Raw genomic sequence first — 285,189 nt, forward strand, 5'->3', positions numbered from 1 at the left:
CGCACACACACGCACACACACGTACACACACACGTACGCACACACGCACACACACACACGTACACACACACACGCACACACACACGCACACACACAACGCACACACACACGTACACACACACGTACACACACACAACGCACACACACACGTACACACACACGTACACACACACGTACACACACACACGTACACACACACGCACACACACACGTACACACACACACTCACACACACGCACACACACACGCACGCACACACACACACGCACACACACGCACACACACGCACACGCACACACACGTGTACACTCAACAAAGAAAATGGCACGGATCCCCCGTATAACCTTAACAGACTGTAGGGGCAAGTGCTGTTAGCGAACAGCTATGAAGGCCGGAACGGTACGCGAGGGGGTGGGTAACCAGCACCACGCCCGACCGCCTTTGTCTCCCCAGTGGCAATGTTTACACACCAGGTACTAATTTGAGGCTGAGTCGACCTAGGGGACGCCCAGGACCGGTTCAGATAATTGTCACCGGTGTTGGCCGTGAGCGGGAATCGATCACATGTTGCCATGGTTCGTAGCGCAGCGTGGCGCTAACCGCTACACCACCGCTCCCCACACACATACACACACTCAGAAATACACACACACAGCAAACACACATACACCCACACACACATAGCAGCCGTATAATGACACGTACACACATCTAAAGCATATCATAGCCTGCACAGGTCTGCGTTGTATACGGTGCATATCGCACCAGACGCATCGCTTAACTAGATGAACTGCGCGCATCGCATCGCCGCTTCGTGAAGGGTGCACGTGCAGCAGCAGTCGCCTGAGCAGAGGAAAGATTGACCCCGGATCCAACTCCCCGATTAGCGCGGTGGCGACGTACGGTGCGAAAGAAGTTCAGCATCCACACGTGTGGGGGATGCTGACGCAGCGCCGTGTCCGGAGTCTACCACGGAGGTTTCACTCTCGGGGTGGGGGGACTAGGGAAGGGTTCCCCTTGTGCGGGGACCCTCCTCACGCGAAGTGCCGCTCGGCTACGAGGTGGCCGTGGAGGTGGTGGGGGTGGTGGTGGGGGTGGTGGTGGGGGTGGTGGTGGTGGTGGTGGTGAGGGTGGTGGTGGTGGGGGTGGTGGTGGGGGTGGTGGTGGTGGGGGTGGTGGTGGGGGTGGTGGTGGTGGGGGTGGTGGTGGTGGTGGTGGTGGAGGTGGAGGTGGTGGTGGTGGTGGGGGTGGTGGTGGTGGGGGTGGTGGTGGTGGGGGTGGTGGTGGTGGGGGTGGAGGTGGTGGTGGTGGTGGAGGTGGTGGTGGTGGTGGAGGTGGTGGTGGTGGTGGTGGTGGGGGTGGTGGTGGTGGAGGTGGTGGTGGTGGTGGGGGTGGTGATGGTGGTGGAGGTGGTGGGGGTGGTGGTGGTGGTGGTGGGGGTGGTGGTGGAGGTGGTGGGGGTGGTGGTGGTGGTGGAGGTGGTGGGGGTGGTGGTGGTGGTGGAGGTGGTGGTGGTGGTAGTGGCGTCCACTCGTCCACTCGCCTCCACCGCACGGTGGCCGCTCCTAGAGAGAGAGAGAGAGGAGGGCGCGAGCAGGAGGACGACTCACAAGAGGTGCCAGCAGCAGGAGGAGGAGGAACCACAGACGAGGATTGGGAAGGCGGCGGCGGCAGCAGCAGCCACGCGGTGAGCAGCTCGCGCACAAATCCCGCCCTCCCCTCCACCTCCCAGAAGCTCCGCGGTCCTCTATATATGAAGGTGTTGTCGACCAATCAATGAGCGTTCATACATGTTGGAGGGGACCAGACCAGCCGTCGAACATGCAGGCGTGCGAGGGGGCAACGCTGTATCCCATACAGATGTAACAGATGGAGTCCACATTTGTTTTGCTGTACTGCATTCTGCTGGCGAGCAAGGGAGTTTCGTGACATCCGTGCGCGCTCCACCAAGCCTCGCCTCTACGGTGCCGCGGTCGCAGTCTGTAAGTGCCGGACGACGGGAGCGCAGCAAGTAGGCTCGTAAACTCGTCTGTCTGGAACGCAACGCGCCATGTATGAATCAACGAGACTACCGAGCAAACATCCGTGCGGTAGGACCCTCCTGAAAGGGAGTCTTGAGGCGGTGATGCTTTGCCAGGAACTCAATTACAACGGCGTTGACGCCACTATTCCACTGATATGTTATGAGGAAGGTCCACCAGAGAAGGGCCATTGTCCGAAACGTCGCCTGCTTTTTGCTGTTGTTGTTGTTGAAGGGCCCTGTGTCTTTGACGGATGTTATGAAGACAAAGGCGGCGCGACTCGGCTTTTCTGGGGGGGGGGGGGGGCACGGTTTGAGTTCTGATAATTACATCTCGTAGCGCCTCGCAGGGGTCCTCGCTCCGCCCGTCCGGGTCTCGGGGTCAGTGGGGGAGGGGGCGGGGGGGTGGGGGGAGGAGTGAGGTGAGGGGGACGGGGGGGCGGAGGTAATAGGGGGGGAAGGTGGTGGGGGGGGTACTGAATGGGGTCTCTGCTCTTCGGGGTACCCCCCCACCACCACCGACGCCCATTTCCTCGCGCACCCCCCACTGCGACAGACACACAGAGAGCGCTGTGACTGTGGCGCTCACCGGCGCGGCACGGCGATGGCGCGGACTCAGTGGTGCGGGGACACGGGGACGTGGGGACACGGGGACGTGGGGACGCGGGGACGTGGGGACACGGGGACACGGTGACGCGGGGACGTGGGGACGCGGAGACGTGGGGACACGGGGACGTGGGGACGTGGGGACACGGGGACGTGGGGACGCGGGGACGTGGGGACACGGGGACACGGGGACGTGGGGACACGGGGACGTGGGGACACGGGGACGTGGGGACGCGGGGACGTGGGGACACGGGGACACGGGGACGTGGGGACACGGGGACACGGGGACGTGGGGACACGGGGACGTGGGGACACGGGGACGCGGGGACGTGGGGACGCGGGGACGTGGGGACACGGGGACGTGGGGACGCGGGGACGTGGGGACACGGGGACACGGGGACGTGGGGACACGGGGACGCGGGGACGTGGGGACGCGGGGACGTGGGGACACGGGGACGTGGGGACACGGGGACGCGGGGACGTGGGGACGCGGGGACGTGGGGACGCGGAGACACGGGGACGTGGGGACACGGGGACGTGGGGACACGGGGACACGGGGACACGGGGACGTGGGGACACGGGGACACGGGGACACGGGGACGTGGGGACGCGGGGACGTGGGGACGCGGGGACACGGGGACACGGGGACGTGGGGACACGGGGACACGGGGACACGGGGACGTGGGGACGTGGGGACGTGGTGACACGGGGACGTGGGGACGTGGGGACGTGGGGACACGGGGACGTGGTGACACGGGGACACGGGGACGCGGGGACGTGGGGACGTGGGGACACGGGGACACGGGGACGTGTTGACACAGGGACGTGGGGACACGGGGACGTGGGGACGTGGGGACACGGGGACGTGGGGACGTGGGGACACGGGGACACGGGGACGTGGGGACACGGGGACGTGGGGACGCGGGGACACGGGGACACGGGGACGTGGGGACACGGGGACACGGGGACACGGGGACGTGGGGACGTGGTGACACGGGGACGTGGGGACGTGGGGACGTGGGGACACGGGGACGTGGTGACACGGGGACACGGGGACGTGGGGACGTGGGGACACGGAGACACGGGGACACGGGGACGCGGGGACGTGGGGACGTGGGGACGTGGGGACACGGGGACACGGGGACGTGTTGACACAGGGACGTGGGGACACGGGGACGTGGGGACGTGGGGACACGGGGACGTGGGGACGTGGGGACACGGGGACACGGGGACACGGGGACGTGGGGACACGGGGACGTGGGGACGTGGGGACGTGGGGACGTGGGGACGTGGAGACGTGGGGACACGGGGACGTGCGGACACGGGGACACGGGGATTGCGAGAGGACCCAGGGTGTGCGTCTAGGAGACGGAGCGAGACAAATTGAGTGGCCAGAGAGGGGCTCAGTTCGGCAATGGTTCGATCGGCGTACAGGCGGACAGACAGAGAGAGACTCAATACTAGATAGCGTGGATGACTGACGGAGTGTGTGACGGAGGGATAGATATACATCGTGGCAGACAGCGAGTGAGTGAGTGAGTGTGTGACAGACAGGAGTGAGTGAGTGTGTGACAGACAGGAGTGAGTGAGTGAGTGTGTGACAGACAGGAGTGAGTGAGTGTGTGACAGACAGGAGTGGTCGACATTCGGGAAGATCGTGGCGGGGGGGGGGGGCAGTGCGGGGGGGGGGAAGAGGAGCAGAGGAAGAGCCTGGAGCGGGAGAAGACGTCGGAATGAAGAGGTGGGGGGGGGGGGCGGTGAATACCCGCGGGCGGGGGGGGGGGGCAGCAGGGAGTGGGGGAGCCTGGAGGCCGGAGATGAAGTCCAGATGTAGCCGAGATCGACCGCGGCCGATCTTCAAAGTGCAGTGTCTGGGAGGAGAGGACACTCAGCTCCGTGAGAACCCAGCCCCTACCACCCAGCCTCTACCACCCAGCACCTACCACCCAGCCCCTACCACCCAGCCTTTTCCACCCAGCCCCTACCACCTACCACCCAGCCCCTACCACCCATCTCACCACCCACCACTTAGCACCAAAGCATGTGGGACACACGCCCATAACCCATTCGCAGGAGCCGGGACTTGCCATCAACCCAACCCACAGCCGCACGAGCAGCCTGCTGCTGCTGCTGCCAGCTGCTCCTGCTGCTGCTGCCAGCAGCCTGCACCTGCTCCTGCTGCCTGCTGCTGCTGCAATAGCTGCTGCTGCCAGCAGCCTGCTCCTGCTGCTGCTGCCAGCGGCTCGCGTCTCTTGATCCCCGACTCGAACTGAAAACCCGCACTCGGGACGCACGGCCGCTGCCCAGAGACGGCCGCGAGGCTCAGAGGCCGCGGCGTGGGCCTCCCGGGGCCCCCCGCGGCTGCGGCACTGCGAGTGGCGCGATGACGGCCACAACAACAAGAGCAGCAGCAGCAGCAGCTGCAGCTGCAGCAGCGGCAGCGTCGGCGGCTTCCAGCAGCGGCGCGTCCGCCTCGATCGGCGGAGACGTCGCGCTCGGCTCCAATGTCGCACCCCCCCCCTCCCCCCACCCTCCTTCCTCCTCCTGTTATCGACCCGAGCGGCTCCCAGCATCATCTCGCTAATGATAATAAATAAATAATTAGGTCCACGCGAGGCTGCACGCACGGGGCATTCCTCCATGAGGGGGGGGGGGGGGCTGTGGTTTGATGGCGAGCCGAGCTCTCCTGGACAACGTCACTGCCGATGCCGCCAGTCCAGACCCCTCGTGGAGTCGGGGACTGCGCGGGGCAGGCGGTGCCCTGCGGCCCCCCCCCTATCCCCGACCTCCACCGTCTGAAGAGGCGAGAATCTCCTCCACCTCCTCCACCTCCTCCTCCACCTCCTCCTCCAGCTCCTCCTCCTCCTCCACCTCCTCCACTTCCTCTCGCACGTGCTGAGCGTTGTTCCTCGTCCCCACACCTCCGGCTCGGACCCCGTGTGCAGGGAGAACGGGAAACGCCGAGTAGGGGTAACGGGGAGTAGGGGTAACGGGGAGAAGGGTAACGCCTTGCATGGGTAACGGGGAGAAAAGTAACGGGGAGAGGGTGACGGGGAGAAGAGTAACGCGGGAGCTTCGAAGCGAGCGGCGGCCCTCGGGGTCTGATTCTGCGCGTACGCCCCCCCCCCCGGCTCACAGAGGCTCTGTGAGGCTGCCTCTGTGTGGCTCTGTGAGCCTCACAGAGCCACACAGAGCCTCACAGAGTCACACAGAGTCACACAGAGCCACACAGAGCCTCACAGAGCCTCACAGATCCAGCCACACAGAGCCTCACAGAGACTCTGTGAGGCTCTGTGTGGCTCTGTGTGGCTCTGTGAGGCTCTGTGTGGCTCTCGCTGCCACCCGCAGCGAATTCCTCCTCCAGGTCGCCTCGTCCGGAGCGGAGCACGCGGCTCGTCCACACCCCGCTCCCCCTAGCCCTCCCCCCCACTCTACTCTAACACAAGAGCCCCCACTCTCCTCTAAGACAAGAGCCCCCCCCCCCCATTCTCCTCTAAGACAAGAGCTCCAACCCCCCCACCGCCCCCCGCTCCGCCCCCCAGATCGCGATCTCATCCAGCTGAGGGACGCTCGCTGCTTCCACGTGGAGGGCAGCGAGCTGTGGCCGCGCTGCCAACTCGCGGGTTTTACTCGAAAACAACATAATCTGGCAAGAAGACACCCCCCCTCCTCCCCATATCTGTCGCTCCCCACGTACCTGTAACTATATATACAACAACAACAGCAGCAGTAGTAGTTAATTGTTATCCCATCAGTGGAGCTATTGTCTTGGGGAGTGCATTGTCTCATCGGCATCGGTTGATCGCGAGCAAATCTCCGCTCCCGTGTCGACATTCGGTGTCCCGTGAGCGGAGCGAGACTCGCCCCAAGCGGCGCTGGCGGTCGTCCCGTCGTGTGAACGCGCCAGGAGCCTCCCTCCCTCCCTCTCCCGCTGATGATGCGTCCGAGTGGGACGACAAACGCAGTGATACATAGCACAGAATCACCATGATGATGATGATGGGCTTTGTGTCGTGTCATTGTTGTGTTACCCCGTCTCCCCGTCGCCCCCTCCCCGCGGGCCGTGGCCCTGGCGAGTGGCTGCGCCCTGAGCGCGGCGTGGCCACAGCACCTCGCGGGGGGTCCCCGTCGCGCGCGCGGGGCTCGGGTCCGAGGCGTCGCAGGGGGGGGGGGGGGTGACTCCGCCGTCCTTAGTCGAGGAGGTGAATGAAGTTTGATGCGAACGAATCGAGACACTGTACATTGTTCTTTAATATCCTGCTTCGAAGTGGGTATCTTGTTTTTAAACCTGAGCGAGTGAGTTGGATTCGCGACCACGTGCCGATTGAATTTGATCGCAGCGACAATTTGCCAGCGGTTGAATGTGACTCCTAAGGCCTGTGGATAGTTGGGGGGGGGGGGGGTGACACAAGTAAGTAAGAACATTTGTTATTGCGCACTCTGATGAGTCCGGTCCATCACGAGCACGCATCGATCGCACTTTGAAGTCGGCTCCTCTCTGAAACGACAACAGCAGCAACAGCAGCAGCAGCAACAGCAACAACAGCAACAGCAGCAACAACAACAACAGCAGCAGCAACAACAGCAGCAGCGTTTAGAGTCTGTCGCAGAACTGGCTCAGACTCAGAGCCGGGAGCATGTCCCAGCGTCTGTGGGCCGGAGACCCCGACACTTGCGCTGGCCGTGTCGGGCACGAGGTGGACACGCGGCGGGTACAGCAGCAGGTACAGGTACAGCAGCAGCAGTGGGAGCGGCAGCAGCAGTGGCAGCAGTGGCAACAGCGGCAGCAGCAGTGGCAGCAGCAGAGCAGCAGTGTCAGCAGCGGCAGCAGCAGTAGCAGTGGCAGCAGCGGCAGCAGCAGCGGCAGCAGCAGTAGCAGTGTCAGCAGCGGCAGCAACAGTAGCAGTGGCAGCAGCGGCAGCAGCAGCAGCGGCAGCAGCAGCAGGTCTACGGGGACTCTTGAAGACACCAACACGCGTCTCTCTCTCTCCCTCTCCACTGCGGTTTTAATTTAATGGTAGCGATGTTTTAGGGGGCTGGGGGGGGGTTCACGTCGTCGAGCTGACTGCCTGCTAAAGGCCGCCTCGCGTCGCGCTCATCCCGAGCGATGTCGTCGTCGTCGTTGCGGCAAGAAGACAAGTTTTAGCGTCGCCGCTCTTCCGTCGGCGCGCAGCCCCCGACGACGTGCGGAGCGACAAACTCGGCGGGAGGGCGCTGGGGGCGCTGGGGGCGCTGGGGGAGGGCGCTGGGGGGGGGGCGTTGGGGGGGGGCGTTGGGGGGGGGCGCTGGGGGCGCTGGGGGAGGGCGCTGGGGGGGGGGCGTTGGGGGGGGGCGTTGGGGGGGGCGTTGGGGAGGGGGGGCGCTGGGGGGGGCGCTGGGGGGGGGTGCTGGGGGGGGCGCTGGGGGCGCTGGGGGAGGGCGCTGGGGGGGGGGCGTTGGGGGGGGGCGTTTGGGGGGGGGGCGCTGGAGGCGCTGGGGGAGGGCGCTGGGGGGGGGGCGTTGGGGGGGGGCGTTGGGGGGGGCGCTGGGGGGGGCGCTGGGGGGGGGGTGCTGGGGGGGGGAGGGCGATGCGGAGCAGCGCGCACCGAGGACCACGCGAGGCGACGCCGGGAGCGGAGCGCGCCTCGCGTGCCGCGAGGCGCGGGGCTGAGCGCGGCGGCACCAGAGGGTGGTGGCGGCGTCTACTTTCTCTCTCTCTCGCAGCAGCAGCAGCTTGTAGATGAGTCGGTGCAGTGGAGAGTTTATCTTGTTGTATTGAAGGGGCTCGCGGCAGCACAATGGCGCGTGTGTGTTTGTGCGGTGACTCTGAGCAGGGGTCGAGGGGAGGTCGCGCTCTTGAGAACCCGAGACCTGTCCCCTCTCGCCTCGCTCGCCAGCCCCTCTCTCACCGCTGTGCTCGTCACAACAACAACAACCAACGCCGTTCGCCACGTGGTGGCGGTCACTTCGCCACCAGGGCGTCTGTGCCAGGCTAGGTGGCGCCTGAAGGTCACGTGGCGTGTGGAGGCTCTCCGCTCCGCAGGAGGTCACGGCAGTGACCCCCTCCCCAGGTGTTGCGGCTTGGCTCAATGAGGCGGCCGACGGAAGCCCTTCAAGCTGTTGCCCACAGCCTCGCTCGGCCGTGCCGCGTGCCCTGCCCCGTTGCTTGCCCCCCCCCCCCGTGCCCTGCCCCGTGCCCCTCGGGGGGCACTACGGGTGAGTGGAGGGTGGGGGGCACTAGGAGTGAGTGGAGGGGGGGCACTAGGGGTAAGGGGAGGGTGGGGGGGCACTAGGGGTGAGTGGAGGATGGTGGTGGTGATCATCGCGTTATTGTGATGACGTAGCAGCCAGTGAGTCTGTGGATCTTCGCGTGAGCCCATGGCTCTCTGTGTGAGTCTATGGCGGTTTTTGGGAGTCCGGGTTTCCGCGTGGTCTGTATGCGTGTGAGTCTAGGCCCTAGGGGGTTATGTGTGAGTCTGGTGGTGTCTGAGTGATTGTGTGGGTTTCTGTGCGTGTCTGGCGCGCTCTGTGGGAGTCTGTGGATTCCTGTGCAGCTGGAGAGGTGAAGGAGGAGGCGGTGCTCGGAACAACTCAGAAATCATTCGGAAATAATCCGACGCCGATTCAGTCAGCTGGTAGTGTGGTGATCAACCCAGCAGGTTGGTCAGAGGTGGCAGATGCGGATGAGGGGAGCCTTCATCCAGCAGTGGATTGACCATGACTGATGATGATGGTGATGAATGGATGTGAATGTCGTGCTGCTGACGGAGTGATTGGGTGATCCTATGGCATGGAAGGTTTACAGAGCAGCCGAGCCTGGCGGAGGGTCTCTCTCTGCTGAGACAGGTGGGACAAAGTCTCCCTCTGCTGAGACACGTGGGACCGAGTCTCCAGCGGGGCTCTGTCTCCCTCTGCTGAGACACGTGGGACCGAGTCTCCAGCGGGGCTCTGTCTCCCTCTGCTGAGACACGTGGGACCGAGTCTCCAGCGGGGCTCTGTCTCCCTCTGCTGAGACACGTGGGACCGAGTCTCCAGCGGGGCTCTGTCTCCCTCTGCTGACGCGTGGTGCTCGCTGCACTCGTTGGGGTCGCGATAGATCGAGAGCCTCACGCGGCAGTCGTTGCTGCTGCTGCTGCCGCCTCCTCGTCCTCGTCCTCCTCCCTCGATCTCTCTGCATTCGTCCTCTCGTAACACGGCGCCGCCCCTGTGCCGCTCGCTCTCGAGGACAGGGCTCGACTCGGGGTCGCGACGACAAAGCCGCGGAGAGACGGGAAGGCCCCAGCAGAGCTGTCAACACCCTACTCAGTGCCTCGCGTATTGCAAACCAACTCAGACCTCATTGGTCACCCCGCGCCCTTCTAAATCTCAACGTTAATTCTACAAAGTCCCATCACAAGGGAGAAACACAAAACAAATAGACAATTACCACTGGTACACTCACCACTGGTACACTCACCCACACACTAACCCACACACTCACCCACACACTCACCCACACACTCTCATACCTGTCAACCCCCTAATCACCTTATTACAGACCAAGTATAAATCTCAACGTTCATCTTACAAAGTCCCATCACGAGGGAGAAACACAAACACAGAGACACAATTATAATTTTGTTTGTCCGCATTGAAACGGTTCTGCGCCGTGTGGACCTGAGAACTCAGTTTCCCTGCACGAGGACACGGGGGGTTAAACCGCGTGGGTTGACGAGCGTGCACCAGACACGCCGTCAGCTGGCGCCAACAATTGTTGAAGCTCTCTGCGGTCTGCTGTGTGTGCACATTAAAGGTTGTTACCGTTATGGGCCAATTGGTGCGCGTGTTTACGCGTGAGAGGGCATCGGAGGCAGCGCACTCTCGCGGCACAGACGGAGCAGCGGAAGTCCCCCACGTGCCCAGTGCCGCCTGCTGCGCGGCCAGCCCCGGGGGAGGCGTCGCTGTCCACGGGGTGGGGGTGTCGCCACGTCGCCGGGTGCGTGCCGAGACACCAACCCTCGCCGCTGCCTCCACAACCCGCAGCGCTGGGCCACAGGCGCACGGGGGCAGACCGCGCGCTCGCGCGTGCGTGCCTGTGTGTGTGTATGTGCCTGTGTGTGTGTATGTGTGTGCGTGTGTACGTGTGTATGTGTGTGCGTGTGTATGTGTGTATATGTGTATGTGCGTGTGTGCGTGTGTATGTGTGTGTATGTGTATGGAGCGATAGTGTAATGGTTAGCGCGCTGCGCTTTGAACCTCGGTCACCAGGGTTCGATTCCCGCTCACGGCCAACACCAGTGGCGATTATCTGAACCGGTCCTGGGCCTCCCCTAGGTCGACTCAGCCTCAAATGAGTACCTGGTGCGGTGTGTAAACATTGCCACTGGGAAGACAAAGGCGGTCGGGCGTGGTGTTGGTCACCTACCCCCTCGTATACCGTTCCGGCCTTCATAGGTGCTCGCGAACAGCACTTGCCCCGACAGTCTGTTAAGGCTATACGGGGGATCTTTATCTTTGTCTTGTGTGTGTGTGATGGGGCAGTTGTGGAGAGAGTGGAGAGTTTCCCATACCTGGGCAGTGTGCTCATGACCGGCCCCGGTTTGACAGCAGAGATCTTACTCCGAATCAGTCGAGCGGCATTATCTTTTCATCGGTTGCATAACGCAGTGTGGAAGCTACCTGGTCTATCATTCCGCACGAAGCTTCGGGTCTTCTCGGCCACGGTCATTCCCTACCTACTTTACGCTTGCGAAACGTGAACCCCCCTAACGGAACAACTTCGCCGGTTGGAAACATTCAGCCTGGCCTGCCAACGATCCATCCTGGGTTTAACCAGGCTGGATTGTGTGAGGAGCTCACAAATCCTTGAAAGATATGGCACAAAGTCCCATCGGTGAGCTCCTCCGGCAGGCAAGGCTGCGTTGGCTGGATCATGTAGCCCGCATGCCCAGCCCACCGCATGCCTAAACAGCTTTTGTTCGGCCGAATCGAGGGGGCTAAATGGGTGCGGCACGGGCTGGAGGAGAGATGGAGTGATATGGTACAGGAGGACGTGGCGCTGAGTGGACTTGTCGATGACTGGTACCAGCGGTGTCAAGATCGGTTCGTGAAGGACGCTACTGGGCAGTTGGAGGCAGTCGTCCAGAACGGAGGGCGGAGGAGCGACGCTCCCAACAACGAGGGGAGCGCCGGGTGGCTAAAGCACAGCAAGTTGGCACAGTACGGGGCACAGGTGGTGCATCAGCCAGTCGTCTCAGTCAGTCAACCCGTGGTACCTGGGTCTGCCCCGTGACCTCCTGCCAGTGGGCGTTCGACACTTCACGTGGCCTCAAGGTGCACAAAGCCTGGCACACGCGTCGTGGTGACGTCCCCACCACTTAGTGGCGAATGGCGGTTGTTGTTGTGTGTACATGTGTGTGTATGTGTGTATGTGCGTGGGGAGCGGTGGTGCAGCGGTCAGCGCGCTGCGCTACGAACCCGTCGACGCTAGTTCGATTCCCGTTCACGATCAATAACGGTGACGAATATCTGAACCGGTTCTGGGGCTCCCTTAGGTCGACTCAGCCGTAAATAAGCACTGGGGAGACAAAGGCGGCCATATATGTACAGTATGTTGAATTTATTTCGCACTGTACGTAACCAACCGTGCAAATCGGAGGTGTGGGAAAGGTAGCGGTGGCGCTTTCCACCCACCACCACCTCGTGCGCCGTGCCGGCCTGAACAGATGGAACCACTTGCCCCAATACTCTGTTAGGGCTATACCGGGGGATCTTTGCCTTTGCTTTACACATCCCACCAGCCACACGGCCTTCTCCCGGGAGTGCAGGTGTCTGTCGTGCACACTGCGTGACTGTAACCCGCCTTCCCACAGTTCCTGGGACTCCCGTTTCGTCGAGTCAGCGTGCCGGGACGACAGCAGCGTGGCGGCGTCGTGCAGTCAGGGACCGCCGCTTCGTCGATTCGCCGCTCCGCATCGCAGCTCATGCAATATGGTTGTGTGATTTTACGGAATTTTAGAGAGAGAAAAACGCCTCTTATTGCGATTTAGGTTGCCGAGCCCTGGTCTGGAGCTCGCTAACACCACTCTCCCCTCCCCGAAACTGCGTTGGCGGTACAAGGCCGCTCGCGTTCAAGTGAAAGCGCGCGTTGGTGCACGGAGCGTTGAGACGGCGACAGCTCCCTGCGGCCGAGCGGCTTCTTGGTGAGGCGCGAGCGGCGAGGTCGAGACGAGGTCGAGGCGAGGTCGAGGAAGGTCGAGACGAGGTCGAGACGAGGTCGAGGAAGGTCGAAACGAGGTCGAGGCGAGGTCGAGGCGAGGTCGAGGCGAGGTCGAGGCGAGGTCGAGACGAGGCATCGCGGGATCGCGACCCGGAGAGTGCTGCGTGTGACGCGCGTGCATCACGTGGTCGAGTCGCCTCTCTCTACCCCCCCCCCCCGATTGCCCCCCCCCCCATTGACCCCCCCCCCATTGCCCCCACGGGATCTGGGCTCTGGTGACGACTCCGCGCGCCTCCCCCCCCCCCACCAGGCCCCCAGCGCCCTCCGTTCCACGTCGCCGTCGTTATCTGCGCGTGTTCCTTTATTCGCGAAAGGGGCTGCGCTTACGTAACATTCACCAAGAAATCCGCGCTCGCTCGGGCTTGGGACACGCGGAGTGTTGGCTCGCAGCCCGCGACCTGCAGCGCGACCCCAGCGGGAGCGGGAGCACGCGGAGCCCCCCCCCCCCCCCCCCAATAAAACCCCGCCCTTCCTCCCACTTCAGCATTACAACTCGGGGCCTGCTCACGTCAGAGCGAGGATGCAAAGGGCACGATTGCGAAGAACGTAATTCACCCCCTCCCCCCATGTAGCCCGGCGCCTGGGCACCCCGCTGGGCCGTGTGGGTTCTGGTGCCGCAGTTGCACCGCCTGCGCGCTCGAATGTTTGGCCACTCGTTTGAATTCGTGGGCCCCTGACCTTCGATCCGGCCGGTTGGCTCAGCAGCAGCGCGAGCGGCTTCGCGATCAGAAGGGTTCAAGTTGAAATCCCGCCTCGGGGTTTTTTCGGCGGATCATCCACGATAATCGTTGCGGGGTCACTCACATGAACGCCACGTTGTGGACACATTTTACCGCGGCTGCCCAGTTCATAGACTCGTCCCCTGCCGTAGGAACGCGGGATTTCCACTGCTGGCTCCGCAGAGCTGTACACGGGAGATGGTCGTCAATAGCTTCAGTGCTCTCTTGATCAGGAAACCACGTTTGGCGCATTCACAAACACGCGCAAATTAAGTTTTACGCGCAGTGGAGTTGTGTAAGAGGGGATAGCAAAGGTCTCCTTGTCAAGGAAAGATTCCTGGGGGGCCAGTAAGACCTTGTATAGAAAACGATGAAAACCATCTGAACTCGGAGCAGCAGCATCAGCAGCCGTGACGTCGAGGGCTCATCCCCGAGGCTGCGGTCGAGAGGGCCTCGCCCGTCGCGCCCACCGCCCACCACCCACCACCCACCGCCCACCACCCACCCCCCACTCGCTCACACGGGGAGGCGGCGGGCGCCCGCGCGTTATATAACGCGCGGGCGCGTGGCCAGAGGCGTTAGGTAATAACAATCATGTGGCCACCCTCCTAGCACAGCCCGCGCGGCGCGAACCCGGCGACCCGACTGTAGCTACCGCGCGGGGCCCCGGGACAGCAACTGGTGGCTGGAGCCAGACACAGCGGGGGTCCCGGTCCCCCACCCTCACCCCGCCACCCACCAGGCGCCCGGCTCATCGCTCCTAAAGCCACCCGGGCATCGCGCGGCACCACCACCTCCACGCAATTGTCACCCTCCTCTTCCTCTCTCTCTCTTTCTCTCTCTCTCGAGACAGCTCAATGGGCACGCTTTGTCTTCTCGACGTTCTCTGTCGTTGTTGTTCCGTGTCCATGGCGTGCGCGCCTGCACGCGTTTCAAATCTGCACGGGTTATGTAAAGACGCGCGCGTACGCAGTGGCTGAAGCATCGATTCGGATCGGCGCCGGCACTTTCGGCTCTCGCCGCGCCGGCGATCGTCTCACCGGTGCAAATCACGCGGCGCCTCGAGCGAGCGCTACGTGCATTGACGCGCGCACGGAGAGTGCACGGAGAGCGCACGGAGAGCGCTACCACGGCGGAGCTGGCACGGGGGAGGGGGGGGGTGACCGCGCGGCCCCAGCGGAGACCACCACGTGGTGGGCTCAGGGCATCATCACGTGGTGGGCTCAGTGCATCATCACGTGGTGGGCTCAGTGCACCACGTGGGCTCAGGGGACCACGTGGTGGGCTCAGGGCATCATCACGTGGTGGGCTCAGGGCATCATCACGTGGTGGGCTCAGTGCACCACGTGGGCTCAGGGCACCACCACGTGGTGGGCTCAGTGCACCACGTGGTGGGCTCAGTGCACCACGTGATGGGCTCAGGGCACCACCACGTGATGGGCTCAGTGCACCACGTGGTGGGCTCAGGGCACCACGTGGTGGGCTCAGGGCACCACCACGTGATGGGCTCAGTGCACCACGTGATGGGCTCAGGGCACCACCACGTGATGGGCTCAGTGCACCACGTGGTGGGCTCAGGGCACCACCACGTGGTAGGCTCAGGGCACCACGTGGTGGGCTCAGGGCATCATCACGTGGTGGGTTCAGTGCACCACGTGGGCTCAGGGCACCACCACGTGGTGGGCTCAGTGCACCACGTGGGCTCAGGGCATCATCACGTGGTGGGCTCAGTGCACCACGTGGGCTCAGGGCATCACCACGTGGTGGGTTCAGTGCACCACGTGGGCTCAGGGCATCATCACGTGGTGGGTTCAGTGCACCACGTGGGCTCAGGGCATCACCACGTGGTGGGCTCAGTGCACCACGTGGGCTCAGGGCATCACCACGTGGTGGGTTCAGTGCACCACGTGGGCTCAGGGCATCATCACGTGGTGGGTTCAGTGCACCACGTGGGCTCAGGGCATCACCACGTGGTGGGCTCAGTGCACCACGTGGGCTCAGGGCATCACCACGTGGTGGGCTCAGGGCACCACGTGGTGGGCTCAGTGCACCACGTGGTGGGCTCAGGGCATCACCACGTGGTGGGCTCAGGGCACCACGTGGTGGGCTCAGTGCACCACGTGGTGGGCTCAGGGCACCACCACGTGATGGGCTCAGGGCACCACGTGGTGGGCTCAGTGCACCACGTGGTGGGCTCAGGGCACCACCACGTGGTGGGCTCAGGGCACCACGTGGTGGGCTCAGTGCACCACGTGGTGGGCTCAGGGCATCACCACGTGATGGGCTCCCTTCTGCTCGCTGTGTGCGGCCCGCGCGACGTCTCGCGGCCCGGCTCGGCCCCCCTCGCGCGGGACCTCCGAGATTGGGAAGATGAAGCGGGTGGAGGGCCAGAGGTGGGAGGGCGGGGGAGGGGGGGTGAGGGGGTTTGCGGACTGCGGGCCCCTGTTATGTTGCACTCGCATCGGGGGTCAGAGCCGCGTTTCGGGGTCAAATAGCGTCCCCCGTTCCTGCCAGCGGACGTTGGCAAGGGCGGTGACGTCGGACTCCGCGAACCTCCGTGAACCGCGCGCCTCGCCCCCTCGCCCGTTTCGGTGAAAGCGCAAAAGAGCGCGAGTGGAGAAAACACGAACCCGGTTGACTGCGGCCGCGCACACACAGCTGTTTACGTGCAGCACGGGGTCAGCGCGGGGTCACGCTCATCAAAGCCCCCCCCCCCCCCCCCCCCCCACACAGCTCTCGTCTCCTACCAGTCTAAGGGTTGGGGAGGTGACCTCTGTGCGAAAATAGCGTGCGCAGCCGGGCCGCGTGCGGTGCGCCTCGCTCGTGCCAAGTCGACCCCAGCTAAAGGGTTTCGGGCGCGGCTTCTCCACGGCCCGAACGGCCTCCCCCACCCCGGCGGACGAGTCCCAAAGTGGATCATTAACCGCGACTCGTAGCAATTTCATCGCAATCGTTTATGACGAATTATAACGGCAATCATCAGAGTCGTCATTGTCCCTGGTAGCGTTCTACCCCAATCTTAGACTGTTCTCGTTATGTCCCCTTGCAGGGTAAAGCCTCCTCCTCCAGGGCCGTGAACTCATTGGCTGCGTCAGGGGTTCCTTACTCGGTTGGCGCGCCCTCTTTCAGCTGCGGGTCTCATCTTGATGCCATCTCTGACTGGCACGGCTCAAGCTCCCTTCATGTGAACGCGAGCAAAACTGAGAACCTTCAAATTGTAAATGCACAACAACAAAAAAGACAGTTCTAAATGCAATCTCCAAGTCAAGTGTGTACCTCCTCGACTCAGATATTGTTTTGGCAAGATCAGCAAGGCATTGTCGTTCACGTGTGGCAAGCACGTCGTGTGTAACGAGTGCGACCCTGTAATGTTTTATTTCAGCAATCGGAAGCCCATGCAGCTCGGTGAGCACCGGGCGGCTACGGTCGGATCTTGCAGTGCCCGTCACCACCACGTGCCACAGAGTTGTGTGCACGCTGCAGCATGCTCATGTTTTTACCAGACGTCCCGTATAGTAGTGAGTGGCAATAATTGAGCCTTGTCGATACTCTACTACACGCCACCGTGTTGGCTGTGTCACGACTCAGGAGTGGCCGAATGTGTCCTGGAGCCCTGATGTGAAAATTGCTCGACCTGCTGATCAAACGACATACCCTGGTCGAGTGCGGTGCCCAAGCTCTTTAGATATAAATATAAAACCGAATCCTGGTGTCTACAACCGCCGCACCTGAGCCTTCCACAATTTTTCCGCCTGAGCCTGACTGCCGACCAGCAGAACCTCCGATTCCACATCCGCCCATGCTGCTATCAAACACGTGGGGTTATTTCAGATCGCAGTCTCGTGAGGTGCAAAGTCACGTGCCCGATTTAATCGCCCAACCGTCACGAGACTGGAAGCGACTGGAACACGATGCTCTCCGTCAGAAGATCCGGCCACCATTGGCGCGTGTCAACCCTGCGTCGACGTTCGATTCATTTACATCTCAATTAAAAAATTACATCACTGCCGTTTTTTTTTTATGAACTCGTGTCCATTCCAACAAGCACGAAGAGAATGGTGACTGTCACCGCGGGCGATCGCTGCGAAGCAGACGCAGAGGAGGCTGGAGAGTCTTCGGAATAAAAATGGTTTCAAGACTGTTCGACTACTCGCGCACAGAGCCGCCTGGAGATCTGCCAACCGACTCATTGTTGAGTCTTGCGGATCGCTCCGCGAGTCGACGAGCAAGGCCCACGATCGCCGTGCCCTGTGGAGCGTCGTGAAGAGCGCTGGCGGCACTCGGACCACCCATCATCAGCTTTAGTCAACCCGGGCTGTGCACGGCACCTGCCACATTCCTCGCCGATCAAATCCTCACGATCAAGACGGCAGTTACTAACTGGAAGGCAACGGCATTCTCGCGGTCTGCCACCGGAGTTTCATCTGCCTGCAACCGATGCAACAATCGACACCCTGGCACCAACGACGGTGACAGGGGTTGTTAACGCCCGTCACACGCCTGCCAAATAAGACATCGCCGCTCGACTACGTCCACGCGTCCATTCTCAAATCATGATTGGGTGGTGCTTGTGCCGCTGATTATCCGCCTGGCAAATCTTTCGTTGAGTGAGGGGCTGTTTCCCAGAACAGTTCGAAATGGCGCAGGTAACATCGCTCCTGAAACAAGTTGCCTTGAAGCCATAGCGACCCCGCCAACTATTGCCAGATCTCAAACGTGAGTGGGATTTCAAAGGTCATAGAGTTGCTTTGCCTGAAGCGGTTGCTTCCCCATGTCGCTGCGATGGGCGTATTGAACCCGGAAGTTCCACAGCACTGAGACGGCTCAACTAAAGATCACGATGACCTCTACAATATCACGGATGACCTCTACAAGATCACGAATGACCTCTACAAGATCATGATGACCTCTTCAAGATTACGAATGACCTCTACAAGATCACGATGACCTCTACAAGATCACGGATGACCTCTACAAGATCACGATGACCTCTACAAGATCACGATGACCTCTACAAGATCACGGATGACCTCTACAAGATCACGGATGACCTCTTCAAGATTACGAATGACCTCTACAAGATCACGATGACCTCTACAAGATCACAGATGACCTCTACAAGATCACGATGACCTCTACAAGATCACGATGACCTCTACAAGATCACGGATGACCTCTACAAGATCACGATGACCTCTACAAGATCACGATTACCTCTACAAGATCACGATGACCTCTTCAAGATCACGAATGACCTTTACAAGATCACGATGACCTCTTCAAGATCACGAATGACCTCTACAAGATCACGATGACCTCTTCAAGATCACGAATGACCTCTACAAGATCACGATGACCTCTTCAAGATCACGAATGACCTCTACAAGATCACGATGACCTCTTCAAGATCACGAATGACCTTTACAAGATCACGATGACCTCTTCAAGATCACGAATGACCTCTACAAGATCACGATGACCTCTTCAAGATCACGAATGACCTCTACAAGATCACGGATGACCTCTACAAGATCACGGATTACCAACTCTGTGCAGATGAGACTCTGCTGTCCTTGTTCAAGACAAGACTTAAGACCCCATCCATGTTCACGCCTGATTGATTGTTGGTAGTTTTACTTGAGTCTTATTGCTCGTGTCTATTGCCCTGGTTCTACCCAACTATTTCAATGCTTTATAATATAGGCTTATTGGGTTAGATCGCGTAAGTATATAAATGTGTCGTTAAAACCCGCCACCACCCGACACAGCCAACTAATAAGGGTTGTCACGTAAACAAAACGTGGCCAATTCGTCACTAGTACGGTACTAGTGTATAGTGTAGTGTATAGTGTAGTGTACAAGTACAGCACACCGGTGTGTTGGAGAGCCAAGCCACGACATTTACAATCTGAGTACGACGTTTCGCCAGTAATTACCACTAGCTTCATCAGGCGACAGTATGATGAAGCTCCTCTCAATGCTTTTGGTTTCCCTTGAAGCGTCTGAAGATGTCGTGAAGCATTAACTCGCAGTGATCGGCATCATCATCATCATCGTAGTCATTATAGAATCATCTGCATCATCACTCAGAGTCATCACCACAATCACAAACAACACAAATTCAACATTAGCAATCATCACCCGTCATCATCGTCGTCACCGTATCATCGTCATCATCATCAAGTATCTATCCTCATCGTTGCCATATACTATGGCCTTCATCTTCACCATCATCATCTTGACCGGCATCATCATCATCATCCTCACCACCACCCCCGTGGAGTAGATGGGGGGAGGAGTCGTGGCTCAATGAGCCGCGGCCACCGCGGTGCCACGATGCACGTGGCCCCGTGTGCACGTGTCGTGACGACAGGGGCGGTCGAGCTTGAGCCAACACCCGTGTATTAACACTCAAGTAGTTTGTACAGCGCATAACCCAAGAGGTAGCGGCCTCTTCACCCGCTTATTAAGGGTAAGTGGCGAGCTCCCACTTATCTCCACACCCGTCCTCTCAAGGAGACGACCTGATCTGGCCCTGGCTAGGCACAGATCCCGACCACCAGCCACACGAAGTCGGGCCTCACAAGGACGCCGACCTTGGCGGCTCTGGCTAGCCGCACCGCTGACTTGCTCTGGCCGGCCCTCAGAAGGACAGCGACCAGAGGAGTTCCAGGGACGAGCTAAGCTGGCTTTCGATCTTCACTGGCTCTTCATCTTGACCCGTTCCCAACGTCTGCCTCGAGCTCTCTGGCTCTTCGCCTTTTATACCAACTTGCCACCGAGGGGCGGGGCTGTGTGGGATCACAGCATCCCCCCACAGCCCCCCCAGGGCGGTAACGGTTGCGGACGTGATTGTGTACAGCCCCCGTATAACCATCCGTTTTCCTCCCGTAACACCCCTACACATGGACAAGCGAGCGATGTGTGCGCACGTAAACGCGGGGGCCCGTGCATGTGTCCTGTGTGTGCGTGTGTGCACCCGTGCGCCTCTACCCGTGCGTGGGGGGCACTGGGAGTGTGGGGGGCACTGGGGGCGTGGGGGGCGTGGGGGGCGTGGGGGGCACCAGGAACATGGAGGCACGGGGTGCGGAGGCTCGAGATGTGGAGATTTCTCCCAAATAAAAAACGCCTCCCCAGGGAGATCCTCGTGAGACAGGGACACGAGCCCCCTCCCCCCCAATCTGGTTTACCCAAACTCCACTCAGCTGATCACCACTCCCTGGGGGTCGTGGCCCCCATGCTGACGCGAGGGGGCAGTGGGAGGGGGGGAGGAGGGGGTCTCGGGTGTCGTGTTGACGAGGCTCTGGGAAGAAGACCCCAGTCGGGGGTGAGAATTCGGGTCAGGGGTCGGTGTCGCCTCTTCCACTTAGGCAGAGCTGCTCCCTCCCCACGGGGTGCTGGGCGAGTGACTCTGGGTCGTGCCTATCACTAGTGGCTAGTGGCTATCACTAGTGGCTAGTGCCTATCACTAGTGGCTAGTGGCTATCACTAGTGGCTAGTGCCTATCACTCGTGGCTAGTGGCTATCACTCGTGGCTAGTGCCTATCACTCGTGGCTAGTGGCTCTCACTCGTGGCTAGTGGCTATCACTAGCGGCTAGTGCCTATCACTCGTGGCTAGTGGCTATCACTCGTGGCTAGTGGCTATCACTAGTGGCTAGTGCCTATCACTAGTGGCTAGTGGCTATCACTCGTGGCTAGTGGCTATCACTAGTGGCTAGTGGCTATCACTCGTGGCTAGTGGCTATCACTAGTGGCTAGTACCTATCACTCGTGGCTAGTGGCTATCACTCGTGGCTAGTGGCTATCACTCGTGGCTAGTGGCTATCACTCGTGGCTAGTGGCTCTCACTCGTGGCTAGTGGCTATCACTCGTGGCTAGTGGCTATCACTCGTGGCTAGTGGCTCTCACTCGTGGCTAGTGGCTATCACTAGTGGCTAGTGCCTATCACTCGTGGCTAGTGGCTCTCACTCGTGGCTAGTGGCTATCACTAGTGGCTAGTGGCTATCACTTGTGGCTAGTGGCTATCACTCGTGGCTAGTGGCTATCACTCGTGGCTAGTGGCTATCACTCGTGGCTAGTGCCTATCACTCGTGGCTAGTGGCTATCACTAGTGGCTAGTGGCTATCACTCGTGGCTAGTGGCTATCACTCGTGGCTAGTGGCTATCACTCGTGGCTAGTGGCTATCACTCGTGGCTAGTGGCTATCACTAGTGGCTAGTGCCTATCACTCGTGGCTAGTGGCTATCACTCGTGGCTAGTGGCTATCACTAGTGGCTAGTGCCTATCACTAGTGGCTAGTGGCTATCACTCGTGGCTAGTGGCTATCACTAGTGGCTAGTGCCTATCACTCGTGGCTAGTGGCTATCACTCGTGGCTAGTGGCTATCACTAGTGGCTAGTGCTTATCACTAGTGGCTAGTGGCTATCACTCGTGGCTAGTGGCTATCACTAGTGGCTAGTGGCTATCACTAGTAGCTTGTGGCTATCACTCAGATCGCCTCATAGCCTTAACAGACTATTGGGGCAAGTTCTGTTAGTGAGCACCTATGAAGGCCCACACGGCACACGAGGGGGTGGGTGGCCAGCACCACGCCCGGCCGCCTGTTTACTACACACCGCACCAGCCACTCGTTTCAGGCTGAGTCGACCTAGGTAGAAGCCCAGGACCCGGCTCAATTGTTGCCATGGATGTCAGGGAATGGAACTCAGAGAGTCAGAGAGACAGAGAGTCAGAGAGGCAGAGAGGCAGAGTCAGAGAGGCAGAGTCAGAGAGACAGAGAGGCAGAGACAGAGAGACAGAGAGTCAGAGAGACAGAGAGTCAGAGAGACAGAGTCAGAGAGACAGAGTCAGAGAGACAGAGAGTCAGAGAGGCAGAGAGTCAGAGAGACAGAGTCAGAGAGACAGAGAGTCAGAGAGACATGGAGTCAGTGCCCATCTCGGCGTCGCGTGGTATCTGGAGTCTGAAATCGCCAGCAGCGCGAGACACAGCGGCGATAGCGGCGATGAATCCCCCGCGCCCCGCGACGAATGGCCAGCTCCAAGCGTGTGGGTAAATCACACACGTGTGTGTGTGTCAATAACACACGTGTGTGTGTGTGTGAGTCAATAACACGTGTGTGTGTGTCAATAACACGTGTGTGTGTGTGTGTGAGTCAATAACACACGTGTGTGTGTGTGTGTGTGAGAGGGTTAATCACACACGTGTGTGTGTGTGAGTGAATTGATCACACGTGCGTGTGAGTTAATGCCACGTGTGCATGTGTGTGAGTTCATCACACGTGCATGTGTGAGAGAGTTAGTGACACGTGTGTTTGTGTGTGTGTGTGAGTTAATCACACACGTGTGTGTGAGGGTTAATCACACACGTGTGTGTGTGAGTGAGTTAGTGACACGTGTGTTTGTGTGAGTTAATCACACACGTGTGTGTGTGGGCTCGCCTCCCCATCAAAGGGAGGAGAGGGATGGTGGTGGTTGTAGGCTTACGCCCTCCACAGAAGATGAACATCAGTGGAGGGATGCAGGCAAGGCAGAAGTGTCAGATGCCTTCTACGATCTGTCCCAGGTGCTGGCTAAAGTGACCCCTCGGGATAGAGTCATCCTCTTGGGTGACGTTAACGCCCAAGTGGGTCAAGATGCAGATACCTGGCCCGGAGTGAATGGAAGGCATGGAACAGATCAGCTCGATCACAACGGCAGGAGGCTGCTACACTTACGTGCTTGTCATCACCAACACGCGGTGCCGGCATTGAAGCATTCACACAACACCATGGATGCACGCCGGGTCCAGGCGAGGACATCTGCTGGACTACACAGTGAGGGAACAGCGAATGCGGGCCCACTGCCTTGATACCAAGACCTCCCGCGGTGCTGATCTCCCTACTGACCATCGGTTTGTCATCAGCAAGATGCCTCGACTGTGCTTTTATTGCGGCAGCAATCACCCATCAAGGACCCAAGTCAAGGCCACAATGGCCTGGTCTCGTCGAGCTGATGAAGGTGATAGATAGGAATTTCATCAACGCTTACAACTGGGGTTGGCATTGTCTCCCCCCTTCCTCCTGATGCCGAGGGCAAATGAGTTGCAAGACAGCGGGTCACGCAGCTGCTATGGCTGCATTGCGTACGCAGTGCAGACCTCCCCAGAAACCCTGGCTAACGTTAGGAGGTGTTCTGACAAGTTGAGAGTAAGCGGAATGCTCACTACTCCCCCTGCCTACTACATCCCACGTTGAGCAGCGAGGAGACTTACCGCAGCCTTCGCTTGGAGGTTTGGAGAGCCGTGCGGCGCTGCGAGGATGAGTGGTGGTCGCGAGTTGCTGAGGAAATGGAAACTGCTCCAAGTAGCAAGCGATAACAAGTTGACTTTTTTTTTACCATCATCAAAAATGTACTTGCAACGCCACACCTATCACCATCCTACAGGGAGAGAACGGTGATCCGATCTCCGACCCCCCCCCCCCCCCAAGAAAAGGTTCGCATGTTTGCTGAGCATTTCTGTGAGGTCTTAGGGGAACCCCTCAGCTCAAACAGCATCATAGGGCAACGTGGGGGTGGACCTCTGCCGATGCTGCCGTGCCTCAAATATTGGAGGAAGTAGCCACTCCTTGTGACTGTTTCGCCGAGGAGCCATCTGTTGAGGAAGTATGAAGGGCAATCCGGAGCTTGAAACCAGGTCAAACGAACGGGGAGAGATGACCTCCAAAGTGAACTGCTGAGGGAGGGTGGCGTTTGTGTGCAGACTGCCCGATTTGACGTAATTACAACCGTCTGGTCCACAGGACTGGTTCTGCAAGATTATAAGGATGCCCTGGTGGTCCGTACTGATTGCAACTACCGAGGTATCACGCACCTCAGTGTGCCGGAAAAGGTCCTGGAAAGAATGATTCAACATTGCCCTTGCTAGGCAAGCTGAGGAGAAACTTACGGAGCTCCAATATGGTTTCAGTCCGGAGTGGTCCTGCACGGACGCCATTTTCTGTGTCTGTATGCTACAGTATAGGTGTTGAGAATTTCAACAAGACCTACAATCTCTACTTTATTTACCTGGTCAAGGCCCATGATACCATCAATAGGCCAGGGCTCTGGTTTATTCTTTGTGCTTTTTGAGTCCGAGACAATCTGTTCGCAATCATGAAGGGCCTCCAAGACGGTGGGCAGGTGCAGGTAAGGCTGCGTGGCTGGGTGTCGTGGGGGCCATCGTGTGTTCGCCTTTGGGTGCGACAGGAATGTCTTCTGGCGCCTACCCCAGTCAACCTCGTCTTTTGGCCATGGAGTTCAATAAGTTCTCCATGGACGAACCGGTGAAATTCCATCTGGTGTAGATTAAATGGGAGGCTGATCGATGCCCGTGTGCGGTCGAGAGATGGCTCCCTATTGGTCAACCATATTTTGTTTGCGGATGATCTGGTGATTTCTGCCTACTCTGAGATATTGGAGATTATACTGATCAATCCGGAGCATGCTACTAAGAGATGGGGCCTTACTATCAGCCCCACCTGCCTGGGTATTCTAATTCATCAAATGCTCCCCTTCCTCAACTCCCCATGAGTGACGGGGCAATTGTGAAGAGAGTGGAAACATTTCCATACGACTCATCATGGGTTTAACCAGACTGGACTGTGTCAGCAGTCCACAGGTCCTTGAAAGATCTGGGCACTACCCCATCAGTGAGCCACTCTGGCAAGCGAGGCTGCATTGGCATGGAGCCCGCATGCCCAGCCACCGCCCAAGCAGCTTCTGTTCGGTCGGATCGAGGGGGCTAGAGAAGAGATGGAGTGATGTGGTATAGAAGGATGTGGAACCGATTGGAGTTGCCGATGACTGTTACTAGCGGTGTCAAGATCGGCCTATGTGGGGTAGGTTCGTGAAGGACGCTGCTGGGCAGTTGGAGGCGGTCGCACTCCAACAACAACGGAGGGCGGAGGAGCGACGCTCACAACAACGAGCGGAGCGCCGGGCGGCTAAAGCACAGCAAGTTGGCACAGTGGGAAGCACAGGTGGTGCGTCTGCCAGTCGTCTCAGTCAGTCGACCCGTGGCACCTGCTGGGTCTGGTCCGTGACCTCCTGCCAGCGGGCCTTTGATACTTCGCGAGGCCTCAACGTGCACCTAGCCTGGCACAAACGCCGTGGTGATGTCATCGCCACTTAGTGGTGAACGTCGGTTGTTATTGAGTTGATCACACGTGTGTGAGTGTGAGTTAGTCACACGTGTGTGAGTGTGATCACACGTGTGTGAGTGTGAGTTCATCACACGTGTGTGAGTGTGAGTTAGTCACACGTGTGTGAGTTCATCACACGTGTGTGAGTGTGATCACACGTGTGTGAGTGTGGGTTGATCACACGTGTGTGAGTGTGAGTGTGATCACACGTGTGTGAGTGTGATCACACGTGTGTGAGTGTGAGTTCATCACACGTGTGTGAGTGTGATCACACGTGTGTGAGTGTGATCACACGTGTGTGAGTTTGAGCTAATCACATGTGTGTGAGTGTGAGTGTGAGTTCACCACACGTGTGTGAGTGTGATCACACGTGTGTGTGACTGAGTTCATCACACGTGTGTGAGTGTGATCACACGTGTGTGTGAGTGTGATCACACGTGTGTGAGTGTCAGTTGATCACACGTGTGTGAGTGTGAGTTCATCACACGTGTGTGAGTGTGAGTGTGATCACACGTGTGTGAGTTCATCACACGTGTGTGAGTGTGATCACACGTGTGTGAGTTCATCACACGTGTGTGAGTGTGAGTTCATCACACGTGTGTGAGTGTAATCACACGTGTGTGAGATTGAGTTAATCACATGTGTGTGAGTGTGAGTGTGAGTTCACCACACGTGTGTGAGTGTATGAGTTCATCACACGTGTGTGAGTGTGAGTTCATCACACGTGTGTGTGCATGCGTGCCCGTGTGTGGACGGAGCGGTGGCGCAACGGTCAGCGCGCTGCGCTACAAACCCAGCGACTCGAGTTCGATTCCCGCTCACGGCCACCACAAGTGACGGTTATCTGGACCGGTCCTGGGCTTCCCCTAGGTCGACTCAGCCTCAAATGAGTACCTGGTGCGATGTATAGACATCGCCACTGAGAAGACAAAGTTGCCACTCACCACCTTGTGTGCCGTGCCGACCTTCAGAGGTGCCCGAACAGTCTGTTAAAGCATTCCGGGGACCTTTGTCTTTGTATGTATGTGTGTGTGTTCGTGTGGTTTTACATGTATGTGGTTGAATGTGTATGTGTGTGGTGCATCGGCCAGTCATCTCAGTCAGTCGACACCTGGGTCTGCCCCGTGACCTCCTCCTTCCGGCGGGCGTTCGACACTTCATGTGGCCTCAAGGTGCACCTAGCCTGGCACATGTGTACGTTCGTTCGTGTTGTGTGTTTGTATATATGTGTGTCTGTGTGTGACGGGGTGTGTGCATCTATCTGCGTGTGCGTGCGTGCGAGGAGCAGTGTAGCGGTTAGCGCTAATCTGCACCACGAACCCGGCGACCCGAATTCCATTCTCGCTCACGGCCAACACCAACGACGATTATCTGAACCGTCCTGGGCCTCGCCGATGTCGACTCAGCCTCAACATCAGTACCTGGTGCGGTGCGTAAACATGGTCACGAGGGAGACAAAGGCGGTCGAGCGTGGTGCTGTCCACCCACCCACCTCGTGTGCCACAGTGCCGGCCTTCACAGGTGCTCCTCGCTAACATCACTTGCCCCAACAGTCTGTCGAGGCGACACGGCTTAGGTGAGAGTTTAATTAAACACACGCTGCATCGGCGAAGCGTTTGGGGACATCCCGACCCCTGATTAACACCGGGTAAAACTTAAACCGGTTTGGCGCTTGTGACAAGAGGCTGCGAGGTTTTAGGGCTTGTAACCCTAGCCGAGGTTTTAATCTCAATTATGCCACCCCGCCCCCATGCGATGCAAATCTCTAACGCCGCTTGTGAGGAACTGGCGCCCGTGACCTCCCGTGGCGGTGTGAGGTCGGAGTGAGCGCTCGGAGTGCGCGTGAACTCTCAGCCCTGAACCTCGCAAACAATAAAAAGGGTGAACGCGCTCCCGAGTATCTGTTTTGATGATGTTGTTGTCTGTGCTTCCGAGAAGTCCCAGGGAGTTGTCACTGAGAGCCGCGATTGGCTGGCGCGTCCTGACCGGTGTGTTTACGCCACGGCGCACACACATACACGCGCGCTCACGTACCCACCCACACACACACACGCGCATTCACGCACACACACACACACGCGCGCTCACGTACCCACCCACACACACACACGCGCATTCACGCACACACACACAGGCGCATTCACGCACACACACACACACGCGCACACCCACACACACACGCGCACACTCACGCTCACACACACACACGCGCACCCACACAAACACATACATGCGCGCACTCACGCTCCCACACACACGCGCACTCACGCTCCCACACGCACACACGCGGTATATATACGGGCTCCGTGCCCGCAAGCGCCGCAATTAGCGCAGTGAGTGGCTGGGTACGCGAGCGGTTCAACTGAGTGGAGTGGTCGGGGGTCTGTTACCGGAGGGTTTCATGCGGGTGTCAGTCTCGGTTCGCGACCGCGCTCGGCTCATTCATTCGTCTCGTTAAACTCGCCTCCTGAGCGACAGCGACCCTTGCCGCAGGGCTCCGCTTGCGGTCTCGCGTTACCGCATCGGCCACCGAGTGTGCGACACTTGCGATCCCGGCGCGCTTTAGCGGACCGACTGCGCGAACGCGTCAGACGATGAATCGCGTCGTCTTGCAGAGAGCGGCCGCCCAGCTGCCCCGGGGCTGCCCCTTCGCGCCCCAGGGCGGCGGCAGCAGCAGCCGGGCGGCGCAGGCGGTGGCTCCTGTCGCCGTGGAAGCGCCGGCGAGCCTGGCCCGGGAGACGTGGCCCCGCGCCACCGCCGCGGGGGGGGCAGCGAGCGGGCTCCGGTCGATGAGCGAGATGCCCAGCCCGCCCAGCCTGCCCGTCGTGGGCAGCCTCTTCGAGGTGCTGCGGAAAGGCGGCATCTCCAAGCAGTACCAAGTGCTGGTGAGAGGCGCCACGGGGCCATTGGCACTCACACCAACACACACACACCAACACACACTCACACCAACACACACTCACACCAACACACACACCAACACACACTCACACCAACACACACACACTCACACCGCTTTCTGTGTGAATTACGCACACACACACCAACACACACTCACACTGCTCTCTGTGCGAATCACACACACTCACACACCAACACACACACACACACCAACACACACTCACACCAACACACACCAACACACACACACACACACCAACACACACTCACACCGCTCTCTGTGCGAATCACGCACACACACACCAACACACACTCACACCAACAGACACACACACCAACACACACTCACACCAACACACACACACACACCAACACACACTCACACCAACACACACACCAACACACACTCACACCAACACACACACACACACACCAACACACACACACACACCAACACACACTCACACCAACACACACTCACACCAACACACACTCACACCAACACACACACCAACACACACTCACACCAACACACACACACTCACACCGCTTTCTGTGTGAATTACGCACACACACACCAACACACACTCACACTGCTCTCTGTGCGAATCACACACACTCACACACCAACACACACACACACACCAACACACACTCACACCAACACACACTCACACCAACACACACACACACACACCAACACACACTCACACCGCTCTCTGTGCGAATCACGCACACACACACCAACACACACTCACACCAACAGACACACACACCAACACACACTCACACCAACACACACACACACACCAACACACACTCACACCAACACACACACCAACACACACTCACACCAACACACACACACACCAACACACACACACACACCAACACACACTCACACCAACACACACTCACACCGCTTTCTGTGTGAATCACGCACACACACACCAACACACATTCACACCGCTTTCTGTGTGAATCACGCACACACACACCAACACACACTCACACCGCTCTCTGTGCGAATCACACACACTCACACACCAACACACACTCACACCGCTCTCTGTGCGAATCACACACACTCACACACCAACACACACTCACACCGCTTTCTGTGTGAATCACGCGCACACACACACCGCTCTCTGTGTGAATCACACACACTCACACCAACACACACTCACACCGCTTTCTGTGTGAATCACGCACACACACACCAACACACACTCACACCGCTTTCTGTGTGAATCACGCACACACACACCAACACACACTCACCCGATTTTCTGTGTGAATCACGCACACACACACCAACACACACTCACACCGATTTTCTGTGTGAATCACGCACGCACACACCAACACACACTCACACCGCTTTCTGTGTGAATCACGCACACACACACCAACACACACTCACACCGCTCTCTGTGTGAATCACGCACACACACACCAACACACACTCACACCGCTTTCTGTGTGAATCACGCACACACACACCAACAGACACACACACCGCTTTCTGTGTGAATCACGCACACACACACCAACACACACTCACACCGCTCTCTGTGCGAATCACGCACACACACACCAACACACACACACACCGCTTTCTGTGTGAATCACGCACACACACACACACCGCTCTCTGTGTGAATCACACACACTCACACCAACACACACTCACACCGCTTTCTGTGTGAATCACACACACTCTCACACACACCAACACACACTCACACCAACACACACTCACACCGCTCTCTGTGTGAATCACAGACTATTGGGACAAGTGGTGTTAGCGAGCACCTTTAAAGGCCGGCACGGCATATTAGAGGGTGGGTGGCCAACACCACGCCCGGCCGCACTTTGTCTCCCTAGTGGCGATGTTTACTACACACATCGTATCGGGTACTTATTTGAGGCTGAGTTGACCTAGGGGAGGTCCAGGACCGGATCAGATAATCGTCACCGGTGTTGGTCGTGAGAGGGAATCCAACTCGGGTCGCCGGGTTCGTAGCGCAGCGTAGTGCTAACCACTACACTACCGCCTCCCCAAGCACATCGCTCTCTATGAATCAAACGCGACAGACACACACGCACATCAACCCTCTCTCTCTCTATGAATCAAACATGACAGACACACATGCACATCAACCCTCTCTCTCTCTGTGAATCAAACATGACAGACACACACCCACATCAACCCTCTCTCTCTCTATGAATCAAACATGACAGACACACACCCACATCAACCCTCTCTCTCTCTATGAATCAAACGCGACAGACACACACGCACATCAACCCTCTCTCTCTCTGTGAATCAAACATGACAGACACACAAGCACATCAACCCTCTCTCTCTCTATGACTCAAACGCGACAGACACACACGCACATCAACCTTCTCTCTCTCTCTCTATGAATCAAACGCCACAGACACACACGCACATCAACCCTCTCTCTCTCTATGAATCAAACACAACAGACACACACGCACATCAAACCTCTCTCTCTCTATGAATCAAACGCGACAGACACACACGCACATCAACCCTCTCTCTCTATGAATCAAACATGACAGACACACACGCACATCAACCCTCTCTCTCTCTCTATGAATCAAACACAACAGACACACACGCACATCAACCCTCTCTCTCTCTATGAATCAAACGCGACAGACACACACGCACATCAACCCTCTCTCTCTCTCTATGAATCAAACACAACAGACACACACGCACATCAACCCTCTCTCTCTCTATGAATCAAACGCGACAGACACACACGCACATCAACCTTCTCTCTCTCTATGAATCAAACGCCACAGACACACACGCACATCAACCCTCTCTCTCTCTCTATGAATCAAACATGACAGACACACACGCACATCAACCTTCTCTCTCTCTATGAATCAAACGCCACAGACACACACGCACATCAACCCTCTCTCTCTCTCTATGAATCAAACACAACAGACACACACGCACATCAACCTTCTCTCTCTCTATGAATCAAACGCGACAGACACACACGCACATCAACCTTCTCTCTCTCTATGAATCAAACATGACAGACACACACGCACATCAACCACTCTCTCTCTCTATGAATCAAACGCCACAGACACACACGCACATCAACCTTCTCTCTCTCTATGAATCAAACGCCACAGACACACACGCACATCAACCACTCTCTCTCTCTATGAATCAAACGCCACAGACACACACGCACATCAACCCTCTCTCTCTCTCTATGAATCAAACGCCACAGACACACACGCACATCAACCCTCTCGCTCTCTCTATGAATCAAACGCGACAGACACACACGCACATCAACCCTCTCTCTCTCTATGAATCAAACATGACAGACACACACGCACATCAACCCTCTCTCTCTCTCTATGAATCAAACGCCACAGACACACACGCACATCAACCACTCTCTCTCTCTATGAATCAAACGCCACAGACACACACGCACATCAACCACTCTCTCTCTCTATGAATCAAACGCCACAGACACACACGCACATCAACCACTCTCTCTCTCTATGAATCAAACGCCACAGACACACACCCACATCAACCCTCTCTCTCTCTCTCGATGAATCGCATCTTGCCTCGTGAATGGAACCCGTGAGCATCTTCGCTTCGCACCTTTTTGCCAACAGCACCACACCCCCCCCTCCCCCTCCCCGCGGGCCCCCGCTGTGCCCGCCGCTGTGCCCGCCGCGTGATGTTGTTGTGTTCAGGGAATGTTGATCTAAGCGACGTGCTTTTCTTCCACGTCGCTTCGGAAAGACCTCACGATCCCCCCCCCCCCACCACCTATCCCCTCCACCCCCCAACCTCCACTGGCTCCGTGAATGACTTTGCGAATCTAAATCAGCGCTCCCTTCCCGGTTACATTTGACGTGAGGCCCGCGTAACGCTCACGAAGGGTCAAGGTCACGGCCAGGCATCTGACCCCGGGCGCGTTTTCTCTCCCATTCGTAAGTCGCCCCCGAATTCTTCTCGGTCTGCCACTCATTCTGCCGATCCGGCCCACAGCTATACACAGAGTCAACACGGAAGTGTTATGGGTATTGATGCGTAAATAGTGAATTCAGCTTGAGCCCATGATCAATCCACTGCTGGATAAGAGGCCTCTTCCACGGCGCGGCCACTTGTGACGTCACATCCCACGTGGCGCCCGCTTGCGCCTCACCGCGTGCGACGGGGGAGCTCGACGCCGACGGCCTCGCGGGTAGAGACAGCGGCTTGGCACTCAGGGGACGAGAGTGGCGTGCACAGAGGCGCGTTCCGCGAGCCTCCCAGGGAGCCACAAGAGCCCGCGTGGCGGGGGGCGGTGCCGCAGCGTCGACGCTGACAGCTGCCGCGTGCTTCACTCGCTCATCCCCCATCCACCCCCAACAGACCGAGTACCACCAGCGGCTGGGCAGCATCTACCGCATGCGCCTCGGCTCGTTCGAGAGCGTCCACGTGGGCGCGCCGCACCTCGTCGAGTCGCTGTTCCGCCGCGAGGCCGCGTGCCCGCACCGCCTCGACATCAAGCCGTGGAAGGCCTACCGCGACCTGCGCGGCGAGGCCTACGGACTGCTCATCCTGTACGTGAGAGGGGGGGCCGCTCGCGCGCTGCGCCCTCCCTGGTCCCGCTGGTGTCGGGGTCGAATCCTGCCCGTTCCGTCGACGCGAGTCGGAACATCGGAATCGGAGGTTCACAGCCAGAAGTGCATTTCCCCGTAAAGCCCCGTGAGCTCCAGACACTCAGTTTCAAAGACAACGCCATCAAATTATTATCGGAGCATGTTTATTCGCATGTTCACCGCAGGTACCGTGCGTGCTTAATGCAGCACTTGATTTGTTGTCAAAAGGCTTCTATTATTTGGTGTCTGAACATCTTAATACAACTCGTGCTTTATTTGCAGAAAGGGTTAAACGCTGTTATTTTTATAACATCAAAGTATTACACAATTACACGTAGTTTTTAATAAATAAATCAAACCTTCATCACACCAATTACGTTGCTAAATAACATTCACCACCCGAACACTTTCTCTAAGTTACCAGACACTCATGAGGCACACGCTGTACGCTCCCGATGATTGCTAAACAACAGCGGCACGACTCGCGAGCGAGAGCCGCACGCACAAAGACAAAGCAGCACCCCCCACCGTGTAGCCGCATCGACTGTTGGGGCAAGTGTTGTTAGCGAGCCCCTATGAACACAGCGGGTAGTGTGCTCTCAAGTGGCATGCACGAGCCGCCTCTGTCTCCCCAGTGGCGGTGTAAACACGCGGCAGCAGCAGCAGTAGCTGCAGCAGCAGCAGTAGCTGCAGCAGCAGCAGCAGTAGCTGCAGCAGCAGCAGTAGCTGCAGCAGCAGCAGCAGTAGCTGCAGCAGCAGTAGCTGCAGCAGCAGCAGCAGTAGCTGCAGCAGCAGCAGCAGTAGCTGCAGCAGCAGCAGCAGCAGTAGCTGCAGCAGCAGCAGCAGTAGCTGCAGCAGCAGCAGCAGTAGCTGCAGCAGCACACACTGAGGATTGAGGCGGCAGGTTGGCAGCGGGCGCGCAACAACTCCGGCACCGCGCACGGAGAGCCGCACGGAGAGCCGCACGGAAGAGCCGCGCGGCTCCGCCGGAGCAGAGGGCGGCCGCGCCGCGTCCACGTGCCCCCCCGCCGACACCCCACGTGGCCTCGAGCAACACTGCGTCTCGTCACGCCCCCCCCCCTTATACTAGCGCAGCCTGTGCCACACAATTCCGCGTGTCCAACTGGAAATGAGACCCGAGCAGCGCGTTAAACTTTACACCGCCTTCATTGTTGTTGGTGTTGTTTCGTGTGGATCCGAGGCTTTGTGGTTTTGTGTTGACCGTTTTGTTTACAACTTCACTGCCCCCAGGTACCCCCCCCACCCCTGATTAGGATATTTTTGCTTTCCGCTGTGGCCCCTTACCCCGAACTCACACACACACACCTCGTCACACACACACCTCGTCACACACACACACCTCGCTACACACACACACCTCACCACACACACACCTCGCCACACACACACACCTCGCTACACACACACACACCTCGTCACACACACACACACACCTCGTCACACACACACCTCGCCACACACACGGACACCTCGCCACACACACACCTCGTCACACACACACCTCGTCACACACACACACACCTCGCCACACACACAGACACCTCGCCAATGCCTCTAGCCACCCCCGCAGTGTGAATTGGTTCCACTCACAGCGAGTTGATCACGTGTGGTGGTGGTAGTGTGGAGTAAAGTTCCACCACTGACGACACAACTCTGCTGACGACGACAATGATGACCCCGCAGGGACAACAAGCCGTGGCAGAAGATGAGGAGGGCGTTCCAAAAGAAGCTCATGCTGCCAGAAGAGGTGGCTAAATACGATGGCAAGATTAACGAGGTGAGGACTCCCATCCTCATGCACCCCGCGTGTTTCCTCCTTCCCCCCGCCCCCACCCCCCGCGTGTCCCTCCCCCCCCCCCCCCCCGCCCGTCCTGGCAGCGCCAGCAAGCGCACAGCGCGTCCCAGCAGCACCATCCCCAGCACCACCACCACCACCAGCACCACCACCCCCAGCACCACCACCACCACCACCCCCAGCAGCACCACCCCCAGCACCACCACCACCAACACCACCACCACCACCCCCAGCACCACCACCCCCAGCACCACCACCCCCAGCACCACCACCCCCAGCACCACCACCCCCAGCACCACCACCACCAGCACCCCCAGCACCACCACCCCCAGCACCACCACCCCCAGCACCACCACCCCCAGCACCACCACCCCCAGCACCACCACCCCCACCACCACCCCCACCACCACCATCCCCAGCACCACCACCACCCCCAGCGCCACCACCCCCAGCACCACCACCCCCAGCACCACCACCACCCCCAGCGCCACCACCCCCAGCACCACCACCCCCAGCACCACCACCCCCAGCACCACCACCACCCCCAGCACCACCACCCCCAGCACCACTACCACCCCCAGCACCACTACCACCCCCAGCACCACCACCCCCAGCACCACCACCCCCAGCACCACCACCCCCAGCACCACCACCCCCACCACCACCCCCACCACCACCATCCCCAGCACCACCACCACCCCCAGCGCCACCACCCCCAGCACCACCACCCCCAGCACCACCACCCCCAGCACCACCACCCCCACCACCACCCCCACCACCACCATCCCCAGCACCACCACCACCCCCAGCGCCACCACCCCCAGCACCACCACCCCCAGCATCACCATCCCCAGCACCACCACCACCCCCAGCGCCACCACCCCCAACACCACCACCCCCAGCACCACCACCCCCAGCACCACCACCACCCCCAGCACCACCACCCCCACCACCACCCCCACCACCACCATCCCCAGCACCACCACCACCCCCAGCGCCACCACCCCCAGCACCACCACCCCCAGCACCACCACCCCCAGCACCACCACCCCCACCACCACCCCCACCACCACCATCCCCAGCACCACCACCACCCCCAGCGCCACCACCCCCAGCACCACCACCCCCAGCATCACCATCCCCAGCACCACCACCACCCCCAGCGCCACCACCCCCAACACCACCACCCCCAGCACCACCACCCCCAGCACCACCACCCCCAGCACCACCACCACCCCCAGCACCACCACCCCCAGCACCACCACCCCCACCACCACCCCCAGCACCACCACCCCCAGCACCACCACCTCCAGCACCACCACCCCCAGCAGCATCACCAGCACCACCACCCCCAGCACCACCACCCCCAGCACCACCCCCAGCACCACCACCCCCAGCACCACCACCCCCAGCACCACCACCTCCACCACCACCACCCCCAGCAGCACCACCAGCACCACCACCCCCAGCACCACCACCCCCAGCACCACCCCCAGCACCACCACCCCCAGCACCACCACCCCCAGCACCACCACCACCCCCACCAGCACCACCACCCCCAGCACCACCACCAGCACCACCACCCCCAGCACCACCACCCCCAGCACCACCACCCCCAGCACCACCAACCCCAGCACCACCACCACCACCAGCACCACCACCACCACCAGCACCACCACCAGCACCACCACCACCACCAGCACCACCACCAGCACCACCCCCACCACCACCACCACCCCCAGCACCACCAACCCCAGCACCACCAACCCCAGCACCACCACCAGCACCACCACCACCCCCACCACCACCAATACCACCACCAGCACCACCACCAGCACCACCACCAGCACCACCACCACCAGCACCACCACCAGCACCACCAGCACCACCACCACCACCAGCACCACCACCAGCACCACCACCACCAGCACCACCACCACCACCACCAGCACCACCACCAGCACCACCACCACCACCAGCTCCACCACCAGCACCACCTCACTCCTTCCTAGAGAGTGGCGGTGCCGCACGGAGCGCGTTACGCAACGCGGAGCTCTGAGCCAACTCGTGGCAATGCGTCCCTCCCCTCTCCGCGCCCCTCCATACTTTGCCCCCCCCCCTCCTCCCCCGCCGCCCCCGGACTTTCTCCCTCTACCCCCCCCCGCCTGCCCCCTCCCCAGGTGCTCTCAGATTTCGTGGTTCACTTGGACGCGACTCGCGACGCTCAGGGCGGCATCCGGGACCTGTGCCTGGAGCTGCACAAGTGGTCGTTCGAAAGTAGGAACCCCGCTCGGACTGCGCCACCCACCACTGCGCCACCCACCACTGCGCCACCCACCACCGCTTTGCCAGGGGTCCCGAACACAACCCCCCACCCACGCCTCCCCTCCCACTCAGTTCACTTTCAATTCCCAAGTTCCACCACCAGCCCGTGTACCCCCCTCCCTCCCCTCCCCTCCCCCCTCGCTCCCCCCTCCTCCCCCAGCGCGCACACAAAGACGCACGCGCGTTGCCTGGTTCCTGCCAGAGGTGGGACAAAGTCATTGTTATGCAAGTCCAAGTCGAGTCTCAAGTCATCAAATTCATGACTCGAGTCTGACTCGAGTCCAAGTCACATGACTCGAGTCCACACCTCAGAGGTGGGACAAAGTCATTGTTATGCAAGTCCAAGTCGAGTCTCAAGTCATCAAATTCATGACTCGAGTCTGACTCGAGTCCAAGTCACATGACTCGAGTCCACACCTCTGGTTCCTGCTGCCCCCCCCCCCCCCCCACCAGTGACTTAGAGTGCACATTGAAACAAGACAAGATAAAGACAAATATCCCCCGTATAGCCTTAGTAGACTCTTGGGGCAAGTGCTGCTAGCGAGCACCTATGTACGTATGTATGCCCGGCACGGCACACGACGGGGTAGGTGGTCAGCACCACGCCCGGTGAGTGGCAACTTGTCTCCCTCGTGGCGATGTTTACGCCACCGCATCAGGTACTCATTTGAGGCCGAGTCGACCTAGGGGAGGCCCAAGACTGGCTCAGATATTCGGCTGGGCGAGCCCCCTCGGGAGATCCGGCAGGGAGTCCAATTCTTCCTGCTGCTGCTGAATTATTATTTTAAATGTACACGAAATTGCCGAGCACAGGCCCAAAGGCACACAACGTAAAACGGCCAGCAACAGTCAGCACATAGTGAGAGTTGTGATAGATGCGAGTGAATGAGTAAATGAGTGGGTGGGTGAGTAGGTGAGTGAGTGAGTAGGTGAGTGAGTGGGTGAGTGAGTGGGTGAGTGAGTGAGTGAATGAATAAGTGAATGGGTAAGTAGGTGAGTGGGTGAGTGGGTGGGCGAGTGAGTGAGTGAATGAGTGGGTGGGTGAGTAGGTGAGTGAGTAAGTGAGTGAGTGAATGAGTGAGTGAATGGTGAGTGGGTGAGTGAATGAGTGGGTGGGTGAGTAGGTGAGTGAGTGAGTGGGTTGAGTGGGTGAGTGAGTGAGTGAGTGAATGAGTGGGTGAGTGAGTGGGTGAGTGAGTGAGTGGGTGAGTAGGTGAGTGAGTGGGTGAGTGAATGAGTTGGTGTGTGCATTGTTGTGCCCTGCAGCGTCGGAGTTCAACACAGTGGCAGCTCAGTTTGACACGTGGGAGACTTTCGCGACCAATTTAATGAATAAAAACTTTTTTTGCGGTAAGATCGCGTACGTAAACGCGTCGTTAAACCACAGGAAGGTTTGTCATGCAAACAACACGTGGCCAATTCATTTACTACTTCAGCCCACCGGTGTGTTGGAGAGTAAACAATTTGAGTCCCGTGACGTTTCGCTGGCAACTGCGTCCAGCACCGTCGGGCGCCAGTAGCTCCCCAACGCGGGTGCAAGAATCGGGGATTGAAGTTCACGGGAGCGGCCCCACGCGGCGCGTAGCGACAGAAGAGCGGCCCCCTCGTTGATGGCGCGATCCCCGATCTGTGTCACGCAGCCATCTCCTACATCCTCTACGGGAAACGTTTCGGCCTCCTGTCCCAGGACATGGGCGAGGAAGGGCAGATCTTCATCACCTCCATCAAGCAGGTGAGCTGCGCACAGCGGGAGACGGGCCCGCACATGTGATCTTGCTTTGATGCTGTGTGTGATCTTGCTGCAATGCCGTGTGTGGTGTTGCTACAATGCTGTGTGTGGTGTTGCTACAATGCTGCGTGTGGTGTTGCTACAATGCTGTGTGTGGTGTTGCTACAATGCTGTGATGTTGCTACAATGCTGCGTGTGGTGTTGCTACAATGCTGTGTGTGGTGTTGCTACAATGATGTGATGTTGCTACAATGCTGTGTGTGGTGTTGCTACATTGCTGTGTGTGGTGTTGCTACAATGCTGTGTGTGGTGTTGCTACAATGCTGTGTGTGGTGTTGCTACAATGCTATGTGTGGTGTTGCTACAATGATGTGTGTGGTGTTGCTACAATGCTGTGTGTGGTGTTGCTACAATGCTATGTGTGGTGTTGCTACAATGCTATGTGTGGTGTTGCTACAATGCTGTGGTGTTGCTACATTGCTGTGTGATGTTGCTACAATGCTGTGTGTGGTGTTGCTACAATGCTGTGTGTGGTGTTGCTACAATGCTGTGTGTGGTGTTGCTACATTGCTGTGTGTGGTGTTGCTACATTGCTGTGTGTGGTGTTGCTACAATGCTGTGTGTGGTGTTGCTACAATGCTGTGTGTGGTGTTGCTACAATGCTGTGTATGGTGTTGCTTCAATGCTGTGTGTGGTGTTGCTGCAATGCTGTGTGTGGTGTTGCTACAATGCTGTGTGTGGTGTTGCTACAATGCTGTGTGTGGTGTTGCTACAATGCTGTGTGTGGTGTTGCTACAATGCTGTGTGTGGTGTTGCTACAATGCTGTGTGTGATGTTGCTACAATGCTGTGTGTGGTGTTGCTACAATGCTGTGTGTGGTGTTGCTACAATGCTGTGTGTGGTGTTGCTGCAATGCTGTGTGTGGTGTTGCTACAATGATGTGTGTGGTGTTGCTACAATGATGTGTGTGGTGTTGCTGCAATGCTGTGTGTGGTGTTGCTACATTGCTGTGTGTGGTGTTGCTACAATGATGTGTGTGGTGTTGCTACAATGATGTGTGTGGTGTTGCTACAATGATGTGTGTGGTGTTGCTACATTGCTGTGTGTGGTGTTGCTACAATGCTGTGTGTGGTGTTGCTGCAATGCTGTGTGTGGTGTTGCTACATTGCTGTGTGTGGTGTTGCTACAATGCTGTGTGTGGTGTTGCTACAATGATGTGTGTGGTGTTGCTACAATGCTGTGTGTGGTGTTGCTGCAATGCTGTGTGTGGTGTTGCTACAATGCTGTGTGTGGTGTTGCTACAATGATGTGTGTGGTGTTGCTACAATGCTGTGTGTGGTGTTGCTGCAATACTGTGTGTGGTGTTGCTACAATGCTGTGTGTGGTGTTGCTGCAATACTGTGTGTGGTGTTGCTACAATGCTGTGTGTGGTGTTGCTACATTGCTGTGTGTGGTGTTGCTACAATGCTGTGTGTGGTGTTGCTACAATGCTGTGTGTGGTGTTGCTACAATGCTGTGTGTGGTGTTGCTACAACGCTGTGTGTGGTGTTGCTACAATGCTGTGTGTGGTGTTGCTACAATGCTGTGTGTGGTGTTGCTACAATGCTGTGTGTGGTGTTGCTACAATGCTGTGTGTGGTGTTGCTACAATGTTGTGTGTGGTGTTGCTACAATGCTGTGTGTGGTGTTGCTACATTGCTGTGTGGTGTTGCTACAATGCTGTGTGTGGTTGCTACAATGCTGTGTGTGGTGTTGCTACAATGCTGTGTGTGGTGTTGCTACAATGCTGTGTGTGGTGTTGCTACAATGCTGTGTGTGGTGTTGCTACAATGCTGTGTGTGGTGTTGCTACAATGCTGTGTGTGGTGTTGCTACAATGCTGTGTGTGGTGTTGCTACAATGCTGTGTGTGGTGTTGCTACAATGCTGTGTGTGGTGTTGCTACAATGCTGTGTGTGGTGTTGCTACAATGCTGTGTGTGGTGTTGCTACAATGCTGTGTGTGGTGTTGCTGCAATGATGGACGTGCGCGCCTGTTGCAGATGATGGCCACGTTCGGCACGATGCTCGTCACTCCCGTGGGGCTGCACCGCAGCCTCAACACGCGCACGTGGCGCGTCCACACCGAGGCGTGGGACAACATCTTCCGCATCGGTGCGTCGCGCTCTCGCCCACGCCGGCGAGCCGCTCGCTCGCTCGCTCGACCGGCTTCCGGCGACCGCCCCGAGTTCGATTCCCGGCCACAAGCCGCCGATGCCCTCAGCCTCGATATAATTAGCCGCGTCCTGGGCCTCCCCTAGGTCGACTCAGCCTCAAATAAGTGGCTGGCGCGGTGTGAAAACATTGCCACTAGGGAGACAAAGGCGGCCGGGCGTGGTGTTGGCCACCCACCCCCTCGTGTGTTGTTCCGGCCTTCATAGGTGCTCGCTCACAGCACTTGCCCCTACAGTCTGTTAAGGCTATATGGGGGATCTTTATCTTATGGGTGTGTGTTTGTATGTATCTGTGTGTGTGTGTGCTCGAGCAGCCAAGCAGTGCGCGCTGACGCGGCTGGGCAACGCGCAGTGCCCGGGCCAGGACCTCGTCTCGCAGGTGGCACAGGGAGGGGTCCTCTCACCCAAGGAGCTCTACGCCGGCGTCGCCGAGATGCAGATCGGGGGGGTGGAGACGGTGAGAGCCCCCACCCCCACCCCCCGCCCTCTCAACCAACCCCTCCCCTCACCCCCACCCACCACCCCCTCCTGCGGCTGTGTGAGGGTGCCACGGTGGCTCGGAGATGCTGACTACCTCGCCTGTGATACAGGAGGGCCTGGGTTCGATCCCGACCCTGACGCCTGCTGCTGTGCACGCGGAGGCTGCGTCTCTCTCTCTCTCCGTGGCCGCCTGGTGTTGTTTCCGGGTCCTCCGGTCCCCCCCCCGCCCCCCCACACATCCAGAAAGTTGCGTTTAGTATTTGGGCGATATTAATTTCCACGTGAAAAGCCGCTTCGTCGGCCGATCATTTGTGGTAGCCAGGCCGCTTCTTAAACAGCGCGACATCGCCCAGTGCGCCTGAGCTGGTAAAGTGACACATGGATCTGTGGTGTGGAGCAGTCGTTGGTGCATCGCACCACGAACCCCGAGTGCAATTCCATGGCCGAGTTCGCTCACGGCCAATACCAGTGACGATCATCTGAACCAGTACTGGGCCTGTCCTAGGTCGACTTAGCCTTAAATGAGTACCTGGCGCTGTGTGTAAACATCGGCGCTGGGGAGACAAAGGCGGCCGGGCGTGATACTGGCCAACAGCCCCCGTCGTGTGCCGTGCCGGCCTCGGTAGATGCGGCGAGCGAACAGCACTGGCCCCAGCAGCGTGCGTGAGCTCTGGGCAGGAGGGAGTCTCTCTCTCTCTCACGTGTGTGAGTGTGTCTGTGGCGACGTCTGGGTTTGAAGGAGGTTCCTGTTACCTGCCTAAGCAGCCATCACAGAGTCCCGGGTTTCACCTCTCTGTCCGCTTCTTACCCGCACCCTCCCCCCCCCCCCTTTTGTAGTCCCCTCCTGCCACCGCCGTGGCCTCCGATCTCCCGGGACGCGGCACCGCCACCCTCCAATGGCACCGCCACCCTCGGCCGCTCGACGTTTGTCGAGTGCCACCGGGGAGGGGGGGGGGCTGTGTCCAGCAACCGCGTGGAGAGCGAGTCGAGGGGGGGGGGGACACCCTGTCGGAGGGGACATTGTTTATATTGTCATAATAATCGAGCGGAGACTTTCCCGCGTGTCTCTCCCCCCCCCGACCCCCGTGTCTCCCCCCCCCCGACCCCCGTGTCTCTCCCCCCCCGACCCCCGTGTCTCCGCAGACCGCCGTGACCCTCATGTGGGCCATCTTCCACCTGTCCCGCAGCCCGCGAGCCCAGCAGCGGCTGCGGGGCGAGATGGAGGCGCTGCTCCCGCCGGGGCGAGCGCCCAGCGCCGCCGAGATGCCCTCCCTGCGCTACCTGCGCGCCTGCCTCAAGGAATCCATGAGGTGCGGGTTCACAGCCACCGCCACCACCACCACCATCATACCATTGTTATCATGATCATCAATTCATCATCATACCATTGTCATCATGATCATCAATTCATCATTAACATACCATTGTCATCATGATCATCAATTCATCATTAACATACCATTGTCATCATGATCATCAATTCATCATTAACATACCATTGTCATCATGACCATCAATTCATCATTAACATACCATTGTCATCATGATCATCAATTCATCATTATCATGCCATTGTCAACACCATTCCAGTATCAGCATTGTCGCCATGCCATTTGTCATCATCATCATCATACCATTATCATCATGACCAATTCATCATTAACATACCATTGTCATCACCATTCCAGTATCAGCATTGTCGCCATGCCATTTGTCATCATCAGCATCATCATATCATTATCATCATGACCAATTTATCATTAACATACCATTTCCGTTGTTATCATGATTCTATCACAACAGCATACCATCATACCGTACTATAATCACGCCATCACCGTTGTTGTCATCACACCACCATCATCATCATCATACTATTACCATCGTCCTCGTATCATAGCGTCATACGATCATGCCACCATGATCATTATCACCATCTTATCTTAATTATTTTCATAGCGCATTAACCAAAGCACTGAACAGGGAATTAGCAATGATGCAGAGTGAGTTGCTGAGGATGATGGTAGTAGATGATGCATATGATTACGTGTGACAAAACGATGATGACGAAAGTGACAATGAGTGGTCATGATGATGGGTAGAGACGTGATGAGGAGGGACGGTGTTAACGATGGGGAAGGAGCGCTTGGGTCACTATCAGCATCATACCATTCCTGTCATACAATTACACATCATACATCACTCGCGCATCACCGTCACCTCACGTGACACATCACACCGTCATCACACCACCGTCACAATCACGAACATCGCCTCTGCCGCACCATCACGGACACACATCACTAACCATCGCGTCTGCTCATGCGTGAACTCGTTTCGCCTCCACAAATGAACCCGGGTGACCCCCCCCTCACCGCTCCCCCCACAGGATAATGTGTGCGCCCTCTCGCTGGCACTGTGTGCTGGATATGGGCTCGTCACGAGCCGTCAACACAAGCTCCGCCATTCATCGGGGAACTCGCCGTGACGGGGGGGCCGTGGCCGAGAGGATGTGCTGTGTGTGTGGTGTGTGTGTGTCGTGTGTGTGTGTGTCGTGTGTGTGTGTGTGGTGTGGTTTGTGTGTGTGTGGTGTGTGTGTGTGGGTGGTTGGTGTGTGTGGGTGGTTGGTGTGTGTAGTTGGTGTGTGTGTGGGTGGTTGGTGTGTGTGGTTGGTGTGTGTGGTGTGTGCGTGGTGTATGTGGTTGGTGCGTGTGGTGTGTGTGTGTCGTGTGTATGTGTGGTTGGTGTGTGTGTGCTGTGTGTGTGGTGTTTGTGTGGTGTGTACGTGGTGTGTGTGGTTGGTGTGTGTGTGGTTGGTGTGTGTGTGGTGTGTGTGTGGGTGGTTGGTGTGTGTGGGTGGTTGGTTGGTGTATGTAGTTGGTGTGTGTGTGGGTGGTTGGTGTGTGTGGTTGGTGTGTGTGTGGTGTGTGTGGTGTGTGCGTGATGTGTGTGGTTGGTGCGTGTGGTGGGTATGTGTCGTGTGTGTGTGTGCTGTGTGTGTGTGCTGTGTGTGGTGTGTGTGTGGTGTGTGCGTGGTGTGTGTGGTTGGTGTGTGTGTGTGTGGTGTGTGTGGTGTGGTGTGTGATAAGGAGCGGTAGTGTCGTGGTCAACGCATCGCGCTGCGAAGCCGGCAGTTCACCCTCATTCTGTTCGAGCATAACTCGCAGCTGTCGACCCCATCCAGTTCGCCCCCCGTGTCCTCGTGCAGGGAAATTGAGTTTTCAGGTCCACACGGCGTACAACCGTCTCAATGCGGGCAAACACAATTATAATTGTGTCCCTGTGTTTGTGTTTCTCCCTCGTGATGGGACTTTGTAGGATGAACGTTGAGATTCATAAGGGGCGCGGGGTGAGACCAATCAGGTCTTAGTCGGTGTGTAACAAGGTGGGGCACTGACGAGGAGGGGTTGTGACAGGTGTGATAACTCGACTCCGCTGACGAGACGCTGAATCGTCGACACCTCGAGCCGTCGCCGTGAATGCTTCTGAGCGGGGGAGAGTCCATGGAGGGGGGCGGGGGGTAGAGGGGGGGCATGGTGCAGGAATGGCTCAACAGAAAATCGCAACCATTCAATCAACCATCAATCACATCCTGTGATCAATCACATCCTGTGATCAATCATAGACACGGGTAAGCACGCTTCCAGCAGCAGGGCTGCAGGCGGGGGTGGGGGGGACAAGCAGCGCTTGCGTTTACCCCGTGGGCAGCCGCCACTGCACGCGATGCCGCACGTTCAGGCATCGACCACGTCCCTGCGTCGTTGGAGCTCAAGGGACGAGGGTTACTCTCCCCGGCGTGCCGCCGCTCCTGCCCGTGTGTGCTCGTGTGTGACCACGTGTGCTAGTGTGTGACCACGTGTGCTAGTGTGTGACCACGTGTGCTAGTGTGTGACCACGTTGTCGGTAGCCGTGTTGCCGTGTATGTGTGCGCGTGTCGTATATGGCCGTGTGTGTGTACACAAGTCAATATTTGTGATTGTGCGTCCGTGTGCTATGAAGAAGGACAATGACCAAAACGTCGCCGATTGTCGACAACGTTGCTGCTCAGGCCGCGGTGTTGTTGACGAGGGGAGGGTTCGTTTCTCGTGCTAATTGTGACGAGCGCTCTGCACGAGTGAACCCAGTGACCCGAATTCAATTCTCGTCACGGATGGACGTCAGTGACACCGGATATCTGAGCCAGTTTTAGGTCTTCCACAAGGTCAATTCGGCCTTAAATGAGTGCATGGTGCTGTTTGTATACATGGCACTGGGCCAACCGATTAAGACGGCTTTGGCTACGTACGGTGTGAAAGAAGTTCAAGACACGGTGTAGCGGTCAGCGCGTTGCGCTACAAACCCGGCGGCCCGAGTTCGATTCCCGCTCACGGCCAACACCGGTGACGATTATCTGAACTAGTCCTGGGCCTCTTCCTCTAGGTCGACTCAGCCTCAAATGAGTATCTGGTGCGGTGTGTAAACATCTCCACTAGGGATACAAAGGCGGTCGTGCGTGGTGTTGGCCACCCCCTCGTGTGCCGCGTTGGCCGTCGAAGGTGCTCGCAGACAGGACTTGCCCCGACAGTCCGTTAAGGCTATACGGGGGATATTTATCTTTGTGTGTATTTGTGTGTCCTGAGGAGTGGTCGCATGCCTGGCATGCTGCGCTATGAACCCAGCGACCCGAGTTCGATTTCGATAACCGCTCACGGCCAACTGCAGTGGCGACTATCCAGAGCGGTCCTGGGCTTCAAGTTCCTGGTCCCGTGCGTGAAGCATCGACAGTGGGCAGTCAAAGGCGTCCAGGCAGCCTCTGTCCACACCGCCCGCTCATCCACCTCGCCTGCCTTCACAGACGCTCGCTCCTAGCACTTGCCCCAGCAGCCTCTGTGGGCTTCGTGGGGGCATCTGTGTGTGTGTGCGTGTGTGCGTGTGTGTGTGCGTGTGTGCGTGTGTGTGTGCGTGTGTGCGTGTGTGTGTGCGTGTGTGTGTGCGTGTGTGCGTGTGTGCGTGTGTGTGTGCGTGTGTGTGTGCGTGTGTGCGTGTGCGCTCAACTCGGCACGTGTCTCTGCCCGTGTCCCCTAGGCTGAGCCCCACGATCCCCTTCACGAGCCGCACCCTGAGCCGGGAGACGCCGATCGGGGAATACCTCCTCCCCAAAGACGTGAGACTCCGCTGCTGCTGGAAACCGACACCGCCGATTTCACCGCAAACGCCGCCGATTCCGAACGCGGGCAGTCGTAGGGGGGCATTCACCTGACTACAGCGCGTCGCATCAGAGAGGGCCCTTGCCTGATGAGACAATGAGTCTTGAAGCTGCTCCACAGTTTTGCTTGCATTGTTCTAATGCCGTCGAAGTGATGCACGCCCACAACGCCGCCGTGTCGCTGACGGGATGTGTAAAAACAATGCCGGTGTATCCACGTTGTATGTGGAGGCACGGGTCTGTGAAGAAGGCTGGGTAGCGATGAGTAGTTCCTGTGCGACAGCTGTTTGTGATGCCGGCGTTACCTTCCAGGAATTCCAAATGTCTTCGCGCACAGCATTGAAGGCAGCAGCCAGCTGAGATTAAGCCTTGAGACTTAACCTTGCAATCACAGTCAGCATATCCCTGCAATCACAATCAATGTGGCCTTGCAATCACAGTCAGCCTATCCCTGCAGTCACAATCAAAGTAGCCTTGCAATCACAGCCAGCCTATCCCTGCAGTCACAATCAAAGTAGCCTTGCAATCACAGCCAGCGTATCCCTGCAGTCACAATCAATGTAGCCTTGCAATCACAGCCAGCGTATCCCTGCAGTCACAATCAATGTAGCCTTGCAATCACAGCCAGCGTATCCCTGCAGTCACAATCAAAGTAGCCTTGCAATCACAGCCAGCGTATCCCTGCAGTCACAATCAAAGTAGCCTTGCAATCACAGTCAGCGTATCCCTGCAGTCACAATCAATGTAGCCTTGCAATCACAGTCAGCCTATCCCTGCAGTCACAATCAAAGTAGCCTTGCAATCACAGCCAGCGTATCCCTGCAGTCACAATCAAAGTAGCCTTGCAATCACAGTCAGCGTATCCCTGCAGTCACAATCAAAGTAGCCTTGCAATCACAGCCAGCGTATCCCTGCAGTCACAATCAAAGTAGCCTTGCAATCACAGCCAGCGTATCCCTGCAGTCACAGTCAGCGTAGCTCTGCAATCACAGTCAGCGTATCCCTGCAGCCACAGTCAGCGTAGCTCTGCAATCACAGCCAGCGTATCCCTGCAGTCACAGTCAGCGTAGCTCTGCAATCACAGTCAGTTTACGTAACGGCAACTCCCGAGGTTTGAACCCGATGACCCGGCCCCCATCGCTGGCGACCCCCTCCTCTCTCGCGAGCCAATAGTCGCCCCCACCGCCGCGTTTTCCCCGCAGTCATCATGTCCCACGCGAGGCTCTCATCAGCAACTTTGTTTTTCTTCATCGTGCCGCTGCCAATTCCTGCAAGCGACACCGCCGCCGCGGTGATGCCAGCGCGGTGGCGTAGGGGGGGGGTGGGGGGGGGGCGAGGGCAACGGGTGCACGGGCTGGGGACTTCTCATCATTATTATTGAGCAGCGGCGTTTGAAGCGAGGTTGCTGCTGCTGCGCCCGCCGTAATCGCTGAATGAGGTTTTGCGGCCAAGTCGTGCAGCGTCACGCGGCGTGACCTCATCGCCGCCGAGGCCGAGCGTGCGCGACGATTAAAACCTCTCCGCCGACGGCCTCCTCCTCCTCTCGGCTCCGAACCTCGTTCACCCCCCCCCCCCACGGTGGCCCTGCGTGGTGAGGGCGGTGGCGGGGAGGGAGCGCGTGGTGGGGGACACCAGGGTCCGTGGCCGCGTTCCCACGGCCCCGTCGCCCAGTCCGGCGCGCGGCGACCCGCGCCTCGACGATGCCGAACCACGGCGCGTCCATGGGCGCGGAGAGACACTGGGAGAGCATTGAAACGCAGAGGGAGATGCCGTACCAGGAGACGTAGATAGACACTGGGATGCATCCTTCTTTTTTTGGAGACACGGAGGGGTGGGGGGGAGGGTCACTGGGAGCTACAGAGATGCTAATGAACGACACGTCTCACTCCGCAGACGGTGGTGATGGTGAGCAACCACGCGCTCGCCTGGAGCGAGGACTACTTCCCGAACGCCATGAGTTTCCGCCCGGAGCGCTGGCTGGAGGACCCGCCGGGGACGGTGAAGCCCTTCTCGCACATCCCATTCGGCTTCGGGCCTCGCATGTGCATCGGCCGCCGCCTGGCCGAGCTGGAGATCCACCTGGCCCTGGCCACGGTGAGCGCGTCGCGTTCCCCAGCGAGCTTCCGGTCTCGGGTCGCACCGCCCTCCCCTCCTTCCCGCGTCGTCCCCCCCATATTGAAAGTGAAAGCACATCCCCACGTCCCAACGTCCCCACGTCCAGTCAGCGTGTCGTGTGCCGCGTGGCGGTTCAGCGTTGGGCTTCCAGCGACTTGGAGCCGCTCGCCCACCGCTGAGCCGCCTGGCTGGATGCCGCTGCTGATGAGGCTTTCGAGTCTCGAAACCAGTCCAGAGTTGTCCGCGTTGAGCCAATTTCTTTTGAAATGATGCGCTTCCAAACGGCCGTGTCGCTGATGGAATGTTTTTTCTTTATATAGAAGGACAGCTATGGGAAGGATACGAATCGTAAGCTCGGTTACTTTATTCCCTCCTGCAGATCGTCCAGACGTACAACATTGTGGCCACGGATGATGGCCCCATCACCGCGCTGCACTCGGGCACCATGGTTCCGGACAGGAAGATCCCGGTGGCGTTCGTGAGGAGGAGGAGGTAACCGCAGGCCACCCGCAGCTTCCAGCGCTTCCGCAAACTCCAGTCCCGCGGCGGAGAGCGTCGCTGCGTCGCTGCGTCGCTGCGTCGCTCATTCCGAGTCTCGGGCCTCCTGGAGGCAGCTCAGGGACCTGTGGACGAGGCCGCCCGTGCATCGGGGGGTCTCCCGCCACACCAGGGGCCTATTGGCACACCAAGGGGCCTCCTCCACATCAAGAGGCCTCCCGCGAGACCAGAGTTGTACCACCACACTAGAGGGCCTATCAGCACACCAGGGGGCCCCCACCACAACAGGGCGCCCCCACTACACCAGGAGCCCCCACAACACCAGGGCGCCCCCACCACACCAAGGAGCCTATCGCCACACTAGAGGGCCCACTGCCACACCAATGGGCATCCTCCACATCAAGGGCCCTCCCCCCTCCACACCCCCCCCCCTCCACACCAGGCCCCCCCCCCCCCCTCCACACCAGGAGGCTTACCTCCACACCAGGAGGCTTACCTCCACACCAGGAGGCTTACCGCCACACCAGGGGGCCTGCTGCTCCCAGCCAGCAGCACCGTGGCGGTTGTTGTGGATCTGCCGGGCGAGGCTGTGTGACGTCGTCAGCGTGCCGGTGTCTCGTGAGCGGCACGTGGCGCGACCCGCGGCTAACCTCATTCAGACGCCGCACAAACCACTTCCCGTGTTGTATTATTGTCGTGGGACAGTTGACGTGATCATTAATGCTGAAGTCGTCCACTTAATCCAACTGCTCTTGACCGCAGCAGTGACAGCGGCCGGCGGAGCCGTCGTGTTGGGCTCTGTACGTGGGTCATCGCGGTCCTCTCCAGGACAGTCATCAAACGTTGTTGTTCGTAAGGACCTCTGAGCGCGCCTTATCTGCACAAAATAGTTTTGGATTAGATTTGGCCGCGGGTCAGATTGCGATAGGAGAGGGCGCGAGTGGCACGGACTCCCCAATGCCTCCTCTGCGCTCGGGGCCATCAATTCATGACCCCGGGGGGGGGGGGGCAGGGGGGGGGGGGGCTCGACTTTCGCGGAGTCTTCCGTTGCCGTAGTTGTCACCGCCCCCTCCCTCCCCGTTCGCTGCCCCCCCCCCCCCAAGTTGTGAAATTCTCGGGTCGACTCCCTCCTCCAGGGTGCTCTCTGCGGCGGCCCAGCCCGGTGACTCACGGGGGGGTGGGGGGGTGGGGGGGTCAAGCAGTTCACCCCAGCCTGGGTGCAGCGTGAAACGAAAACACACGGCCGATGTCCTTGTTGACGGGGAGACAAAACCTCCCGTGGGGACATCTCAAACACCGGCGCCCCCGCTCGCCCTCCCCGTATCTGTTTGCGTGAGTGGCCCAGGGAGCGAGAGAGCGACGTGTTTGCGCGGAGCGCGCCCCGTTGATGATAGCGCTCCACTGCTGACCTGTGACCCCCCCCCCCCCCCACGAGGCCCTCCTGACACTGCGTGATTGTCCCTTCCCCGGTGGCGGTGGTGGCGGTGGCGTCACGAGAACTCCCCGAACCCGATTGCCCCGAGCGGCCCCTTGCGCGCGGCTCAATGGACACGATGAATGTGCGAGCGTGGTGTGTGTGTTAATGTGTTGTGTGAGCGCGTGTGTGTGGGTGTGACCGTGGTGTGTGTGTGTGTGTGCGTGTGTGTGGGGGCGAGCGCGTATGTGTGGGTGTGAGCGTGTTGTGTGTGATAATGTGTTGTGTGAGCGCGTGTATGTGTGTGTGATAATGTGTGTGATAATGTGTGTGATAATGTGTGTGTGTGTGAGCGTGTGTGTGTGGGTGTGGTGTGTGTGAGCGCGTGTGTGTGTGAGCGTGGTGTGTGTGTGATAATGTGTGTGAGCGCGTGTGTGTGTGTGAGCGTGGTGTGTGTGTGGTGTGTGTGTTAATGTGTTGTGTGAGCGCGTGTGTGTGTGAACGTGGTGTGTGTGTGTGTGGTGTGTGTGTTAATGTGTTGTGTGAGTGCGTGTGTGTGTGTGTGAGCGCGGGTGTGTGTAAATGTGTTGTGTGAGCGCGTGTGTGTGTGAGCGTGTGTGTGTGTGAGCGTGGTGTGTGTGTTAATGTGTTGTGTGTGCGTGAGCGCGTGTGTGTGTGATGGTGGTGCGTGTGTTAATGTGTTGTGTGAGCGTGTGTAAGTGAGACGGGTGTGTGTGTTGTGTATGTGTTGTTTAAATTAGGTGTGTTTGTGTGAGCGTGAGCGCGTGAGCGCGTGCGTTTACGCGACGTAAATCTAACACTAGGTGAACACAATGTATGTGCCCAGGTAAGGCCCCCTGCCCTACACAGCTCTTTTTCAGCAGCCACCTGGCCACAGGTGATAGCCCAACGAAAGTGGCGTAGCGGTCAGCGCTGCGCTGCGTGACGAACCCGGCCACCCGGGTTTGATTCCAGCTCACGGTCACCACCGGTGAGAATTATTCAAACCGGTCCTGGGCCTCCCCTAGGTCGACTCATCCTCAAATGAGTACCTGGTGCGGTGTGTAAACATCGCCACTGGGGAGACAAAGGCGGCCGGGCGTGGGGCTGGCCACCGAACCCCTCGGGTGCCGTGCCGGCCTTCGTAGGCGCTCGCCAAAAGCACTTGCCCCTACAGCCTGTTACAGGCTCTACGGGGGGGATCTTTGTCTTGTTGTGCGAGTGTGCCGTGTGAGAGTGTTATGCGAGTGTGTGTTGTGTGTGTGTTGTGTGTGTGTTGTGTGTGTTTTGTGTGTGTGTTGTGTGTGTGTGTTGTGTGTGTGTTGTGTGTGAGTTGTGTGTGAGTTGTGTGTGTGTTGTGTGTGTGTTGTGTGTGTGTTGTGTGTGTGTTGTGTGTGAGTTGTGTGTGTGTTGTGTGTGTGTTGTGTGTGTGTTGAGTGTGTGTTGTGTGTGTGTTGTGTGTGAGTCTTCTGTGTGATACTGTAAATCACGCGTGCTGTTGACTGGGCACAATGGTTAAAATGCCACCGGCTGTGTGCATTGACCGTTTACATGACGTTTCTGTGATGATCGGGTCGTTGTGACAAGTCTGACCTTTTGGAATAATAAAACCAGGCAGCTGAAACGAATCGACCTGATTTCGGTAACTTATTGTATTGTGCAGGGCATCATCACAATTATTCCGCTCTGTTACCAACGCTATAAATCAGGCGCATCCACAGCTCGGCAGCACAGGCGACACATCATGGGCCAGTCGCCTCAAGTGCACCTAGCCTGGCACAAGCGCCGTGGTGTTGTGGGAGCCGAGGTGCAGCGAACACACAAAGCTTTAGAGTTCAGAAGCTATAGGCGCAGCCCTGGAATGTCCTACTCATGCCGCTGCTGGTGGAAGAGCCTCAACTGGACGCTATTGGAGCCAAGTCTCCCACACAACAACGGAAGCGACAGCCGCCATTTGCCACCAACTGGCAGTGGGACCTCACCAGGGCGCTCGTGCCAGGCTAAGTGCACTTTGAGGCCAAGTGTCGAAGGCTCGCTGCCGGCAGATGGTCACGGGGCAGACCCGGGCGTGCCATGGGTCGACTGACTTGAGATGACTGGCCCATGATGTGTCGTCTGTGCTGCCGAGCTGTGGCCAAAAGGCTGCGTCTTATGCGCCCGGCAGCTCCGCTCGTTGTTGTTGTGAGCGTCGCTCCTCTCCGCCCTCCGCCGCTGGCTGGAGCGGAGGGGCGGCTTCCTCCGACTGCCCGGCAGCGTCCTCCGCGAACCTCCCTCCATTAGCCACACTCTGGGCCACCGTGACACGCAGCAACCGGCTGATTCGCCACTGAGTGGAGACAGAGGCGAGGGGAGGATGGGGCAGGTGGGGATGGTGGTGAGGAGTGGCGGGGGGGGGGCACCATACGAAACGGGGCCCATTGTCTCAACTGCCGCACCGGGAGGTCCAACGGAAGCGGTGAACCTCTGGAGGGCAAAGTTCAGGCGCTCACATCGACACTGGCGCACGGCGTCGCGTCCAGCAACAGAACAGCCCTGAGCACAGCCACCTGACCCCCACCCTTCATACCCTCGGGACCAAACGTGCCAGTGACGATCTGCTGTCTCCGCGCACGAGGTACACGCGCATTTGACGCATCCCATCAGCCGCACACCCTTCTGGGTTTTTTTTCCTCAGCGGCATTGTTTACACGCAAACAACCTCTGGAACCGGTTTCGGCGCTCCGTGTCTCATCAGCAGGGTCGGGCTTACTTGAGCCAGTGACGGTGAACAGCCAGATAGTGTGTGTCGGCAAGGGGGGCCCCCCTCTGCGATGAGATGTGGCTACGACCTCGCGTGATCACTCGAAACACCGTGGCGCAGCAAAGTCAACTCGTCTCCAGGCTGTTCGTGCCTGGCACCTCCTCCCCCGCGACCCATCAATGGAGCTGGGTCTAAGCTGAGCCACGGCTGGACCCCCCCTCCCCCGAAACCCACTGAAACGTGCAATGACCTCATCCGTGGAGCACCGTGCGAGTTTCTGAGCTGACTGCGTTACACACAGCACGGCCACCACGTGACACACAGCACGCACCACGTGACACGCAGCACGGCCACCACGTGACACGCAGCACACACCACGTTACACACAGCACGGCCACCACGTGACACACAGCACACACCACGTTACACACAGCACGGCCACCACGTGACACACAGCACACACCACGTGACACGCAGCACGGCCACCACGTGACACGCAGCACGGCCACCACGTGACACGCAGCGCGGCCACAACGTGACACGCAGCGCGGCCACCACGTGACACGCAGCGCGGCCACCACGTGACACACAATGGGCACTTCAATGGGTTTTCTGAATATTTTTTTGGAGGCGGCCGTGTGGTTCGAGGTGAGAGCTTTCAGTCAATGCCCCGTGAGATGCGGGGCTCGGATCCAGGTCGGTGCTCGTCATTGCATCGGCCTCTCGTGTGCCGTCACTTCATCTTCTCATCCCGGCCACCACTGGACCACACACAACGTCAAACGAATTGTGGTTAATGCGGTGCTGCACTTTGTTCGGCTGATAAATGTCAAGCTCAGAGAGCTAAAAGTATTTGGTTGTCTGTCACTATCATCATCAACGTCTTCTAAATCAGACAATGGTCTATCCACTGCTTGGGAGAGTCAGGATAGACTTAACGGATTTTTTAAAGGAGATCTGGGTGATAAAAGCAATGCCATACGAATGAGTGCTATCCATAAGAGAGTTTTGGGTAAGATCGCGTAAATATAAATGTGTCGTTAAACCCGCCACCACCCGACTCAGCCAGCTAGTAATGTTTGTCACCTAAACAGAACGTGCCAGTTTGTTACTAGTTTATTTATGCGGTGTCACCCAAACCCCTGTATCATCGTGCATAAACATGAACCTGTATGAAGTTTAAATTACATTTTACGAGTTTCGCGAGGCTGTTTATTGAACGATGACGCCTGCTCACACTTTACCTAAACCCCACTTTGGAGCTTGTCAAGGTCTAAACGCACTTTCAATTTGCTGCTGTCGTACCTGGTGTGTGGTTGTGCTCGCGTGAGTGACACGCGAGGCGTCACACCCTCCCCACGTCCACACCGCCAGTCCGTCACGTTTGTAGCGCGAACTATCGTGACAATTTCTTAGCGCCTCGGCAGCGAATACACGCAGCATTCAACCGTCGGGAAGTCCGACGTTTCGCTGGTAGTTACATCCAGGATCATCGGGCAGATGCCAGAAACGTACTCACGCGACGCGACCCCAACATGTTGTTGTTGTTTTAATGATACCGCTCGTGAGAGTCTCCGTGTTCAATTGACCGTCTGATGGCAAGTCCCGGACGAACACAGGACTGATAAGACACGAAAAACAAGATCCCCTGTATAGTCCTGGCAGACTGTTGGGGCAAGTGCTGTTAGCGAGCACCTACAGTATTAAGGCCGGAACGGCACACGAGGGGGTTGGTGGCCAACATCACGCCCGACCGCCTTTGTATCCCCAGTGGCGATGTTTTCACACACCGCACCCGGTGCTCATTTGAGGCTGTGTCGACCTAGGGGAGGGCCAGGACCGGTTCAGATAATCGCCACTGATGTTGGCCGTGAGCGGGAATCGTAGCGCTGCTAACAGCGACTCTGCCGACTGATACAAACCAACGCCACACGCATCCGAGGAACGAATCCACACGTGGCCGTTATTGACCGGCGTTTAAAGTAAACAGAGAGTTGGGCTTGTGTAGGGAAACTGAACGCGGTAATGAAAAGCAACAAAACAAAAGCGCCAAGAGAGAGAGAGAAGGGGGGACATCGTGACAACAGACAGAGACATCGTGACGACAGAGACATCGTGGGGACAGACAGAGACATCGTGACGACAGACAGAGACACCGTGGGGACAGACAGAGACATTGTGACGACAGACAGAGACATCGTGGGGACAGACAGAGACATCGTGACCACAGTCAGAGACATCGTGACAACAGACAGAGACATCGTGGCAACTGAAAACTGCGTGCAGAGAATTCACGAGAAGGAGACGGGGAGAGAAGCCGAAGGGTGCGCGGAGAAGCACGGAGAGATCCGCGCTGGGGGCTCCGTGGGGGTGGAGGACTGAGCGCGCGGGTTCGCGACATCGTCCCCAGGTGTTGAGGAGGAGGAGTGCGTGGGGCTCGGGGCAGGACGCGTCGCCGGCTCACGAGCGGACGGCGGTCGAGGGCGGCAACGGAGCGGCGGCTCAAGGCGAGGAACGCGTCCAGAGAGCGGCGGGGCCCTTCCCGAGGAGACGGAGCCACCGTGACGTCTGCCGTGCACGGGGGCCGCGCCGCGACACCGTGAGGGGTGGCGCAGGCTTCATCCAGCAGTGGAGCTGATGTAGAACGGCGGTTCTTCACTTGGCATGCACGCGCACCCTGGGGAGCGAGATGCCCTCCCTGGGGGAGCGAGACGCAGCGCAGGTGTTTTAGAGGGTAAATAAATCGTGATGCAGGTGTTTTGGGTTAAATCGCGTAAATATAAACGTGTCGTTAAACTAGTACCGGCTAGTGCTGTACTAGTGACGAATTGGCCACGTTCTGTTGACGTGACAACCCTTACTAGTTGGCTGTGTCGGGTGGTGGCGGGTTTAACGACACATTTATATTATACGGATGATATTGGTTGTGAAAGCCTCCTGCGTGCTAAACAGGTTTGTAATCTAAAACACAAATTAAACACGGGCACGCAAGTACAACTTTGTTTCATCAAACCCGCAGTATGTATTAACGTTGTACATTGTGCAAGGCTGCTGTCGAGGTTGTAAGCACCACTGATGTGAATCTTGTGATGACACTGATATCACTGTGTAACAATAACGTGTTTACTTTTTTGGTCCTGGGTAGTAAGTGTCATTTCCTAATTGCTTATGCCTCAAAAGTACAGAACATGGCTATTATCTTCTACAAACTTTGCTTTTGAGACCAGGACATTGATATTTAGAAATGTACCTATTTTCAATGAGAAAACGTGGTGTGCATTTATGTCATTCCTTCACATAAAGTCCTGGTCACAAAAGCAAAGTTTGTGGGTAATAATAGCCATTTTCTATACTTTTGAGGCATAAGCAATTAGAAATAACACTTACTACCCAGGAACAAAAAGCGTGTTACATCGTGCAGTGCTTGTGGTGTATTCACCTTCCCGAGATCATAGCGGCCTCTGGTGGCGAGATACGGGAACGTCCGAGAATCTGGAGCCAAAACCTCAACGTCTCATCATCATCATCAGCCACAATCACTCCACTGCGGGATGAGGCACCTGGTCTCATCATCATCATCAGCCACAATCACTCCACTGCGGGATGAGGCACCTGGTCTCATCATCATCATCAGCCACAATCACTCCACTGCTGGATCAGGCACCTGGTCTCATTATCATCATCAGCCACAATCACTCCACTGCAGGATGAGGCACCTGGTCTCATCATCATCATCAGCCAAAATCACTCTACTGCTGGATGAGGCACCTGGTCTCATCATCATCATCAGCCACAATCACTCCACTGCTGGATGAGGCACCTGGTCTCATCATCATCATCAGCCACAATCACTCCACTGCAGGATGAGGCACCTGGTCTCATCATCATCATCAGCCACGATCACTCCACTGCTGGATGAGGCACCTGGTCTCATCATCATCATCAGCCACAATCACTCTACTGCAGGATGAGGCACCTGGTCTCATCATCATCATCAGCCACAATCACTCCACTGCTGGATGAGGCACCTGGTCTCATCATCATCATCAGCCACAATCACTCCACTGCTGGATGAAGCACCTGGTCTCATCATCATCATCAGCCACAATCACTCCACTGCGGGATGAGGCACCTGGTCTCATCATCATCATCAGCCACAATCACTCCACTGCTGGATGAGGCACCTGGTCTCATCATCATCATAATCAGCCACAATCACTCCACTGCTGGATGAGGCACCTGGTCTCATCATCATCATCAGCCACAATCAGTCCACTGCTGGATGAGGCACCTGGTCTCATCATCATCATCAGCCACAAGCGCTCCACTGCAGGATGAAGCACCTGGTCTCATCATCATCATCAGCCACAATCACTCCACTGCAGGATGAGGCACCTGGTCTCATCATCATCATCAGCCACAAGCGCTCCACTGCTGGATGAAGCACCTGGTCTCATCATCATCATCAGCCACAATCACTCCACTGCAGGATGAGGCACCTGGTCTCATCATCATCATCATCAGCCACAAGCGCTCCACTGCAGGATGAAGCACCTGGTCTCATCATCATCATCAGCCACAATCACTCCACTGCTGGATGAGGCACCTGACTGCTAAGTGACGGTACTGCATTGAGACATCGGCTCGGTGTCGCCAACAGAGGGGGCAGTGGCGGCAGCCGCTGAATTCGCTCACGAAGTCTGAGGCTCAGTTCCACCCTCGGGACTCCGAGGGGCGAGCGCGATGTTCCCACCAGTGGTGGTTCGGCTCACGGATGTGAGAATCGCATCGTGCGCGAATCACAGGAGCTGAGTGGAGATTTGAATCAACGGGACGGCACGACAGCGACCTTGGGCGATTGTGTTCGAGGGCTCCACCCCCACGCCGTGGTGGCTGCGGAGGTGTTCTTTTGACCATACTTCACCACGCTGGTCGGCGCGGGTTGGCGGTGAACCCAGAGGGGTGCCACGGAAAAGCGACGGGGAGAGAAGCCGAAGGGTGCGCGGAGAAGCACGGAGAGATCCACGCGGGGGGCTCCGTGGGGATGGAGGCATCGTCCCCAGGTGCTGAGGAGGAGGAGGAGGAGCACGTGGGGCTCGGGGCAGGACGCGTCGCCGGCTCACGAGGGGACGGCGGTCGAGGGCTGCTGGATTATTTTTTCCGCCTGAGGACGACCGCTTGTGTTGCGCTCGAAACGTCGTGATATTTTATTTTTATTTTTCTACTTACGTGACTTTACCGAAAGAACCAAAGAGTGCCAGGTGAGTTAAACACCAGGTGAGTTAAATATCAGGTGAGTTAAACACCAGGTGAGTTAAACGCCAGGTGAGTTAAACACCAGGTGAGTTAAACGCCAGGTGAGTTAAACACCAGGTGAGTTAAACACCATGTGAGTTAAACACCAGGTGAGTTAAACACCATGTGAGTTAAACACCAGGTGAGTTAAACACCAGGTGAGTTAAACGCCAGGTGAGTTAAACGCCAGGTGAGTTAAACACCAGGTGAGTTAAACACCAGGTGAGTTAAACACCATGTGAGTTAAACGCCAGGTGAGTTAAACGCCAGGTGAGTTAAACACCAGGTGAGTTAAACACCAGGTGAGTTAAACACCAGGTGAGTTAAACACCAGGTGAGTTAAACGCCAGGTGAGTTAAACACCATGTGAGTTAAACACCAGGTGAGTTAAACACCAGGTGAGTTAAACACCATGTGAGTTAAACGCCAGGTGAGTTAAACACCAGGTGAGTTAAACGCCAGGTGAGTTAAACACCAGGTGAGTTAAACGCCAGGTGAGTTAAACACCAGGTGAGTTAAACACCAGGTGAGTTAAACGCCAGGTGAGTTAAACACCAGGTGAGTTAAACACCAGGTGAGTTAAACACCAGGTGAGTTAAACGCCAGGTGAGTTAAACACGAGGTGAGTTAAACACCAGGTGAGTTAAACACCAGGTGAGTTAAACGCCAGGTGAGTTAAACACCAGGTGAGTTAAACGCCAGGTGAGTTAAACACCAGGTGAGTTAAACACCAGGTGAGTTAAACGCCAGGTGAGTTAAACACCAGGTGAGTTAAACACCAGGTGAGTTAAACACCAGGTGAGTTAAACACCAGGTGAGTTAAACACCAGGTGAGTTAAACGCCAGGTGAGTTAAACACGAGGTGAGTTAAACACCAGGTGAGTTAAACACCAGGTGAGTTAAACGCCAGGTGAGTTAAACACCAGGTGAGTTAAACGCCAGGTGAGTTAAACACCAGGTGAGTTAAACGCCAGGTGAGTTAAACACCAGGTGAGTTAAACACGAGGTCAGTTAAACACCAGATGAGTTAAACACCAGGTGAGTTAAACACCAGGTGAGTAAACACCAGGTGAGTTAAACGCCAGGTGAGTTAAACACCAGGTGAGAGACGGCAGTGGTGGTGTAGAGTGGCTGCGTACAGTAGTTGTCTATGAGTGTTTATTCAGTTTGACAGCTGAGTTGGGACTTTAATTTACCAAACTCCACCATGCTGGTCACAGCTGATTCATCAGTACGGTACAACAATTGATATTGCTCCACTGCCCTCTGCTGCCCACCACACATTCCCCCGGAAGCCTATAGCACCTGTTATGCATGGTGGCCCAACCACCCAACCGCTTGTCCAGCCCAGCTCGCGTTTCAAGACCAGGCGCATGTCGGGTAATTGATGTCGATGTCTCCATTGTCGTTGCGTTCTGGCGGTTGTTGCCCGGGCTCGAGCCGCTACAATCGTTGATCTGTCAGACAATCCACCTCCTCATTCCCACGTCTCTCCCTCTACGCAACAAAATCACGTGTTGTTTTTTCACACATCCCATCAGCCACACGGCCTTCTCGCGAGCGCATCGTTTCACCAGCAATGGTTGAACACAAGCACAAACTCCGGAGCGGATTCGACCCTCTGTCTGATTGGCTCAGCGGCAGACCGAGCGGCTCGCAATCGGAAGGTCACGAGTTCAGATCCTGATTGGGAGGTGAACTCGGCACATCATCCCTCCTTCCGGGACCCATACAACGACAATCGCTTGTTTTGGGCAAGCCAACAGCGGCCGCCCTGCGTGCTATGGAGAAACTCGAACGCACCAAGAGAGCGTGGAATTTCCACCACCGGTTCTACATGGTGCCCCAATACATTATTCACCTAAAATTTGACTTTTTTGAAATTCGGATGCGGTCACTGGGAGGGGGTCGCAGTCCTCTCCCACGGCGCCTCCTGCTTCCGACCAACGTCACGGCACTTCTTAAGTGACGCTCACGGTCTGAAAATTAAATGCCCCTCTCTTTTTTCTCTCTCTCTCTCGCTCAAGTCACTCGCCCCCAGTTCTCTGCGCGTGTTTCCAGTAAGCGGGCGCTTACAAAACCCGCGCGGGTTTCGCCAGAGCGACCTCCGCCGTGCCACGTGGGACGCAGGGACCGCGAGTGCGGCGAGCGCTCGATTCCCACGGTCGCGGTTCCTCTTTCGTGGCTGTGGAGCCCATCTGCTGCGCAGGGCGCGGCAGGGGCTGTGGTCAAGCTGCGGGGAGGAAGAGAGGACGGTGGCGGCGGCTGCCGAGTCGAGATATCACTCCGTGCGGGAGGGGACCGCTGTTTCACCCGAAGGCTCGTATCTTTGCCAGACTCTCAATCGTAAGTTCAGACGAAGCAAACAAGATTATTTAAGTTAATTTGATTGTTTACAGGATGTTTGAACGGTTCCTTGTTTAAAAATATATATAACATTTCAAATCGAGAAACTGCCCTTGTGGAGTCATCGCGAGGGCAGTTCGGAGTTGACGCCGTTGGACTCAACAAAAATGGGACAATGTTCACGCACGGAAGCATTCAAAGTCACGTATCCCTGCAATTCGGCCTTTGGGAGCAACAAGGCCAAATCATGATGGCAAACATTCCGTGATTGAGCTGCTGCCACCAGCCTAGAATCTCACCCAGATCTGGTGGAACGCTGGTGAACAGAAGGGCGCAACTTGGACCTCCAAGAATAAACACATCATTGCAGACCCAAACATCGCACCCCCTGCCTTTAACATTCCTCCAAGACACCGGTGGTGTGAACCATCAACCTCGCCAGAACATCGCCAGACCGATGCACACATCTTGCCAAATTGAAAATAAATTAAAAAGACACCAGTCACATGGAGTGCGATCGTGGCCACGCAACTCCAGCTATGGGCCGAATGGTAACCCACGGTAGTCTGCGCTGCTTCAACGGAGCAGGAACAGCAAAGCCCTCTCGTCCTAGCCAGCAGACCTCGCCATTGCCATTAAGCCCCTGAACATGTTTGCCACTATAGGCAAGAATAGCATTGCGATTTATAGAGTTAAACTCATCATCGCGACTGTTAAAATGCCAGTGGGCCTTGGGCAGGACGCTTCGTGGCTAAGACGGGATGATGGCCGATGGTCAGGACTCACAACGGAGTGGCAGCCAAACGAGAAACATTCCTGGGAAGACGTGTGTAAAGACAGTGCGTGTGTAAAGACAGTGCGTGTGTAAAGACAGTGCGTGTGTAAAGACAGTGCGTGTGTAAAGACAGTGCGTGTGTTAAGGCAATGCACGTGTAAAGGCAGTGCGTGTGTAAAGACAGTGTGTGGACTAGTGGTCACGAGTGGTAATTACAGGTGTGAAGGCAATCTAGAAGGCTAGCGGTCACAATCAGTAATAACAGGCTAGGTGACAGAGAAGGGAACGATCTGGAATCTTCAGGAGAGTTCGAGAAGTTCGAGAAGTAAGGACGTGGCCACGCCGGGAATAAAAAAGGGGGCGAGGGGCGAGGTTCGGGGCTGCTGTGGAAATCGGGGTCGTCGCTGTCCGGGAGCGCTGTCTTCGCGTCGTCGCTGTCTTGAAGTCATCGCTGTGAAGCGACTAAGTTGAAATAAAGAAACCCTCTACCGTCCTTGCCACCGAGAATCGTTACACTTGCATGCTGGGAAATGGCAATGCAAAAGGGTAGATTGTTACATTGCAGGACAGGTGAGAGCTGGCGCTGGGTTTGGGAGGCCATCATCATCCAGCAGTTGAGTGATCATGGTTGATGATGATGGCCTCCCAAACCATCGCCTTCTCTCACTCGTGGTCAGCCATTTTATGTATATTGATGATCTGGGGATTGCTGATGATCTGGCGATTGCTGATGATCTTGTGATTGTTGATGATCTGGGGATTGCTGATGATCTGGTGATTGCTGATGATCTGGGGATTGATGATGATCTTGCGATTGCTGATGATCTTGAGATTGCTGATCTGGTGATTGCTGATGATTGCTGATGATCTGGTGATTGCTGATGATCTGGTGATTGTTGATGATCTAGTGATTGCTGATGATCTGGTGATTGCTGGTCACTCAGTGAAGGAGTTGGAGGCGCTGCTTCTGAAGCTGGAGAGTGTTGCCAAGAGGTGGGGCCTTACCATCAGCCCCACCAAAACTAAGCACCTGCCTGGGTATTCTGTGTCATCAAACACTACAACTCCCTCACTCTCCATTGGTGATGGTGCAGTTGTGGAGATTGGAGAGATTCTATACCTGGGAAGTGTGCTTGTGATCAGCTCCAGTTTCACGGCAGAGGTTTCACTCCGAATCAGTCTGGCGGCAGTATCTTTTCATCGACTGCGTAAGGCTCTGTGGAAGCTACCTGGTCTGACTCTCTGCAGTTATGCCCTCCCTTCTCTACGCTTGCGGAACGCGGATCTCCCCTAATGGAACATCTGCGCAGGTTAGAAACATTTAGGCTGGCCAACCTACGATCCATCCTGGGTTTAACCAGGCTCGATTGTGTGAGGAGCTCACAGATCCTTGAATGATCTGGACACAGTCCCATCGATGAGTTCATCCTGCAATCGAGGCTGCATTGGCTGGGGCATGTAGCTAGTATGCCTATCCACCGCATGCCCAAACAGCTTTTGTTTGACGCTATAGAGGAGGCTAAACGGGCGCAGAACGGGCGAGAGAAGATAAGGAATTCGGCATTTGGAGGCAGTAGCCCTCCAATAATAGAGGGCCAGAGGATCGATGCTCACAACGAGCGGAGCACCCGGCGGTTGAAACAGCGAGTTGGCACAGTAAGGGGCACAGGTGGTGCATCAGCCAGTCATCTCAGTCAGTCGACCCATGGCACCTGGGTCTGTCCCGTGACCTCCTGCCAGCGAGCCTTCGACACTTCACGTGGCCTCAAAGTGTACCAAGCCTGGCACAAGCGTCGGGGTGACATCACCGCCACCTAGTGGCGAATGGCGGTTGTTGTTTGCTTGGTGAGTCCGTGTGTGCGCCGTGCCGGCCTTTATAGGTGCTCGCAAACTCCACTTACCCCAACAGTCTGTGGGGAGCGGTAGTGTTGCGTTACAAACCCGGCGACCCGAATCCGATGACAATTATCTGAATCAGCTCCTGGGCCTCCCCTAGGTCGACTCAGCCTCAAATTAGTACCTGGTGCGGTGTGTAAACATCACCACCGGGAAGACAAACGCGATCGGGCGTGGTTCTGGGCACCCACCCTCCTCGCGTGCCGTGCCAACCTTCATCATAGGTGCTCGCGAACAGCACTTGCCCCTACAGTCTGTTAAGGCTACACGGGGGGGGGGGGGGCGTTCAGTCGCAACGCCGAGCGCTGACCGCATGGCGAGGGGGGTGCGGGAGGGAGTGAGGGCGGGAGGGGGTGGGGGAGTGGGGGGGCATTGTGGCCGGACGGGGCGCGGCGACGCTGCTGGGGTTTGGTTCCAGAGTCTCGGAGTCCTCCTTCTCTTTCGCCGTCAGCGCCGATCGAGTCGCCCCAGCGCCTCTCCTCCCACGCCGCTCCCACAAGGTGAGACAAAGATCCCCCCCCCCGGGGATAGCCTTTCACAGGCTGTAGGGGCAAGTGCTGTTAGCGAGCAGCACCTGTGAAGGGCGGCGGGGCACTCGAGGGGTGGGTGGTCAAGCACCACCGCCCGGCCGCCTTCGTCTCCCCGGCGACGATGTTTTTTTAAACATTGCACTCAGGTACTCGTTTGAGGCTGAGTCGACCTAGGGGAGGCCCAAGATCTGTTCGGATAATCGTCACCGGCGTTGGCCGTGATCGGGAATCGGATTCGCGTCGCCGGGATTGTGTAGCAAGCCCTCTCTCTCACACGCACGCCTGCAGAATGCCGTGGCAGTGCGTGCGGGTGGCTCAGCTCTCTCTTTCGTGCAAATGAGAGACTCCCTCTTCTCCTGGGCTCTCTTGACTCCGCACCTCAAGCTCAGAGTAAGACACAATAATAATAGGTGTTACCCTTTCTGCCAGTGAGACAGGTGTTAAGATGTTTAAAGCAAATATAAAACATTTTCAAGGAATCGAGTACTGCATTCACCACGCACAGGACTTGTGGTGAATATTTGGTATTGCCTTTGGAACTGCTTGTGCTACACCAGAGACAGCCTTCTGTAGGGCCTAGTCTCGCAAGTGTCAGCCCAGAGAACGCCAAAGGGCGAACAGCACAAGGGCAATGCACCGTCAGGGCATTTTATAGCTCGGGGTGGTGAGCAGCTCCACCATGGGACATTTGATTTGAGACCTGGCGTAACAAGGACCCCTCGAGAGGGCCGCGGTCTCACACCACCAGGGGCGCCTTCCTCGAAAACAGTCGCAGGCTTCTGCAACATCACCGAACACAGCAGTGAGCCTGGCGTTGCTACACACAGCCGCACCGGAGTTTGGCTTGCGTTCAACGAAGTACCGCTGCTGAAGCGATGCACGCCTAAATAATAGTCCGTTTTTGCCTGATGGGATGTAAAACAATATCCGTAAATGAAAAATACTTGCGGCTGTGCGGTTAGTTGTTGTTTTTATAGAAATCGGATCTTGAAGGCGGCATTTGTTGCATCGGGCCGCGTGGTTCCACGCGTGGTCGCCAATTGCTGTCAGCACGAAGCGTGGTGGTGGTGGTGGTGGTTTACCGTAATCGCGTTCTACACTCAGCTTTTAATAATGATGATAATTATCGCGGCACAAATATAAATACAATTCTTGTGCAGGGAAATTGAGTTTTCATGTCCATACGGCGTACATCCGTTTCAGTGCGCGCAACAAAACACGTAGTTTGTCTATTTGTTTGTTTCTCAAACAAACTTGTGATGGGACTTTGTAGGATGAACGTTGAGAGTTGTAAGGTCACGGGATGACCAATCAGGTCTGAATTGGTCTGTAATAAGGTAGAGCACTGATAAGGGTCGTCAGGTATGACACTTGATCATCGATTATCCGGCGAAACCGGCAAACCAGCTCCAAAGGCTGTAGTGACCCAGTGCGGTGTTCGTCAAACACACATGGTCATTGTTGACGCAAGGGCGCAGTAACTACCTGTCAATCCCTCATCAGGGCCCTACCTGGTCACAGATCAATTCAGACCTTACTGGTCACCCCGTGCCCCTTGTAAATATCAACGTTCATTCTCCAAAGTACCATCACAAGGGAGAAACACAAACAAATAGACACACGTTTTGGCTCGGATTGAAACAGCTGTCTGGATGTGAAAACTCAATTTCCCTGCACAGGTAAACCACGTGGGTTGACAGCTTTGCTTACATCGCCCCATACAGAGTCTCAGAGAACAGAGTGCTAAGTCCGGTACCCTAAATACAGTCACTTGTTTTTTACAGCAGGATATTTATTTTTGCCTCTTTGTATGTTGTCTTTATGCCAATTTCACAGAGCAAAACACATTTAAAACAAAAAAAAACATACGCACAACACCTAAAAACACAACGTTATGCAAGAGTGTGCAAAAGTAAGCTCTGTTAAATATTTATTTAGTCGGTAATTAAATGGTCAGTGACTAAATCATTATTTTGAAAATCCGGTGCCCGCCCCTTCCCCAACCCCCGCGACGCCGCTGGATGATCGATGATCAACTCTGTCACATTTATTGTATTAACAAACAAAAAGTCCATAAAAGCCAAACATTAAATACGCCCCCCCCCCCCCCCGTAAAAACCCCGACACCATTAACGAAGTAAAGTGCCGAATAACCGAGCCGACTTTGACTTGCCGCGTTCCTTCTGCAAACATCACAGAGGCGACGCGCCGGAGGTGTCCACTGAACTCATTGGAAGATTTATTTTTCTTTCCCGGAGGAGAAAGTCAAACAAGAACCACTCCGTGACTCCCCACGTCCCCGGGGCAGCCCCAGTCGTGCACCGCGCGCCGCGTGCCAGCGGCACAGCGCCAGCTCCGCTCGCTTCAAGTCTCTCGCTCCCTCGGCCGCTTTGCCGACGATTGCCTCGTCCGCCCGCTCGCTCTCTCTCTCTCAGGAGGGGTCTTGCCAAGTCTTTTTCGCAGCTACGGAGGTGGTCAGTGTTGCTGGTGCAGTGTCATCCCAATTGAGTTATAAATGAGGGTGATTTTTGTTATGTTCGCCTGTCAGCCTTGCAGTGATTTTTTTTTTCCGATTACAGTTGTTACGTTGGACGGTGTTATTTTGGCCCGCGGGAGTAAAAACTCGGGAGAATCTTGAGTATAAAACCCCGTGCATAAAAGGGAGGGAGGGGGGAGGAACATACAGACATCACTCGGGGTTGGGTGAGACACGGCTGTGACCTCTCCATACGGACATCACCCGGGGTTGGGTGAGGAGACACGGCTGTGACCTCTCCAGCGCCACCCTGCCGCACACGCTGAGTTGACGATTACGAGCGGGTGGGATACAGCGTGGGTGCCCACCCGAAATCACGAGGTCGGGTGATGATGGCGGCATCGTCGATGTCACTCGCGGGAGTCGGGGTGCGATGCGGTTTGGCGCGCAAAGGGCAGCGCAAGACAGCCCAGCTGGGCACGTGATGCCTCCCGCCTTCACGGGCAGAAGACGATCATTGTCTCGTTAGTCGAAGTGGCCTTCTGGGAGTGCAATGGAATCAGCAGCAAGTTGTCGAGCGCAGGCAAAACTCTGGGCCAGTGTCAACGTTCGCTGTCTCCATTCGGCAGAGTCAGTGTGGCGGCTGCTTGAGCCACTGCTGGTGCAGAGTAGGCAACGTCCCCCCCCCCTCACTCATCTCCCTTCCCCCTCCCTCCTCCATCCTGAGTGAAGTTAACCCGTTACCCCATAAACCGGTAAACGTTTTTCCTGAATCCCAAGCGCCGCGTCCAGAGAGTCCGAGATGGGCGCTGTGGTCGTTTGCCGCGGAATTCCGTGGACTGAATCGGGAGTTCGCGCGGCACGGCGGCAGGCCAGGGGGCGAGTCGCTGCATGGCAGCGGCGGCAGGCCAGAGGGCCCTGCGGTTGTCGCCGGCGTCCTGGACGCTGACGAAGCCAGAAGTCCGGAGTGGCCCGCCGCGTCTCAACTTGAGCCGGGGGGGGGACCCCATTGAGTCACGATCAGGCGGCTGCAGATGGGAATCGTCGCTTTCCTGCGTCTGGGCGGCTCGGCAGATTAATTTCCACGAGACCCGAGAGTGGTGGTGGTGGGGTGGGGGTGGTGGGGGGTGGTGGTGTTTGTGGCAGCACTTGCGTGTTGCGAGCGTGCGAGGTTCGTGCAGGGAGAAAAATAAATAAAACTCGCGTCGGGTCTCGATCACCACGCTCCTGTCTGAGTGGCGACTTCAACTAACAATCAGGATATTTATTCATACTGGAGCAATCCCATGAGCTATCAAGCTCTCTTTCACAGATGTCCTGTGGGGGGGGGGGGGGGTAATAACGTCACAACACAAACAGTACAAAAACACAATAGGAGTGCGAAGTACAAGCAAAGTTAAACAAATCACCCAAACACAAACAAATGAAGCTAAACCATCCCCATCCTACCAGGCAAATCCCACTTCGATATGAACTTATTTTTCAGAGGCGACTTGGCAGGCAGGGAGGGAGGGAGGCGGGGTGAGTGGGTGACGGGGAAGATTTGGAGGCTGTGGGGACATTTAGGCAGAAACACAGCGGGGATGGGGACATCAGGAGGATGTCAGGGAGGGGGCGCTGGGTGAGGCTGGAGCAAGGAGGAAGTGAGTGAGTGAGTAAGGGTGTGGTCTCTCTTCCTGCCCCACCACCACAGGTCACCATGCCCCTTGGGGGTCAAACCAAGCTGCACCCCGCGGTGACGAGGAGTCGATCCTTCCATGGGTTCAGGGGTCCGCAGGACTCCACGGGCAGGTGAGACCCCCCTCCCCCCTCCTTCACCCCCGACTCTCTCCTGGCTGTCGAGGTTGTCTCACTCTGGGCTCATGGCCGCAGCCAGCGCCCGTGTGGTTTGTCGATCTGTGAGATTGCATCGCCTGCAGCGGAAACCGCGGCGCAGCTGCGTCCCCGTGTTAGACTCCCAGTCACGTGTTAGACTCCCAGTCACGTGTTAGACTCCCAGTCCCGGGTTAGACTCCCAGTCACGTGTTAGAATCCCAGTCCCGTGTGAGACTCCCAGTCCCGGGTTGTCGAGCCAAGCGGCGCCGGCGAGAGGCAAACGCGGCGGCCACCACGAGCCCCCCCCCCCCCGCTCGAGTGAAATGTGTTCAGAAAGAAAGACAACATTCTTGGCCTGTGACGGGAGCCTCGGACACCTCGATAACCACGCAGATACTCTTTGTTTTTTTCGGTAAAGTCACAAACAATGAATAAAATTTTTTTAAAACAACTTAATTAAATCACGACGTTTCGGAGGCAACACAAGTCTCCCTCGTCAGGTGTAAAAAGGCACAGCAAAATAACTGTAGCTACAGTTTTAATTTAGTTGTTTTCATTTCTTTTATTTTATTAATTGTTTTACCTACGTGAATATACCGACAAAACCAAAGAGTATGAATCCTTGCAGTCACGAAAGCTTCAAATCTAGAACCACGCAGATGTGCGGGGTGGTGGGGAGGAAGGTTGCACGTCTCCTTTGTCGATGTACATCACCCGGCTACCCGTACCCCGCCGGGTACGGGTACCCGTTTGCGTTCTGGTGCGGCCGAGTACGGGTACGGGTAAGCCGTGAGTCACTGGTGAGTCACCGTTTGTCACTCATTTCCCAACGTCTTGTCTCTTCTCACAATTCAAGTTCCTAGGGTACGGGTGCGGCCGGGTACGGGTAAGGAATCAAAACCCGTTTGCGACCTCTGCCGATGTGTCCCCGTGTCCCCCCCCCCCTTGCCTCTGTCTCACCCTCGTCTCCCGGTGTCTCTGGATCCCGCCTCTGTCTCCGCTGTCCAACTTCGTGCCCATTGTCTCCCCCCCGTGCCCATTGTCTCTCTGCCCCCCCCCCCCGTGTCCCAGGTCCCGTGTGTCCTCGTGTCGCTCCCCTGAGCGCGCGCGCCGCGTCATCGGCTCCCCCGGCGCCACGCCCCCAAACACGCCCCCACGAGTCGCCCAGCCTCAGCTGTTCCGCACAACGCTGGCAGCGCTGCGCTCCGGACTGCAGTGAGCACGCCCCCCCCCACCCCCCACCGTGTCGCCTTGACAGGCCGTAGGGGCAAGTGCTGTTAGCGAGCACCTGTGAAGGCCGGCACGGATGGGTGGCCAGCACCAACGCCCGGCCGCCTTTGTCTCCCCAATGGCAATGTTTATGCATCTCAGGCTGACTCGACCTAGGGGTGGCCCAGGGCTAGGTTCAAATAATCGGGTCGCAGGGTTCGAAGCGCAGCGCGTTATACGTTCACCTGAACACACATGGCTGAACACACACACATGACCACACAATGCACCTGAACACACACGGCTGAACACACACACACACATGACCACACAATACACCTGAACACACATGCCTGAACACACACCTCAACACACACATGCCTGAGCACACACGCCTGAACACACACAATAACTACAGCCACTAAGTGGCGGTGACGTCCCCACGACGCTTGTGCAGGCTATGTGCACGTTGAGGCCATGTGAAGTGTCGAACGCCCGCTGGCAGGAGGTCACGGGGCAGACACACGAGGGGGTGGGTGGTCAATACCACGCCTGGCCGCCTTTGTCTCCCTAGTAGCGATGTTTACACATCACACCAGGTACTCATTTAAGCCTGAGTCGACCTAGGCGAGGCCCAGGACCAGTTCAGATAATCTTTACTGGTGTTGGCCATGAGCGGGAATCGAACCCGGGTCGCCAGGCTGGTAGCGCAGCGCGCCAACCGCTACACCACCGCTCCCCATGTATGTCCAGGTGACTATCAAACACCCACAGAGACTGCCCCTCCCCTAACCGCCCCTCCTACCCGCACCTCCACCCTCATCCCTCAGGGAGTACCTCGCCTGGTACCAAGCACAGCATCGTGACCTCGCCATGGCCATCAACAGCACCAAGAGAGACTCCCGCCTGGTAATGCATCGTCATCATCGTCGTCATCTTACAACCACATCCATCACCATCACGATCATCATGCCTCCATCCATTTCAACATCATCATACGTCTGTAGTCATCTATCCATCACCATGACGATACCTCCACCTATCAGCATCATCATGTCCCCATCGTCACTGTGACCATCGCGTTTGCCACTTATTGCAGAGGTTCACGGGTCAGATCCAGTAGGTCACCCTGTTAAACACCGTGGGTATATAACTGTAGCAAGTTTACTGCATACATATAGCAGGTTTACGGTATATATAGCAAGTGTACTGTGTATATATAGTAAGTTTACGGTATGTATAGCAAGTTTACGGTGTATATAGCAAGTTTACGGTGTATATAGCAAGTTTATGGTGTATATACATAGTAAGGTTACGGTATATATAGCAAGTTTATGGTGTATATATATAGCAAGTGTACTGTGTATATATATAGTAAGTTTACAGTATATATAGTAAGTTTACGGTATATATAGCAAGTTTACGGTATATAACCGTCTGCTTCACGGGGGACATTTCAAGGCCCCGTGACGGGGTCGTCAAAAAGAGAAGGCCGTTGTGTGCCGTCGTCGCGATCCAAATTTGTAATAAAATAAAAAAAATACTTCCAAATGGCTCAGTTGGGAACATCCACAGCAATCGGTGGCCCCTCCTGGCAGACGAATGCCCACTGGGCCCGCAGGTGCTGAATCACCTTGTGCCACACAGGGACAGCTGCCAGCAGGTGGTCCCCTAGACGCTTCGTTACAATATGGGCACATTCTAAATGCGAGTGTGATTATGAGATCACCATCATCCGCGTGGTTAAGTATTAACGACGACGACGATGTGTTTATATCTTTCAGGGAATGCTGTACGAGCTGGACAAGGTGAGGAGATGCATTTGATTCGCACTTAAAGCATCACGGCCCCTTAAATCGTTCGCTGCTCAAGCCGCACGTGCTCCATAGCGAGCAGGTAGCATGACAGCGTTCGTAATTCATCGCGCGCGACACCATGGCCACGCGCGCACATCCTGCGTGGGAAAGAGCTGACAGAAGCAAGGAGGCAATTTGCCTCGGTCCACGTCTCCCTGCCCCGCACGGTAGAACCGGCCGGGGTGGGCCCAGCGGTAGAGCGAGCAGACCGCAATCTCAAGGTTTGCGAGGAGCTCACATCCTGTCTTTGGAGGTTGGGGGCGGGGTCCACTCATCATCACCATCATTGTGTGGGGAAGTCAACCGCGGTTGTCCAACGGATAGACCCTCCTGCCCACCTTAGCACAGTTGGCTATGTATGGTGCAAAAGAAGTTCAACATACATAAAAACATTTATTTTGTTTTTATTTCACCAGGTAAGGCCCACTGAGCTATATGGCTCTATTTCAAAAGCGCCCTGGCCACAAATGATAGCTCAACGAAGTGGCTTATCATCACGTGGAAATTTGATTCTAATTGTGGAGACAAAAACTGGAGGACCTGGAGAAAAATCCACGCGTCAGGGTCAGGATCGAACCTACGACCTCCTGTATATCAGGCGAGGTAGTTAACATCTGGCCACAGTGGCGCCCATATATAGGAATGTGGAATTTCCACCGCTGATTTGGGGACTGTAAACGCGATTACAAGCCCCAATGCCTCGGCAATCACAAACGCACTTCTTCGACATCTTGAACCCCTCGCGGGGCGATCTCCAGCGAGGGGCTCACTCGGCCAGACACGGTTGTCGCGGTGAAGTCGCAGAGCGCTTCGCCGAACTGGGGCCCACGTCCAGCGGAGACACCCTGGCCTGTAAGACGTCGTGGGTTCAAGCCGGACTCCACCGCTGATGTGACAACGTTGGATGTCCGGTCCGGAGTTTTTTTTTTTGGCGTGCGTTCAACCATTGCCGCTGACGTGCGCTCCTCCGAAGGCCGTGTGGCTGATGGGATTTGTAAAACGCTGCTCGTTTTTGTTTTCTTCATGCGGAGGGACAGATGTGGGAATGGGACAGAACGTCCGCTCGTGATTATATGGCGCTGTCGCGATGCGCGCTGCGCTCCGGGCGCGTGGCGCCGTTGTTCCGCGTGGCGTGCGCGAGACATGGTGCCCTGACGTTTCCGCATCTCTTTCCCAGCAAATTAAAGCCAACGAGCGAAGCCTACGGCGGCTGGAGTTTCACATGAGCAAGGTGACCACACCTCTCCACACACCTGCACTCAAAGACAAAGATGATCCTCGTTTGTAGCCTTATACAGGCCGTTGGGTCAAGTGCCGTTGGAGAGCACTTATGAAGGATGAAACGGCACTCAAGGGGATGAAAGCCAAATAGCACGCCCGGCCGCCTTGATCTCCGTAGTGGGAATGTTTACACATTGCACGAGGTACTCATTTGAGGATGAGTCGACCTTGGGGAGGCCCAGGACTGGTTCAGACGATCTTCGCTGGTGTTTGCCGTGAGCGGGAATCGAACTCGGGTTGTCACTCTATCACTCCCCGCAGACTTGCGCACACACACCTTTACACACCTGCACACGCCGACACACGCACTCTTACACACGCCGACACACGCACTCTTACACACGCGTTGACGGGGTGATGTTGTTGAACTTCTTTCGCACCGCACGGTGACGTGATGGTGCGATCGTGCAGGGGAGGGCAATGACCCCGACGTTCGGATGAAATTGTCTCGCTCGAGGGTTGTCGGCGAGTGCTCGCTCTCGACGTTTAACTCCGACGCTCGCGACGGTGGGCGCGCAGGTGGAGGCGCTGCAGGAGGAGCACACCGTGCACACGCGTCTCCACGGCGGCGCCGAGAACCTGAGCAGGGCGTTGGCGTGCTCCCCCTCGACCCGCGGGGCGCGCGACGCCCTCGCACAGGCCCAGCGCAGCGCCCGCGAGTGCTGCGAGGTGCCCCCCCCACCCTTCCCCCACCTCTCACGCACGCGCTACACAAAGACCCCCCCCCCCCCCCCCCGTGTAGCCTTGACAGACCGTCGGGGGGTAAGTGCCGCTAGCGAGCATCTGCGAGGGCCGGCACGGCGCACGCGACGCGGTGCGTGGCCAACACGGCGCCCGGCCCGCCTTTTTTCTTGAGCGGGAATGGAACCGCTACACTACCGCTCCCTACAACCCCTCCCCCCCCCGAGACAAACCACACGGACTTACAAGTGCAGATACGTCCAGCCCAGACGCACGCACACAAAGCCTCGACGCACGCACCCTCGCGCTAGGGGGCGGTGGTGCAGCGGTGAGCCTCCTGCTCGGCAATGAACCTCTCCCCTCGAGTTTGATTCCTGACTGTGGATAACCTCAGTGGCGGCTTGGTTTAAAAACTCGTCCGGGGCTGCCCCTAGGTCGACTCGGCCTTCGAGCTGTGCGTCAATACCAGCACTGGGGAGACAAAGGTGATGGGGGACAGTGCGGGCCACCCCACTCCTGCGTGCGCTGTCTTGGCCTTGCTATGTGCTCACTAACAATAACCGCGTGTGTGTGGTGCGTGCGTGTCTGCGCGTGCGTGTGTGTTTCTGTGTGCGTGTGTGCATTTGTCTTCACGTGCGCGCAACCAAACTCAGACCATGGCTCAGCTTGAGGGCCAAATGGAGAACTTCCTGGGAGAATTCCACGTGAAGATTCTAGGTTTGTCGAACGCTCGCAGTTGAAACTACCAGAGGTAGCTCCATGATATCCGCCCTCACCATCCTCACCGTCCTCACCACCCTCACCACCCTCACCGTCCTCACCGTCCTCACCGTCCTCACCACCCTCACCACCCTCAACACCCTCACGGTCCTCACCGCTCTCACCACCCTCACCACCCTCACCGCCCTCACCATCCTCACCGTCCTCATCACCCTCACCACCCTCACCACCCTCACCACCCTCACCACCCTCACGGTCCTCACCGCTCTCACCACCCTCACCACCCTCACCACCCTCACCACCCTCACCATCCTCACCACCCTCACCGCTCTCACCACCCTCACCACACCAACCGCCCTGACCACTCTCACCACACCCACCGCTTACACTGCGCTCACCGTCCTCGCCACCCTCATCCCCCCCCCAACCATCCCCACCATCCTCACCACCCTCACCGCGCTCACCGCCGTGCTCGGTGTCTCTGTGAGTCGCGTGTGAGCCTCACGCTCTCTCTGTCTCTCTCTCTGTCCGTGTTCCGTTTCTCTCCAGGCCTCGTGGGCTTCGCGCGACTCTGCCCCAAGGACACTTACGAGGTGAGCCCGCGACGATGAACTGCCGCGCTCACTGCGTGCATCATTAAGCCGTGTTCCATCCACCGCTGGATGAAGGCCTGCCCAAGGCGCCACCACCTCCCACGATCCATGATATGCAACAAACTGATTTAATCGTCGCTCCATCTTCTTCTGCAGACATCCTCTGGGACTAATCCGCGTGCGGTGTTCACTAATCCGCACGCGCTCACTCATTCTTGCATGCTCACTTATCCATGCGTGGTCACTAATCATGTGGTGTTCACTAATCCGCACGCGCTCACTCATTCTTGCATGCTCACTTACCCGTGCGCAGTCACTAATCATGTGGTGTCCGCTAATCCGCATGCGGTGTTCACTAATCCGCATGCGGCCTTCACTAATCTGCGTGCGGTGTTCACTAATCCAAGTGCTCCTCTCCTCTCCCCGTCTCTCCACGTAAATTCCCAGCATGCACCGCTCCGGCGCTTCTCTGTGCCCTTCGCCGTAGTCCGTTCGCTACGCTTATCGTTACCGAGCGCGCGGTGTCCGACCGGCGTCACAACAGCAGCGGCAAGTCGCTCTGCGCACCGCAGCTCGTGACCGTCTTCTCGGTCACGGGCTGTCGGTCCTTCGAAGACGAGTAAGGCCATTGTATGCTGGCGTCACGGTCCCACGTTTTTGGAAACACGGTAGTCTGCAGGCTCAGCGAGGCTTCCCTGGGTAAACAATCACAACAATAACTCTAATAAACTCTCAACTATTTTTATTTTACCAGGTGAGGCCCCGCTGAGCTCTTGTTCAGAAGCGACCTGGCCACGAATGATAGCTCATCGAAGTGGCTTATCATCATGTGGACGTTTATAGCAGCCAGATACTCTCTTTAAACACATGTCGATTCTAAATGTAGAAGGAAAAACCGGAGGACCCATAGTAAAATCCATGCGACCACAGGGAGAACATGCAAACTCCAAAATATACAGGAGCATCAGGGTTAGCATCGAGATAATTTACCCATAAAAACCTCCGTGAGTCCTGATGGTCACGCATCTAATTGCCAATCAGGCCCAACCTTGCTCAGCTTCGTAGGTCCGACAAGCCGCGGTGCTTCTGCGGTGATTTCAGGAGTCGCCTCAAACTTGCAGCCCGTCTCCCAGTACCCCCCTCGCCACTTGAACCCCCCCCCCCCCTGTCCACCTCAGCTGCCCAACCCCCACGCCCCCCCTGTCCCTCCTTAACGAGGCTGTTGCTGCCGCAGGTGTCGCTGCGTCACGGGAGGCAGCGGTGGAAGGTGCGTGGGAGGATCGGGGCCGAGGGCGAGCAGTGCTGGGCGAGCGACGGCACCGTGCTGCTGCCGCTCATCGGCGAGCCGATCGTCGTCAAGGTGGGCGTTCACAGCACGGAATTTGATGCTTAGTTGACAGGCCCAGATATTCGAACGTCAGCAACGATGATGTTGGGTGCGTCACGCACGCGCACATAAGCGCGCATAGCCATGTGTGAGTTTGTCTGGACTGGAGAAGAGATGGAGCTGATGTGGCACAGGAGGATGTGGAGCTGAATGGGCTTGCCGACGACCGGTACCTGCGGTGTCAAGATCGGCCTCTATTGAGGAGGCCCGTGAAGGACGCTACTGGGCAGTTGGAGGCAGTCACCTTCCAACAAAAGTGAAGGGCGGAGGATCAATGCTCATAACAACGAGCAAAGTGCCGGCCGGCTAAAATACAGCAAGTTGGCACAGTGGGGAGCACAGGTGGTGCATCTGTCAGTCATCTCAGTCAGTCCAGCCATGGCACCTGGGTCTGTCCCGTGACCTCCTGCCAGCAAGCCTTCAAATGGACCTAGTCTGGTACAAGCGCCGCGGCGACATCGCTGCCACTTAGTGGCTGCTGCTGTTGTTGCCCCGTGGCTGCCCCCGCAGGTGGTGGAACTGAAGGGGTTGGTGACGCAGACGCTGGTGGGGCAGGTGAGCCTGGAGCCCGCGGAGCTCTACCGCAAGGACGAGCGGCAGCTGGAGATGAACATCAACCCCCTGGGCACCGTCAAGCTGCAGCTGCTCGTCAGCTGGCTGTACGCGCGCCGCACACACGCAGACATCATCCACGTGCTCATCATGTGTGTCCGCCATGGGCGGAGTTTGGGGGGGGGGGCCCAAACTGGCCACCTTTAATTTATTTCAGTCGTTTACAATTATTATTTTTAAAAATGCAATATACGCGCCCGCAATTCCTAATGTGAGGGACAAAGTGAACCCCCTCGCCTACGGTGTCGGCGCCTGTGTGCCTGCCTGTGTGTGCCTGCCTGTGTGTGCCTGCCTACGTGTGTGCCTGTGTGCGTGCGTGCGTGTCGCTGCCGCAGAGCGTTGGAGCGCGAGGAGCCGCTGTCTCGCCTCGGCTCCGTGAGCGGCCACCGCCGCACGCCCAGCGCCTCCTCGTCGCACCGGACGGCGCCCGGCTCCCCCAGCACGCCCAGCACGCCCGACCAAGCCTTCTTCGTGAGCTCCCACGTCCCTCCCTCCTTCCCTCCCTCCTTCACTCCCTAGCCCTAGTTGTTTTGTTTTTGTTGGATAGGAAGGAACGAGCCGAAGAGATGCACGGTTATTCGGCACGTCGCTTCGTTCATTGCGTGTTTTTTTTTTTGTATTTCATTTTTGGCTTTGATGGCCTTTTGTTTGTTAATACAACAAATATAACGTACAGTAGATCATCGATTATCCACAGAAAGTTGATCATTGATTACCCGGCGGCTTCGAGGGGGAAGGGGGCGCCGGATTTTCAAAAACGCCGGATAATCACTAGTCGTCATTTAAAATCGCTTATTTTCGTACATTCTTGTATAACATCTTTGTAGGTGTTGTGTGTTTTTTTCGTGTTCTATAATTGTTTCCGAAATGAAATTCGCTTGAATAAACATCCAAATATTTCCTACTGTAAAACGTTACTGTATTCACTGCACCGTAGTTACCAGTCCAATCTCGACGACTCTGCGTGGGGTGATGTACGTAGTTACTACGCTCTTGTTTCAACACAACAACCATGTGTTTGCCGATCGCCAAACTGATGCAGCCTTTAGAGCGGTGCCCCGGCGAATGGCGAATTACACAACACACTTTGCGCCGGATCGCACCGTACGTATTTTCTGTTTTTGTCACCCGCTGCCAAATCGCCTCCGTTAGTCGGATCGCACGGAGAGCAACCCTCTGCAGCCCAACGCCTCAAAAATTACTGAGCGTAGCGAAATTCCAGGCGAATTCTGGCAGTAACTCGGGCCTTGAAGATGCGGCAGCGCCTTGATGTGCCATTTCCTTCAAATCGCACATTTCCTGGCCCTACAGATCGCCACTTTCGCATTGTTCGTGGCGAAGTTCACCGAGCCCTCTCTATCTTTTGCCGTCTTCATTCCGCTTGTATCCAAAAGATGAGAATCGCGAGGGAGATGTGAAGTTCAGATTTCAGCAAGATATTTTGTAGGAGCTTACAAAAGGGAGTCAAGGCTTCGACAATGTATTTATCTCTCTCTCCCCTGTCGTTCCGGAAAGCATATGTCATTTATTTTAATGTATTATTTGTCTAGGGTGTGATTTTTTTTTTTGCACAATGACAGAAACTGGCCGTATTGTCCAGATTCTTCAATATCTCGCATGGAACGTGATGGGTCACACACACACAGACAGAGTTTAACGCATAGAAGTCGCTTAGTTATATTTTTAAAAATGAGAGTACTAATCATCAAATAAGCAACTGACACTCAGTCCAAAGAATATTTGATACTGTTCCACAAATGAATCGGTGACTTAACTCATAGTTTAGGGAAATAAGGCATCACCCAATGGACAATATGATGATTAATTATAAGGCAACCAGTGCAAGAAAGATTATCATTCAAGGTTCTCAAGCCCCGGTTAATATTGGGTGCGTATATACTGCATTCAGAGTAGCATTGGATTCATAGACCTTACGTTCCGGCGATTGTCGGTATAAGAGCGTCAAGGAGGTGACACGGCAGACACGTAGTAATGTGCCGCGGCACGTGAAGCCGTCGCTCGTCGCACACAGTCACACACTCACACACACTCACACACTCACTCACACTCACTCACACTCACTCACACACTCACTCACACACTCACACACACTCACTCACACACTCACTCACACACACACTCTCACACTCACTCACTCACACTCACTCACACCGCCTCTCGCAAGGCGCGGACAGCAGCTGGACGATGTGTGACGACAAACAGCCAGGCGGTCGATGCGGAAATGATGGTCGAGTCTTGACGACAACTTTCAGAGCCCTTGCTGTTAGAAAATAAAGCAGGCCCCAGTTGCATCCCCAGCTCAACCACCCGCACGCCTCCCACCTTCTCGGTGCACAGGCGTCGCCGCCCGCCCTCACTCCCGCAGCAGCGTCGGGCCGCGCGGCCGCGCACTGCTGACGAGCGCGTTTGCGTCGGGCAGGAGGAGTTCTACCCGACGGACGACGCCTCCTCCGTGTTCTCCGACTCGCTGGACAGCCCCGCGCCGTCGCTCGGCTCGTCCCGCCACCCGTCCTCGCCGCGCGACCTCTCCTCGCCCCCGTGGTCCCCCACGAAGCCGGCTCGCCCGCCGCCCGCGGTCACGGCCGCTCGCGAGACGTCGCCCTTCTCCGGGCCGGCGTCGCCCGGGCGCCGGGAAGCCCCGGTGGGCGACGCGTCCGTCGCAGTCGTCCAGGGCGTCGCCCGCCCACCGCAGACGACCGGGGACGGCGGCGCGGGGCCCGCGCGGTGCGGCGGCACGGCGTGCGAGGGGAAGGCGGCCGCTGGCGACCACGCAGCGATGAGGCCGGGCCTGGACGAGGCCGCGAGGGAGCTGAGCGTCGCGCTGGAGGCCCGCTCGGCCCGACACGGCCTGGAGGACTTGGAGGAAATGGAGATGGCGTTTCTCTCCCTCCTGGACGCCACTCAGGTCTCGCTCGCCACTCGCTGCGCTTTGCGTTACCGATCGCAGCGCCGCTCGGCGCGGGCCGCTGCGACGATGTTAACGATATTTGTAAGTGGGCGGCGTCTTCCCGAACGCCAGGAGCTTCTCCAGATGGGAACAGCTGTTTATACCATCACATAGCATGGAGACTTTGTACAGTGGCCGGACACGTGCAGCAGTGAAGTATAAAGTGAGACTGAATGAAACGACCGCTCCTATCGCTACGATGTCTCCGCAGAGGGGAAATAGCAGCGAGCATCGGCTGAAATCGTATTCCCAGCACTACGTGCGTGTGTGTGTGGGGAGCGGTAGAGAAGTTGTTAGCACGCTGCACTATGAGCCCCATCACCCGAGTGAGATTCCTGCTCACCATTGACATTTATCTGAACCGGTCCTGGGCTTCCCCTAGGTCGACTCAACCTCAAATGAGTACCTGGTGCGGTGTGTAAACATCGCCGTCGGGTGTGATACTGGCCAGCCACCCCCACCATGTGCCGTACCGGCCTTCATAGGCGCTCGCGAACAGCACTTGCCCCAACAGTCTGTTAAGGCTACACGAGAGATCTTTGTCTTTGTCTTGTAGAAGGGCCGATTTCTGAAGAGCCACGAGTCAAGCGCGAGTCTCACGGTGGAGAGCGCCTTGGGCAGCTTCGACTTCCTGGACATCTCTGATGGAGAGCGGTCCGAGTGCGGGGACAGCCGAGGGTGAGTGGCACCACCCGCCCACTCGCAGGGCACCGCCACCGCTAGCGCGGCACCACCCCCGCTCGCACACCTGGAATCGCAATCCAGAAATCACCGATTTGATTTCATCTCCCGGGGCGATTGCTGGTCCCACTGCCGCGTCGAGAGATGGAATCGATCCCGCAACGTCTGAATTGCAGGTCTGGCGCACCGCTACACCATTCCACCACCTCCACCACCACGGTGGTGGCGGCGGCGTCTCCCTTCGCACCTCACTCGCACCGCGCCGGCGTTGCTTTGCGATCGCCGCTCCTGGGGCCGGTCAAACCGACGTTAACGGCCCGGCTCACGCGGCGGTGCAGGCCTCACGAGAAGCGCCGCGGCTCGATCGGCGGCGGCCTGGGTGGCGGCAGCGGCAGCGGCAGCGGCACCGCCGAGGACGTGGGCATGGGCGCGAGCCGCGAGCCCAGCCCCGTCCCCGTGACGACCGGCGACGAGCTCCTGGACGCTGCGCTGGCGGAGCACCTGCGCGCGTGCCTGCGACTCCTCCTGGTGAGCTACGCCGCCGCGCGTCTCTCCCGCGCGTCTCTCCCGCGGCCGCCAGGGGTCGGCGTCGCGGACGGTCTGGCCGCCCGACGGCACCGCGAAGGGCAGCTGCGGAAATTCCGCGTCTAACGAAAGAAAGGACGCTTCTCGTTGGCCGCACGGCCGAGTGTGAGCGTGTCTGTTCAGCGGCACTGGCTCAATGCCAGCGAGCTCTTCGGCCGTTTTGTGGACATTCATCCGTCTCGTCAGCAGCGATGGGCTGCCTTGAAACCGACGCTGGGAAATTGCCGGGTAGACAAGGACCCCCTCCGTTAGATATTCTGTGTCCGCGTGAGACCCTGACGGGTTTGTGTTCTCTGTGATCCGAGCCGGCCGCCCTCTTGACTCTCGCCGCGCCGCAGAGGCTGGAACTGTGCCGGCAGCTGGGCTACAACGAGGACCCCGTGGTGCGCAAGCTGCTCGCCCAGGCGCCGGTGCTGAGGAAGGTGGCCAAGCTCAGCGGGCGCGACGGCACGCGCCCCGCCACGCAGGCCGCCCACGGCACGTGGCGCACACCACGCACGCACCACGCACACCACACACGCACGCACGCCAACCACCGCCGCCATTCACCCACGCACGAAAAAAAGACAAAGATCCCCCGCATAGCCTTAACAGACTATTGGGACAAGCGCTGTTAGCGAGCACCTATAAAGGCCGGCACGGCACACGAGGGGCGGGGTGTCTAGCACTACGCCCGGCTGCCTCTGTCGCCCCAGTGGTGATGTTTACACGTCGCACCAGCACTGATTCGACCTGGTGGAGGCCCACATCCGGGTCAGATATACGTCACTGGCGTGGTGATTTATAGTGTCGCGGTTGGCACTCTGCGCTACGGCCAACACCAGTGACTCGCACACACTTGCCCACTCACCCATACACCCACTCACCCATTCACTCACCCATACATACACTCATTCACCCGCTTGCCTCGTCACCCATACACACGCTTGCCCACTCACTCGCCTAGACGCACGCTCACACGCACACGCTCACGTGCTCACGCACACGCCCGTTCACTCACACAGTGTCCGGAGTGTTTGACGGGTTCCCGCATTTCCCGCTGCAGTTTACCCGGAGCTCAAGGCGAGGCCGTGGCTGCTGTCGTTCTGGGACGACTGCTGCCGCCGCTGCTGCTGCGACTCTGGACGCCGCCTCTACCTCATCCCTATAGAGCGGCTCCTGCGCCGGCTGGACGAGCCCACGGGAAGCGGGGCAGGTAACGAGTGACGGGGCAGGTGACGAGTGACGGGGCAGGTAACGAGTGACGGGGCAGGTGACGAGCGACGGGAAGCGGGGCAGGTAACGAGCGACGGGAAGCGGGGCAGGTAGCGAGCGAGGGGGCAGGTGGTGAGTGATGGGAGGCGCCACCACAACGGGAGCCTTGACAGGATCGCACCCCCCCCCCCCCGCTCCTACGAATCGCGGCAGGGCTCACGTTTAGCTTGCCACGGTGAGAGAACTCGAGGGACGAGGACCGGAGTCTCCATTTGCAAGAATTGAGTGAATGATTGGGTGGCTGGGCGATTGAGGTGGTTTGGTCGGTAGGTGATTGAGTGGGTGGATGAGTGGGTAAGTGGGTGAGTGGGTGAGTGGGTGAGTAGGTGTGAGTTCAAAGTTTATTTTGCTTGATCAGGTGAGAGCTCAAGATACCAGGATATAGTCTCATTTGCAAGAGGTGGTAGGTGAGTGGGTGGGTGGGTGAATGGGCAAGGGAGTGAATAGATGAACAAATGGATGGATGGATCTATACATGAGTGTGTGAGTGAGCAGCTGATTTAAGTGTGAGGGTTCCGGTTGTAGTGCAGTGGGGAGCACAAAGCAGTGGGTGTGTGGCTGTAGTGCAGTGGGTGTGTGGCTGTAGTGCAGTGGGTGTGTGGCTGTCGTCTTGTGTGGCCTGGGTCACCAAGATGACAACGTCAAACGTGTAAAATAAAGGACAGCAAACGGAGCGACGAGAAATCGGAGCAAAACATCACGCGCAGGCGCACTGACGTGTGCGGCAGTGTTTTTAGATCTTTTTTTTAATGAAAAATTATTACGGAATAAATTTTTTTATAAGCAAATGTTTAGAACGTCCCCAACAGAGGAGAGGAGCCACCACCGCTTGTATAATCGGCACCAGGCTGCTCTATTGCCGCACCGATCCTCGCTGCTGAATCGATCACTGATGGCGCTGCCGCGTTGATCCCCGCTATCGATTCGACGTGAGCAGCGTGCAGGGACGCTGTGGCCTACATGGTGGACGGTTTGGCCTGCGCGGCACCACGGCCCGGCCTCCTGAGCCTCTTCCAGTACGCGGAGGCCTTCCTGCAGGGCTGCCACACGGCCGCCCTGGAGGCCCAGATCCAGCGCGTCGCCTCCCTCCGTGCGTACCCTCGCTTCCCCCACCCTGCCACTCACCCTGTGACTCACCCTGCCACTCACCCCTACACTCACCCTGCCACTCACCCTGTGACTCACCCTGCCACTCACCCTGCCACCCACCCTGCCACCCACCCCTACACTCACCCTGTGACTCACCCCTACACCCACCCTGCCACTCACCCTGCCACTCACCCTGTGACTCACCCCTACACTCACCCTGCCACTCACCTTTATACCCACCCTGCCACTCACCCTGCCACTCACCCTGTGACTCACCCCTACACTCACCCTGCCACTCACCCATACACTTACCCTCGCTTCCCCCACCCTGCCACTCACCCCTACACTCACCCTGCCACTCACCCTGTGACTCACCCTTACACCCACCCTGCCATTCACCCTTACACCCACCCTGCCACTCACACTTACACTCACCCTGCCACTCACCCTGTGACTCACCCCTATACTCACCCTGCCACTCACCCCTACACTCACCCCCATTGACACCCTCCGCTCACACCTATCAGAGCATTGCCCCGTGTGGGTCACACAACAAAGACGCAGACAGCACAACACACTCCGACAATTACGTTTCACACTCCTCGGGGTGGATCGTTTCAGCAGCATTTGTTCAACACAAGCAAACTCTGAACCAGCCGCAACATTAATTGTCTCTTCAGCAGAGTCAAGCTTGCCTCAGCCAATGCTGGTTAACTGCCAGGTGTCTACAGGCAAGGGCCCGAGATACGGGTCCTAACCGGACGATGAGCTCAGTAATACACAGCACAGAACCATCACTGGCCTTGCTGTGGATAGAGCACTGCGGTGCTGTTGGTAACTATTTCGAACGACATTCACGCGCGCGTGCGTGTATGTGTGTGTGTGTGTATGTGTGCGTGTGTGTATGTGTGCGTGTGTGTATGTGTGCGCACGTGCGTGTGTCCCACAGGCGGGGGGAACGACAGCAGCCCCGCTGACAGCGACGGCACCGTCTAGACGGAACTACGCGGGAACCCCGCCGTCAAGCAACCGCGGAATCGGAGCCGTGGCCGACGAGAAGGCGACACGGCGCGACCCACACGGGGGGGGGGGGGCCTCGTTCTCCGCTCCGCTCCGATTCCGCGGCCGATACGTCGGGGGCCGTCGCCGTCACGATCGGCGTCAGCCGCGGCCGATCCGCTGCCGGGTGACAGCCTCCCCACGCCGCCGCCTCTCCCGATCTCACGACGCAGCAGCCCGCCCCCACGGCGCCCGCTCGCGGGAGCTGGATTTCATGAATTCCATCGTTTTTACTTCACCGACTCGTTTCGCCTCGGGCCTCGCCGCTCCGCCGATCTCAACACCGCGCCTGTGCGGTCGCTCCGGTCGCTCGCAGACGCGTGTCGAGGTTAGGGGGACGCGCGCGTGGGCCACGGGGCGACATGCGTCCGTCACCGCGAGCGCCTTCGCGGGTGCCCATCTCTTGTCCACGGAAGTTGAAAATTCCACATTCTTATGGCGTGGGCTAAGCCTCTCCAGACGACAACCACCGCCGATTTTCCCCACAATATAGTACTTATTTTATCCTCCCCACCCACTTTGCAACCTCCCGATTCCTGCGAGCATCTTGCTATACCGCTGGCCCACGTGCCCCCGCGAGCTTTTCGGCAGCACTAATCGTGCACCGGAGGGGAATGTGTTCAATCTGGCGACTCAGCCACTGCAAGGGCCTCTCGCGACCTCCGCGTGCTCGCCTTGAGGTTGCGCCGGCAAATTGCGTTTGAAGAGCTCGCGCGGTTCATCGTCCTAGCGACCCCTTCGCCCGTACGGTGAACGGGACTTTGCGCGCCATCCGCTAGGCACCGCTTTTCCACGGGCTTCGGGGAAAACGCGCGTTGCTTTTCCACTGCACGAGCCCGGGGTCCGGGGTCCGTGCCGTTGACGTCCCGCGCCGACGCGTCGTCGTCTAGACGCTCGCAGGGCGACGACTTGACGGCGTGGCCGAGTTGCGTGTGCAGCCGACGTTTGACGAACCGAAGGCGTCTCGTGCCCCACCCCTGGCCTTGCTTGGCCCCAAGCCAGATTCGGACGTCTCCTTGCGGAGCCAGCCGTAGTGGCGGCTTGATTTTCCGGCTAAGTAAAATGCCAGTGGGAAAACCACCCGTGCCGTGCTAGCCCCGGCCTGCTGGCACGGCTCAGATGTGCCAGTTGTAAATGGAGTGGAAGAGATGAGCTGGGGGTGAGGGGTGTGGACCCAGCCTCATAGCTCCTGCCCTCCTCAGTGTGTGTGGCACTGGGAGTGCCAACATCGGTTTATTTAGTTACTGTACTGCACTCTGCATACCAGATGATAGCGCGGGTCTTGACAGGTATGCACGTACGCACGTCCCAATAGGTATACCACTGTTTCTGAAAAAAGTAGATGTGTCTGACGAGGCTTGTTACTGTGATGCTGCATGTAATGTGTCACTGGACAGGTGTTTTTGTCTGTTTGCAGGTGTGTGATGCAATGTGGACAGTGGTGGTGCAGCGTGTGACTCAATGGAGAGGCACGTCTTGGAGTTGATGTGTTTACAAGTGACATGTATGTTTCCTTTGAATTAAATCGACTTTCATAAAGCCGTGTGTGCGTATACGTGTGTGTGTGTCTTATGTGATGACACGTGTGTAGGTGTCTCGTGTGATGACACGTGTGTGTGTGTCACGTGTGATGACATATGTGTGTGTCACATGTGATGACATGTGTGTGTGTCACGTGTGATGACACGTGTGTGTGTGTCTTGTGTCATGACACGTGTGTATGTGGGGAGCGGTGGCGCAGTGGTTGGCACTACTGCCCTATATACCCGGTATCCTGAGTATGATGTCCACTCGCCTTTAACATCCATGGACATCTGACGCAGCCTCTGTCCATCGCCGAGGTCAACTCAGACTTCTGCGAGGACAACAGCGGGTGCTGTGTAAACCATGGGGGCCGCGCGTGGTGCTGGCCAGCCGCGTCGGCCTTAACACGGCACCGCGGTGGCTGGGAGATGTTAACTACCTCGCCTGGTGTACAGGAGCTCGTGGGTTCCATCCCGACCCTGACGACGCCTGCTGTATACTTGGAGTTTGCTTGTCTCTCTCTCACCATCATCATCGCGGTGGCTCGGAAATGTTAACTACCTCGCCTGGTGCACAGGAGGTCGTGGGTTCTATCCCCACCCTGACGACACCTGCAATTTGGAGTTTGCAGTGTCTCTCTCCCCGTGGTCGCGTGAATTTTCCCTCCGCGTCCTCCGTTTTTTTTTCTCCACATTTAGAATCAACACCACGCGCTTAGAGTATCTGGCTGCTTATAAATATCCGCACGACGATAAGTCCACTTCGTGTGACCTATCATGTGTGATAGCCAGGTCGCTTCTGAACAAATAACTACATAGCGCAAGTGGGCCTTACCTCGTACAATAAAACAAAGAGTTGAGCTTCAATAGATGCTCGCTCACAGCACTTGCCCCAGCAAGCCTGAGGGCTCCACCCAGGGACTCGCCCACACGGACACCGACGGCATGGTCACCACGTGGCCACTTTTGTTGTGGCCCTCGCCCCTCGCTGCCGAGAAGGTAAAGGAGCGCACGCGGAGCCCTTGCAACGCCTCGCTCACCACACCTGCTGGCGGAAGGGCCTCAGTGAGGGGGAGCCCCCCCCCCCCGTCTTCTTACACGGCGAGCAAGACGTCTTGGAAGGGAGGTGGGCGTACCCACACGTGAATGTGTAGGCGGGTCAGTTCCAATGACAATGGATTCCTTTATGAGACCGTGTTTTGCTCGCATGTTTGACCACAAACACGTGTGGTCCATGCAGACTTGATTGCTTGCAAAATGTTTCTATTTGGTGCATTAACATCTTAACACCTGTTTTATTGGCAGGACGGATAAAACCATTTCTTATTTTTCATACTTTGTTACTCTTGATATTGCCGATCGGCTGTTGAAGCCCATTGACACCATCATCACGTGACCCCCAATTTACACCGCTGCTGGGTTGGACAGAGGCAGCAGCGGCGGCGCACGATGGCTCGGAGATGTTAACGACCTCGCCTGGTATACAGGAGGTCGTGGGTTCGAGCCCGAGCCCTGACGCCTGCTGTATCATTTGAGTGCGCGTCTCTCTCTCTCCCCGTGGTTGCATGGATTTTTCTCTTGTTCGCTTGAACTTTTCCCCTCCACATGTAGAATCGACGCGCGTTTAGAGCATTTGGCTGCGATAAATGTCCACACGATGATGAGACACTTCGTTGGGCTGTCACGTGTGGCCAGGGCGCGTCTGAAAAAGAGCTGCACAGCTCAGTGGGCCTTCCCTGGTAAAATTAAAACGTTTTTAATTTAGATGGAATTAATCTGGGGACACCTCTCTGGATTGCATGTCCCACGTGACAAACCAGTGGCACGGAACACCGCGACAGCTCCCGTCTTGAAGGTCGTGAATGCACACCTGTGAACCCCTTATCAGTGCCCTACCTTGTTACAGGCCAATTCAGACCTGAGTGGTCACCCCGTGTCCCTTATAAATCTCAACGTTCATCCTACAAAGTCCCATCACAAGGGAGAACATAGACAAATAGACACATTATTTTTTTGCCCATATTTAAACGGCTGTACGCGGTATGGACTTGAAAACTCAATTCCCTGTGTGGAGACAAGCGTGTGTGGAGACAGCGCGTGTAGAGACAGTGCGTGTAGACAGCATGTGTAGAGACAGTGTGTGTAGAGACAGTGCGTGTAGACAGCATGTGTAGAGACAGCGCGTGCAGAGACAGTGCGTGTAGACAGCGTGTGTGGAGACAGCGTGTGTGTGGAGACAGCGTGTGTGTGGAGACAGCGCGTGGACTAGCGATCACGAGCAGAAGCTACAGGGTTGATGACTAATAGAGGGAGAGTTTTCACTTGGGGGAATTGCCAGGGAAGTTCGGGAACGGGCCAGAGTTCGAGAAATGGGCGTGGCCAGGGGCGGGGGGCGTGGCCATGCCGGGGGATAAAAGGAGGCGCGGAGCAAGATTCGGGGCTGCCGTGGGCTCGGGATCGTCGCCGTCTTCACGCCGTCGCCGTCTTCGCATCGGCGTTATTTGCGAGTCATCCCTGGCCCAAGTTATCTGCGTGAAGCGCCCCAATCAAAATAAAAGAAAGCCCTCTGCAGTTCGTGTCGTACGAGAGTCATCGCGCCTGAACAAGAGTACGGGGTAAAGCGTATGGGTCGGCAGCGATGCGAATGTCGCCCATCACTCGGGTGGACGTCCACTCGGTGCCCCTCCCCACTGAATGTCCACCTCGTGCGGCTCACGCAGAGCCTCAGCTCACTGCGCAGCCGCAAAAGACAAAGATCCCCCGTGTAGCCTTCACGGATTGTTGGGGCAAGTGCTGTTAGTGGGCACCTATGAAGGCTGGCACGGCACACGAGGGGGTGGGTGGTCAACACCACGCCCGACCGCCTTTGTCTCCCTAGTGGCAATGCTTTTACACATCGCACTAGGTACTCATTTTATACTGAGTCGACCTAGGGGAGGCCCAGATAATCGTCACGGATGATGGCCGTGAGCGGGAATCGAACTCGGATCGCCGGGTTCGTAGCGCAGCGCGCAAATCGCTGCACCACCGCTCCCGACACAGAGACACGAGACCGCACAGTGTCGGGACAAGTGCTGTGAGTGAGCACGCAGTCTCTCACAAACTCACACAACAGAGAGAGACACACAGGGAGGGGAGGGGGGGCAAGGAGACACTGATCAGCACGAGGAGAGAGAAACACGCTCAAAGTGGAGCGGGCACAGCCGCGCTGGGATTCTGGTAGCGACGAGTTCGAGGGAGGAAGATCCGCGATGCCCCAGGAGATCCGGCAGATGTCCTCTCTCTCGCCCTCCTCCACCCGCCTGTCCCGTTCCTCTCCCCTGGCCGCTCTCCACTCTCCTCCCTCACCTCGCTCCCCTCCCTCATGCCTCCGTCACCTCCCTCGTCTCACCTCTCTCTCTCATCGCCTGTCTCCTCCCCTCTCAACCCCCATCTCTCGCCCCTCCCTCATTGATCCCCTCTCTCTCCTCCCCCTCTCTCTCTCTCCCCCTCTCTCTCCACCCCCTCCTCCCCATCCTCCCTATCTCTCTCCCCCCTCTCTCCACCCTCTCCTCCCCCTCTCTCTCCTCTCCGCCCCCTCCTCCCCTCTCTCTCCTCCCCCTCCCCCTATCTCTGCCCCCCACGCTCTCTGCGCTCCCGCAATCGCTGCTGCTGTTCTGGGCGCAGTCTCCGCTTGGTCCGCGCCGTCCCCCGTCGCCTTCTTGTTGACGCCATCGGCAGCAGCAGCAGCGGCAAGCAACATCAGCATCGGCAGATCCGCAGCAGCAGCATCAGCAGATCAGCAGAAGATCAGCATCATCGGCGAGACGAGGGCAGCAGCATGGCAGACGAGGCGACGGACATCCCTCCCGAGCTCGCAGGTCCGCAATGATCCACAACCACCGCCGGCCATCGTAACCACCCCACCGTCATCGACGTGCAACATCGCCACCCACCGCCACTACCACCACCACTACCACCATCACTACCACCACTACCACCATCACTACCACCACTACCACCATCACTACCACCATCACTACCACCACTACCACTACCACCATCACTACCACCACTACCACCATCACTACCACCACTACCACCATCACTACCACCATCACTACCACCACTACCACCATCACTACCACCATCACTACCACCACTACCACCATCACTACCACCATCACTACCACCACTACCACCATCACTACCACCATCACTACCACCATCACTACCATCACTACCACCACTACTACCACTACCACCACTACCACCACTACCACTACCACCATCACTACCACCACTACCACCATCACTACCACCACTACCACTACCACCATCACCGTCAATCAAGTCATTCTAATCGTAAATATAATTGCGTCATCGTTATCAACATCAACATCATCATCGCCACCGCCACTGTCATCATCACACCATGACGATCATAATTATGGGCATCGCACCATTGTCACCCTGTGCCTCATCAACATTGCCGTTATCAATATCACAGTTATCAATATCACAGTCATAATCGTCAACACCATCAACATGACCACCAACCACCACTTTCATCTCATTATCCACCCCCGCGCCCCCGCCCCCCTCCTCTACACCTCCCCTCCTCGTCGTCACCTGCGCTTCTGAGATGCGACAACGTCGGGCGCATCGAGGATGATTTGGCCACCTCGCGATATCGGCATCACCGTCACCCCTCTCCATCACCCCTCTCCATCACCCCTCTCCGTCACCCATGTGCTCGTGGTCAGTGGCGCCCCACGTCACCCTGGTCATCGCAATCGTCAGGCAATCCGCCTCCTGCACAGAGGCGGCCCTCCGCGCTGAACGCACTAAACGCGCTGAACGTGTTTTATTTTTACTCATCCCATCAGCCACGCGGCCTTTGCGGGAGTGTATCACTTCGGCAGCGTTGGTTCAACACTGTCCCGATTTAGACATTCAGCGTCTCGGCAGTCAGACTCGCTCGAATCCTTGCTGGTGACGCAATTGTGCACTCCCACTAAGACGTGCGGCTCATGAGATGTGATTAATCTGATTTTAAATATGTTCGTGTGGAAAGGAATATGTGGGAAGGAGGCGGGATCGTCAGCTTTGTGATTCTTGTCAAATTCCTCCACAGGCACGCCAGTCATTATCCTGTGTCAGCAGCAGCAGCAGCATGCTCTCCCTCATCTACCTATTATATCCCATGCACTCTCTTGCCTGCCCATTGCCTCTCTACTCTGCCCACACTCTCCCTTACCTGGCCATGCCTCTCTTACCTGCCCACACTCTCCCTTACCTGGCCATGCCTCTCTTACCTGGCCACACCCTCCCTTACCTGGCCATGCCTCTCTTACCTGGCCATGCCCTCCCTTACATGGCCATGCCTCCCTTACCTGGCCTTGCCCTCCCTCACCTGGCCATGCCTCTCTTACCTGGCCATGCCCTCCCTTACCTGGCCATGCCCTCCCTTACCTGGCCATGCCCTCCCTTACCTGGCCATGCCCTCCCTTACCTGGCCATGCCCTCCCTCACCTGGCCATGCCCTCCCTTACCTGGCCATGCCCTCCCTTACCTAGCCATGCCCTCCCTCACCTGGCCATGCCCTCCCTTACCTGGCCATACCCTCCCTCACCTGGCCATGCCCTCCCTTACCTGGCCATACCCTCCCTTACCTGGCCATGCCCTCCCTCACCTGGCCATGCCCTCCCTTACCTGGCCATGCCCTCCCTTACCTAGCCATGCCCTCCCTCACCTGGCCATGCCCTCCCTTACCTGGCCATGCCCTCCCTCACCTGGCCATGCCCTCCCTTACCTGGCCATGCCCTCCCTCACCTGGCCATGCCCTCCCTTACCTGGCCATACCCTCCCTTACCTGGCCATGCCCTCCCTCACCTGCCCACACTCTCTCTCCTCTGCCCACACCCTCTCCTCCCTGGCCATGTTGAGAGTTGTAGTCCTTTGACCCCAGAGGGGATGATTCGTGCGTGCTCTGGAATGTTGTGATGGTGGTGATTACAGTCGTGGTGATTACATTGGTGGTGATTACAGTCGAGTCCGAGATATTTCCTGCTGCTCAGATGAGCATTTAGATGGCGGTAATTTCCTATTTTCAGCTCTGTAAAGCCAGTGGTGGAAATTCTACATTCCTATGGCGGGATGAGGTCTATCCAAAGGACAACCACTTTTCACTTCACCACAAAGTGGTACCTATTTTGTCGACCCCGGAGGGAGGGATGATGGGCCGAGGCAACCCCCCTAGCTGGGAGTTGAACTCGCAACCCCTGACGATTGGTGGACTGCAGTGGCGGTGGCGACTTGCCGCCGGAGGCGCCTGCAGTGGCGGTGGCCGTACCCTGTTTGCGTCGCGCCCCGCAGAGAGTGTCAAGGAGGTGATGGGCCGCGTGAAGATCGGGCTCAAGAGGAGGGTGAGGCTGGAGCTGCGCGCCGACCGCGTGGAGCACCGCGTGCTGGTGAGGACTGGCCCGGCACGCACCCTCGGCACGCACCCTCGGCACGCACCCTCGGCACGCACCCTCGGCACGCACCCTCGGCACGCACCATGGGCACGCCGCTGCTTCCCGGCGAGCGGAGCGCGAGCCTGTGGGGTTGTCCGGTCCGACACCGCGGTGCCAAACTCTGGACTTCCCTTCCCTCGTTGTCCCTTATTGTCACCTCGCTCGGTTCAAAAACACTCGCCCACTCGTATCTCTCACACCCGTCACCCAATGTGCTGTTTGTTGCAGGCTGCTTGACGTTTAGAACATTTGGGCCTGTGGTCACGTAACTTTCAAAGAGGAGGGATTGCAAAATGCAATTTGCATGAACGACGCTATATGAAGCATTAGGTGCTTATGTATTTATTATAATATAAAGTCTTATCTTCCCATCTGACAGTGTACCGCTAACCCCTTTGAGCTGGCACCAGTGGAAAAAAAGTTTTCGGTGACTTTTTTTTCGTTTAATTGTAAACACACAGCTGCTGAGTGCAGGCCCACATGTACACACAACACCCGAGCGGCCAGCAGCAAACCGGCACCGTCTACGTAGCACTTGACGATGGCTACGAACTCGGTCTTCCGAAATCACGTACTACCGTACTACCGTACTACCCGTGGCCAATCCCGTACTACCGTGGGAGAGATGCTCGGCGCGCATCTCTCCCACGGAGCTGCGATGCCGAGCCCAGACTGGGGGGGGGGTGACGTTGGGTGACGGCTGTGTTGATGGAGCCTATTGGACTCTGTGCCCCTGGGGTTTGCTATGCTAATTCACGATACAGTACTTAGTTCCTGATACCGGCTGGCACAGGAGTTTGCTACTCTTTGACCAGGACGGCCTCTGCTATGGGTGCTATTTAAATTATATAGGCTACCAGGTTGCTGACAGAATTAAAGCAAGAACTGCCACAGTGGTATAGTTCATGGTGAATGCACTGCAATCCACAGACTTGCAATCTAGAGAAAGGCACTCAGCCCACAAGCACCCAATCAGCTGGCACCCAGCCACCCAGCCACCCTGCCACCCCAGAGCCCAGCCACTAGCCACTCAGACACGCGGCCTCCAGCAACTGAGCCACCCAGACATCCACCACCCAGCCACTCAGCCCTCCAGCTGCTAAGCCACCCTAGAAGCCAGCAACCCGACCCCCAGCCACCCAGCCATCCAGCCACCCAGCACCCAGCCTCAGCCAGCCAGCCACTCAGACACCCTAGCAAGCCAGCCACTCGACCCCCAGCCACCCAGCACCCAGCCTCCAGCAACTAGCCCAGCCGCTCAGCCACCCTGCCACCCGAGCAGCCACCCAACCCCCAGCCACCCAGCCACGCAGCCACCCACGACTCAGGCAGATTTGGTCAGGTTGGGTCTCATGGTAGAAGTAAAGTGGCTGCAATCAATGTGGCGTTATCAGTGCAAGGTGAAACTTTCATTTAACTTGTACAATCGGTACCTAGCGGCACCCCCCCCCCCCCCCCCTCACTCTCCCCCCACACTCTATCCCCTCACTCATACATCCGTTACAGTCCTGGAATGCTGCTGCCTCCAGTTTGTCCTGTTCCAAAGTTTGGGGTCTTTGCTTCGGTTGTGCCCTGACATGCCGCCTCCACCGTCGCAGTCACCCTCCACTGCTGCCGTGACTCCGCTGCTGTGGCCCCAAGCTTCAGACACAAAACGCCTTCTCCGAGACTCGGCCGTGCCGCGACGAGTTCTCTTAACGCTCAGCGGAGACCACCACATTCCGCCGCTGGCTTCCGCCTCGAATGGGTGTCGAGGCATTTGTGCACATCTCGGGTATGCGGAGCCCTGTGGAGCCAGTGGTAGCAATTCCACATTCCTACGATGGGGGCTAGTCTCTCCGCAGGACGACCGCTGTGGATCATAGCGACGCTCGTTTTATATCGACCCCGACCAGGATTTGAACTCGCACACTTCCTACTGCGAGCCGCTCACTGTCCCGCTGAGCCAAACAGCCGCTGTGCTGCGTGTGTGGTTCATCTGGCTGCGTGCAGGCCAGGGTAGGGCCCTACAGTGCAGGGGAGTGTCTGCATGACTGCCTGTCGGCTATGAGCAGCACGGGTTCCCAGAGTGTAACCAAGGTGACGTGACGTGGTTTAGGTGCGTCGGTCATGACGCGGGTGTGGGGGTGGTGGGGGTTCACCATACTTCACCGCACCCGTCAATGCGGCTCTGTCTCGCCTCTCGTGGTGTGCCTGACTGGTGTGGGTGTTCCTGTGCAGCACCACAGCCACGCAGCTCTGCAAGGCACTCACTCAAGTAAGACTTGCCACAAAGGCTGACTGTCACATAATTTTTTAAGCCATTGCTTGTGAAACTCTAATCACGAGGAGGGGTTCCAAGGGTGGCAATGCCTTAGGTAGCGCGCTGCACTACGCACCCACCAGCCCCACTTGGATTCCCGCTCACGGACAACACCAGTAATGATTATCTGAACCGATCCTGCGCCTCCCCGAGGTCGACTCGGCCTCAAATGTCTACCTGGCACGATGACACTCGGGAGACAAAGGCGGCCTGGGCGTGGTGCTGGCCCCACCCGACCCTTTGTGCACCATTCCGGCCTTCGTAGGTGCTCGCAAACAGCACTTGCCCCGAAAGTCTGTTAAGGCTATATGGGGGATCTTTGTATTTCTTTAGAGGGCTCCCCCACCGCAAATATTCACTGGCGTCTGCCCTCTGAGGAGTCTGTGCGCTAGAACGTGTCGAGCAGCAGCTCTGGCCAGCAGGGGGCTCGCGCACCAGGCAGGTGCACCTACCTGGTGCACCTACCTGGTGCACCTGCCTGGTGCACCTACCAGATGCACCTGCCTGGTGCACCTACCTGGTGCACCTACCAGACGCACCTGCCTGGTGCACCTGCCTGGTGCACCTGCCTGGTGCACCTACCAGACGCACCTACCTGGTGCACCTACCTGGTGCACCTGCCTGGTGCACCTACCAGATGCACCTGCCTGGTGCACCTACCTGGTGCACCTACCAGACGCACCTGCCTGGTGCACCTGCCTGGTGCACCTACCTGGTGCACCTACCTGGTGCACCTACCAGATGCACCTGCCTGGCGCACCTGCCTGGTGCACCTGCCGGGTGCGCCTGCCTGGCGCACCTGCTTGGTGCACCTGCCTGGTGCGCCTGCCTTGCCCTGCTGCACCATTGCCTGTGCAGCAGCAGCAGCAGCTCGCAGCGGTGTGCTCTGGGTAATTCACACAGATGAGCTGGAAAGGGAGCCAGAACCAAGCTCAGTGGTCCGATATTACCTCCTATAATCCTATATTATCTCCTATAATCCTATATTACCTACTATAATCCTATATTACCTCCTATAATCCTATATTATCTCCTATAATCCTATATTACCTACTATGATCCTATATTACCTACTATAATCCTATATTATCTCCTATAATCCTATATTACCTACTATAATCCTATATTACCTCCTATAATCCTATATTACCTACTATAATCCTATATTATCTACTATAATCCTATATTACCTACTATATTCCTATATTACCTCCTATAATCCTATATTACCTACTATAATCCTATATTACCTCCTATAATCCTATATTACCTCCTATAATCCTATATTACCGACTATAATTACCCATAGATGTCTGTCCGTCCCACACGGTGATGTCACTCCACATGAGGCCCACCCCCCTCATTAATATTCATGAGCGGGTGGATTTTTACACCAACGCAGAGGAGCTGAATTAAATTATTTATCATGCAATGTCGCTTAAAATATGACGTTTCTTTACAGAAAGTGACGGTTAAAAATAAATCTACGTTGCACAGTGCTACATCCGTGCGTGACGTCACTGCAAAAGAGGCCCCCCCCCCTTCATTAATATTCATGTCCGCGTGGAAATTTACACGAACGCACAAGAAGGTCGCGCACGCCACATGCCGCACCCCTCCCCTCATGAATATTCATGAGCGGGTGACGTCACCACATGCCGCACCCCTCCCTCATTAATAATCATGAGCGGGTGACGTCACCACATACCGCACCCCTCCCCTCATTAATAATCATGAGCGGGTGACGTCACTCCACATGCCGCACCCCTCCACAATAACCATGAGGGGGTGACGTCACTCCACATGCCGCACCCCTCCCCAATAACCATTAGCGAGTGACGTCACTCCACATGGGGCAACCCCCCTCGTTAATAATCATGAGCTGAACAATTTTTCTATTGAATATGTCAGATTTACTGCAATATACAGCCGTCATTGGACGGGAAAAACAGCTAGTTTTTGATGTTTGTCCAAAACGTGCGATTGTGGGGGTGGTGGTGGTAGGATAAACGCTACATCCCCGCACAGATGGATACCCATTAGGGTTGTTATACTATGACCACTAAACCAGTAACTGATGGTGGTACTCTTGGTCCTGTGGAATGTCAGCCATGCGTGCACGCGGACCTGCATACCGCATGGGCGGGCGACTCCTGATTGGCCAGCGGCAGTCACGTGACCGTACCTATGGCGGCCAAATTCGCGTTCTTCTCGGTTCCGCGGCACTACAATGTCTCCCCTCGAGGACCTCTCATCGGGATCCATTCCGCTCTTCCACGCTGACCAGACGTGTTTTGAAGGGGTGGGCGCACCCGCACCTTACTCGGCCACACGCAACTTGCCGATCATAGACTCGCAGTGGCGGTGTAAGCAATTCACTGGCAGAGGGGTTGGCGGGTGGAGTGTTGACTAGATTTATTTCTGATAAGCTGGGCACGCAAGACGGGAGAGGGAGACCATGTGAGCGAGACGGCGGCCGAGGACCAGTGCCGATAATTCCCCAAGTTATGCGGTTCTATATTTAGATACACCGGGGAGGAACAACCATTTGTGCCTGGAGAAAAACCCAGCAATGTGTGTGTGATCCACTAACCCTTGCCTCCACAGTGCTGCTCTACACGCTACGTGCCGCATGGCCGCCCGGCAACGACTCACAGCTGCGTGGTGTTTGTGTGTGGCGCGTGTGTGTGTGTTCCCTCCTCAGATCCTGACCGCGTGCCGCACGTTTCTGCTGACTGCCCGCGTCCCTTCCAAGGTGAGTGCCACCGTCTCCAGACCTCGGCACACGTCTCGTCACCGGGCGATTCCGAGCCCACATGCCCAGTCACAGCATGCCCAAGCAGCTTCTGTTTGGCCGGATAGAGAGGGATCAACGGGCACGGCAAGGGCTGGAGAAGAGAGGAGGATGTGGAGCTGAGTGGATTTTCCGAGGACTGGTACCAGTAGTGTCAAGACCAGCTTCTGTGAAAAAGACAAATCAAGGATGCTCCCGGGGGAGTTGGATGCAGTCGCCTGCTAACAGCAGCGGAGGGCAGAGCAGCGACGCTCACAACAACGAGCGGAGCGCCCGGGCGGCTAAAACATAACACGTTGGCACAGTGGGGAGCACGTTGGTGCATCTGTCGGTCATCTCAGGTGACCCATGGCACCTGAGCCTGTCCTGTGACCTGCTGCCAGTGATCCTTCAACACTTCGCTTGGTCTCGAAGCGCACCTAGTCTGCCACAAGCGCCGTGGTGATGCCTCTGCCACTTAGTGGCGAATAGTGGCCGTCGTTGCCGTGTGCCTGTCAGTGCCGATGCCTGGTGCTCGCCGCCACGTGCCGAGTGAACGAGCGGACGGTGCGGCCGCCCCCCCCCCCCCGTCCCACGGTTGCCGACTCCGTGTTCGTTACACATCCTCTCGGTCGCACGGCCTTCTGGGAGTGTAGTGTTTCAGCAGCACTGGTTTTTAAGAATACAGGCAAACCCTTGGCAGGTTTCATCAGCAGAGTCAGGCTTGTTCAAACCAACGCTGTGTGAACTACCAGATGTTTACAGGCAAGGACCCTCACTGTTTGATATGAGTCCTAGTTTGGCACAAAACTACATAACATAACATACTCCATTAATATGGAATATTTATGGTTATTTTTTTATACACACAACCAGCCACTCACCCACTCATTCTTCCAGTCACACTCACTCACTCACCTACTCACACACCCACTCACTCACACACCCACTCATTCATCCACTCACACACTCACCCACTCACTTACCAGTCTGCAGGTCACCGCACTCCCATCGTCTTTGTCATCACCGTATCTTGTCCCAAGCTATGACAACAAAACAATCAGGACCTTGCTCAACTTTACAATACGTGTTTAATACCTCTCACCTATGTCAACTTTGACGGCACTGTTTGTTGAAGGAACTTGGCACTTCGGGCCTACTGTACTCTGCAGCTGTGTTAAGAAACCGACAATTCTGACAGAATAAACTAAATTATAAACTCGTTTTTATTTTACCAGGAAAGGCCCTCTGAGCTATGTAGCTTTTTTTCAGAAGCAATCTGGCCATAAATGATAGCTCAACGATGGCTTATCACGTGGACCTATATAGCAGACAAACACTCGTAAATGCACGTTATAAATGTGAGGGGGGAAAACCGGAGGACCTGGAGAAGAATCCACGCGACCACGAGGAGAGAGACACGCAAACTTCATATACACAGCAGCAGGCGTCAGGGTCAGTGTCCGGATCGAACCCACGACCTCCTGCTGCTGTATGCCAGGCGAATGCTGCGGTGTGCTGTCATTTTGTCTGGCGTCCAGGTGGAGACTTCTTTCCACTTCCTGGACATAGAATCGCTCACGAGTGTGAAGCCGTGCCAGGTGCGTGTCCGCGTGGCTCGAGTGAACACCGCACAGACACCGAGCGAACCCCCGCACCCCCCCCCCCCCCCGGCACGCGCACTGCACCACTGCACGTGCGGCGTCAATGCCCTCGGCGGAGTAAGATCTGTGAGCGACGCCTCACTCGCACGCCCGCTGCTGCAGTCACGGGTGTGTTCTGCATGGAGCGGCCGTGCGAGGCATCTATTTATTTACACGATTGACTGGGTGTGATATTCAATGTAGAAATGCAAACTGTATCGGTTATAGATTTATAATGTGTGCGCACGTGTCATTACGTGTCTGCTACGTGCGTGTGTGTGTGTGCATTTGCTACGTAAGAACGCTGATGGTCCGTTATCGAATCGGCCTTTGTCCTGGAGGATAAATGTCACGAACAAAAATAACGTACAAAAATTGCTTTACTCGTGAGAATCCATTCGGAACAGGGTTAGTGGTCGGCAACCCTGCAATGTCCCGGAGTCGTGATGTGTGCGCGCGCTGATCACGTACGCCGGGTGCATTGACCGCGCTCGCCCCCCCCCCAGCTGCTGATCGACACGGATCGGCAGTCCTTCTCCTTCAAGCTGACGTCGCAGGAGGAGACTGATCAAATCGTCGGCTACGTTGGCTGCTCCCTCAAGAAGCTCTTCCCCGGGGCGTCCCCCATGTGAGCCGCACGGCTGCACGCGAGGGCGAGCGAGGGCGAGCGAGGGCGAGCGAGTGCAGGCGGGCGGGCGGGCGTACAGCGCCGACGCGGTAACGAGGAATAGGGGCCGAGAGGTGCCGCCGGGGCGTACCCCGGCACGTGCCACCGCGTCCCCGTGCCGCCGGTTGTGTCCGAGCGCTTGTCGCGGTTCTGTCGTTGCGCCCTCTGCGGCCATGGCGACAGCCGGGTCCAGCTGTCGCCATTTCACTCCGGTTGCTCACTCGCCGGCAGTCGGTCACCTCCCTGTCGCTTTTTATGACCGCCACCTCGGTGACTGTTCCCTTGAACGTCCCTCGTCGATTCCTCCTCTGCCGATGTGAAGACTCCATCTGCCAGACACCGACTGTTTCGTCTCATCCACACTGTTCAACCACCACCACCACCATACTGCCAGTTACAACAACACACTCGCCCACTCACTCGCCCGCTCACTCACCCACGCACCCCCTCACCGACTCACCCACTCAGTCATTCACCCATGTACTTGCTCGCTCACTCAACCATCACTCACCCACCGACCTACTGACTCACTCACCCACCCAATTACTCACCCACTCACCACACTGCAGGTCACAACACTTCTCTTTCTGCTGCTTTCCGTGCACTGCTCCACTGCTGTATATGTTTCACCCACTTTAACATCCCACCTGGAGCGTCGCCCGAGATGGAACACCTGGTGTGTGCGCATCGTCTCTGCTCCGCGTCATCTCATCACTCCGTGTTGTCTCATTGCTCCGCGTCGTCACGCCGCGTCATCTCATCACTCCGCGTCGTCGCGCTGATGTCTGTGAACCGGCCCCGGGTGCAGGAGGTTGATGCAGAGGGTGGTGGTGGAGCCGCAGGAGCGGCTGGCGCGGCTGCAGGCCGTGTGGGAGAGCCACTTGCCCCCCGAGCCCGGCCCGTGCGGTGAGGAGCTACAGCGCGCACGCACACAGCGACAAACACAGGTCCCCCCCACATAGCCTCACGCAGGCTGTCGAGGCGAGGGCTGTTAGCGAGTGCCTGTGAGGGCCAACACGGTGATTCTGTGAGAGGGTGGTTGTGGTCAGCACCGTGCATGTATCGGTCTCCATAGTGGTGAAGTTTACACATTGCACGAGGTACTCATTTGAGGCTGTCGACCTAGGAGAGGCCCAGGACTGGTTCAGATAATCATCACTGGTGTTGACCGTGAGCGGGAATCAAAGCCGGATGCCGGGTTCACAGCACAAACGTGCTAACCACCCGATCGGTCTCTTCTGATGAATGTCGAAACTGGTGAAGCGTTTTTCTTGAACAGCGCTGCGTGGCAGATGGGATGTGTCAGACGGGAAGGAGGCGAATTGTCTGCTTAGACGGATCGAATGTCTGCGTTGACGTTGTGGGGAGTGGCAGTGTAGCGGTTGGAGCGCTGCGTCACCAGCCCGGCGACCCGAGTTCAGTTCCCTCTCTCACGGCCAACACCGGTGACAACTATCTGAACCGGTCCTGGACCTCCCCGAGGGAGGGACTCAGCCTGATATGAGTACCTGGTGCGATGTGGAAATCATCAGCACTGGGGAGACAAAGCCGGACGGCCACGGTGCTGGCTACTCACCCCTTTATGTGCCGGCCTTCACAGGTGCTCGCTGACAGCACTTGCCCTAAACTGTCTGTTAAGGCTACACGGGGGGGGGATCTTTGTCTTTGTGACCTCCATGCCCGAACAATGCGTGCTCACCATGCTCCCCGTGTCCGACCCCTCCCAACGACAGGCGGCTTCTCCCAGATGTACGCGTGTCTGTGCGACTACTACAACCTGCCTTACCGCGAGGAGGTGCAGTGGGTACGTGGGGCCACACCTCACACGATCGCTCGCCCACTCGCACCTCCCACAATTGCTAACCCACTCGCACCTCCTCACTCGCTCGCCAACGCACCCCTCCTCACTCGCAGATGCTCGCCAATGCACCCCTCCCATGATCGCGAATGCTGGAACCCGTTGCTCACTCAGTCCCACTCCGTTTGACCAAATAATTACCACGTTCGAGACGAGTTAGACCCATTGTTTTGCCGGCTTCGTTACCTGCGAGTTACTCAGTGGGGATGACGCGCACAGCAGCCATCATCGCCCCTGCTTTGGCTAACGCCCGCTTGAGATGAGACGTCAGGCACCCTGAATTGCCGAGGTGTGTTGTAAGCACATTCCGTGTAAATGCAAATGATAATATCATCATGATAATTATTTTATTTTTTGCGCGATTCTCGTAGTGCACAGCTATCAGGGAAGGCAGAAGCGCTGCAGTTTCACGATCAACTTATGAACAGACTTCTAGAACCTAACTCGTTCGTAAGTAGCGGAGTGCTTGTTTTATAATTATTATATTATCTGCATTCTGTTCAACGTCTGCGTGGCAGGACGTGGACACCATCTACCTCTCCCAGGACACTCACGAGCTTAACCTGCAGGACTTCAGCCACCTGGACAATCGGTGAGCACCACGCGGCCACTGGCGGCACGCCCCGGCCACGGACGCCTCCGCCGCAGAGGGGGGAGGGAAGCGGCGTGTGGGCGTGCAAGGGACGCTTTGGGTTGACGGCGGCGCTTCTGCAGTCGCGTCAACCGTTGCAGCGCAACCCACGCGTCCACTCGCTCGAGGTCTTCCTCTGTGGGGCTGTGACGCTCTGTTGCCGATCTATTTGCAGGGACTTGATACCGATCGTGGCGGTGCTGGAGTTTAACCAGTGGTTCACCAAACTATTGGCACAGGACCTGAAGTTGGTGAGCAGCACGCACTCGCTCGCCCCTCCCGGTCATGTTGAGCTGTACATTGGTGTTGCGTCACAGCGCTCCACGCGTCGCTGGTTTAGTTGTTGACGCACCGCTCCACGCGTCACTGGTTTAGTTGTTGACGCACCGCTCCACGCGTCACTGGCTCACTTGTTGACGCACCGCTCCCTGCTCTGCTTGTTCCAGGGCTCGGACGTGAGCGAGCAAGTCCTCCGGGCCGTTGCGCGCTCCACGCAACTCCAGGAACTTCTGTTGGAGAATGCCGGCCTCAAGACGTGAGACCCACCGGCCACGGACGCATCGTACATAGCCGACCGCTCGCTAGCAACCGATGCGGCTGTTATTGCGGCCAAGTGATGAGCGCCAGCGTGTGGCCGTGCGCTGTCGCGCCACTGAGCGGGTGGCTCCGCTGAGATCCTAGGGTTTGTAACCAGCCAGCCACCGGTCCTCAAACTGGCATCTGAAGTGTAAGTTCTCAGGCTTTGGTAAATAATTACCAGGTAACAAAAAATGAAATGCCGATGGGATGAATTGATGAAGTTGAAATTGCAAAATGTGAAAAATGAAATCTAAATAATGGTGCGATAAATATTTGGGATTTCGCTTAATTTGGGCTAAATTCCGGCTGTGAGTAACAAAAAACGTGTTGTTGATGACTGTAACGCGTCGCACGGCAGCGCGCGCGCAGGGGAGTTACGCACGGTCACAACCACCGCTCACAGCTCATCTGTGAGTCACGTGGCCCCCCCCCCGCCCCCTCCTTCCCTACCCCCCCCTTCCCCACGCCGTGCCATGACATTTCCGAACAGACTCGCCGTTTCACCGCACAATTGGGCCCCGGACACCGAGCAAACAAGGCGCTCAGTCGCGAGGCATTTTCCGGGTGAAGTTATTGCAAGAAATAAATAATGCTTGTATTTTTCAAACAAGCAACGCTCTGTCCTGAAGTCAAATTCGATATTTCTCTCGGATCAGCAGCAACGGAGGCAGCGTTGCATAACGCGTCAATGTACGCCACGTATGTTTACACGCGTGTGACGTATGTCCGTGTGTTTTTTTTTTACTCGTATATGTAAATCTGGCAGCAGCTCTTTAAAATCTCCATGACAACCGGTTACTATGGAAACGCCCATCCTGGTTCCCGGCTTGCTCCCAGTGGAGTTTTGCGCCGTGGACCCATTTAACCCCTTCCTGTGGAGGAGACATTTCCACAGAAGTGCTTCTGAGAACAAAACCTTTCATCTTGGCGCACGTGTCCCACACGCACTCTGTCCAGCTGTGTTCGGGTTGCAGGGGCTGACTTGTACGCGAGGTCGTGGTGCCAGTTTAGTGTTGAGCTGCTGCTCAGTGCTTTGTAATGAATAGACCCCCAGGCTGCTGGCCTGTGGGGTCTCTGTCCGGGTTTTCTGGTCTGCCTCGAGGTTGTATCACGTGACAGTCAAACCAATTGTTACAATTCCCAGAGCTGGAAATTAGCCACACATGACACGAACAACCAGTTTGCCTTGCAGTTGTATTAAAGTTTTGCTCGGTGGTGGCGAGAGACCACACACAGCCCGTGGACTGCACACAGCAGCTGCTGCTGCTGCCTCGGTCAATGAATTGCCGCTTGACCATTAGAACAGCGCCCTCGCCCCCGCAGCAGCAAGCGGCGCCACTCCTCACGAGGACGGAGCTCTCCGCTTGTCCTCCACCCTGTCGTGATAACCACCCTCCCAGTGTGTTTCTGACGACTATTTTACTTTTTCTCCCATTCGACGAGGCTTTGGCTTGCCCACACCGAGTCTGTGGTGTGCCCTGCAGCCTCACCATGTATACTTGACCCCAAGTCGTACCTACAGCAACTCGCCTGCCACGTTCTCTTCAACAACCTCCAAGTTGCTTCACCCTATCCTCCATAATCCTGCACACACGTCACATCCAGTACAACCATTTTTTACCTCAACAACAATAATAATAATGTGCACTTATTAGGTGACTTTCGCAATGAACTCTGTGTTGAACTTCTTTGACTCAGCCTCAGATGATTACCTGGCATGGTGTGTAAGCGTCAGCACTGCAGAGACAGAGGCGGCCAGCCACGTGGTGCTGGTCTCTCTATCGCTGTTGGCCTTCGTAGGCGCTCGCCAACAGCACTTGCCCCCAGCAGCCTGCGGTTTTCCTCATGGGGGACCTTTGTCTTTGTGTGCCAGAGACTTTGCTCAGAAGCTGGGAGTTGCCCTGGCGCAGAATGGCGGCACGGCCCTGCACAGCATCAGCCTCGCGGGCAACGCGCTCGAGGACAGAGGTCACGACCCCGCACGCACCCTCACATCACCATCCGTGCGATGCTACTGAATCGTTTTCTTTACTCTTTTTATGAAATTGCTTCTTCAGCCATCTGAATTGCTTACTGGGGTTTTTGTTGTTGTTCTTGTTGACTACACACTGGCTGAGATGAGGCCCAGTGGCCCAAAACACCAATCGGCCAGCAACAAACAGCACTATCGCTCCTGGTACGCGAGAACTCGCTTGGATTGAGCGAGATTGTTATTGTGAGAGATTGGAGAAGAGACGATGATGATGACGACGAAGATGACGATGATAATGTTGGGAGGGGATTCCACAGTGGAGCATTTCGAGGGAAAGAAGCAGAGAGAGAAGTGAGGCGATGACCTGCAGTGTGGTGGGTGTGAGCGGGAGAGCGAGTGGCTAAGAGGATGAGTGTGTGAGTGGGTGGGGAGCGGTAGTGCAGCGGTTAGCGCGCTGCGCTACGAAGCTGGCGACCCGGGTTCGATTCCTGCTCACTGACAACACCAGCGACGATTATCTGAACCGGTCCTGGACCTCCCCTAGGTCCACTCAGCCTCAAATTAGTACCAGGTGCGGTGGGTAAACATCACCACTAGGGAGAGAAAGGCGGACGGGCGTGGTGCTGACCACCCACCCCCTCGTGTGCCACAGTGCCGGTCTTCGTCGGTGCCCCCAACATTGTGTTCAGGCTGCACGGGGGGATCGTTGTGTTTGTGGTGAGTTGGTGAGTGTGGGTGAGTGTGGGTGAGTGTGGGTGAGTGTGGGTGAGTGTGGGTGAGTGTGGGTGAGTGTGGGTGAGTGTTGGTGAGTGTGGGTGAGTGTTGGTGAGTGTGGGTGAGTGTGGTGAGTGTGGGTGAGTGTGGGTGAGTGTGGGTGAGTGTTGGTGAGTATTGGTGAGTGTTGGTGAGTGTGGGTGAGTGTGGGTGAGTGTTGGTGAGTGTGGGTGAGTGTGGGTGAGTGTGGGTGAGTGTTGGTGAGTGTGGGTGAGTGTGGGTGAGTGTTGGTGAGTGTGGGTGAGTGTTGGTGAGTATTGGTGAGTGTGGGTGAGTGTTGGTGAGTGTGGGTGAGTGTGGGTGAGTATTGGTGAGTGTGGGTGAGTGTGGGTGAGTGTTGGTGAGTATTGGTGAGTGTGGGTGAGTGTGGGTGAGTGTGGGTGAGTGTGGGTGAGTGTGGGTGAGTGTTGGTGAGTATGGGTGAGTGTGGGTGAGTGTGGGTGAGTGTTGGTGAGTATTGGTGAGTATTGGTGAGTGGGTGGGTGGGTGCATTGTTGTGACCTGTGGTGGATGAGAGAGTGTCAACCGAGTCCTCAACACGGGCGGAGGCATCACCGAGCGGTAACCACGACTCGTTGCGATAGAAGGGTGTGGTTGCTACGGCCATAGATTACCGGGAGACATTTCAACGTGAGCACAGTTCCTCAGCCCAGGGCTGCGTGTCCGAGCAGCGTGTGCAGCGCGTGCAGCGTGTGCAGCGCGCACCGTTCGCTTGCGCGCTGCTGCTGCTGCTGCACGGTCAGAAAAGGGGCCCCCCTGATGCAACCGGGGGGGGGGGGCAGGTTGAGCACAATTAGTTGAAAAAACATTTGGGTAAATCTACCCGACGTTTAACTCGTCACGTCGCGAGTACATTTCGTATTTGCACCGTTCCTATAGGGCGGAGTTGCTGTATTTCACGGACACGGAGGAGGGGGGGCTGCGTTTGTTTGGCAGTAGGGTGCGACGGTTGACATTCGTTTCCCAAGCGAGTGGTTTTGCGGTGTCATTTTCAATTTGGGTAAATTTGGACCGCGACCCGCCACCGCACGACGGCCCTTTGACATCCACCGTGAAGCAAGACGGCGTGCAGTGCATTTCCGGTTTAATACCACTGGCAGTATTAACCAGGGCGGTCTGCCGGTTTTCGAACCACGAACCTCTGCGACAAGAGCGGCACCAAGTTGCCGCAGCTGCTCGCGGTGACTGCGTCGCCCGTACCGATCGCCGTGAGCTGGAGGCGCTGCCGCTGCTGCTGCTGCTCGTGATGCAGGTGCCGCCTGCTTGAGTGGACCCCTGGGGAAGCTGGGAAAAGGACTCGCAATGCTCAACCTCTCCCGCACCGCCCTCACCGCCAAGGGTAACGCAACCCCACATCACTCCCACAATCCTCCGTGTGTCGCCCCCGCATCGCCCACGCAATACTCCACGCATCGCTCCCCGCTTCACTCCACAAATCAAGACTTGCATTGCTCCATGAATTGCTCCACACACACACCACGTATCAAATGTATAATGACACGTGCCCACACATTCACTGTGTAAGTGTGCACAGTTAATATTTACACAGTGAATACCACGCCCGGCCAATCACATGAATGAATAAGAACATGTTTTCGTTCCACTGGGTCCATGCAGAACCTGTAGAGTAGCAGGAGCTGGTGGAGCGCGAGGGAGCTCTAACCGCGGATTTGGAGGCAGGGGATCACTCAAAGTGATTCCTTGTTTGAGTGACTTCAGCCCATGATCTCCCTCCCTCCCTCCGCGGTTGATAAAACGAGAACCACTTCACGGGGAAGTCCGCAGTGGTTGTTGTATGGATCGTCTCACCCACCATGCCATAGGAATGTGGAATTTCCACCACGAGCTCAGGGCTTTGAACAGGAGCCACTGCGGTGCTCATTTGAGCAAATTAGGGGCTCGTGTCTAACAGAGAGGGCCCTTGCCTAAACAATATTTGTAAGTTCACCAGCGTTTATTGAGGCAAGCCTGACTCTGCTGATGAGAAACTGAGTTTTTTTGCTCGCGTTGAACCCAATGCTGCTGAAAATGCTGTCCTCAAAAGAAGACCGTGGGACTGATGGCATGTGAAACGAGTCCGCTTGGTCGTCTGAGCGAGAATCCCGGGTGTGAGCTCCGCTCCCTCCGGCAGGCGTCAACACGTTGGCCCAGGCGCTGTCCAGCACGCCGATGACCGCCTCCACGCTCACCCACCTGGACCTGTCGGGGAACGCTCTGCGGGGAGACGACCTCACCGTACGTGCCGGCACGCGTCGCGCTCCCGCCGCAGAGACGCGCACACACAGCACTCGCACTTGGGCCAACGTCGCCGCTCGAGCAGAAAACAGAACCCACCCCCCCCCCCGCCTTTACCGGGCTGTGGGGCCAAGCGCCGTTAGTGAGCACCTCCTGAAGGCCGACTCCGCACACGAGGTGGGGGGGGGGGGCAGGCGGTGTCAAGCACCACGCCTGGCCGCGTCTGACCCCCCAGTGCTGATGTTTACACTCCGTAAACCCCGGACCTGTTCAGATGCTCGTCACCGGCATTGGGTCGCGAGCGGACATCGAACTCTGGTCGACGAGTTCATCGCGCAGCGCGCTAACGATTGCGCCACCGCTTCCCACACACTCGTGTGCATCGACAGAAATGCACATGTACGCACACACACACACGTTAATCGTACACGTGCACGTCCGCGTACGTGTGCGCTGATGCCGCTCCGGTGTTTTGCTTTGTGGCCGCAGCATCTGCACAGCTTCCTGGCGGTGCCCAACGCCCTCCAACACCTCGACCTGTCGGCGACCGACTGCACCGTCGACTCGGTGAGTCCTCGCGGTGGTGACGACGACGACGATGTTTCATTTTCAGATGCACAGACCCCCCCCCCCACGGGGAAACCACGGCCAAAGCGGGGAAATCCGCAACAAAACTGGCGCCGATAATTGTCCAAGCTCTGCGGTCCAATATTGGGATGTTTGGCCATCTCCATGGAGCGAACGAGGGAGGGAGGAAAATCAGAATACCCGAGGGGGAAATTACACGCCTGCGAGGGAGTTGGCGCTCAAATCTCCCAGATGAGTAAATAGATTTAGCGGCCTCATTCGCCACGCAAGCTGCGTCTCTCACAAAACGTCACTTTTAAAATGAGATGGAAACCAACCCGCTCGCTCTACTGCCATTACCTTCCACGCCAGGAGATGGGCGATCTCACGGCACCCAGCGGGTAGGGGAGAGAGTTTCGCGTGATCCACCAACCCACAGCACTGCCCGCAGTGTTTGGAGGAGGCACGCTCGCTCCGCCGTGATCGGATCACAGGGAGCGCCCCGAGGACTCTGGGTAGAGGAGGATGGGGCGGGAGAGGGGCCTCGTCACACGCCAGCTCGCGCAAAGCGGAACACGTGAATCCGATGGTGATGTCGATGACATTGATACAGATTTAATGGTATTGGTTACATTAATAATCATATATTGATGATAATGTCAATGATGTTGATGATGATGTTTTCAGCTGTTCGGTCCCTTCCTGCGTGGCTGCTGCCATCACCTGGCGCACATCAACCTCTCTAGGAACGTGTTTTCTCAGAGGTGAGTGTTTATCATTATCATCATCATCACTCTTTTTTGACCCAGACAAAACAACCTCGCTGAGTCTCAAGACTTTTTGGGACTTTCCAGGAGGGTCCTGCCGAGTTTTCACTTCCGGGGGGAGTGGGGGGGGGGTCGACGACGATTGCGACGCGCTGCCCAATGAAGTCACTGGCATTGTCATTAATTTTTATTTGCCAAATTTTCACCGTGACGTCGGCACGCAAATGGCTCGCCCGTTCGCCGTGCGTGTGTCGGATTGAAAAGCCGAGGGCTTTGCGAGTGGCATGCGTTCATCTCGAGCGAGCGTTTTTTCCCTTTCCCCCCATCGGGCGAAATGTGTCGAGTGATTGAGATAAAATACAAATGCTCTTTATCAAACGATGTCACGGGATCGTCGGCGTCCGTTGCGAGTGAGGCAGAGGGCCGCGTGGTGCCGTTATGGTGATTACCGCAGCACAGTAGACTCCATTATTCGCGTGCGGTTCATCCGATTTACAGATTTGCACCTGAGATTTTGACATAGATTTATAACTCGTGGACTTTCCCTGAGGCCCAAATTATACATCTAAAAACAGTTCAACATTGATATTCTTGGAAATGTTTATTCCAAGTCACGTGCTTAAACTGAAGAAATACGTTGCTCCAGTTAATTGGAAAGCCACATAATCGCCTCTACAGTACAGTAGTTGCATATCTTGGCAACAGTGGGCAGAGTTTGAAAGATGTTGATTGGCGTGGCTGCTGCTGTCCACTTAGTGGGCCAAATAATCTGCGCGGGAGCAGGAAAGTGTCATCACTGAGCGAATGAAGTGTTGGGTACGCGGACGTGGTGACGGGCGAGAGGGGCCCGATGCTTGTATTTCACTGCGATGAGGGTTTGGTTGTGCTTGCCACCATTGGCCGTTCCCATTCTCCGGCAGACGAACGAGAGACATCGCCCCGTCGTGCAAGCAGTTCTTCTGCAGCTCCCTTGCGCTGCGCCATCTCAGCCTCTCCGGCACCAAGCTGCCAGCCGAGGCCGTCAAGTGAGGATTCTCGTGCACGGCCCAGACTCGCGCCCGTGGGAATAATGATACTGAAGTTACCTCTTGCACAGCAGGGCCCTCCTACATTGGGATGTTTGGCCAATTACAATTATGTGAGAGGAGGGTTCTTGTGGAAAGAAACCGGGGAGCCCAGAGAAAGCCCACCTTCAATAAAGGAGGGGGGTGACATTGAAAAATCCGCAAAGATGGATTCAAGAATCTGTCACTGTGCTGCCCTCTGCTGGTCACCTGGCGGCCAGTCCCAGCCCCCACAGCGCCTGCTGCTCGCGAACAGTCTCCCACCCAAGTACGAATCGGGCTCAGCACAGCTGGCATTGTCCGATCAACGCCTTTCATCCAGGGGGACGATTGTATTTCTATCCCCAGAGTGCGGTGCCGGGCAGAACATTTCCCAGGGGAGGCAGGGAAATCTCACCCCCCCCCCTCCCCCACATCGTCTCACCCTGAGCACCTGGCCATGGCCACGCGGCACGAGCACGCTGTCGGTGCCAGTAGACTGCTGCCGGTGCCAGGAGCGTGAGCACGAGCGGACACGGCGCGGGAGGGCGACGTGTCCGCTCGTGGCTCTCGCCATCTCCCGTTACCACGGCCGGTCCCGGTCGTCGCCGCCGCCGCCGCTGCCGCCGTGCGCGACCGCCGCCAAGCCGTGCTGTGCCGTGTGGTGCGCAGGGCGCTGCTGCTGGGCCTCACCTGCAACCAGCACGCGCGCGACGTCTCGCTCGACATCAGCAGCACCGAGGTGCGGTGGCTGCGGCTGCTTCCCAAGGCGTTGCCCTCCTCCCCGCCCCCCGCTTCGTTAATTCGGAGCTGCTGCTCCTCCTGTCGTATGGCGTTTGAAAAAAGCATCAGGGCGAGCGACGTCCGTGTTTACCGTTGAGAGCCATTCCCCCGCAGCGTCCGGGTAGTTGTTCCACCAGAGTATGCGTGTTGTCAACTAAAACTAAACTAAACCATTTTTTTCTGCTAAACTACAATTTTTTATTTTACCAGGTCAGGCCCCACTGAGCTATAAACTCTTTTTCAGAAGCGGCCTGGCCACAAATGACAGCTCAATTAAGTGGCCTATCATGTGGAAATTTACAGCAGCTATAAATACTTTAAGCGCATGTTAATAAGTGTGGAGGGAGAAACCGGATGACCCGGAGAAAAATCTACACAACCACGCGGAGAGAAACATGCAAACTCCAAAAATGTAGGCGTCAGGGATCGGGATCGAGCCCATGACCTCCTGCATACGAGACGAGGTAGTGAACATCTCCTATCCACCGTCACGCCCTTTGGTATTGGGGTAGCTGAGTAAAGTCGTCTGCGGGAATGCGCCTGCTGTATTGGGCACCCATCGGTGTTGTGCGCCTGATGTTATTGCAGTTTGGTGGAGTCCCTGATCGTTCCAATCATGGAGAAAATGCCCCTCCTCACCTTCTTCCTCTCTGTGCGGTGCCTGCTACTTGGTACTCTGATAACCGCCTCTCTGAGCGGTGCCTGCTACTTGGTACTCTGATAACTGCCTCTCTGAGCGGTGCCTGCTACTTGGTACTCTGATGACCGCCTCTCTGAGCGGGTGCCTGCTACTTGGTACTCTGATAACCGCCTCTCTGTGCGGTGCCTGCTACTTGGTACTCTGATAACCGCCTCTCTGAGCGGTGCCTGCTACTTGGTACTCTGATAACCGCCTCTCTGTGCGGGTGCCTGCTACTTGGTACTCTGATAACCGCCTCTCTGTGCGGTGCCTGCTACTTGGTACTCTGATAACCGCCTCTCTGAGCGGTGCCTGCTACTTGGTACTCTGATAACCGCCTCTCTGTGCGGGTGCCTGCTACTTGGTACTCTGATAACCGCCTCTCTGTGCGGTGCCTGCTACTTGGTACTCTGATAACCGCCTCTCTGAGCGGTGCCTGCTACTTGGTACTCTGATAACCGCCTCTCTGTGCGGTGCCTGCTACTTGGTACTCTGATAACCGCCTCTCTGTGCGGTGCCTGCTACTTGGTACTCTGATAACCGCCTCTCTGTGCGGGTGCCTGCTACTTGGTACTCTGATAACCGCCTCTCTGTGCGGTGCCTGCTACTTGGTACTCTGATAACCGCCTCTCTGAGCGGTGCCTGCTACTTGGTACTCTGATAACCGCCTCTCTGAGCGGTGCCTGCTACTTGGTACTCTGATAACCGCCTCTCTGAGCGGTGCCTGCTACTTGGTACTCTGATAACCGCCTCTCTGAGCGGTTCCTGCTACTTGGTACTCTGATAACCGCCTCTCTGTGCGGTGCCTGCTACTTGGTACTCTGATAACCGCCGCTGGGTGTGTGCGCGTGTGCCTCCTACTTTGCCTGCCTGCCGCCTGCCTCTCCCCACTGCTCAGCTGGGTCACTGTGTGAGTATCCCGACATCGTCGTCTGCGTTTTGTGGATTCGGAGACCCCCCCCCCCCCACCCGCTGCTGGGGACGTTCCACCGCTTAAGCGGCGCGGAAGCTTGCAGAGCAGAGGTCGCAACCGGGTACCCGATACCCGTACCCTACCCGATACCCAGCTACCCATACCCGGCCGGGTATGGGTACGGGTAGCCGTTTGCGACCCTGGTGTGGCCGGGTACGGGTAAGGAATCAAAACCCGTTTGCGACCTCTGGTGCAGAGTCGGAGCTGGCGCCCACTCCGCCCACAGGGGGCAAGCTCTCTGCAGCTCCTCGCTGCAGCACCGTGGCAAACGGTGCTGCCCCAAGGAGGCCTTCACCCGGTAGTGGTTTGGCAGGGAGGCTGTAACTTTGCGTCTTCATTTCCCGTGACTAAATGAATAACAAAACATTTATTTGGCGATGCTGCTCCGTTGGCAGTGATGCACAATCCAGTACAACACCAACAGCTCGACACATTCATCGGTAACGGTGTGACCCTGAAAGTAAAAATATATAATCGGGGATATTTTGGCCGGTGATCCTTCCTCATAGCACGTGAGAGCAGGAGAGTAGCCGCAAAGATCGCTTCCATCATGCTGCCGGTTTTAATGTAACGCTGTGTTTTTATTCGCGTGATGTTTCGTTCATTAAACTAGCTACTTTTTTTCTTTTTAAAGTTGAGGTCAGCGGGTGCGCAAGTTTTGGAAGGGTGCATCGCTGATGTCCACAACATCAGCAGCCTGGACGTGTCCGACAATGGTGAGGAGCCGTGTGCACAGCCCCCGTCGTGCCGGGGGGAGTCAGAGCCCCGTTCACGTCGCGGTGTCACGGCGGTAAAACAACAATGTCGCTTTTATCGCTGCGTGTCGCTGCGTGTTGCTGTGTGTCTCTGTGTGTCTCTGTGTGTCTCTGTGTACCACTGCGTGTCGCTGCGTGTCGCTGCGTGTCGCTGCGTGTCGCTGTGTGTCGCTGTGTGTCTCTGTGTGTCTCTGTGTGTGTCTGTGTGTTGAGTATCTCTGTGTATCTCTGTGTGTCTCTGTGTGTTGTGTGTCTCTGTGTGTTGAGTATCTCTGTGTGTCGCTGTGTGTCTCTGCGTGTCGCTGTGTATCTCTGCGTGTCTCTGTGTGTCGCTGCGTGTTGCTACGCAGGCCTGGAGTCCGACCTGGCCACTCTAACCGTTTGGCTGTGCAAGAACCGCTCCATCAAGCATTTGGCGCTGGGCAGGAATTTCAGCAACATGAAGCCCAAGTGAGTTGCTCACCATTTGTCGTCTCAGCCCGGGGCGGCGCGCGTCTTGACAGGACGGGACAGTTTCCACATCTCTCTCGTGCTTCTGTTCATGATGAGACACTCGGCGTAGGACAGGGGCGAATTGCGCGCTTGCGCGGAGGTTCATGAAACCCAACCCCCGCGCACTCTGAGACCCTAATACATCATACATAATAATACATAATAATACATAATACATAATAATACATAATAATGCCTAATACACGTTGACTGTAATACGTAAGCTGAGCAGGCAGATGTGCCTCCTGCCCACGTCTGCTCCTCCTCCGCATCAAACGTACAACGCGTCTTTCTCTTGCAGGAACGTGGGGCCAGTTCTGGATAACATTGTGCAGATGATCCAGGACGAAGACTCGGTACGTGTGAACTTTGACCCAACCCCCTCACACCTGTGTGTGTATGCATGTGTGTGTATACATGTGTGTGCGGCCTGTGTGTGTATGCATGGTGTGTGTGTCCGTGCGTGGTGCGAGTGTGTGCACGTGCATGTGTGGTGTGTGTGTATACATGTGTATGCGAGAAGCACGTGTGGTGTGTGGTGTGCGTGTGTGTGTGTGTGCGTGGTGTGTGTGCGTGTGTGGTGTGTGTGTGCGTGTGTGGTGTGCGTGTGTGGTGTGCGTGTGTGTGTACGTGCGTGGTGTGTGGTGTGTGTGTGCGTGGTGTGTGTGTGTACGTGGTGTGTGTGTGTGTGTACCCGTGGTGCGTGCGTGTGTGTGTATGCGTGGTGTGTGGTAGCTTGGGTGGAGAACCGTGAACGTCGTGATTTGTGCACTGCACGATGAAGCCAACGAGCCTCTTTCGATTTTTTATCCTCACTCCTGGATATCAGCGATGGAAGTCTGAACCAGTCTTGGTCCTCCTCTCTATGTCTACTCAGCCTTACACGAGTACCCGGTGCACTGCGTAGACATCGGTAATGATGAGACAAAAGGTGGCCGGGGTGTGGCGCTGGCCACACCACCCGCTCGTGCGCCGTGCCGGCCCTTCAAAGGTGCTTGCTAGCAGCACCTGCCTCGACTGCCTGTTGAGGCGACACGGGCGATCGCTGCTTTTGTCCGCTGCTGCTGCTGGTGCTGCTGCTGCTGCTGCTGCTACTGCTGCTGCTACTACTACTGCTGCTGCTGCTGCTACTACTGCTGCTGCTGATGTTGCTGCTGCTACTCCTGCTGCTGCTGCTGCTCTGTGCCGTCTGCAGCCTCTGCAGTCGTTGTCCTTGGCGGACTCGAAGCTCAAGGCAGACCTCACCATCGTGATCAACGCCCTGGGAAGTAACACGTCGCTGACGCGCGTCGACCTCAGCGGCAACAGCATGGGCGACATCGGGGCCAAGATGCTGGCCAAAGCCCTGCAGATCAACACCAAGCTGAGGCCCGTTCTCTCTCGCGCGCTCGCGCGCTTGCCGGCGCGTCCCCCTTCTCCCCTTTCGTCCATTCGCTCTTCCTACGGCCAGTGGCGGGAATGTGCCGCGATGCGACGGTGCCCCGGAGAAACCCCATCACGCATAGCAGGGGGCGGGGGCGGGGGGCGACACTCACAGGGGGGCGTGGCGCCGCGGTGGCGAGATGCCCGATGGTATACAGGAAGTCGTGGGTTCGATCCTGACCCTGACGTCTGTATGTTTGGAGTTTGCACGTTCGCGCCGTGGTCAAGTTGGGTTTTTCCCTTCACATTTAGAATCAACATCATGCGTTTACAGTATTTGGCTGCTATAAATGTCCACACGATGATAAGCCACTTTGTTGAGCTATCGTTTGTGGCCTGGTCGCTTCTGAAAAAGAGCCACGTAGCTCAGTGGGCCTTACCTGGTGAAATAAAAATGGTTTAATTTCATTTTTTTTTTAGTAAAGCTCCGCACAGATTCAAGAATCCGTTGCTTTGCTGCCCCCTCTTCTGGCCATCTCGCGGCCTGCCCCAAACCGACATCGCCTGCTATTCGCAAAACGGTCTCCCGCTCGAGTGCCAAACAGACTCGATCCTGGCGGCATTGGCAACAGACATCTTTTATCGGCTGGTTCGCAGTGCCGGCGTTTCCAAAACACCACGGGTGCGTACCGGCAAACTTTTCTGGGTGGTTCCGATCCCTGCACCGAGATGTTTTTTCTGCTGATGGGGAAAAAATGGCAGCAAGCGCGAGCCGCTGGACCAATCGGTTTCACTCGCTTCGTTTATTGAGATTCGGTCAAACTTAATGACGCCGTCCTACAGACCAGTAACACCGACGAGTCCTAATCAATATCGTCGGGTGTTTATTGATTAGAATGCATTATTGTCCAGTTTAAATGTGATTGGTTGTTCATGTGAGCTCGTGATGCCTGTTGTGAAAAAGCCGGGTTAGGTGACACAGTTATTCTGACTTCTTGGATATATCCCTGAGCATGTTTGACTCGGGTTCAAGCAAAACGTCACGTATCTAATCCGCTGCTAAATTTATTTGTGAAGATTGTTCTCCAACTCTCCCACAGAGAGTGAGTGAATGACTTGAGTGGGTGGACAAGTGACTGAGTGAGTGACTGAGCTGGAAAAATAATAATCGGCGAATTGTCAAACGTTTGTTGACTGCCTGCCCATTTAATTTGTTTGACCATGTCGGGTGGTGGAGGGTATTAACGACACAAATTTGGTCGGATCATTTACGTGGCCTAACCCAAAACTCGATGACGAATTCATACCGGAACTTCTCCGTTGACATTTTCCACCGATGGATAGAACCCACGGGGAGTGGCTCGGGCCCTGCCGCTCTGCCACCGAGTGTGCCGCTGCTGTTGAGGTGCGCTCACTCTCGCTCCGCTGTCGCCCTGTGCGCAGGACTGTGATCTGGGATAAAAACAACACGACCGCACAAGGCTTCCAGGATGTGGCGGGAGCCCTGGAGAAGTACGTCTCCTCTGTCCGTACCACATCCGTGTCCTGTGGCCTCTCTGTGCGTATCACATCCATGTCCTGTCTCCTCTGTGCGTGTCACATCCGTGTCCTGTCCCCCCCTGCCCGTGTCACATCCGGTCCCCATGCGCGCGTGTGTGTGATGAGCGTTAGTGTAGCGGTTAGCAGGAATCGAACCGAGTTTGATTCCTGCTCACAGCCAACACCAGTGACGATTATCTGAACCAGTTCTAGGCCTCCACTCGGTTGACTCGGCTTCAAACGAGTACCTGGTGCGATGCATAAAGCCACTAGGGAGACAAAGGCAGCCGGGCGTGGTACTGGTCACCTCCACCCTCGTTTGCCGTGCCGGCCTTCATAGGTGCTCGCAAACCGCACTTGCCCGAACAGACTGTTCATGCTATATGGGGGGTCTTTGTCTTTGTGCGCGTGTCCACGTGTGTGCACGTACACGCGTCGTGCACGTGAGCAGGAACTACACACTGCGGTACATGCCGACCCCGGTGAATGACGCCTCCGTGGCCCTGAAAGCGAATCCCGAGAAAACGGAAGAGGCCCTCCAGAAGGTGGGTTAGCGGTGGCGCTACCAAGCGCTACCTGGCGCTACCTGGCGCTAGCTAGTGCTACATAGCGCCAGGTAGCGCTACCTGGCGCTACCTCGCGCTACCTAGCGCTACCTTGCGCTACGAACCCGGCGGCGACCCGAGTTCGTGTGTGTATGTACTTGTGCGTGTGTGTGCGTGTCTGTATGTACTTGTGTGTCTGTGTGCGTGTGTGTGTATGTACTTGTGTGTGTGTGCGCTTGCGTCTGTGCAGATCGAGAACGTGTTGCTGCGGAACCACGAGAGTCGGCGCTTCTCCCCCGAGCAAGCGTACCGGCTCCAGCAGGGCATCGTGACGAGCACGTCGCAGCAGGTCGCCGCCCCCCCCCCCGCCCCCCCTTCCTCGCCATCGTCACACTCCTCTCCTCCGGCTTCACCGTCACCGGCGGCAGCGGCGGCGGCGTTCGACCGCAACCCGCAACCTGGGAAATCGGTTACCGGTTCCCAAGGCCAGGAAGCGGTAACCGATTCCAGTGCGGTGTCGGCAGCGAACGCACGCAACCGACTGGCTCGCGCGAACGTGCCAAGCCGCACGGTGACCGCGTCGTGGTGCGTTTGGCCCTCGTGTCTCGGCTGAGAGGTTAAAGGCGCGCGGGCCCCTGCAATGTCTCGCTCGCACCGCCGCCGGGGGGAGCGGCCGCCACCTGTGGGGTGTTTGCTCTCCACGCGATGCCGCTTGGGAGGGTGGTGACCGTCGCCACAATTTGCCCCACCACTCGTGACCTGCCAATCGGCTCAACTGTGGTTGTTGACCATCTCTACCGCTGGGTGGAGAGAGGGTGGCTGGGGTCGATTCATGAAAATGTGGCCCCATTGTTCCACCTGCCGCACCGGGAGATGGAATCGAAAAACGGCTACATCTGGATTGCAAGTCCGGCGCGCTCCTGACGGTTACACCTCTGCGTGTGTCGAACTTCTTTCGCGCCGTGCGTAGCCGACCGTGCTAACCCGAGATCGTGTGGCAGCTCCCTTGGTTTCTCGGCAATGTTCACCGCATCTTCAGCTCGCTTGCTCTCGGCGGTTGTTGTCCGTGCGCTACGTCGCTCGTCCCGTTGGAACGGAGTCCGCCGCATCACAATTCCCAGAATCCCACACGGTGCCGTCGGCGCTGCTCACGGAACGGCCGCGAGAACGACGGCGCGAGGCTGTCGCGAGGGAAGCCGCCGCCAGTGCGCTGCACATTGAGAGCACGAGCGCTCACTGACGGAGTTGGCCCGGCAACCCAATGTAGGACCGCAGAGCTTGGGCAATTGTTGGTACCGCTTCTGGTTGCCTTCCTTCTCGCTGGCGCTGTCGTTTTCCCCCCGCACCTCCGTGCAAAAATCCCTGCGCGCGCCGCAAACTGCAGCAACGGTGCGAGATGGCCGCTTGCGCGCATGACGCTGCACTACGATGCAACGTCTCCGCTATTGTCGTGTATTTAGCAGGTAAATTAAACTTTATTTTCGTTATCTCGAACCGTGAGGCCGGCACGTGGGTTGCCTCCAATCCTCACGAATGACGTCTCGGGATCTTGAACATCCACTCGAAAGCAGACGGCGTTCACGGTTGGACGCAGAGAGGACGTCTGTGAAAATACTCGGGCATCCGTGAAAATAACACGGAGAGATTCTTGGCTCATCGGATTCCCCCAATGAAGATTCTGATTACAATGGTTAAATCACACTGCCGCAGTATGGGAAAATCCCCTTCCACTGTCTCTTTATCCCAGTCTCTGCTGTTAACAAGCGGCAGCACCTATGACACACACGCACACACACGTGGACGCTGCGCACAACCCTGCCATGCCCCCCCCCCCCCCGCGTGCCGTGGTGTTGGCTCACAGATGGTGGACCGCATGTGTGTCAAGGTGAGGGATCACCTCAACTCCCTGCGCAACGTTCAGGCGGAGAGCGCTCGCGACGACGTCAGGACCGCCGAGTCTCTGGTGCGCGACGCCAAGAACGCGCGCACGGTCAGTTCACCCCTCCCCTCCGCTCCGCTCTGCGCATCGCCCGCCCGGCACAAGTCTCCCAGCCGTCACTCGCACGCCTGCTGAGGTTATCGCCTCGGTCGTTGGTTGTTGTACGGATTAATCTCCCCCACCCCCCCGCCATAGGAATGAGGAATTTCCACCATTTGGCTCAGGGCTGCGAACAGATGACCACCATCTCGGTGCCCATTCGAGCGGCAGGAAATCTCCACCAATCGCGGCAATGCTGGGGCTCGCGCAAACCCAACCCCTCTTTGTGGGGGGAGTCAACGGAGGACTTGCTCCAATCTGTACTGCCACAACAAAGCCGGATACCGCGGGCCCGCGGACCCCACAACGGCGATTGCCGCTCCGTTTCGCCATGCGCCTGCCGCGTAGTGATCGCTTACGTCGCGACGCCGTGCGTGTCTCGCCCCCCCCCCCCCCCCCCCCCCATAGTTGCTGCCCAACCTGTACCACGTGGGTGCCGAGGCGTGGTACGGAGAGAGCGGCGCCCGCGGGTCGCCCATTCAGGCCAAGCTGGAGCTCATGGCCGGAGAGCTCACCGTGGTCGTCGAGAAGCAGCTGGAGGTGAGGCGGGATTCTCCACCGCAGCACACCACGCAGCCCCGCAGCACACCACGCAGCACACCACTTAGCCCCACAGCACACCACTAAGCCCCACAGCACACCACGCAGCACACCACTTAGCCCCACAGCACACCACTTAGCCCCACAGCACACCACTTAGCCCCACAGCATACCACGCAGCACACCACTTAGCCCCACAGCACACCACTTAGCCCTACAGCACACCACTTAGCCCCACAGCACACCACGCGGCACACCACGCAGCACACCACGCAGCACACCACGCAGCACGCGACAATGTACATGTACATTGTGTGTAGGGCCATGACGAGGTGGTTAATGTCTTCATCAGACACAGGCGGGCAGTGTCTGAGATGACGTGGACGCACACAATCTTCCCTCGGCCATTCGGCAGATTAGAATCCTCCCGCCTTTCGCTATTCAAATATGCTGACCAATCGGCCAATCAGAGCTCGCCTGGCTCGCGGCCGAGGTAGTAGCAGGCTGAGGTAGTAGCAGCTCCCAGCGATGTATTCAAACAGCAGAGTCGGCTAATTACCGAGCATCCTCCTTCGGTGTCCTGACACGTGTATCGGTGCGTGTGTGTGCGCATGTGTAGCGGTGCGTGTGTGTGCGCATGTGTGTCGGTGCGCATGTGCGCGCATGTGTATCGGTGCGCGTGTGCGCGCATGTGTATCGGTGCGTGTGTGTGCGCATGTGTATCGGTGCGTGTGTGTGCGCGAGTTCATGTGGGGAGTGGTGGCACAGTAGTTGGCCCACTGCGCTACAAACCCAGAGACCTGATGTAATTGGCATGATTTGTGTGATTGCCGTGATTGCCCTAATTGATTTCCCCTGATTGAATATCCGAGATTGTCCTCGTCGATTTCCGAGATAGCCCTGATTGGCCGGCACGGTTGGCGTGATTGCGGGGCTGCCCGGTAGACGCTGCTGGACTCGATGCTGGACGCGGCCCAGGCGCTGTGCCCCCACGTGATGAGGCCGGGCGGGGAGATGCGCGAGGAGCTGCGCGCGTCCAGCGCCGGGAAGGTCTCCGTGCCGCAAGACTTCGTCCGCAAGGTCCTCCTCACGCAGGCCGCCGCCGACATCCTCAATAAGATCAGGTATCCCGCACTTTGTCACGATTGACCACGTGCGTGTCCGTTTGTGCGTGTGCGTGCGTGGTGCTGGGGAGCGGTAGTGCAGCGGTTAGCGCGCTGCGCTACGAACCCAGCGAGCCGAGTTTGATTCCTGCTCACGGCCAACACCGGTGACGATTGTCTGAACTCAGTCCTGTGCTTTCCCTGGCCCTAGCATAGTTCGACCCAGACTCAAAGTGGGCTTGTCCTGGTAGGATGGCGATGGTTAAGTTTTATTTGTATGTGTTTGCAATACCTTTCAACCCCTTATCAGCGCCCTACCTTGTTACAGACCAATTCAGACCGTATTGGTCACCACGTGCCCCTTATAAATCTCAACGTTCATCCTACAAAGTCCCATCACGAGGGACAAACACAAACAAATGTACAAAAAAATTGCCCATATTGAAACGGCTGTACACCGTATGGACCTGAAAACTCGATTTAACTGTACAAGAATACGGGGTAAACTACATGGGTTGACAGGTATGAGTTACACTCCGTCAAATGCACGTTCACGTGATGGCAGTGGTGATTTGACTCCTCGCTTCCCGTCCCGTGCATATAGCGAAAGTACGAAAGTGTGAGTGAATCGGGGTCGGTCGCGTACGAGCGTTATTGTTCTCGAGGGCAGCCTGTCCTTCGGGTGATTTGATTACCTTTCTTGTACTTCACACTTCTATCGTGTTTGTGTTCTGTTTGTTGTTGTAACGTTCTTACCCCATGCCCCAACTGGACATCTGTGAAAAAGAGTTCGAGAGCTCATCGGATTCCTCCAGGATAAATATTCAGATTCTGATTCAAATAAGCACATGGCACATGTGCCGTGCTTGCGTTCATAGGTACTGCTCGCTAACAGCACTTGCCCCAACCGCTTGTTAAGGTGGCACGCGGGTGATGCTTGTCCTTGTTGCCGTGTGCGCTCAGCGAGGTGAAACTCGCCACGGCGTCGCACCTCTCCGACCGTCTCATGGACGAGATCCTGGGCAGCCTCTCCACCTCGCAGCATCGGCTGGTGAGTTCTTCTTCGCGTGACGTCGGCAGCCGTTCTCTGTTTGCCCGCTGGATGCGGGGGGCCTCCTCTCGTCTCCATCCACCTCGTCGCTCCGTCTCCGCGACGGGTCGTCCTTCCTGGCGTGTTCGCTCCTTCGCCTGAATGTCATCCCGCCAGCCTCGAGCATCGGCCGTCGTCTCTCTTGGCCGCCATGCGTCGCTGTGCATGGGTGCCATGGATGGCGAGATGTTAACTACCTCGCCTGGTATACAGGAGGTTGTGGGTTCGGTCCCGACCCTGATGCCTGCTGCTGTATATTTGGAGTTTGCATGTCTCTCTCCCCGTGGTCGCGTGGATTTTCTCCGGGCCCTCCACATTTTAGAAACGTGCGTTTAGGGTATTTGTCTGCTGTAAATTTCCACGTGATAAGCCACTTCATTGATCCATCATTTGTGGCCAAGTCGCTTCTGAAGGAGTAAAATAAAAACAATTTAGTTTATTTTAGTGTGTGGGCATCAAAACAGCCCTCACCTATGACAAAAGAACTCCCGCCTCCTTGATGGTATAGGATGGTAACCGTGGTGTATTGAGAGGAAGTGATATTTTGGGGGAGAAAGCTGAAAGACCGATGCTCATCAGCTCGTAGCCTCATGGCGCTCACAGCCACATCGGTGGCTCATGGGATGCTGGACAGGTATGGGGGGGGGGGGGCTTGGAACCTCTCCACCGTTAAACTCATTCACCACAAAACTACAGAGGGAACACCAAACCAAGCTTGTGTCGGAGGCCCCGAGGGAACAGTGTCTTCCACTGATGGCAGACATCCACCAAAGAAACCCCCTTAAAACACAACATCGCCTGGTCTCAGCGACCAAAGCTAAATTTACAAATCAATCTTCAATTCCATCAAGACAGTAACTTGCAGCAACCGCACCTCATCGCCATCCTTAAGGGAAAATTGGTGACGTGACCTCAGATTCCCCAAGGAAGAGGTTTGCAGTTTCTGAACATTTATTTGAGGTCTTTGAGGTGGGGTGACCGGCTCGGGCTGCGGTGCACGGCCTCACCGCGTGTCTGTCCCTGCACGTGTCTGTGCGTGCGTCAGGGTGAGCACGTGCACCGCTCGGGACGCCCCGTCCCCCGCGCCCAGCGGCGAGACTCGGAGGAGCTCGACGCGCCGGAGGAGGGAACGCGCGAGCGTCGCGGCGACGAGAGAGAGCGTCGCGGCGACGAGAGAGAGCGGCGCGGCGACGAGGCCGCGGGGACGCACGACGCCGAGCGGCATGAGGACGCGGACAGCTGCACGGTGCCCGAACCCTCACCCAACAGCCACAGGAACACTCACCACACTTCTATCTGAACCCAGACGTAGCCCCTAACCTCACCCTAACCCTCACCCACAAGCCACAGGAACACTCCCCATACTTCTATCTGAACCCAGACATCGCCCCTAACCTCACCCTAACCCTCACCACACTTCTATCTGAACCCAGACATCGCCCCTAACCTCACCCGAACCCTCACCCACAAGCCACAGGAACACTCCCCATACTTCTATCTGAACCCAGACATCGCCCCTAACCTCACCCTAACCCTCACCACACTTCTATCTGAACCCAGACATCGCCCCTAACCTCACCCGAACCCTCACCCACAAGCCACAGGAACACTCCCCATACTTCTATCTGAACCCAGACATCGCCCCTAACCTCACCCTAACCCTCACCACACTTCTATCTGAACCCAGACATAGCCCCTAACCTCACCCGAATCCTCACCCTATGCGAGGCCCTCACCGTAAATCTCTCGCTAAACCCCTACGCCAGTCGAGCCAAGTGTCGTCAGAGTTCATGTAAAGACGGCGCCATCAAAGCGCCCAGTGCCGTGGTCGCTCATTGCCAATTTATGATCAACGCCGTCCAATTGCAATATTACACGGGAAGCCAGGTGATGCTTTTCGATTATCGTAGACACGTAAGCTTGCCAGGCCTCGGCACTTTTAATGACGAGCAGTTGCACGCAGATGCAAATGGAGTTTGACCGCACGCCCAAAATGGACGGTGCCGGGTTCTGGCTGCTTTCCCGTTTGCCTGTGGGTCGTTCTGTGTCTCGTGAGAGTGAGCAAAATAACTACACACGCTGCACATTCTGAATGATTGAATTATGCCGATGATGACTGTGTTTGAGGGTGGATGCCGGCACTGTCCTGGTCTAACGCTTCTGTAAGGGGACGGTGTTGTGTTGCCGTGTCCCTTTCTCTTTCCCTCTTCTCACTGCTTCCCTGTCACACTCGGCACTGAAGACGCTCTGTTGCCCGAGTGTAAGTAACTTCAGTCGCTTTATCCTGAGACCTTGCATGTCCATAAGCAGTGTGCACGTGTTACTGTGATTGACTCAACACTGCTCGCGACGAGCGGAGCCCCGGGCGGCTAAAACACAGCAAGTGGGCACAGTGGACAGCACTGGTGGTGCATCTGTCAGTCCTCAATCAACCCATGGCACCGCCCGGCTCTGTCCCGTGACCTCCTGCCAGCGTCGCCTTGCACAATTCACGTGGTAGCCTCAAAGTGCACCTCGGCTGGCACGACCGCTGTTTGTGTAAATGTGCAGTAGTGGTAGTGGTTAGTGCCACTGTGCTATGAGCCTGGTGAGTTTGGTTCCCAGGGACAGCCAAAATCAGTGAACAGGGTGGCCGTCTGTCTTGGTTTGACTCGGGACAAGTCCAGGAATTGGTATTTTTTCCCCCAGGTAAGGCCCACTGAGCTATGTTATAGCTCTTATTCAGAAGCGACCTATCACAAATGGCAGCCCAACGCGGTGGCTTAACATCACGTGGAAATTTATAGCAGCCGAATGCTGTAAACGCGTGATGTTCATTATAAATGTGGAGGGTTGGGATCGAACCCACAACCTCCTGTATACCAGGCGAGGTAGTTAACACATCGCCACCGTGGCACCCTCTGTGTTTTTGGCGCAGCAAATGATGAATTTGCACCAAGATCTGGTACCAGTATTGTGTTGAACTTAATTTTAGTTGTAACTGTACCGTCTTGACAATAGGCCTCGGCTGACTGAGAACCGTGGGTTTGGTCTGCTCTGGACAAGATCCAGACCCTAGTGATGGAAATCTGCATTGATCCTTTGCACTTTTCTAAGTTGAATCCACCTTAAAATTACTGCAGTACCTGATGCATTGTGTAGTAATTATCAGAGGTGGCCGGCTGTGGGGCTGGCCACACCACCCACCTGATGCACCGTGCCGGCCTTCATAGGCGTTTGCTAACGTCACTTGCCTAGCGACTTGTGCAAGCCATGTGATGACGTTCTTCCCCTCTCTCTGCCCATGCCACAGCTCACCCCAAAAAGTAAACGGAAAAGCATCTACAGCCGGAAACTACGCCCCGTGTCCAAGTTGTTTGGTAGGTGCAACGTGGTGGTGCAACACGGTGATGAAATATTTCACCGAATAACAAAATAAGATTTGCGTTCAAATGAAGCCGTGCTCTCCGTGTGGAAACGCCCGCGAACGACTTTCGATTCTCCGCAGAGTTTGAGATCGACCCGGTCGCCATGACGAGCACGACAGAGACGACCCTGACCCCGACCCCGACCCCGACGTCGCTCCTGGATGAGGCCGCGACTCCGGAGAGTCCCGGTGGCGGCGGCGGCAGCGGCGCGGACCGCAGCCCTCACGCCGCGTTGGCCGAGCTGCCGTCCGAGGAGTGCCGCAAGCTGGAGCACGTGACCAAGGGGCGGCCTCGCAGGGCCAAGAAGCAACCGCTGGGGCGGCTGGCGGTGAGCGGCAATTCCCCGCGTCGCCCCCTCGTAGGAACATGGGTGGGAAATGTCAGGTGCGAGGCGTCCACACTCAGAATTGGAACCGGAAGTTTTTTCCTCCCGAGCTAAGAAGCCTTTTTTTTTTCGGGGGCAACTCGGCAGGCAGATGCGTCGTCACCAAATGGCGAATCCCAGATTTCAAGCGTTCGTTCGGGGTTGGCGTTCCACTGTGGCATCGGTCTCCACCGCCCGTCCTACGGGGGGGGGAGGGTGTGACGGTGGACGCGGTCAACTGCACTGGCCGGTCGAGCTCCATTTCCGGATCCTCTCTGTGATAGCGGCAGACACGGCACGGAGCACCGCCTGTGCCCCCCCTCCACCGCCGCCGACCCAGTGGAATCCGGCTATGTGACCAAACGCTTCCCAGAGTTGTGCTGTGTGCGGAACGCGCGTTGTGTCTGTGCTGGCTCAACATGGTCGTTGAGCCGTCATGCACGCGCATGTGTGTGTGTGCGTGTGAGTGTGCATGTGTGTGTGCATGTGTGTGCGTGTGCGCGTTGTGTGTGTGTGTGTGCGTGTACGCGTTGTGTCTGTGTGTGGCTGCAGTCCTGCACGGGCGGCATCGCGGAGTCTCAGGAGGGCGAGCAGAACGGCATCATGGGACGCGTTGACGAGGGAGTCGATGAGTTCTTCTCCAAGAAGGTGTCACGAGTCTCCTCCAAGTGCGTTTACGTCTCTAGCGGGCGCGCAGCACTCATCGTGCACAACGCCCACAGCACCATTACTCACGGTCACTACACACCACCCATCACACACCACCCATCACACACCACCCATCACACACCACCCATCACACACCACCCATCACACACCACCCATCACACACCACCCATCACACACCACCCATCACACACCACCCATCACACACCACCCATCACACACCACCCATCACACACCACCCATCACACACCACCCATCACACACCACCCATCATACACGACCCATCATACACCACCCATCACACACAGCCACCACACATCACAGTCACCACACCACCCATCACACACCACCCATCACACACCACCCATCACACACCACCCATCACACACCACCCATCACACACCACCCATCACACACCACCCATCACACACCACCCATCACACACCACCCATCACACACCACCCATCACACACCACCCATCACACACCACCCATCACACACAGCCATCACACACAGCCATCACACATCACCCATCACACACAGCCACCACACATCACAGTCACCACACCGCACATCACACACCACCCATCACACACCACCCATCACACACCACCCATCACACACCACCCATCACACACCATCACACACCACCATCACACATCAGTCACCACACCGCACATCACACACCGCACATCACACACCACCCATCACACACCACCCATCACACACCACCCATCACACACCACCCATCACACACCACCCATCACACACCACCCATCACACACCACCCATCACACACTACCCATCACACCCCACCCATCACACCCCACCCATCACACACCACCCATCACACACCACCCATCACACCCCACCCATCACACCCCACCCATCACACACCACCCATCACACACCACCCATCACATCACAGTCACCACACCAGCACCCAACATCCATCACACACAGCCACCACCCCACACGTCACACACAGCCTTGTGCTGTGACAACGGCACCAATACAAGATGATTCATTTACAAGATAAACAGGCTGACAATAAACACCTCCTTCCCATATCTGTCCCTCCGCAAAAAACAAAACAACCTATTATTTTGTTTAACACGTAGGCTTTTTATTTAAGACCGGGAACAAGAACAGAGCCTCACCATTCTGGTGAATTGCCCGATGATGCTGGATGCAATTACCAGTGAAACGTCGTACTCAAAAATTGTAAATGTTGTGGTTTCACGCTTCAACACTCCGGTGGGCTAAAGCAGTGAACTATTTGTCTTTTGTCAACGTGACAATTGTTTGCTGATTGGCCGTGTCGGGTGGTGGAGGGTTGCGACACATTTATAAATAACGTGATCTAAACCCAAAAACGTTTATTATTTTGTCACACATCCCATCAGGCAGAGAGCATCCCAGGAGTGCATCATTTTAAGGGCGTAGTAGCCGAGAATGTATTTAGGCCCCACGTATTCTCAAGGAGAGCGCTCGCGACGATTGAACCCCGGTGACGTGCGGCCCCGCAGGAGGGGTTCGCTGCGGAGGGCCGAGTCCACGGACGCCGATGCCTCCGAGAGGCATCGGCGCGACTCTAAGAAGGGGAGCTTCTTCGGATTCATGCGGCCACGGGGCAGCTCCAAGGCCTCCCCCAGCCCCGGGCCCACGGCCGGCGCCGCGGCCCCGAGTCCGGCCGCGGAGCCCGCAGCGGAGGCCCCGAGGACGGAGGTGAAGGCCGCGGAGATGGAAGCGCCGCCGCCAAGCGCCGCTAAGCCCGAGGAGGAAGAGCGGTGAGAGAGGGGCGCCGCGCGCGGGGGCAGAGGCCCCCCCCCCTCCCCCCTTCGTTCCGCAGCTGTCGCTCCACTCCAGCCGTGGCTTATGAGGGCCTGGGGGTCGGAGGACGAGGGTGATGGCGCTGAATTCCACAGTGGAGCAGAGCGTGTGATGGAAGTGGAAGGATAATTATCATTGTGACCTGCAGTGTGGTGAGTGGGTGGGGGTGAGTGTTTGTTGTAACCTGCAGTGGGGTGGTTGATCACAGTGGGGTCGATAAGATGAAACGGTGATTTACCAGACCGAGTCCTCAACATGGGTGGAGGAATCGACGAGTAAAGTTCACAGGAACGGTGACCATGGTAGTAGCAATAGAAGAGCGATGTGGAGGCGACTGACCACGAGTGGCTGGAGCTTAATAGGTGAGTGCTGCTTTACGCTGAATCATGTCACATGCAGCGAGGTACTAACCGGGTCACTCCACCCCAGATACAGCAACAGGTTTCCAGCTTCGGCTAAATCCTGTTTTTTGTGGAGGAGCTGTGAATTGTTGGGAGCGAGAGAAAGCTTCGTGTAAGCCCAAGTGTGGTTTTCTGGGCTGCTCCTGCGCATTGAGCGTTTCCTCCCGTAAAAGTCTCCCCTGCGCAGTGCTGCAGTTGTACGCACCGATCGCGGCAGCGAGCGGCGCGTTGGGTGAACGCTCGAGAGGAGGCGCAGTCCCGACCCCGTAGCGCCGCGCTTAAGATTTGCAGCTCCGCTTCTCGCACACGGGGGACAGCCCTCCGCAGAGCACGGTCGGCTGCGTCGATATTCCTCCACGTCCTGCCTCCCCAGGTCGCCGCACCCGTTCGCCGAGGACGCCGTGAAAAGCGCAGAGCCTGCTAGGGCCGGGGGAGTGGCCATCGAGCCTGGCAAAGGCGCCGCGGTGGCAGAGTCGAGCAAGCCAAGCCCCCCGGGAGCGCGACGTGTCCCGCCAGGCTACCCGGTGATGGGGGGCAGCCTCCTGGCCGAGATGAAGGCCAAGCAGGAGAGACGTGCCATCATCCAGCAGCGGGTGAGGTGGGGTCGCGACCCCCGTCCTCATGGCTCGGCGGGCGGGCGGCTTGCGGTCGGAAGGTCACGAGGTCACATTTTTGGTTAGGTGTCTATTCGGCCCACAATCTCCTCTGATGTGGATAAAATGAGCACCGCTTTTTGAGGACGATCAAAAACTTGCTACAGCCGCAGGAATGTGAAATTTCCACCAGGGCCGTAGGCAGAAGTGATTTGCGAAGGCAATCACTTCGACTCGGGCCTGTGCCCTCAAGCTCTCAGTCCTTCTGCAGCTGCCCATTGAGGAGAGGATTGACGATGCTTAAATGTCCCGCTATGGTAAGAGCCTCCTTGAAATGCGAAAGAAGGAAGGTAACGTTATTTCAATCCAGTACACGTTCAAATTCAGCAAATTTGGACCACTGTCCTGGAACACAATGGCCTACACTTCTACGATTGGCATTATGCGATGTTTAAAGTCAACCGTTAAGCGGACGCATACCTGTCAACCCCTAATCAGTGCCCTACCGTATTACAGACCAATTCAAACCTTATTGGTCACCCCGTGCCCCTTATAAACCTCAACGTTCATCCTACAACGTCCCATCACAAGGAAGAAAACACAAACAAATAGACACATTCTTTTGCCCGTATCGAAACGGCTGTACGCCATGTGGACCTGTAAACTCAATTTCCCTGTACAAGAATACGGGGTAAACCGTATGGGTTGGCAGGTATGCGGACGCTACGCAGTATTTCACGGTTAAATGCGCCTCCCGTGGTGGCCTGCGGGATGCAAACCGGATCCAACCTGCGAACCTTTGCAACGAGCGGCGAGCTCGCTCCTCCGCTCGGCGCGCGACCACGCCATCGCTGGCGGCACAGCTGCCTGCGCCTCGTTGGCCGTCGCGGTCGTGGCGTCATTGGTCCCCGTCGTTTGAAAACGCCCTCCCCTCCTCCGCCCTCCCCTCCTCTGCCCTCACCTCCTCTGCCCTCACCTCCTCCACCCTCTCGTCCCTTCTAGAACCAGAAGTCAGCGGAGGCCGAGGGCCTGGGGCTCGGCGTGGCCGTCCTGCGCGACGCCGCCGCCGCCGCCAAGGTCGCGCCGTCATGTCCCGTGGGGCCCACCAGTCCCCGCGGGCCCCTGTCGCCCACGCCGCCAAGCAAGCCGTCGCCCCTCGGCAAGCCGGCCTTCTCGCCACGGCCCAAGCCCAGCTGGACCTCGGGTGAGGCTTTGCCGAGCTTGCGGAATGATGCCTCCAAACGATTGGCCACGACTTGCGTCTGGCAGTTCGTCAGCGTTGATTCGAGAGAGCCTGACTGCTGACGAGACGCTGCAGGCGGAGACCAGCTCGGAGTAGTTTTTGCCGGCGTTGAACGAATGCTGCTGATGTAACGCACTCCTGAGATGGTCGTGTTGCTGATCGGATGTGTTACAAAAACTTTTATTAGCAGAGACAGATATGGGAAGGAGGCTCTTTGCCTGCATATTCAGTACTGTGATCGATGCACATGTCCCTGCGTTCGTCTGCATGGGTTACACATTTTTATTTCCTATGCTGCACATAGTATTGTCTGTGGGGTATTGTCTGTGGGGTATTGTCTGTGGGGTATTGTCTGTGGGGTATTGTCTGTGGGGTATTGTCTGTGGGGTATTGTCTGTGCGGTATTGTATGCGAGGTAATGCCTGTGTAGTATTGTCTGTGGGGCAATGTCTGTGGGGTATTGTCTGTGGGGTATTGTCTGTGGGGTATTGTCTGTGGGGTATTGTCTGTGGGGTATTGTCTGTGGGGTATTGTATGCGAGGTAATGCCTGTGTAGTATTGTCTGTGGGGTAATGTCTGCGTGTCCCGGTGTGTCGCCGTCTGTCCCTGTATGTCGTTATTTTGCTCTGTGTGTCGCTGCCTGTCCATGCGTGTCCCTGTGTGCCTCTGTGCATCTCTAGAGGAGAGCGGGGACTCCGTGTCCCTGGGCCAGGGACGGTCTCCGTCGGAGAGCAGCGCCACTCCGGGCCACAGCAGTCGCTCTGCCACCCCCGAGGGCACGCAGCCACATGCAACCCACACGCAACCACATGCAACCCACACGCAACCACATGCAACCTACACGCAGCCACATGCAACCCACACGCAATCACATGCAATCACATGCAACCCACACGCAGCCACATGCAACCCACATGCAACAACCAGCAACCACATGCAACCCACACGCAACCCACACGCAACTCACATGCAACAACACGCAACCATATGCAAGCCACACGCAACCACATACAACCCACACGCAATCACATGCAACCCACACGCAGCCACATTCAACCCACACGCAATCACACGCAACCCACACGCAATCACATGTAACCACGCGCAACCTCGCTGATACAAATATATTTGCATGCAAATATGTGCATTCACCAGAAGCACATTGCAGGCCAGGTGCAACGGCATCGCCACTTGACTTCTTGGTCCATCGCATTGTGTGCCGAGCAGGTGAGCTCTCCGGTGACGACCTGAGGACGGACACCGACAACGAGCTCGAGCAGATGTCCCAACGTAACAACAACCTCACCAACCCAGCCCACGAGCAGCTTGCCCCCCTGCCGGGTAAGGCCCACGGTTGGACCGGTGCCACGGTCTTGTCTTTTTGTCAAACTCCCCAAAAAGAAATTACTCGCAAATCACTCGGCTGGGAAACGCAACGTGCTCGTCGGCCCTCGACTGCAATATACTCAGCAGGAGCCTCCTGAAAAAGATCTTGAGACTCGTTGAGGTTTTTCTGGGTACACAGGCGGAAAAATAATAATAACATCTGTGCGCGTGCGTGCGCTGCAGGCACGAACGAGAAGCGGGGAGCGCCGGGCCCTGGCGCCGAACTTGCTTTGAGCAGCGGCGGCGCGCACCGCAGCCACTCCGAGGCGGCGAGCGGCGATGGCGACGAGCTGGCAGCGGCCTCCCGCGCCAGGAAGAAGGTGGTACAACGGCGGAAGGCGAGCCAGGACGGATCGGGGGGCGGCACGCCGCACGGGGCGATGATGGGCACCGGGGCGGGGGGCCCCACGCACCGCGACAAGTCCAGCGACTCGACGGACGAGGGCTGATCGTCGCTCGAGAGAGGACGCCGTCACGGATGTGGGACAAGGGACTCCGCCGTGCTCACGTCAGGGCGCACTGATCGGTGGCCCCGAGGTGGTTTAACGTCACTGGACCATTTGTATCCTCTGGATTCTGTGCCAAGCCCAGAGCCCAGTCTGCTGTTACTCTGCAGTCGTTTAATCTCTTGTCTATTTCAGACTCCGCCTTTTATACGTGACAAACGGTGGTGGAAATGTACCGGTATACGCCGGTATGCCTTACCGGCGCTTCCGGAGCACCAAGCACGCGTGTTCTGACACTTTTCGGAACCGTTTCCTATTCCCGCACCGCGATGTTTCCGCAGAGGAGAAACAGCAGTGATCAATGGGCAGCAGCAATGGGTCGGATTCACACCAGCGCCTCTGCACTCACGTTCCCACCGCCGGTGACAGACACACGGTAGTCTCATTGCCGGCACTACAACGCAAGGCGGAGGCGCGTGTCTGCATTACGAGGGAAAAGCACAGGGATGCCCAAGTGGAGAGATGCCTGCATGCTGTGGAGCATTTCTTGGGAAAGGCACCAATCAAATTGCAGGGTTTGTTCGTCGTCATCGTTTGCTCGTTCTGTGGTTGCTTTTTATTTTGCAGTTCATGTTCCTTGCTGTTTTGTGTCTTGCTCGGGGATTCAGTGCAGGGTCGCCACCTGTGTCCGGGTTTTACTCAAACAGTCCGGGAATCGGGTGTCTGTGTTCGTGCGCCGGTAAATGATTTGTACCGAGGTCTGGCTGGTACTAGAGTTGTATTGAACTTCATTACAATGTGTATGGCACAGTTTTTGATAATAGGCCTTAGGCTCATTGAGAAATATCGCTGGGTTTGTTCAACCGTGGGAAAAGGCGGTGACCCGATTTGAATGTCTTGCGCTTACGTTCGTGTGCTTTGTACTACTGCACAAGTCTGTAGTGTAAATGAGATGAGCAGTCTAACTACTCAACAGTAAGCAGTTTGTAAATAATGATATTGCCAATTAGAATTATTATTCATGCAAATAAATCTTAATGACTAATTTGACCAAGAGGGCCCATACTTTTATCATTGACATTTTACAAGGGTTCAAATAAGGTGTGGGATGATGTAAAATATGATTTCATTCGTATTTTTAATTCCAGTACTAACTCTGTAGGTGATTGCTTGGAATGTGGATTTAATTATACCTGGTCTCATAGGTTTTATGGGAAATTACCAAAACATTATTACAGCATTCTTAACACTGCCAAATTACTCCCATCCACCTCAAAATACCCAGATACCACACAGCACCACACCCACACCACACCCCATTTACACCACATCCCATTTACACTACACCCTACCAACACCACACCCTACCAACACCACACCCTACCAACACCACACCCCACTCACACCACACCCCACTCACACCACACCCCACTCATACCACTCACACCACCCACACCACTCATGCCACACACCACCCGCACCACAAACCACCCACACCACTCACCAAACATAACCACCCACACCATATACATCTCGCACCACACCCCACACCCCACCTACCCTGCCTACTCACTACTCGACACCATACTACACCACCCAGACACCTCACACCACCAAGACACCTTGCACCCCAAGTACACATCTCACATGCCAGGCATCTACACACCACCACCTACACATCACCTACACACCACCACCTACACACCACCTACACACCACCACTATGCTATAACACAGCACATACGTGTACAGGGACTGCTCTACTTACGAGCATTCGACTTACGAACTTTCAGAGATACGAACAAACCTGTCCTCATGTCCAGTTGCTTGTTCAGATCGAGAGTTGTAAGTGCAACCGCAGCGCAATAGATGGCGGTGGTGGAATCGACATCTGTAGAACGTGAAGTACCAGTGGCATCTACTTCTACGGGAGATTATACAAATTTTAAAGCCATTCTCCTTATTTAGTGCACATGCCGTAACAACACGTTTGGAATCGACAGGAGTAAAGTCGAACTTATGAACAAATCGACTTACGAACAGACCCCTGGAATCTAACTCGTTCGTAAGTAGAGGAGTCCCTGTACGAAGTTTATGAACAGTTGCCGAGCACAAGGCCAAAGGTCCAAAGAGACAAGCGACCAACAGCAGCACATGGCACCGTCGAGAGTTTACGAAAATAATGAACACGCGTCTTGGATTGGGCGAAGTTGTTACAATGGTTTAGGAAAAGTGCCAACCGGATGGAATTCCAAAGTGGAGCAGTTCACGAGGGAAGACGCAGAAAGAGAAGCGTCGTGAACGACAGCGTGATGAGTGGGTGGGGTGAGTGTGGTGAGTGGGGTGAGTGAGTGAGTGGGGTGAGTGGGGTGAGTGTGGTGAGTGGGGCGAGTGTGGTGAGTTGGGCGAGTGGTGCGAGTGTGTGTGTGGGTGGGTGGAGTTGTAGCCTGGGGAGCTGCTGGGGAGACAAAGGCGGCCGGTCATGGTGTTGGCCACCCCGCACCTATGAAGGCCGTGCCGGCCTTCATAGGTGCTCGATAACAACACTTGCCTCAACAGTCTGTTAAGGCTATACGGGGGATCTTTGTCTTTGTTATAGCCTGCAATGCGGGGGTGAGTGGGTGTGCGAGTGGGTTGTCGTGACGTGCAATTTGGATCAGATGGAACGGTCAGTCTGGTCGATCGAGTTCTACCGCATAAACATCTCAAGTGTGTCTGTCGCGCAATCAAGGTGGCTTACTTTGCTCTGTGCCCTGCTGTCAAGATGTTGTCCGATACTTCGTGCACTTCGAGCTATCTCGATGCACAGGAGCACTGCCAGTGCAGCTGCAGCTTCCAATGATCGGGCTGCCTTCATGGTTCCATCTGTACGGGAAGTCTGTGGGCAGGGTGACCTTACACTCACCTGACAATCACCAAACGCTCACCTGACACTGATAACACCACAGACGTCAGACACCGCTCACCAGATTCCACTGAGCATGAAACGCACCAGACTCGCCGCTCCACCGTGACACGATCCTCCATCAACTCTGCGTCGCGCGTGGCGTTACGACGTGCAACGGCGGCACAGCACTCGTCGCGATTGCCACGCCGGTGATCGTTTCTGAGGTCCAGGGTGAGAGGTCATAGGTTGTACACACGTCAAGTTCAATACCAAAGATCCCCGGGGTTCTTGTGGTCAGAATGAGACCTGGCCAAACCCTGTGCGACGCAGATTGCCCTTGCGAGTGACTGACAGACGAATGGAGGTATTTTGTAGGTTTCGTGTAGACAGTGCCGGATGAAAAAAAAAAATCTTAAAACACAGATTTTCTACTTGCATAGTGAAGTAATTGTATTTTTTCATTTGCTTTACAGCCAGATAATACGACAAATCGCTAACCTTAAACACCAAGTCGTTAATAAAAGTTGAAGGCAGTATAGTACTATAGTAATAGAGCAAGTGCAGAATCACTGAAGCGGAATTGATAGCTTGAAAGCATTTAGCGCGGGCCCCTTGAAAGTGCGGGGCCCGTAGCTACTACATATGTAGCTACTTATGCTACTAGAATAATCCGGCACTGCGTATAGATGGTGACACATGCGTGGTCGTATTAGAGGGAGTGATTGTGCATTCAAACGTGTTTGATGTTATCGGTTAAGAGTTGTCAGACGCGCCCTGGTTTGATCCGGACAGACCACGAATTGGCATCTGTGTCCGGGTGGCAGGAGCTGATTTGTTCCGAGATCTCGTACCGGAATTGTGTTGAACTTCATCACGAGCAAACCGCACAACTTTGATAGTCGACCGAGGCTGACTTGGAGAAATGTGTCCAGAGGCAATATTATTGTTGGGTTTAACCGCCACTGATGCCACTTGTGACAATGGCAGTTGTATTCTTAACCATTTTAATTTTTCAGAGTTAACCAACGCTTGTGGATTCAAGGTTGACCCGAGTCGGTGGGTGTATCACGCCTGATCTTTGTGTCATTTGTACATCGAGACGCGGTAGGGGGAGTCGTGAGTGCCGCTACTTTGTCCACTTGAGCAGGGGGGTCAAGACACTTTTGGGCCAGGCCACGTTATCGTGATAGCGATGGCCAAAACCCATTGATCAATCACCCTGGGTGGTGATTCGCCCCATGGTTGATGGTAGAGGCAAATGCACATGTTTTTGCTATAACAAAGGAAAACACGCAGACTGAAGCGAACAATGCTTTGTATGAGAAGTCTGGCCCTTTGACTTGCCTGGAAATAAGTCTTTGCGCTGTTGATTTACAATGTACAATAATCACAAGAATCGCCTGCCATATTTGTCTATTTCTTTTTTTTGTATTAACTTGTGTAAAATAATAAAAGTATACACTTGGGAGTGCTCGGTTTGTTTGCTGGATGCCCCGTGCTTTAGCGCACTTGCACAGCGGCCCGTCGTTTGCCATGTGTGTCGTATGGAGAGTGCCGTGACGTCTTCGTTGTTGGTGGATAATGTGCACTACTACTGCGAATCACACAAATGGGTAACAGGTTTTTTTTATTTTAGAAATGTAAGTCTCGCAAAACTAATCACGAAGCCGTTACGGCAGAATTAGAGAGACCGAACTAGAAAACACGGGATAATGCTCGTGCCCTGGTCAGAATGTGACCAGGGTGGAAATGATGTAATAAGGAGGGTGGACAAGAGCACGTCGGAGTGTTTTTTTTTACTGAAGTTGATCGTGAAAAGAACCATTCCTGATTGGACTCAATAATAACAATGTCGTTCATCATTGGATCACTACCCCACTCCGATGTGTACGCTTCAGAAACAACATGAAGAATAGAAACCAAAAAAATGTTAAAAGTACACAGAAGCGTGGAAAGATGCATACTTGACGTGAAATTGAGAGACAGGGAGAGGGAGAAACGTGTGGATTGGAAGGCCCTACACCTGTTGGTGCCGTCACCCACGCTGTGAGGAAGAGTAGGCTAAGGGCAGGAAGCACCACAGGTGGAGTTCGACTTCTACATTTGGGGGGGGGGAGGCAGGAGTTCGTTTTGTCCCTCACAGTAGGAATCACGGGTGCATACAATACATTTAAATATTAATTGTAAACACCTGGAAATAAATGTGTAATGAGATGGTGACATCTACTGGTTGGTAAGGGGTAGCACGGGTACAGGCACCACTATAAACATTATCCAGTCCCCAAAGGGGAAGGTATCTGGACCAAAAGTGGGTCCGGCCGAGAAACTCCCAGAACCGGCTGGAAAGTTCCACGAGAGGGCGTGGCCGAGGGCATGGCCGGAGGCATGGCCTCGGCGCGCCTGGGAGAATATAAGCGGAGGACTCGGGGTCGGTGTGGGGATCATTGGGTCTGGACTGCGTCGCTGTTTGCCGTCGTCTCTCCGTCTTTCCCGTCGTTCGGCCACGTGGCGGATCTCTGGCGAAGCTCAACCGCCCTCCCCGACCGGGAGCGGACGGGCGGAACCCGCCGTGTGACCGGCCGTGTGTGTAGTCTGTAGAACGTCACATCTAAGTGTGTACCTGGAGAGGAAGCCGATCACGTTGGCCTGGGCCGTGCCGTACGTGGAATAAAGAAGAGCACCCTCTACACGACGTGTCGTGGAAGTCGCTCATTACAAGTGTATAAATACTTTTATAATGTGTCCAGTTTGGGGGGGTTCGCTTTGTCCCTTACATTAGGAATCGCGGGTGCATATGATTAATGTATTTTTTTTTATCTTAATTGTAAACTACTGAAAACAATTTATTAAAGGTGCCCAGTTTAGGGGGGGGCATTCCCCCCCCGTACCCCCCCAAACCGCCCCCCAAACCCCGCCCATGGGCAGGACACTCCATGGCGAGAAGAGATCATTGGCTGTGGGTGAAGAATAATACTGGCTTGGCGAGGCCTTCAATCAGCAGAGCACGGCACGTTCCGTCACCTTCGAATTTGAGGACAAGAGAGTTATAAGTTTATACTGGTAGGAGCCTCCTGGATACACCAGCCCACAGGGGAATATTGTATCCGTCCGTCGTGCATCCAAAAATGGGATGGGTGGAGAAGGGAGGGTGGGGAGCGGCTCGTCACCCCGTGGTGCCCTTATAAAACTCAACGTTTAACCTACTCACGCCGGATTGTGCCCCCGCCCTCACAGTCGGCCATATTTGCGGAATACACCACGCCGCCGTTGACCCTGGCCATTGACCGAGCAACCCAACGTTCCTACCAGCTCCCTCCGCAGGAATGTGTTGGTACTGTATGGTTTATGGGTTTCTGTGCAGGTCTATAGGAATGTAATGGTTTAAGGGTTTGTCTAAATATCCTCTATGATGCTCTACTCATTAGCCAGTGTCACTTCCTCATCATTCAATCTCACTACTTATCCATGTTCCACCCCTTGCCATCTATCCCCGCACCCAGTGCTCTGCCTCAACTCATCTCTGATGCCCTTTCTGGGTCGCATCGCCGAGTGGGGGGGGGGCTCCTGTGTGCGCACGCGTGTGTGGGGGGGGGGGGCGATAGTGCAATGGTTCGCGTGCTGTTCCACCAACCTGATTACCCGAGTTCGATTCCTGCTCACGGCCAACACCGGTGGGCCTCCCCTAGGTCGGCTCGGCCTCAAAAGAGTACCTGGTGCGGTATGTAAAGATCGCCACTGGGGAGACAAAGGCGGCCGGGCGTGGTGCTGGCCCACCCACCCCCTCGTGTGCCGTTCCAGCCTTTATAAGCGCTGCTCGCTCACAGCACTTGCCCCAACAGTCTGTGCAGGCCACAAGGGAGATCGTTGTCGTTGGGGTGGCTGTGTCTCTGTGTACAGTAGTTTAATAACGCTTCCCTTTTTGTTGAACCATAACATTTCATAATACTAACCGTATGGGCATTTAAATAGTGAATTTTTGTTTCAACTTACGAATAGATCAAGGTAACTAATCCAGTTCGAAAGTGGATGACTGATCTACAATATTTCTTATGAGTTTAACAATGCTTCCCCTTGTTGAACCATAACATTTTATAACACGGTGACCGCACGTGCCTTTAAATACGGCACATTGCTGTGTTCCCGACTTATGAGCAGTTAGACGGAACCCGTTCGTAAGTCGGGGACTACCATACGAAAAACATATGCCCCTGAAAATATGTATTGTAAGTCCAAAATGAGCATTAACGTCACAGAGGAAATTGTTATTACTATTTTACTAAACTATTTCATTTTACCAGGTAAGGCCCACTGAGCTATATAGCTCTTTTTAGAAGCGGCCTGGCCGCAAATGATAGCTCAACAAAGTGGCTTATCACGTGGAAATGTATCGCAGCCAAATACTCGAAACATATTATTCCAAATGTGGAGGTAAACACCAGAGGACCCGGAGAACAATCCGCGTAACGACGGGGAGAGACACGCAAGCTCCAAATATATCGGCGTCGGTGTCAAGATTGACCTCAACCTCCTGTATACCAGGCGAGGCAGTAAACATCTCGCCCACGCGAATACCACGGTGGCGAGATGTTAATATGTACTCAAAGCACTCTGGGAGCAAGCTGCTTTCAAGTTGTTCGGAGCAGGATGCAATGTAAGACTACTGCTCAAACTCCACAAATGTTACTGTGCAACACAACTGATTAACATCAGTGGGGAATGTAACACAATAAATAAGCAATCCGCCTCGTTCACATGTCCTGACACTCTACCTAACTCGTAGACATTTGTTACACATCCAATCAGCTACTTGGGGTGTGTCTCAGTGGCAGCATTGGTTCAACACAAAGCAGGCGATAGATCCGCATTCGAGATTCAGTGTCTCCTCGCCCAGTTCGGTTTGCTTGAACCAGAGTTGGTGGCTGGCAGATATTTAAAGGCAATCTTTCATGCTGCCTGTTTTGATGCACTTTACCTGCAACCGTCTTGCACATTCTTCAACAAGTAAAACTTAATAAAGTCACAGCACTCATGTTTTAATATATATTTTATTTTTATCATGAGAATATTTAGCATGATTGATTTAGATCAAAATATCAGCATAAAAAAACCTTCAACTGCTCGTTCCAACAGGCACTTCACTCTTGACGCTTAATGTCACGACTTGCACAAACAGTGCAGAGATGATGGCAGCATTATTTCCGTGTTGTATTGCATTTTATTGCTAATTCTTGTTTGATAAACACACAAAAATCAACCTCTTCATGTTAGTAAAAGGCACCGTTGAGTGTTAAGGCAATCAAACAGTTTACTCGTAAAAATGTGCAAGAGCTCTCGCATAATGCTGTTCCTGGTTTCAAGTGCGATGATCTCTTCTCAGTAAACCAGCTCCAAATACTGACACGAGGTGCGCAAGTTTCCAGCTTTAAGCAGATCAAAATTAATATAATACCGTCTTCCCTTTTCACGGCCACAGGAGGTGCAGCACGTGGATGACAAACTACAAGTGTACCAGTTGTCAGTTAGTCGTGTCAGTTTTTCCTTGGAATTATCCGGCTGCTTGATTTGGCCTAAAACTTGTTTGTGAACCGTCATGTAAATTCCTCCATTGGTATGTTCGCCAAGCAAGCCTTTTTTTCGTATCAATTTTAGAACTCAACAGACCAAGAAGAGTCATTTTCAATAGCGTCCTGGGTAAGACAATAATGTCAAATGATAAACACTCATGAATGAAGTTGGTCCAACGTCCCAAGATAGGACAAGCGCTTCGGATATTGCGACTGCCGGTTCCTGGCTGCCGCCCCCCTTCGTGGTTCACCACGCGCAAAAATAAATCACGTTACAAATTCCTACAGCGTTTTGAGGTGGAATTTGTATGTCACGATTGGCTATGTATGGTGCAAAAGAAGTTCAGCATGTACAACTAAAATTAATCATTGATATAACGGATACGACAGGATAAGATATGCATTATAGGTATGAATTGCACTATCTAGTGATGTACTAGACGTTTTCATGTATACAATGACATCAGCACAAAATCTCCAAATCAGCATTTTTACGAAATTCAAAGCAAGTCTGTTAACGTGTGGTTTAAGATTTGATCCATTTACAAAAGTGCAAACTAATACTATAGATCTCCCTTTGCATGTTATTTATACTTCATCACCAATTCATCAGCATCATTAAACCACTGACAGATTTTGCTTTGGCTCGTATTGGTACATTTCACTTACACGGACTGAGGATGTCAACTTTTGTATTACACTCCTACATGTAGCAGTGCTGCAAACACAATAGTAGCGCTTATTTTGAGTTCCTGAGAGAGGAAATCAACAGAGAGAGAGATGTTTTCCACTGCTTAGAATTACATTCAGAGACACATAGGTTGGAGAACATACACATGTCAATGACGTCCAAACATTTGAGGAAAAAAAAGAAAAAAAAGAAAAAAAAGAAAAAAAAGAAAAAAAGAAAAAAGAAAAAAAGAAAAAGAAAAAAAAGAAAAAAAAATGGACGTGGACAGGACGCATCACGGCTAGAAGGGATGATGGCCGATGGTGTAGAATGGAGCGGCAGCCGAGGGATAACACGTGTTCGTTTCATCCTTTGGCTGTACTATAAATGGCCAAGCCACTCAAGTAGGCAACTATGGTAACATATCTCATTCCAGGCCAGAGCGTGGTGTCCCTTCATAAACTAGGGTTGTCACAAACGATAACCCGCAAACCGTTGTCAAAATTACCGGTTCTGAAAGTCGGGGACGGCCATACAATTTCAGTGGAATTTTAGTCATGAATGCGCACCGATTCAAATGCACAAACATACAAACAGTACAGCAAGTGGGGGACAGGCATTGGAGTGAGGGAATTAATCAACTTTCCCAATTATTTCAACTGCTGTGCCACGATATGGAATCAAAACGGTGACCTATGGATTGCAAGTCCGGTGCGCCACTCACCATTATACCATGGCAGCTCCCTTTCTCAGTTAAAGAGGTAAACATGTTATATGTTTTTGTTTTGCTAGAGACACTGTCTATGTGCAGCACACCGATAACCGATGTTAATACTGGGTTAAGTTTCATGCGGTTACCACCGGCAAAACAAACATTACTTTAACAACCCCTCTATAAATGTTTCGGTCACCTTTTGCACAAATCTACGACATCTTTGTGACCTGCAGAGAATGGACGCAGCTGCTCAGGGTGTCCACGGTTCTCTGCACAGCCATTATAACGACGACGACGTTGGCTTTTCACTGGAGATGTTGTTGGATGACCCACTCTTTAAGAGACAGTGGGCTGCGGCACCCCAGCACCTCGGCGCCCCTGCAGTCGCTGCAGCCTCGCTTCGCTCTCCCTCTTGTCCAAGCCCAACTGCCAGGACAGGTGCACGTTTGCACTTAGCAGAGCGACAAGAAGGTCGCCCCACTGCCCGCCGTTCGCCTTCCTCGATGCGACTCCACCCGAGCCCTCGACGCCGGGGCCACCCCGATCTTCGGCGGCCGTGTTGGCGTCTTCGTCGTCATCGTCCTCATCGTCAGCGGAGCCCATGACCTGGAGGGCTCGCTGGCAGTGTCCCTGCGCTTCGTTTCGTCTGCCCAGTGCTTGACAGCACGCCGCCAGTGCAGACAGCGTGGGAGGAAGCTCCCACTTGTGTGATGAAGGAGGAATGATCTTTTCCTGCACAGGAAAGAATAAAATGTCCCAAAGTATCGCATTGTAAGGTTTCATGCCTCTTAATGTACGTTCCAAAATGTACACTTTTACAAATGGCTCACAGGGCGATGACATGACCCAGCAGTTCCATGTTGGTTGATCTTGTTGCAGGACACCGTGGTTAATACTTCTTTGCGTAGTATTTTATGGTTAATTTCGCACTGCACATAGCCAACCGTGCTCATCGGAGGTGCAGGGAAAAAAAACAAGGACACAATAACTAAACACAAAAAAATACTACACGCTGTGTGCTACCGGAATTATGGTACAAATATGCCGAATTAAAAAAATGACCCGTATATTATTTAATTGCGATCACATATACCAGCATCACCACCCCTTACTGCAGACTCTTGTCTGTGAAACATATGTACCCAAAATGAGTGTTAAACATAAAAAAGTACCTGCAGATGCAAGGCATTGGTGAGGCTCTGCAGGGCTCCATCGTAATCCCCTCCGCGGATTGCACTGTGTCCAGCTTTTAAATCCGGCAGGCAGAAGAAAGCCCAGAGGCTGGGGGTGCCACGTACGGAGGGTATCTGCGTGATGTGTGACAGGTATTGCTCGAATGCCCGACTTCGCCGAGCTATCGTCACGGCCGTGAAGTTCCCGGCGATTTTCTTGGAGGGAAACGAGACCGAAGAGAGTTGTCTGGCGCACTGGCGGCGGTAGCGCGTGTTGTTGTCATCGTTGTCGTCCGATTTGTCGCCATTTGCAGGGGCAGAGCGGAGGAGGGCCTTGTGCAGGTGGGAGAAATCTGAGTACCGACGGTTGATGGACGCCTTCTTGTCATCGAGACAGCCATTCGCTACTACGAGCACAGTGTACAGCTGCAAACAAAGACAAAGATCCCCCATATAGCCTAAACAGACTGTTGAGGCAAGTGCTGTTAGTAAGCACCTATGAAGGCTGGTATGGCACACGAGGGCGTGGGTGGCCAACACCACGCCTGGCCGCCTTCGTCTCCCCAGTTGTGATGTTTACACACCACACCAGGTACTCATTTGAGGCTGAGTCGAACTAGGGGAGGCCCAGGACCGGTTCAGATAATCGCCACTGGTGTTGGCAGTGAGCGGGAATTGAACTCGGGTCGCCGGGTTTGTTGCGCAGCGCGCTAACCGCTACTCTACCGCTCCCACAGTTGCACGCGCACATACACGCACCGGTATTGGTGATCAACAACAGCAGTCACTTCTACAGAAAATATTTACCGAGCGGTTTAATCTTGAATGGCTTAATAATACTGGGACCGAATAAAGCTTGAATCGTGTTGTACATCTGCACACTTCTGCAGGAAACCCATTTTTAGAGACAAATTGCTTTGACTTATGTCGTTTTAATATTCGTTGCAACTTTCAGGAACATATCCCCCAGGTACACTGAGGTATTACTAAATTACTAATCTGCATAAGGAGGCATCGAAGAAGCTTTGTTTTCTTTTCCGTGCCATAGCTTGTTTAACGCCAAACAATTATTACATTGCACAGCACAATTATTACTTCTGCTATACAAAGCATACATTCGGCCAAAGTTGGAATCCTGCTGTTGTCATATCTGGGGTGAAGCCCCCAATTCCTACCTCACTTGCACTTGACAGAGTTCAAGGCGTGCCAACCAATAACACCGCGGAAAATTGCCTTGGGTGCAATATGCTGCCTTGTAATCGTATTCTTCACTGCGGCTCGGATTCTGGTGTCTACCAATAAAAAAGCTAAATTGGGTCAATGGCAGGTGTTTGGAACCATTGGCCCAACGTGCCATGTTTTGGGAAAGGCCTTTGTGATTCTTTGCTAAAATGCAGTTGGCTGAAAACAGGCCCAAAGGCCCAACACATTAAGCACCCAGCAACAAACAGTCCTACCAAAGTTGAAATAATTACGTTGTTAATACGCGTCTTGAATTGAGAGAGGTTGTTATATAAGAGCTTTGGAAAAGGAGACGCTGGGAGGGTATCCAAAGTGGAGCACTGTGGGGGAACAAGCAGAGAGAGAAGTTTGGCGATCTGCAGTGTGGTGGTTGAACACTGTCCCGACGGGACAAAATAGTCTCGTAGACCGAGTTCTCAACACGGGTGGAGGATTCGATGTGTGAAGTTGACGGGAACACTATAACCATGGGTAGTTACATTATCGAAGTGATAAGGAAGCTACTGAACGCTGGCGAGCGAGTGACTGGTGCAAATGAGGGTGCCCGCTTGGACGACACGTATAATTGCGCACCACGTATTTGGAGCCGGACTCCTGCACCACGTTCGCTGCCACCACCTCGAAGGTGAGCGAGTCGCCGCGCTGCTGCTGCCGCCGCTGCTGGTCGCGCTTGCACCGGAACGAGGCCTGCAGGGCACTGGTGAGCCGTGTCGAGTCATCTGCTCCGTCTCCTGTCCGTGACGCACATTTGCATGTCTGTCGGCAAAAAGTACTACTCCAATGCCCAGGGCAATGTTCACATTTAAAATTGATTTCCTGCTCAAATGAGCATTCGCGCAGCGCTCAATCTCATGTTTACGGCTCTGAATGAGTGGTAGAAATTCCACATTCCTATGACGAGGGTAAGTCTATCCATAGGACAACAAGTGTTGACTTCTCCCAATTTGTACTTCTTTTATAGACGGAGGACGGACGGATGGCGGGCTGAGTAAACTCCCAATCCCAAATTGAATTTGCAACCTTTACGTGGTGAGCCAATCTGCTGCTGTATAGCACGGGTCAGGAGATTCTCCTGGGACAGCAGACTCATGGGGTATTTGACGATTCTCAAGAAACCATATCTATAAACCTCTTAGTTCATACCTGTCAATCCCTTACCAGTGCCTACCTTATTACAGACCAATTCAGACCTTACTGGTCACCCCGTGCCCCTTGTTCATCCTACAAAGTCCCATCGCAAGGGAGAAAGACAAACAAAAAGACAAACAAAAATCGTCCGCATTGAAACGGCTCTACGCCGCATGGACCTGAAAACTCGTATTTCCCTGTACACGACTACGGGGTAAACCGTACGGGCTGGCAGCCGTGTAAGTTCAACAGCGTTGGTTCAAGGCAGCCTGGGCCCTGCTAGCGAGACACTGAATGTCCACACCAGCCCACGGCTCTCGCTTGCGTTGACCCAATGCTGCCGATGAGACGCGCTTCGCAGGAAGCCGAGTGCCCCGTGTGCTCAAGTCGGGTGTCTGGTGGCGTGGGCGCAACAGGAGCTGCGCTCAAACCGCGCGCGTACCCGCCGCCTGCTCGCCTCCTCCTCCTCCATCTCCTCCTCCTCCATCTCCACCTCCACCTCGTCCATCTCCTCCTCGTCCTCCTCCTCCCCCCGCCGCGAGCTCCACCTCCGCCGGGAGCCGCCCGCACTCGGCGTGCTCCGGCGTCGCTCTCCCGGACTCGTCCGAGTCGCCCCTCGAGGGACCTCGCGGCGTCTCGGACGAGTCGAAGCTCAGGGTGCCCCCGAGGCGCGCGGCCACGCGGCACGCCTCCTCCTCCTCCTCGTCCTCGTCCTCCAGCCCCGGGGCGACGTCCCCCGGCCGCGACTCCGGGCCGGGGGACCCTCCCCGGCCACGGCTCTTCTTGCTGCCGCCGCGGAGCTTGCGAATGATCCTGGAGGCCATGGCCATGGCTGTCGGGGTGCGGAGCTCACCGGCTGGCGGCGGCGGATGTACGGGTTGAGAGACACTGACGGGACACACATGGGAGGGGGTGGCAGGAGGCGGTCACTCGTGGCACCGCAGCTAAGAGGTCTCCGCCTTCTCCAGCGGGTCTCCGTCTGCCCCCGGCGCGGCCAGGACTGTCACCACCGGCAAGGCCGCCGCCGGAGGCAGCGCCACGAGTCGCATCACGGCTGCCACTCGCTCGGTCAACACGCAGAGGCCAATTCCGGCACTGCCCTCGCTAAACAACAACAACAGCAGCAGCAGCAGCAGCGAGTTTACCCGGAGCCTTACCGTGGCTGCTGCCGCTACTCATGCGGGGGGGGAGCCGCGGGGTCCTCCAGTCGCCCGCTCCGCCGCGTCCCTCCTCGCATCGCGACTCCACCAAAGGCGGCGTGAGGGGGGGGGGGGGTGACACGCGGGGTTGGATTCCCTACAGCGAATAGGCCCCGCCCCGCGCTTGCCGTTTGTATTCCCTACAGCGAATAGGCCCCGCCCCCCGCTTGCCGTTTGTATTCCCTACAGCGAATAGGCCCCGCCCCGCGCTTGCCGTTTGTATTCCCTACAGCGAATAGGTCCCACCCCGCACTTGCCGGATTGTATTCCCTACAGCGAATAGGCCCCACCCCGCGCTTGCCGTTTGTATTCCCTACAGCTCTTGGGCGACAACGGCCGCGTTCCCGTTTTTGTATTCCCCACAGCGGACACGCGGCTGCGTGACGCCTGCCGCGGCTCGGGCGCTCTCGAGAGCGTGGTGGGAGCGGGGGGAGGGGCTTGGGGGGGGAGCGGGGGGGGCGGGGGGAGGGGCTTGGGGGGGGGCTTGAGGGGGGCTTAGGGGGGGGGGGAGCGGGGGGAGGGGCTTGGGGGGGAGCGGGGGGGAGGGGCTTGGGGGGAGGGGCTTGGGGGGGGAGTGGGGGGGGGCTTGGGGGGGGGAGTGGGGGGGGGCTTGGGGGGGGGGAGTGGGGGGGGGCTTGGGGGGGGGGGAGTGGGGGGGGGGGCTTAGGGGGGGCTTGGGGGGGGGGCTTAGGGGGGGGCTTGGGGGGGGGCTTAGGGGGGGGGGCGCTTAGGGGGGGGGGGCTTGGGGGGGCCGTGGTGCCCTTGGTGGTCGCTGCTGGGCAGTGGTGCCCTTGGCGTCTCGGGGTGACAGGAGCGAGGCGGAGAAGGAAGAGGAGGAGAAGGAGGAGAAGGAGGAGGAGAAGGCGGTGGAGGAGGAAGAGGAGGAGAAGAAGGAGGCGGAGAAGGAGGAGGAGGAGGCTGCGGGCAGCCGCTCCCATGGCTGCCCTCCTGCGGGGCCCGGCCCGGGCGATGCGCGTCGCGGCCTCGGCGGCTGGGGGAGGCGGCCGAGGCGAGGTAGCGAAGCACGGCCCTCATCTATTTATTATTATTATCACTATTACTATTCCACACTTTTATTTAACTTGCCCTGTTTTGTCTGTTTATGTTCTGTGGAATCTCTTAATATCCAAAAGCTGCCAACCCATACGGGTTTGCGCCGTATCGTTGTGCAGGGATATTGAGTTTTCAGCTCCATACGGGCGTACAGACGTTTCAATACGGACAACATCAACAACATTGTGGTCTTTGTCTTATTTGTTTGTGTTTCTCCCCTTTTGATGGGACTTTGTGGGATGAACGTTGACATTTATAAGGGCACGGGTTGACCGATAATGTTTGAGTTGGTCCTTGATAAGGGGGTGACAGGTGTGATGTCTTCGGATCTATGCAGCCTAGCGAGCTGAACTTGTACACACAGACTTGTACACACACAGACTTGTACACACACAGACTTGCACACACACAGACTTGTACACACACAGACTTGCACACACACAGACTGGTACACACACAGACTTGTACACACAGACTTGTACACACACAGACTTGCACACACACAGACTTGTACACACACAGACTTGCACACACACACACTTGTACACACACACACTTGTACACACACAGACTTGCACACAACTGGTACACACACACACTTGTACACACACACTTATACACACACAGACTTGCACACACACAGACTGGTACACACACAACTGGTACACACACAGACTGGTACACACACAGACTTGTACACACACAGACTTGTACACACACACACACTTGCACACACACATACTGGTACACACACAGACTGGTACACACACAGACTGGTACACACACAGACTTGTACACACACAGACTTGTACACACACAGACTTGTACACACAGACTGGTACACACACAGACTTGTACACACACAGACTTGTACACACACAGACTTGTACACACAGACTGGTACACACACACACTTGTACACACACAGACTTGTACACACACAGACTGGTACACACACAGACTGGTACACACACAGACTGGTACACACACAGACTTGTACACACACAGACTTGTACACACAGACTGGTACACACACACAGACTTGTACACACAGACTGGTACACACACAACTGGTACACACACAGACTTGTACACACACACAGACTTGTACACACACACTTGTACACACACACACACTTGTACACACACAAAGACACACACAGACTTGTACACACACAGACTTGTACACACAGACTTGCACACACACAGACTTGCACACACACTTGTACACACACAGACTTGTACACACACACACTTGCACACACACAGACTTGCACACAACTGGTACACACACAGACTTGTACACACACACACTTGTACACACACAGACTTGTACACACAGACTTCAAGATTTATTTTAAAGAACCGGTCCAGGTCCCGTCGATCCTGGGCCTCTTAGTGGTTTGTTTATTTCTTTTAAAATGTCTTGCACTATTTCAAATATATTTTAATTATCCGGACAATTGTTAGATATCTTAGAATGAATATGTACGTATACAAATTATTTTACAAGATTAACATTAAAATAAATTATATTCTTTGGGTCCTTCGGTAAAGTCACGCAGAACACTTTTTTGGTTCTACGCGACTTTACCGAAAGAACCAAAGAACATTAATTCCTGCAGTCACGAAAGCTTTCAGTCAAGATTTCAAATAAATTAGGTAAAAGGTATTTTATTCAATGCACGCACTTTTATTTGCACTCAAAAGTAGAACAAGTAGGTGAAAATCTAGCTTTTCAATGCATGCAGTTTTTATTTGCTCTTAAAAGTATAAAATATACTATTTTGACCTAAGAACTACCGTAATACAATTTGATGAGCTGAATAAAAGTGGGTGGTTTCCTTTCGATAAGTAAATTTTTTTATGCAAGCCAGCCAGTTTTATTCAGCACATCAAATTTGATTAGTTCTGGGGTCAAAATAATTGATTTATACTTTTAAGAGGAAATAAAAAAATGTGTCTATTGAAAAACTAGATTTTCACCTAATATATATTTTTTTGTTAAGCCAATGGTGCCAATCGCCGGCCTTTGGAGCAGTTTCGGCGTATCGGCCCGGGACCGCAGCTAGATAATCGATTATCAACAAATGCAAGCGTTGGGTAATGACAAAACAATATCTATGCTGTGTGGTGTGTGCCCCAGTGGCTTACAGGGTTTGGCCTTGTCAGACGGATGACTTCCAGCATCCAAGATGTGTTCACGCACATTGAGAACAACCAGCAGCTGTTTGTCAAGGTATGATCACATTTATCCTCGTCGACTCGGAGTTTAAATACATGAATGTGATATTAATGGATCTTGGACATTTATCAAAGTCTGTTTTTTGTTTGTTTTTAATGTAACATTTTTTGTTTTCTAGGCCCAATGTCTGATTTAATTTCATATTTAAACATTTTTATATTCTGGATTTGAAGCTTTCGTGACTGCAGGAATCCATACTCTTTGGTTCTTTCGGTAAAGTCACGTAGGTAGAAAATAATAGATCACGACATTTCAATCGCAACACAAGCAATCGTCATCAGATGGCACAACCACAGCAAGAAGAGACTGCTGAAGTAGGCGAGAGACCTGCCGTGGCACGAGGTTATAGAGTAGTGCATAGTGTAGTGTAGTGTAGTATATAGTGTAGTGTATAGTGTAGTGTATAGTAGGCCTCGGCAGTAGGGGGGGAGAGAGAAGGGGGGGGAAGGAGGCGGGGGAGAAAGTGGACCCCGCAGCAGCAGCCGGGTCACTGGAGTAAAAACAATTCTGACATTTTCTGACATTTTTATATAAAGTTCCACCGGAAAAAAAAGAAACATTAATGTTAGCATTTTTGGATTTTTTTAAAACTAAGTTTATGTGCTTGTGACAATCGTGGGTCATTAACATGACGTTACATGACACGCTTGGATGAGAATAGCGCGAAAGTGATGGCATGGGAGCGATGACACTTATTGCTATTGTCGCATTTTTTTTGTAATGCAAAACTTTTTTTGTTTGTTTATATTTATATCTCTAGGCCCAACTTCGGATTCATCTGAATAATCGGGAACGTATCCCTAGTGCAAGTGTACGGCAGTGGTTGCCATCCTGTGGTGCGTGAGCCACCAGTGGCCCACAAAACCGTGAGAAATGATCTGCAGAACTGTTGCAGATACTACCCGTTTATCCATAAAAAATAATTATAAGATAAGATCGCGTTAATATAAATGTGTCGTTAAACCTGCTACCACCCAACACAGCCAATTACCAAGGTTTGTCACGTAAACAAAACGTGCCAACTCGTTGCTTGTCCAGCTCACCACTTGTGTGCTGAGAGTGAACCCACAGCATTTGCAATGCGCCGGTAATTACAACCAGCCTCATCAAGCGACAGGCAGGATCGTGGAAAAATACTCGCGTGTTTCAGCCTTAAATAGAGGGGGTAAATAAGATATCGTAACTTGTGAGCCAATTACCTGGGGGAGCGGGGGGATTAAGGTATTCATATAAATTACAATGGATATCCATACCGTTTATTTTACAAAACCAGTGGTGGAAATTTAAATGTAGAAGTGCCGGTATGAGGCCTATTCATCCTGCAGCCCACGCTCATTAATAATTCCCATCTGTGTAAACATTGCGGGTACAGGAAAATAATTGCTGTGAAAAGTGCTGGTACACGAATGTTTGTGTTATGAGAAGTGCGGTTATGAGTGTATACCGGCATATTTCCACAACTCTACCATAAAACACCCTTATTTTACTGTAATGTATTTTGTGAACATTTTATTTTACCAGGTAAGGCCCACTGAACTATATAGCTCTTATTCAGAAGCGACCTGGCCATAAATGATATCTCAACAAAGTGGCTTATCACGTGGAAATTTATAGCAGCCAAAATACTCTAAACGTAAGTTTCTAAATCTGGTATAGTTGTAAGATATTGTAATAGTGTACAGCGGTGTCAAGGTGTAGTTGTTTTTAAGACTTTCTAATTGGAAAATGCAGGCATTAACCACCATTTACTCTACTCTGGTTTATAATGCCAAACAAATATATTCAGCATGTTGAGAGCAATTGTGTTTCATATTTTTTTGTCAGACATCTTTTGGCTCTGTTGTCATTCTGTAAGCGCTGCATGTGGGCAGTGAGTAACGTGTTTGCCGATACGCGTGTGTTGTGTGCCTGCACAGAGGCTGGCTGAGTGGGTGTCTGTGCGCAGTGTGTCAAGCCAGCCTGAACTGCGCGGCGAAGTGTTGCGCATGGTGCAGATGACAGCACAGCACATCGAGCGCCTAGGAGGAGCTGTGGAGATGGTGGACATTGGCACGGAGACGGTAGGCCATGCTACCAACGTTGAACTTAATTTACATGTGTGGATTGAGAGTATGCATAGTTGTTACATTTGTTTTGTTTTCCATTACCGGTAATTCATTACCAAAAATTGTATTTAAAAAAATTGTTACCAGTCAGAAATGTCTACAGCAATAATCGCAACGTGTTTATCTTTAATGGAAAATGAAAGCAGTCACTGTGGTATATTGGTTAGCACACCTGTAATCTAGAGGGCACCAGTTCAACTCCATCTCCTGGTGTGGCTGTTGATATAAATGGTGCAAGTTTCTTAATCCCCCACTGTCTCTGGCTACCCAGAAGTGTAAGTGGATATGTCACAATTTGTCTCCCCTAAAGTCTCGTGTGGTGGGGGAAAGTGTCGATACTCCCTTTGCAGGGGTGTACCTTTGTAATCTGCGGTAGAATTTAGTACTGCAATACAAAAACCGTAATGTCTCGCTGGATTGTACGTGTTTTTGACAGCTAGCAGATGGCTCCAAGTTAGCTCTACCGCCAGTAATTCTCGCAGAGATTGGGAGGGATCCGGCCAAGAAGACGGTTTGTGTGTATGGCCACTTGGACGTCCAACCTGCCCAGCTTGAGGATGGCTGGGATAGTGACCCCTTCACGCTGACGCATCGGAATGGTGAGGGCATCGCGTGCGCATTGTGAATAGAGTGGAGTGATGGGTTGATTTGAACCCCTGCAACAAGCAGTGAACACGCCACCACTGGGCCATGTATTACATTAACCGACGTTGACAGCTCAATATTTGTCAGAATCAGAATATTTATTTAGTCTGGAGGAGGAATCCGATAAGCTATGAAGCTCTTTTTTTCACACATGTCCAGTAGGGGTGGGTCAGAATGTTCCAACAACAAAACAATACAACAAATTATGGGAGTCTAAAATGGTAAGCAAGTCACTTGTTATAATGAATTAATCAATATTATAAGTCCGATTTATCAAGATTGAGCACGGCAGCAAAACAAAAAACAGTGCCAGACCACGCCAAGATAACACCCAGTAGTCCCTCAATCAAGTGGCACATTAACATTGAACTATCGATATACAGGAAAAGTACATCAATTGATGATAAGTACATCAATTCCTGCCGCTTTTTCTACACCAAATGCAATCTTGGGCAAGGCAGCAAAACAAAAAAAGTCCCAGACCACACCAAGAGAACACAATCCCTAAATTAAATTGCGCATTAAAATGTAACTGTTGCTACATGGGTAAGAATCAAAGTTACAAATCACATTTGCAAATGCGGTTGTACCCATATTTTGCTTCAGAATATTGTTTTAAGGAAGATTTATGATGTTAATCAAAGAAACAAGGTTCTTCTGAAACGTTGACGCTGCAACGACAAAGGCCTTGTCACCTGTTCATTGGGAGAGTTCGACTTTCTCCGCATGTACAGGTGACCCCCGACTTAGGACGGCTAGACTTGCAACCCCCCGCTTTTACGACCTTACAGTAAGACCCCCCCCCTGTAACGACCAAAACTCGACTCTACGACTGCTTTATGACTGCTGCCGACGCCGAGTCCATTGTCGACGAGTCTGCGCATGACAGGCATGACATGCCCAGACTCAGACTGATGGCGCTGCTTTGCTCTTCCGCCATATGCGTATGTAGAGTATAGCACGACAGTCTGCAGCTATGCCTAGAGCGAAACGCATCTCTTTCGCAACACTCTTCACTTTTTTGTAAATTTTCTTCAAATAAGAAAAATTCCTCTCGCTACGTCTGAGAATAGGAAATGTGATGCACATGCAGAAAAGTACTTAAGGATTTTCAAATGTAAGTGTTTGTTTTTACCTGATATATGTTTGTAAAAGTTGTGTTAAGTTACAATAAATGTTTGTTATTTTCGTGGTCAATTTTGGTATTTTTATGGCATGTAATGGGTTGCCAGGAACAGAACCCCAATTTACAACATTGCACCTATGGGAAACGAGGGTTCGACTTACGACGGATCGACAGCAACCAATTAGGTCGTAGGTGCGGGGGTCGCCTGTACGTTGAACTTCTTCTGCACCATACGTAACCAACCCATGCTAATTAGAGGTGCAGGGGACGTACAACAAACTAAACACAAAAAAGCAGTTTAAAAAACGAATATTTTCAATCTAGATTTAAAAGTGTGTAGCTCCAGTGGCTTCCTAATTTTGTAGTACCTAAAACATTGCAGTCTTTTGAAAAGCCTTTCAATTTAATGGACAATTGCTGATTGAGCTATGGTGATATGCTTTATGTTTATGCGTGTAAATTGCTGAATTGGTTAATTTTCACAGGAAAGATGTATGGCCGTGGTGCAACGGATGACAAGGGTCCTGTACTGTCTTGGCTGAACTGCATTGAGTCGTTTCAAGCTGTCAGTAAGGTACAGAGACCAGTAGCCATCGTGAATAGCTCATGGGAAACATTTCATGTCCCAAGAATAAAATGTATGAACGGCACTCTCATTCAGACAGAGAGCCTCTTCCTCATGGAACGGTCTCTCAGACACACAAACATATGCTGCCAGTCTGTATGTGCGTGTGTATATCTATGCTGAACTTCTTTCGCACCGTACATTGCGAGCCGTGCTAATTGGAGGTGCGGGAGAAGGGTAACAAACTTAACACAAAAAGCAGTTCGAAAGAATTAGTTTTCAATTCACATTTAAATTTAAATCTAATTTAAAACGCATGTTCACAACATTTGTGACTTACAGCTGGGGTGCGTTATATATGAAATGGTGATTTGTACCATATATTTATGTAAAAAGTTATTTATGTCCGTGTTTGCCGAATTGACGGGTGTGACGTGTGATGCTCAACGCACAGACAATGCATGCAAGCACACTGGATGAGTTGGAGATTTTTTTTTATGTTTGTATACCTTTCATTATGTGCAGTAATTGACACCACGGACACCCTTGTAAAAAGAGATTCCATCTCTAGAGATTTTCCAGGTAAAATTTTTATTTTTACAAAATAATATCAGTTGATCAATCTTGAAATCTGTGAGACCAAAGGGGGGTTTTGGTTTTTTCTTTAGAATCTAGACTAATACGCACTTTTTATGTAACTGTGCCTAATAGATGCCTAATAGATTCACTAAATAAATAAGCTCTTTGGCTTACGTGTTAAACTGACGAAGCTCTTCAGCTTTGGAAACATAAATCATTGTGGGAAATGGGAATGTATCCGTGAAATGTGCGGATGTGTGAGTATCACTGCAGGCCCTGCCGGTGAATGTGAAGCTGTGTTTGGAAGGCATGGAAGAGTCGGGTTCCATTGGGCTCGGTGAGCTGATTGCTGAGCGGGGCAAATCCTTCTTTGGAAACGTGGACTGCGTGTGCATCTCCGACAGTTACTGGTTGGGAACGCAGACGCCGTGCCTCACATTTGGCCTGCGGGGTCTCTGCTACTTTGAAATTGAGGTCAGAGCCCTCTCGGTGTTTCCTCTCGGACTGCGCAATGGCACGTGAACGTTGTGTTTCTGTAAATATATCCCGTGGGCGGGGGCAGCCTTTACGGTTCCACAAGCAACGTCCTGTACGTTGTCAAGCACGCCCACCTTTCCCTATTCGTCTTCCCTCCTCAACTCGAGCAGTATTTGTGTATTTATGCCGGGTGCGGTTCGTCCACTAGGGGTGTTCGGACGCCGATCCACCAAGCAGCTGTAGATGAGAAATGATTTTCTATAAAAAAATACTTTTCTATAAATTGTTTTGCTGTGTTTAATTTTTTTAAAATATAGTGCGTATTTCAACGTGACTTGCCTAATGAAGATAGCGCTTTACATTGTTCATATTAGAAACCGCTGCAACACCGCACTCTGATTGGTGCCTCGGGGAGGTCTCGGGGCGGTTGTGAAGGCGTCCGAGTGAGAGATATTCCTTCATTCATTGCGACGAGCTTCTTGTATTGTAGCCACGCCGTTCGAGACCCGTTCAGGGCGGTGAAGAAGGCGCCCGTGGCTGTAACGACGACGTCACAATGCGAGGTGGCCCCGTGCAAATATAGGAGCAGCTTACGGCCTACACGCTCTAGGCTTTGGGCACCGTCACTGGAGTTGTGTCGTGTGGACTTGAGGGTCATGGGGACAGCATTTGAGTGCTTTGTAGTTTTGTTTCGTATTGTTTATAAACGCGTTTTTTCAATGTGAATTGCAGGTCCAGTGTGCCCAGAAGGACCTCCATTCAGGGGTTTACGGTGGCTCTGTACACGAGGCGATGACAGATCTCATGCAGATTCTGGGTAGGTCACAATGCAATACAATTTACAGCTAATTAGTATTTAATGCAGTCACTTGTTCAGATGATTTACGGGGTGGTGGTGGGGGGAGGATATTGGTCTGAATCTTGACTTGAAACGGGGCAGAGCCTCAACAGCATAAAGTTCAAGAGAAATGGAATTCAGACAGTAGGAGCCGAAACCAAGAAGGAGCAACTTCCCATGGAATGCAACACCAGTACTTGCAATTACTGGTGTTGCATTCATACACGAATCCAGTTAACACATACACAAATGCAGAAATACTTTAACCGATTGCTCATGTTACATTTTGTGGTATGTGTACATCTATATATGTGTGCCTTTGTGTTCAAGCATCGTTAGTGGACAGTAGTGGCAGGATCCTGGTGCCAGGGATCTATGAATCTGTGAAGCCGCTCTCGGAGATGGAGGCACAGCTGTGCGCGAACGTGGACTTCAGTCCTGAGGAATACCGGCTGGAAATCGGGGCCACAACCCTCCAGCAACATACCAAGGCACAGACAGCACCGTGAACAACAGCTGCTTACAAATGTAATGCATCCATAACGTAACAATTGTCTCAAAACACAGACAATTACCAGGAGAAAATCGAGAGGGAACAGGAAGGAGCAAGCAAGGGAAGGAAGATACTCACCCACGCCCTCCCCTACTCCTCCATTCATCCAATCACCAACTCAACAACCGCCATTTGCCACTAAGTAGCAGTGACATCACCACGGTGCTTGTGCCAAGCTGTGTGCACTTGAAGGCCACGTGAAGTGTCATCTCTGCTATCTTCTTCTGTTTGCTAAGGGTGCTTATGACACCCTGACATATGCATTGTCCTTGAAACTGATTGGCCTACAGGCTCCTTGATGGCCTTGTTCCACAAGTCTGTGTCTAGTTTCTTGTCCTCCCACCTCTCGATTAGCACGGTTGGCTACGTATGGTGCGGAAGAAGTTCAACGTGCATTCGTCAGACCGAAGAATGTCAAAGGGCGCATGGTACAAAGACAATGCAGATATCAAACCAATAGCTTGGGTTGAGCAGTTTGATTTGTTGGACCCTTTTTTGCCAGTATCAAGAGGAAAAAAAGAATAGGCTTAACCCTTTCGGCAAGAATACATGTGCTAAGATGTTCAAATGCCAAATAGACACCCATCACAGGGCATCAAGTCTGCATCAACCACACTATACTCTTGCCTGAAATGGTAAAGCCTGTTAATTTTTAATAGTCGTGGTACTAGCCAAAAAAGGTCCCATAGATATCCCCCACATAGCCTTAAAAAGACTATGAAGGCCGGGACGGCACGAGAAGGGGTGGGTGGCCGGCACCACGCCTAGCCGTCTTTGTCTCCCGAGTGGGACTGTTTACACAGCGCCAGGTACTCATTTGAGGCCGAGTCGACCGATGGGAGGCTACGGACCAGTTCAGATAATCGTCACCTGGTGTTGGCCGTGAGCGGGTATCGAACTCCGGTCGCTGGGTTCGTAGCGCAGCAAGCTTACCGCCACACCAGCGCTCCCCACAGAACTCTAAACACATATAAATGCATCTGTCTGTGTTTGTCCCAGACAGTCTGGGAATTGGTGGCAGTAATTGTTTTGTAGCAAGATCTGGTACTGGTATTGTTTTTAACTTCATTAAGGTTTACTGCACAGTTTCGATAGACCTTGGCTGACTGAGAAATATGTCCAGGTTTGATTAGTGCAAACTCGTGTCCACCGCAGTGCCAGTTAAACATTTCATTGAAATTCGAAGTGTTTGTTTCCCCTTTTTAATTCTCTAACTTGTTACGTGTAGTTTTTTAGCGTGTGATCATTATTGTGTGTGCGTTGTGTTTATTGAAGGAGGACATTTTAAATCATCGCTGGCACTTGCCATCGCTCTCCATCCATGGCATCGAGGGAGCATTCTCGGAGCTCGGTCAGAAGACGGTCATCCCCAGCCGCGTGGTGGGGAAGTTCTCAATTCGGACCGTCCCAGATATGGAACCGGATGAGGTAGAGAGGCAGGTGAGATCTGTAACTTAATTAACTTTCTTTTTTTAAAGTAATTTGATGGTGCAAAATGTAGTTTCCAGGAAATCTACGTTGTAATATTGGTTCATGTTTTTGCGCCATTATAAATGTTTTATTGTTGTATTCTGTCATGTTATTGTTGTTGTTTTTTCATATGGGTGACCCAGGTCACACTGACAAATGAGACCATTTTCTCATCTAGATTTTAACACGGTGTCCTTGAAAATTCTCACCATCTTTACCATTGTTATTCTAAATGACTTTGCAACATGCTTGACCTCATCTTTAATTTTGTACGATGGAAATAACTTTAGAGTAAATACAGCAGATGATTGATTACCCGGTGGCTTTGGGGGAGGGAAGGGGGTAGCCGGATTTTCAAAAACGCCGGACAATCACTACATCATTATTTAAAATAGCTTATTTTTCCACTTTCTTGAATAACATGTTTTATGTATTGTGTATATGCTTTTTAGTGTTTTACATTTGTTTACAATATGAAATTGGCATACATAAACATACAAATAGACAAAAATTATTTCCTATTGTAAAAAGTTATTGTATTTACTGTACCGTACTTACCACTTCAATCTCGAAGACTCTGCATGGGGTAATGTACGTAGTGCTACGCTCTTGTTTCAACAACCATGTGCTTGACGATCACCGGACCAATGCAGCCTTTAGACCGGTACGCCGAATTACACGCACACTTGTCACCAGATCACACTGTATCTTTTCTGTTATCACTGCAGTCAGTAGTCATGAACAATGTACATACGTGCAGCATTGTCATTGTTTAAGTTGTATGCAGCGTATAATGTACTGTATATAATATTTGGCACTGAAATAAAGCATAGCGGCCTGTTTAGGTACGCTAAACGGAGCCGATCGCCGGACTGTTTGCAGCATTTGGAGCGGTTTTGCCCGTTTCGCCGGATAATGTTGGAAGCCGGATAATCGCGCACCGGATAATGATTTTGTTCCTGGGTATTAAGTGTTATTTTGTTTTATTGCTTACACCTAAAAAGTATAAAAAATTGTTTTTATTCTCCACAAACTTTGCTTTTGTGACCAGGACTTTATGTGAACGAAAGACACAAATGCACACCACGTTTTCTCATTGAAAATAGGTATATTTCAAAATATCACTGTCCTGATCACAAAAGCAAAGTTTGTGGGGAATAATAGCCATTTTCTGTACTTTTGAGGCATAAGCAATTAGGAAATAACACTTACTACCCAGGAACAAAAACTATTTTTTGTTACACAGTGTTATTGATGATCAACTGTACTGCAAACATGGTTGGATAATGGCGAAGACTTGTACATGTACAGCCCTCTGTCGATCCACTGCTGAATGAGAGCCTACCTACGCCATGCAGGTTACGGAGGACATTTGACCACACATATTAGTGAACTCGTGGGCGCATAGTTGTAGCGATGCGGTGATCTAAAGCTGTACCACGGGGTTCAATGCAAGTTCACGTTTGTAGTTCTGATGTTGAGTGCTTAAATGTTCGCAAACTGGTTGACACTTTGTTCGTACCAAAATGTTGTACAGTATGATGAGTACTTTGATGTCTGCAATGTCCATACGGGCTGGCACCATGAAGGCGGCGACACTGTGGTGGTGGGGAGAGAGGTTTGACCTATCTGTGTCACCTGTGTCGAGATCAGTTCAGATAGACACAGCATTGCCAGGGGAGGAGACATCAGTGCGGCTGAGACTTCACATTTGAACAGGGCAGAAAGCGTAAGTGAATTTTTGGTTTTAAGATAACATAGAAATTTTAGACACGTAGATGTAAAGTTATTGTGCTATTTAAAACTGACGTGGTTATTTATCTCCCTGCTAAGAGCCAAAATCATTGTAAATATTCACACCTGAGAGGAAGGGAGATATTTAGTGAGTGCCGAGGGTGAATGGAGGAGGTTCCAGAGTTTTTCAGATTATAACAGTATTTTGTACAGTGTGTCACTTGTGATTGTTGTTGTTGTTGGGATAATTGTACGTACCCTTCCATCGTAACAGGTGAAAGATTATGTCGCACAGACATTTTATGAGCTGCGAAGTCCTAATCGCTTCCGGATCACCATGCCCGTGGGATCGCAGGCTTGGGTGGCCGACTCCACCCACCCCAACTACACCGCCGGACGCAATGCCATGCGGAGGGGTATGCCACGCACACAAACTGCGCACGTGCGCATTCCACGGACAGTGCCCCCCTGGTCACTGGATTTTGACACAGTCGTGTGAAGCATTACCACAATTGTTTGTAGGTATGTACATCTGTATGAATATCCGGCATGTATCGTAACATCTCATCATTAGCCGTGTGCCGTTTACTGCCGGATCACTCTCCTAAGTCATCGCCATTCTTTGCAGTCTCACGATACAATGATTCACCAACCTTCTGCACACTCGCTGATTAAATTACTTCATCTCCGCAGCGGTCATCCTCTCAAACGTGTTCCCTTATTTTAGTTCCCATTCTGTCATTACTCTTGACTGTTGCCCATCATACATTCTAACAATGAGCCCCATTGCCACTGAATTTCTTCAGCAAGTCAATAGGATGTCTCTAATCTGTATTTGTTCTGAAATCCACGTTTTTATTTTATATCATCAACGGATCAACGGAATACTGTATGCCTTGTGCCCAATCTTTGTAGATGATGAAAAAGCATATATATTGCTGCATTTGTGATTTATTTTATTTTATATAATGCCTATGTAGATCGGGTTGCGATCTGCTGTCTTAGTTTGAACTGGTGAATTTGTCCTGGAGTTTAGCGGCTGTGTTCATGTGGCAGGAATTTATCTGTACAGAGATCTCTGGTGGTATTGTGTTGAACTTCATTGTGGTGTCATGCACAGTTTTCGATAGCCCTTAGGCCGACTGAGAAATACTGCATGTCCAATTTTTGGTCCTGTGGAAAAGGTAATCACCCTCTTATGGATGTTCTATTTTTTTGTTTGTGGCCGTGCGTGCAGTGTTTGGCGTCGAGCCAAACCTCATCCGTGACGGGTGCAGCATCCCGGTGACACTTGACTTCGCTCGCCACACTGCGCTTAATGTGCTGCTACTCTCACTGGGTGCATGTGACGACGGCGCCCACTCGCAGAATGAGAAGTTCAATCTGTAAGCCAACGCGGTCTCGCCACTAATTCCTTTTGGCTGTTTTCTCTGAAGCAGTGGTTTCCAACTTCTAGTGTGCATACATGTTGCAGATAAGATGATGTCGAGTACAGGAGACCCTTGAATATTGCTGGGGGGGGGGTGAATACCTGGCCTGGTACAGGCGCTGTGACGTCACCGCCACTTAGCAGCAAACGGCGGGTGTTGTCGTTTGTCCGCGAGTGGGGAGCAGTAGTGCAATAGGTTGGCGCGCTGCGCTACGAACCTGGCGACCCAAGTTTGATTCCCGCTCATGCCCAACACCGGTGACAATTATCTGAACCGGTCATGGCCCTCCACTAGCTCGACTCAGCCCCAAATGAGTACCTGGTGCGATGTGTAAATGTCACCACTCAGGAGACAAAGGGGACGGGGCGTGGTGCTGGCCACCCACCCCCTTGTGTGCCGTCGTTCATAGGTGCTACTCGCTAACAGCACTTGCCCCAACAGTCTGTTGATAGACTGTATGGGGGTCTTTGTCCTTGAGATGCTTGCACGCAAAGGTTGACGTGCCACTGACCGTCTCGCATCCCTCACCCTGCCCCACAACGCTCCGCACCACGGCACCAGCCAGTGATGCAGTGCTTCCAGGTGCAGGATACCTGCGATAGGTCAAAACCAACCCACACTGAAGCTAAATTGGTATACAGAGAGGTCGTCCGTGATAGGTCCAAACCACGAACGATAAACCCGCAATCTTCAAGGGGTCTTCTGCAGTTAAATTTTTGAAAGTGTTATTGGTGCACGGTGGTCCACAACATTTGTTTTGAGGATTTTGACAGTGGTTCGTGGGTTTCAGAAAGGTTGGCCTAAAGTCGTGGTTCTTATCCTTTACTGCAGCCTGCACCCCTTGGGTTCTCAATCGTAATTTTTTATTTATAATATTAATAAATACATCGGTTGGATGGAACAAATTAGTTGTACATACATGCCCATGCACCCCAGGTTAAGAAGCACGGACCGAAAGGAATAGGAAACCCCAGCCAGATAAACAAAAATAGAAAAGTGCTTTCGGTATGCATTCTATAGAGTCCTGTAGTCGTGTCCGTCGGTCCAAGGGGATGCAGCCCCCCTTACCCCCCACCTACCGCTCCCTCATTACCCTTTCTCACCATCTCCCCCTCCTCCTTCACTAACGTTTTGAATTTTTTTGCATGTTTTACACGTACACATTATATGATGTTCAAGTACATATGCATTATATATATTACATCACATTTTTTCAAAGTATATAGTATGCAAATGATTCGATTACCTAAAATTGTGTTTTATTATCCATCCTGGTGCAGCTAAGTGCAATTTAGCATATTGCAATTACATGTTTGAATATTTTTATGATGTAATTTCATGGAAGTAATACTAATGATTTTGCATTTGTTGTTTGTATCTGTGTTTTAAGCTCAAACTACATGAACGGAATGAAAGTGATGGCGTCTTATCTGGAGGAATTATCACTTGTTTTGCCAAAGGAATGAATTCTACTTTGCTTCAAACGTCCACCAGAATTGGACATCTTTTTACACACGTGCTTATTCAATCACAATGTTATAGAACACCTAAATATGGCTGTGGACCTTGTTGTGGTGGAGAGGCTTGTGTGCCCCAAAGCCCCTGATAGCAATGACGGTGGGAGCTTCTGGCCCCTGGCAGGTTTAACCATACCGGATAGGTTTCAGGCGAGAGGCCAGATGAAGGCCAGCACATTGGCCCTCCAGGTTGGGGGTTGGGCATGGCACTAACAACATCACCCCATAAAAAAACTGAATTTTGCAGAAATGACAATGAACAAAATGAGTGACATCAGGCCCTTAATAGACTCGAGTGATCGTACTGCCACTCGAGCCTCTCGAGTGGCAGTACGATCACTCCTGATGAAAGCCAACCGGAAACCAGGAGTGTGAAAGAGGGCCTATTGGGGCCTAAAACCAAGGTCCACCTCCTTGGCGCATGGAATGTCAGAACCTTGTACGAGACCTCCAAGACCGCGGAAGTCCTCGGCGAGATGAAGAAGCACAATCTCGACATCCTGGGGATAAGGGAATGTCGCTGGACCGGCTCTGGACCGTCTTGTGATGAATGACAGATCGGTGGTGCTGTACTCAGGACATGAGAACTATACATGGTGTTGCCATGGCACTCTTAAGGAGAAAGCCAGATCCTTACTGGAATGGGAGCCAGTGCTTAGAATGGAACACACCTTTATTCAGCAACTTTGTTGATTTCAGCAAAATCTGAAAATCAATGTCCAAATATACAAGAGCAACGTCAAGTACATCCTGCTATATGGCTCTGAATGTTGGAGGATCGTAAAAGCAGACGTGAAAAAGGATGCGGCTTTCAACAATGGATGCCTCATTTGCCGTATATTTTGGCCAAACAAAATTTCCAATCACGAATTGTACTTGAGAATCCGAAGCCGGAACATCACAAAGGAGATATAACAACGAAGACTGCGATGGCTGGGCCATGTCCTAAGATTAGAACAGAACCACATGCCCTAAAATGTACCTGAGATGGACGCCTTCGGGCAAAAAAACCACCTGGCAAAGAACCGTCACCAAAGAGCTTGGTCAGATGAACCTCTCATGGAGAGAGTCACAGCATGCAGCCATGGACAGGAGAGATGGAGAGAGTCACAGCATGCAGCCATGGACAGGAGAGATGGAGAGAGCTCACTGTTGCTTCATGTCCCATAGGGGATGAGTAAATAAAACTTGTTTTGCATGCAAATTGTACTTTCTAACTAGGCATTACTTGAGCACAACCCAGTTCTCCAAGTAAATCCAATGTTGAAGCTTTTTTGTGCCCATTTGTGTTTAAGTGGGAAAAAGCCTACGAGAGTTATACTTATTACGATTTGAATTGTGTATTTAAATTCGCACTTAAGTAATATTTAAAAATGTTTTTTTTTAAACACGCTTTAATGAAATGTACCGTACGAGTAATGGCAGAACTCCACGACTCCAGCAAGTGGCCCCGAGGCTTGCCATAACGTAAGGGGCCGTGTTGATTTACAGCCAACGTGAGTTGAGCGTGGACAATTAGACCCAAGGCGAAACATAACATAAAAAAGATGGTTTCAATTTTTATTTTATTTTTAATGATAGAATATAGTATTGTCATCAGTATGACATAAGTATACCAAGTTTGCAGTCGATACCATATTGGGAGGTGGGTTAAAATTGAGTTACAAGATTTGAGGATACAACAAAAACAGAGTGAGTTAATAGCGTGTAAAAATGTTTAAAATATATATTTTATGATAGAATATAGTATTGTCATCAATATGACATAAGTATACGAAGTTTGCAGGCGATACCACAATATTTGAGGATGCGACAACGACAACAATGGCAACAACAAACAAGAGTGATTTAAATAAAAGTGTAAAAAGAAGACGACTTACAATTAAAGATCCGAGTATTTTTTTGGAATATTCCCGAGTCTGTCTCTTTATGAGTTAATGCATTTGAGCGAGTGACACTTATGCCCGATGGGTGTCTCGAGTCTATGGCTCTTTTTACGAATCTATGGGCATCTTGAGTCCAGGGACTGGTATAAGAGGCTGTACGAGTCAGTGGGTCTGTTTACTAGTATATACCGTATCTCTGAGTCTATGGGAATGTACAGACCGAGTAATTTAGTCTGTGGATCTCTCAGTCTATGGAACTCAGTGGCTTACGGGTCTCACTCAGTCTGTGGGTTTTATTTGTATAACAATGCTACAGGCCCCGCATTAGCTTAATCCGGCACTGGGGTTGAGGTGGCTATCGGTGCACTTTTGGATCTACACAAGTCACGTAATGCCCTCTTGCGGACAAACGCACAGCTACAGCCGCTGCCTTGCAATGAACGAAATACAGTTACAGCGCAGGAACGACAGTCTACGCATCGCCGCCTCTCCACACGAACAATGCGAGTGGCTCGACTCATCACGTCAGCCACACGACCTTCCGAGAGCGCATCTCATCAGCGGCATCGATTCAACGCAAGCAATTCCCTGGAGACAGACTGACACTGAAGTGTTATCTCATCAGCAGTCAGACTCGCTCGAACCGACACTGGTGAACTGCCAATTGTTATTGGCAGGAACCCGCTCCGTTAGATGTGGGACGCTAGCTCAGCACAGTGACTCTAGCACATTTGCTCGAGCCTGGCCCTGCGGTGACCACTGCACAGGCTCGCGACGACCTCTTGCGGACCCATCTATGGCTGCAGATTATTTTGGGTGAAGCTGCCGATATTAAAAATGGCAAAAGGAAGCACAGCCTCTTCTCTTCCTCGAATGAATGCCATCGAAGCTTTGTAGAGGAAAGTGTTTCCTGATCCTCCAGGTCCGTCGAGATAGAAGTAGCGATTATCAATTTCCTCGTCGTCGACTGCAGCCACGATCTTGATCAATGCATCCAACTGCTTGTCGTAAAGCATGGAAACTTGCCGGTCGCCTTCCTCTTTCTCAGCGACTGGATCGAAAGGCTGCTCTTCTGTTGGATTTCCAGTCGGTGTTGGTAAACCTATGATGGCACATGAGAGTCCGTGCTGCTTTAGAACTGCGTTGACTGTCAGTGCAGAGCTTAGTTGACCGCTGTGTGTTCCGGGAAATTTACGCATGTAGTCGAGGGACACATCGTCGCAAAACTTGTCCCACAATTCCCGAGCACTTGTTAGCTGAGCAAAACGCAACAGCTTCGGCATCTGATAAGTTGCTGCTTCCGTGCATCATTGATCCCAGTCTGCTTGAGACTCCAGAAGGCCTCGTGCTGCTGCGGCTTCTTTGAATGTGGCGTAAATGACGTTATTGTGAATGTTCGCAATGACTCGGCTCGTTGCCCCGGGAACGTGAAGTAGCAATAGTCACTAACGCTCCTCGTCTTTGAAGGTGACGGTGTACATGCGCGACACTATCTTGTTGCCTCCTCGTTGACGTTTTTGCCAGTCGTTTCGAACGTAAACGTAGTGAAGCGGAATATCGGTGTCCAGCAGCTGTCGTGCATCCTGATCGCGCTCGTTCAGCAGGAGCCGCGACTCGAGCTTTGTGTGTCCGGTAGTCGCTGCATCGAAAGCTTCCTGTTCGTGTCCTTCTTCGAATGTGATGCGCTGCCGATTCGGAAGATGCACCGGTAGTCGCATAACTGCATGTGATCGATCATGCATCTTGCTTTCCAGCAATCGCCACATTGCTCCCGGTGCGCTGATGTATCGACAATCGATGACGTTGGTGATCGCGTCGTATCGCAGCTCCGGTTGTCCTGTGGATGTGCTTGCGATGTTGGCTCAGTCGAAGTCCTTTGAGAATGCTACTTGCAGATGTACTTGATTGCCCGCAGCTCCTGAACAAGAGCTCAGTGGGCCTTACCGGGTGACATAAACATGAGTTTTAAACAGTTTAGTTGACCTGCCCATGGCAGCCACGAGTGTCGCCCATGGTGCAATCCCTTGCGTGATCCACCAACACCCCACAAGAGGCGAGCGTCACGGCAGGAGGCCGTGGCACCGCGTCAACGTCACGTAGCTCCCGCGTGCCCATGAAGTTGCACCGCAGGGCGACTTCCTCCTGCAAGCCCTTTAAAGTTCCCCAGGCATGCGGTTCCCCGGGCACCCCCAGGGCGTGAATTAAGGGATTTACTTCGCTGAACTTACACGACGTGTCGTGGGTGCGTGAGCGCGCTGCTGCTGCTGCTGAATTGTCCGTGCGTGTTGGGATGTGTTCGCGATCGAGATGTGTCGGCGTGTGTATTTCTGGGGGAATGTGTGTGTGTTTGTGTGGGTGTTTGTGTGTGTGTGTGTTTGTGTGGGTGTTTGTTTGTGTGGGTGTTTGTGTGTGTGCACGCAAGGTAGACCGTGTATATGTTGGATTGGACGTGGGGAGCGGCGGTGCAGCAGTTAGCGCGCTGCGCTGTGAACTCTGTGTAACCCGAGTTCAATTCCCGCTCACGGCCAACACCGGTGACGATTATCTGAACCGGGCCTGGGCCTCTCCCCTAGGTCGACTCGGCCTCAAATGAGTACCTGGTGCTGGCCACCCATAACCCTCATGTGCCATTCTGGCCTTCAAAGGTGCTCGCTAACAGCACAAAGATCCAACAGGCTACTTGGGGGATCTTTTACGTTATTATTGAAGGGGTTCGTTTGTTGGGCTGTGTGCGTACTTGGTATGTGAAGTTTCTGCGTTGTGTTTGTGTGGAAATGCACAATTGCCTTGTGTGTGTCGCTATTGTGTTGGAGTGTGTGTTGTTGGGGGGGGGTGCGTGTGTGTCTTTGTCTTGGGATGTGTGTGGGGAGTCGTGGTTTTACGAGTAGTTTGGCTGCGGGACAAGTCTGCCAAAGATAAAGTTGAATAATCCCAGGTGGCCGGCAGCAGGCAGCCGCCCCTCCAGCAACAACGGGAGCGAAGAAGCGACTTCCAGAACGAGAGACGACATCGGGCGGCTACGCCCCAGCGAGCGGGCACGGGGACAGTGCAGGCAGTGCATCTGCCAGCCACCACCACTTCTGCTAATCCACAACATCTGGATTCGTCCTGTGTGCTCCTGCCAAAGGTATTATTTCCCACTCCACGTGGCTTCGAAGTGCACCTAGTATGGCACGAGTCCATGATGATGGCCAAAGCATCCTCAATATTGCCCGTTCTCGTCAGATATCGACAGGCTTAGCAGAATTGAGCTTGGTTAATACTGGTAGGAACCACCTGGTCCCACCAGCCCACAGGGGATTATTGTCTCCGTCCGTCCGTCGTGAATCCAAAAATGGGAGGGGTGGGGCTGGGTGGAGAGGGGAGGGTGGGGCTGGGTGGGGGTGGGAGGGGTGGGGCTGGGTGGGGGGTGGGAGGGGTGGGGCTGGGTGGGGAGGGGCTGGTCACCCCCTGGTGCCCTTATAAAACTCAACGTTTAACCTACTCACGCCGGCTTGTGCCCGCCCTCACAGTCGGCCATATTTGCGGAATACACCACGCCGCCGTTGACCCTGGCCATTGACCGAGCAACCCAACGTTCCTACCAGCTCCCTCCGCAGGAATGTGTTACTTGAACGGGTGACATGCAGGACGGGCCAGGCGCTGTAAATTGGCACGGGACTGCGCGATGTCTAAGAAGGCAATGTCCCTCGTGTGAGTGGCTTTTCTCCAGATTCTCCCGTTTTCTTCCACATGCCCGGCACTCGATATTGGCCAAGACAAACAGAAGTTTGGTGTGTGTCTCGCTCGGTGTGTCTTGGTGTGTGTCTCTCTCTGCACGTGTGTCTGCCTATGTTGTTTCCGTGTCTGTGTGTTCATTCATTATTACCTGATGATGGTTGCTTATTGCAACCCAAACAGTCTTATTCGATTATTTGATTAAATTTTTTTCGTGACTTTACCGAAAGAACCAAAGAGTGATTGATCGTAAGCTCATTGATCGCACTAGAGGGGCACTATTTGCTATGAAGATTTCAATTGTCGGAATTTGCGGTGTAATTTTTTTCCGTCAAAATTCGGAGCGTGACGCTGGCGCACAATGGCCTCCTCTTGGTAACGTGACACGCACTGGGTAATGGGCTACATTTAGCGACGTAAAGTTACTATGTATGCGACATTTTAAAATTATAATTGTCATATTTAATTTTAAAAAAAGTCGTCACAATTCCCATCCCGTACCCAGCCACGTGCCACTGTAGTGGAGAACACGATTCGTCGTCAGAAGTTTGCCCTCAATCCCTGGTCCGAGAGTTTACCTGGCCGAGAGTTGACTCAACCCCATCATCGCTCTGGGTTCGTTAAATTATGTACCACTTTGTCGGTGGCTCTTAGCCATGCGTATAATTATTATAATTATTTGCGGTAACCAGGCACAGCGGCGGAGTTTAAAACAAATCTCCCACCATCATCATTACCAACGAGCAGCTGAAAGCTTTTTTTTTACTACGCGGACAACTCAGCAATGGCATGACTAGAACACAAAGCAGGCGTGGTTGGGGTTGCCGTCACAACGGGGATCTGTCACCGTGTCACTACCAGTCGGGGTGACATTGAGACTCCGTAACGCACCCAGTGCCGCCGCGGTCTCAACGGCGCGCCGATCGGCTTCGGTGCCCCTGCACTGTAATTACATTTTCCTGCCGAATTGACCGAGGGCTGCAGTGGTGCTCTTAGACAGGGCCGTGGTCCAAAATAAAACCCCTCAGCTTATCACGGGCCTCCTGCCGCCAAGTTTCGGGCTGGGACGTTGCTCCGTACGCCCATCTGTGTGTCCACCCCCTTCCCTCCCCACGTCTCTGTTTTCCCATCGCCGGGGTTTTCAATCTCGGAGGAAGCGGGATCATGTGCCCTCACTTCTGCCAAGAGATGCTGCCACAGTGGGATAACCGTCAGCGCCACCGGATTCCAGAATCAGTATTTTTCGTGGAGGAATCCGATGAGCTATGATGGCTCTTTCTTCACAGATGTCCGAGTAGATTTTCCATCCAGAGGATTTTCCATCCAGAGGTCGCCGGTTTGACCTCCCGGCGCGGCAGTTGAAACGCGTTCAGTGTAAAGGGGTTCACCACACCGACGACTGGGAGGTTGCGGCGTGTGGTGGGGTCAAGTGTGGGTGGCTGCTTGTTTATGGCATCTGGCTCAGCGTGGAAGAGGAGGCCAAACGGCCCTCTGGCAGGAGCTCTCCGTGCTCCGTCTCTCTTAGAGGTGGCCCCACAGCCGGCAGTGACGAGCGAGTGAGCAGGCTACAGGCATGAAGAAACCTTTACATTGACCTAAACTCATAGAACATACCGACCTCTCAAAATGCACATAGTATATATAAAAACAAAAACCGAATATAAAGGATGTTTAATATGTTTGTGGTGTAACGAAGCATCAATTAATGGATTAACATCAGACACTAATCTAAAAACTCTTTTTATTTCACCAGCTAAGGCCCACTGAGCTGCGTTAGCTCTTTTTCAGGAGCGACCTGGCCACAAATGATAGCTCAACGAAGTAGCTTGTCATCAGGGTGGACATTTTATAGAAACCAAATACTCTAAATTCACGTTTATAAATGTGGAGGGGGAAAAAAACGGAAGACCCGGAGTAGAATCCACGTGACCACGGGGAGAGAGAGAGAGACATGCAAACCCCTAAATATACAGCAGGCGTCGGGTTCGGAATCAGACCCAGGACCTCCTGTGTACCAGGCGGGGCAGTTAACATCTCCCAGCCACAGCAGCACCCCAAGGTGGCAGAGTCGGGCCGTGGGCAGCGTCGACAGCATCGGCCGCGGCATCCCCTTGACCCTGGCCGTGACCTCGCAGCTCAGTGCACGTTGAGGTCAGGTGTCGCCCAGCACCTGGGTGAGTTGCCTGCACACCATGCTGCCCACGAGCTTGCGGAGTCCCGGGCGGGTGGGCGTGAGCCGCTCCCGCACCGTCACCGTCTCTCCCACTCGGATGTCGCTGGAAAACAGCGGCGGTGAGTGAATGAGTGAGTGAGCGAGGGCCACGCGCAGGGTAGGGGGGTGGGCGGGGGGTCAAGCGGAGCTCGGAGGAAGGCACCGCCCGAAATGAAACGTGCGGAGAGACGCCGCCGACGGGAGGGCCTTTTGCCGAGGACAACTGACGACGATGCCAGCGGCGGGCACGTCGAGAACCCGCGGGGAAGCGTAGACAGCGCGGCGCATGCGCGTTCGGCTTCGCGGCGGACGCTACAAGATCCCCGTGATGGCTTTCGCAAAAGCAAGTCCACCGTGCGCCTGTCCGTCGTGGTCCACTTTAGCCAAAAATTTCAAACGTTACACCGCAAAACGACTCGGCTTGTACAAAGCAACCCTCGCACCCGTGTACGTGCGTACCCATGGTGAACTTGCTTCGCTCCGTACGTAGCCAAATATGCTAAGCGGAGGTGCGGGGGGAAGGACAACAAACTAACCACTAGAAGCTATTCTAAAGAAATTAGTTTTCAATGTAGCTGAGCAAAAAGTGCATAGCTTCAGTGGCTTCCTAATATCGGAAGGAAGAGCGTTCCAGACGGCCGCAGAAGCGCGTCTGAAAGCGCTTGGTTATGACCTTTCTGAAAAAGAGTCACGACACTCCGTGAAATTTTCCCTGGGTAAACAAGTGTGATATTAATAAGACTGACAATCAAAGCCTCATTCCTGTGTTGTGATGCCATGTCGTTATTGGCGTAGTTACTTCACACGACGTTACAGGAAGCCTGTTCGCGGTGAAGTGCTGCTTTACGTGAGTGCTCTCTGCAGCACGGGCACTTTACAGGAACGGTGCGGGATCTACATCGAACAAATGAACAGATGATGGCCGAGCAAAGCGATGCGGTTGTGGATTTTGCTTTACAGGGTCAATACGAGCAGATCTCTTTTTTTTTATAAATTAAAAAATGGAGCGCGGTGCCCCCACCCCGCCCCCCCTTTTCCCCTCTCCTACACAGCCACTCCCTTCCCTCCCCCTACATTACAACACAAACAACGAATGTTCTACCGGAGCGATTTTTCGACGTAAACGAGACGATAGATACTCTCCCTGTTTAACACGTAGGCTTTCGCGACCAATATCATCCATAAGAGGTTTTTTGGGTTAGATGGGTTCAAAGGGCTCCCATAATGCACTTGCATAATGTACTTTGCCTCAGTCATCCCCCCCCCACATTATGCAAGAGCACAGAAGAGTGGTCAATACATCTACGCCTCTATATACGGAATGATGCAGGTGGACTTCTCCACAAATCTGGCTGTCGCCTGATGAAGCTAGTTGTAATTACTGTTACTGGCGAAACGTTGTACTCAGATTGTAAATGTTGTGGCTTGGCTCTCCAACACACCGGTGTGCTGTACTGGTGACAAATTAGCACGTTCTGTTTACGTGACAACCCTTACTAGTTGGCTGTGTCGGGTGGTGGCGGGTTTTAAGGACATACATTTACGCGATCTAACCCAAAACACCTCTATCATAGATTCTCTTCCCCCCTCTTCCCCGAGTTGACTTTCACCCCTCGGCCCCCCTCCATCAAATCAGAATGTGTCGGGTACATGGGTACATGGGTATATCGGCCCAGCGGATATTCGCGAACCGTTGTGGTTTTTTTTCACCCAACGTTCTGCGACGGGCCTACGTTTTTGTGTACAGCAAATATATATATTTTTTTTTTCAACAGCGCGGTGCCTGCGGCGACGGGGGTTACCGCTCGAGGCGGGCGCCGTCGTCGACACGCGTACAATCTCACCCGTGGCGGATGACCTTGTTCTGCTGCAGCCCTGTGGCCTCCAGCCGGAAGGTGACCCCCTGCAGCACTGCGGGCAGCGGGTTCGTGAAGCTGACCTCAGCCATGAAGTCCCAGCCGCTCCGCACCTCGCCCAGCACCTGCTCGGAGGGAGGCGGCAACCCGACAGACAGACAGACACACGCACACACGCACAGACGAGACAGACAGACACACACACAGACGAGACACACACACGCGAGACAGACACACACACGCAGAGATGAGACAGACACACATATGCACACACACACGCACAGACGAGACACACACACGCACACGCACAGACAAGACAGACACACACACAGACGAGACAGATACATACACAAGACAAGCTCACATACACACACATACAGGTACAAGTCACATGTCCACTGCTTGATGATGTGGAGTCACGTGTGGTCGTGCTGGTGGTGGCTCTGAAGCTGGTGGTGATGATGGTGATAGTCATGATGGTGGTGGTGGTGATAAGGAGGGGCTGGTGGCGCAGTGGTTAGTGCGCCGTGCTACGACCGCGGCGGGCGAGATGGAGCGACTCACGGTGATGCGGAGCGGCGTCAGCGTGAGGTGGAAGGCTCGCTGCGCGACGAGCGGCTGGCTCGTCTCGAGCACTCGCCCCGTGGCCGTGAGCATCAGGCCGCCCTGGTCCACCAGCATGGCCAGGTACTCGCCCCGACGCACCTGCAGCACCACCTGGTGCTCTGGGCCGCAGGAGTGACAGGGGGTGAGTGAGTGCACGCCAAGTGAAAGGCTGACAATGTAGAGATGATAATAACCTTATTGTTACTCAGATCAGAATCTGTATTTAGACTGGAGGAGGAAGCCGATGAGCTATGAAGATCTTTCTTCACAGATGTCCAGTATGGGCGGGTCAGAAAGTTCCAACAGCAAACAATACAAAGACGATAACAAGGCAAAATATTGAGAAACTGGTAAAGCAAGTCACGAAATATAAATACGTAATAAATTAATTCATTTCATAAGTCCGATTTATCAAGATGGGGCAAGGCAGCAATAATGACAACAAAACATTCCCAGGCCACCCCGAGCTAACACCACACAGCCGCAGTCCCTCAAAAACATGGCACATTAACATTGAGTCATCGATACGCAGGCAATGATCAAAGTTACAAATTATTCATATCGAGATGCAGATGCTACATCTCTTTCACATGTCCTTCTCTCCACGTGAATAAAACGTTAAAGTAATTTTGACACAACTCACCGGCCCCATGGGCTTCTGGGAGTGCATCAGCGGCATTGATTCAATGCAAGCAAACTGTGGACCGGATTCGACTCACAATGTCACATCAGCAGAGTCAGGCTAAAGTGTATGGGCTTCCAATACATGGAGAGAGAAAAATAATAGGAGCGAATCCAGAGCTTAATTTAAGTAATTTCAGCCACAGCTGAGCTCTCTCCACGTGTCCATGTGTCTATCCGTCCCTCCGTCCCTCCGTCCGTGTGTCAGTTCGCTACCGGCGCCCGGCGGGAGGTCCACGTCGAATCTCTGCCGCTTGACGGCGGCGCGCACGACGCCCGTGTAGAAGAGGGCGTCGCAGTGCAGCAGCAGGGAGACGCGGCGCTCCTCGCCGTCCACGCTGTGGTTCTTGAGCCGCACGCCCAGCACCACGTCGCGGCCCATGGTGAGGGCGCCGTCCGGCGGCGCCGTCACCTCCAGGACGACGTCGTGGTTGGGCCGCGAGCCCAGCGCCTCCGCCAGCAGGCTGGGCTTGGTGCCGTACCTGCAGGCCATCTCCACCGAGACGCGCTCTTCATCCGAGCCTGCGCACGCACACGCAGCGCGCACTCATTCATTCTTCATTCTTCGTGTGTCCATTCGACCATTCGTTCAAACGGTCAATCATTCGTGGGCTATTCAGACGGTTCGCAGCGCAGTGCGCTAATCGTTGTAATGCCACTCCCCAATAAACAGTGCACGCTCACAAAGCTAAAGACTCCCCGCATAGCCTTCAACAGACGTGCTGCTAACGAGCACCTATGAAGGCCGGCACACAAGAGAGAAGGCAGCCAACACCACGCCCTGCCGCCTTTGTCTCCCCAGTGGCGATGTTCACACACCACACCAGGGACTCATTTGAGGCGTGCTAATCCCTGCACCACTGCTCAAAGACAAAGATCTCCCTTATAGCCTGAACGGACTGTTGGGGCAAGTGCTGTTAGCGAACACCTATGAAGGCTGGCCCGGCACACGAGGGGGTGGGTGGTCAGCACCGCGCCCGGCCACACACATCCCCCTGCCTGCTCATAATCACAACATGTATTTACCCCCCCCCCCCCCCCCCCCCCCGGGGCACTCGCGCTCACCCTCCGGGTACTTGTACGCGTGAGTGATGTCTTCGCGGTTGTCCGAGCCGATGGCCTTGGTGCTGATGCAGTGGCCAACCGCCCTCCGCTCCACGTCCACGGGCGACAGCTCCCCGTCCAGCCCCACCTTCCAGTACACCTTGTCGCTGTTCACCTGCGGCGCACGCAGCCGAGCCAAAACGACGGTCGCGGGAGCGCGGAGATTTACATTTACGTTGTAAGGTCTTTTTGCATGACCGCAGTCGCACACTCCTGGAGAGTTTATAATTTTACGTTTGTGCATCCGGAATCCGCATCTGCCGTGGTTTGTGCAGCGGATGCAGTTCAGGGTGGACCATGAGCTTGGAGTGGATGCTGGCAGCCTTCACACGGCCCACTCTGTTAACAGACGAATTCCATCAACGTGGCTACCGAACATCGACCATCGACCTCAAAGTCTCCAGAGCAACAACAGAAAATGGCGAACAAAGACCGGAAGCAGGAAGACTTATTCACAATTCTAGCTGTCGTCTGATGAAGCTGGTTGTAATCGCCAGTGAAACGTCATACTCAAATTTTAAACGTTGTGGCTTTACTCTGCAACACACCGGTGTGCTGAAGTATTAACGTTTTGTTTACGTGACAAACCTTACCAATTGGCTGTGTTGCGTGGTGGCGAGTTTAACGACACGTTTATATTCATGCGATCTAACCCAAAAAAAATATATTTTTATGAAAAACATTGGTCGCCAAAGCCTACACAAGTTAAAGCGATGTGGTTGTGAATTTATCTTCACTTGCGTAAAACGATCAGATTTAAATGTTTGCTTTATTTAATAACGATTTTACAATTTTAACAGAGCGGTGTCCGTCTGCAGTGGGAGCGCCCTGGAGCTGCGAGGCGGCACGCGGCACGCGGCGCGCGGCACGCGGCGCGGACTGGAGGGCCACTCACCTCTGCAAACACGAACTTGGTGTCGTAGGGCAGGTACACGATGCCGCTCTTCACCGCGTTCACGGGGGACGGTCCACAGCGGAAGATCCCTGCGGGAGACAAAGATCCCCCAGCCCCACCCCGCCACGTCGCCATTAACGGACTGTCGGGGGCAAAGTGCCGTTCGCGAGTAACAGGGGCACCGACGAAGGCCGTCACGGTGGAACACGAAAAGGGTGAGTGGCCAGCACCACGCCCGGCCTGCCCTTGTCTCGCGAGTGGCGCTGTTTGTACATTTAAGGTCGAGTCGCACGCAAACGCAGGCCAGCGCAGAGAGCTGGGAACCAGCCTTCACCCGCGGGAAAATTCACAAAGGACATCACCCTAAATATCGACGTTTTTTTGTTGCTGCCAACTGTGCTCACGCACCACGAATCTCCCGTGTTTTAAATAGCGCGAGCTACTGGCTAGGCAGGACCATCCGCGTAATGAATCGGATAAGCTCAAGGCAGAGACCTGTCCTCGCTATTACGATGTTGAATTTCCACCACCGCTGATTGGGGGCTTGGAGTGGAAATCCGCACCGTCCCGCGTTTGTTGCACAGAGCGCAGCGTCGGCGTCACCTTCGCTGTTCTCCTGCGGGGTGGCGTCCACGATCTGCCATCCGCCGTAGCCAAGCGGCAGGTCGGGCCTCGCCATCCAGCACTCGCTCCACACGTGGTAGTTCCTACGGCGGGGCAAAGGAGGGGTAGGTTGGTGGGGTTTGGAGGTGGGGGTGCGGTTTGGCCATACTTCATCGCGCCGGTCAGTCCGAGTTAACGGAATCAAACTCAGGTCGCTGGGTTGATGACTCTCGGTATGCGATGCGTTACGGCAAACGCCAGCACGGTGCACGAGGGGGGAAGGCGCGGCCAATACCAGGCTCAGCGAACTTTGTCTCCCCACCGGGGCAAATCATCTTAAGAGCGGCCCTGGACTAATTCAGAAATTGCCCACCAATGAACAGGATTGGTGACTCCCAACGCAAAAACACACACACACACACGCACGCACGCGCGCGCGTAAGGAAGCCTGCACTCGTATGCAGACGCTCCTACCAGATGGAGTCCTTGTTGAGGTCGTCGCGGGGCGCCAGGCTCTCGTCCAGGTAGACGTCGTAGGACATGCTGGCGTCGCGGTCGTGGGCCGAGCAGTAGTTGGTGACCGGGCGGCTCGGGATGCCCAGGCAGCGCAGCACTGCACCGTCGCACCACAACGACAACAACAACAGCTGCTGCTGCTGCCACCGAGTGACTTGTGCCAGGCCTAGGTACGTTTTTGATGTTACGAGAAGTGAGGAAGGTTCGCTGGAAGGAGGTCACGGGACACACCCAGGTGTTACGGGTTAACTGGCAGATACACCACCTCGCTGCGTTTTAGCCGCCCGGTGCTCCGCTCGTTGTTGTGAGCGTCGCTCCTCCGCCCTCCTTTGCTGTTGGAGGGTGGCTGCCTCCAACTGGCGCCACGGTGGCGAGATGTTAACTAGCTCGCCTGGTATACAAGAGATGGTGGGTTCAATTCCGACCCTGACGCCTGTATATTTGGGGTTTGCATGTTTTCCCCATGGACGCGTGGAATTTTCTCCAGGTCCTCTGGTTTTGACCTCCACATTTAGAATCAACGCGTTTAGAGTATTTGGCTGCTATAAATGTCCACATGATAAGCTACTTTATTGAGCTATTATTTATGGCCAGGTTGCTTCTGAAAAATAGTTATATAACTCAGTGGGCCTTACCTGGTAGAATATATATGTTTTTATATACATAGTTTTAGTTTAACTGCCTATTTGCATCCTTCACAGAGGCCGATCTTGACACCGCTGGTACCGGTCATCGGCAAGTCCGCTCAACTCGACATCTGGCCAATGCACCACCCACGCGCTGATGCGGCGATGACGGCACTGCCGCCGCTACCGACGGCGACAACGTCGCTGATGACGACGACGACGACGACTCCAACGACAGTGCTGACCGCGGTGACAACGACGGTGCTGACCGCGGTGACAACGACGGTGCTCGCGATCGGCCTGTGCCAACCAACCGGCAACCGGCTTGAACTCTCAACCTTGCGCCGGCCAACTGAGCCGCCCCCCCAGCTGACGACGACGTCATCGTCGTCATCATTGTCGTCATCATCGTTGTCATCGTCCTCGTTATCGCCGTCATCGCCGTCATCGTCGCCATCGTCGTCCTCATCATGGTCTCATCCTCACCGCTGGTGGCGACTCCGGCGAACACCCAGCACTGGCCGTACTTCACGGCCGCCGCGACATCTTGAAGTCGAGCAGAATCTCCGCGCTGCCGTTCCACGCCGTGGGGGCGACTCCGCCCGTGTAGTTGTCCACCCAGCAGCCCTCCACCACCCCGTTGTCGTCCTGGGAGTTGACCTGCGACGCGCGTGAGGAGGGGTGGACGCGCGAGGATTTGTCTCTCGCTTGGTTGCCAAGATGGCTTGGGGAGTGGGGATTGTCGGCGCAAGGCACTACCACGAGAGTACAAGGTGCCCGTCAATCCTACATCACTGTGTCTGGCATTCATGAGAACTGCCCGAAAGGAAATCTGGTAACCCTCAGTACTATTCACACACGTGTATTGCCCACCACACACACACCACTACACACACCACCACACACGCTACTGCATACACCAACAACAACAACAACCGCCATTCACCACTAAGTGGCGGTGACGTCACCACGACGCTTGTGCCAGGCCATGTGCACCTTGAGGCCACGTGAAGTGTCGAACGCCCGCTGGCAGGAGGTCACGGGGCAGACCCAGGTGCCACGGGTTGACTGACAGACGACTGCCCGATGCACCACCTGTGCCCCCTACTGTGCCAACTTGCTGTGCCTTAGCCACCCGGCGCTCTGCTCGTTGTTTTGAGCGTCGCTCCTCCGCCCTCCGTTGCTGGAGGGCGACTGCCTCCATGACGTGGGGGACACTGCGGACTCACGGCGGCGGAGGCGACGCGAGCCACCGTCACGGGGCTGTCCCGGCCGGACAGCGGGAGGCGGCCGCAGTCCAGCACCGAGAGGGCGGCGTCCAGAACCCCGTACTCGTACTGAGAGACGCACACACACGCACACACACGCACACGCACACACACGCACACGCACACACACGCACACACATGCACACACACACACACACGCGCACGCGTACACACAGAAAGCACAAAAGGTCCCCCAGATAGCCTTCAACAGACGGTCGGGGCGAGTGCTGTTAGCGAGCACCTATTAAGGCCGGCACGGCACACTAGCGGGTGGGTGGCCATCGCCACGCTCGGCCACCTTTGTTTCCCCAGTGCTGATCAAGGGCTGTTTCGACATAGAAGAGATCTGATATGACTCGGCGCTGACGTCAGCCGTAGCTGGGAATCGAACTCAGGTCGCCAGGTCCACGGCGCAAGTGCGCGAACCGTTACGCCACCGCTTCACCCTAAAACGTGCTCCTACACACAAAAGGCAAAGATCTCCCGCATAGCCTGTAACTGTTGGGGCAAGTGCTGCACCTACGGTGGACTTGATCCAGACGTACGAACACTCCGCCACAGCTACCTGGGTTCAAGCCGTGCGTTGCGCGACGCTTCACCTGCCCGAAGTTCCAGACGCGCGACACGATCTGGTCGCGCGTCCCGTGGAAGATCCTGCCGATGTCGTTGAGGACGTACTCCTCTCGCTCCGCCTCGCTCTCCATGTAAACGCCGTCCTCTGAGCGAGCACACACGAGCACACACGAGCACGCACGAGCACACACGACCACGCACGAGCACACACGAGCACACACGACCACACACGACCACACACGAGCACACACGACCACGCACGAGCACGCACGAGCACACACGACCACACACGAGCACGCACGAGCACACACGAGCACACACGACCACACACGAGCACACACGACCGCACACACGAGCACACACGAGCACACACGAGCACACACGACCGCACACACGACCACACACGAGCACGCACGAGCACACACGAGCACGCACGAGCACACACGAGCACACACGAGCACACACGACCACACACGAGCACGCACGAGCACACACGAGCACGCACGAGCACACACGAGCACACACGACCACACACGAGCACACACGACCGCACACACGAGCACGCACGAGCACGCACGAGCACACACGAGCACGCACGAGCACACACGAGCACACACGAGCACACACGACCGCACACACGAGCACACACGAGCACGCACGAGCACGCACGAGCACGCACGAGCACACACGAGCACACACGAGCACGCACGAGCACACACGAGCACACACGACCACACACGAGCACACACGACCGCACACACGAGCACGCACGAGCACGCACGAGCACACACGAGCACGCACGAGCACACACGACCGCACACACGAGCACGCACGAGCACGCACGAGCACACACGAGCACACACGAGCACACACGACCGCACACACGAGCACGCACGAGCACACACGAGCACACACGAGCACACACGAGCACACACGAGCACACACGACCGCACACACGAGCACACACGAGCACGCACGAGCACGCACGAGCACACACGAGCACACACGACCGCACACACGAGCACGCACGACCACACACGAGCACGCACGAGCACACACGAGCACGCACGAGCACACACGAGCACACACGAGCACACACGACCACACACGAGCACGCACGAGCACACACGAGCACGCACGAGCACACACGAGCACACACGACCACACACGAGCACACACGACCGCACACACGAGCACGCACGAGCACGCACGAGCACGCACGAGCACACACGAGCACACACGAGCACACACGACCGCACACACGAGCACACACGAGCACACACGAGCACACACGAGCACACACGAGCACGCACGAGCACGCACGAGCACACACGACCACACACGAGCACACACGACCGCACACACGAGCACGCACGAGCACGCACGAGCACACACGAGCACGCACGAGCACACACGACCGCACACACGAGCACGCACGAGCACGCACGAGCACGCACGAGCACACACGAGCACACACGAGCACACACGACCGCACACACGAGCACGCACGAGCACACACGAGCACACACGAGCACACACGAGCACACACGACCGCACACACGAGCACACACGAGCACGCACGAGCACGCACGAGCACACACGAGCACACACGACCGCACACGACCGCACACACGAGCACGCACGAGCACGCACGAGCACGCACGAGCACGCACGAGCACACACGACCGCGCACGACCACGCACGACCGCGCACGACCACGCACGACCACGCACGACCACGCACGACCACGCACGACCACGCACGACCACGCACGACCACGCACGACCGCGCACGACCGCACACGAGCACACACGAGCACACATGAGCACGCTCACGGTGAGTGAGTCAGTCGGCGGCGGTGGCGGCAAGACCCGGATTTGGCCAAATGGAGGTCAGAAGCAATCGCAGGCGGTCACCGGGAGTCGACTGTGGTGAAGCCAGACCGCAGAGTGTTAATCGCCGTGATGTCTCCTTTGTATTTGTGGACCGGGCCATTGCGTCGTCATACGTTGTGGTCTGGATGTCCACAGCGGAAGGTCAAACCCCCAGGGGATCTTCGGCGTTGGTTCCGTCACAAGGTGGTGTTTCTTAAACGAGTTTCTTTTGAACTCCACGGAGGTGCAGTAAACGGGCTAGAAAACCTGACCTGCCTCGGCACGATGGTGAGGAGAGCCTCCACTGCAGCAGGACGAGGTCACGGGGACTGCCGTGGCAAGGAGAAAACTGAACAAGGTGGATTTTTCGTTGTTGTGTTTAACGAGCCGTTACAATGGCTCTGGCGTTGTGCAACTGTGTCGCAAAAAAAAATTCCACGAGAGGCGAAGTCGCTTGTGTTTCGCGTGCGACGTTCCACGAACTTTTACGGGGCAGCCCAGCCCGGTACGGGATTCACTCACCTGGGCACCAGGGGTTGAAGATGAAGTAGAGGTCGGTGTTGGGGTCGCGGGACGAGCGGTAGAGGCCGCCCGCGCTCAGCGTCGCCACGTGGAAGCGGTACTTGCCCACGATGCACTTGGGCGACGTGTGGACGAGCAGGGCCAGCCGCGCGCCCTGCGAGCCCGTGACCGTCGCCTTCCAGGTGCCGGGCTCCACCTCCTCGCCCGGCTCGGCCAGCGGGATTGGGATGTAGGTGCCACGATCGATCCTCGGGTACTTTCCTGGGGAAGCCAAAGCAGAACGTCGGGTTCAGTGTTTTCTAAAACATCTTGGAGGAAATGGAGCAGCGCAGAGAAAACTCCCACGGCGTGGTGAGGAAAACCTCTAGCCCAGTGGATCAACCGAGTAACTCCCTTGCCTGACCCAACGTGGTTCTGAGAAATAAATGTATTCATTAATGAACATCAACATTTTACCAATTGTCCATTTCGTGAGGCATATCCCTAACTAGCTAACCGCAAGTGAATAAAAACATAAACTCAACGGACGCTCTGCGTGCGTCACGGAATATGTTCGCGCTCGCTGGTTACTCTTGGAAAGCCGCATTGTTTACGATCAATGAGTTTACAAAGGCCTTTTACATCCTTCTAGGTTCCCATATGGATTTAAAATGTCATCGTAGTTATTTTATAGTTGGCAGATTCACACGTGATTTTTCACCGAATGACTCTCAGGCATGATATAATGTCACGCATTTATAAATCACCTCACGTGCCCCCTGGGACATTGCCACGTGGTACCTCCAGGGGGCCCTACCGGTCAACGCCCCTTGACAAGGGCCTAGCCCACAGTCACCGGACCCACAGACAAAGGGCCACACTACGCACGTGGCGTGGGGCGGCGGGGTCGACGTATCGCGGCCGCGAGCGGCCCTCACCGATGTAGAGCTCCAGCTGCAGGCGGTCGGAGCGCGGCTCGAAGGGGCGGCTGAACGTGACGGTGACGGGGAAGGGGAGGCCCCGGCGCAGCACGGGCAGCGGCGTCTCGTAGCGCTCCGTGCGGTGCTCCAGCCGCGTGCGCCCGTCCTGCTCGCCGTGCAGCTCCAGGGCCCACACCCCCAGCAGCGGGACCCCCCCCGCACCTGCGCGGCACGGCTCGAGTCAACTCGGACTTGTCTTTTTACTTATCACCACCAAGGTGGGAGACTCAAGAGGCCAGGACAGTCGCGTTTGCGGAGCGCTGGCGAACAGAGCGGAACAACGCGGACGTCCGGAGACTGGGACATCACACATCTCCCGCTGGCTTTGACGTCCCTCATCCTTCCTCCTCGTTGAAGACACTGGCGGTGGAGCCAGCAACCGCGTCAGAACATCGAAAGGCCGATATGCGTGGGCATCACGAACGCGAAGAGCTCCCATCTCTGTCGGCGGGGTCACGAAATCATCGTGGGAGAACGCGACGGGTTCTGGCGGCCGTTCCATGCACATAGCTGCCAAGCCACACGGTTCACCGCATTCTTGTAAAGGGAAATCGAGTTTTCGGGTCTATTCGGCGTACAGCTGTTTCAATACGGGCAACAAAATTAGTTTTTTGTGTCTATTTGTTTGTGTTTCTCCCTTGTGATGGGACTTTGGAGGATGAACGTTGAGATTTATAAGGGACACGGGGTGACCAATAAGGTCTGAATTGGTCTGCAATAAGGTAGGCAGCACTGATTAGGCGTTGCACAGGTGTGCATGCAGGGGGGGTTGGGGGGGGGGGTCGAACCCGGGGGTCCAGTGGTGCGGGGCCGCCCGCCGGCCACGTCGGACGAGGAGCTCCCCGTGTCCTCGACGGCGGTGAGCACCGTGTCGATCGGGGCGAAGGACCGCGGCGCCGCGGTCTTCCCCTTCCGCGCCCCGGAGCCCTCGGCCTCCGCGTGGAAGTCGCCAAAGTCTTCCCACATGCTGGCTCCTGGACACGACGAGAGGGGGGAGGAGCCGGGAGCGACGTCGCCTCGTCACCGGCGCACGCGGGCGGGTGCCGCTTTGGCCTTGCGCTGCGCAGGGACGGCTGCCGTTGCGTTAGGCCCCCCCCCCTAGGCCACAATACTTTGCGTTCAGACGCTTCGTTACCTTACGGGTGAAGTATTTTCCCATGTCTATGCTACCTTCGTCAATATACACCGACCAACGCGGTAAATGCAGTCAAATAACCCCCGTGAGCCGCGTGGTTTGGAGAGGCCCTCATCCAGCAGTGGATTGACTAACGTACTGTACTCTACATCTTGACGTCACCCACGATCCTCTACAACAATTCTCAAGAAGTGGAATCCACTTTATCGACCCCCCGCAGGGACGAGGAACTGAGTCGATCCCCGACTGGGACTTGAACTCACGGTCTTCACATTACGTAACCACGGCACCACAAACAAACGGGGCCTCTATAAAACAAAGCATTTCACGATTAATGGCAGATGCTATGGCTTAATTATTTTTCTCATGGATTTTATTTTCTTACGGAGCCCCCAAAAACTTCAACTCCTTTGACTCCCTCCCTCGCCTCCACCGCAGACAAGACAGCAGTGGGGTGGGGGGAGTGGGGGGGAGCTCAGCCCTGGACAGCTCCGGCTGAGCCCAGACGTGGGAGACTGCGCCCGAGCGAGAAGTCGGAGGAAGTTATTTAATGCATCCCATGGATATTGTCGTCCGCGCGGCACCAAGTGCCCTGTGGATCATTCAAGGCAGCCGCCGCCAGACTGGCTGAATGTAAAGAAAATGGAACTGCACGACAAACCGAGTCGTCCACCGCCTCGCGTCGATGCACAGCGGTTCGCTCAGGCCAACATCAAACCTCGGGCTTGCTGAATTATGCAAAGAAATGTTGCACGTGCTTCTTACAAAAGAAAAGTAAACATGGCATGGCAACTCAAGTGTCACGGTGACGAGATGTTAACGACCTCGCCTGGCGTACAGATGGACGTGGGTTCGATCGCGACCACGACGACGCCTGCTGCTGTATATTTGGAGTTTGCGGTGTCTCTCTCCCCGTGGTCGCGTGGATTTTTCTCCGGGTCCTCCGGTTTTTTTCCTCCACATTTAGAATCATCGTCACGCGTCAGAGTGTTTGTCTGCTATAAATGTCCACGTGATGATAAGCCACAAATCGAACCCAGGCGCTTCTTGCTGCGAGGCACGAGTCGTCACCTCTGCGCCAACACAGCACCCACACCACATCCCATACAGCACCCACACCACATCCCATACAGCACCCACACCACATCCCATACAGCACCCACACCGCATCCGATACAGCACCCACACCACATCCCATACAGCACCCACACCACATCCCATACAGCATCCACACCACATCCCATACAGCACCCACACCGCATCCCATACAGCACCCACACCACATCCCATACAGCACCCACACCGCATCCCATACAGCACCCACACCACATCCCAGACAGCGCCCACACCACATCCCATACAGCACCCACACCACATCCCATACAGCACCCACACCGCATCCCATACAGCACCCACACCACATCCCATACAGCGCCCACACCACATCCCATACAGCACCCACACCACATCCCATACAGCACCTACACCACATCCCATACAGCACCCACACCACATCCCATACAGCGCCCACACCACATCCCATACAGCACCCACACCACATCCCATACAGCACCCACACCACATCCCATACAGCACCCACACCACATCCCATACAGCATCCACACCACATCCCATACAGCACCCACACCACATCCCATACAGCACCCACACCGCATCCCATACAGCACCCACACCACATCCCATACAGCATCCACACCACATCCCATACAGCATCCCACACCACATCCCATACAGCACCACACCACATCCCATACAGCACCCACACCACATCCCATACAGCACCCACACCACATCCCATACAGCACCCACACCACATCCCATACAGCACCCACACCACATCCCATACAGCACCCACACCACATCCCATACAGCACCCACACCACATCCCATACAGAACCCACACCGCATCCCATACAGCACCCACACCGCATCCCATACAGCACCCACACCACATTCCATACAGCACTCACACCGCATCCCATACAGCACCCACACCACATCCCATACAGCACACACACCACATCCCATACAGCACCCATACCACATCCCATACAGCACCCACACCACGTCCGATACAGCACCCACACCACATCCCATATAGCACCCACACCGCATCCAATACAGCACCCACACCACATCCCATACAGCACCCACACCACGTCCCATATAGCACCCACACCACATCCCATAAAGCACACACACCACATCCCATACAGCACCCACACCACGTCCCATACAGCACCCACACCGCACCCAATACAGAACCTTTAACACGTCTAACTCAGAGACCACGAATCATCCAACACAGCACCCACACCGCATCCAAAATATGTCGACCGATAGCCAAGAGACATCGCATTCCGCACCGAACCCTCGACGCGATGACACGAAGCCGCGACCCGCACGTGGCAGTCGCGACTCAGTGGCTCCACAGACAACGCCAACGGGCGCAGGTGGCGCAAAAAACACGACGAGAATAAATGAAGATTCACTCAACGCCAAGGCGGCGAGTTTGACATTGTAGCCACTTACGAACGACTGCAGCAGCTGCGTGACTCGGAGACACCGGCGGATGCGTGCGTGCTCCGCGTGTGTCTGTCTGTGTGTGTCTGTCTGTGTCTGTCTGCGTGTGTCTGTGTGTCTGCGTGTGTCTGTCTGTCTGCGTTTGTCTGTCTGTCTATGTGTGTGTGTCTGTTTGTGTCTGTCTGCGTGTATCTGTCTGTGTCTGTGTGTCTGCGTGTGTCTGTCTGTCTGCGTGTGTCTGTCTGTCTGTGTGTGTCTGCCTGTGTCTGCGGTGTGTCTCGAGTCTCAAGTGTCTCGGCAACATGTGGTGGTAACTCCACCCCTGCCACGACCCTTCCAATCTCCACACTGGCCTGGGGCGTGCACACTTGCGGGACCCAATGGGACTGGAGCTTAAAATAAGTCGCTCTAAGTTGACGCTTCTCCCCGGAGGAAGGGGGGGGGGCTCAGAGGGCAGAGACCCCGGCCGACGACACCTCGACCTGGGCCTCCACAGGTCAGGGGTTTGGCAGCCCGTGATTGAAGTTCGCGAACCTAGCGGGTTGCTGGTCTCGTGCCCGTCACCAATGACTGCACAAACAAAGACACGACAGCTGATTCTGCGGTCCAGCCCTTCATTGAGTCAAATTCCAGATGATGAGAATTACACAGATCAGTGTGGAAGTGCCGATTGTGTGGGCCACTGGGGCGGTGTTGGGTTCGCTTCAAGGTCCTTGCAACGCAATCCTGCGACTTTCGTCAGCAACAGACACAGAGAAGGTGCAGAGGCTTTGCTCGCGTCGACGCGGGGAAGCGTTGGCCCCGTGGTGCTGTGTCGGGCGGCGAGACCGAGCGCCTCGCGGTCGCACGCTCGCTGTTGTTTTGCTGCATTTCCGAACCTTCGAAATCGATTACGCAATTAGAACTCATGTCGTTTATTTATTGATTAAAGGGGCGGCATGGTGGCTAGGAGATGTTAACTACCTCGCTTGGCATGCAGGAGGTCAGGGCTGACGCCTGCTGCTGTCTATTTCGAGTTTGCGTCTCTCTCCCCGTGGTCGCGTGGATGTTTTTCTCCGGGTTCCTCTCCACGTTTAGAACCAACGTGCGTCTCAAGTGTTGGCTGCTATAAATGTCCAAATAATGAGCCACTTTGTTGAGCTATCATTTGTGGCCAGATCGCTTCTGAAGAACAAGTTCAATACCTCAGTGAGCTTTGTCTGGTAGGATGGGGAGATGGTTTAGGGTTTTATTTGTTTGTGTTTGGGTGACTTGTTTACCTTGCTTGTGCTTTGCACCCCTATCGTGTTTGTGTATTGTTTGATTGTCGTAACGCTCTTACCCAGTGCCCCGACTGGACATCTGAAACACGAGCTTTATAGCTAATCGGATTCCTCCAGTAATAATTAAAGACTCCGACTGACATCGCGAGACGGGCCACCGCGAAGGGAATTTGACTACAAAACTCGTTGCCGCTCGCGTGGAACTCCCGCGGGAAACAAACAGAAAATAATCCCCCACGCACCCCAGGGCACCGTGAATCAGTAACCTCCTTTGTTGCCACTGCCGCTGCCTGCTCCTGCCTCGTATTTTTGGCGCCCGGCGCTCCGCTCGTTGTTGTGAGCGTCGCTCCTCCGCCCTCCGTTGTGATTGGAGGGCGACTGCCTCCAACTCCCCAGTAGCATCCTGAACGAGCCTCCTCTATGGGGGCCGATCTTGACACCGCTGATACCAATCGTCGGCAAGTCCACTCAGCTCCACATCCTCCCGTACCGCATCAGTCCATCTCTTCTCCAGCCCATGCCGTGCCCGTTTAGCCATCTCTATGCGGCCAACCAGATTGGGTATGCTGTGGCTGGGCATGTGGGCTACATGACCCAGCCTACGCAGCCTTGCCTGCCGGAGGAGCTCACTGATTGGAATGTGTTCAGATCTTTTTTTAGGATTTGTGAGCTCCTCACACAATACAGCCTGGTTAACCCCCGGATGGATCGTTGGCAGGCCAGCCTGAATGTTTATAACCGGCGCAGATGTTCCATTAGAGGGGTCCATGTTTTTCGATTTAAAGCTTTCGTGACTGCAGGGATTCATCTTCTTGGTTCTTTCGGTAAAGTCACGTAGAATGGAAATAATAAAATAATAAAAATAAAACATAATAAATTATTCTCACGACGTTTCGGCTACTTGCGTTGTGGCCGAAACGTCGTTACAATTATTGTATTATGTTTTATTATTATTATTTTATTATTTCCATTCTACGTGACTTTACCGAAAGAACCAAGAAGATGGGTCCATGTTTATTTAACAAGCATAGAGAAGGGAGGGAATGACTGTGGCCGAGAAGACCCGAAGCTTCGTGCGGAGCGACAGACCAGGTAGCTTCCACACAGCGTTACGCAGCCGATGAAAAGATATGGCCGCTCTACTGATTCGAATGAGACCTCTGCTGTTAAACTGGAGCCGGTCATAAGCTCACTGCCCAGGTATGGGAAACTCTCCACTCTCTCCACAACTGCTCCATCACCAATGGGGAGCTGAGGGGTGGAGTGTTTGGTGGCACAAAATACCCAGGTAGGTGCTTAATTTTGGTGGGGCTGATGGTAAGACCCCACCTCCAGGTTCTGCAGCAGCGCCTCCAACTCCTCCTCTGAGTGAGCAGCAATCACCAGATAATCTGCATACATAACATAGTTGACCAATAGGGAGCCATCCCTCGACCGCACCCGGACATCGATCAGCCTCCCGTTGAATCTGTACCAGATGTAAATTTCTCCGGTACAGCTATGGAAAGCTTCTCGAACTACGTGGTTAAAGATGATGTTAAATAATGTGGGAGCCAGAGGACATCCCTGTCGCACCCCTAAGTAAACAGGGAATGGCTCCGACTCCTGGCCACGTAGCTTTACCCGGGCCTGTCCACCATCTTGAAGGTCCTTAATGATTGTGAGCAGAATCAGGGACTCGGAAAGCACAAAGAACAACCCAGAGCCCTGGCCTGTTGATGGTATCATCGGCCTTGACCAGCTCAACAAAGCAGAGATGTAGGTCTTGTTGGAATTCCCTACAGCTCTGCTATAGCAGACGAACAGAATATGGCATCTGTGCAGGACCACCCTCCATCTGAAAACCACATTGAGGCTCCGCAAGCCTTTCCTCAGCGTGCCTGGCAAAGGCGATGTTGAATAATCCTTGCCAGGACCTTTCCCAGCACAATGAGAATAAAGATGCCCCTGTGTTGTTAATGTCTGTGCGGTCTCCCATCTTGTCAAACCTGAGGAACCCGTCCTGTGGTCCAGACAGCTGTGATGATATCACGTAGGGCAGTCTGCACACAGATGCCACCCTCCCTCAGCATTTCGCTTGGGAGACCGTCTCTGCCCGGCGCTTTTCCTGTTCTCGCCCGTCGCACTTCCTCCACAGATGGCACCTCAGCCAACCACTCAGAATGGGTGGCGACTTCTGCCAATTTTTGTTGTCCAGGCCACACGCACCACAAACCGCACACTCGGTTGGCCAATCTCCGAACGCAACGCGGCAGAGGGTTGCATAACGAGGGTGACTCTCTCGACGTTTTGGATTGGGCCCCTCCACCCCCTCCACCCCCCCTCCAGCCCCCCCCTCCAGCCCCCCGCCCCCTCCACCCCCCGCCCCCTCCAGCCCCACCAGTCGTGAAACTCGGTGGAGCGTTTCCTGGTTCAACAAATGTAATAACAACAATAATATTAATAAGGGACCTTATTTTTTGCCAGTATCGAAGTATGAAAAATAAGAATAGGCTGTATCCCTTCTGGGAATAAGACAGGAGTTGTGTTAAGATGTTCAAACACCAGAAGCCCCTTGCAAGGCACCGAGCGCTGCATGAAGCACGCACACGGTACTTGTGGTGAACATGCAACACAAGCGCGTGCCTCTGATCGTGTATGATGCGGTGTCTTTGTAACTGAGTGGCCGACACCGGAGACAGCCTTCTTGATGGCCTTGTCTCACCAGTGTCAACCCAGAGAATATCCACAAAATACAAACACGGAACTGTAACTCGCTGTTAACGATTGGAAGGAGGCACAGCCTGTGCCAGTCATTGCCTGCAGGCAGAGCCAAAAACCAGACCGAGTTCTAAATTGTAAACCGGTGGCAGCTGCTGCTGCTGCTGCTGCGGGCGTTTTTCACAAGGTTACAAAAGCGGCATCACCCGCACGAGACTCGCTACACACAGAACCGCGGCGATGGGCGGGGTGCTCTCTGATCAACTCAACATGAGACTCAAACCCGATGGAGTCTCGGATGCAGATGACGTTCCATTGTTCTCCGGGAGGCCACGTGACCCCTGTGTTGTTTCATTCGTAATTTCTCCTGCACGGTATCCATGCCGCAGCCTACGATAGCCACCACTCGCCATTGACGTTAGCCATGGCTGGAAATCAAATGCAGGTGGTCGGGCTCAAAGCGCAGTGCGCCAATCACTAACAAAGAGCCCCCGTATAGCATGAACAGACTTTTGGGGTAAGTATTGTTAGCGATCACCTATCAAAATCAGAATCTTAAATTATCAAGGCCGAGACGGCACACGGGACGATGGGTGACCAGCACCACGCCCGGCCGCCTTTGTGTCCCAAGTGACGATATTCTACGCGTCGCGCGGCCTCATCACGAACAGGCGCGCGCAGAGCCACGCTTCGAGGAGCCCTCTCCGAATGAATCTCGAAGCAGCCCGGAGCCACGTGTCGAGCGTTAGTTCACAACTGCTCGCAGGTGTCGCCCGCAACTTCAAAGAGCGCCGCGGCTGCTGCGGCTGCTGCTGCGGCTGCTTCGTGTTGGTGGTGGTGGAATTCGCCCTCGTGCGCGTGTTTAAGCTTCAAGCCAAGGTCAACGCGCGTCCCTCAACGCTTTCGAGTCTGATATCGCTCTAAGCTCAAAACGAGCATGGGTTCGGCACCCCCCCCCCCGCCGCCCCACATCTCCATTCGCACGCCAACATCATCATCATCATTGTCAGCAGCAGCCGCAGCGTTGGTCAATCCACTGATGGATGAGGTCGCTTCTGAAAAATATCTACACAGCTCAGTGGGCCTCTACCTGGTAATACACAAACTTTAGTTTAATTATAACCGCAAGATCGTACATTTGGATGACAGAAACAATCAAAAATAATGTACGTAGTTATTTTATATTTCTAAAATAATTTCACGAAATGTTCCCTTGGAGGAGCCAGTTCAAATGCAGCGCGATTCATCACGCGAACTATGCGATGCCTTCAGCAAAGCGAGAAGATTTCCCACGCGGATGCGATTCGCTTCAGCCCAATGAGACGCGACCGTATTTTACACAAATTGTGACTGGGACAAAGCGACGGCGACGATTCGTGGTCGCAACGGGCCCAGCGCAAGGAATTAAATGCGACACTCGACTCCCCTGTCCCCCCACCTGCCCCCCCCCCTCTCCTCAACCCGGTGTGTGGGCGCCTCTGACCCATGCACCCCGGTGGAGTTCTAATATCGCCTGCAGACTTGAGAGCGGTAAATCCACGAGTTTTGTTAAACTCATGCAGCTGGTACGTACGGGGTTGTTTTTTTTTTTGGGGGGGGGGTGGATTTAATTTCGACACAAGTTTTTCCGCTCGGTATACAGTAATATTTTATTATTTTTATTTTACCAGCTAAGGCCCCACTGAGCTCAATAGCTCTTTTTTCAGAAGCGACCTGGCCACACATTATAGCTCAACGGCTTAACACGTGGAATGTATTGCAGGCGAATACTCCAAACGCGTGACGTTGATTCTAAATGTGGAGAGAAAAGCCGGAGGACCCGGAGAAGAATCCACGCCACCACGAGGCAAGAGCCACGCAGACTCCCGACACCGAGGCTTGAAGGCAGGGGGCCTTCTGCACACCAGGCGCGGGAGTTGACGTCTCGCCACCGCAGAGCCGCGGCGTCCCCACGTGACGATACGTCGATGAAATAGCGGAGCCCCATTCCGCCAGCAGTGGGGGTGAGCGAGCAGTTTCAGGGCTGCACCTTTAGCAGCGAGCTACTGGCAAGGTTGCCAACACTGATCGTGTGTTTTTTTTAACTAATACTAGTTTATTTTCATCAAATATCCCATAATAAAAAAATTCAGGATTACTGTGAGATCGATTAGCAATTCCGGAAGAGACTCCCGGCCGATCCGGGAGTGTTGGCAACCCGAGCTACGGGCCGCGAACGCTTCACCGACGACGCTCAAATCGTTGTTCACGCAGCGGCTCCTTCACCCGCCCGCTGCTTGGCAGATAACCAGACACGGGCACCCAGTGACTTATGGATCGGTGTTAAGTCCACTGAGGCTGCGTAGCGTCATATGCTATGGAATGCACGTTGTGTTCAAACGCATACCCCCACACACACAGAGCCTTCTACACTTCACACACGTCTGTGTGCGTGTGTCTGTGTGTGTGTGTCTGTGCGTGTGTCTGTGTGTGTGTGTCTGTGCGTGTGTGTGTGTGTCTGTGCGTGTGTCTGTGTGTGTGTGTCTGTGCGCGTGTCTGTGTGCGTGTGTGTGTCTGTATGTGTGCGTGTGTGTGTGTCTGTGTGTGTCTGTCTGTATGTGTGTGTATGTGTGTGTCTGTGTGCGTGTCTGTGTGCGTGTGTGCGTGTATATGTGTGTGTCTGTGTGTGTCTGTGTGTTTGCGCGTTACTTCTCGCAGCAGCGTCCTTTGGCCATCGAACAAAGGCGTCCAATCTTGATTTGAAGTTGTCGTGGCTGCAGGAGTCCATGCTCCGTGACTTTACCGAAAGACGTTCACTCCGACACGTAGTAGGAGGCTTTCGCGACCATGACATCCATTATAGAGGTTTGTTGGGGTTAGATCGCGTAAATATATACATGTGTCGTTAAACCCGCCACCACCCGACACAGCCAACGACTAAGGGTTGTCACGTAAACAGAACGTGCCAATACGTCACGAATACAGCACTAACCGGTGTGTTGGAGAGCCAAGCCACAACATTTACAATCTGAGTACGACGTTTCGCCAGTAATTACAACTAGCTTCATCAGGCCGCTGATGGGGACAGTTGTAGCTGTATTGTGTACGGTGTGTGTAGGTTTGTGTGTATCATCGTGCAACAGCATGTGCGTGTGTGCACCTTGTGTGTGTGCACCTTCTGTGTGTGCATCTCTGATTTACCCGGGTCACACTTGTCCTAGCAAGCCCGCAAGGCTATACGGGCAGCTTTGTCCGTGTGTTGAGACCTCTGTGTACGGTACTGAAAATTCCGATGGACAAATCATCCTAAAACTGCGCAACGGTGTGGGATGTGGGAAGCTAAGCAGGCGTAAGCCTGGATGGTGTTTGGATGGGCAGCCGCTCTGCACAAACAAGTTGCTACAGGCTGCTGCGGGGCTACATTGTGCGCAACAGAGGACGGTGCAACGAATCCACTACACAACTGTATTCCATGTTTCCAACCCGTACTCACCAGCGCGGTGAAGTATGGTCAAATATTCCCCCCACTCAGCCTGGGGAGGCTCTCATCCAGCAGTGGATTGACAGAGGGCTGCACTGCAAGCCGAGCAACCCCGAGGTAATTCCAGGCCACGATGAACTTCGCCATCAGTGGGAGTTGATGTCATGGTATGGGCCTCTCTGCGGCTGATTCAGCCTCAAGTTCTGCAATGCGTGCACTTAGTTATAAAGACCCTCCGCAGTGGAGGGGCAAGGGTGGCGAGCCCGCGGCAAAGTTCCAGCCCCACCAGCCCGCGTCGTCAGGTGCAGGGACAGCGCTTGTTGCGAACTGCACGACGCCGACGACTCGTCGTGATGATGTTCTATTTTGGCTCCACGGGGGCCACGTGCGCCGTGGTCGTCTGTCCGGTCGTCTGTTCCCAAAGTTCCCAAAGTCAATCGCGCCCGTCGTGGGGGGTTTCTCCTCTCTTCCCTTTGCCCCCCCCCCCCGCCTCTTGTGTCTTGTACTGCCGTTGGGAGATACGATACCAGGAACGGCGTTTCTGAGACACGAGCAAAAGAAACCCCAAAAGCCACTTCCTTACACGAGACAGAACACAACAACAGGAGGCGGTGGAAGGGGTCGTCACTGCCCCGCCAGCTGTCGTTATTGGGCAATATTACTTCAATATTACTTCAATATTACTTCAGAGGTAACTTTCCTCAATATCAGGCCGATACAAAGGCCGAAACTGCAACAACAACGACGACGAAAATAAACGAAGGCCCAATGTAGACTTGAGAGACGAATCCAGGATTCATCCACCGGTTTTAAAATTAGGATCCCGAGTGTTAATGGTCTCAGGCCAATCACCAAGATGTACGTTGAACTTCTTTTGCACCGTACGTAGCCAACCGCGCCAATCGGAGGTGCGTGGGAAGGAAAATAAACTAAACACAAAAAACATTTATAAATAAATTCGTTTTAAATGTAGATTTAAAAGTGCGTAGCTGCAGTGGCTTCCTAATATTGGAAGAAAGAGGGTTCCAGACGGCCGCAGAAGCGCATCTGAAAGCGCCGCGCGATGCAGTCACGTGTCTTTGTTCGATGGCTACCCAACAAACGCTGCTGCGAGGATGGCCGGAGGTCGCGTGACGATGGTGTGTGCCCCTTGACGAGATCGGCAACGTGGTGCTGTGGTGGTGCTGTGGTGCTGTGGTGTTGTGGTGCTGTGATGCTGTGGTGCTGTGGTGGTGCTGTTGTGGTGCTGTGGTTCATTTGCGGCAAGCACTTTGTGTGTAACAAGTGCGACCTTATCAATGATTCGTTCAGCAACCGGAGTGAGAGAGCAATCCACAGACCTCAATGAACGGAGAGATTTTGAGACGAATCCATTTGTGGAATGCCATCCCTCGGCCCAATCTTAGCCCCACACCTACAACACTCGGTATGCAGTTGTCGTACCCCATACACGTACTAACAGGCTTTTAATCTGCTTAGCTTCTGAGATCAAGTTATGTCAGGCGCACAGAGGGCAATTGTGGTCAGAGGCAAGTGGTTCGGTGATGTCGTCTTCCGCGGGTAATCCATGACGATGTTTCACTGCTGGCTGTGAGAGCCCTTGGTGGGTGTTTGTCTCACGATGACACGATGCCTGAAGCTCACTTAGCAAGCACGTGGGCATGCCCAGGCCTATCGGTGACGGTCTCCCACTCTGTGCGGGTCCTGGGGGTTCCTGGACGTCTGTGGAAAAAGAGCTTTATAGCTCATCGGATTCCTCCAGTCGACATAACTATTCTGATTCTCATCGTGTTGCCCTTGAGTGGTGCGATACCCCATTGAGATTCTATCTGTTCAGTTTTCTCACTTCATATTGAGATGAACTGCATGAAGTTAACGTCTTCAATGAGCTTTAAGATGTCACTGAGATTCGTTAACCCACTCATTGCATCATGCCCACTGGGTTGACCGCTGGTACCCGAGTTGTTTGGCTGCCCTGAATGACTGCAATGACACATTTCCTACTCGTTTACAGGGTTAATTTGTCTCGTGAAAAATCACTTTATATAGTTTGCTTTTAACAATTAATGCGTAATAACTCATGCTTGTTATTTGAACTTCATCTGACACGCTGGTCATTGCGGGTTGGTGACGGCTGGGAACGTAGATTCGGTAGCATAGAAATACAGTACAACCGTGTAGAGCTGCACTGCCCGCTGCTGCCAACCACAGAGCCCACAACCTGCAAACTATTTGTGCATGGCGACTTCACATTCAAGGACGATCCAGGCTCAACCCTCCTTAGATTCTGAGATCTCATGAGCACGCGTGCAATTGTGGGTGATTTAGCTGGAGGAAACTGTGAAAAATAACTGAGATTATAATTAAAAGAAGTCAATCTTCAAAAAACATAAAACCATGAAACATTACACTGGAAATCCACTACAGAAAAAAACTTTTTGCAGAAGACAGTTTTGAAATTGACATTTATTTCCCAAAGTTTAATCTACCGGCAGAAAAAGAAACTGCATCCAAAAACAGAAACCAAAAATAAGACATTTAAACAGTGACTGCAGGAGGAAACACACTCCAGAACACCCAACTTTCGAATCTTTTTTTTTCCTTCATTAAATATATTCGTGACCGTAACAAATAAATTTTTTTGTGCGCACGCATCGATGTCGTGTGACTGTAAAAACCGCCACCAACTCAACAAACCAACCCAGGACGCGCGAACTCTCTCCCATCGCTGGCAATTTTCCCAAACAGGGAACAAAAAATACTTTTCTCAGCAAACAAAAAATAATTCAAGACAAGCGACGAATGTTTTTGTTGCATCTCAGCTAATAAGGGAGTTGCAATCTAGCAGTGTTTCAGGTTGGAGACATTCACCAGCTTGCGCAGGAGGACCGCATGCCATCGGATGATGCACGGAGCCCAACGGACCCTACAAACCGGACCCTACAACGGACCCTACTAACCGAGCCACACCGGGGAGGGAGGGGGGCTGTAACGAACCGGCCGCGGCACGGCTCAGGAAGGTTGTTGTTCTATGTCCACAACACGAGCCGTGCCGCTAACGGTCACGCGCATTGCGGCACGCGCGCGCAGACGACAGGGGGTACCGCTGTTGTTCTGTGAGATGCGCCCGACCGATGTCGGGTCGTCACTGAAGAGTTCACAGCTTCTTACGAGGCCCAATGGGAGCCTTTTACCCGATATGCCAAAACCAATACCCCCACCATTCGCCACGAAGTGACGGAGACGTCACCACGGCGCCTGTACCAGGCCAGGTACAAAGGCTCGCTGGCAGGTCACGGGGACAGACCCCAGGTGCCATTGGTTGACTTGACTTGAGATGACCGACGGATGCACGTTACCCGATATCAGCCGACGGTCGCATTAGCCCGGCCCCCTATGCCAGCATAGCAACAATCTGGTTCTGGTTTGGCGTCGCAAACAGTCCGTGAAAATCCGCCCGTCCGTGAGCGATGCCGCTGGCTGATATCGGACGTGCCAGTGGGGAAGGGGCATTTACTCTCCCGCGGGGCTGGGGGACCTATGGCCCACGAATTCGTGTCACATGGCCCACGCGAGGCCTACAACTTCAAACCAGCCCGCAGACGATATGAAACCGTCGCTGCATCTAAGCCGCACTACTCGGGCACTAGAAGGGCAAATTGTGGCCGTGGCAACAAGTGTTGATCATTTTCAGTCACTTGAACCCCGGCTCTCGCATCATGTCCGTGATGCGGTCATGTTTAGTCTGTTGATGGTCGGCGATGCGGCAATCGACTCATCTCGACGAGCTGTACTCACGATGCACCGCCACGGTGCGTACCGCGAGCCTTCAGGGTTTCGGCGCAATCGTCCTCGCTGCGTTTCCACATCGCGGAGAAGCACCGATTTCAGATTGATTGGTACCCCAGTGGCGTAGTGAAGTACACCCCTGGGAAAAAGTGTCACAGAAATAAATTATTTAATTGCATCGGCCAGTTTGTATTATTTTGTACCCCGGGGGGAGCCGCCATAAGGATCACGTGTCGTTGCAAGGGCATCTTGCAGTGATACAAGTGGACAATAATTGGTCCTGCAAATGAACCGGCCCCTGCTATACGAATGTGGAATTTCCACCAAAGTTCGATGAGCACTGTCCCACTCGTACGAAGCTGTCAGACTGATCTAACTATTGTGAAATCTGCTACATGAGGCCAATTTTAATCGACGTACTGTAAAGAGGTGCAGCAGCTCCGCAGTTTCCCACTCATGGAGCAGGCGGAAATACCGACACACCACCACACGCAGCCTCCCAATCGGCTCTGGTGGACCCAATTCTACACTGCTGGACTGTTGGGTGGGAGGGGAGAAGGGAATTTGAAGAAACTTGCCCATTTTGTCAACCGCTGTGGCGGGAGACTGAACCGCCACCACTGTTCACGGGAGTGCGATTTTCTCGCCAATTCACGCCGAGAAAATGTCTTGCCGAGCTGCGCCAGTTGGCAATCACAGAAAGATTTCGCCGCTTTGGAAAGTGGAAGGTGACACGGCGGAGCCAGGGCGGTCGCGCATTCGCGACGAAGAAGCAAACGGCGACGCAATTCTTCCCTCTGCGTGGACTGCGCCGTTGTGCCCTGCGGCTCTTACGCGTTGCACCGCGTGTTGAGCACAATGTCCGACGTTTCGCTCCACGGGCTGCAGGCTTCTCCAGGAACTCAATTCGGTTGTTGACGAGCTCCCAGCTCGTCGAGCGGAAGCGGTCAGAAAATCGTGCGTCATTCAGAAACCGCGTGTCGAATGGGTGCCGCCATTCTTCCTCCTAATAGTCACGGCCACAGGCAGAAAATCACGAAAGTTGAACGGCGTTTTGTGCGCGTGGCCAAACATCCTGGGAAAAAAAAATCCGCTAACGACGGTGAACCCGTGCAAGCGTGACGGGTTGACACTTAAAAAGGAGGCAGCGGGAAGTGCAGTGGCTTGCGTGCTCCGATGACCTCAGCAACCCACGTGCGAAATCTGGCCACCGGCAACATTCGTGGCAAGCGATATCCTAACAGTTGCTGCCCCCCCCCACCGCCTTCACACCAAACTGCGCTCATGAGATTGTTGAAGTATCGTCAAATAACTCACACGAGCAACTCCGGCGTGGGGAGGCCTTCATCTAGCAACAGATTTACAAAGGGCTGTAAAATACATACGTGAGTTCAAAGTAACATTGGAAGCTAAAAAGCAATCATCTTACAGGCCGAGCTGGCAGCTTTGACATTTAAAAGGTGCAGCTCCTGCCGAGGCACCCAGACGACTGATGCTGTGACACCCAGCTTGACGGAGCTCTCGTGGCCAGCGCTTGACATGGCCAGGGTGTGACATGGCCAGCGCTTGACATGGCCCATCTCACTCACGGCGTACCACTTTGTCAGAAGCCAACGGCGGTTGTCCTGAGGAGAGACTTGCCGACCAGAGGAATGTGAAATGTGACGGCCGTGTTTTAAGCACGACCCGACACCACTTTGAGAAATGTTTTGTACGAGATTCACACCTCGGTGAATTTGACTTTGAACCCGATTTTGGCAAGAAAAAAAGGGGGCAAAATTTGGCAGGGCGATGCGCTTGGGCCAATTGGCCAAAATGCAAACCCCACCCCCTTTTGACTCGCATGTAGAATCAACTCTCGGAATGTACACACAAGCCAACGATGGCAATACATCCCAAGGCCATTCCAGAAGCGCAGTGTGCGGGTTTTTTTCGTGTTGCTCACTTCTCCTCGTCGTTTTTCCTGAGCAAATCTGGAGGCAACGGCGGCTGCACTGGAGCCGATCGGTGAGAAAAGCGGAAAGCGCCGGCGATGCAGCGGCGGTCCTGACGGGCAGCGGCGAGCACCGATCCCCTTTCCCAAAAACGGCGAAAGAAATCACGTGGCGCTGTTCGCACGTCGGAACAAATTTCCGCCGGCCAGACCTGCTTGTGCAGCCGCCATCTCTAGGCACGGCAAGGCCGAGCGCACTTGCACCAGGTCAGAGTGCACACATTCCCCCACACAGCTCCACGCGCTTTCAGACGCAGCTGCTACAAAGCAGCTGTTAAAGCGTCGTCCACACACGATGGGGCCCCCCGACTTTCAAGTCGGCGTCTCACATTCCGCTGGAGTGGTGCTAAAACTCCAGGTTACTTATGTAGGGAGGGGGGGGGGCGGTTAGGTTAGAGATCTTTCCATCGCCCCCTCGTGTGACATTGGGAGAATCCGACTTGCTCGCCAGCTGACACGATAAGAGACGGGGGAGGGGGGTGTTAGCGGGGAAGTTGGACGGCACCACCTGCTACAGCTCGGCGGTGCGCTGCGACCAGGGCAGGCACACAGCAAACGCACAGCACTCAGGATGGCAACTGCAGGTCAGATGGGGAGGGCAATATCGGGGGGAGAAGGGGGGATTGGGAGCGAGTTGTGGGCAGCAAATCCGCCGACCACCTCGTGACTACAACACCGCACTCGAGCGCAGCTACAACACCGCACTCGAGCGCAGCTACAACACCGCACTCGAGCGCAGCTACAACACCGCACTCGAGCGCAGCTACAACACCGCACTCGAGCGCAGCTACAACACCGCACTCGAGCGCAGCTACAACACCGCACTCGAGCGCAGCTACAACACCGCACTCGAGCGCAGCTACAACACCGCACTCGAGCGCAGCTACAACACCGCACTCGAACGCAGCTCTCTTTAAAAAAAAAACCCAAACGCACCCCCCACCCCTCCCCCGTTCTTTGAACCCCCAAAGATTGAGCGTTATACCGGGAGGGTTACACCGGGGGGCTTCCTTAATGCCATCGCTCGCTCCACTACGCTGCCTCGAGACACTGCTGGCACCACGCATGACAATCGAGGAGTCTCTCTGCAGGTGACCGCAAAAGGCGGCGATTTTATTGTCTCGTAATCCCACGGGGCTCCTTCGAGGTGACGCTTACTGGGGCTGGGAATCAGCGACCGGTTGCATGAACACCTTGATAAAGGAGCCGCTACGGAGCGTCGTCATTTAAAGTAGTAAGCACAAGAGGGCGAAACATCATTGGAATTGTTTTTGCGTGTTATAAATCAGGTCAGACTCGCTTGATGTAGGGAGCTTTGCTCTGAAACCACAGATGCGACGCGTCGTAACACGCGCGAATGACAATCCACACCAGGAGGGTGAGAGATGCCGGTGTGAAAGAACTCGAGGATTTGGAGGGAAGCATGCAGGCCGCATGACTCTGCCAGACAAGACAACTGCAGTGAAGAGTCGGGGGTTCGTATGGAGTTCACATTTACTTCCGTTAAACATGTTGGCGCGAGTGTGAGAACGTCGAGTAGGACAGTAGGAAGTTAAAAAGGCTGTAAATACGTTCAATTAAATCCGTTCGATGTTGTCGGATCTTTTAAAAACATTCTCAGCTGGGAAACTGTGCAAGTTGCATGAGGCACAGCACAGGTGTAGATACATGCACACCTGGGTTTTTATTTTAATAATAATTTTTCCGCTGAAGACCGATGGCGAAGCAAATGTTTTTATTACCACTTTCAACATCCAAAAAAAATGTAACTTCTGGGGGCGAAAAAGTAGCACGCGAAGTACACAAAAAACTCAAAATAATTCGCAAAATTTTAGGGGCTTTTTTAGACCAAAAATGCGCTGCCAGTCTTGAGCGCGAATCGAAAAATGGGCACGCGAAATACGCAAAAAAGCTAACTCGACAAAAAGGAATCCCTTAATTTTAGTTTTAAAACGACCAAAATGCGCCGCCCAACTTGCGCGCGCGCGCATCAACTTGCCGCTAAAATGTTGGCCGATTTGTTTGTTGTTGCTCTCTCCTCTCTTTTTATTTGCCACCCACCCCCACCCACCACTGCTCCATCCATTTTATCCCCCCTGGAATGCTCGGCAAATGGATGCCTCTCCCCCCCTCCTCCTCCTCTCCGTGGTGGATCCGCCCCACGGGTTGGTTGGGTGACCAGGCGTTGCTGCCGCGTTGCTTTGCGTCACAGTGCAAAGCAACGACGTCAACGCCGCCGCCGCCTCCGTTGTCGCTCAGTTGGCCTTGGCGCGCATCTGCGCACGTTTGCCCGTCACGGCCTGGAAGCCAGCCTTGATGCTGGCGACGGAGCAGCGCGAGTGGCACGTCTCACACTGCAGGAAGTAGAGGCGCGTGTCCTTCTGCAGCGTCGTGTCCGGAGAGCGGCACGTGTGGCACGTCACGTACTCCTCTGTCGGAGGGGCGGGGGGAGTTGAGGGGGTGGAGGACACGGATCACGAGAGAGGGGGGCGGAAGAACGAGACAAACGTGAGAGGGGTGGGGGACAATGAGGGAATGTCATCACATGGCGGCTGACGATTAAGCTGGCCTAACTTCTAACACGCCGTTTTTCTGGTCTCGGCAATGGCTTGCTGTCGACCCAACTTTTGCTCTTTTATGTCCCTCCTTGAGGGCATCAATCCACCTCTACTTATTGCTCCTGCCAATGTCAGTAATTTGCTAGAAGTGGTGGTGGTAGATAATGCCTGTTCTGCCACCCATATGTTCACCTTCCTGTGCGACCCTCCTCCCTTAGTATCGCTGTGTAAATTGAGTTTATACAACTGTAGTGACATCGTGGATGTCACTGGGTAATGCCGGCTCTAGCGAGGCACGGCGTGCGATGTATTGCCATCGGGGACACCCCGTACATGTGGGTGTAGTACCAGCCCGAGAGGGGGCTTGGTGAGCGCTGGGTCATAGCGCTCAGTGGCACAATGCGTGGCGTGCAGTGCCGACTGCTACAGGAGGGAGTGAGTGTCAGCCATGGGATGAGGTTACCCCAGGCCATGGCACTCTGGTTGACCCTGGAAGGTACGTGACAAGTAAGATCTACACATGGGCCCCAAGTGAGGGCTGGGGGTGGTCACGTGCCGGGGCGAGATGCTGCTCGAGGGTTCGAGGTGGTCATGGCCAAGGGCGGAGGCAGCCACGGCCAGCGAGTAGAAGAACCGGGTCCCCGAGAGGGACCGGGGTTCTGCGTTGCTGTTGTCATCTCAAGAGTTACGTTCTACGTCCAAGAAGAAGTCACCAACACGTGGACCTGGACCCAAGCTGGGGTCCGGTCCATTGTAGCTACTCCCAGTGTAATTAGTCTGGTGGTCCACCACCATAGGGTGTTATCTGGTAAAGGGGCAGTTACCCCTTTGCGTTAAGTGTGTTGGTATTAATAAATGTGTTGCCTCCAAAGAGAACATCTGCAACTCAGTTGAATCCACTACACAACCTATTGGCAGTGCTATAGATGTAGGCCTGTTCTCCTGTATGGATGTGAAAGCTGGACAATTACAAAAAAAACCCTACAGAGGAAACTGGAAGCAACATGTTTTTTGTTTAAGGAGGATGTTAAATATTTCACGGATAGATGAGATGAGTGACATACATGTTACTGATAGTGGGTAAAAAATACAAGCTATAAGAATAGTTATAAAAAGGCAAGTTATGTTTCTTGGACAGGTAATGAGAAAACAAGAGACTGAATATAATGTTTTGACTGGGGACATTCAAAGTACCACAGGAAGCCGGGGGAGACAGCGAATCATGATTCCCAAGAAATTTGAACAAATGGATGCAACTGGGAGGAGTATCTGATGCAACGTTCTGCAGGGAAGGCCATGATCGCCGACATCTATGAGAAAGGACATCACATAGCGTCAAAACGCCCGTCGGAGGTCGACTGATGCCATCATCACTTCGGGGCTGATAAAATAGGGTACCACTTTACCACAAGGCAGCAGTGGGAAGAGCACCGCGCCCTGCGGGGAGCCCGTCTAACCGCACCGCTCCCCCCTCCTCACAAACACACCAGCGCCACCAGACATGCTGCCCCGCTGCAGATTAAGCCGTGGGTGTATCTGCAGCGCGCAGCTATGCGCGGATGCTTTCGTGAAATTGGCGCGTCACCGCTGAAACACCCCGACAGACGCGGGGCGGCTCCGAGAGATAGCGCGAGCTGGGCTCCGGCACCGCGGGCTGTGCCAGAGACGTGAACTGGCGCCGCGATAATCGTGGGGTCGAGCCCCAGGCTGTGTGCGCGTGGTCCAGCTATTCTGCCAGGCCACTGCTGCCGGGTGGATTCTTCTCCCGGGTCCTCCGATTTTGCCCTCCACATTTAGAAACGTGCGTTTAGTTGATTTGGCTGTTACCATCAACTCCCAGGTGTGATGATGATAGAAGACACTACTCCCTGCCCTGGCCCTCCAGCTATGATGAAGCCTACCCCAAGCCCTATCACTACCCTGATCAAAACCACTATCACTACCCCACCCCTATTACTACCCCACCACCATCACAACCCCTACCCCAACCAATCCTTAACCACTCTCACCTATCCTCCTTACTGTCACCATAACTACACCACCACCTTTAGTAACCCCACTCTTTAATTTAACCACTACCATCTAATATACAATTTTATAATTATTGAAAAGCGCCTTGCCATAAGGCGCTATATAACCAATATAAGGTAAAAGATGTGTGGCCATGTTGCCTCTGAACAAGAGCTCATAGCTCAGTGGACTTTTTCGTTAAGCTAAAATAGTTTTATATCTGTAAAAAAGCACCAAAGGTGACGCAAGGGCGGGGAACAGAAACTCTGTGGACAACAGCCCAGGCTCGATGCTCCAAGAGCTTAAAAAAACAAGCGATAAACTATTTTATTTCATCAGGTAAGGCTCACTGAGCTGCTATACAGCTCTATTTCAGAAGCAACCTGGCCACAAATGATAGCCCAACGAAGTGACTTATCACGTGGACATTTATAGCAGCCAAATATTCTGAAGGCGTGTTGATTCTGGACCCGAAGAAAAATCCACACGACCACGGGGAGTGAGACACGCAAACTCCAAATATAGTGCAGGCGTCAGGGTCGGGATCGAACCCACGACCTTCTGTATACCAGGCGAGGTAGTTAACATCTCGCCACCATAGCACCCAAAGGGGGAGAGAATTGTGCTCTGCCTGACCCAAGTGGGGACTGTGAGCAGGAGCGTGAAGGTTTATATGGGGATAGAAGCATGAGGGCAAAGGCAACTAGCATGAAGGGTGGGTTCTAAAATAGTTGATGCTTCAGTCCACCGTTTGCCGTTGGAAGTCCTCTGCCTCTGTTGCCTTATAGAGTGAAGAGGGTGGCGGCAGCAATGGTACGGCCGTGCACCAAAAGCGCCACACGTTACTCACTGATGTATCTCCTCAGCACGCTCTCAATCTGCTTCTGCTGGAAACGCCCCTTGATGATGAGCTGGTTGTTGCCGTCTATGGAGCCGCTGCGGAAGGGAGAGACGAAAACGGTGAGTGGACGCGTTCCCCGCAGGCTCCACCCTCTGCTGCTTCAGCTACGCCTCTAAAGCCCAGCAAACTGTGCAGGAGGGGTCGGTGGATCACTCAAGAGATTGTCATTTGCTGGGCTACGAGGCGGCCAGGATACAAACAAGTGATAACTGCTGGGTGTTTTACCCAGGAAAGCCTCACTGAAGCAAAATATATTTGGAAGTTTGGATAATTTCATCAAGAGGTGTGTGACTCGTGGTGGAGTAGACCGAGAAAACCCACGTGCACGCCCCAAGGGGTGCCACCCGAACCGCCACCCACGTACCTGGTACCCAACTCGGAGAGCAGGAACAAGAGAAGATGCTTCGGTTGTCGATGTAAACTAGCGGGAAACAAAGGGGCACAGAGTCAACGCAAGGGACACGATGACGCACAAGCGAACGTCACGCACGGTGAGCGCGGGCCAAAAAAGCAGCATACACGAGGAGGGAGCAGTCTGCAGTACGACGATGGGTTTTGCTGCACTCCGACGTAACACCGCAGCGAAAAACAAAACAATCTGTCGACGCGGTTGGGTGGTCGCCCACTCCAAGTGCTAGCCGGGCTCCACCCTGCCAAGCGACCGACATCCGTCGCGATCAGTGGGCCGCGTCGGCGGGCGATTCAGTCACAGGCAGCGAGCGCGTTAAGCGGAGGGGACTCTCACTGCAGGATGGAGCCCCCCAGCCCACGATCTTCCCCGCCCCCCCTCACGCTCCATCCCCCTCAAGGCGACTCACAGCTTGCAGATCTCGGCGAAGTTGGCGAAGGACGACTTCTTGGTGCCGACGCGCACCACCTGCGGTGGCTTCATCACGAACTTGCGCTTCTCGCCGGCCATCATCTCCGGGTTCTTCTCCCGCATGATGTTAAACACCCGGCTCAGCAGCTGCGGGACCCCGACACACAGGGGCAGCGCGTTAGCGTGGCCCCGGGTTACGGGGGCGAGGAGCAAGGGATGGGATACGGGGTGAGGCTTCATCACGAGTCAGCCTGTGACAGGTTATTCACATCGGTTAAAGATGGGTAGGGGTAAAGGAGCGGCATTGCAATTGCTTGCTCACATCAGTGCTAGCACAAGGGTCTCCACCATAGAGGGTATATTGGCCTCATAATAAAGGTTTCATGGCTTAAATCGTGTAAATGTGAATGTGTCGGTAACCCACCACCACCACCACCTGACACAGACAATTCTAAAGGTTTGTCACGTAAACAAAACGTGCCAAATAGTTACTACTTGAGCACACCGGTGTGCTGGAGAGTGACATTGGCCTACGCCTCACACACTGAACAGTGCTGATGCTTTACCCCACCACCACGTGACCTGCCGGTGTACACGTTTGTACTGCCGGTAGGACAGAGGTGAGGTGGATAGAGGAAACTTGCACCGTAGTTTCATCTCGCTCCATCTCATTACCAGACGGCATTGGTTGCGTGAAATGGCAAGTGGGTTGAATGCAACCTCCCCGACGACTAGCTCTGGCATTGTTCCTCGTGATCAGAAATACAACTTATCATCAACTGGTTCATCAGTCGAACGAGATTCCATGTGTTGATCATCACGTCACGAGGAAGCACGCATGTTCGAGCGAGAAGAATTCAAAACTACAATTAAAAAAACACTTTCACCATGCACTCAAAAGAGTGTCTCTGCTCAAGCGAGCGTGTGAAAGAGTTCACCTCTGTTGGGTGCTCCTTAGCCAGGTGGTGAAAATTCCACATTCTTATGGTAGGTGCCAGTCTATCCATAGGACAACCAATGGCGCACTTGTGAACCACGGTCGTGAGGTGAAAGCCGGCTAGCCGGATTTCGCACTTCGCCAGATCGGGTGGGCTCATAACTAAAAAAAACACTTTGAAAATTTGAACCTAAAAGCTAAACATTGTACAAACAAAAAAAAAATCTATTGGAATATGGTATGTAATATATAACGAATCATTATATGCACTAATACATGACATCGTATGTATATTATGTAAATATGTATTGTATTCATTCTAGATTTGAAGCTTTCGTGACTGCAAAGATTCATATTCTTAGGTTTTTTTGGTAAAGTCAAGTAGGTAAAAATTCAAATTAATATAAGTAAAAAAATATATTGTGTTGTAGTTCAAGTGATACAAAATAACGTATGGCAATGTGGTGGTGGGCAATGGAGGCAAGGGCCAATGGGGGGGGGGATGGTGGAAGCTGTGTACCCTCAAACATAACGAGGACTGAACAGCGCACACCATCAGTACTTTGTTGTCTGTGAAAAGGCAAAGATCCCCTGGCAAAGACTGTTGGGGCAAGTGTTGTTAGCGAGCACCTATGAAGGCCGGCAAGGCACACGAGGGGGTGGATGGCCAGCACCACACCCGGCTACCTTTGTCTTCCTCGTGGCGATGTTTACACGCCGCACCAGGTACTCATTTTGAGGCTGAGTCAACCTAGGGAGGCCCCTAACCGGTTCAGATAATCGTTATTGGTGTTGACCACGAGCGGGAAATGAACCCGAGTCGCCGGGTTCGAAGTGCAGCATGCCAACCGCTGCACTACCGCGGTACAATAACACACACTAATGTCTGTAAATATACACATATAGTGGATAGAGCAATACATGTGTGTGTATAGATATAATACACATACAATGTGTAATGTGGTTTTTTACATAGATTGTATTTGAAAGCGTGGTTAGCTGGACCATTCAGCTAGCCGGGATTGTACTGTACATGTGCGTATAAAACCTCTTGTCAATCCACTGCTGGATGAAGGCCTCTCTGTTCACAAGGCATGTCCGTCAGCCTATTCTGTGTATTTAGAGTTTGCACCTTCTCCCTGTGGACGTGCGGATTTTTCTCCAGGTCCTCCAGTGTTTCCCTCCGCATGGGTTTAGAGTATTTGGCTGCTATACATTTCCACATAAGCGACTTCGTTGAGCGATCATTTGTGGCCAGGTCGCTTCTGATAAACAGCTATAGAGCTCAGCGTACCTTACCTGGTAAAATAAAAAAGTTTTTACTTTTTACTTGCCCCTACAGTCTGTGAGGCTACACGGGGGGACCTTTGTCTGTGTGCGGCTGTACCTCATCGTATGTGTAGTCCCGCTCCGAGCCAGCCCATGCCGGTCCCGACATGCCCATGGTGAACGACACACCGTCGTCATCCAACTTGTCATCGTCGCCTCCTGCAGGGGATGGAGAGGAGTGGCAGTCGGACATCAGCAGAGTGATCAGAGCAGGCACAGACAAGAGACACTAAACCAGTGGCTCGCCATCAAACAAAGGCGGTCACACCGCATCGCGTGCTTGCAGATGAACTTCTTCGGCCATCTGCAATGCTCTTCCTTCCGATCTTAGGAAGCCACTGGAGCTATGCACTTTTAAATCATCTAGATTAACAAACTAATTTCTTTAGAACTTATTTTTTTGTTTAGATTGTTGTCTTTACCCCGCATCTCCGATTACAACGGTTGTCTAAGTACGGTGCACGAAAGAAGTTCAACATATACATAGATACAAATGGGAAAATACAATTTTCCTGCAAAACTTACAATATACATAAGTAACGATAAAGTAGACAAAACCACTTTAAAATCTCAGTCAGGCGCCTACTTCATAGCCCTCGAGTGACATCACTGCTGTTGCACGAACACACAGGGGCGCAAACGTCACGATGAGGGCCTCATCATGCACCAAGCCGCTCGCTCGTGTCGCGCGGCTACAAGATAGGGGGGCTGTTCTATTCCTGAGCTGCGGCACATTCCCTTGGGGCCCTGCGCGCGCGTGGCGGCGGTGCTGAAGAGCGCGTACCGTCGAACATGTCGTCCCCGTTCTCCAAGTCCTCGATGATGCGCTTCTTGGGCTTCTTCTTCTTGTTGCCGAGCCCCAGGTCCAGGTCGCGCTCCAGGTCCCCGTCACTCTTGGGCTCCTCCTCTTCAGGTATCACCTCGTCCACCTCGGCCAGCAGGCCCTCCTCGCTCTGTCGGCATCAGAGGCGTAGGGAGGGGGACAAGGCGGAGCGAGGGGGTGCATTTAGAACGAGGGGGGCGGCACACGGAAGTAATGATAGGAAAGAGGATAAGGACGAGACGGGGGAAGCACAGAAGGAGGGGTGATAGATGGGAGGGGGTGAACGTGGGATGGGATGGACACATAGGAGGAAGCAGTGACGGGAGCGATGGGACGGAGTGATGAGTGGAAGCAGTGATTGTAGCGATGGGAGGGCGCGATGGGAGAGAGCGATGGGAGGGAGGTAGTGATTGTAGAGATGGGAGGGAAGCAGTGATTGTAGCGATGGGAGGGAGTGATACACATGTGCAAGAGACACAGGCATAAGAGATGATTCGCCTTTTTTTATAAAGCCACTTGTGGAAATTCCGCATTCTCATGGTGGGAGTGAAGTCTATCTGTATGTCCACTGTTAACTTCTCATTATTTTAATCCACCTTGTATGTATGATGGCGAGTGGTGGCACTGCGATTAAAACCACTGTCAATCCCAAAAACCTGGGCTCAATTCCTGGCCGTGTACAACACCAGTGGGGTGATACCTGAACCTGCCCTTGAGCGCCCCTGAGTTGACGCCATCTTAAATCAGCGTGTTGTGGGCATGCATAAACCTCAGCAAAGCCGGGAGGGGTACTGGCCACACCACCCTGTCGAGTGTTAGACTGACCTTACCAGTTTCTCATTGACAGCACTCTCATCTACAGTTTTTATGAGGCTAGATGGGGGCTGTTTTTCATTGTGTGTGTGCGTGTATATGTGTCTTTGTGCGTGCATGCTTGTGCAGGTGTGTGTCGGCGAGAGCACGTATCTATCCGTGCGCGCGTACGTACGGGCAGAGCAGCATCCACCTCCTGCAGGTCAAATGCCTTCTTTTTCTTTTTTTTCTTTTTCTGGCTGAGGTCAAAGTCATTGAAGACATCCATGAGCTCTGCAATAAAAATTAAAAGCACACGAGATGAAACAAAACGTGAATTGGCCACATTCAGCATTGCGATTGCGAGCGTGCAGACTTGTGCTTGAGTAACTGCTCAACAAGTTGACTCCTGACTTGATTGCTGCAAGATACGACCGTGTCCGTCCAGTGCTCGCTGAGCTGCATTGGCTTCCGGTTGCCGAACAAACGCATAAGGTCGTACCCGTTACACACAACGTGCCAGCCACAAATGAACCGCAATACCTTGCCGATCTCGTTAAGGAGCATAAACTATCACGCGAGCTCCTCTCAACCTTGCAGCGGCTTTTGACTGGCCATCAAACAAAGACGGTCACCGCATCGCATGCTTTGAGAAAAGCATTTGCAGCCGTCTGGAATGCTTCCTTCCGAATTTAGGAAGCCACTGGAGGTATGCACTTTCAAATCTCGATTGAAAATAGAACTGCTTTTTGTGTTAAGTTTGTCCTTCCCCCACACCTCTGATTAGCACGGTTGGCTACGTATGGTGCGAAATAAGTTCAACATGCATACGTTTAACTGCTGTAACTCACCTGCTTTAAACCAACAGTGCAGGGGCAGAGAGCACTTCTAACTTCTTTTGGTGGGCTACAGATTAACAAACGCCTTAGTGGTATCCAATAAGAGAGCGTCAAATACTGCACGTGCCAAACGAGTACAAAGCGGCCCTTGCAGTGAACGTAGAGATTGAGCACGGTCATAAAATTTGAAACACTGTTGCCAAGTCAACAATATTCCCCTCGAGCACTCGTTTAGTGCAGCTAAGATGCTCGTAGCGACGGAAACTCGTCATTTGCGGGCCGTTTTGAAAGTGGTAGGCTCATGTGGCCACGGGCTGTATCTGGCCACCCACGCTGTCGTGGAATAATAATAATGTGATTTATTTAAAGAGGAAAGATTCACAGGCTCACAAGGCCTTTTGAGGAATGGCCCTGCATTGGGAATGTTTGGTCAATTCCATGACAGTGTTAGGTGTCAGAGGGAACCAGAAAGAGCGGGGAAAACAAAAACCAAGAGAAAACCTTTGAGTGGCAATAACATTCAAGGATCTGCAAAGATGGGTTCGCAGACCTCTTTGTATATTGTTATCTCCTGGCCAACTCTCAGCCAAGAGGGTTCTCTTAGGAGCCTCAGAAAAAATCTGATGATCCAGAAACCCTTTTCTGCGAGAGTAGGATCACAGGCGCCGGCTTACACACGCAGCAAGCAAACGGCTCGCTCGGCGGGCTCACCATCAAACATTTCAGAGTGCAAATAATCCCGGTTGGGGTCAACATCTCTGCCGTGTACTAATTTGTAAGAAGTCAAAAGTGCTCCTCTTATGCAGGGGACTGGTCACCGCCATTATACGTGGGACATGTCCACCGCAGTCTCAGGGCCGCAAGGGCAAATGAACAGATGTTTTGTGAAAAAGAGGGAACAATATTTTGGAAGCTACACAGTTTCCTGTTGAAGCTGCGGGGTAACGTTGTGGCTGTGGGCTCATGCGAGGTTGCGTCTGGATGCCTCTTTGTGCAGTAGAAGTGTACTGCATGAGCCAGGGGTACACTATCGCGTCCTCGATGTCATTTGGCTGCCCTCCGTTTGTAATGAACACTGTACAACACCCATGAGTGCTGCGGTGGTGCTACTGTGGCATTGCTCCCGAACGTAACGTTTTCATGAAACAAAAACATTTTATCTCGTGGATATCTACCTAGGCTGTGCATGGCAGGCTATCCGATATGACTTAAAGCTTTCGTGACAGCAGGAATTCATACTCTTTGGGTCTTTCGGTAAAGTCACGTAGACAGAAAAATTATAAAAAATCACGACGTTTCGACCCAGAGTATCCAATAGGACTTAAATGTTATATTTTAATAAATATATAATTTGGAATGAAGGTTAAGTCTATCATTACGGCACTCGAATTGTCACTGCATTAAGTCAATGCCACTGTAATGACATCAGTAGATGTATACAGTGGCAGGCCTGACAACAGCTTGAAGGTCTTATTTTCCACTAACAACGCTTCAAGGTACAAAAGGGGGAACATTTTCGACCTGGCAACACTGCATTTCTAAATTGGCACGCTCAGCCACTTCTTTCTCACTGCAAGGGCCCTCTTGCGGTGGGAGAAGTGACTGCGGTGTACGCCTATTCATGTGGGGTCGCCCGCCAAAGGCTTTTGAAAGTCTTATTCAGTCCTCAAAAAGGAATAGGTTCCCAAGCTCCTGCTTGACATTGTGCCAGCCTAGTAACATCCCAGGAACGGACACCCACATGTGGGTCCTTATGAAATGTAGTTGCAGGTTGTATTCGGCCAATTAAATTGATTTGGAGGCCTACTTCAGACCATGACGGCGGCCCGCAAAGTCCAGAAATGGTCCTCACACAGACCACACAAAACTAAGTTGCAGGTCATCTCCCAGCATGTGAGCCAGATCAAGATAAAGTCACAGGCCAGTCATAAGTTCCCTACTCTTCATTTAATCTACACAATTTTTTGTTATTTTACCACGTAAGGCCCACAGAGCTATCTATTCTCGTTAGACGAAGTGACTATGTGTGGAAATGTATAGTTGCCAAATACTATATATGGAGCGCAAAACCAGAGGATGCAGAGAAAAAATCCACACGACAACGGGGAGAGACAGATGCAAACTCCAAATATACAGCAGGCGTCAGCGTCAGGGTCGAACCCACAACCACCTGCATACCAGGCGAGGGATTTAACATCTCACCAACGTGAGGCCCTCACTCATGTCGACCCAGATACAACCCCAGACCGAACCCCCACGCCCCCCCCCCTCACCCTTCTTGGCTTTGCTGTCCGCATCTGCATCGTCGAGGTCTACTCGGTCTACCGGCTCCACCGGTACCGGCACCGGCTCGATCGTGTCCGTCGTGGCGCCAGCAGACGTGTCTTCGGGGTCCACGCCATCGCCGTCCTCCTGGACAAATGGCTTCTTCTTCTTTTTCTTCTTCTTTGTTAGGCTCGGGTCGAACAGCTTGATCTGATCGGTGCCACCGTTATAGATAGAAAGAACAGACAGGGAAGAGAGAGCAAGAACATACAAAGGCAGGGCAGACAGGCAGAAGTGGAGCAATGGATTAGTCAGACAAATGCCAGGGATAGACAGATATACAGACATTCAGAATGGTGCACAGACACACAAGATCCTCCACATAGCTTTTAACAGACTGTCAGGACAACTGCAGTTAGCGAGCACCAATGAAGACTGGCACGGCACACAAGGGGGTGAGTGATCAAAACCACACTCGACTGCTTGTCTCCCCAGTGCTGATGTTTACACACCATGCCCGGTACTCATTTGAGGCCGAGTCAACTGAGGGGAGGCCCTAGATTGGTTTTGATATTGGCTGTGAGCAGAATTCGAAATCGGGTCGCTGAGTTCTTAGCGTAGTGTGCTAATTACTATTTTACCACTCACCACACAGAAACAGACACACAATCAAGTGGTCATATAGACACACAAAGAGACAGACAAAGTTAAACACGACTCGGCCTCGTGTACATTATACACTGCTCGTGTTGGCTACGAGTCATGCACGCACCTTGGCCAGAAGTTAAAACGACATTCTGGGATCACAGCACAGTACCTGCACTAACCTCTATTCCTCTGTTAAACACGTACGCAAGAACACAATGATTCTAGGATCATGGTGGTGAAAGGTATTTGGACGTTTGTGCTGTACAGTTGGTTCACTGTTCATTGGTCCTGTAGAGCTGATCATCACTGACGATTTTACCCTCACTGGGATTTGACCTCATGACATTCTTAGCATCTTGCCAATGTCATGGGTCTTTGACATATTGCGACTAATCCATCGCAACATATGTTGCGCCATATGTGTTGTTACTAGACCTGCCTTACTTGACCTTATGAATCTAAGGAATTTAGCTTCATATCTTTAAAAAATCCTAAGAAATACGTTTTTATTCAAAAACCAACTCGGGTTACTGTTGAAGAAAAAAAAAGATGGATATTAGTAGTGGCAAACAGCACAAAACAAAGTTAATATTCACCATTAAATTACTAAAATAGTTTACATTCCAATCAGTCCACTGCTGGATGCTGGCCTCTCCTCGCCGTGTCGGTGGCGGGGATTGTTTGACCATACTTCACTACGCTGGTCTGAGCAGGTTGCTGAAGTCGGGGGCCTAGGAACGATTCATATATCACTCGCCACTGATGTCAACGCTAACCACTCCACCCTACAATCCACCATAAACGCGGCTTCAGAAAACATTGATGGACAACGATGATATTTCTGGCAATCGCTGTTCTGCAGTGCAGAGAACTAAAAGGTTATTTTGACCAAAACAACATCCCGTCACATCTTTCTTTTTGCAAAGCAGTGCTGATGAATGTGTTGGGTATTTTTACTACTCGAATTGCTGACACACGACTCCAATTTGTCATTATGAAGGCTCAGCTAAAAAAACCCATCGCAGCCACAAACAACACAATCACACAGCGCCTTGCTGCTAAATGACATCAACACTAGTGTAGCGAAAACAAACCTTTCACCTCGAGATATACGGAGGCTTGCTTTGCCTTCACAAAATATATGTAAGTTTGAGTGAAAGGATTCGTAAACAAGTTTACATGTTTCTCTCAACTGAAAGCAATGCAAGGGGGAAAACGTGAGGACACAGGGTGCATGTCGCGTGGCAACCCGCTGCAGGATGAGGCCTTCCTCACGCCATTGCAGACCACGGCGGGCTATGTTCTGGCCAACCAAGGCGGTCACCACACCGCGCGCTTTCAGATGCACTGACGACGCGTCCGCCTGGAAGTATTCTCCCTTCTCATATTAGGAAGCAACTGGAGATGTGCACTTTCATCATCTAAATTGACAAACTCAGTTCTTTAGAACTGCTGTGTTTAGTTGTCCTTTCCCGCCACCTCCGATTAGCACGGTTGGCTACGTACGGTGCTAAAGAAGTTCAACGTACATTTGTCCGTTGTTCAACATGATGGTGAGGGCATGTTGGTTATGTTCGTTAATTGAGGGGAGGCGTAGACATGGGCAGGCATAGCCATGGGGAGGCGTAGACATGGCAGGCATAGCCATGGGGAGGCGTAGAGGTAATCTCCTGTAGACCAATGTATGCTGCTGCACTGCGCTCTCCTGGCCACCACGCAGACCCGCAGGCACCGACGACAACCATGCGGCGCTTATCGCATAGCGATTGCCCAGGCAAGCACTATAAACAGGGATCACACTTGCTTAGCTTCTGAAATCTGACGTGTGTATGTATCGGTTTTTTTCTTTAGATTGTTTTCTACCCAGCAAAGCGGAACTGTTGTTGCAAGTCGAGTTTTCTAGGGGGGCTGCTGCTGCGCATCGCCCTTTCAACGTCTGTTTTGAACAACTGAGAAAACTGCTCACAATTAAAAGTATTTACACATTTTCTTTGTAAAATCGAGATGGTTTGCCCACTCTGTCAGAAGAATTTACATCATGGCAAAAGCCATCCTCCAGTGATGACAATACAGAGTCTTAATTGAGTTATATTATCCCGTTACAAAGAGTATTAAAGGATCAGAAGTGGCCTATCCGAGCATGGTGGCAATTCCACATGCCTATGACATGATCATTGTCTACAGAGGACGGCGAATCTTGGCACGGTAGTAAATGTAAGTCCACCACAGACCATGAACTGGACCCGTGCTACGCGCTGTAAACACGGCCTTGCGTGTAAGTATTACATTGGATACACCTTCAATGTGCCGATAACCAGGTATTCACTGCGGTTGAAATAATCACTAATCCGCGCTTAACGATAACAAAAAAACTCAATCGGATTACTTTACATAATCATTAATCACTTTTGAATCAAACTCGCAAAGGAACTGCGAGCGGCGCTGGCGAAACGACGACGCATTTAAACGTGTCGAGACGGCCAACCCAACTAATGAAAGAGTCCGTGTATAATCGCGTGTAATTACAGCACATTTAACACAAACAGAAGGCACGGGGGGGGGGGGGTGTGCTGCCATTGCGCAATGGTTGGCGTGACGGTCTTGCAATACGGAGGCCGTCGGTTCGATCGCTCAGTAATCAGCAGAGACGCACTCGGTTTCAATTGTTGGGCGCTACCCCCCAGGGGAGGCTCTTCAGCCAGCAGTGGCGTGAGACTGGACACGTTGTTTCAGGGCTGCACTTTCACCCCTTTTAAGCCGCATCGGGAACCCGTCAAGAACCCCGCACGTGGCTGAACCAGCGACGGCTCTCCGCCTCAAGGCCTGGCTCTGCGTCGAAATAAAGCATCAATTAAACAAATGTTTTACCCCAAATGCCCGACAATCCGAGGCGAGGCAGCGACTCGAATTACACAATCAAGACCCCCCCCCCCCACCGCCGAGGCGACCGACCGCCGTTCCGTGCAAATGAACAGAGACGTCTCCCCCCCCCCCCCTCTCAGACGCGGCCTTCGCGGCCTTGCAAGTCCAGGCGGGCCCCGCGCTCGCCTGGGCCGCGAGCGCCACGCCGGTCGCCCGCTCGCCCGCCCCGCGCCGCACGCACCTCCTCGTCCGACATGTCGGCGGCCGCGCGATGTTAGTCTCCCTCTTGCTCGTCAAAATCGGCCGTGAAGAAGTCGCTCCGAGCCCCGAGTCCCGCTGCTCCCCCAGTCCCGCCGACAGGGAGCGAGTTGCGTCAGCCGCGTGGTGGACGCGAGGCGACCCCGTGGTGGGTGAGGGGGGAGGAACCGGATCCCTCGGTAGGAACCGGATCCCGCGGAACCGCCTCATGCGTCGGGCTGCGGAACCGGTTCCCGGAGGCTGACCCCGCCCACCCCCCGGGTCCCATTGGCGGGCCACGGGGAGCGGGGGGCGGGGCGCAGGTGGTGGACCCGGATCTCGGTCTCCAATTTGCCGGGGAATCCCGGATCCGGTTCCAGGATTTTTTTCCCCCAACCCCTCCCGTGTGGGCGTGGCCCCGCCTGCGTGACGTCATAGACACGCCCGCTCCGAACCGGGCCGCGTGACGTCACACGGTCGCCCGCTCCGAAGCAGGCCGCGTGACGTCACACCCACGCCCGCTTCGAAGCGGGCCGCGTGACGTCATACGCACACCCGCTCCGAAGCGGGCCGCGTGACGTGACTTGTTCTCGATAAAAATCTAGATTGTTCTCGAGTATTTGTTCCACAGTTTGTGCGTCTGTGTGTGGCCTTCAAGGGACACATATATATTACAAATGTATACATATTTTGTAATAATGCAAAATAACAAGCGACGTTTCGGGCAATGGCCGTTCTTCACTTCACGTGCTGTGGGCAATCTCGTGAGCCGCTGTCGTCTGCGCTCCACTGCAGGGATACAAATTAACCCGTAAAAACGAAGTTTTTCACTATAAATCTTTATATGCGTGGCATCGGTTTTATTTTATTATTCATTTCTGTTTTTCTTGAGTAAGTGTCATTTTTATCACATTGGTATTTTAAATTAAATATGAAAAAAAAATTCCTAAAAAGTGGAAAAAATTTTGACAAAAATTTTCACGAAAATAAATTGTCACGCACAACGAGTCTGTGTGCAAAATGTCAGCTCGATTGGATCACGGGAAGTGGGTTACAAAACGACCGAAAGATTTGCACGGTCGTAAGCGCGCAAGCGCGCAAGTGAACTTAATATGAAGGATTTAACAAAACGAGGGTACACGAGTTGCGCAATCCAGGATTCATTAAAGACCGCTGAACTCGTCCTGCGCGATATCGATGTCTGTTCTGTTGTTCCTGTACACCTTGGCTCTTGTTGCTCTTGTTGCTGTTGTTGTGCTCACGCACCACGGATCTCGCTTGTGAAATAGCCGGGAAAGTGGCTAGACGGGATCATCAGTGTAAAAAAAAATTGTATTCACTTAAAACTCTCCCGAAGCGCTCCTTGTGACCACCAGACCTCGACTGTGGCATGAAGCTCACGAACATATTGCTGCCATACGCATTTCATTACATTTGTTTGGTTAGATCGCTTCAGTAAATGTGTTGTAAACCCTCCTCCACCCGACACAACCAATTATTAAAGTTGTCACGTGATGAACAAATGCGTCAATTGATTGCTGCATCATCAGCACACCGTGTGTTCAAGAACGTTCTACAACATTTAACAATTGGGTACAATTGTTACCCTCTAACGAGTTAAATATTCATCATGTCCTGTACGGAATGGTAATTGCCTGACACCATCGGGTTCTCTCTTGACATTTATAAATGTGCGTTTAGAGTAACATCTGGTACAAAAGATGTATTACCGAAGCTCTCAACAGAAGGTGTGACAGGATTCACTGCACGTGTGGTTGATGTTATGTTGGGCAAACAAGACGAATGATCAGCACGAGACTAAAAGATCAGACAAATACAATTCTCCCAAATGCAACTGTCAGCAGTAGCAGAACACGCGTGCCAACAAGGACACTCAATTGATTTTGAAAATGTTGAAGTTCTGTGCAAAACTAGCTACTACTGGCTAAGACTAATTAGAGAATCTATCGAAATTGAAATAAATAAAATAATTTTAGCCGTTCGGATAGCTACCGCCTTAGTGCTGCGTGAATCATCAAATAATGCATTATTTAAATGCATGCCTACAAAGGGCAGCGTACTTCAATAAGGATTGCCGTTGGTACGGCTATTTTAATACACAAAATAGACAGGAAGGATACGATCAAAGGGTTCGCATAATACACATGATGCATAATGTACTTTGACTCAGTAATCCCCCCCTCCCCCACGTGGTGCAAGAGCGCAGCTGCGTGGTCACCACATCTACGCCTCTAGATAAGGAACGAAAGAGACTTCTCCGCAAATCTGGCTGTCGCCTGATGAAGCTGGTTGTAATTACTGGCGAAACGTCGTACTCAGATTGCAAATGTTGTGGATTTGCTCTCCAACACACCGGTGTGCTGTACTAGTGACGAATTGGCACGTTCTGTTTACGTGACAACCCTTACTAGTTATCTGTGTCGGGTGGTGTCGGGTTTTAACGACACATTTGTATATTTACGCGATCTAACCCAAAAAACTCTTTAATGGAGTATTTGGCTGCTATAAATGTCCTCAAGATAAGCCACTTCGCTGAGCTATTATTTGTGACCAGGTCGCTTCTGAAAAAGAGTGAAAAATCTCAGTGAGCCTTACCTGGTAAAATAAACACTGGTTTTGGTTTTGTCTATATTGACGACGATAAACCTTTTTTCTGTTAAGTGCAATCGCTGGCGTCCATTATTAGAAGATGCAGAACTACCATCAATGCAAAACTATATATTTTTCTAATCTACAATTATGTATAGATTCACATCTTTATTCCTCAATATAAAAACCCCATATAAAACTTAAACATCTAATTGAACAAATTATTTGGCCACACCGATAATATTTATTACAATGAGCCAAGAATGTCTGTGTGTCCCGCACGTGACGTCACTCCACGTCGACCAGCCCCCCTCATTAATACTCATGAGCAGGTGACGTCACTCCACATCGAACAGCCCCCCTCATTAATACTCATGAACAGGTGACGTCACTCCACGTCGAACAGCCCCCCTCATTAATACTCATGAGCAGGTGACGTCACTCCACATCGAACAGCCCCCCTCATTAATACTCATGAACAGGTGACGTCTTCCAAATGGACACCCCCCCTTGCCATTAATAATAACTAGCGGGTGACGTCACTCCACATGGGGGGGCGAGGCCCCTCCTCCCCCCTCCTCGGCGTCAACTCACAACCCTCATGACGTCACGCGGTCTCCGTCACGCTATTGGACGTCGTGATGAACAAGGGATTATCACCTTTACATGAAATAAGTCTGTCACCGCAGCCTGACAAATTGCACACGAACTGATGCAATTCATATCACGTCGCGTTCTGCTTTTCGCTTGCAAGTTTCAGATTTACTGAAATACACCCGTCCTTGGACGGGCAAAAGGCGAGTTTCATTATGTTGTATGAAGGGATGTTGCCCGAAACGTCGACTATGATATATGTGTTAATTTTAAAGCCACAATATTGTCGACGAATGTGTTGAGGGATTGTTTTTATGATTGTCTTATATAGATATGAATAGATACGCTAGTAGGGATTTTAACATGTGGTTCAGGGAACAGACACAAATCATGAACATCAATGCCGGACGCATCTGATGGAAAAGACTGGTGACTGAATTGCAGCCATTCAGCACGTCCCAGATTGGACGTCCACAGCAGGAGATGACGGAGCTCTGGGCCGTGTGTGATGGTCACAGAATGCGGAGGCCTTCATACAGCAGTGGATAGACAGTGGCTTAATTATATATGTTTTGCTTTGTATTTTTAAAGCCCTGTCGCCAGTTTAAAAATAAATATCACTTGACATATAGGTAAGAGACTTGACTTCTCGCATACAAATTCTCCAAACCTGCGTGACATCATGTAACCAAGTCTCTGTGTGACGTGTTCACAAATCCGCGAGGGGGGTTGACGTCACGCGCCACCACGAATATTCCGAAACGTTCGCGTGACGTCGTAGAAAGGTAACCACGCCCCCTCTCGTGACGTCATCACGGTCCCAGGCTACCCGGTGCTCCGGGCCCCGCTGAGGGAAGAGCAGAAGTGCGGCAAATCCCCTCGCATCCGCGCGCTTCTCCGCCTCGTCCGCCCCCGAAACCCCGGCCGCGGCTCTCGCGAAGCGCTCCGCCGTGCAGCGCGAGCGTTCTTTTCGCGCGGCGTGCCCCATCTCGCTCGCGGAGCGCGGAGACGGAGCGCCGGGTCGGGCGCCGCGGACTGCAGAGGCGCCACCATGGCGGACGCAGATTACGACAACGGTGGTGAAGAGTCTCTGTACGGGCACGAGGAGGGTGAGAGTCAGCCCGTGATGGACGACTCGACGGATGGCGCGACCGATGGAGTGGACGACTCGACCGTAGAAGACCCCGTGAGTTTTTAAAGGGAAAAAAAAGTTGAAGGCGAGCGGAAGAAATGGACGAGGGGATTATTTTTTGGCGCGCATTCACCTCCTTTGCGCTACTAAAGTAGGCCCCTCGCCTAGGCGGAGGCCAGGCTTCTCTGTACACGCGTGTCGTGTAGGCCGACGCCTCGTGCGATTCTAAATTTACGATTTTAATCGCGTTTATTTACCCTGTGTACATAATTGCTTTGTTGTAATCTACTGTTAACTAGGCGGCGTGTCGCTGGGCGTAGCGCAAGGTGTGTGTGGTTTTAATGTTGAACAATGGAGCCGGGGCTCGTGCAGAGAATGAATGAACTTAAGGGGCGCCAAAGGCAGAAAATTCGTGAAAGATGAAAAATTAAGGGGCCGAAAAGCCAAGCCGTCATTTAACATAATGGAGACAGATGTGCATCAACAGGATTTTCGTCTGCGAGCGAATGATTGATTATGGAGGCCAGCGTGGGATATAAGGAATGTGTTTTGTGTAATTAGTATGCGCATGTGCGCGTGTGTACGTGTTGTTGCGCCTACATATTTATGTACGCATGCATTTGTATGTGCACACTTTATGTATTTTAGCAATATTCTAGCAGCTGCCCACTTAACAGGTCTTGCTCCCATTGTTTTCCTGGCGATACAATGATCTTTGTCTTGTGCGTACATACACCTCGGCGTGTTCGTACAGTGAGTACACGTTTGTGCATTGTTTAGCGACGTAATGTGCGGCACTGGTCGTTGCCTGATTCACTTAAATCTGTTCATGTACGTGTGTCGGTACCATACGTGTGCATGAGCTTTGCCGCCTTTATTGAACCGTCGAGGCACGATTCAGATGCAATTCATGGACGTTTGTGAGAAAGAGCCTTCGCAGCTCGTCGGATTTTTCCAGGATAAATATTCTGAATCCGGTCATGTTCTCGTTTAGTGATGCGAGACCCCATTCAGATTATATTTGTCCAGTTTTCTCACTGCATTGACTCTTATTTAACCGAGTGATGCATATTGAGATTAATTGCATTAAGTAATTTTTTTGTAAGTAGTTTTAAGACATCACTGATAATCGTTAACGCTTTTCAATTGTCATTTCCTGTGGTAACCCACTCATTGCATCATGCCCACGGGGTTAACTGTTGTTATCCGCTGTGTATTTGGCTGCTGTGAAATAATGAAAAAATTCCAACTTGTTTTCATGCGTAAGAGGGCGGAAGGATGTTGGGCTTAGCTATCTCTTCAGTTCTTATTCACGCGGATTCAATTGGTATGCCCTCTACGACTGGGGAAACCGTTGAGATTCATGACTTTACAATATTGGTTGTTCAGGTGGTGGGAGTCCTTTAAGATTCATCACTTCTCTTGCAAGGGGGCCCTTTTTGATAGGTTGAGGTTACTAAGAGTAATTGGCAGGCGCTGAGAGCTGTATACTATTCACTTGAATTGGGCCTTCCCCAGTAGTGTAGATGGCTAACTTTTGGCACCATGATTCAAGAAGCCCTGTGGCTGGTTGTACAGGATTTTCTAAGAGAGTAATGGTTGTGGTTTAGCTGATGGCGCATTGGTTACCTGGTGACATGTGTTCAATCCTTACCACGGTTAACCTTCAGTTATGGTCAATCAACCCTATTACCGACACAACCATTAGACATTCATTGACCAGTGAATTAGTACAGGTTTGTGAATTGTAATATAATTCAGTGATAACATCTTACATTTCTATACTACCAGCCATTGGTCTCAACATGCATTATTACGAAATTGTTGTGTGTTAGAGCATAGTGAATGGAAAATTTAAAAACATATAACATGTTAAGATGGTATAAATAATCAAACTTGTCTGCCCCCTTTCCGCAGAACACGTCATTACATTCAAGTCAAAGTGTCTCCAAGCTCAAACATCTCTTTATGAATCTCTTTGTCGGTCCCAGTGGTGAAAATTGCACATTTCTGTGACGGCACAAGTTGATTCGTAGAACCTCTCTTGCATTCCCACTAAGTGGTACTCTTGTCGATCAGCTTCAGTGATTGGGTGAATCGACCCCTAGGTTTGAACATGCAACCTTCTGCCTGTGAGCCAGCCCCTTTGCTACAATGCGACATGGTTGGCTACAGTGATAGCAGTAGCCCAATTGAATGACATTTGTTGCATTACAATTTTCAGTTAACATTTTTGGTTTACAATAGGCGACTCCTCATGAGATGATGATGATCTTATGGAATCTCGTTCGACTGATGACACTTGATGTGAAGTAAGATTTCTGATCATGAGGCAATTGTCAATATAAATTAAAACACGCTCACTGTTTCTGTGCAGGAGCTTGCAGTGCTGTCTCATACGCTATATACATCTAAATAATATAAATCATGAACCACTTAATGTGAAATCAAGAGGGCATCCTATATGGATGGACTGGTTCCCACCATGGAAACTTTGGAATTCTACAATCGAGACTGCGATGGAGATGAGCATTGCCCAACACTCGTTGAGCATGGAGACACTTTCACTGGTGTTTAGCAAAAAGAAAGTGACAACTCTTATACTTTTGGTGTCTGCACCATATGGTTGTTGGATTGCCATTAAACTAGTCTTGAAAGAGTCGATTCTGACTACAGTAATGAGTCAGACTTCTACTAAGCACACCTTGTTGAACAATGTTATGGCCAAGACATTTTAAGTCCACACACAAACGTTTTCAAAGTACATGCATGTTTCATAACACTGCATACATTGCTGGCGTGGAGAAGGGATTGATTGAGCTGGCTGCTACTGATCATCATGCCTCAAGCCTTGGGTCAAAGGTGCCAGGAATGAGACCTTTCTGCTCTTGAAGGAATTTATTTCACCTGGCCAAATCAATGTTGGACTTGCAAGTTTTTCAATAACTCTTAAACTTCCCAATTGTCTCGTATTAATAAGTAAATTCACAAATAGCTAGTTTGTATATTGAAATTTAGTTGCTGGAGGCAGGGTTTAACGACGTGGCAGTATTGCTGAAGGTTTGACGCATACTTTTAAACAAAAAATCGTGTATTTTCTTACGTCTCAGTCTCCGTTTAAAATAAGATAATTTTCTCCAACTGCTCGCATTCCGGAGCTAATTACACATTGATGGAAACTAAGTTTGTACTGATGCTTGGCAGGAAAGGCAGCTGAAACGCAACTGTTTTCTTCCAGTTTTGTTATCTGCAAATATTGGCAGAAAATTAAGCAATTTATATAATGGCTCTTGACTTAAATTTTACACACTGCTCGTAGAGCCCATTTTTTAAAAACAGCTAGAATTTCCTCGTGATTTATTTATAGGATGTTTGCTAAGGTAGGTGAATTTTATTACAATGTCACGATATGTCAGATTTTGTTGCAATTGAAACAGGTCAATCTGAAGGTGAACATTTACCATATGTTCTGAAGGTTCTAAAGTGGGAAATGGCAAAAGGACTGAAAATTAAGACGAACAATCTAATTGAATAACAGATAAATGTCATGTTGCTTGAATGGAGCATTTCAAATGCCCAATGGTCTCAAAACTATTAAATATGTTTTTCTATTTTCCTTTTTTTACGTTGCTCCTGGCAGAACTTGACGTCTGTATTGTCTTTAAAGTGACGGGGCAAACACATCCTGAGATGCGGCACAGTGCATAATGTGCTTGTAAAAGCAATTTTTTTGGCCCTGCTTATACAATAGTCGATTGTGCCTTGCATCCTAGGCTCATTGCTCTTCGAGCTGATGGCTAAAGGACTCCCCGATGATTGGCCATAGTCTGTATTTATTGTTGAACTGTTGTGACAGATTTTCATATGCGTCAAGAAATTGTCGGAAGCATAAAAAAAATATATACATTGACCATTGTCTCCTTTGGTCCGGAAGGCGATGGCGATATGGGTGCACGTGCATAACCAGTGGGAGTGTTTGTGCCTGCGCCTTGTGTTTGCGTGTGTGTGGGTGTGCTTTTTGTGTTGCTGTGTGTGTGTGTGTGTATGCGTGCGTCCGGGTGTGTGCATGTAGGAGCTGGAAGCGATTAAAGCACGAGTCCGCGAGATGGAGGAGGAGGCTGAGAAGCTGAAGGCTATGCAGAATGAAGTGGAGAAACAGATGAACCTCAGCCCCCCTGCAGGTACCGGTTTAATTCACATGAAGTATTAACGTCAGCCCCAGTCACACTCCGAAACTATCAACTGCAATTGTCAATACAAATTTGAAAGGTCTTGGACAAATTCGAATTTGTAGCATTTAGCTTAATCTAATGGTCGCTCCTGCTGTAGTTAACTAGTCCAGTAGTGGTTGTTGGATAGACTGACATCTTCAATAAGAATGTGGTATTTAGACCACTGTCTCTCATCTTGTCACGCCAGTAGAGATGAACTCTGCCACGTGCTCGCTTGAGCAGAGAGACTCTTTTGAGTGCAAAGTAAAGTTATTTTTAAAATTGTAGTTTTGAATACTTCTCGCTCGAACATGCATGCTTCCTCGTGACGTGATGATCAACTTTTGGAATCTCGTTCGACTGAAACAGTTGATGATAATTAATATTTCTGATCACGAGGAACAATGCCAGAGATGGGAAAATGCATTTTTAGCTTGTCATAAAAAAATACTTTGTAAAGACATAAAACGTAGTTCTGCTTATATTTTTTTACTGTAAGAATGTGGGTCTATGCAAAACTGACTTTGCCCAAAGGTGCTCATGAATGTGACCGAGTGGCTTCGTAGTCTGCTTGTGCTGCTTCTCACTCTCAGCCTCTCTCCACAGCGGGACCCATGATCATGTCGTTTGAAGAGAAGATGGAGGCAGATGCACGGTCCATCTATGTGGGAAACGTACGTGGGTCTCTATGACTTTCCTTTTAACAGATTCTTTTCCGGGGAGACAGCCTGGAGGTTCTGAGTAGACGTGCAGCTGTCAATAACATCAATAATGCAGGTGCTAGGAGGCCACGTCAGCTCTGAGCCAGCACCATTTGCGATTTTTTTTTCCCTCATTGCAGTTGCTCTGCAAGGCCCAAAATACCAAGCAGATTTGGGTAGGGATATCAAGCATGGTAAAATTAGATTTTAAAGTTTAGCGACAGCACTTTAACTCTTAATCTGATGGTTGTGAGCTCAAATTCTCGGCTGGATCGACATAGCCCATCGTCTCTATGAGGTCAAGAGAATACCGCTTTGTGGGACGTCGCCAGTGGTTCACATTGAGAAGCTTGCAAATTGGTTCTCTGATTGATACTTCCCTTTCCATTGTAGGTTGTTGAGGGCTGGCAACTAACATGAGCAAATTGTTCATTGCTTGTTGGAGCAAGGAAGACTCTTTTACTCCCTTCTGAATGGGCCCTTACTTGGATTTATATATATTTATAGATACTCTTTGGTTCTGTCGGTAAAGTCACGTAGGTATAAAAATAATATATAACTAAGTTAAATCACGACGTTTCGGAAGCAACACAAGCTTCCGTTATCAGGTGGGACAACCACAGCAAGAAACAAAAATTACTGTAGTGGGCAAAGAGAGCTGCGTGTGACGAGATATTATATAAGGTTATAGAAGGTTAATATAATTATTACAATTTTCAGTCTGTATTTTCCTCTAAAATACATGTTGCCTCGTGAAATGATGATCAACTTATGGAATCTCGTTCGACTGATGACAGTTGATGTGAAGTATTAATTCTGATCACGAGGCAACAGTGAATATAAAATAAATGCGCTCACCGTTTGTGTGGCAGCTTGAGGCGCATTCTAATTTAGACGCTCAACAGAGGGCATCCTGTTGAGACTGGTACGTACCATGGAAATGTGGAATTTCTACCAATGAAGATGAGCATCGCCCTAATGCTTGTTTGACCATGTGGACACTTGGGCTTATTTTTTGGCAGCTTTAATCAACAGCCATTGCCCACATTTGTTTTTTCCATAATGGAGGGTTTTTGAAACGGTATATTGTGACTGCACGGAAATAGGCCCTGCCATTTATGTTATTCAGGGATGACAACTCAAACGAGCAAGGAGACACTTTTACTTTTAAATTGCCTCTTACCAGGATTTAAATAGATCTATATATTTATTAAAGTGTCAGGTGAGTATTAAACACTGATACTTATTTAAAGCCATGGTATAAGTGCTGCAGAATAAAAAATAAGATGCATGTTTTAGTGGTTAATTCTCATCAAATAGTTTACTTAACACAAAAAATGTGGCTTAAATCAAATGTATTATTACTCTTCCAGCCAATATAGCCATCTTTGGCTCAGTTTTTTGGTACTCAAAATGCATTCATGGCAGAAAATGTAATGTATTAACTCGGAACCATTCATATGTTCATCAGTAGTTATGGCATCACAGTTTAAAATGCAATATCCATATGCGAGTTGGTAATTTTTTTTCTGACAATTCCCTTTGCCCAAACTTGTAGACTTTTATATGCACGGTTAACGTGCAGATTTTTATAATACGTGCATCTTCATCACTTGCTAATGCATTCCTTAAATATATGAATGCAGGGGTCTACAACCTGCACGTCCGGAGCCGCATGCGGCTCTTTGGCTGTCCTTTGACAGGCAGTCGTTCTTTGCCAAAACTGAATTTACTTTATTAAATCCTTTACACTGTAACATGTAGTACAGGCCGGTCCCCGCTTTTACGACACAATGGGTCGTGGCTCCTTCTTTGAAAGGTTGCCGACCCCTGTATCAGTGGATCACCTGTCGTTGCTTGTGTGGTGAGGTTGACAATGTATGCCGCCCTACACCGTCCGGACCTCGCAGGTGGATTACCATGCCACAGCAGAGGAGTTGGAGGCGCACTTCCACGGCTGTGGCTCCGTGAACCGCGTCACCATCCTGTGCGACAAGTTCACCGGACACCCCAAAGGGTACGCCGAGCCTCGCAGCACAACCACCAACCACCACGAGACATTTCTACTACCACATGAGACTTGTTTGAACGCGGAGCACTGTTTATATTTCATTATCACCGTCAAAACCTGTACACTAGTTGATGTTATCGCTTTCGGTCTTTGGTGGACATTCTGTCAGGCACATTTCCTCCTTTCAATGCCAACCTGTCATTCTTGTAACGTCCTCCCCAAGCCTGCTTACTTTTTTACTTTTTGGATTAATAAAACATGAATGCCCTTTATCCTAGTTTTTAGCAGAATCCTAAACTGGGTTAATTGGACGATCTGATTCATATACATGTGGGAGGAACCTGGAGTGCCCACGCATAGTGGGCACTCAAAGGGTCTGCACAGATAGATTCAAGGATTAATTTGCTACACTGCCATTTCCTGGCTAACCCTTGCCTCAAATACTGCAAGAATACAGACATGCACATCGACACCTAGATAAATGCGATCTCATCTTAAGATGTACAAATGGGGGGAGACGTTCAAGTGGCCTCGCCCCCTACTGTGAGACATTGCATTTACGGGACCTTATTATGATGTGACTTTACCATTTCACCTTAATGAATGCTTTTACCAGCCCATGGTACAACCTTCAGAACTTAAAAACACGGTGAATGAAATGTCTTGGTCAGTGAAGTAATTACGTGTGCTCCCTGCAGGTTTGCGTACATTGAGTTCTCGGAGAAAGAGTCAATTCGTACAGCCATGGCGCTCGATGATTCTCTCTTCCGTGGCAGACAGATAAAGGTGAGGGCGTTTTAAACTTGCACGCTGTCTATGATTATACCAAGCCACTTTGCCCTTTGTGGTCAGCTTTGGAGACCACAATGCCTCATGGGACCTGTTAATTTCTCACATACACTTACAGCCCTTGTGGTAATCCTTCATTGGATGAGGGCCTCCCCACACCATACAGAGCCAATGGGGGTTATTTGATCATAATTTCACCATGCCGATTGGTGCAGGTTGGTGAAGGTGGGGAATAGAGGGAGAGAAAGTACAGCACAGCAATGTATTTTTACTCTTCTAACTGTTGCTGCATTGCATGACCATAACATCATGTCCATTTTTGAGTGATATCAGTTAAGCATGTAATGCTTAATTTTCTAAAATTATGCATGTATTGAATGGTAAGACTTAAATGTAAGCAAGATATATACCATTCCTGCCATACGGATATATGAATCGGTGAGTCGGAATAAATTGGATGAAAAGGAATTTATTCTTTCATTTTATTGTGACCCTGAAACATAATAGCGGTTTAAGTCCGCACCTGTGGCATTGCCGTAATAACCACTTGGGTTTCCTTTTACTTCTTTGCACCCACCACAGGTCCTGCCCAAGCGCACCAACCGACCTGGCATCAGCAGCACAGATCGGGGCTTCCCGCGGTTCCGAGGCGGTCGGGGAGGACGTGCCGGGTTCGCGCCGCGGGGTGGCGGCAGCCGCTTCTACGGTGGCGGCGGTGGCGGGTATATTTCCCGCCCGCGAGGACGAGCTTTCAGGTAGGGGACCCGCTGCACCGGTGAAACGCACGCACACACCATCCCTCTGTCCCCCCAAAGGTCTCAGCCAGTATGGGCTGTTGTCGCTGTGCTGGGTAGGCCAAAAGTTTATCGTGCAAGCCATAATCGGAGTTTGTTTACGGAACTTTCACTTTTGTGGTGGATGCTCCTGTAATCGCTCGGTATGTAAAGGTTGGTGAATTTCATTAGACTTTATGCTCACAATTTGTGCGATGAATTGTGTGCATATGAATGGATTATTTTAGACTCGTGGGCATTGATAAAAAAAAATCCATTATGGTCTCGTCAAACCCAGACAGTTCAATCGAAATCGATAAAATGGAAAAAATAAGATTAAAATAATAATCCATTCTCGAATCAATTGGTGTTCTCAAATCATGGCAGTTAAACAAATCTTGATGGGAGAGAAATCGTTTCATCCCTTTTACATGTACAGCTTGTTTTTGTCAGTCCACTGCTGGATGAAGGCCTCCCCCCACGCCTTGCTGGCTGTGATGGATATTTAAACCATACTTCACCACATGTCTTGTAAATTAAATAATGTCATTTGATCGCAGCCAATTTATCATATATTTGTTTGCAGAGAGGGAATAAAACGCCTCACCACGGCCTTTGTTAACACTGCCTTGTGGCTTTTTTTGTGTGGATAAGTGGCTATCGAAGTGACTTCAGAAGTAGTTCTGTGCCGTTGTCTGTTGGGGGCCATTGTCTGACGCAAGGTGACACGACACTGCTCACTGTGAGAGTTTCAGGTGGAAATGTCTTCGTCCCAGAACGATTCTAACAGCACAGTGGGAATTCAATTTGGAATAAAAATGTAATTCTAAAGTAACAATCATTGCCCTGAATTAAAGAAAATTATAGTGTAGGGCAATGGCTCTTCAAACAAGGGGGAATATTCCATTGGTAGTTTAAAGCAGTGGTTAGTGGCTGACGAACTGCACCATAAACCTGTTTCTCAACCACAGTTAACACCCAATTGCAAGTGAAAACTTAATTTAGCCTGAGTTCAGTTCCAGGTCATGGCTAATATCAGTGGCATATGATATCTGAAGTGATCCTGCCTCCCACCCCCAGCTATTTTTTTATGCTTGAGATGCAATTCCACGTGGAGACTTCTGGCATTCCGCACCTGAAGGCTGGGTCGCTAGAGTCGTTTGCGGAGATCATGGCAACCCATTATGTGCAATTCTTGTGGGATTTTGACCACCGTGTGTTTTATAAACACTTGTTAGAAATGTTACGCTTTTGCATCTGCCTGACACCATAATTGTTCTCAGTCATAAGTGCTGAGTGACGTTTACGGAAAGGAGCCACTGGCAAAACATACTGGACATTTTTAATTCCACTTCCATTTATGAAATTGAAGCCCAGGCACTTGACCACACCTGTAAAACTGTGAAGGTTGGAGCATCTTTACATTGCTGCACTGTTAGGCGATTTTGCCGAGTTTTCTGTATTGCAATTGTGTGTGTTATTTGAACACTTAGCAAGTCACTAATATCTCCACAATCTCATGGTCTTTCTTTTTTTGGGATAGTTTACTTAGTTTGACTTGGAGATCTGTTAATTTGTGAGGCTTTTAGGAAAACTTCTCTTGTTACCTTTAGGCTGTCACGTTCTATCTAAATTCACCTACTCGTGGCAATTTGGGGGAGAGATATTGTGATAAACTGTAGCTTTATGCTTTTAATTAAATAAATAACCACTTTGGTCCTTTATGGACCACACATAATTGTTTAATGCTGGCCATTAAAAGTGTAATACTATCTTGAATGGTATATAATTGTTCTTTTTAAGATAGTGTTAGTTTCGAATGTAGAAGTTAACTTTTATCCTTAATGATACATTATACATAGGCTGTTAGGCATATACCTTTTTTGAGCAGATAGGTTTTTGAAGTTTTTCTATTTCCAGGGCACGAATTTGGGGTTTTGGAGAGTAATTGTGCATGAGGAGTGGCAGTGTTGTGCAAGGTTGACTGCATTAATATCCCAGAAACGTGGGTTTGACATCTGGCAATTAAACTCTAGGGATTGTTCGCTGGCCTTTCCCGAGGTCTCAACTCTGCCTGAATTTAGTGCTTGTTGAGTGGTCATCGGCAGTTTATAAAGGGAGCTTGGGTGTGGTGCTGTCCACTATTCTTCTGTGTTGACCTAAATATATGCGTGCTAACAGTATCATCTGCTATAACATGTTTAGCTAAAAGGGGACATTATCATTGGCCAGACCGTCACTTCTCAAGCAAAGTGTTTCAATAGGGTATTGCCTGTCCCCATGAGTGTCTCTAGACAGTGGGTGGATATGCCGCATTCCTGTGTATGGTACCATTTGATGCCACCACTGTTGGCTTGCTGTTTTCCATATGAAGGGATGCAATCATCACCAATTATTTATACATGTGCAACGTTGCTTAATAGTTTGTGTGTGTTGTTGATTTCAAAATTTTGATTTTGTCATCGACAAAGTCTCTGTTTACAGAGGATACAATGATTTATACTTTTCAACTGCTCATCCGCACTCACGTTGTAAGTTGGACAATTTAGGTGGCGTGAAAGGATTAGGGTTGTTAATTGTTTCCAAAAGGCATTGCTTCCATTAAATCCGGTAAAATTTTAGTAACAGATTGCCTTGCAAAAGTTTAATCAATGCCGTATAATGAAAGGTGCTTGGTCACATGACAAAGCATTACAAAAAAATAGCCCTTTTGTCAATCCACTGCTGGATGAAAGCCTTACATGTTTGACTAAACTTCATAATAATATGCATTATTGCCTATGTATATTTGTATTGTTTTGCATGTAATTAACGTGCTAAAACCAAAATTAACAACCCTAGGGAGCGTGAATGAATATTGCGCTCGCGAGTGTCCTTTGTGACGTTGGCGTGGTGGATGTTAGTGCCATTGATGTTGCTTGAGAGTGTTGTTACTATTTTTTGGGTCTTGTTTTTTATTGCGTTCACTCCCTCTCTGTGATTTTGTCATGACCTGTCTCTTGTAACTCTCTCTTTTTTTAGGGGCCGGGGTAGAGCGAGCACATGGTTTTCACCTTACTAAGATGGATTTAAAAACAAAAAAAACAAAAAAGCCAAACACAAAAAAAACAAAAAAGAAAAAAAAGGAAAAAAAGAGAAGAGAAAAGGAAGAAAAGAAAAAAATACAAAGTGAATTTTTCGTGGGGCAATGTTGGGGTTTTTGTTACTAATTATTTAAAAAAAAACAAAAAATTGTAAAGTTAACAAGAACAACAATGTTAAGATAATGACATGTACACCATTTCGTGGATTTTTTTCTAGTTTGTTGAAAGCGTTGTGCTGCACGCAGGCTGGTTGTGAGATGATTTGCCGTCTCTTACCTTGTCTTGAGTCTTCTCTCTTTGCAGGTGTCCTGATGGAGAACACCAGAACTTTGCTGTTCTTGCTCTTCAGTGAAAGGGCCCTGTGTTAGCTAAAGCCCCGAGCTAGTTTCGATCACACTCGCGCTAAATTCCCCTTTTGAAGATCGGTGGAAGACTCTTTATTTGATGGCACCAATTAATCGATTGATACGGGGGGGGGGGGGGGGGAATCATAAATAAAATTCCGGCAGCCGTTTGGTTTTTTGCGATTATTATTTTATCATTGTTATGTTATTTTTCCAAAATTGGGTGACGAAGAGATCTTGCCGCGTTTCAGTCGGCAAGCATTTTTTGGGCAGTTATGCTGACGTGTTTTCTACGCTGTGACCACCTTTTTGAGTATTGAAACTTGCGTATTTAAAAGCTCATGCAGCTACAGTTATGAAATCGATTAATTGTTGCGGAAACTGCTAGAGGTGAAAATTAATGTATCGGAAGCAACCTCCACCCCGCCCCCAGTTTACATTCATTTCAGTCGCGAACCATTTAATTATAGATCACCCTTCATTGTATTTATTTTCTGGCATAAGCGCGCAAGACAGACTCAAGCATAGTTTTTTTTGTTTTTGTATTATAATTTTTTATTCTTTTTTTATCATCGGGCCACAGGCAAGGCTAGGCCACGAGATACGAAAAAGAAAGTGGAATTCGTTGAGCTAGCGTGTGGATTCTGATGTAATGTAAACTTGTAGTGACAGTTTCATGGTTAGAGATAGGAACCCACTTTTATTGTAACTTCTGAGAAAAAAACACTTCAATAAAGAGTTTAAATGTGACGTTACTTGAATTGTTGTGAGTTTTTTTAGTGTGTATGTTTGTGAAAAGTTCATTAAAACACTAGGGGTTAAAAACGATTGACCTCATGCGGATGATTCAATAATGTGATTGGGTTAAACACTTTTTGTATCGTTTAAATATCTGGTATTCTAATTTTTACAATTTGTTGTCTTGATTATCCTAAGTCAACATTATTTGCATATTGTATTAATAAAAAAACATGCTACTCTCATAAGGCCGCACTCATTTTTATAAGGTCGCGCTCATTACACATTGCCACAAATGAACCACAATACCTTGCTGATCTCGTCAGAGCAAAAACCGTGATGAATTTCTGGTAATTTTCGCAGCGGCTTTCGGCTCACTATTAAACAATGACGGTTGCTGCGTCTCGCACTTTCAGATGCGCTTCTGCGGCCGTCTGGGACGCTCTTCCGATTTTAGGCACTGGGGATATGCACTTTTAAATATAGATTTGAAGCTTTTTTAGAACTCCTTCCTGTACATCTGATTAACACGGTTGGCTACACCCTGTTCGAAAGAAGTTCAACAATGTGTGATGCTGTTGAGGTTTCATGATTAGCACACTGGACTTGCAATCCAGACGTCGGTTCGATCTCCTGGCGTGGCAGTTGAAACAATGGGCGAGTTTTCTAAACCTCGCCTTGCCATTTGCCGCGTCCACCCATCAGTATAATTGAGTGTTGTACGCAATGGATCTGCAGGTCGTGTGCTTGGGGTAAAGTGCAGGTACTCTGGTCCGGCCAGCATGGAATACGTTGAGCTACCTCGAAAGGTCATCTAGGTTTGAGAGCTTCCCCTGCCAGCAGTGACGTGGGCAAGCAATTTCAGAGCTGCGCCTTTACCTTCTATGAAAACAATTTTGCTTAAAGGTTTTATTTACAAAGAAAGGGGCACAAAAGTGAAATCGCGTAGCATTAACCGCACGTCAAACAACCCACCACGGTGCACCACACGAGACGGCTGCCTGTCGAGAAGCGCACACAGTACACACTACACAGTACGCACTACACAGTACGCACTACACACTACGCACTACACAGTACGCACTACACAGTACGCACTACACACTACGCACAGGCGCACAGTATACACACAGTATACACGCACTACACACAAGCGCACATCTGATTAGCACGGTTGGCTACGTACTGTGCGAAAGAAGTTCACTGAATGCTTTTCCACAACTGGCCGCATGCGAGTGAAGTCACACCGCAATTTAGCTAATTTTGGATGGATATCGGCAAGCCACGTGACATCGCAAAAACAAACCGCGTAAAGCGAGTCAAACCTGTATTTGATGACATACTGATGAATTACTCTGATTCTTTCGGCAAAGTCACGTAGAAAAAATTACAATTAAATAATCGGATACGACGTTTCGATTGCAACACAAGCAGTCGTCATCAGGTATAACTACATTTGAATACGGATTAATATTTGGCCAAAAAGTCCTGGAAATTAAACTTGGTACGTGCAAAGGAGATCCCATGATGTAGATGATCACCCAGATTGTATGGTTTACCAAAAATCCATAAGGCACACCATTTCGTCCTATCGTCTCCACCATTTACTCACCCACCTACAAACTGGCCCGATTTCTGAGACCTTACATCCATTCACTGGTAAGACCACCTCAGCTGTACTTAGCTCACTTGGTATCGTAAATTAAGGACATCTCACTATCTCCAGGTGATTTGCTCGTTAGTTTCGATGTATCTTTGTTTACCAAAGTTCCTGTGCCGGACACCATTGCAATGATTGGAGATTTGGTCCAACAAGGACTGAATGCTGATGTACCGGCCCTAGTGAAACACTGCCTCACCAACACTTCACCTGGAATGGAACATTCTACAAACAAGTTGAAGGTACCGCGATGGGTTCTCCCTTATCTCTAGTTGTAGCCAATGTTTTCATGGAAAAGTTTGAGACAGATGTCATCCAGGCATCCACTCTACGTCCGTCCTTGTGGAAGAGATGCGTAGATGACACGTTTGTCATCTGGCCACATGGCCTGCCAGCTCTGAACCAATTCTTCAACCACATCGATTCCATACACCCAGCCATCAAATTCACTATGGAGGTGGAAAAGGATGGCAAGTTACCATTCTTGGATGTTTTAATCGAAAAGAGACCAGATGGCTCAATGGGACACTGTCTACAGGAAAGCCACGCATACGGATGCCTATCTAAAACCTGACTCCCACCACCATCCATCCAAGAACAATTCACTCATCAAAACTCTATACCATAGAGCTCGGATTTCCAGTGAACTGGAGCACGTACACCAAGCCCTCAAGATGAATGGATATTCAGACTACACAATCCGTAAAGCTGTCACCCCAACCGTAGGTAAAGAACCATCTGAGGACCCAATCAAAACCATCACCTTACCATACATAGCAGGGGTCACCAAAAAGATTTCCAAAATCATGAGCAAACATAAGATCCAGGTTCGATTTAACACAGTACACACAATTCGTGATCTGATCCGATCTGTTATATTTTTATTATTACCATAACTGAGAAAGTTTAATCCGACCAAACAATTAATTTAACAGCCCAGTATTCAATAAAACACGTAGGCTTTCGCGACAAATATAATCCATAATACAGCTTTGTCGGGTTCTATCGCGTAAATATGTAAATGTGTCGTTAAACCCGCCACCACCCGACACAGACAACTAGTAAGGTTTGTCACGTAAACAGAACGTGCCAATTCGTCACAAGTACAGCATTAGTGTGTAGTGTATAGTGTAGTGCACTAGTACAGCACACCGGTGTGTTGGAGAGCCAAGCCACAACATTTACAATCTGAGTACGACGTTTCGCCAGTAATTACAACTAGCTTCATCAGGCGATAGCCAGAGTTGTGGAGAAGTCCTGTTTCTTTCCTTAAACAGAGGGGTAGATGTGATGTGGGGGGGTGTTAGTGAATGCATATAAATGATAATGTATATCCATTACCGGTTGGGCTATGTATATGCTAATCAAAGTTCATTATGCATGTGCGTTATGCGAGCTCATTGTTGACCTGTATAGGCATGCATTTAAACAATGTATTATTTGATCATTCTCTCAATTTCGATAGATTCTCTTATGAGTCTTTGCCTTGTAGTAGCTAGTTTTGCACAGAACTTCAACATTATCAAAAGCGTGTTCTGCCACTGCCGACCGTTGTATTTGGGATAATTTAATATTTACTTGGTGTTGTTTTAGTCTCGTGCTGATCATTCGCCCAACATATCATTTGCCACAAGTGCAATTAATGTAACAGCCCTTCATTCACTTCTGAGTTATTCGAAACGCGATTTCCCCCCCGCCCCCCCCCCATACGTGCCCCTCACGGGCCTCCGTAGGAGCCGAGGCCTAGCCGCCTTCGACTGCGCCCGGCCAGCGGGGCCCGGGATTTATATTTTCTTTACAACTTCAACTAAAACCCATTTCCTTTCTTTTTTCTACGAGTTACATTTTTTTATTTCACTTTAATTGTAATCTCCACAGTCGGCGGCGAGTGAGCAATGTCGGCATTTTCTGAGGCGGCGTTCGAGAAGAAGTTGTCGGAGCTGAGCAACTCTCAGCAGAGCGTCCAGACGCTGTCGCTGTGGCTCATCCACCACAGGAAGCACGCGAGAACCATCGCCAGGGTCTGGCACGGCAGCCTCAAGAACAGTAGGAACAGACTCATATCTGTGTTGCTGTTGTTGTTGTCGTTGTCTACACACGCGCGTTACGGCGTGCGGAGAAACGCCGCTGCATTTGCGCTGTTTTACGGGGCGCAGAGTCGTGTACCGCGCTGTGCGCAGGAGGTCGCGGGTCCCAGCCCGACCCTGACGACGCCTGCTGCTGCCGCTGCTGCTGCTGCTGCCGCTGCTGTGTAGTTGGAGTTTGCATCTCTCTGTCTCTCCCCGTAGTTGCGTGGATTTTCTCTGGGTTTCCCTCCACAGTTATTAACGTGCGTTTGAGATGATTTGGCTGCTCTAGATTCCGCACGGTAATGAGCCGCTTCGGTGAGCGGCATATCTCAGTGGGGCCTGAGCTGACAAAATAGAACCCCGATGTCTTGTGACCCCCATTGAATCCTCTAAAACTTAATATATATTTTAAAGTAAATATTTATTTAAAACAAGTGAATATGCAAAGAGAAAAAAATATGTGAGGGGGGGGTCAATTAACTGTGGGTCACAAGACATGTGGACCAGCCTTGTATCGTACTGCAGAGTGTGAGGTCAACACGGGGACATTGGGCGCCTTGGGTACGGCAGCCTCAGGTAATCCAATTTGGAAATAGAGATATACACAGCACGTGTTAGACTGTATTTAATACACGTGAACGTGTTGCATTCCTTGCACGGTGGTTGCGGGCGATTGACACGGGAGCTTCAAGAGAGATAACCAAACATTTGAATAAATAAATAAAAACATACATTATCATATACAACATTATAAGAATGTTACAATATTATACCCTACATACTACGGTCGAGTAATATACAGTGTTGTACATTGTAAACATTTTTCATATTGCACGTGAAAATGTAATGCTATAATTCATGAGGTAAATATTGCTGTATTGAATAACACACTCTTATTGAATCTATACCACAGTATAGTGTGCACACTGTGTTCTAGTGTTGTGCACTTTGGGAAACATCGATCATAGAAGGGACCGATTTAAAAAATATAATCCTTGCCACTGATGATAACCGTGGCCAGGGTTCGAACTCGGGTAGTTAAGTCCATAGTGAATGCAGTGTGGTTCACTAGAGTGGGAACCACTCCTGCACCCTCTACCATTCATGTGCCAGAGCACCATCTAAGGATTCTAAGGTAACAACACCTGAGTGGTATCAATTGTTTGATAACCCCACTCATCTCAAATGGTTTTCACAAAATTCACCGTTATTGGCCACATAAATTGGACACATCAAAGTTTGTGTTTCTCGGATGTTACGGACAAGTGAAATTCTCCCTGTGGTGGCGTGGAATTTTCTCCGGGTCCTCCGGTTTCTCCCACATTTAGAATCAACGTGTGTTTAGAGTATGTGGCCGCTATACATTTCCACACGATAAGCCACTTTGTTGAGCTATCATTTGTGGTCAGGTTGCTTCTGAAAAAGCTGTATAGCTCAGTGGGCCTTACCTGGTAAAATAAGAAGTTTTGTTTAAATATGTGGTCCTGGCTTGTGGACTATTGCATGTCTGTACGTATGCCTGTTGGCGATGGGAATGTGTGTAGCGAAACCAAGCCGAAAGCTCACCTACCTCTACCTGGCCAACGACGTCATCCAGAACAGCAAGCGCAAGGGCCCCGAGCTCACGCGGGAGTTTTCCTCAGTGCTGCTCGACGCCTTCTCCCACGTGGCCAGGTCTGAACGGTGTGCGGTCATGATATGGGTGCCATGGTGGTGAGATGTTAACTCCGTCGCCTGGTATGCAGTAGGGTGTGGGTTCGATCCCAACGCCTGTCTATTTGGAGTTTGCCCATCTCTCTCACCTTGGTTGCATTGATTTTTCTACAGGTCCTCTGGTTTTTCCCTCCATATTTAGAAACATGTGTTTAGAGTATTTGGCTGGGAAACTTTCCACATGGTAAGCCACTTTGTTGAACTATCATTTGTGGCCAGGTCACTTCTGAAAAAGAGCTGTATTGCTCAGTGGACCTTACCTGCTAAAGTAAAAATAGTTTAGTTTTTATATGAAGAATCTGTTTGAATCTCTCGAAGAGCAGCCTGTGAATGCTACACTGTTTGTCTCATGTGCGTGCAGAGAGGCGGATGACGGGTGCCAGACGCCCATGCAGCGGCTGCTCCACATCTGGCAGGAGAGAGCCGTGTACGATGGGGACTTCATCGAGCAGCTACTGCAGGCGGCAAGTACGGGCAGGTGCACCGACACGTGAGCAGGAGCACAGGCTCAAATGTGTGCAGACGTGTGGGGGAGCGGTAGTGAAGCGGTTAGCCCGCTGCACTCTGAACCCGTGACAATTACTTGAACCGGTCCTGGGCCTCCCCGAGGTCAACTCAGCCTCAAATGAGTACCTGTTGTGGTGTGTAAACATCGCCACTAGGGAGACAAAGGCGGCCGGGTGTGGTGCTGGCCATCTACCTCCCCATGTGCTGTGCCAGCCTTCATAGGTGCTCTCTAACAACACTTGACAGTCTGTTTAAGGCCATATGGAGGATATTTGTCTTTTCGACGTTTGGGTGGCTAACCTATAACATCTGAATTTGTCCATATAACCACCTGGCTACTTTCCTTGACCTAAAATGCATCCGACCTCCCTCAAGTGCCAGGGTGACATCACTGCCACTTATCAGCAAATGGCGATGGTAGTTGTTTTGTGCATGGTATCTCCCGTGGCTTGTACCCAGAGCAAGGTGGCGTTGGCTGAGCATGCTGCTTGTGCAAGAACCACGCTGTGCTGCGTCTGCACTGTGCAGGCGAGAGAAAGGCGAAGAAGCGGACGCGCGAGCTGACGGTGCCCGTCCAGCCAACACGGCGGCGTCGGGAGGCAGAGGAAGAAGAGGAGGAGAACGATGAGGAGGATGAGGAGAAGGTGGTGGTACTGCCGGCGGCCGTGATGGAGGACGACCACTACCTGGAGAATGCTTCGCCCAAGGAACCGCCCGAGGTGACTGAGTTGGCGGCACCGTGGCATTTCTGTCTCTGTGTGTCAGGAAAACCTCTAGAAGCCAGATTCGTTGGAGATGGACTTTTGAGGTATGCCAGAATACTTCCCCATAAGTAAAACAGACTCCAGCTGGAATACCTTTCGCACAAAAATTAATGATAAAAAATTGGAGAATGGAAGGCCCCACTGCTAGCAGAACACATGGGAGATGGACGCAATAGTGGACCCTGTGGTGCATCAGGCGACCACGTGCTCCGATTGTGACACCCCTTCCGCTCTCTTTAGGGTTAAATTGTATAAAAATATTTCTATTTTTTATCATTAATCAAATGTAATTTTAAGATGCACACTTATAGAGGTGAAGTTTACTCGCATTAAACTGTAGCGATGTGTGACTTATTTGCTTAAAATTGGAAATGTTTCCAAATGTTAAATTATTGTTTTGTTAATGATTACTATATGTTAAAGAACTGTAAATCTTAAGTGTATTAATTACATGTATAGTTTTGATTTCAAGCTTTCGTGACTGCAGGGATTCATATTCTTGGTTCTTTCGGTAAAGTCACGTAGAAGGGAAATAATAAAATAATACAAATATAAAACAATACAAATTCTCACGACGTTTCGACTGCAACACAAGCAATCATCATCAGGTGTGAAATCCACAGCAAGAATTTTTTTTAAAAGTGGCAGTTTTTCCTAACGTCAGCACCACGGACAGCGATTTGGCAGTTGGCCAGATGGACGAGTCCATCTATGTTCGGAACAGAGGAGGGGGGGGAGCAGAAAATGGAATGCGGTCTGAAAGTCACCCTAAGCGTGAACACAATCAATTAAGACCCGAAATGGTTTATCAAATCCTTCCAATGATTGCTAAGCCAGAATCCATCTTCTCGGTTGAAATTGTCTCTATGTTTGTATATGTCAATAGCCTCATATTTGTATTATTTTATTATTTTCCTTCTACGTGACTTTACCGAAAGAACCAAGAATATACATTGATAGTGTTCTTATTTTGTATGGATATTAATTTAGAAACAACTACAAATCAGTGTCTAGGTTGTAAAGATGGCTGCCGGCTTCAACAAATTGAATCCTACTCATGCCCTCGGAGATCGCTCGCTGTGGACACGCGTTCACACAGAGACCCATAGACATGCAGTGGACACGCGTTCACACAGAGACCCATAGACATGCAGTGGACACGCGTTCACACAGAGACCCATAGACATGCAGTGGACACGCGTTCACACAGAGACCCATAGACATACAGTGGACACGCGTTCACACAGAGACCCATAAACATGCAGTGGACACGCGTTCACACAGAGATCCATAGACATACAGTGGACACGCGTTCACACAGAGACCCATAGACATGCAGTGGACACGCGTTCACACAGAGACCCGTAGACATACAGTGGACACGCGTTCACACAGAGACCCGTAGACATACAGTGGACACGCGTTCACACAGAGACCCATAGACATGCAGTGGACACGCGTTCACAGAGACTCATAGACTCGCACAGATCTCCGTAGACTTCACACAGATCCGTAGGCTCGCAATGGACTGAGTTCACGACGTGTTCCACTTTTGCGGTGCGCTTCAGTCGAATTTTGCAGATAATTTATTTTCCATTGGGAAAAAGTGATTTTACCTTCTATGGCCAATTCTCGAATATGATGTAGACCAGTACTTGCTGGGCAGTGAACTTTCTGATGTCTGGATGGTGATCGAGCTTATTTGGAATTAAGTTGACGTATGTATATATGTTGAACTTCTTTCGCACAGTACGTGCCAACTGCGCTGATCGGAGGTGCGGGGAAGGACAACAAACTAAACACCAAAGACTATTCTTCAGAAATTCGTTTTAAATCTAGACTTAAAAATGTATAGGTCCAGTGGCTTCCTAATATTGAAAGGAAGAGCCGTTCCAGACGGCCGCAGAAGCGAATCTGAAAGCGCGTGATGCGGTGACCATCTTTGTTTGATGGCTAGCCAAAAGCCGCTGCTGCAAGGATGACTGGAGTTTGCGCGATGGTTTATGCTCCTTGACGAGACTTTGTCCACCAGTTTTCAACGCTATTCAGCTTGCGACTTGGTCTTTCTTGCCATGCTCCAGAATGGCTTTCTCGATTCCAGGCGCAATTACAGGTCTCTACTTAGGTTGTGACCTCCCGTGACACGTTCATGCATGTGCTGGCCATCTTCTACATCTGTGTTGTACTGGGGTGGTGGTGGTGGCGGTGGTGACGAGAGGCGGGGGAGCTGGTGAGAGTCCTCACGGAGTTGGAGAGCGCCGCTTCGAGCGACGCCACCGTGAGACGGAAGATTGCGTCGCTGCCGCTCGCGGTGCAGGACGTATCGCAGCTGTCAAGGATCACCGGTGCGTACGCCCCTCCCCACTCGGACTTTGCGGCAGTGTCGACCAATGCGGTATAATACAACGTGACAGTACACGAGAGCGATTGTGATGCAATGCAGTGCTGTGCGATGTGATGCAATGATACAGTGCAATGTATTCTTTCGCACCGTACGTAGCCAACTGTGCTTATAATAGAGTTCAACATAATATAATGGGATACAGCTTTGAAATATATTGCTAAACAACGCAGCTCTGTGTCACGAAATAAAAAAAAGTCCAATTGCAGTGCAACACACGAATGTGCAGCGCATATTGTACAGCACCATATTGCAATGGAGTGATACAGTGCAGTGCATGCACCATACAACAAAGTGTAAAACGCAGTCTTGCACTTGTAGTTGGTCATGTGTGGTGGCGTCACTGTAAAAAATAGATACATTTCGTGCATATACAAGGTGTTTAAAAAAAAGTTAACACTTCTGAGAATTTGCAACACCACAAGAAGATTCCAGGCACGCGTTGACAACAATGGCGAACAAGTGGAGACTCTTTAACGTTTTGAAGCTATTAACATGACAATTGTTATCATGTTACAGAGTATTATCCGTTCTTTTTCGATTAAAAACGATAGTCCCATTTAAGTGTTAAAAATGTTTTGAAGCACCCTGTATTTATTTGGGAAGCCCTATGGCAACATCGATGGCACCGCATTCACCTTTGTTCCACACAAGGACAGCTGCCACCTGGGGTCCACTGCCTCAGGGTGCCTCGTTATGCACCCCATGGGGGGGGGGGGGGGGGTAGATGTACCGCGTGGGAGGGGCATCGCGAATGTGTAAGCGACGACAATGATGGTGTGGTGGATGAATGGTCTCGGGCCACCCGCGTGGCACGTGAGCCCAGACAGGGAGTCGGCGGAGCGGCTGACGCTTGTGGTGGACGACGCGTGCCTGCTGCTCGCCGACTACAACGGGCGACTGGCGGCCGAGCTGGAGGACCGGCGGCAGCTGGCGCGCATGCTCGCCGACTACACGCGCCGGCAGCAAGAGCAGCTGCGCGAAAAGGAGCGCAGGCTGGAGGTGCGGGGGCAGGCGCGGTCGTTTTTTAATTGCCGAGTCAACCGATGGGTGTGGACGCGTGGCCGAGAAGTTTTGGCGAGTTGGAGTCGCCGACGGTCGTTGTTGCCGCTGGCTTCGTCTTCCCGCTCGGGAGGGGTACCCAGGGTGACCTCCTCACCACGCCCCTGCTATGGCACTGGAAGGGTTCCTCAACCGTATTTTCCGACGGGCCGTATAATGCAATGGTGCTGGTGGGCCACGGGATGTGTGTATGTTGAACTTCTTTCGCAGCGTACCGAGCCATCTGGGCTAATCGGAGGTGCGGGCGAAGGACAACAAACTAAACACAAAAAGCGGTTCTCAAGAAATTAGTTTTCAATCTAAATGCGTTTTCCATCCACGTGACATCACGCAGCGTCGTGACTTTATAACGTCCGTACGCGTGACTATAAAGAATGAAACGGGACTAATGAGAAAATACAAAATTAGATTTTTCAATCTAATTTAAAACCGTGTTGTTGCGCGTCTCTTCCCTTCCCCGTGCGCTCCCAGGAGTACAAACAGAAGCTGAACAGGGTGACGTGGGTGAGGAGGGAGCTGAAGGCGCACATCCAGAGTCTGCCCGACCTCTCTCAGCTGCCCAACGTTACGGGCGGCCTGGCCCCACTGCCCTCGGCGGGCGACCTCTTCTCTCTGTGAGCCTGGCCCCACACCCTGAATTACAGGAAGTTGATGCGCGAGAGGCATGACTCGAGGAAGCAGCGCCAGCGCTACCAAGCGTCTTATTTATGGCATTGGATCACTGCACGTGGTCCGCGTTTTTGCTTCTGGAGGTATGTTTTATTGATGTACCCTGCTGCTTGTGAAGTTTCTGCACCGTGCGTTGTATCATGGATGCATTTAATTACTTGTTTGAAACCCAGGCTTCAATTGGCTGCTTGTCACTTGCCCCGGTGATTTGCGTTTCTACACAGACCGCTTTCGTTTCGTGTTGATTCTATTCAATGCCCGAGGTCTGCGCTTGATTTGACTGCTGGCTGTGTATACAGATGTCCATCTGGTCTGCTGTGTGTGCAGCAAACCAGACAGACATCTCCACCATGTCTCCCTGCACCTCCCGAATGTTTCCCCATGTCTCCTTACACCTGCCCACGTCTCCCCTTGTCTCCATTGCACCTCCCTGCGTCTCCCTGAAACTCTACCCATGCTTCACCCATGTCTCTTTGAATCTCCCCAAGCCTCCCCCGTACGATCTTATTTTCGTGCAGTCTGCAGTTTGCTTTCTGGACAGGCACTCAAAACTGCTTGGCTGTTGTTTTGTTGTTTTGTTGTTGTTGTCACGGACAGCAAAGTTCAGTATGTTGCAGTGGCTGTGCATGTGTCCCCCCTTATGTGCAGGCAAGAATTGCAATTTGTTTACGTACCGTTAAACCTCCGTACTTTCAAGTCGACTTAGCCACGCTCTACCTGGCGAGTCATAGGTGTAGATTCTCATGGTTATAATTACACAGTGGGAATTAATTTATTACTTATTTATTTTGGGGAGGGGGTGGGGGTTATGTTTTTGCATTAAAACCTAAAACGTAGTGCTGCAGAATGGGGGGGGGCGGGGTGCAAACCACTATTAGTTGCCTAAACCCAACACACAGTGCTACTGTGATCAGAATGTGCACGCTGGAACACATCCTGTCAATATATATATAGTTTTTGTGGGAATTTGTGATTCGTTAGAACTGTCATTAAACTCCAGTCCGCATGCTTCATCGTCCCATGTCTGCCGATTGTTTAGATGGTTCAAATAATGTAAGTTTATCCGGGAAGTCTCACTGAGTCTCACGACTCCGTTTCAAGAGGTGTTTCTGCACTGAGATGCTTGGTCAGTTCCATTTTTTTTAAATCCAGAAATGTTTCGTGTGCATGCGAGGGAATCAACACACCTGAAAAACACACCCATACATGGGGATAATGTACATTGAACTTCTTTCGCACCGTACGTAGCCAACCGCGCTAATCGGAGGTGCACAGATGGGTTCGTGGGCCTGCTTGTTGTACTGCAATCGGCTGGCCACCTCACAGTCTCGCAGCTTTTGGGAGCGTCGCATATCTCTGAATGATCCACCAACCCTTGGATCCAGAGCACTGGATCATCGGCATTCCCCACTTCACCCGACCAAAATACAGACAAAGCATATTCATGTACGAGCTTTGTTTTACACTTGGTGTCAATAATCACTGCGAGCGATTGTGTTCTTCTTTAAGGGCAGGAAGTCAACCTGCCCAATGCTGCACAGACAGTGTGTGTACGTATGAATCTATGTGTATGTACACATACCTGTCAACCCATGCGGTTTACCCGTATTCTTGTACAGATGAATTCAGTTTTTAGCTCCATAACGGCATACAGACGTTTCTCCCTTGTGATGGGATTTTGTGGGATGAATACTCTCTGGTTATTTCGGTAAAGTCACGTAGGTATAAAATACAAAAAATGTTTAAATGACGTTTCGGAAGCAACACAAGCGTCCGGCATTAAATCACGAAACGTCGTGATTTTTTTTTGTATTTAATTTTATACCTACGTGACTTTTTCCGAAAGAACCAAAGAGTATGAATCATTGCAGTCACGACAACTTCAGATCTCGACTTGTAGGATGAACTTTGAGATTTATAAGGGCACGGCGTGACCAATAAGGTCTGAATTGGTCTGTAATAAGGTCGGCACTAAATGTTGACTTAAAACTTTTGTGACTGCGGGGATTCATATTCTTTGGTTCTTTCGGGAAAGTGACGTTGATAGAAAAATAATAAGGTGAATAATTTTAAAATAATGTTTCTATGTGACTTAAAGAATAAGTTTGGCACTGATAAGGGGTTGACAGGTATGACGTACAGCCCCTTAGTCCACTGCTATTTAAAGGCCTCTCCCTCCACGCTGCATTGGCCATGGGGGTTGTGCTTCCAGACTGGTCAATGTGGGTTGAAGGTGGCGGGGAGGAACCCAGGACCTGTTCGGATATTGCTCGCTCACCGTCGATGTTAGCCGTGTCCAGGAATTGAACTCGAGGTTGCTGGGGTCATAGCGCAATGCGCCAAGCACTGAATCACAGCTCCATGTCTATTACCTTTGCTCCACCACCACTCGTTCACCGCACCACAAGAATCCACGCGGAGAGCTGCATTTTAACAGGATGCAAACACCATAAAGGAGTGTAAATTGGTTAGAATTGGATTGCTTGACAAAGGTTTGAACATGTGGTAAAAAAAAATTCTAAACTCAATTCTTAGAAGTCCCACTTGGGAAAACCACACAGCAAACATCATCCCCTACAGGCAGACCACCAATGCTGACTTGTAGCCCAGTATCACGTACACCTTCTGCTGTACAGACAGCTGCCACTGGAGTTCCCTTTGGCCAACAGTTTAGGAATTAACCATGCTGTAGTTACATAGGTTTTGTTATCCTACGTAATTATTAAATACAGATTGTGCAGCAATACATGTAACATTCACTGATCTGTGCTTTAATAAATAAAAATGTGTTATTTCTGTGAGTGGCTTACGTCACAAGCTTTGTGTGATTGGATCTCATGGAGAGTACAATCTACTCTCCAGTGACTACATTGGCAGTGTAGTTAAATAACAGATTTAAGGCATCTTAACATCACCGATAGCACTTCCCTATAATAAACTTAAATAATGTACGTTATAGGTTGTACTTGCAATCTCAGCCCGTCGGGATTTTTAGGGCTTCGCTTTGGGCACCAACCACTGGGAGCCACTTCAGTGCCTTTCTCCTGAACCCGATCGATCCTCACTTATTGTTGTGTTTCTCTACATCTAGCACATAGAGTTGCGTACATTTGATTCAAATGCAGCGTTTGTTAATCGTGGACATATATTCGACCTGTGCCGTATGCAACGTTGTCTGTTCCCAATTCACATTTGGGAATTAAAAAATACTATGAGCATGATGAAGGCAGACTTCAATTGGTGCATCTAAATGTGGGGGAAAAACCTACAGAAAATACCTCTTGATATTTAGTGTTCCATAGTCACGTGTGTGCGTGCGTGATTGTATAGCAGTGGTTGTGGTTTTCACTACACTGCTTTCGAACCCCACTGTCTTCACTAAATTCCTGCATGCATCGGTGTCAATTGGAATCTAAACCTGGTCTGTGCCTGCCTTAGATCCGCTCCGCTTAAAACGAGTACCTCTTGCTGTGTTCATGAACCTAGGCACTGGGGAGACAAAGGTGGCCAGCAGTACAGGGTGCTGCCGCCACCACTGCCTCGTTACGTTCCTTTAATGGGTGCTCGCAAACGACACTTGTCGTAACCCTTGCACAAGTCCTATTTTTTTTAAAGTATATGCTGAACCTGTAGTGCACATTTTAGATGTTGCGTGTGGTTGAAATGCATTACGGTGGTTATTTTTAGCATTGTGGTCAAGCGTCACGAGACTCGGTACTCTGTAAAAAATATATCAAAAGCTGCAATGAAATTCAGTTGTGTTTTTGTCGAAAAGCTATTTTTCCATCACTGCCGACATTAATTTCTCCAATTGGCATGAATTGGGAGTTTCGTTATGATAAAAATGTGAACAGTTTACGACGGTAAGTTTCCATAGTGCGCGTGATTTAACATGGATGCGATTTTTCCCGAGCCATTAATAAACGTACCACGTTGACAGGCTGATTGTGTTTGAGTGAATCGCGAATCCCGAGTGCCACACACCGGATGAAGTTATTTTAGAGAATGTGCCTATTGTCTTAACTTGGTGGGGGACAAGGCTGGGTAGGGAGTTGAACCCAGGAGGCCTGCCCAGACAGGGGAGAAGACGTCAAGAACGTTCCAAAGATCTGGCCAATTGGGCAGGAGCTCCCAACAAAGATGAGCTAATCAGGTTTTAGCCAACGGGCGGTAGTGACGTGAAGATGCTGGTTTCGCCGAGGGGCATAAACCATGCGAATTCCAATCCTAGCAGCGGCTTATGGCCAGCCGTCAAACAAAGACGGTTACTGCATTATGCACTTTCAGATGCGCCTCTGTGGCCGTCTGGAACGCTCTTCCTTCCAATAAGAGGAAGCCACTGGAGCTATGCATTTGAAAATCTAGATTATAAACGCATTTCCGTAGAAATGCTTTTCTTAGTTCTCCCCCGCACCTGATTAACACGGTTGGCTACATACATCCAAGATTGGCTCCAGTGAGGTGAGGGGGTGGAGCTGGCTGCCTCGGGGCGATTGAAGCACCGCACTTGTGGTGCTCGTGTCTGGGGTCGCGTTCGTCGAGCCTCGGTGAGCACGCGGTGCCATGAGCGGCGGCCGCGTCTCCTCCCGCTCGTGTGGCAGCTCCCACCTGGAGGGCTCAGGTCCTGTAGCGCAGGGAGCTCTCGGCCACAAGTGCTTTTCGTGTGTTGAGTGTCATAGTTGTCGCGAGGTTCCCTTGAGCCATATACTAGTATTAGCTAGGAAGTGTCTGCTGTAATGGTAAGTTACTCAGTAACGACTTTTGCAAAAAAAATACAGGAATAAACGGTGCCCAAAAAGGTGGATAATCAATCTGCCTTTCCTTGGGCATCAAAGTTTGTTTACAAAGAAATTGATTGTTGGCTTGTTTATTATAGATGACTTTGTGAAAAGTGTCTTCAGTCGAGAAATGGACATTCCATGGTATACTACATTATTTGTAGTGTAGATTGTCCTATATAGCAGTGGACACAGCACGGTTTAGACATTGTCGTACAACAACCCCTCGCCACCCGCGGGGGTTACACGTTCCTGAAAACCGCTGCGGTTGACAAAACCGCGGTTGTCAATACTACGGCCTTATGGGAAATGGGGTGTGAGGGCAAACGTAGCCACGGTCAAAGCCTAAGTTGCCTGTTCCTGCACTAACCACAAATAAAATACAATGATATTAAAAAACCACATTGAATGTTAAAATAACATTTAAAGCAGTGAAGTCATGTTATTTTTAATACAAATTCAAGTCTATGGTGATGACGTTGATGACAAGGCAAGGGGCGACGAGGTGGTCGTCATAAGAGGGGCTTTGCCCAGCCGCTGTATTTTATTAACATATTTACAATATCGTTCAGGACAACACAATGTAAAACACCGGCGCAAACAGGTCCTTACTCCAGTATTCGCGAGGACAGATGAAACGCTTCCAAGGGGGGAACAGCGGCAGTGTAGTGGTCAGCGCGCTGCACTACGAACCCGGCGACCCGACTAGCACCAGTGACGATTACCCATGTCCACAAGAATACGATTACCCATGTCCACAGCCCGGAACACACCACCTTGATGATGAGCAGCTCCAAGAATACCGTTTGTTTTCTGCGTTACATCTCCCTCTCATGATGTCCACCTCCGCTTAGCATGGTTGGCTACGTACTGTGCGAAATAAGTTCTACATACATACACACTTGATGGGCAGCATAAGTTTGTCTCCTGGAAACACCAACTTAAGTGCGTCATAAAAAATTACATTACGACATAATGTGAAATGAGACGTGAAGAAAACCCAATCTGCATACATACGGTCTACCAGGCTGAGAATGGCTGCTTCTATTCAAACTTTATTCAACCATCACATTGCAGGTCCAAATATTTTCATCTTTCTGCTTCCTTCATCACGCCGCTAAAGTTTGGAATTCCCTCCCAACCTTATCATTTGAAAAGTTCGTACGACCTTCCCCAATTCAAGAAACACAGACTCCATTAGACCTTCCCAGTAGCGGTGTTTGTCGCTGGCCAGTTGGCTAAATGTAATAAAGAAACCTACGCTGCACACAGGAGGTGTGCCGACCGCTCGCGGGAAGGAGGGAAGCTGCTGGCGTCTTGGTCCCGTCCCCCTTTCAGAGGTCCACGCTGCCCTTGGCCTTGAACTTCTTGGCGGAGCGCTCGCTGGAGCGCATGCATAACATGGAGCCGTAGATGTGGGACACGAAGCCTCCAAACGCCACGGTGAAGATGCTCTTCCGCTTGGGGATCACTGCAGGCGACGGACGCTAGTGAGAAACCCAACTCCAACCGCCGACGTCAGCCCAACATTAGGAAGCTCCTGGACCTGTGCGCTTTTAAATCTAAATTGAAAACTTATTTCTTTACAACTGCTTCTTGTGTTTAGTTTGTTTTCCTTCCCCCGTACCTCCAATAATCATGGTTGACCAAGTAAGGCGCAAAAGAAGTTCAACAACAACAAATGTACATACAACCCAGACGCACGAAACCCTCCATCGTGCAAACCATTGCTGACCCCGGCACCAACCCAGCTGTCTATCATAGCCCTCAAGCATCACAACTCTTAACATAAACCATAACCCCAATGCAGTTGTCAACCATGATATAAATCCTAGTCCTAATGTAAACCATAATATGGTATTGTTATATTTGATTTGTATTAATGTTTACCCAGGAAAGCTTCCCCGAGTCTCATAACTCTTTTCAGGAGCACCTTGCAAAGGTTTGCAGGAGAGGGCAATGATCACTATGCGTATTCCAAATCAGTAATTTGCTAGGAATTATCATATCTGGCACATTTGGACTCTGACGCAGGCACACAACGGCCTGCTCTTTGCGAATACATCTTTGTCATCCACTGTGAAGCAGACGGCGCGTATTATTAGGGTTGTTACACACAACCGCGGTATTAACCAAGGCGGCCGCTGGATTCGAACCGTCAACCTCTGTAACAAGCGGCAGCACACTACCGCTGGGCTACATCACCACCCCGATAACGAATTTACCGTAACCTTGATGGCAATCGTGAACCTCATTTAAACTATGAGCCTGAAGTCAATTATAAGCCTCATGTAAACCCTACCAATAGCAAACCCACCCCAAATAGACTCCAACCCCGATGAATAATGAAGTACAGCCCTTGATCATTCTCCTGCTGGGTGAACGCCTCCCCATGGCGTAGGTACGTACACGTTGAACTTCTTTCACACCGCATGTAGCCAACCATGCTCATCGGACGTGCGAAACTGCTCTTGGGGGTTGTTTGACCGTACTTCGGCAATGTGGTCAGCGCGGGTCGGTGAAAAGGGATGCCCCAGACTGATTCGTACATCGAATACCACTGGCGGCCATGGGTAATATCAGTGGTGATCGATGTAAATCCCAAAGCAATTGAAACACTGGTGGCATCAAAACATTTATGCATAAACATGATGATGTGTGCATTATGGGGACTTGGTCACGGTGGGTTTTTTTGTCCCTTAAAATTCCGGCCGATATTATTCACCTCGTACAATGATACATGATCAAACAAAACACCAGCTCTGCTGAACGTCGGGGGAAAACATGAAAACATGTATTTGGCTGCTATAAATTTCCACACGATGATAAGCCACTTCGTTGAGCGATCGTTTGTGATAACCAGGTCGCTTATGAAAAAGAGCTACATAGCTTAGCGGGCCTTACCTGGTAAAATTAAAAGTTTAGTTTTGAGTTTCAAGAGGAAGCTGGATGGCGTGGGAACGAGCGTGGGTTGCCTCATATTGCAGTCACCCTCACCACCACTCACCCTTCAGTTTGTCGTCCTTCGTGATGATCTTGAACACATTCTTGAGCTCCTGGATCATGATCCCTGTCGTTCCCACGTACGTGGGACACTTTGACTTCTCCACTGCGGCGTTCAAAAAAGTAATTAACGGACTGGCAAGCCAGGCCACGAAGGGAGCCAACTACAGCGTGTTATGGGAATCGGTCGTACACACACACGCACGCGTAAACTTGCAAATGTACATGCAAATGCACACATTAGGCACACACACACACTTGGGGCTGCATTCTTAACCCTTTCCTGTTCCAAGTCCCGTTCACCGCTGAATCTCGGAACTCGCAAGTGGTTCGCACTAATTTCATTTAGAGAGCCATAGTGCCGTTGTTTTTAAAGACACCATTCTCACCGCAGAGAACTGTAGCGACACGAGCGCACTATGATAGCTGGTGCCATTCTGTGCCACACGCCCTCCCCCACATCGCCTTGTGGGAGCCTCAGTTACTTTATTTCTAGTTTTTCTTCCGGTTCCGTTCCGACAGAGTACACGTACGCGCACGTGTACTCCGTCAAAATGGAAGGAAAACTGATGGCGTGCACGTACGCACATCATCGGAACGGGAGAGGATTAATCGCGACTCAGCTTTGGCTCCGCCTCGAACCCACAGGATCAGCTCAGGCTTGAGATGCTCGCTCTGCTTTCAAAGACACACGAGTGAGCGACTCGGCCATGGCTCAGCTCAGTCTCGGCTCACGGAATTCCCCGAGTGTGGCTGGGACCGTGCAGGCCGGCTTGAGTTGGGCGTGGCTCTGAGCCAACTCACTCGAGCCGGAACCAACCCAGAGCCAGAGTCGTGATAAAAAATACGGGCCCTTACACTGCACGTGCTCGCACCTCCGATGAGCACGGTTGGCTACGTACGGTGCGAAAGAAGTTCAACATACATACATTCCCAGGACACGGTATTTTCTAGATGGTAATTTTTTATAAAAATTACTGAAATGTTTGGAGATCATCTTACTCTCAGGATGACATTCTAATCTGGAGAACACGGTAACGCTACGTACGTGCAAAAGAAGTTCAACATACGTACATACACTTGATTCAAATGCACACGCCTTCCAGCTGCGCAGGAGCATTATTATAATAAAACTTCCCCTGCTCTTCTGCCTATGACTACCTTGTAGAATATATACTATATATACAATACTACTGTCTAAATGATGTGTATGTAAAATACTGTCTTTGTACAGCGTCTTGAGATGCAGTTGTGCATCCATGCTATATAAATCCAAATTGTATTGTATATTTCGTTGGCGTTCACAAACTGGCATTCTTTAACGCCGCTTGTTCTGGCAGCCTGCTCAGGCGAAACTCCGTGTTTGCACCTCACCGGTGATGATGGCTCCGTGTAGGTCGGCCTTCAGCATCTTCATCTGGATCTGCTCCGAGCGCCTGGAACGATGGGAGAGAGAGATTCATGTCAGAGTCGCGTCATCCGTCTGTGGCCGATTAACTCATCCCATCCGATACCACCGTAAGAAACATCCACGTGGTTTGATTACTCGCGAACGTTGAAGTTAAGCGCGTAGCAGCATCCACCCTCTTCCTAGGGGGCCCCAAGCCCCGAACAGACCCCCTTCTTCCTATCCCCAAGTCTCAACAGTAACGGTTGAACCGATGGCACCGCGAGGCCTATGGCCGACCCCTTTGTGTACGCCTGTCTGTATGTTGAACTTCTTTCGCACCGTACATAGCCAGGAGTGCTAACCGGAGGTGCGGGGGAAGGGCAACAAACTATAGACGAGGTTCTCTATTGTGTCTTGGCCGAGGTAATTAATATTTTTTTATGTTATTAGCATCACGTTATGATACTAAGATGTTTCCATGCGGAACTCTTTTTAGAAAACGGTAGATGTTAAGGAATGGCCTCTGGAGAGTGATTAATACTGCGGTTGTGTTTAATAACCCTAATAATAAATGCCACCTGCTTCACAGTGGATGTTGAAAATGCAGTCGTATCGTTCACAAGAGTAGGCGAAATATGACAGATGAGAAAATTCCCAGCAGATTACTCAATTGAATGCACATATCAATCATCACCCTTTCCTGCAAATCTTGGCAGGATCCTCCCGAGAAAGGGAGATGTTAATGAATGGCCTCTGGAAGGTGAGGTCAAAACTACTTCTAAGTTTCCTTCAAATATCTCTTATTCACACTTCGTATTGTGTCTTATCTCAAGCTCTGCCAGTGGTGTTCATCACATGGCAATAACACTTTAAGTGCTTATTCGCTGGAACTTGACAAATTAGATTAAAATAACATTTTAAATGTTGGGTTTTTTCTGTGTAGTCACTGATGATGGCACTGAGACCATTATTTCACTACACTTGAGAACCCAGAATAAACACAGGTGACAAACCTGGACTTCCAAAACAGGACCTCAGCGGCGTCGACTCTAAAACAAATCCATTTCTTATTTTCCAGCCAAGGCCCACTGAGCTATATGGCTCTTTTTCAGAAGCGACCTGCCAACACATGACAGCTCACGTGATAAGTGAGTTATCATGTTGAAATTTCTAGCAGCCAAATTTTCTAAAGGCATGTTTCTAAATGTGGAGGGAAAAACCAGAGGAGTAGGAGAAAAATCCACGCGACCACGGGGAGAACATGCAAACTCCAAATATACAGCAGGCGTCAGGGTTGGGATCGAACCCACGACCTCCTGCATACCAAGCGAGGTAGTTAACATCTTGCCACCGCCCCACTCACTGCGCTAACACAGGCATTATGATGAACCCACTTAGACACCCGGCCACTTGGTGTATATACAAACACATTTAACTTAATTAAAAAATTCAGTAATCTCATAACTCTCATGAACCGCACTCATGACTCTCATGACCCGCACTCATGAAGCAGTGCATATGTGCTGGTCAAGTACTGTAACACGCTATTAGTCACCTGAGCAACTTGGGAGTGTGAAAACTGGATCATGTGACGAATGAATGAATGAAAGGCAGAGACGTACGTTGTGGACTTGAGTCCCCCAAAGAGGTCGTCAATGTACTGCAGCCAGAGTTGGTGGAGGGGCAGGAACAGGGCGTACCTGTCGAGAGACATACGACACACGAGTGACAAAGAGGTTAGGGGCTCGCATTCTCCGTGCGAAACACAATGATGCTTCTCCCATGGCCGCCGTTCCTTCACTGGGACACAAGTGCTGCAGCCAGTTAGACAGCATTTGGTCAGCTGACATAGTGGCAGGGCATTCGACGAACAATCGGAAGGTATTAAGTTCAAACACTCGTCAAGAATCGTCTAAGCCAATCATTTGTCTGGGGTCGATAACAAAACATTTGCACCACTTTGTTGGAATGGAACAGTGGGTGCGCTATGGATGAAATGGCACCTCGACATTGGAACGTGGAATATCCACCGCTGGCTCAGAGACACGCCAACTGAAATTAACCGATTGATTGATTATATAGTTATTGATGATAATTGTGAACATGGTGGAGAAATTGGTTTTATATTGCAGATGGGTTAAAAAAAACTGTAGTGCACGAGTGACTGAAAGCACTGGATAGAGAAAAGATTTCACAGGCAGAGGATAAGAGATGACGGCAGATAATGAATGAAAATACTGAGCAGAAACAGTGATGAAGAATAAGAGCAGACGAGGAATGAATACATAAAATGAACGGCTAATAGAAATTATCACAAAGGATAAGAGCGGTTGATGTATTATTAAACAATTAATAAATAAGCAATTTGATAGAAACATTCACGGGAAAAGTAGGCAAGCAGTCGCCAAATCATATAATCGGTGCAGGAGGCAGCCGGCAGACGCCACCTCTGGTTCTCCGGCCGGATGTCGAAGAGGCCCAGACGACGGCGCTCGCGGGACGACAGCGGGCGGCCCGACGCTGGCGACGCGCTACAAGAGGCCGCTGACGACAATGCCGCCGCCACCTTCTTCTTCTTGCGCTTGGCGCGAGCTCCCTTCCCGTCCTTGTTCAGCACAACGGCGTGCCGCTTCAGCTTCTCCTCCAGCAGGTCGGGCTTGGCGCGCGGCATGACGCGCCGCAGCATGGCGCTCACAAACTGCCTGCTCCTGTCCCTGCCGAGTGGCTGCGTGGCGCCGAGGGGAGAGCAGCAGAGCGCGCAGTCAGGATGGTTGGGGGCGGGTGGGGGTTGGTGCAGCGGAGGGTGTGAAGGAATAGAAGCGGTGACAATGTTAGTGGAGTCATTCTAGAAGGGGGCTTTAGAGCTATTCCCAGCGATTACTTGCAGGAGCACTCGCACGGTGGTCGGGTGTGAGGATGTGTCTCCCGAATTGAGGGCCTAGCAGAGAGACGACTAACTTCTAGGCCTGCATTTGTCATTCAGGCACTTGGTGGTGTGTGGGTGCTGTGCTCTGGATGGAGACGATATTGAGAACTGCCATGATCCTGGAGTTATGTCGAGGTGTTTTGATGGGTAGGGACGGTTTTTAAAACTCGCCTGGATGCTGGCCGCCTCCACCTCGGCTGGAGAGAGACATCCATAAATTCCTGCAAGAGGAAACATCACAAACAGGGTCACGTCAAGCGGCATGTAATAATCCATCTCTTCACGTCGATTTTTGATATGTGCATAAAAACACCCTCCTAAGGACAGCTTATTTGTTTCAGTTGATTCATGGAAAGGACCAACTGCAACATTACATTTATAGACAATTTTACGAGCTCAGTTATGCACTACAACACAATCGCTAAAAATTTACTCTTGTGATGGCCTCGATGCTTCACCATCAACATCCCCTCAACAGAATCATCCATTCTACAGCTCCCCAAAACAATGTTGTCACAGGGCACGAATAAAATGTTCAAATGCTTCTTTATGTTTGTTATTGAGTAACAGCTAACCCAGTGGTCAGTGATTAATCTTTTTTGTTTACGTAACATTTCATATTGCTCTTCTTTAGCCTTAAAGGGCACCAACAATCCGTGCAGCAACTTCCAGCAGTGGATACAATTTAGTTGCTTACATTTCAAATATTTTTGTACACGGTCAACATAAACGTCGTTCTGTAAACAGTCTCCTATTTTACTCGCCGACTCTACTGAATCAATGGGCATCAGCACGAAAGAGGTAAATATTGTTTTAACTCGCCTTTTGCCTGTCCAAGGACGGGTGTATTGCAGTAAATTTGATACTTGCAAGCGAAAATCAGAACGTGACGTGATATTCATTGCATCCATTCATGTGCAATCTGTCACGCCACGGTGACACAGAGCTATTTCATGTTAAGGTTATAATCCCTTGTTCATCACGACGTCCTTTTTACTTCAATGTCTCAGTAGCGTTACGGAGATCGCGTGACGTGAGGGTTCTGCCTTTGTAGTGAGGGTTGAGTTGCGCCGAGGAGGGGGGAGGAGGCGCCTCGCCCCCCCATGTGGAATGACGTCACCCGCTAATTATTATGAATGGGGGGGGTGTACATGTGAAGTGACGTCACCTGTTCATGATTATTAATGAGGGGGGCTGGTCGCCGTGGAGTGACGTCACGCGCGGGACAGACATTCTTGGCTCATCGCGTAAATTGGTTGTAATATTGAGCTGTGCTCATAAGGCTATTAATGTAATGCAACGGATATCTAGATTTTGCTAATGTCTCGTAAGTTTATCCCATTCTCGTTCACGGTCAATTCTACATAAATAATTTCCGCATGAAACGAAATCCTGCTTAAAAGAAGAATTGTATTTTAAGATACACGTGGCAAATACTCTAATTGTGTCCAGTGGCTCTATGTGGGGGGGGAGGAGTCTTGGATGTGTGGCCATTGAGTCGGTCTTCGGGCCAATATTTGTGGAAGTTTATTTGGAATAATTATCACGGAGTAACACAAATTCTGCCTCCACCCCCCCGAAGATCCGAGCCAACTTCAAGACGATGGCAGGGCACTGTTTTATTCCAACCCTCTTTGACTGCTCCACTAGTAAGGCTATGATTCAGATAACGCCTATTACATCAAGTTAAATCGCACCTCCGATTAGCACGGTTGGCTTCGTACGGTGCGAAAGAAGTTCAACACACATACAAGTCGCCCCTCTTCATGGCTTGCTCATAGTAAGCCGCGGTGGCTCGGAGATGTTGACGACCTCGCCTGCGATTCAGGAGGTCGTGGGTTCGATCCCGACCCTGACGCCTGCTGCTGCTGCTGCTGTATGTTTGGGGGTGGCGCGTCTCTCGCTCTCAAAGTCCTCCGGCTATTTGACTCCATATTCAGAATCACGCGCTTAGAGCATTTGGCTGCTTTAAACTTCCACTTCGTTGAGCGATCATTTGTGGCCAGGTCGCTTCAGAAAAAAAATCGATATATCTCAGTGGGCCTCATCTGGTCAAATTTAATTACAGCATTAAAGTACGGCTTACAGTCCTCGCGTGCATAATTGTATTGTTAAAAATGTTATCTTCTCAATGTATTGATACCGTTGACTGCGACTAAATCACTCGAAAGTTATCCGATCTTATCAGACCACAGAAGCTCAGCGGTTGTTGAGCGTGGGGAGGGCTCGAGGGATGGGCTGTGCCGCTAATTCCACGTTGTACTGTATTCTATGTCGCCACGTGTATGGCTGCCCCCCAGCCGAACACGTGCACTGAACCGGCGGTTCTCAAATTAGTTTAGTAAAAGACAAAACCTCCCCCCCCCCAAAACAAAATGTCTCTCTCCTGGAGTCTGCGCGTCTCCCGCTCGCTCCGTGGTCGCCGGGAATGTCTCCGGATCCTGCGGCATCGCCCGAGCCGCGCCGAGGCCTGTGGCACCGCAGCGAGAAATGTGCCGCCGTGAAACCGCCCGACGCTGAGGCGGGGCGAGCGCGTCTCACCGTGCCCATCGCGCTTGCTCGCCATCTCTGCAGCTGCTGCAGCAACAACGACAACACGAAGACGACGACGCGAGATCAAGCAGTTCGCTCCCTCGCCGCCTCGCCAAACAACCTGGTGGGGGGGGGGGGGGTCGACGTGACGTCACACACGCGGGGGTGGGGGGGTCATGGGTCGTCTCGCGGAATCGATTCCCGCGCGCGTGTCGATAACTGCGCTCCACCGCTATCGATTCTCGATTCCGATACGCGCCGTGCTCTCACGCCTTGGTGTTGTTGTTGTTGTGATCCGGGAGAGCCACGAAACACGGAGGGCCAAGTGTGGGAGAGGTAAACAAAGTCACGATAATCGATGATGTTTGATCTCGTATCGCGAAACATTTAAATCGGCGCGATAACCCCACGTGACTCGTTCGGTAGGATGACGTCACGCCCATCGTCTCGGCCCCATGTTGATTGTAACGCGTTCTGGGTGAAGATGACGTCACAACGATCCCACGTGACTCGTTCGGTAGAGATGACGTCACGTCCATCGCCTCGGTCCCCTGCTGATTGTTAAACTCGTTCTGGGTGAAGATGACGTCACGCCATTCGCCCCGACACCATGCCGATTGTTGAACTAGTTCTGGGTGAAGATGACGTCGCAACGATCCCAAGTTACTCGTTCGGTAGAGATGACGTCACGCCCATCGTTTCGACCCCCTGCGATAGTAACTCGTTCACGTGGGGGGAGGGGTGCGACGATGACGTCACGCGGAACCTCCTCCACCCCGTCGTACAAAACAGCCGCGTTCCGCGAAGATGACGTCACACGTACACGTGACGTCACCGAGGCGGAAGACGGTAGCGAGAAGCCGGCGGCGGCGCTGTCCCGGATCGACTGCGGGAACGAGGCGGGCGGTGAGGGGGTTAGTGGTGGTGGTGTTGTTGTTGTTGGTGGTGTTGGTGTTGTTGGTGGTGTTGTTGTTGGTGGTGGTGGTGGAGGAGGATTGACCGCGCTCATCGCCACGAAGCGAGCCATGGAGCTGCCGCCGCTGCTGCTTCTGTCCGTCGTGCTGGCAGCGGGGGCCGCGAGAGGCGCCCCGGCAGCGGACGCGGTGAAGGGGCTGCCCGGGCTGGAGCCGCAGCCCGAGTTCGCGCACTACTCGGGGTTCCTGAGCGGGGGCCACGGGGCGCACCTGCACTACTGGTGAGGGGGGGGGGGCACGGGGCGCACCTGCACTACTGGTGAGGGGGGGGGGGGCACGGGGCGCACCTGCACTACTGGTGAGGGGGGGGGGCCACGGGGCGCACCTCCACTACTGGTGAGGGGGGGGGGGGCACGGGGCGCACCTCCACTACTGGTGAGGGGGGGGGGCCACGGGGCGCACCTCCACTACTGGTGAGGGGGGGGGGGGCACGGGGCGCACCTCCACTACTGGTGAGGGGGGGGGGCACGGGGCGCACCTGCACTACTGGTGAGGGGGGGGGGGCACGGGGCGCACCTGCACTACTGGTGAGGGGGGGGGCCACGGGGCGCACCTCCACTACTGGTGAGGGGGGGGGGCACGGGGCGCACCTCCACTACTGGTGAGGGGGGGGGGGCACGGGGCGCACCTGCACTACTGGTGAGGGGGGGGGGGCACGGGGCGCACCTGCACTACTGGTGAGGGGGGGGGGGCACGGGGCGCACCTCCACTACTGGTGAGGGGGGGGGGGGGCACGGGGCGCACCTGCACTACTGGTGAGGGGGGGGGGGGGCACGGGGCGCACCTGCACTACTGGTGAGGGGGGGGGGGGCACGGGGCGCACCTGCACTACTGGTGAGGGGGGGGGGCCACGGGGCGCACCTCCACTACTGGTGAGGGGGGGGGGCACGGGGCGCACCTCCACTACTGGTGAGGGGGGGCCACGGGGCGCACCTCCACTACTGGTGAGGGGGGGGGGCCACGGGGCGCACCTCCACTACTGGTGAGGGGGGGGGGCACGGGGCGCACCTCCACTACTGGTGAGGGGGGGGGGGCACGGGGCGCACCTCGACTACTGGTGAGGGGGGGGGGGCACGGGGCGCACCTCCACTACTGGTGAGGGGGGGGGGGCACGACTCACGCTCGCCACTCACCGCTCGCCACTCACCGCTCGCCACTCACCGCTCGCCACTGAAGCTCACCACTCACAACTCACCACTCACCACTGAAGCTCACCACTCACCACTGAAGCTCACCACTCACGCTCACCACTACCATTCACCACTCACGCTCACCACTCACCACTCGCGCTCACCACTACCACTCACCACTCACGCTCACCACTCACGCTCACCACTCGTATGCCTGTCAACCCATGCGGCTCGCCCCGTGTTGTTGTACAGGGAAGTTGAGTGTTCAGGTCCATACGGCGTGCAGCCGTTTCAATGCGGGCAACGAAAATAGTCTTTGTCTGATTTGTGTTTCTCCCTCGTGATGGGACTTTGTAAGGTGAACGTTGAGATGTATAAGGGCGCAGTGTGATCAATAAGGTCTGAATTCGTCTGTAATAAGATAGGGCACTGATAAGGGATTTCCAGGTATGCGCTCACCACCCTTGAGCACACTCGCACGGACACTCCACTCGCAACCACTGCCACTCACCAGACACTCACAGACACCCACAGACACCCACAGACACTCGCAGACACCCACAGACACCCACAGACACCCACAGACACCCACAGACACTCACAGACACTCACAGACACTCACAGACACCCACAGACACCCACAGACACCCACAGACACCCACAGACACCCACAGACACCCACAGACACCCACAGACACCCACAGACACTCACAGACACCCACTGCCACCCACAGACACTCACCAGATTCACTTGACTTCCCCAATACCTAACACCTCTCACCTGACTCTGACTCCCACGTGACTCTCAGCTGACTCTCACCTGACACGCGTCATTCACACTAAACCCTCACACAAGTCACAAGACGCACTTGCCAGAAACTGACGAGTGAAGTGCCCGTCTCACGGGAAGTGCTGCAGTACGGCACTGTCAAAATCAAGAACCAGGCAATGCATCCGTCATTTTTGTCTCTCCACGTACAGAAAAAGGTTGTGATCAAAAGAATACACTTGTATGACGACATACACGTCCATTCAAATCACGCGGAATAATAATAATAATGTAATAACAACAATAATAATAGTTTACATTTCGAAAGCCTCTTTCACCCCGGAGGTCACAAAGCGCCGATCTCGTCAGATCTGGTGAGCCAAGCAGGGCACGTGATGCAACGTGTGGCGACACTTCTGCTTTCCATGCCATGCGGTTTATACAGAGGAGCCATGCCCTCAACAATCCCGTGGTACAGCATGAACAAGGCGAAGTTCCCCCCGTAGCCTGAACAGACAGTCGGGTCAAGTGGTGTGAGCGAGCACTTATTAAGGTCTGAACTGCACACAAGGGGGTGGTGTGGCCACCACCGCCCCAGCCAACTTTGTCTCCTCGGTGATGACGTTTACACACCACACCAGGTACTCGGTTAATGCTGATTGGACTGAAGGTTCAGATCGTCATTTGTTTGCAGTCCAGGCTCAGATTATTATTTTTTCCAGATGGACCCTCTCCATCTTCAAGATGTTCCAAGGATTTGCCACTGCCTACTTAATCCCCTCTCATCTTACCCTAGTCCCCAACACTCACTCTCCACTCCAGTAATCAACGTCTCCGAACAAAACCTGCAAGCAGCCTTCCCCGCTCAATGCGAGGTCGCGCATTCTCTGCTGATGCCACCCTCCCTCGTCTGGAACTCTCTCGTCCCACAGCCACGCGTACTTGACCCTGTCCCTTTCCAAGTCCAGACTCAAGGCCTTCCCCTCCACCTTTGCCTATGACTGTCTCCAAGAAATAAAACCATTAAAATCGCAGCTCATTGAAAAAATTGAAATAATCCCCATTTAGCCCACGCGATGTTCCTGTCCCACTTTTTACACATGTTATTGCACGCTTTTATCATCATCATCGTAGTGAGAGTAGAGCACATTGCAACATTGTAATGGGTGAGATTAATGCAAAGTAGGTAAAATGTGCGTAGACGAATGGACGATTCGGACATAAACACAACTTGTTTCACATTTGTCTCACTCCCGTCACACCCACTGCCCCTTATCTGCTGTCTGCCCCGTGCCGTCTCCATCCCCGATGCCCCAGGTTCGTGGAGTCGGCGCACAAACCAGCGAGCGACCCCGTGGTTCTGTGGCTGAACGGCGGGCCCGGCTGCAGCTCCGTGGACGGCCTCCTGTCCGAGAACGGGCCCTTCCACGTGCGTCCTCGTTGCTGTGGCGGGGGAGGGGGTAGGGGGTAGGGGGTGCAGTCGTTCCGTAGCATGCTTACAAAGTGAGGTTATCACACGAGGGTTTTTTCACAGTTGTGCTGTATAGCTTGCTGCGAGGCGTTTTTTAGGGTTTTGCCGCATGTTGACCGGAATGATTTCACTCCATGCACTGGGAGCTTCTTCGGGCACATGGAAGCGAATGGTCCGCCATCATGCCGCACGACATGAGGGTACAACATGAGGGTACAACATGAGGGTACAACATGAGGGTACAACATGAGGGTACAACATGAGGGTACAACATGAGGGTACAACATGAGGGTACAACATGAGGGTACAACATGAGGGTACAACCTGTGGAAACCCATTGCAGAGCTAATGTGACAATTAATTCGGATACAGAGTTTCAGTGGTGCTGGGTCATTGCCCTGATGTGGCCATCATGAGCCGCCTAGGCCCCCCCCACTCCTGGGTCCGACGACGCGGTGCCAGAAGGGGCTGTGTGTGCCTGGCCCCAGGTGAACGACGACGGGCGGACGCTGTACTACAACAACGACAGTTGGAACAAGGCGGCCAACATCCTGTACCTCGAGTCTCCCGCCGGCGTGGGATTCTCCTACTCCGACGACAAGAACTACACCATCGACGACGACCAGGTGACCAAGGCAACCACCCTCGCTTCACCAGCGGCGCTGCAGCGCTGCAGCGCAAGGGGTCTTGCTGCGATTCACTCACCTGGCCACCACGATTCGATTGTCATCGATTCAGACTCGCAATTCAAGTACAAATAACATTTGGCTCATTGTCAACCCACTGCTTGACGAAGACCTCCCCACGTCGTGTTAGTCATGAGGTTGTTGACCATACTTCACCTCGCTGGTCACTGCGCGTTGGTCAGGAGGAGGTGCTCGGGGCCAGTTCAGTTGTGGTTCAAATATCACTCCCAGCTTTGAATTATTTCAAATATTTATCTTCAACAAAGTTTGTTTGTCAAAGGACTTGATTTAAATTGATCTCACGTGCGGGTTATGATATTGCTTTGTGTGTTTATTTAGCTGTATTGTTTTTACAATTTACTTGTCAGATTACAGGCATATTAGGTTGGTTCCGTTGGTTAGTAAGTGAGTTTACTTTGCTCTTTGGTTCTTTCAGTAAAGTCACGTAGGTAGAAAATATAATAGATCACAATTTTTCTTAATGTTGTGGATTCACTCTTCAACACACCGGTGGGCTAAAGGAATGAACTATTTGTCTTTTGTCAACGTGGAACTTTTTTATTGATTGGCCGTGTCGAGTGGTGGAGGGTTGCTACACATTTATAAATAACGCGATCTAACCCAAAAACCTTTATTATGAATCGCTCTGGCTTGTTAATGGCGATGATTTTGGCATAAAAACTACCATGGAGCACCACCGATTAGCACGGTTGGCTACGTACAGTGCAAAAGAAGTTCAATATGCATACAACGGCAAAGATCCCCTGTATAGTTTAGAGACTGTTATGACAAGTGCTGTTAATGAGCACCTATGAAGGCTGGCATGGCACACGAGGGGTGGGTGACCAGCACCACGCCCGGCCGCCTTCGTCTCCCTAGTGGCGATGTTTACACACCGCACCAGGTGCTCATTTGAGACTGAGTTCACCGAGGGGAAGAGGCCCTGGTGTTGGCCGTGAGCGGGAACTGAACTGGTCGCCAGGTGCGTAGTGCGGTGCGCTAACCGCTACACTACCACTCACCCACAACATACATAAATACAACTCAAAACCCATGTAGATCATTGTATTGGCAAGGAAAACCTACGTTTCAGCGTTGTACGTTTTGCCCCCCCCCCTCCCCGTTGTGTTCAGGTGGCCGACCGAAACTACGCGGCTCTCCAGGACTTCTTTGCTAAGTTCCCCGAGTTCTCGGGCAACGATTTCTTTATTTTTGGGGAGAGCTACGGAGGCATCTACGTGCCGACCCTGAGCCTGCGCGTCGCGACGGGCGCCGCCAAAATCAACTTCAAGGTGACAACAGCAGACACGCTCCAGTTTTCGTTCCGCTCCGGCAGGTGTTTTTTTGTGTTTTTCCTTCCAGGCCGCAAGAACAGGTTGGAGCGCTTTGTGAAAGCTGAACTTCGTAATGAAAAGCAACGTTCCAATGTGCCTGAAATGATTAATCAGCTCATACCACCGGCTATGACATCCATATGTCGCCCGCACCTCCAATTAGCACGGTTGGCTACGTACGGTGCGAAAGAAGATCACCATAGATCAGAAACACAGTTGTAAACACGAATAAGATTAGAAAAACTGATAACTACACGACAAAACGGAGAGACATGCTTATAGTTACAATGATAGATGGATCGAGGAGCAATTTGATTGAAGAACATACACAGTTTATGGCATAATACAACATTTTAACACGTAGGCTTCCGCGACCAATATGACTCTCCAACACACAAGCGGCGTGCTGAAGTGGTAACTAATTGGCACGTCTTGTTTTAAGTGACTAACCTTACTGATTAGCTGCGTCGTGTGACGGCGGGTTTAATGGCACATTTAATATTTACGCGATCTAACCCAAAAAAACTTTAATTAGCATTCAAAGTGTTAAGAAACGTAGAGAGTGGGCTTGAGCAGCGGCCGCTGTCTCCGGCGGAAACAGAGCGACGATGAAATCGGCTCGTGTGCAGGTGCCTGGTGGAGTCTTACATCGCGGGATCGTGAGCATTGTTGGCGGATTTGGGGAAGTCTTCATGCAGCAAGTGGACTGACCGTGGCTGACGACGATAATGGCAGTGGGGGTGGGGAACCTTTTCCTTACTCAGGCCCGAATAAGGCTTTTAGATAACCTTTGGCGGGCCATTCATTAACACGTGCATACCCCAGCCACTTGTGTCACTGTGGGAGGGATATAAGTGACTGAGTGGGCTAACATTAGAAACAAGTGTGGCCAGGATGAAAATATTGCCCTCTGGCACCCGATTAGTACTGATAAGATGCTTCCAGTGATGGGGAAATATAATTTTGCAGGCCGTTTAAAGAGTGGTTGGTTTCTCTGGGCCATGAACCCGTTGAGACGTGTAGGCCGTAGGTTTTCTGCCCCTCTTGTTTGTGAAAACAAACAAACAAAAGCATTTCTCATTCATTCATTAATACAGTGCTTTATTGATAAGGCAGGCGAGAAGCCCATTGAGACTTAACGTTCTCGTCTTCACTCCTCGGAGGCTAAGCAAGTTTTGGCCTGGTTATTAAATGATGCGATTCTGCTTGGGAATGCCATGTGTTGTCGGCTTGGACCGTGAGATGACCAGGAGGTGGCAGTAGAGCGGTGTATTTGTCAATCGCCGTGGAGCTTTGAGTCTCCCCGAGGTAGTTTTTATTGGCTTATATGCCACTCGTGGAATTGGCGAAAACATTCCAATGCAAGATTCTTCTGAAACAGTCTTGAGACTTGGTAAGTATTTCCTGGATAAACAAAGGATTGTTGTTATAAAATAACAAACAACATACCGTTACCATGTATGGGTACTCTCACCCCCTGCCTCCACCTGTCCCGTTTATCCGCTACCATTCCACCCACTGCAGTGATGCGAACCTTTTGCTCGGTCTACTTACTCTCCATGATAAAATGTACGTCCTGCTATCGCCTGCTTCTTTGCTTCGTGCGCGTCTGGCGACGCGTCCTTGGCTGGGTCAACTGTGCCAGACGATTGGAGTCGAGACCAACGCGCAAACGCTCCGCCCGTTCCCCCCCCCCCCCCCCGCAGGGGTTCGCGGTGGGGAACGGCCTCTCAAGCTACGCCATCAACGACCAATCGCTCGTCTACTTCGCCTACTACCACGGCCTGTTGGGAGAATCGTGAGTGTGTGTGTGCGCAGCACGCGTGGTGCCCACACTCCGTTCAGGCACCACGCGCGCGCGCGTGTGTGTGTGTGTTGAACATCTTATGCACCGTACATAGCCAACCATGCCAATTGGAGGTGCAGGGGAAGGACAATAAACTAAACACAAAAAGCAGTTCTAAAAAATTGAGTGTTCAATCTAGATGACATAAAAGTGCATAGTGCCAGAGGCTTTCTCATATCGCAAGGCAGAGCATTCCAGACAGCCGCTGCGCGCGATGCAGTGACCATCTTTGCTTGATGGTTAGCAACAAGCCACTGCAAGGAAGACCGGAGCTCTCTATATCTCAGTGGGCCTTACCTGGTAAAATAAAAATAGTTTAGTTACATTTTTCCTGGGAATCTTTACGTGGCTCTCGGCTGCTTTTGAAGCTGGCAGTGTCTTGTGCCTCGAGCGTTACCGTGTTCTCCAGATTAGAATGTCGTCCGAGAATAAGATGATCTCCAAACATTTGAGTAATTTTTATAAAAAATGACCATCTAGAAAATACCGTGTCCTGGGAATGTATGTATGCTGAACTTCTTTCGCACCGTACGTTGCCAACCGTGCTTATTGTACCAGGGGAGACAGTAAACGAGCGTGAGAAATATAAAATTCGGAAATATCGAGCGGACACTGGAGAAAAAAGGTTCGTCGTGTGACATGAAAAATACGGTGATGGTGGAAGTGGCTGTGTGGTTGCGTTAACGTTGTTGACTCTGCCCGGTGCCAGTAGAGCTATTCAAATCTAGTCAGACAAGTAATGGTGGGATTGACCAAGGTGGAAATAGAGGCCACGTACTGGATTATAAGACGCACCAAGCAGCCTGGTTTTGACCCCCATCCACGGCTAACACGAGTGGCATCGTGATATCTGAGCCGGTTCTTGGCGTCCCCTCGGTCGACTCCGCGTCTGTCTCCCCGGTGCTGTCAACTCTGGGGAGGCGGCCGCGGCCGGGGGCGGCACCGTCCACGCCGCCGCCTCGTGTTCCATTCTGGCCTTAATAGGTGCTCGCGAACAGCACATTCCGTGCGAGCTACGCGGGAGATCTTCCCGTTTGTCCCTCGCATGCCTGCATCCCTCCACCCCCCCCGCAGGCTGTGGGCAGACCTCAACCGCTACTGCTGCAGCGGCGCCAAGTGTAACTTCTACAACAGCTCCTCCAGCGACTGCAAGGAGGCGGTGAGTGGCACCTCCACGGCCCCCTCCGCGCTCGTCACGCTCGTCACGCGCTCGGACAGCGGCCACCTTTTCCCCACTGTCGACGGGGCATCGATCGAGCTCGTCAATGCTGGCCACGGTGGCACACGCCAGAAAATGTTTTTTTTATTGAAATATTTTTTTTCCAGGTTAATTCTTTCGCAATGTATGTATACACGTTGAACTTCTTTCGCACCGTACATAGCCAACCGTGCTTATCGGAGGTGCGGGGAAGGACAACAAACAAAGCACAAAAAGCAGATCTAAATAAAAGAGTTTGTTAATCTAGATGATTTAAAAGTGCATAGCTCCAGTGGCCTCCTAATATCGGAAGGAAGAGCGTTCCAGTCGGCCACAGAAGCGCATCCGAAAGCGCGCGATGATGCGGTGACAGTCTTTGTTCGATGGCCAGCCAAAAACCGCTGCCGCCGCTGCGAGGGTGGCCGGAAGTCGCAGGGTGGTTCATGCTCCTTGACGAGATCAGCAAAGAGGTCCAAAGGTACCTGGTGCTTTTGAGGCAGGGTTGGTGGGCCACACAGAGATCGATATGTGCCTTGTCGACTTCTAGCGTAAATGCGGACTTGGGCTGAGCCAGACCACGGCGCCATCATTTGCGGTTGTGCTCTCAGAGGGCAATCCTCCTCCACAACGATGTGCCGTCACAGGGCAAAGAGACGCCCACACTTGTTGGCCACGAGGTGGCAGTACAGCAGATGGGTTTCTGGACCCTGTCTGTGGCCTTGTCGTTGTTGTCGTCTCGCACACGTGAGTCCTTCCCCGGGTACAACAACTCAGTAGATTTACCCATACATGCTCGTGCGGAACCCTCATGAAAAAAAAAAGAGTCATGAGTCTTGGTGGGTAAATAAATGTCATGACCCTTGCAGTGTAAACCGCGATGCTTGCAAAATGGAGCAGTTCCTCTGCTTTGATTCTCGCTCATGTTCGTGACGACGACGATGGTGATGATGATGGTGACGACGACGATGGTTATGATGATGATGGTGACGACGACGATGGTGATAGTGACGACGATGACAATGAAGACGGTATTGCTGGCGGTGACGATGCCCGCGGACGTCTCCGACTCGCTCGCCAATCTCCCCCGTCGCCCTGGCCGCCCCAGGTCATGCGGACGTTCCACGTCGTGTACGAGATCGGCCTCAACGTCTACGCCCTGTACATGGACTGCGCGGGCGGCATCGGCACTCGCAGCGCTCGCTACCGCGCCGATATGAGCCACCTCTTCCGCGCCTACAGCCCAGTGCTGCCCCTGCTGCCGCCGCATCGTCAGTCGGTCAGGCACCCGCCCGCTCACCGACGCACTTTCTCACCGACCCGCAGGGCCCCCATGCCATGTCGAAAACAAATCGCGCCCATGCTGTGTATCCAGCCGGGTAGACTCCCACTCAGCCCCACGGTACAGACCTAGAATCACAGCACTACTGCGCTGCGTCAAGCCAGGAAGACACCAACCCACCGGCTCTGCTCACGATAGATCTAAAACTAGAACGCACCTATGCTGCGTCCCACCGATCAGGTACCCACCCACCCCTGACTCCATTAGATCAACAAGTACAACACACCTGGACCTTGTGTCTATGCGGTCCTACACTCACGCGGCGGCTCACAGCAGCTCTGAAAGTGAACGCGCCGAGTTGACACGGCTGACACTCGACTCCCGTATTGCAGGTGGCTCCGGGAGGAGGTCTCCGGGGCGTCCCGCCCTGCCTCAACGGCACCGGCGAGACCAACTGGATCAATCAGCAGAGCGTGCGTGCCGCCCTGCACATCCCAGATGGCGTGCAGGCCTGGCAGTTCTGCAGGTGCCGCCCCCTTTCATGCGCGCGCACCCTTTCATGCGCGCGCACGTGTGTGTGTGTGGGTTGGGCCCAGTATGGGGAGCAGTAGTGTAGCGGTTAGCGTGCTGGGTTATGAACCCGGCGACCAGAGTTCGATTCCCGCTCACGGCCAACACCAGTGACGATTATCTGAACCCGTCCCGTTGCCTCCCCTAGGTCGACTCGGCCTCAAATGTGTACCTAGTGCGGTGTGCAAACATCACCACTGGGGAGACAAAGGCGGTCGTGTACTGTACCAGCTATAGGTGCTTGCTAACAGCACTTGCCCCAACAGTCTGTTGAGGCTATACTGGGGGATCTTTGTTTTTTAAATCCTTTATATTAAGTTCGCGTGCTTGCTTGCTTGCTTAGGACCGTGCAAATCTTTCGGTCGTTTTTTAACCCACTTCCCGTGATCCAATCGAGCTGACATTTTCCACACAGACTCGTTGTGCCAGACAATTATTGTTCGTGAAAAAAAATTCCCAAAATGTTACACTTTTTAGGCAAAATGTTTTTATTTTACATATATTTAAATAGAACGCATTCATGGTTTTGGCTGAACGTCAGAGTGTAAGAGCCCAGAGCGTAACCCCTCCACAGGCCGTGGTGGAGTAGCGCAGTTGGTAGCGCCCTCGCTTCCCATGCCAAAGGTCGCGGGATCGATCCCCGCGTCCTCCACAGGCAAATATATTTTTAAATCCTTTATATTAAGTTCGCTTGCTTGCTTAGGACCGTGCAAATCTTTCGCTCGTTTTTTAACCCACTTCCCGTGATCCAATCGAGCTGACATTTTCCACACAGACTCGTTGTGTGTGACAATTAATTTTCGTGAAATTTTTTTTCCAAAATTTTACACTGTTTAGGGAAAACAAATTAAATATTTAATTACCAATTGCTGAATACTGGCAGACAATCATCTGACCCATAGATTGCAGCCATCTCAAGCCAGAGGACGAGAGAACTCTAGCCGCCACGCATATAAAGGATTTAGAGTGAAAAACTTTGTTTTTACGGGTTTACTTGTTTTTTGGGCCCAGTGGGGAGCGGCTTGCACGCCGCACTACGAATCCGGCGATCCGAGTTCGATTTCTGCTCATGACCAATACCGGTGGCGAATATTTGAACCGATTCGGCCTTACATGAGTACCTGGTGCAGTGTGTGAACATCAGAAACATGCGTTTAGAATGTTTGGCTCCTATACATTTCCGCATGATAAGCCACTTTGTTGAGCTATCATTTGTGGTCAGGTCGATTTATCAGCACTGGGGAGACAAAGGTGACCAGGCGTGGTGCTGGCCACCCACCCCCTCTTGTGTCCCAACAGTCTGTTCATGCTTAAATGAGTACCTGGTGCGGTGACTTGGACAAGCGGTAGTGCAGTTTCCGACTGTTGTGGAGGTTTGCGGTCCGAGCCCAGAGGCCATCCTGTCCACTACAGCGGGCGTATTAACCTCAACGACTACGTGCCATCCGCTTCGTTGTGGATATTAAACATTCAGTGACATCTGAAAAAGGATAGGCCACGTGCGCCGGCGTCCACGGTCAAAATCTGTACTTGTTGGGGAAAAACCACCTCTCAAAATCGCCTGCAAAGCGTTCGACTTGCAGGTGTGCACCGCCAGGCCTGGCTGTGTGCGTTACTGACGGCTTAACAGGGCCACACGTTGACGTGAATAATAATGACGAGGGCTTCTCTTGTACAATCAGAATATTTATTTATCCTGGAGGAATCCCATGAGCTATAAAGCCCTTTTTCACAGACACCCAGTAGGGGCACTGGGTAAGAGCGTCACAACAACAAACAACACAAACACGACAGGAGTGCAAAGTACAAGCAAGGTAAACAAATCGCCCAAACACAAACAAATGAAACTAAAACATCCCCATCCTACCAGGCAAAGCCCACTTAGGTATTAACGTATTGATTGCGGTGTCTGCCCTGTCGCTGTCCTCTCCCCAACACCACGTCCTTCGTGGTGGCTCGCGGCTCGAAGTAGACACGCGGCTCGAAGTAGACACGCGGCTAAGATACTGGCAGTGGTGAGATGGGGGCCACTTTGGAGTGTGGGGGGTCATAGGTTCTCCCACCCCGGCTCTAAGCTATATTTGTAAGCGTGCAAAAGTTATGCGCACGAGCAATGCGAGTTGTGTAATGTTAAGTATTTACGTGGTATATGTCACGTACTTGCCTTCGCTGTAATGCCCACGGTTCGTGGTTAGGATTTGGTGACACGGTTTGAATCCAGCGGCCGCCCTGAATAATACCGCGACTGACGACCGCAACGATGCTGCACGCCGCCATACCCACTTGGCAGTCGACGTTCAAGAACCCCCGGCGTAATGCGCAGGAGAAGGCCGCTGTTTGCTCGTGCCAGGCACTCAATTCAAGTTGTGGTTTATCTTTGCGCGCAATTGAAGTTTACTTTGCTCAGTCGGTGTTAGCTGCTGAGGTCGTCACTGGGTTTTTTTACCTTCCCGTAGCTCCGTTGCGCCCCTGTACCATTCCCATTCTGCTGTCATGTGCTCCGATGCCTCATATATTTAGGGCGATATTTGTCACGTAACATAATGATTGGTTGATTGACACCGCAGGGATTAACCATGGCAATCGCAATGCTCAGCTTTGGAAGCCCCCCCCCCCTCCCTTTCGTCTATTTTCCAAAGTTCTCATAACTACTTTGCTCAGTTCAAGAAGCGCGTCAATGATTACCTATTACCGCCTCAACGGCGTTGTTTTGTTGCTGGCCGCTTGGCATTTTAGTCCTTGGGGGCCCTTTGCTTGGCGACCGTGAGAAAATACAACTACCACCCCACCGGGCCCAAGCCTGGCAACGCTGCCCTCGTGAACGTCGCGGTGGTGAATGACCTCGTGCACGTGCGCCCTAACACCCCCCCCTCCCCCCATCGTCTCCCCTCGGTGCGCAGCGACGTGGTCGGCGCCAACTACGTGCGCGTCTACAGCGACATGTTCGACGTCTACCAGAAGCTGCTGGGCCACGGCCTGCGGGGGCTCGTCTACAACGGAGACACCGACATGGCCTGCAACTTCCTGGGCGACCAGTGGTTTGTGGAAAGCCTGCAGAGGAAGGTGAGCGAGGGTGGAGGGGTTTCGGTAGTAGTATGTGGAGGAGGCTGGGGAACGGCGGTGGTTATCGTGGCCAGCAATTGGATACGTCAGAATCAGAATATGTATTTATACCGGAGGAATCCGATGAGCTATGAAGCTGCACCATGGTCCCACTATAACTCGTGTATGTAAACTAAACGATAAAACTATTTTTATTTCACCAGGTAAGGCCCACTGAGCTATGTATATTTTTCAGAAGCGACCTGGCCACAAATGATAGCTCAACAAAGTGGCTCATGTGGAAATATATAGCAGCCAAATACTCTAAACGCACGTTGATAAAAATATCCACGCCACTATGGGGAGAGAGACACGCAAACTCCAAATACACAGGCATCATGACCTCCTGTATACCAGGCGATGTAGTTAACATCCCGCCACCGTAACGCCCCTTTTGTGGACACACGAGGGCCTCTCTGCGCTGTGGCATGTGTGCCGTATTTGAAAAAAAAATCCTCACGGATTTCTTCACTGGGTAAAACCACGTGGCAACATTGCCCCCCCCTACTGGCGGACCATACCCGTCTGTGAAAGAGGGCGCCCCGCGCGATAGGAACGGCGCGGACACCAAACGCACAAAATGTATTTCTGAAGCTAAGAGTTGTTTCGTAGATGCAGCCGAGAGTGACTCGCCGCGCCGATTGCAATTTGCGCCGCCAAGCGTCTTGCACGTGGTCTTCACGCGAGGCCTCGCTCTGCCCTCCCCTCTCCTGCTCGGCAGAAACTGGCGGCTCAGCGGGCTTGGATCGTGGACGACCAGATCGCGGGATTTTGTCACGAATATGATAGCATCACCTTCCTCACCGTCAAGGTGAGTGCACTGGAGTTGAGGCCGCTCAGCCGTCTCGTGCGGGGCCAACGGCTCAACTCCCGCTGCAGGTGCTGCTGCTGCTGGCGACCTCCGTGGGGAACTGTCAACCAAAGTGGATGTTCATGATCCCATGATATCATTTGCAAGGGGAGGCCATCCCCTGTGCCATTGTCCTAGCCACAAATGTCAAACGGTAAAGGCGCAGCCCTGAAATTCTCACGCCACTGCCAGCAGGAGAGCCTCCGCTAGAGGGGCTCTCTCATGGGAAGCTGTCGAGAGCCACTGTCGAGGGTGTTTGGCCTACTCTTCCATACCGGTCAGACTTCTTGGGAAGAGGTGGGAAGAGTTGGCTGGTGCACCCGTTGATACTGTTCAGTCGACAGAGGCAGGGGGGTTTAAGAATCTGCTGTGCTGTGGGGTCGCACTGTTGACTTCTGGGAATGCAAGTCGAGTGGGCTCATCGTTACATCAGGGCACCATAATCCACTCCTCTAACTCATAATCATCATAATCAGCCCAAATGTCTCCGCTACTGGCACGACTCGGTTGTAGTGGACAAGAGGTTTAAACTAAACTAAAACTATTTTTTATTTCACCAGGTCAGGCCCACTGAGCTATAGAGCTCTTTCAGAAGCGACCTGGCAACAAATGATCGATCAACAAAGCGGCTTCCTCTAAACGCGTGTTTTTCCATGTGGAGGGAAAAACCGGGGGACCCAGAGAAGAATCCACGCAACCACGGGGAGCTCGACATGCAAACTCTAAATATACAGGTGTCAGGGTCTGGATCGATCCCACGACCTCCTGTTTACCACGCGAGGTCATTAACATCTCGTCACCTTGGCGCCTGCTATATATGTGTATATCGGTGTGTTTCCTCTTCCCGTCCGGCGCTGCGTGCAGGGAGCGGGACACATGGTGCCACAGTGGGCTCCGCGGGCCTCCTTCAAAATGTTCCAGTCGTTCATCGCCAACAAGCCCCTGTGATAAGCGGCGCCTGCACCGTCGACAGAAACCTGCACTCGTATTCCCACAAGGCTCCGGGGCCCAGCCGTTGTTGGAGAGCCTTGTCCTCTACTGATTTTGCACATTTCCAAAGCAGTCGATGATGTTCGGTAAAAGTCAGTTGGCTAGGTTTGGCCACAGCTGGCTGTGCAGTTAACATCCCGCCACTGAGTGCCACGGTGACGAGATGTTAACTACCTCGCTTGGTATGCAGGAGGTCATGGGTTCGATCCCGACCCTGACGCCTGCTGTATATTTGGAGTTTGAATGTTCTGCCCGTGGTCGCGTGGATTTTTCTCCTGGTCATCCGGTTTTTACCTCCAAATTTATAAACATAGGTTTAGAATATTTGGCTGCTATAAATTGTCACGTGATAAGCAACTTTGTTGAAATAGCCAGGTCGTTTCTGAAGAAGAGCTACATAGCTCTGGGGCCTTGCCTGGTAAAATAAAAAATAGTTTAGTTTAGAAATCCAGGAACAGATCTCTTAGGCCGTGGTTTTGGAGTTCTTGTGGTTCGCATTCTGACAGTCGGGACCGTTGAGAGTTTACGAAACGATTGTGCACAATTTTCACGTTTAAAATTTTTAATTGCTAAATTATGAGACGTGTGTGCGCACACAGGCACTGACGTTGTGATTGGAGGCACGTGTTGGCAGTTTAAGTTGTCAGAACATGTTACCGATGTCGACAGTGGGAATGGGAAAAATTAAATCCAATCTTAACTGCTCTAATCTATCCTGTAACCTAACACCAATTTTCTTATTTTGCTTATAATCCTTAGCCGCTAAGCTATTGCCTTATCTGCAGCATCTTAAAATTTAACCATCTGTGTTCCATCAAGTCTAATCTGCATTGCTTACTGAACCACGTTCCCTTATTAACAGCCTCATCTACAAACTCTAACCCCACAACCCAAATCTTGAAACCATAACCATTGGCGTTTGATGCCTTAAGTTATAGGGGAAACTACAAACTCCCATCTGGTTATTTCCAGTCCCGCGCGACGTGTGAAGTAAGATTGATTGACGTTATAACTGTTCAGGCAAACTGTGATGACGACCATGAAGGTTTTTTTGGGTTATATCGCGTGAATATAAATGTGTCGTGAAACCCGCCACCACCTTACACAGCCAAATAGTCAGGTTTGTCACATTAACAAAACGTGCCAATCAGTTACTGCTTCAGCACTCCGCTTGTGTGTTGGAGAGTAAACCCACAACATTTACAATTCGAGTACAACGTTTTGCTGGCAATTACAACCAGGCTCATCAGGCGATTAGGCAGAATTGTGAAAAGTACTCCCGTTTTGGTCTTCCTAATTGGCTGTGTCCTTACTAGTTTGCTGTGTCGGATCGTGGCAGGTTTAATGACACATTTATATTTACACGATTAAACCCCCCAAAAAAACCTTTACTATGGATATTTGTCTCGAAAAGCCTACGTGTTAAACTGTGATGACGACGATGGTGATGCTGCTGCTGCTGCACCAGTTTTGGGCTCCCACCAGCCCGGTTATCCCTGGTGAAGCCGCATGGGTGGTGCACGCCCATCTGATGGAGAGAGCGTCGCTGACGAAACCACTGCAAGCGCATTCCAGCGATCAAATGAATCCACCTGCGCTCGCTGTCACTCGACTGGAAAACCCGCGGTGGACTCTTGTGGTTTCTCTAACCGAAGCCGTGAGCCACCAATATCCTTGACCGTAACCAACCCCACCGAGCCCAACTGCAGAACTTGAGCCCCAATCCCGAAAACGTGAGTCTATCCTGACTCAACACCTTTATCCCATAACCCTAACCCCATAACACAAATCCCATAACTCCATATCTAAATCCATAACCCTAACCAAACTCACCAGCCTGACTAAAATGATCTGCATTATTAATACTCAAGTTCTATTCATAACCCCCTGCAACCTTCTATGTTAACCTTACCGCTAGCCCAGAACCCATAATCCTAACCCACGGCAGCAGCGCGAGGCTGTGCGCAGTGGAGGTCGGGAGAGGATTAATGTCTTGACTCGGGCTGTGCAGGTGGGGGGTGGGGAGCTGGGGGCTCTACAAGGGACCAAGTCATTAGTGGACATTCCTTGCTCTGACAGAGGACACAACTGCTGTTTACTTTCAAAGAGTGCTGCTCGAGTTATGAGAGCTGCGCTACTCAGTTACCCAGGTGATCGATTTACTCTGCCGGTTATTGGATCAATTATTCAAATAATCTGACCACACGAAAATGGTTTTGGAAGGGGAAAAATGTCCCACCTCTGCTGCCACGTGTGCTGCGCCATGCTGGAGGTGGTTTGCAGGTTGGGTGGGGACAGAATTCTGGTTGTAAACTTTCAGTTGGGAGGGATAAGATAAATAAATGTGAATCACACCATCGAATAAATACTGCGCATATCGTAATAGTTGCGGGCAGCTCCTGCATGCCGGCATGGCAGCATACAAGCTCAGGTGTTTTTGAACAAGGGGGATTCAGTCGATAGAAGCAACTTACTTTTGTGTTGTGAATTGTTAAGACATTATTTTTATGTGGTGGTGGTGGTGTAAATGTGGGAAATAGTTTATGAGATCACAATCGTGGCACTTATTTGTATGGCGCATGAATGCGTACGAGACATTTATTTTCCTTATGGTGAAATATTTTACCGTTTGCACTCGCTGTCGATTCAAGTTTTGTGAATGTTTCTGTATATATACAATTTCAACTCCTAACACCCACGCCCACTATTCGCTCACTCGTAGAGAGAGAACGACTTCCAGGCACAAGGAGCAAGCGTCAACAATTTCCCGAGATCTGCTGTCCTCTGTCAGGTTCGTTCGTTTCTCAATCCACTTGTCCTGGTGAGGGTCGCGGCTGCAGAATGTTGAGTAGGGCGGTGCAGGCCTCCCTTTCCCTGGCGACAGGCTCCAGCTATTCCTGGGGAATTCCCAGTTCAGCCGAGCGACATTGCACCACTGGCGTCTCCTGGGCCAGCCCAGTATGAAGGTGTTCTCAGCCAATGTTGTCGTGTGTGAGGAAACTGGAGCACCCGAAGAAAATCCAGGGGTGTGAGGGGAAACCACTCGGTCCCGTACAGACAAAACCACGTGGCGTCAACCTGTTTGCTGGACCGGCTTCTCGACGCCCACAGGAAGAAATTCTCGCAACGCTCGTGTGATCCAACCAACCCTGCCTACAGGGCGCTGGACTACAATCGCGCGCTACCACTGCCACCGCTGGGCACACAGGATATGATTACAAAAAATTACTACTTTGGTTAAGGTGTAAATACAAAACAATCCGCGGTGGAATTTATACAAAAATATTTCAATGTAAGTGTAAAGTAATTTCACTTTTATAAATGCAGAATTTTGCTATATTCAGTCGTAATTTTGGTATTTATGATGAACAAGCGTTTTCTTCAATTTAATTAAAACAAATGATGGCCACCTCCCAGCTGCCCCTGGGTTTCGAGGCGACGCACCTCCCGACCACCCCACTGCTGACTCTCCTGCCTGGCCACCACTCAATTCTTTCACCATCAACCGATTTCATCACCCTTTCAATACCATCAACATGCAGAGAGTGTTTTTTTTTATTGAGCCACAACTTATGATCAGTCGCCAAGACCACGATGCCATGCATGTCTGGCTGTGTCGATAGACAGATTTAGACGATGTCATATCCTGTTGTGAGTGTCCCACGCGTCGGGCCTCAAACACTTGCGCTCGGCTCAAGCTCGCGCCACTCGGTGGCTTTCAAAGATGCACGGGAGAGTGGCTGAGCCGTGGCTCGCCTCGGCGTCATGGGAATCCTGAGCATGGCTGGGATCGCGCTCGGAGCCGGCTCAAGTTGAGCGTTGGCTTTGAGCCGGCTCGCTGGAGCCAATGCCAAATACCGAGCTGGCAAAAAATACACGAGCCTTGTTCTGTTGGATGACAGCATAGGAAGCGATGCCGTTTGTGTTGTTTCTCCAAGCTCGCCACGATGCACTGGGTGACAATCGGATTAACTTGCCGGTTCGAATGGACTGCAACTTGGGCACAATTATCCGCATGGCCCCCACAATGCCCTGCAGGGCCAGCCATGGCGTAGGTTGCACACTTGACGAACAAATGTGTTTGACGTTGAATTCGGTCGTGAAGAGTCTTAAAGCAACCTAGTTAGGAGGAGAGTTTGCCACGTATAAATACTATCTTTCCATTATAGAGGGTTTTTTTGGGTTGGATCGCGTGAATATAAATGTGTCGTTAAACCCGCCACCACCCAACACAGCCAATAAGTAAAGATGGTCACGTACGCAAAATGTGTCAATTAGTTCAGCACACCGGAGTGTTGGAGAGTAAACCCACAACATTTACACGATCTTACCCAAAAAACCTCTTATGGATAACATTAGTCGCGAAAACCTTACGTGATAAACTAAATGATGTATTTGTAAACGTGACAATCTCGTCGGTGGTGAAGGGATAACGACAGGAACGTTGGCAGACAACTAGCCATGTGCCAAACCTAAAAACAAATGTGGGTCATTATAGTGGCTACAAAAACCTGTGTGCGAAGCAGAACACGTGTTTCTTTGCGTGTCTTGCCCCGTGCGCGATGTTTCAATGTTCCCGACAGCTGATCTCCCGGACGAGCTCCCCCTCAGGCCAGGTCTGCCACCCTGTAAACATCGCGCTCTCTCTCATCTGGACCTTCGACTTAAGCTTCGGATCGGAGGCCTCCTCACCTAACGCCCAAACATAGTTTCCTTGCTTTGAGTGGAATACCAAGCGCCCCGCGTCCATCGCTGTGCTGGTCCATCGCTGTGCTGTCGGATTAACGTCCCGTCTGATGCACCAATGCGCTGTGTGTTTTGCTACAAAGTCACAGTAATGGGTGAGACCGGATTATCGAAGGGACTTCAAAAGTAGTTATCCGATATCTTGTGGGGCCGTTTTTGTTTTTGTTGACACGATGGGAAGCACCGCTGAGTGACGGACTAACGGACGGGTTCCCACGGGAGATCAAGTTGAATTTGTGCCTGTTTCGAGAAGACGCTCCCAGCACGCCGAACAACACGGGGCGCAACAGCGAAACACGTGGGAGCTCTTCATGCCGCGTCCGTAAATCACTGGAGACCGATGATGATCGAACAGGTGGGCTTTAAACCAAATGTGCGCAGCGTTTTAAAAAAATAACGTCATCCCTGTTTGAAAAAATTGAATGTTTTACCCTTTCTGGCAATAGATCACCAAATAGAAACATTTTACAAGGAATCATGTACTGCATTAAGCACACACGGTACATGCGGTGAACATGCAAACAACATGTTCTGATAATAGATGGCATTGTCTTTGAAACTGATTGGTCTCTACCAAAGATAGTCTTCTTTAGGGCCTCGTCTCACCAATGTCAGACCAGAGAACGCCAAAAGGCGGCAGAAGCTCCTCTCGCTCCACCTCTACTGGTAGAGGTGCAGGTTTAGATTGAATTTCCCAACCTGATCTTCAAGTTAGTCTCTTGCCATCGACGATCCACTGTAACCTGCATGCGTCTTGACGAGGTCATCTTCCGGGGACACTTCTTGTGTCGATGCTGGGTCTGTTCAGCGTCACACCAGAGAACGCCAAAAGGCGTCGGAGCATGTTTGTTTGCATGCTCACCACAAGTACGCGTGGTTACTGCTGACTTCATTCATTGCCAAAGATTTCTATTTGGTGTGTGAATAGCTTACCACCTGTTTTATTTCCAAGAAAGGGTAAAACCTATTCCTATCTTTTCATACGTTGATACTGGCAAAAAGGTCCCACAACGTCTTCCCTGTTTGGCCACGTTACAAAAACCTCCCCGACCACCCCCACAGAAGCGCAACTTGATTTCACAATGTTCCACTCTTGTCTTGCCGGCGCTAATTCAATTCCGCCGCTCCAGTTTCTCAAATAGCGTGAATCCGTTCAGCTTGATGAGCGCCGATTGCGTCTGTAATGGAGCCCAGACGTGGTCGATTAAGCGAAGTTGTTTTCCCCGCGGGTTTTGGAAGTGCGCCTGTTTCTTTAGACACATCTGGTACCCCCCCCCCCCAACTACCCCGGCGTAAATGTCCAGGTGCGTGAGAAATCGAATTGCGGGGTTTCATTGACCCCATGACCTGCCCTCGCGTCTGGCTTGTGCCGTTTGTTCAAAGATGCTGTTGTGCAGCGAGTAAAAAACAAACTTGCGGGGCAGAGTTCAAATCGTAATTGAGACGTATACTATTCATAATAATGTGTTTTAATGTGTGGGCTATATCCGACACAGCCAAGCAGGAAGGTTTGTCACGGCAACAACACGTGGCCAATCCGTTACTGCTTCAGCCCACCGGTGTGTTGCAGAGTAAATCCGCAACATTTACTCTTTGAGTATCGTGACGTTTCGCTGGTAACGACGTCCCGATGATGGTGGATGTCGTTTCCAGCTCACGTGGGGGGGGGGGGGGGGGGGGGGCGGCATCGCCGTGGGGATTCGCCGCACCGCAAAGCGGACGCCGCCTGCTGAGATGCCGAGTTGTCATTTGGGATTCTTTGGCCTTGGCCGTCTGCCGGTTATTTTGGTGTTTTAAGAGGAGCAAGTTCATGGTCCGAGCTTCGTCCAACACGATGTGGCTAAAACGTCCCTTTGTGTTGGTTTGTTGTTCACACACCGATCACTTTAGCCCGACTGAAGGGACAACGTCAACGCTGAATCTGCTGCGGAGAGAAACGTCGTTGTGAGTGGTGCCCCTCTCTGCGTATGCTCGTGTGTGGAAACAGAGTTGGAGAACTTTATTGACACCGGGCACAAGTTTGAGGGGCGCGTCTTATAATCCAGAGGATACGGCATTGCACGACTTTGAATTACCGTTCCGCGAAACGGAACTGCAGTACTCGTAAAACAATCACGAGAGAGTCGATGAATGATGAAACAGTGAGCACGGCTCTTGGATCCCGCGTGCGAGCGGCCAGTCTCGATCCACGACAGCCGCGCGCCTCCGCAGGAGCTGCTGCTGCTGCTCCTGCTGCTGCTGCTCCTCCTGCTGCTGCTCCTGCTGCTGCTGCTCCTGCTGCTGCTGCTCCTGCTGCTGCTGCTGCTGCTACTGCTGCTCCTGCTGCTGCTGCTCCTGCTGCTGCTACTGCTGCTCCTGCTCCTGCTGCTGCCGCTGCTGCTGCTGCTGCTGCTCCTGCTGCTGCTGCTCCTGCTGCTGCTGCTGCTCCTGCTGCTGCTGCTGCTGCTCCTGCTGCTGCTCCTGCTGCTGCTCCTGCTGCTGCTACTGCTCCTGCTGCTGCCGCTGCTACTGCTACTGCTGCCGCGGCTCCTGCTGCTGCTGCTCCTGCTGCTGCTGCTCCTGCTGCTGCTGCTCCTGCTGCTGCTGCTGCTACTGCTGCTCCTGCTGCTGCTGCTGCTCCTGCTGCTGCTCCTGCTGCTGCTGCTGGGAATGCGGCGAGTTCCTTGCGCTCGGGCGGCACCGCGACCCGCCGCGACATCTGCCTCGCCCCTGCCCCGAGCGGAGTCCGTCAACCACTGCCCATGAATTCCTTTCCATCTTTAGGGGGCCGCCGTGCCACCGACGCGGCCGAGCGCGACCCCAAGGCGGCGGCGGCCGCCTCCACTCCCTCCCGCCTCGTCACCTGCCGCGCTCCGTTAGCCGCGCGCGTGGCGGCGAATGACTCCGCAGTTGGAGCGCGGTGCCCAGGGATTCAGTCACACGGAATCTCGTCGGATTTCGGAAGCTGATGGGGATTTGAGCCTTGACCGTGCTTGTATACGGTGCCATGGTGGTGAGATGTTAACCGCCTCGCCTGGTATGCAGGAGGTCGTCGGTTCGATCCGGACCCTGACGCCTGCTGCTGTATATTTGGAGTTTGCGTGTCTCTCTCCCCGTGGTCGTGTGAATTTTCCTCCGGGTCCTCCGATTTTCCCCTCCACACTTATAAACATGCGTTGAGAGTATTTGGCTGCTATACATTTCTACACAAGCCACTTCGTTGAGCTATAATTTGTGGCCAGGTCGCTTCTGAATAAAGAGCTCTATAGCTGAGTGGGCCTTACCTGGTGAAATAAACAATAGTTGAGTTTGGGTGGCCGCCATGCAGAAGGTGGGAGCGGAGATCGAGTGGCTGGCGCACTGCGCTACGAACCCGGTTCACCCGAGTTCCATTCCTGCTCACGGCAACCAACAAGTGACGATTATATGAACCGGTCCTGGGCCCCCCCTAGATCGGCTTAGCCTCAAATGAGTACCTTATGCGGTGTGTAAACATCGACACTGGGGAGACAAAGGGGGCCGTGCGTGGTGCTGGCCACTGAACCCCTCGTGTGCCGTGTCAGCCTTCATAGGTGCTACTCGCTAACAGCACTTGCCCCAGCAGCCTCTTAAAGCTATACGGGGGATCTTTGTCCCTTTGCCATGCATAAAAACAGGTGTTATAGGCTTCCGTCGCCGGACTACGATTTGGACAGCAGAGGGCAATGCAGACATTCTAAAATTATTATTATACGAACTTCTATGCTTCCACGTGTATGCCCCCTCCCCTCCACCAACCCAGTTTTACCAGCGTGGTGAAGTATGGTCAGATAACTCCCCACGAAAAAAACAAGGCGTGGAGAGGTCCTCATCCAGCAGTGGATTGAAAGAGCGCTGTGCTGAACACGTATACAATAATTGTATTTTACGTGGCATCATTCATGATAATTTCATCCCAAAACGCTGTGTTTAAATTATATATATAAAGGACCGAATTATATTGATAGCAACTACCAAGAAAATGAAAACTCTCAGAAAATTATAAATTAATAAACCAAAAAATAGCACCAAAACAAAAGCAGCACAAACACCAACAACAACAAAGGTTATCA

General features: G+C 53.1%; 11 protein-coding genes and 1 non-coding gene across 18 annotated transcripts; 7 read left to right on the forward strand and 5 right to left on the reverse strand.

Annotated features, from left to right (window-relative positions):
* The first annotated feature begins 12,720 nt into the window (after positions 1–12,720).
* LOC133354894 (1,25-dihydroxyvitamin D(3) 24-hydroxylase, mitochondrial) lies at positions 12,721–52,709 on the forward strand. Of its 2 annotated transcripts, XM_061572057.1 has the most exons (12): positions 12,721–12,786; positions 28,357–28,626; positions 33,081–33,271; positions 35,015–35,108; positions 37,307–37,403; positions 39,092–39,183; positions 41,219–41,330; positions 41,704–41,846; positions 43,013–43,179; positions 46,934–47,012; positions 48,948–49,148; positions 49,549–52,709. In XM_061572057.1, exons 2-12 carry the CDS (start codon positions 28,531–28,533, stop codon positions 49,663–49,665), a joined length of 1,389 nt encoding a protein of 462 aa, XP_061428041.1. In that variant the 5' UTR covers positions 12,721–12,786; positions 28,357–28,530; the 3' UTR covers positions 49,666–52,709. The 2 variants fall into 2 exon arrangements, with proteins under 2 accessions (XP_061428041.1, XP_061428040.1); XM_061572056.1 differs by lacking the exon at positions 12,721–12,786 and having other exon boundaries at positions 28,029–28,626.
* An 11,855-nt stretch (positions 52,710–64,564) lies between these two features.
* On the forward strand, positions 64,565–86,448 carry LOC133354909 (rho family-interacting cell polarization regulator 2-like). The gene is made up of 19 exons (XM_061572092.1): positions 64,565–64,633; positions 68,833–68,930; positions 70,026–70,169; positions 70,994–71,072; positions 71,948–71,971; positions 73,197–73,250; positions 73,820–73,969; positions 74,635–74,698; positions 75,251–75,294; positions 76,529–76,654; positions 77,192–77,340; positions 77,629–77,764; positions 79,734–80,219; positions 80,818–80,939; positions 81,281–81,470; positions 81,866–82,004; positions 82,573–82,722; positions 83,719–83,871; positions 84,820–86,448. Exons 2-19 carry the CDS (start codon positions 68,839–68,841, stop codon positions 84,864–84,866), a joined length of 2,349 nt encoding a protein of 782 aa, XP_061428076.1. The 5' UTR covers positions 64,565–64,633; positions 68,833–68,838; the 3' UTR covers positions 84,867–86,448.
* Positions 86,449–90,076: 3,628 nt separating this feature from the next.
* CARMIL1 (capping protein regulator and myosin 1 linker 1) lies at positions 90,077–137,353 on the forward strand. Of its 3 annotated transcripts, XM_061572196.1 has the most exons (39): positions 90,077–90,312; positions 92,810–92,904; positions 97,956–98,006; positions 99,566–99,625; positions 100,174–100,295; positions 101,143–101,240; positions 102,068–102,138; positions 102,711–102,784; positions 102,999–103,074; positions 103,270–103,358; positions 105,276–105,370; positions 107,401–107,487; positions 108,280–108,383; positions 108,873–108,950; positions 109,638–109,714; positions 110,638–110,742; positions 111,433–111,502; positions 113,830–113,911; positions 114,301–114,400; positions 114,744–114,798; positions 115,638–115,810; positions 117,248–117,316; positions 117,795–117,888; positions 118,139–118,237; positions 119,750–119,878; positions 120,335–120,466; positions 121,412–121,590; positions 122,533–122,620; positions 123,705–123,905; positions 124,902–124,919; positions 125,952–126,018; positions 126,147–126,394; positions 126,983–127,098; positions 128,626–128,886; positions 129,704–129,923; positions 130,926–131,127; positions 131,847–131,942; positions 132,394–132,507; positions 132,736–137,353. In XM_061572196.1, exons 1-39 carry the CDS (start codon positions 90,273–90,275, stop codon positions 132,999–133,001), a joined length of 4,401 nt encoding a protein of 1,466 aa, XP_061428180.1. In that variant the 5' UTR covers positions 90,077–90,272; the 3' UTR covers positions 133,002–137,353. The 3 variants fall into 3 exon arrangements, with proteins under 3 accessions (XP_061428180.1, XP_061428178.1, XP_061428179.1); XM_061572194.1 differs by lacking the exon at positions 90,077–90,312 and having other exon boundaries at positions 92,319–92,904; XM_061572195.1 differs by lacking the exons at positions 90,077–90,312; positions 124,902–124,919 and having other exon boundaries at positions 92,319–92,904.
* A 3,560-nt stretch (positions 137,354–140,913) lies between these two features.
* Positions 140,914–147,714, reverse strand: LOC133354884 (sorting nexin-21-like). Its single transcript, XM_061572036.1, has 5 exons — positions 147,534–147,714; positions 146,819–147,264; positions 145,822–145,979; positions 144,007–144,432; positions 140,914–143,566 (listed from the first exon to the last, which is right to left on the reverse strand). The coding sequence occupies exons 2-5, from the start codon at positions 147,204–147,206 to the stop codon at positions 143,171–143,173; spliced, it is 1,368 nt and encodes a 455-aa protein (XP_061428020.1). The 5' UTR covers positions 147,207–147,264; positions 147,534–147,714; the 3' UTR covers positions 140,914–143,170.
* Positions 147,715–148,328: 614 nt separating this feature from the next.
* Positions 148,329–165,820, forward strand: LOC133354783 (cytosolic non-specific dipeptidase-like). 3 transcript variants are annotated; one of them, XM_061571901.1, is made up of 12 exons: positions 148,334–148,589; positions 150,775–150,867; positions 152,790–152,933; positions 153,415–153,577; positions 155,235–155,323; positions 156,167–156,367; positions 157,103–157,187; positions 157,539–157,699; positions 159,037–159,201; positions 161,240–161,381; positions 162,203–162,350; positions 163,786–165,820. In XM_061571901.1, the coding sequence occupies exons 1-12, from the start codon at positions 148,512–148,514 to the stop codon at positions 163,859–163,861; spliced, it is 1,545 nt and encodes a 514-aa protein (XP_061427885.1). In that variant the 5' UTR covers positions 148,334–148,511; the 3' UTR covers positions 163,862–165,820. The 3 variants fall into 3 exon arrangements, 2 of the variants coding, with proteins under 2 accessions (XP_061427885.1, XP_061427886.1); XM_061571902.1 differs by lacking the exon at positions 148,334–148,589 and adding an exon at positions 151,634–151,739; XR_009756625.1 differs by lacking the exons at positions 162,203–162,350; positions 163,786–165,820 and adding an exon at positions 160,885–160,960 and having other exon boundaries at positions 148,329–148,589; positions 161,240–161,373.
* A 4,387-nt stretch (positions 165,821–170,207) lies between these two features.
* On the reverse strand, positions 170,208–187,632 carry LOC133354874 (protein-glutamine gamma-glutamyltransferase K-like). The gene is given in 17 exon segments (XM_061572024.1): positions 170,208–171,669; positions 171,671–171,791; positions 173,572–173,708; positions 174,148–174,308; positions 175,087–175,392; positions 175,936–176,089; positions 176,870–176,958; positions 177,473–177,576; positions 177,947–178,085; positions 179,101–179,145; positions 179,148–179,274; positions 179,844–179,951; positions 180,482–180,600; positions 182,852–183,112; positions 183,769–183,972; positions 184,599–184,784; positions 187,499–187,632. Coding segments are annotated over 16 exon segments (2,271 nt in total). The 5' UTR covers positions 184,777–184,784; positions 187,499–187,632; the 3' UTR covers positions 170,208–171,651.
* A 14,147-nt stretch (positions 187,633–201,779) lies between these two features.
* Positions 201,780–217,905, reverse strand: EIF2S2 (eukaryotic translation initiation factor 2 subunit beta). The gene is made up of 9 exons (XM_061571903.1): positions 217,719–217,905; positions 213,976–214,177; positions 211,060–211,157; positions 210,033–210,201; positions 209,307–209,407; positions 206,981–207,129; positions 206,527–206,583; positions 206,112–206,197; positions 201,780–203,124 (listed from the first exon to the last, which is right to left on the reverse strand). Exons 1-9 carry the CDS (start codon positions 217,731–217,733, stop codon positions 202,949–202,951), a joined length of 1,053 nt encoding a protein of 350 aa, XP_061427887.1. The 5' UTR covers positions 217,734–217,905; the 3' UTR covers positions 201,780–202,948.
* LOC133354967 (small nucleolar RNA SNORD30) lies at positions 207,734–207,807 on the reverse strand. Its single transcript, XR_009756655.1, has one exon. It is a non-coding gene; the product is annotated as a small nucleolar RNA SNORD30 (small nucleolar RNA).
* Positions 217,906–221,704: 3,799 nt separating the features above from the next.
* On the forward strand, positions 221,705–234,712 carry PABPN1 (poly(A) binding protein nuclear 1). Of its 2 annotated transcripts, none has more exons than XM_061572146.1 (7): positions 221,705–222,104; positions 226,123–226,231; positions 226,868–226,935; positions 228,873–228,979; positions 229,672–229,759; positions 230,345–230,517; positions 233,557–234,712. In XM_061572146.1, exons 1-7 carry the CDS (start codon positions 221,970–221,972, stop codon positions 233,594–233,596), a joined length of 720 nt encoding a protein of 239 aa, XP_061428130.1. In that variant the 5' UTR covers positions 221,705–221,969; the 3' UTR covers positions 233,597–234,712. The 2 variants fall into 2 exon arrangements, with proteins under 2 accessions (XP_061428130.1, XP_061428129.1); XM_061572145.1 differs by having other exon boundaries at positions 221,706–222,104; positions 233,922–234,712.
* Positions 234,713–238,103: 3,391 nt separating this feature from the next.
* LOC133354805 (regulation of nuclear pre-mRNA domain-containing protein 1B-like) lies at positions 238,104–248,337 on the forward strand. The gene is made up of 7 exons (XM_061571940.1): positions 238,104–238,406; positions 239,974–240,103; positions 240,504–240,610; positions 241,178–241,368; positions 243,632–243,758; positions 244,641–244,816; positions 245,348–248,337. Exons 1-7 carry the CDS (start codon positions 238,256–238,258, stop codon positions 245,492–245,494), a joined length of 1,029 nt encoding a protein of 342 aa, XP_061427924.1. The 5' UTR covers positions 238,104–238,255; the 3' UTR covers positions 245,495–248,337.
* A 2,511-nt stretch (positions 248,338–250,848) lies between these two features.
* Positions 250,849–260,304, reverse strand: POP4 (POP4 homolog, ribonuclease P/MRP subunit). Its single transcript, XM_061572084.1, has 7 exons — positions 260,184–260,304; positions 257,814–257,863; positions 257,164–257,441; positions 256,339–256,416; positions 254,701–254,762; positions 253,331–253,432; positions 250,849–251,794 (listed from the first exon to the last, which is right to left on the reverse strand). The coding sequence occupies exons 1-7, from the start codon at positions 260,206–260,208 to the stop codon at positions 251,658–251,660; spliced, it is 732 nt and encodes a 243-aa protein (XP_061428068.1). The 5' UTR covers positions 260,209–260,304; the 3' UTR covers positions 250,849–251,657.
* A 720-nt stretch (positions 260,305–261,024) lies between these two features.
* Positions 261,025–279,784, forward strand: LOC133354801 (lysosomal protective protein-like). Its single transcript, XM_061571931.1, has 11 exons — positions 261,025–261,369; positions 264,365–264,476; positions 265,007–265,144; positions 266,338–266,496; positions 268,245–268,336; positions 269,459–269,543; positions 270,688–270,858; positions 271,254–271,387; positions 274,332–274,494; positions 275,255–275,344; positions 276,248–279,784. Exons 1-11 carry the CDS (start codon positions 261,200–261,202, stop codon positions 276,329–276,331), a joined length of 1,398 nt encoding a protein of 465 aa, XP_061427915.1. The 5' UTR covers positions 261,025–261,199; the 3' UTR covers positions 276,332–279,784.
* The last annotated feature ends 5,405 nt before the right edge of the window (positions 279,785–285,189 follow it).

Source organism: Lethenteron reissneri, chromosome 49 (assembly GCF_015708825.2).
Source record: "Lethenteron reissneri isolate LAM-NWPU_2019-01 chromosome 49, ASM1570882v1, whole genome shotgun sequence".
Classification (NCBI taxonomy): Eukaryota; Metazoa; Chordata; class Hyperoartia; order Petromyzontiformes; family Petromyzontidae; genus Lethenteron; species Lethenteron reissneri.

Coding starts and splice junctions, on each gene's coding strand:
- LOC133354783 (XM_061571901.1), top strand. CDS start 148,512: ATGGCTGCCCTCCTGCGGGGCCCGGCCCGGGCGATGCGCGTCGCGGCC. Junction 150,868..152,789: donor ACCAGCAGCTGTTTGTCAAG/GTATGATCACAT, acceptor GTGCCTGCACAG/AGGCTGGCTGAGTGGGTGTC. Junction 157,188..157,538: donor AGATCTCATGCAGATTCTGG/GTAGGTCACAAT, acceptor TTTGTGTTCAAG/CATCGTTAGTGGACAGTAGT.
- LOC133354909 (XM_061572092.1), top strand. CDS start 68,839: ATGCCCCTTGGGGGTCAAACCAAGCTGCACCCCGCGGTGACGAGGAGT. Junction 77,341..77,628: donor CAGCTGCTCGTCAGCTGGCT/GTACGCGCGCCG, acceptor TCGCTGCCGCAG/AGCGTTGGAGCGCGAGGAGC. Junction 82,723..83,718: donor GCCCACGGGAAGCGGGGCAG/GTAACGAGTGAC, acceptor CGACGTGAGCAG/CGTGCAGGGACGCTGTGGCC.
- CARMIL1 (XM_061572194.1), top strand. CDS start 92,524: ATGGCGGTAATTTCCTATTTTCAGCTCTGTAAAGCCAGTGGTGGAAAT. Junction 114,401..114,743: donor TTCAGCAACATGAAGCCCAA/GTGAGTTGCTCA, acceptor TTTCTCTTGCAG/GAACGTGGGGCCAGTTCTGG. Junction 122,621..123,704: donor CCACCTCGCAGCATCGGCTG/GTGAGTTCTTCT, acceptor TGCGTGCGTCAG/GGTGAGCACGTGCACCGCTC.
- LOC133354805 (XM_061571940.1), top strand. CDS start 238,256: ATGTCGGCATTTTCTGAGGCGGCGTTCGAGAAGAAGTTGTCGGAGCTG. Junction 238,407..239,973: donor GCACGGCAGCCTCAAGAACA/GTAGGAACAGAC, acceptor GAATGTGTGTAG/CGAAACCAAGCCGAAAGCTC. Junction 240,611..241,177: donor GCAGCTACTGCAGGCGGCAA/GTACGGGCAGGT, acceptor TGCACTGTGCAG/GCGAGAGAAAGGCGAAGAAG.
- LOC133354801 (XM_061571931.1), top strand. CDS start 261,200: ATGGAGCTGCCGCCGCTGCTGCTTCTGTCCGTCGTGCTGGCAGCGGGG. Junction 265,145..266,337: donor ACACCATCGACGACGACCAG/GTGACCAAGGCA, acceptor CGTTGTGTTCAG/GTGGCCGACCGAAACTACGC. Junction 269,544..270,687: donor CCAGCGACTGCAAGGAGGCG/GTGAGTGGCACC, acceptor TGGCCGCCCCAG/GTCATGCGGACGTTCCACGT.
- EIF2S2 (XM_061571903.1), bottom strand. Junction 206,198..206,526: donor CTCTCCGAGTTGGGTACCAG/GTACGTGGGTGG, acceptor TCCCTTCCGCAG/CGGCTCCATAGACGGCAACA. Junction 203,125..206,111: donor CGTGCTGAGGAGATACATCA/GTGAGTAACGTG, acceptor CCCCTCCGACAG/AGGAGTACGTGACGTGCCAC.
- LOC133354884 (XM_061572036.1), bottom strand. CDS start 147,206: ATGGCCATGGCCTCCAGGATCATTCGCAAGCTCCGCGGCGGCAGCAAG. Junction 144,433..145,821: donor AGTCCGGCTCCAAATACGTG/GTGCGCAATTAT, acceptor CTTTGTTTGCAG/CTGTACACTGTGCTCGTAGT. Junction 143,567..144,006: donor CCAATGCCTTGCATCTGCAG/GTACTTTTTTAT, acceptor TTTCCTGTGCAG/GAAAAGATCATTCCTCCTTC.
- LOC133354894 (XM_061572056.1), top strand. CDS start 28,336: ATGAATCGCGTCGTCTTGCAGAGAGCGGCCGCCCAGCTGCCCCGGGGC. Junction 35,109..37,306: donor ACGATGGCAAGATTAACGAG/GTGAGGACTCCC, acceptor CCCCCTCCCCAG/GTGCTCTCAGATTTCGTGGT. Junction 43,180..46,933: donor TGCCTCAAGGAATCCATGAG/GTGCGGGTTCAC, acceptor CGTGTCCCCTAG/GCTGAGCCCCACGATCCCCT.
- PABPN1 (XM_061572145.1), top strand. CDS start 221,970: ATGGCGGACGCAGATTACGACAACGGTGGTGAAGAGTCTCTGTACGGG. Junction 229,760..230,344: donor TCCGTGGCAGACAGATAAAG/GTGAGGGCGTTT, acceptor CACCCACCACAG/GTCCTGCCCAAGCGCACCAA. Junction 230,518..233,921: donor CCGCGAGGACGAGCTTTCAG/GTAGGGGACCCG, acceptor CTCTCTTTGCAG/GTGTCCTGATGGAGAACACC.
- POP4 (XM_061572084.1), bottom strand. CDS start 260,208: ATGGCGAGCAAGCGCGATGGGCACG. Junction 256,417..257,163: donor ATCCGGCCGGAGAACCAGAG/GTGGCGTCTGCC, acceptor GTCTCTCGACAG/GTACGCCCTGTTCCTGCCCC. Junction 254,763..256,338: donor GGGGGACTCAAGTCCACAAC/GTACGTCTCTGC, acceptor CCATCGTTCCAG/GCGCTCGGAGCAGATCCAGA.